At 36.1% G+C, this 288,358-nt stretch overlaps 20 protein-coding genes across 31 annotated transcripts in view; 9 read left to right on the top strand and 11 right to left on the bottom strand.

Annotated features, from left to right (window-relative positions):
- The window catches only part of cux2b (cut-like homeobox 2b), a gene marked incomplete at its 5' end in the record, with an annotated part of 163,697 nt that extends 118,032 nt beyond the window's left edge, over positions 1-45,665 (bottom strand). The window contains one exon of the mRNA XM_079382941.1: positions 45,603-45,665. Within this exon, the coding sequence (XP_079239067.1) occupies positions 45,603-45,665 (63 nt within the window). The remainder of the gene's footprint in view (positions 1-45,602) is intronic.
- A 5,553-nt stretch (positions 45,666-51,218) lies between these two features.
- On the top strand, positions 51,219-56,504 carry LOC306847731 (myosin regulatory light chain 2, ventricular/cardiac muscle isoform-like; the record flags this gene model as incomplete). Its single annotated transcript, XM_079381856.1, has 6 exons — positions 51,219-51,302; positions 54,239-54,314; positions 54,403-54,507; positions 55,586-55,664; positions 56,115-56,163; positions 56,400-56,504. Exons 1-6 carry the CDS (start codon positions 51,267-51,269, stop codon positions 56,502-56,504), a joined length of 450 nt encoding a protein of 149 aa, XP_079237982.1. The 5' UTR covers positions 51,219-51,266.
- Positions 56,505-59,393: 2,889 nt separating this feature from the next.
- Positions 59,394-70,656, top strand: pptc7a (protein phosphatase targeting COQ7 a). Its single transcript, XM_079382939.1, has 6 exons — positions 59,394-59,934; positions 63,037-63,216; positions 65,028-65,226; positions 67,780-67,903; positions 67,991-68,120; positions 68,965-70,656. The coding sequence occupies exons 1-6, from the start codon at positions 59,733-59,735 to the stop codon at positions 69,021-69,023; spliced, it is 894 nt and encodes a 297-aa protein (XP_079239065.1). The 5' UTR covers positions 59,394-59,732; the 3' UTR covers positions 69,024-70,656.
- On the bottom strand, positions 70,601-85,959 carry rad9b (RAD9 checkpoint clamp component B). Its single transcript, XM_079382940.1, has 13 exons — positions 85,821-85,959; positions 85,665-85,735; positions 85,219-85,356; positions 84,534-84,648; positions 84,216-84,315; positions 83,557-83,663; positions 82,885-82,991; positions 81,505-81,569; positions 81,299-81,400; positions 75,250-75,499; positions 74,076-74,205; positions 72,852-72,962; positions 70,601-72,500 (listed from the first exon to the last, which is right to left on the bottom strand). The coding sequence occupies exons 1-11, from the start codon at positions 85,852-85,854 to the stop codon at positions 74,089-74,091; spliced, it is 1,206 nt and encodes a 401-aa protein (XP_079239066.1). The 5' UTR covers positions 85,855-85,959; the 3' UTR covers positions 70,601-72,500; positions 72,852-72,962; positions 74,076-74,088.
- Positions 85,960-86,515: 556 nt separating this feature from the next.
- On the top strand, positions 86,516-89,091 carry srrd (SRR1 domain containing). The gene is made up of 7 exons (XM_079382936.1): positions 86,516-86,860; positions 87,021-87,061; positions 87,143-87,294; positions 87,367-87,465; positions 87,534-87,685; positions 88,316-88,361; positions 88,634-89,091. The coding sequence occupies exons 1-7, from the start codon at positions 86,721-86,723 to the stop codon at positions 88,826-88,828; spliced, it is 825 nt and encodes a 274-aa protein (XP_079239062.1). The 5' UTR covers positions 86,516-86,720; the 3' UTR covers positions 88,829-89,091.
- On the bottom strand, positions 88,864-111,472 carry LOC306848403 (clustered mitochondria protein homolog). The gene is made up of 26 exons (XM_079382935.1): positions 111,176-111,472; positions 107,975-108,084; positions 107,635-107,806; positions 106,643-106,774; positions 104,774-104,928; positions 104,545-104,699; positions 103,854-103,976; positions 103,619-103,751; positions 102,668-102,760; positions 100,987-101,675; positions 100,068-100,141; positions 99,863-99,967; positions 98,743-98,843; positions 98,125-98,277; positions 97,981-98,043; positions 97,658-97,893; positions 97,470-97,554; positions 97,103-97,256; positions 96,894-97,033; positions 95,959-96,039; positions 95,743-95,868; positions 95,547-95,656; positions 94,485-94,578; positions 94,286-94,411; positions 94,129-94,202; positions 88,864-89,922 (listed from the first exon to the last, which is right to left on the bottom strand). Exons 1-26 carry the CDS (start codon positions 111,219-111,221, stop codon positions 89,466-89,468), a joined length of 3,987 nt encoding a protein of 1,328 aa, XP_079239061.1. The 5' UTR covers positions 111,222-111,472; the 3' UTR covers positions 88,864-89,465.
- Positions 90,522-93,872, top strand: LOC306848405 (uncharacterized protein). 2 transcript variants are annotated; one of them, XM_079382937.1, is made up of 4 exons: positions 90,522-90,733; positions 91,517-91,601; positions 91,694-91,837; positions 92,675-93,872. In XM_079382937.1, the coding sequence occupies exon 4, from the start codon at positions 92,803-92,805 to the stop codon at positions 93,310-93,312; it is 510 nt and encodes a 169-aa protein (XP_079239063.1). In that variant the 5' UTR covers positions 90,522-90,733; positions 91,517-91,601; positions 91,694-91,837; positions 92,675-92,802; the 3' UTR covers positions 93,313-93,872. The 2 variants fall into 2 exon arrangements, with proteins under 2 accessions (XP_079239063.1, XP_079239064.1); XM_079382938.1 differs by lacking the exon at positions 90,522-90,733 and having other exon boundaries at positions 91,475-91,601; positions 92,675-93,576.
- An 8,571-nt stretch (positions 111,473-120,043) lies between the features above and the next one.
- On the bottom strand, positions 120,044-137,629 carry LOC306848401 (putative ATP-dependent RNA helicase DHX37). 5 transcript variants are annotated; one of them, XM_079382929.1, is made up of 28 exons: positions 137,577-137,629; positions 136,978-137,132; positions 134,859-135,025; positions 134,649-134,761; positions 134,215-134,569; positions 133,324-133,472; positions 133,151-133,243; positions 132,188-132,284; positions 131,083-131,196; positions 130,902-131,003; positions 129,944-130,058; positions 129,753-129,851; positions 129,492-129,553; positions 128,430-128,574; positions 128,274-128,350; positions 127,455-127,687; positions 127,255-127,366; positions 127,059-127,165; positions 125,647-125,835; positions 125,446-125,570; positions 124,083-124,199; positions 123,803-123,975; positions 123,603-123,717; positions 122,576-122,713; positions 122,335-122,429; positions 121,567-121,640; positions 121,390-121,487; positions 120,044-120,355 (listed from the first exon to the last, which is right to left on the bottom strand). In XM_079382929.1, the coding sequence occupies exons 2-28, from the start codon at positions 137,081-137,083 to the stop codon at positions 120,279-120,281; spliced, it is 3,447 nt and encodes a 1,148-aa protein (XP_079239055.1). In that variant the 5' UTR covers positions 137,084-137,132; positions 137,577-137,629; the 3' UTR covers positions 120,044-120,278. The 5 variants fall into 5 exon arrangements, with proteins under 5 accessions (XP_079239055.1, XP_079239059.1, XP_079239056.1 ...); XM_079382933.1 differs by having other exon boundaries at positions 130,902-130,985; positions 131,173-131,196; positions 137,577-137,613; XM_079382930.1 differs by having other exon boundaries at positions 137,536-137,585.
- Positions 137,630-137,981: 352 nt separating this feature from the next.
- gp1bb (glycoprotein Ib platelet subunit beta) lies at positions 137,982-141,274 on the bottom strand. The gene is made up of 3 exons (XM_079383360.1): positions 141,184-141,274; positions 139,538-139,891; positions 137,982-138,609 (listed from the first exon to the last, which is right to left on the bottom strand). Exons 2-3 carry the CDS (start codon positions 139,876-139,878, stop codon positions 138,327-138,329), a joined length of 624 nt encoding a protein of 207 aa, XP_079239486.1. The 5' UTR covers positions 139,879-139,891; positions 141,184-141,274; the 3' UTR covers positions 137,982-138,326.
- A 976-nt stretch (positions 141,275-142,250) lies between these two features.
- Positions 142,251-155,660, bottom strand: LOC306847998 (septin-5-like). Of its 3 annotated transcripts, none has more exons than XM_079382299.1 (11): positions 155,396-155,512; positions 148,744-148,834; positions 148,575-148,661; positions 147,791-147,914; positions 147,165-147,299; positions 146,058-146,175; positions 145,811-145,912; positions 145,458-145,554; positions 144,237-144,372; positions 144,018-144,120; positions 142,251-142,880 (listed from the first exon to the last, which is right to left on the bottom strand). In XM_079382299.1, exons 2-11 carry the CDS (start codon positions 148,751-148,753, stop codon positions 142,818-142,820), a joined length of 975 nt encoding a protein of 324 aa, XP_079238425.1. In that variant the 5' UTR covers positions 148,754-148,834; positions 155,396-155,512; the 3' UTR covers positions 142,251-142,817. The 3 variants fall into 3 exon arrangements, with proteins under 3 accessions (XP_079238425.1, XP_079238424.1, XP_079238423.1); XM_079382298.1 differs by lacking the exon at positions 155,396-155,512 and adding an exon at positions 155,538-155,660 and having other exon boundaries at positions 142,257-142,880; XM_079382297.1 differs by lacking the exon at positions 155,396-155,512 and adding an exon at positions 150,071-150,330 and having other exon boundaries at positions 142,257-142,880.
- A 987-nt stretch (positions 155,661-156,647) lies between these two features.
- LOC306848490 (septin-2-like) lies at positions 156,648-187,319 on the bottom strand. Of its 2 annotated transcripts, none has more exons than XM_079383072.1 (12): positions 187,152-187,319; positions 182,455-182,505; positions 182,086-182,185; positions 180,088-180,174; positions 178,922-179,045; positions 176,292-176,426; positions 175,115-175,232; positions 162,457-162,558; positions 162,221-162,366; positions 160,221-160,304; positions 160,066-160,123; positions 156,648-158,239 (listed from the first exon to the last, which is right to left on the bottom strand). In XM_079383072.1, the coding sequence occupies exons 2-12, from the start codon at positions 182,479-182,481 to the stop codon at positions 158,171-158,173; spliced, it is 1,050 nt and encodes a 349-aa protein (XP_079239198.1). In that variant the 5' UTR covers positions 182,482-182,505; positions 187,152-187,319; the 3' UTR covers positions 156,648-158,170. The 2 variants fall into 2 exon arrangements, with proteins under 2 accessions (XP_079239198.1, XP_079239197.1); XM_079383071.1 differs by having other exon boundaries at positions 156,657-158,239; positions 178,916-179,045.
- Positions 187,320-187,655: 336 nt separating this feature from the next.
- On the top strand, positions 187,656-190,456 carry cldn5a (claudin 5a). Its single transcript, XM_079383392.1, has one exon. It carries the CDS (start codon positions 188,623-188,625, stop codon positions 189,268-189,270), a length of 648 nt encoding a protein of 215 aa, XP_079239518.1. The 5' UTR covers positions 187,656-188,622; the 3' UTR covers positions 189,271-190,456.
- Positions 190,457-198,334: 7,878 nt separating this feature from the next.
- On the bottom strand, positions 198,335-206,887 carry cdc45 (CDC45 cell division cycle 45 homolog). Its single transcript, XM_079382339.1, has 18 exons — positions 206,718-206,887; positions 206,417-206,476; positions 205,399-205,491; positions 205,113-205,250; positions 204,832-204,987; positions 204,687-204,745; positions 204,539-204,587; positions 203,811-203,872; positions 203,546-203,596; positions 203,315-203,434; positions 202,834-202,965; positions 201,687-201,785; positions 201,444-201,605; positions 201,171-201,309; positions 200,381-200,464; positions 200,099-200,217; positions 199,945-200,021; positions 198,335-198,800 (listed from the first exon to the last, which is right to left on the bottom strand). The coding sequence occupies exons 1-18, from the start codon at positions 206,766-206,768 to the stop codon at positions 198,736-198,738; spliced, it is 1,716 nt and encodes a 571-aa protein (XP_079238465.1). The 5' UTR covers positions 206,769-206,887; the 3' UTR covers positions 198,335-198,735.
- A 299-nt stretch (positions 206,888-207,186) lies between these two features.
- On the top strand, positions 207,187-210,384 carry ufd1l (ubiquitin recognition factor in ER associated degradation 1). The gene is made up of 12 exons (XM_079382489.1): positions 207,187-207,312; positions 207,745-207,877; positions 207,992-208,024; positions 208,106-208,227; positions 208,326-208,456; positions 208,575-208,647; positions 208,726-208,794; positions 209,296-209,364; positions 209,467-209,514; positions 209,648-209,736; positions 209,817-209,898; positions 210,023-210,384. Exons 1-12 carry the CDS (start codon positions 207,310-207,312, stop codon positions 210,095-210,097), a joined length of 927 nt encoding a protein of 308 aa, XP_079238615.1. The 5' UTR covers positions 207,187-207,309; the 3' UTR covers positions 210,098-210,384.
- Positions 210,385-211,156: 772 nt separating this feature from the next.
- Positions 211,157-215,973, bottom strand: LOC306847831 (putative cytosolic iron-sulfur protein assembly protein ciao1). Its single transcript, XM_079382013.1, has 7 exons — positions 215,709-215,973; positions 214,879-215,027; positions 214,666-214,777; positions 213,711-213,799; positions 213,431-213,626; positions 213,253-213,328; positions 211,157-212,314 (listed from the first exon to the last, which is right to left on the bottom strand). Exons 1-7 carry the CDS (start codon positions 215,833-215,835, stop codon positions 212,080-212,082), a joined length of 984 nt encoding a protein of 327 aa, XP_079238139.1. The 5' UTR covers positions 215,836-215,973; the 3' UTR covers positions 211,157-212,079.
- Positions 215,974-218,530: 2,557 nt separating this feature from the next.
- Positions 218,531-224,918, top strand: tmem127 (transmembrane protein 127). Of its 2 annotated transcripts, XR_013782243.1 has the most exons (5): positions 218,535-218,825; positions 219,336-219,669; positions 220,104-220,268; positions 222,511-222,949; positions 223,893-224,918. XR_013782243.1 is itself a non-coding variant. In XM_079382981.1 (4 exons), exons 2-4 carry the CDS (start codon positions 219,432-219,434, stop codon positions 222,819-222,821), a joined length of 714 nt encoding a protein of 237 aa, XP_079239107.1. In that variant the 5' UTR covers positions 218,531-218,825; positions 219,336-219,431; the 3' UTR covers positions 222,822-224,902. The 2 variants fall into 2 exon arrangements, 1 of the variants encoding a protein (XP_079239107.1); XM_079382981.1 differs by having other exon boundaries at positions 218,531-218,825; positions 222,511-224,902.
- Positions 224,919-224,964: 46 nt separating this feature from the next.
- LOC306847965 (coiled-coil domain-containing protein 74A) lies at positions 224,965-229,663 on the top strand. Of its 2 annotated transcripts, XR_013782193.1 has the most exons (9): positions 224,976-225,163; positions 225,397-225,686; positions 226,387-226,431; positions 227,115-227,196; positions 227,293-227,455; positions 227,529-227,629; positions 228,547-228,603; positions 228,691-228,898; positions 229,005-229,663. XR_013782193.1 is itself a non-coding variant. In XM_079382233.1 (8 exons), the coding sequence occupies exons 1-8, from the start codon at positions 225,153-225,155 to the stop codon at positions 228,827-228,829; spliced, it is 888 nt and encodes a 295-aa protein (XP_079238359.1). In that variant the 5' UTR covers positions 224,965-225,152; the 3' UTR covers positions 228,830-229,661. The 2 variants fall into 2 exon arrangements, 1 of the variants encoding a protein (XP_079238359.1); XM_079382233.1 differs by having other exon boundaries at positions 224,965-225,163; positions 228,691-229,661.
- Positions 229,664-230,414: 751 nt separating this feature from the next.
- On the top strand, positions 230,415-235,559 carry LOC306848379 (ES1 protein, mitochondrial-like). The gene is made up of 7 exons (XM_079382891.1): positions 230,415-230,726; positions 230,873-230,925; positions 231,804-231,917; positions 232,163-232,294; positions 232,828-232,920; positions 233,392-233,557; positions 234,145-235,559. The coding sequence occupies exons 1-7, from the start codon at positions 230,607-230,609 to the stop codon at positions 234,277-234,279; spliced, it is 813 nt and encodes a 270-aa protein (XP_079239017.1). The 5' UTR covers positions 230,415-230,606; the 3' UTR covers positions 234,280-235,559.
- Positions 234,525-272,064, bottom strand: LOC306848835 (uncharacterized protein; the record flags this gene model as incomplete). Its single annotated transcript, XM_079383585.1, has 22 exons — positions 234,525-235,791; positions 236,199-236,402; positions 237,488-237,663; positions 237,809-241,261; positions 241,411-241,447; positions 241,861-242,031; positions 242,251-242,335; positions 242,433-242,671; positions 243,211-243,386; positions 243,503-243,614; positions 243,717-243,867; positions 244,148-244,264; positions 244,430-244,570; positions 244,654-244,796; positions 244,960-245,105; positions 245,261-245,402; positions 246,038-246,155; positions 246,535-246,686; positions 247,170-247,286; positions 251,868-252,014; positions 269,220-269,426; positions 271,866-272,064. The coding sequence occupies 21 exons, from the start codon at positions 272,062-272,064 to the stop codon at positions 236,212-236,214; spliced, it is 6,420 nt and encodes a 2,139-aa protein (XP_079239711.1). The 3' UTR covers positions 234,525-235,791; positions 236,199-236,211.
- A 12,904-nt stretch (positions 272,065-284,968) lies between these two features.
- Positions 284,969-288,358, bottom strand: part of tmem230b (transmembrane protein 230b) — a 6,020-nt gene continuing 2,630 nt past the window's right edge. Inside the window, exon 4 of one of the 2 annotated variants that reach the window (XM_079382822.1) lies at positions 284,969-285,728. In XM_079382822.1, coding sequence (XP_079238948.1) covers positions 285,588-285,728 — 141 coding nt within the window. In that variant the 3' untranslated portion in view covers positions 284,969-285,587. The remainder of the gene's footprint in view (positions 285,729-288,358) is intronic. The other variant, XM_079382823.1, reaches the window with a different exon arrangement.

Raw genomic sequence — 288,358 nt, 5'->3', positions numbered from 1 at the left:
ATAGAATTCTGTGTAGCTTTTATTGTCACGTGTCACTGTCGCGAGTGGTTAGGACAAAGATTACATGGAAAAGATACTTTTTATCACGTCGCGTCACGTCTGGTTGGGACACACGGTGTTACAGTTTGATGCCCCCTTAAAAAAATCTAAGTATAAAAATATTAATGCTGCTGACAGATCTAATAATGGAATCTGCAATTAGGGAAAGTGGAGAGAAGAGATCCAGTCTGGAGATGAGCAGGAACAGTTGATTTGCATGGCAGACATGGAGATTCAGATTTTTTGTTTGTTTATTTGTTTTTAATATTCAACAGGCAAAGTTCTTCTGTATCTAAATGCAAAATTGTTCATAATTGTTTGAATAAAACAGACTACTGGGGAAAAAATCTAATTATTTCTCTTTTGACCATCTATATACATACATATATATATACATATATATATATATATATATATATATATATATATATATATATATGAAAACTAATTGAGGAACCCTGATCTAGATTTTTCAAACTTTTTTCAAAATGTGCAAACAAGCCTCAGTCACATGAATTTATTTTCTGAATATCAGTTCATTTTAATTCTACTTACATTTGAATCACAATTCTGCAATATATATAATATCTAAATATATATATATATATATATATATATATATATTATAGCCCTTATTTTGCTAGTTATGAACTGATGTGGAATTGAACAGATCAGTTCAGTTAAGACTGGAGCTCAGTCCTGGAATCAGCCGAGGTAACAGGTGGATGTTTGCGGCTCTGGCTAAGGAAACTGGTTTTACAGAAGCTGGTGTGTGTGCAGGTGTGTGAGGCGTAATGAAGAGTGACTGTCAGACATGCTGAGGGTGAAAAGAAAGCTGTTTGTGCAGGTCAGATGAAAGTGTCGAGGAGGAGAGGCCTCGGTGAAGGGCCTGTCAGAGGCTCTCAGACCATCCGGCACGGGCAGCAAATGGGCCTGATCCGCATGCATTGTGCGCCAACGCATCGCCTGTCTGCGCCGAGAGGAACGGGAGAGAAACTGAGGAGACAGACAGACGGGGAAGGGGAAGGGGAGGGAATTAGATCCATACTTTGTAGCCTTCATTGCGTCTCCGACAGGCATGTTCCGGCTCAGAGGCGCTGGCTAATCCTCAACTCACCCCCTCGCTGGAAAACCATGTCTCACTGCAGTTTCAAACACACACACACCCCTCGACGGACCTCCCATAGTTCATTTAACATCAAACTTCCAGCACAACATTCCCGCGAGCCAAAAACACAAAAGCCCTTTTTTGATCAGTTAGGAGGGTTTTTTTTCTTTGTGCCACAGATCCATATGCTTTTAACCCTTACAGCTCATCGTGAGGATTTATAGATATAACAAAAATAATATTCTACAAAAATATGCAGCAGCACAACTGTTTTTAACATTGATAATAATCAGAAATGTTTCTTGAGCAGCAAATCAGCATATTAGAATGATTTCTGAAGGATCATGTGACTAAAGACTGGAGTAATGATACCGATAATTCAGCTTTGCATCACTGGAATAAATTTCATTTTAAACTATAATTTGAATAGAAACAGCTCTTTTAAATTGCAATAATATATCCCAATTTTACAGTTTTTACTGTTTTTTTTGGACAAAAATAAATGCAGCCTTGCTGAGCATAAGAGCATTCAGAAACACTATATTTCATTTATTTAAAATTCATATATTATAAAATTTATTTAAAATTACTTTTTCAAATGAATAAATATTAAGTAATTAGTCATTGTTTATTAGAATTAATAACTTCAATACACAATTTGTCTTCCAAGTACAATTATCATTATTATTATTAAATAATTGCTGAAATAAATACATAAATATATTATTATTATTATTATTATTTTACCATAACTTATTGTAAATTGTGTATTTTATTTTAATTTCTTTCCATTAAAAATATTTCTCATCATCATCATTTGTGCTGTTGCTGACTCAAACTGTGGTTAAATCACTGTAATGCACCCGTTCAAAATGTACCTCTTTAATTGAGCCCTTTACCATGCAGGACTATGGGTTAATTTTTTTTCGGATTCTGAAACAGTATGATTTGTACAATCTTTAGTTTTCTTATTTAGATATGAGAAGTTACCGACTGTCTGGAGGGAATAAGAGGAAGCCAAAAGATTGTGGTTAAGCATACGGTTACTTGACCTCCTCTGCCACTGAACGCAGCACAGACGTTCAACTCTTAACCCCTTATATGAGCGTCTTTACTGTATCCCGCTACAGTGAGAGAAGATGCAGAAGAAGCTGCCAAGGCCAGAGAAGAGCTGCTTTCAGGAGCATCTGGCAAAGCACAGACGCTTACGCAGAAGACCTCCAACTGGCAGCCACTCAACACAACACTTCAGCCTGAGAACGAGACACACACACACACACACACACACACACAGAGGCCCCAGCACACAATGGCTTTCATCATCTCAATGAAAGAAGCAGCTTGAAGCGTTTCAAAGGCAGACGCATTCACCTGCTCACGTTCAAGTAGCTCAGACCCAGAGCAAACAGAAATACGTGAAGGCTGAAACAGTTTTGACCCGCTATGACAGAAGGATCATTTCCGATCATCGCACCGGTAAGTTTTTCCTCCATCGCAGGGGACAATAAAACGCTCCTCTTGGTTCTTCGCAGACTAAACGCAAACTACAGGTGATAAAAAGCGAAAAGCGTTCGGGTAAAAGCACCAACGCAATGGCGTAGAGCGAGCCAGGCGAGATTTATCCCTTCACGGCCTTTTGACACTAAATTAAACTGTTGAGTCCATTCCCTGTGCCAGCTAGTTATCTTTCTGGGCTAATTTAACACTATAATTTACGTTCCATATAAAATACGTCCCGATATGGTGCTGTCGAGGCAGTACATCATTCTCGCCGAGCACTCTGGTTTCGGCAAAAAGGACGGAATTAGATCATATTCATGATGCAATTAAACACTTCAGTGGGAATCAATGTAAAACTGATGAGCCCTGAAAACAATGCATATGGCAGGGAACATTAGAACGCATTACCTTCCGCTGGAAACCCTCGGCAGATGCAATTTAAACCCCTCCAACACTCTCGGCTGCCGTCGCCGCAGCCTCATAACACGCAGCCATAATAAATGAATTTTTCACAAAATTATTCAACTACTAAATTGCCCATGGTAACTGAATATCAGATGAAAGTGATGTGAATTATTAAGAAGAGATACTGTTTGTTCTTACCCAGAGTATAATAACGGCACAAATGAGGGGAGAGAAAGAGAGACGGAGGGGAAGAGAGGCAGAGTTTTTGGTAATAAACACCGCCGGTCTTGTCGAGCTCTGAAGGAAGTTGGTCTGTGACTGTGGTCACCTGCTGTGATGATGGCATTGACCATTTGCCAGTGGGCTGAAGTGCAGGATTGTGGGTGGTCTGGAAGAACTAGACAGATTATCAAGCGCTTTCGAGCTTCTCTCGTAGGCCCGATGCTAAAACGCAATCGCGTTTCATTTATTTCATAATAATTTCAACTATGCATGTTTCATTTTTAATAAAAAATATCAGGACATATCTAAACAATATACTTCTCTCCATTGATGTAATCATATTGGATCATTTAGTCCGCTTAAACTCATCTGCCTCCAAATTTAAAAGCCACATCTAAACATCCAATCAACAACTGATGCAAAGAAGTCCCGCCCTACTTTATTATCCCTCAATAATCTGTTAAAGGTGGGGTATGCATTTCTTTAGAAAACCGAGTGGGGCCGAGTACCATAACAAACTTGTAGCCAATCAGCAGTAAGGGGCGTGTCCACTCAGTACACATGAAGGAAATTAGCCAGAAAGATAGAGATGGAGGATAAAAAACAAAAGAGGAAAATGTCTGCGGCACAAAAGAAGACTTGTCTACACCGGACAAAGCGACTGTTGAAATCATTTGAAATTTGTGTCAATATGTCATCATTAGAACGCGGCAGCAGTTTACTGTCGGGTATTTGTTGTGTCCCATCCAGTGTAGGCAGCATCACTGATTATAATGAGTTCTGGTGTAGACACGGTGTTATGATAAGGTAAGAAGTAGGACTCGTGTAAATATCCGATCAGCTTTCCAGCGCTGGAGAGAACTCAAGGAGTGGGAAAGCCTGCGATCGGACGCCGAGGTTTTGTTTCTTCTCAATTGCCTGGGTTGCGCACGTATGTGTGGGGCGGAGCTATCAAAATAGGGGTAAGACCCTTTTGGGGTAGGGGCGTGCTTGTTTTGGTGATATGAAATATCAATATTGGCTACCAGAAATCACTTATCCTACCTTTAGGCTCATTCACACCAAAAAATTATAGCTATAATTAGAACTGTACACTCAATTTAAGATTGTAAACCCAGATTTAGGATCTATGTATATGACGCATATATGAAAATTACATTCATTTGGATTACATTTTTAAAAAACGAATAAACTTTGATGCATATTTGTCAGTCATAGGTATTCTGCACTCATAAAAAATAACTGTGGCATAGTTTATTAACTATTGATTTAAAAAAAAAAATGTAATGCATTTATTCAAATTGCTTAGAATCAGCATAAATCTGTTCACTGTGAAAATGAATTCAGCTAAAAATATGAAGATGGTTAAATATGGCTAGCAATACTATTTAGTTAAAATGTATGAGATTGATAAATATATAAGCCTCATTTATTAGTATTGTTACAGAAATCTTACATGTTTCTTTTGAGTTTCATTTAATGACAAACATGCATCACATTAAGTAAACCTAAACTGAGTGTTATCATCATCCACACCAAAGTATGATTGTCTGTTTACTGTAAGTGTGCTCTGCAGTTTTTGTTATCCGTCACTTTAAATACTCAAACTCTTTAAAGTCAAGTGGATTCTATTAGGCTGTCGTTGTTATTGTTCATTAACTGGAAAAAACGAAAGTGATTCTGCTGATATTGTTCGTCTCTATAGCTAATGTTATAGCTGTAGTGTGGACTCCACTATTCTCATAGAATTACACTGATTATTAAAGGTTTATAGTTATCGTTGTTGGTGTGAATGAGCCTTTACACAGTACATCACAACACAGAAGACAATATCTCACCACCTCTATTTTAGACTTTAAACTTCATGACTTTAAATGCATGAAGATGATAAATTAGATTAAATCAACACTTGCCATTTTAGCCAGGATTACTCATTCTGGCCAAAATATTAGTAGTACTACTAGACAATGGTTTATATAAGTGCATACCATAGTACTAAGTACATAGTACCAAGGTACACCATGGTGCTACCTTGGTGCTACCTTATGTACATATACATAAACGCATGGCAGTACCTTTGTACTGTTCTGTCAATAAGAACAAGGATTTTGAAGGGATGATTTATTTCAATATATTATTCACCACAAGGTTTGGTACAATTAAGGGGTTATTTTCAAGCCCTAAATAACATTTCTTTCCATTACATATTAAAAACTAAATGTGACCAAATACTGCAAGAAAGTCTTGTCATTCCTGAGAGACACATGTGCACAGAGGTCTTTGTTTAATCCAAACCCAGACTCAACAGCACTGAAGTTAACCAGTGGGAAATGTGTATAAAAGCGGACAGAGCGTGCATTTTGGAGCAATTAAGCATAATTTCTGACTATGTGAGTTTCTCCCTCTTGAAATGGTAATTACACATAATAATGCTTTAATCGGTCCATCACAGACGAGGTGAAAGGGAGGGGGCACACTAAAGTGCTCCAGGGTCACACAGTGTCAGGACAAAAGCTAGAGGTCGCACAACACCACGACAACCAGCCCATCACACACACACACACACACACACAGACTCTCTCCCTCTCTGTTCTGTCAGAAGCCTCAAAATTACACTAGAAGAGAAAAGAGTGGTGAGAGAGAGCTAGACTTTAATGCAAACATTTCAGAGCAGCAATAAGTTCAACTTAAACATAGAAAACAAACTGTCGACTTTAAAGAACAGAACAAAAGCTATATATATATGCTAGAGAGTACTCATAAAATATTAAATAAAATGAAAACTGACCAAAAATATTAAGTATCTTCTACTCATCTACGCAATTTTGTCAAATGCTCTCTAGAATATTAATATTCGTCTGCTAATGGCACTGGATTTTGACTTAGCAATACCAAGCAACAAGTCATTGTTTTGCCAGGCTGTGACAAACTGAAGTCTTCTGGCGTTCTTTAAAAGAAATGGACATGTAGGCCTTATGTCAATATCTTCCTCACCAGCTTCCTGTTCCAACAGGAAATGTCAACGCAAAGGGTCAAGGTTTGGCTGGTGAGCATGGGACAGTTAGCCCCTGCTGGCAGATATCGTTACTACATCACCCGACTCCAAAAAGATTCTTTCTCCCTTCATGGTCATTCAAAAGTTGCAGTATATTGTGATAAAATAAAAATTGTTGCAGGCAACATAACAAAAAAAAAAACATAAAAACTCCCAAATAAATGCCTCCTATGAGCTGGTTATTTTAATAAATCTTTTTCTTTCTTTTTTTTTAAAGAGCTTTTACAGCTATTATTGAATTAAATGACTCAGTTACACACTGGGCATTTATAGAGCATGATATATATTCATATCAAAGATAATGCATTAAAAATAATAATCGTTTTAATGAACAAATAAAAAAATTAAAATAAATTATACAATTTACAATGTCAATATAGAAAAAGGTAGGGCAAATGACTTTAAATTCTAATTATATTTGAATTAAAAATAATTAAAATAAATAATTAAATGGAAAATACATTAATGAATAAAATGCAATAGAAAATGTACAATATATTTCGGTAAAATAATTTTTGTAATTGAATAAAAATTAAAAGTATTTTAAATTTTAAAAATGATATAATTTATGTTTTCTAATACAAAACTACAAAAACAAAATACTGCAGAAAACCATTCATGGTATTACAATGTGATACCTTCATTGCACCATGGCAGTACTTTTTTATCTAGTCAGGGAGTCAATTTTTTGAGGGATTACGATATTTTGCCCACTTAATTCCATTATAACTTCACTTAATCTAATATGAACGTGTGTGACAGAGAGCAAGCTTTCTAAATGACTCCCAGCAGCTCGAGCGAACATGAGAGTAATGCTAACACAAACACAAACAAATGATACCTTTGTACCCCGTGTCATTTGTACTCTACGCAGGAAGAGAAAGCGAGAGAGAGACACTCTTCCCGGACGGACTCTCTCTCTCCCTTTCTGTGACCACTTCACCGGCAAAATGAAGAGGATAGACAACAAATCACTCAAATCTGCTGCTGTTGTTCCACAGCCTATCAACGCTTCTCTCCCGCCTGGCCACGTCAATACTGAAGAGTGATGGCCGTTTGCTATATGATTGCCTTTTTTATTTTCTCTCCCTCGCTCACCTTTCTCTTCGCCCCTTTCTATTCTTCCTCCTACCGCCCGCTCCGCTCTAATCAGCACGGCGGGCCGAAACAAAAGAGGGATTGTCTCTTTAACTGAGAGCAGCACTGTATCACAGCTTTCTTCCCTATTTCCCCGCTTTATTAGCGGCGCAGCGGACCACTGTTTATACTAGTGGGTATTCCGTGTTTGCTGGAACAATTACAGTATGACAAATGGTCCATCAACGCCATCTATCAGAGGGCGCTTGACAGGAATCCTATACGCAGGGCGGCCATTCGTCCCCTGCCTGCCTTCTCCTGGGCACCATGCTTCAGTATCCATGACAACACGCAAGCCACTCGCCGCGTGCGACGCTCCGTGATGAGGGATGGCACCCGAGAGCGGCTCTGGAAATTAGCCTTTGACACCCCACCCCCCCAAACGCGCTCCCAGAAACATCCCAACCCCCAAGAGCCTGCATGCACACGAAAAATGGTGCCGTGACCCGGACGGCTTTGCCCCACCCCCAGCCTGGATAATCACCGGACCCAAACGCAAACACACGTCAAGATCTCGCCGGTGTGGCTTATCTGAGCAACTAGAGCATGCACAAGATGGCTGATCGCCACTCCTGATATCCCATTATCCTCAGCAAATGTAAATACAATCGCCCTCATCCCGCACTCTGCGCGCCGGATCGCGCTTCAGCCCCGGAAAACAAGATTGACATTTCATTGAGCGGCCTTTTGCGCTCTATATTAAACACAGGAAAGTATTTGCTTTGCAGCCAGGTTTGCAGTTGTTCATTATGCCTCACCTTTTGGCTTATTGATAGAGGGAACTCTGGGGTATTGGGAAGGAACTAAATTGCTTGGGACTTTCCTCGGCGAGGAATAGATAATGCGGCTTTTAATAAAGCGTTTTTTGACAAAACGGGCGCCGATGCAGGCGAATACAGGATTCGGAGCTGTGCGGACATCGTGCCAGACTGTGGGAAACCAAAAATAAAAGAGGGAGACGCAACAGAAGGATCGATATTTGGGAGGCAGACGGCTGGAGCAGACGAAGGGGGTCAGAGTTTGACCTCCTGGGTGACCTTTGTCTGGTCTGAAACAAATACTGTGGGAGACGGCTAAAAAATATAATTCGGGTCACTGACATCTCAATTATTGTCTCTCGTGACCGATCACACGTCGACTTCTGCACAAGCTGTGGCTCGTGATAAGATAAATGAAGCAAATTCAGGCCAATTGAAAAATTTGGTACTTGTCAAGTGAAATGTTTAGTCAAAATCGGCTAACAGTGGAAAATAAATATTATCTAGGTAAATTGTGTAAAAAAGTAGTAAAGTCATTTTAGTTTTAAATTATAATACAATTGAACTTTTTATGACACCTTCCCCTCTCTATAATTTTTTTTTTAAATCTTAGATTAGAGAAATTCTACACTACATTTTGCATAATAATTTATTTAGTTGCACACAAATAAGAAAGCAGTCTAATTCACAAACAAATGACTCTTATGAAGCAATTCTTTTAAGTGAATCAAGAACATATGGAGCAATCAGTTTGGTCCGAATCATAAACAAATGACTCTTTTCAACCAGTCTTTTTATACTTTTAACAGTATGTGCACACCATCCATCATGTTATGCATTGATTTCATTGCTGCAAGTAATGATAACTTCTTGTTGAATAAATACATATTTTTTATGCTAATGTCAGCATCTATTTTAAGAACAGTGCAAATAAGAGTGATACAAGCAACGAGCAAGAATTAATACAAGACTTTAAAAAATCTAAAATAAATACATTGTTTAAATATATCTCAGAGTAAAACAATTATCTATTTAAATTAAAAACAAATACATCTACAGCAATAGCAGAAAGAAATTCATACGTAATCGAAATAGATACTATAACTGAAATATGACCAAATTAATCAATAACAAATCAAAACGAAATCTGAATTGAATCAAGAGCTTGTGTATCAGAGACAAATCTGGAAATTTGATTCCAGCCCTATAAAGTCTTTTCAAAAGTGAAGAAACCCATATATAGGCATCACATCGGCCATGGCAGAATCAGCTACTGAAGCATGTATACTGCACACTGTGCACAGGCCATGTACGTAATGCTCTATTACTGAAGTCATAAAACAGTATGCTGACCTGCCGAGTTGAGTAACTCATTTTAGTAGCGTAGCCTGAGCTTAAATGCAAAATGTCAACAGCTATAACCCGCCTGTGCCAGCAGCGCCCACACTGATGTGGCACAGCCTCTTTCTTCCAGTTGGAAAGCCGGCAGTTTTGCAGAGACTTGGAGTCCTTAATTATCCCCCGACTTAGTCTAATTCAATCAACACAATTTCAATCTGCCGGCAAACAGGCAAAAACACTCCCATCCCCTCCAGTACAGAGTCTGAAATATACACGAAGAGGAAGACGAGCTGACGGAACAGATGAAAACTAGATGCCACATAATCTTGCTGCTTAAATCACGTCTTTATGAGTGATTATGAATGAACAGAAGCCTAGGAGTGAGCCAATCACATGCTGCTCTCTCGTATAAAAATGCATTCTGGCATTCCCATAAAAATATACCACCGGGAAAACCATGATAATACTACTGTTTGCATTTGCAAAGTAAAAACTGTGGAAAGTGCAGTGAAAACAGCTCATCACTTTCTTCAGCGCTCAGTACATTTTTGCCCTTTTTATAGTATGCATGTTTAAAAATATAAATAAATAAAATGACCTCACTGCTTTGCTTTTTATGTGTGCATGAATATTTAAGAAAAAAATACATATTTAAAAAAGATTTTTATATAAATTAATACATTAACGCAATGTATTTTTTTGCATCTTTAGTATAATTTATTTTAATTAATATTCATACAAAGTATATTTTAATATATTAAATCAATAACATTAATTTATATACAAATTAATGCATAATATTTATGGTATTTTATATATACACAATTTTATATATATATAATAAATATTTTTATAACATTCTAATTATAAATTCATTATAATATATTGCATTATATTATATATATATATATATATATATATATATATAGATCACATCACTAAAATGTTTGTTATAAATAATAATAGACATATTAGTACTATCATCATCACTTAAATGTTAGATAAATCTGACTATAACTATGGCACCTCACAGACATCACATGTTTTAAAATAAAACTATAAAATATAGCCTGGAGCAACCTTTACAATTCAGACTTAACAGTTTCTGATCATTGATCAAGATCAATGAAGAAAAAAATCATTGATTTGACCCAGCAACCCTCATGAAGGCGGTCTTGACCCGACCTTAAACATTCTCCGGGGATCCTGACGCATCCCAACATGCGTGGACCTTCATTTAAAGGTCATTAGTTTTAATTGCACGGCTAATTCCCTGTGAGGAGTGGAAGTGGCGCGTCTGGGAAGGCCGGACAGGGTGGAGGGGGAAGTTAAACCATCGTGAATTGAGCTCTTAAAAACCCAGAAAGCCATCAGTGCAGAGATCCACCCCCATTCAAACAGCATCCCACTCAACGCTCGCACCACGTTATTAGATTTAATAAGCTCAAATAGCAGCCCGGCCCCGCGCGTCATTATACAGCCGTTACTTTCTTGCCGACTGCCAAGACTGTTTTGCGCCGGCTTCAGACTGCCAGAGCCAACAATCGCAGATTAGTGAAGCCCTTCTCCCATTTCAACAGAGGTTAATAAAAAGCGACAGGGCTAAGTCTGCTCTGATTAACTATGCTGAGAGATATTAGCGCAGTTTGTTACATCAGATCATTATTGGATTAAACGGCGCGCACGCTCGCACTACAATGAAATTTTCATTTTCCATTTACAAGATGTACACACAAAGCCGGCTCTGGGAGTACACTTGTCAGAACAAAGAGGCTATTATTTGTTCCTCTTTTTCAAAGTGACAATCTCAAACTGATACTACAGTCTGACGATCCTTCCTGTGACATTCCCGGGTCAAGCGATTACTGTAATCGTTTTCACAAAAACAAAAAGCAAAGATCAGTAAAGCATTCCCACCAAGTGGCCTCAGCGATCGACTGCAACCATGCAAGGATCTGTAAAGGTTTAGAGCCAAAAATAAAAACCAGTGTCAGGATGTGTGTGTGCATATTTATATATGAAGTGAAGTGACATACTGCCAAGTATATATATATATATATATATATACAGAGCTGGGTAGATTACTTACAAATTACTGATTACATGATGAAAACTGTAGTTAGTAATGCAATTTAGGTTACTCATTTTAGGTAATATATTCTGACTACTTTAGATGACTTTTTTTTATCTAACTAGTTACAACTGAATGTACCATATTGACATAAAAAGCAAGCGAAACAGAAAACATCACATTTTTTGATATCAACATCATAAAATGCATTAAATATTACATTAAACCAGGATCCTTCAGGTCTCACAAATTCTTTGGTTTTCCAGCATTTTTGTGTATTTGAACCCTTTCCAACAATGATTGTATGATTTTGAGATCCATCTTTTCACACTGAGGACAACTGCCTCATATGAAACTGTTACAGAAGGTTCAAATGCTCACTGATGCTCCAGAAGGAAACAATGCATTAAGAGGGGGGTGAAAACTTTTGAACAGAATGAAAATGTGTACATTTTCTTATTTTGCCTAAATATCATATTTTTTTCATTTAGTACTACCTTTCAGAAGCTACAGAAGATAGTTACATGTTTCCCAGAAGAAAAAATAAGTTAAATTTACCCAGAGCTTCAAATTCAAAAAGTATATATATATATATACTGTGAAAATTAATCTGCATTGTTAATCCTTTTGATCTTTTATTTAAAAAAAAAAAATCACAAAAATCTAACCTTTAATTGGATAATAAGAATTTAAAATGGGGGAAATATCATTATGAAATAAATGTTTTTCTCAAAAACACGTTGGACACAATTATTGGTAGCCCTAGAAATTCTTATGAGTAAAATATTTCTGAAGTATATTCCCATTCGTATTCACAATTTTGAGCACTCCAGGGTGATTATGAACATGAAATTATGCAGCCATGGCTTCCTGTTTCACAGAAATATAAATAGGAGGGAAAACAAAGCCCAAATTCCCTTAATCATCCATCACAGTGAGAAGTGGCTTTAAGAAAAGAGCTAGAGCAGTGAAAATTCCCATTTCCACCATCAGGGCAATAATTAAGAATTTCCAATCAACAGAAAATGTTACGAAACTGCCCGGAAGAGGACGTGTGTCTATATCTTCCTAATGCACGTTGAGGAGGAGTGGTTAAAGAAGTGGCCAAAGACTCTCCAAGGACCACAGCTGAAGAATTGTATAAAATAGTTGAGTCTCGGGGTCAGAAAACCTTTAAAAAAAAGTGGCAAACAGCACCTACATCACCACATGTTGTTGGGGGGGGTTTCAAGAAAAATTCTCCTAGCTCATCCAAAAACAAACTCCAGCATATTCAGTTATCAGACACGACTGGAACTTCAAATGGGACTGGCTTCTATGGTCAGATGAAACTAAAAAATTAGCTTTTTAGCAGCAAACACTCAAGATGGGTTTGGTGAACATGGGGATAAAAAGAATGAAATGTTTACAATGAAATATACTGCTGTATTTTTGATGTTGTGGGCCTATATTTCTGCTGGAGGTCCTGCACATCTTGTTTAGACACATGGCATCACTGATTCTATCAAATACCAACAGATAAAAAGTCAATAAGTGACTGACTCTCTTATAAATTTTATTATGGGCAATGTTTGGATCTTCCAACCGGACAATAATCCAAACACAAATCTCAAAAACAACACAAAAATGGGTCACTGGGCACAAAACCAAGCTTCTGCTGGCCATTCCAGTCCTCTGACCTGAACCCTATAGAAAATGAGTGAGGTGAACTGAAGAGAAGAAGCACCGTCATGGAGCTGGAAATCTGAAGGGTCTGGAGAGATTCTGGTTGAAGGAATGGTCTCTGATCTCTTGTCAGGTGTTCTCTAACCTCATCATTATAGGAGAACATTTAGAGCTGTTAAACTGGCAAACTGAGGTTTAAAAAGTACTGAATAAAAGGGTACCGTTAATTGTGGCCAATGTGTATTTGAGAAAAACATTTATTTCATAATCATATTTCCCCCCATTTTAAATTCTTATTATCCAATGAAATGTTAGATTTTTGTGAATTTTTTTAATAAAAGTTCAAAAGGATTAACAATGCAGATTAATTTTCACAGCCTTCTTTGATCATATTTATCATATTCTGACCACTACTATACATACACATACATACATATATATGTGTATATATATGTGTATATATATGTGTGTATATATATATATGTGTGTGTATATATATATATATATATATATATATATATATATATATATATATATATATATATGTATTAGTGCCGTCAATCGATTAAAAATTTTTATCGCGTTAATCACAGTCATGGACTGAGTAAATCGTGAATTTAAAATACTAGGATTTACCTGTAAATGTGTTGAAATAATGAAAAGCATGACAAACTAGTTTAAGGAAACAGAACCCTTCACATCTCCGCCAGGTATGAAACATAATCCTTTTTTAAAAAAATTATTCTTTTGTTTTTATTCAGCCATTATCAGCCATACTGACAACAAAACATTTACCAAATCCACATCCTTCAATCCCAGTATACGTTTACACAACTATTCTGTTCTGCAGGTGCATTAGAGCTAACATTAGCATCATGCTACATAAGACAATTTATGAGATTAATAGTACACTTTTACTCAGAAGAACTCACTTTAAACCACCATCGAGTGTTGGTAATAACTTCCTTTTGAGATCACGTGTATACTTTGGGCGGCCGCGGTACATTATAAAAGTAGCCCAAAAAACCGCAACGCACAGCTCTGTAATTTTTCCCCGAGACTGTATTTTAAAAATAGCCCAATTGTGCGGGAAAACCGCGACCTTGGCAACACTGGTTCGCTGTACCCTTATCACATATGAGTATACATATCTTTCGCGCACTCTCTCTCTCTCCGCGTTCGCTTCACTTTTGTCTAGCCCGGCGCCTCATAATCACACACTCCCTGCGTCCCAATGTGCATACTATCCACCCTATCTGGTATTGAAAATTACTAATATCACATAGAATTTAGGATGGATAGTATGCACATTGGGACACACTGCAATGAAGGCAAGAAGTTCAAACCTTATCAAACGATTAATTTGCGTTAAAAATATATTAACGCGTTAAAACTTTTAGATTAATCGCATGCGTTAACGCTGACAGCCCTAATATATATATATATATATATATATATATATATATATATATATATATATATATTTATACACACACACACACACACACAGATACTACATTCTATTGATACTTCCTGAGACATTCCCAGATCAAACACTTACTGTAATTGTTTTCTCAAAAACAAAAAGCAAAGATTAGTAAAGCATTTGCACCAATTAGCCTCAGAGAACACCTTTCGATTGCAACCGTGCAAGGATCCGTAAGATTTAGAGCAAAAAAAAAAAAAAAACATTTTGATGAGTTTGTGTCTGTTGAGAATTTGGCCTTTAGTTCACAACTAAACTCAGATCATGCACCAACCTAAACCTGACCTAAACCCGTCCCAAAACCTTCCCCTGACCTTAATCAACCTACTATTGAAGCTAGTTTCTTTCTACACAGATTAAAGAGTTGCTTGGAAAAAATCAATGGAGGTCAGTGGAGAAGAGAAGTTATTTCAGCACTGTGTTTATAAGCTTATCATTAGACCTAATGAGAACAACAACATGAACAGATTAGAAAGTCTATATTTCAGAGGAAAGACAATTAAGCTATATCTGAGGACGTCGCCATGCGGGACACGCGTACAAAAGTTGAGCATTTACTTGAATGTGAAGCATGAATGTGATGTGGTACTAAGAGAGCAGAAGTGATTGCATCTAAAACAAGCAACACTATTATTTATTCTCATTTTATTAATTGATCAGATTAACAAGAAACCAGCATCCCACAGCCTACAGACCAGAAAATCACAAAGATTCTTTCCACGTGGACAAGTAAGAAACCACCTCGCAACCAATCTGAATGCCTTAGCAACCATTCACATTAACTTCTTAAATGTCACTGTGATTTAATGGATGTTTTAATATCGAGTGTTTATCTAAAATAAACAATCACATCTCAAGTGTATTATATTATATTGCTGTATTTGCCTTGTAAAGCTTTTAGGTAAAGCGCCTTAAAGCAACTTTTAAGGGTGCTATATAAGAAATGTATTATTATTATTATCAAATATATTAGTTAATCTAAAATGACTTTAAAAATATTGCATGAAATAAAATAAAAACCTGAAAAACTGAAACTGAAAGATAATTTAATAAAAAAATAGACAATTAAAAAAATAATGACAATGTATACACATTTAAAATAAAATGAAAAATTTAAAAATCAAAACTAATTTAAAATAATAAAAACTAAAATAATATTTAATTACAATAAACAAATAAACAAAAACTGAAATAATGAATAAAATCTCTCTCTCTCTCTCTCTCTCTCTATATATATATATATATACATACATATATATACATACATATATATATATATATACATATATATATATATATATATATATATATACATACATACATACATATTTTTTTATAAAATTATAATAATAAAAATGATCAAAACACAACAACAAAACTACTAAATAAATTAAAATGAAAATAGAAAACAAAAAATTTTAACTTATTTGAAATATTAATTAAAACTAAAAGAGAATCTCAATAACACAATAATACAATTTAAGGAAAGCAAGCCTGTTTTTCTGGACAGATGTTGAATTGATGTCTCTTTTAAATCAACAGCAGATCAAATTATCATCATCACTAACAGGAGTTTGAAAAAAAAACCCTAAACAGAAACCAATCAAGTCCTTACTCTCTAATGAGCACAGAAAACAGAAATGCCATCAATGGCAACACTTTTACCATCACACCATATCATAATTATAAAAGTCTGCACAAGACCATGTTCTTCCATAGACCATAAAAGCATAGTAACATAAGACATTTAACAGCTTTATATGTGAGAAACCGAATAAAATTTAAATTATAATGCTGAAAATCTTCCCTTTGAACAAAGTTCTGAAATTAATTTGCATATATTCAGATATCATCAACTTCACTGGTGGCTCAATTTTCCTCTCACAAAGCTATAAATACTCAACTAACCCTTTTAATGCTACCTGGTTACCCTGTGTATTCTCCACATATTAGTCAATTATCACATGTACCTGTTATGAGGCTTTCGCCATAATTACACCAGCTACAGATCAGCTGTCCGACTGAGTCGGAAATATTAACTTTTGCTTCAGCCGCCCAATTCTTTTCACCCTCTAAAGAGAGAGGTCCGTCCCTACGAGAGCTAAACCTGCTTCCAAATGTAGAAGAAAGAGTGGGCTTCAATTAGTGTGTCTCCTGGGGTCCCCCCGTCCCATTACCCACCATAAATCCTGATGCTTTACGATTAGGTGCATAAAATGAGTCATCCATCTGGACAGTAAATAAAAGCTTGTCAGTGGCCTGACGCCAAGCCTGAGCACGGCCTCCTGTGAAACTCACCTCTATATGTGGACAGTCAGACGTCACCGCCATCGAAACAAGACGCTTGGGTTATATGTACACTGGAAAAAAAATTATGTAGAAACAAATTTCATTTTGAAATTGCCCCCCCCCCCCCCCCCCCCCACTTCTCCGTAAAATGTATTTCAATAATCTGTTTTATTTACTTTGAAAATCATTTATCACAGTCTATTATGCAGAATGCTTTTTAAATTCCAATTTATTTCCTGAATTTGCATTGAGGTAACACAGCATATAGAATTGCATTTTGAATTTGAATAACAGGAAGTAAAAATTTCTACATTATTTTTAATACATTTATGGAGCAGAGTGGAAGAATGCTTCATTTCCCAGAATTCCATTACCTTGTTGAATTTCTCCCAATTGCAATCTATTTTCACCCTCCTTAGTTCCAAACCAAATTCCAATTCAACTTCCTGTACGTTGTGGTCAATTCAATCCAATTTCACACTCATGAACTGAAACAGGAATCTTCAGTACTGGATGTACATGATAAAACACAGGGTTTGAATGGAATGATAGGATCAATTTGGATAAATTAGGATACATTTATTTTATGCTAAAGTTTTACATTTCAGTCTTTCTACTTCAAAGTCTCATGTTTAATTGAATGTGTTAATTGGCATTTCACTAGCAATTTGTCAGTGAAAACATTTTTCAATGTAGATATGCTATGTCAGAAATCACTTGACGAATAGAACAGACAAACAAGAGAGTCTCGGATAACGACTTAAAGTTCAGACTGTTTCCTACACATGACTTTGAAAATCGTATGGACATTTTTATGGTGTTGGGGTTTTCTTTGTCACTTCTATAGTCACAATTTACACTTTTTTTAACAAACCAATGGTATGAAGTAACAGAGGACAACAGAAATTACATTTGGATGAACTATTTCTTCAATGGTGCGATTGCCCATAGTATTTTAGATATGAATTCTTCCCGTTCTCCTTGAAAGGCATGTTTTGCATAGAGTTGGTGCACAGGGACAGACTGAGTCCTCCAACTGAGATGTGATCATACCAATCAGCCACTGAACAAATGAAGGCAAATATTTCAAGAACTTACGCAGGCAGTTATGACTCAAAAGCGTTCGCTGTTGCACGGCAGACTTGTGCATTTAATATGGTTACAAAAAAACCTTTGAACTCTTTGTTTGCTTGCCTTTATCTTTTTAACATGATGCAACATCAAGGAGCGAGGAGTCAATCAGGAACCGAGCCACTTCAGGCCTGCAGTGTGAGACTGCCAGAGGCCAAGGGCCGCGGGAAACCTCACTGCAGGGGCCACGCAACTCCTGATAGACACTCACATGTCTCAACGACATAATAAACGCTGGAGATTCGTTTGCGCTGGTCTGAAATGACTCCCTGAATGACTGCAGTGCATATCAAACAGAACCAAACCAAACAGAGCAGTGTTTGAGTGTTTGTGCGGGACACTACAGGACCAAATCTTGTTTCAATTTAGTAAGAGAGACAGAGCGGAGACTGAAAATGATTAGGGATTAGAAGGAATTAGATTCAAACCTTAACTCACAGCATGAGCACCACAACACAATGTAAAAGCAAGTGCATTTACCATTTCTTTTTTAATTACTGCAATTTGTTTTTTTTACAACCAAGCAACATCATTTAAAGGATTGATGATTTCATCTAAAACAATAAATACATACATTTTTGCTATATTTAGTTTTGTGTGAGAAAAGCATGTTTAACGTCACCAACAGCTCATCAAGAATCTTATTGGAATAAACGCATGAGCTCATGTGGATGGGAATTTTTCAGTGAATAATGATAAGAATTTCTCACACAAAGCATATGATATTTTACATTCATCACTTGAAAAATAAATTTAAAAAATAAATAAACATTTAATTTAAAAAATGCATTTTTAATTGCATATTAATTTAATACATTTTTATTAGTGCTGTCAAACGATTAATCGCGATTAATCGCATTCAAAATAAAAGTTTTTGTTTACATAATATATGTGTGTGTACTGTGTATATTTATTATGTATATATAAATACACACACACACATACAGTATATATTTAGAAAATATTTACATGTATATATTTATATTCATATAATTTATATTATATATAAATGTAACATTTTTCTTAAATATATACATGCATGGGTGTGGATTTATATATACATAATAAATATACACAGTGCACACAGATATACAGTCATGGCCAAAAATATCGGCACCCTTGGTAAATATGATCAAAGGCGGCTGTGAAAATTCATCTGCATTGTTAATCCTTTTGATCTTTTATTTAAAAAATTCACAAAAATTTAACCTTTCATTGGATAGTAAGAATTTAAAATGGGGGGAAATAAACGTTTATTTCATAATGATTTCTCAAATACATGTTGGACACAAAAAAAAAAATCAAAGGATATATTTCAGCAAAAGATAATTGAGCTTCACAAATTAGTGAAGTGGCTTTAAGAAAAGAGCTAGAGCAGTGAAAATTCCCATTTCCACCATCAGGGCAATAATTAAGAATTTCCAATCAACATAAAATATTCAGTTATCAGACACGACTGGAACTTCAAATGGGACTGGCTTCTATGGTTCAGATTAAAATTAGCTTTTTAGCAGCAAACACTCAAGATGGGTTTGGTGAACATGGGGATAAAAAGTGCCCATGTGTACGATGAAATATATTGCTGTATTTTTTATGTTGTGGGGCTATATTTCTGTTGGAGGTCCTGGACATCTTGTTTAGACACATGGCATCACTAATTCTATCAAATACCAACAGATAAAAAAATCAATAAGTGACTGACTCTCTTATAAATCTTATAATGGGCCATGTTTGGATCTTACAACCGTACAATAATCCAAACACAAACCTCAAAAACAACACAAAAATGGGTCACTGAGCACAAAAACAAGCTTCTGCTGGCCATTCCAGTCCTCTGACCTGAACCCTGTAGAAAATGAGTGGGGTGAACTGAAGAGAAGAAGCACCGTCATGGAGCTGGAAATCTGAAGGATCTGGAGTGATTCTGGTTGAAGGAATGGTCTCTGATCTCTTGTCAGGTGTTCTCTAACCTCATCAGGCATTATAGGAGAACATTTAGAGCTGTTAAACTGACAAATTGAGGTTTCAAAAAGTACTGAATAAAAGGGTGCCGTTAATTGTGGCCAATGTATATTTGAGAAAAACATTATTTCATAATCATATTTCACCACATTTAAATTCTTATTATCCAATAAAATGTTAGATTTTTGTGAATTTTTTTAATAAAAGATCAAAAGGATTAACAATGCAGATTAATTTTCACAGCCTTCTTTGATCATATTTACCAAGGGTGCCGATATTTTTGGCCATGACTGTATAATATAAACAAAAACTTTTATTTTGAATGCGATTAATTGTGATTTATCATTTGACAGCACTAATTTTTATTAATGAAATAATGCATTTATTAATAAAATAATGCATTTACAAATAAAAAAATTGTTTTATACATTTATTTATAAATAAAAATCACATGTATTAATGAAAATAACAGTATATAAATGTAAAAATAAATACTTTTTTACATAACTACAGACTAATACAATAAAATAATCGATTACATAATAATAATAAATTATTTTGTAATGCATTTGCTTTATTTTATTTATTTAACAAAACAATAAAATTTAGTAAAGCTAACTATTATATCCATATTTTTGACACACCTGTTCACCTTCCTGAGCATCTTTTCTGTCTTCATTCTGATTGGCTGCTTAAAGTTCCCATCAAAGCATGTCAAAACCATGAAAGGATCAGTCTGAACTCCAACAAACTCCATCCTGGTGTCCCAGCACTGACTCAACACGACTCTTGTTCATCACACTGCTGTCACGTTACATCATGTCTGTCAATGAGAAAAACTCCACTTCCTATTAGCGGCAAGCATTTCGCAGTTGCTCCCAATTTCAAAACAATGTAAAAATCACAGTCGAGGGGACGTATTTATTATTGCTCTGTGCATGGGGAGGATAGTAGACTGATTTATTGCGCTGCGATGTTAAAAGTAGGACACTTTCACAAGAGGGGGAAGTTCTAAAGAAGAAGTGCGGAGAGCTTATTTGCTATAGGCAAGCAATCAGTGAGGAATTCAAAAGCTAGCCTGGCCTCCAGAGCTCTATAATAAGGGAATGAGACGGGGGGGGGGTTACCGGCTACACACCACACACACGTATAACACACACACACACACACACACATACACGCACAAACATTCTCCCATGTGAAACCATAAAAGTATCTTGAAAGCAAGGCCAGCTATTGTCTCTTTGTTCAGACACGGCTGTGAACATGTTTTAATGTGTGGTCCTAAATGCGGCGAGAGAAATCAAGCTTTCAGGAGACCCGAGCTGCTGTGCTGGTCAGCTGAGGTGAAATTAACACAAAGCCCAAAAGAACCGGGTACAGGAACAAGATGTTTGACATTTACACACATCACAATATACCCAAATGTAAAACGCAGCTACGTATATAAGAACATCTAACTCAACAACATGACTACTGTAACAACCTCTTTTGATTCAGCGATTCCACTGAAATCATGCACACTATTTCATCTCTTCTGAATATGTACACTAACTTTGTGTAGGAACACAAAAAAAACTGAAATAACTATTTGCTGAAAAGCTCTCAAATATTACGTACAACATAAAACACTCACAGGCAATCAGCAAAGGACAAAAAAGAAGGAAAACCTGCTATGATACCTTGCTGTAATAATAATAATAATGGTAAAAATAATAATAATTATTATTAGTAGTAGTAGTAGTAGTAGTAGTAGTAGAATTGCTATTATTATTATTGCATCGCATGATTTAAATTATAAAATTAAATCAATAAATTAATATATTACTACTGCAAAAATAAATGTAGAGTAAAATAAAGTTTTTATTAAAGTTTCATTCTATTACAACAACGACGATTATTATTATTATTACTATTAGTATAATATTAGTATTATTTTTATTATTATTAGTCAAACATATTATTAGTATAATTCCTAAAATATAAATAAGTATTACTATTCCATTAAAGTATTGTTAGAAACATTTTATACTACTACTACGACTACTACCACTAATAATAATAATAATAATAATAATAATAATAATAATTATTATTATTATTATATTTATATAATTATAAAAATTTACAAATCTATAAATTAATATTTTATTCTATTAATAATAAATGTGGTGTGTTTTATTAGTTTGTATTATTAATAGAATAATAATAATAATAGTTTTCAAAAATATTACAATTATAAAAATTAAACCAATAAATAAATTACTACAACAATATGCTGTAAAATAAATAATCATTTACTACTAATAATTATAACAATAATAATAATTCCAAAAATATGTATTTAAATCATAAAATTAAACAAACAATACATTACTGTTGCAATAACGTACTGTAAAATTTAAATAATAATAATAATAATTATTATTATTATTGTTGTTGTTGTTTTTATTATTTTGCAGAACACCACAAACTATAATACTAATATTTATGTCTTAAATTATATAGAGCTTTAATTTTGGCAGAAAACCACAGGGAGTATAAGCTAGTAAAGCTAGTAAAAAGTTATTGGCCAGGCAGGCCAGTATCATCCTTTCATATACTTTAGGCTGAAAAAAATGATAGATATTAGGGCTGTGTATTGGCAAGAATCTGGCGATACGATACATATCAAGATACAGGGGTTGTCATACGATATATTGCGATATTGTAAGCAAGGCGATATATTGGGATATTTCTTATTTTAGGAATAGGATATATATTTTTTAGGAAAGCTGTCATTAAGAACACACCACCATATGCAAACCTTAGCAAAAAATAAATAAATAAAAATAGTTTAAACAGAACACACTGCAGAACACACTGGGATCAGCATTTGCAATAATCAGTCCCTATAACATTCAACATTACTGAACCACTTTTTGTGCAGTACGAGTAAAGGAGGACAAATTCAAGTGCTTGCATGATTCTTTAGTTAAATGTATGTATATGTATGTATTTTATAAAAAGATAAAAATATATATTTATAGACTCTACTTTAAAGGTTCACAGTTTAAGTTTACAATACAAAAAATGACATCTGCTTAATATCAATGAAAAATAAAGTGCTTGCAGGATTCCTAAAGAAAACAAAACAATTCTAAAATAATCAAATAAATACAGATGTCAAACATTCTCAGAACTTTTCAACTTGGATTTCACAGGTTTTTCAGTTTGTATTTATGTTCCGTGTAGAATCGCCGAGACCGCGACGCGAGCACCGCCCCAACTGCACAAAACGCCCCCGAATTACGAGAGAAAGCTGTAGCTGCACGGCGACTCTACCGCCCGCCGCGTAAAGGCTCTTCAACACGGGACAGAACCGAGGTTGTGCTCGCGCCGCGGTCCTGGGGCGGACATTACCACAAAAGCCCAAATGGCGCCACACTTCAGCTTTGTACATCGAAACGAGAACTGGAACAATTCTTTCATCCTCCATTACTGGCAGCGAACTATATTAACGCTAACATTAGTGGAGTGCCCTGATGCTAGTATTTCCTGTCACTGTTTAAGTTCAGAGATGAAGACTAGCGGTCGGGATATGAATTCAAAACGAGACAACTGCCATGAATCTTGTATGATTTTTTTATATCGATATTCCGTTTTGGAGAATCGTTACAGTATCGCCAAACGAAATATCGCGATCCTCACGTGTATCGATATTTTCTTACACCCCTAATAGATATCCAACAATAGACCGCGCTTCACTCCATTTTTACATTTTCAAATCCTGTAATTATATTGTCTGCGTCCAGGTTGACATACATGGACAAGTCCATTGCTCCACAAATTCATCTGCAGTCACAAACCCAAAACTCCAGGAGAATCTCAGAAACAATGTTTACGACTCGCTCATTATTTAACACATTACAGTTTCCCTGTAGTGCAATAAACATTTAATGGCGGTATAGAGATGGATAGCAGAGCTGGCTTCAACAAAAAGTTAGAGGAAAGCTGTTGCACAGTCACGTCTGTCACTTCTCCGGCCGTCCTACATAGTGAAAGCACAGCCAAACTAAAGTGCTGCAGACAAACTCCAACAGTCCTGCTAATTTGCGAGTGCTGCAGTGAAGCCTGGAGATCTGCATACAGTTAAAAGACAAACAGTCCTGTAAATAAAGACGGCTGTCCGGCAACTGTCTTCCCCGCGACGCCATTATTGACCCCAGTCAGATGCTCTGCTGATTAAAAATTGATCCCTTTGGAAAAATCTAATCAACAGAACAGGATTCTTTCATATGAGGAGGGCACAGCTGCTGACACTAGGGTTGCAGACCTGTTATTAACCCCTGATCCGCCACACAAACACACATACATGCGCGCCCTCCCTCAAGACCCCGGCCCAGACGTCTTGAATTATTCAGGAGGCTCTACGGCCACCTCACCTCAATTTATGCAGGCCGCTGCTCTTAATGGACCATCCGGGGCCCCTGAAGAGCGGTCAGCGGAGGGACGGGGCCTTTTGAGCTATCTGGTGGGCTGCTGGCTGGGTGTGAGAACGAATTCATCAGCGAGGGTCAGCATGGGTTAATGATGCCACGTGTCTAGACGGCCGCCGCTCTTGGCTTTTGTCCGAAAGCCAGCTGCGGGTGAGATGGGAGGACTGGGAATAAGAGCGCTTCCCACGCCACACAGACTATTATGCTTTAACCACGAGACATGAGGTTCCCGTTCGTCATGTTTCATCTAAACAAACAGTGACGCCAGACTATAAACGCTGTACAACAGCGGAGTGATAGTGTACAATATTATCATGTCTTGAGGGCAGAAGGCTGCATCAAACATGAATAAATGCCTAAAATTTACATTTCCATCCAATGTGAGTAAGAATACAGATCAATCTGAATGCTAAACAGCTGATGCCAATCAAAAATGTTCAGCAGATTCAACTGATCTCTCAAAGAGATTGGATTTTAGTGCTTCGAAAAACCTTGAATAACATACATTTTACACATTCACTGTCAAAAAAGAAAAAAAGGAATGGGTGTGGGGGAAAAATGCATCAAGTAGCACTGAGATTTGAGTTCATTTTGGGAATTCTACAGAATTTTTATTGCTTTATTTGGCCATTATGAATTTATTTGTTCACTACATGCAAAATGTCCCTACAGATTTCTTCAGCAAATTTTCAAATACAAGTAATACAAAAAATATTCTTAAATATTCACTACCGTTCAAAAGTTTGTGATGATGTTTTTGAATTTTTTTGCATACCAAGGTTGCATTTATTTAATTAAAAAATCCAATAAAAACAGTTGTATTATTGTATTAGTTGTACAACATATTGTGAAAGTACTACAATTTAAAATTTCTATTTGAATATATTTTAAAATGTAATTTATTCCTTTGATCAAAGCTGAATTTCAGCATCGTTACTCCAGTCTTCAGTGCCACATGATTCTTCAGAAATAAATCTAAAATGCTGATTTGAAACATTTCTGATTATCAATGTTGTGCCACCTAATATTTTTCTGCAAGTTGTGATGCATTTTTTTTGGATTCTCGGAATAGAAATATTTTGTAATAGTATACATGTCTTTACTGTCACTTTTGATCAATTTAATAAAATAATGAATAAAAGTATTAAAAAAATTGTTTTGATCAACCCCAAACTTTTGAGCAGTAGTGTAAATAGTAATACTTAAATTACTTTTATATGCAGAAAAAAGCAATATTTGCCTCTACAGAAAAGAACATCTTGCAAAGAGGAGACAATTTGTGCAATAGTTTGAAATAGACACACAAACTTCAATAAAGGTGACAATCATCAAAACACCATTAAATCTGAAAAAAGGGCTTTTAACATCCCCACATGACATATAACTATAACAATAATAACAACAACAACAACAGCAAAAAGAAAGCCTTTAACACTAACTTTACTCATGCAGCAATTCATGCTGGAAGCTCAGACCCTTAAGTTATATATACATTTCTGCATAATTTCAATATATGATTCAATATAATAATGTGTTTAACGTAAGAAATTTACATAATTATATTATATTTTATAATTTATATATATATAATTTTTTTTGTCACTTTTTAAAGATTTAACCAAAAAATTATACTTCAGCTCATGTAAATACTGGTGATGTCATTTGAAATTGTTCACTAGTGACTAATTAGAGACTACAGCTTCTCGTAATTCCCATTTTGGAGAAATGTTTTGGTGTTGCATGCACCCGAAAAGCATGTTTCACATATGAAACACATGTTATCCTTGATTTTTATCAATATCCAGCTCAACCATCCACTGAAACAGTATCACATTCTACAGTGAAACCCGTATCAGTCTTTCTCCTGTTGAACCTCGTTCATCTACCACAACGGTTTCTGGGTCTCCACATACTACAGGTTCACGGTAAGCGTTCTGAATTCATAAAACCACTTCTAATCTGTTAAACCCCAAAGAGTCCAAAAGCCTCTCCCACACAACATCCTGTGATTAGAGCCCCGTCGTACGCCACTCAATACTCGACCTGCTATCATTACACACAATTACTGCACCATCAGCACCAGCTCAACCTGTTTAGTAATCATTCTTCCAGGAAAAGCAGGAGGAAGGGAGGGAGGGAGGGGGTGCTGGCGGTTGGCAACAATTTTGTTGTCATGAGACCATCTCCTTGGTAATCCCGTTGACCAAACCTCATGTGTGCAATTGCGGCTAGTAGTAAGATTGTGAAAGCATTGCGTAAGGCTTTCCTATCAGCTCAGCGGTGGGCTTCCAATTAACCGATAATATCACAGACTAACATGTTTCACCACGGATAAAATCAGGCCCCTCCCTAAACCGCTGCCCACTGAAATCATTATGAGAGCTAAATGTGTTATGAATAACATTTCAAAAGGCCACACATGATGCAAACGCACTGTATAAAATGTCAGTAAGTGCTTATGTAGTCAAACATCAGCCTTGAGAATAAATCTCTTAACCTTCAGAGGATGAAGCTATACTAACCTAAGCATCTATTCTAACTAGTTTAATAGCCAGACTCAAACTAACTCAAATAAGCACAACTATTCCGCCTTCCAAATTCCTTCAAATAATAGTAAAAAAAAGTCAAAGTAAAAATTTGAATAAAATTACTAAAAATGAAATGAATAATCAAATTAAAAAGCATATAAAATTACAATTTAAACAAAAATTTAAAATGGAAAATACAAAAATTTTAATTAAAAATATTAATATATACTATTATGTAATAGAATGGAATAATACTGGAACTGCATACTGAAAGAGATCAAAGCCAATCAGAACACATTTGAAGTTTAGTTATTTGAAATGGGTTACATGACTTTGGACCAATGAGAATTCAGTGTGGGTGGAGCTACATTATCATGATGCTTTTGACCACAGTAACAACAAAAACTTTCATAAACATGGATGTGATGTATTGAGATCGATCATAGAAACAGGTGTTTTATAAAATATATGAAGACATTCTGAGGTAGTAGTTTTAGCATACTGTATGCTAAAATGCTTTTTATCTTTACTCTGCTAACTGTTTCTCTACAATTTATACCAGCAATTATCAAAGGGCAGTTAAACATTTTTTGCATATGCATACTGAATCAGTGAATGCAAGACCTTTCAGTTGAATGGTAAAAACATACACACACACAAACTGAAAACCACAGCAACCTGTTCTGTGTGCAAGTTCAGAGAGACAAAGCACTTAATGTGCATCTGATGTCTGGTGTCATAACGGCAGAGGTCAACAGTGCCGGCAGTGATGGAGCTAAACTCAAGGGCAGTCGTCCCATCTGGAGTCGTCCTTTACAAACGCTACAATCTCCCTCCATCAAGGTGAGTGTGCAGAGAAGTCACACAGCAGCACAGAGGGCAATCCCAGCGGCCATGTAACAGCACACAGGAAAAAACAACAGAGAGGGACACAACATTACATAACAGATTTTTTTATTCACTTTGATTGCTTTCACCATGTCCTTCCAGCAGGTGCAGCTGAGCAAGCAAAAGTCTAATTTGAGCTGGTGTCGTTCATATGAAAGGACCACTGGGGAGGAACGGCTCTCATATTCACACACTCCAGCTGAGAACACACTAATCTCACAACAGCTACAACTACTTATTTTAGCCATTAACACAATTCAGCGCAGTAAATTACCCCTCATCAGCCCGTGCTGCTGTACCTACCTACACATACTAGAGCACAGAACGATGACAAACAGTGGTACTACATAATGTTCAAAGAAATATGCCGCATTACTTTGTTTATAAGCCTTTTCTTATTTTTTTTAGAACATATTTGACCAAAGTACATTTTTTTTTAATAAATAAATAAATAAAACTAATTTAAATTTGATGATATGCTGGCTTTGATGTAATATTCAAAATTATTTATAAAATAAAAATCATAGTAAACCATTCAGAAACAGTACATGTAAATAAAATTAAAAATATAAACCACAATAACAATAAGCAGCACACACGCCCAAACCCCAGAACAACTTATCACATTATTATTATTATTATTATTATTTTATTTATTAAATAAAAAAATAAAACAAACATGTCCCAGCACAAAAATTGTAGGTTAATATAAAAAATTATATAAAAAATTTAAGATAAATTTGAAATAAATTATAAATTAAAAAGTTGAAATTGTAAAATAAATATATATATATAATTTGACATTTTTATTATATTTAAATAATAGTGCTGTCAAACGATTAATCATAAATACAAACACATGCATATATGTATATATATATAATACGAAATATAATATATAAATGTATATACATGTAAATATTTTAAAAATATATACTGTATACATATATTATGTAAACTTTTATTTTGGATGTGATTAATCGTTTGACATCACTAATAAATAAAATATATAATAAAAATAATAAAAATGTCAATGCATAAATTCACAAAAACCTTCAAATTAAAATGATTTAAATAGAAAAGCAGTCAAATGAAAGTTAGAAATCAATTCACATACTAAAAATCATATTTAATAAAACGTATATTAATATTGGTATAACTTACTACTGTTGTTGTTATTACTCTTATTATTAATAACAACAAGACTATTATTATTAAATTAACAAACAAATAAATACCCACTTTTTTTTTAGATGCATGGGGAAAATAAAGTGGCTTGAAAGTGCTTCAGTGTAGACGGATAGCAATGGTAACACTGTTGTTGGTTTGGAAGATTTTTGTGGTGAAGACATTATCCGAGCCACAGATGATAGCGGTTCAAGACCAGCAGGCCACTGCAGAGACAATTTTCCAGCCCAGAATGATGGAAATGTGTGGAATGGGGTCAGATTGAAAAACAAGTCGCAAAAGGTGATTTTAAACTAAACTCTACGGAGGGCGGACATCACTCCATCCAGCAGTTATTGTACACCGGGTTTGCTGAATATAACAATCAACAGACAGTTTTTCAAAGAGATGTGAGCGCTTGTGCTGCTGGCAGTAAAACAGCTGTGAAGCAGCTCCCCAGAAGAGCATTGTGGGATTAATGCACAGGTCAGAAGTCTATCTCAACTAAAGATGCTTCATATGGCGCTTTGATCATTTCCGGCTCAGTGCTGCTGGAAACCATACAGAGAACTCCTGTATTTACAGACTGTGAGCTTTCAGTGCAAGTTAAACTGAAATGACATTGATTTATAGCACCACAGATTTCCCACATATAGAAGCTGCCGTCAAACCAAAATAATAGCTTATATTCAATGGAAAATAAGCTGTTGATACATAAACAGCGAAACGCCAGAGCCACTGGCACAAAAAGCGTTCCCTTTTGAGAGAAAGATCTAGAAAAATGTAAAAACAAACCATTAAAATGTTTGAGCTCAGTGTAAGATGATTGAGTTAGCATCAGGCTTTAGCTTTGCCAACACATTCATCCAGTCATGCTTTTGGAAGGCAAATTGTATTTTCACCAAATTGATTTTCTCCTCATTGATTTTCTTATTTTACAAAGGCATTTTGTGTGGTACAGTCCTCTGTTGCAGTAACATCGGTCATCTCTGCACAATAACCAAACCTGTGCAGCGTATACTTTATTTTGATAATGTTGAGCCTTATTCGTGAAAAAATATGGGCTGAAAAATTTCATGGGCTGAAAAAATGCCCATAAAACCATCTTTACAAAAACTGTTGCATGCAATCTACAATTTCCTCGCTCTCAAGTCAATCTAAATCAGAAGAACTTGCTTTGTTCTGTGGAAAACAGAAGATATTTAGGAGATTTTTGATCATGCAATGAAATCATGACAACTTTTAATTTTTGTGTAAACAAACACTTGTGTCTGATGAATGAGGCTCAGTGTGTGAGACAGTATGCAATGCTAAACGCTTCACACAGTAGTATGCTACACCATTGACACGCGGGCTCTGAATGTCACATGATTGATTCAGCGAGTGATGTGCAGTTACCTCAGAAATACTTTTGCATTTTTAATCCAATTTTGTGAAAAATGCCTTAACATTTTGCTGAGATTATGTTAAAATCACTACAAATATTTTTTCTGGTTCATTCATCACAGTGGATGTGAAAGGTCAAGGAAGGTGTATTGCATTATGGGATACAGTCTCAAACTTTGGATCATCGGATCATCAAACAAATTTAAATATTAATCAAAGATAACACAAGTAAACACAACATGCAGTTTTTAAATGAAGGGTTTTTTTATGAAGGGAAAACAAAATCCAAACCCACATGGTCCTGTGTAAAAAAGAGTTTGCCACTGAATTACAACAATTCTGCCAAGATGAGTGGGCTGTAATTCCTCCACAGCGCTGTAACAGACTCATTGCAAGTTATCGCAAACGCTTGATTGCAGTTGTTGCTGCTAAGGATGGCCCAACCAGTTATTAGGTTTAGGGGGCAAACACTTTTTCACACAGGGCCATGTGGGTTTGGATTTCGTTTTCCCTTCATAATAAAAAACTTCATTCAAAAACTGCATGTAGTATTTACTTGTGTTATATTTGATTAATATTTAAATTAGTTTGATGATCTGAAACATTAAAGTGTGACAAACATGCAAAAATATACAAAATCAGGCCAACACTTTTTCACACCACTGTATATATATAAATAATGGTCTAATCCGGATCAATGATCTATGCTAAGCTAAGCTAAAAGTGCTACCGCCAGACCCGAAGATCGGCTGAATGGTTTCAAGAACGGTAAAACTCTACTGTTTAACTCTAGGAGAGTTGTAAAATGAGCCCATTTTCAAAAAAAGTGGAGTGTTCCTTTAAGGTTTTTCATCTAATTGCTATTTTATTTTAGATGTTGCTAAGGCAACATTTCAATTTTTTCTACTTAGCTTTATTTATATATTTACTTTTTTAATTTTAGTAACTTTTGCAGTTTAATTCTGGTTAGTTGCTAAAGCAACATTTTAATTTTCATTAATTTTTTCTCCATCTAATATTTAAGTTTTATTTCAGATTTCAGTTTTCATTTGCCATTTTTATTAAAAAAAAAATTATATTTATATTTACCTTTATTTTATTTCAGTGTTAGTTTTATTAATTTTAGTACTTTTAATCAAACTTCTTTTATTTCAGTTAGTTGCCAAGGCAACATTTCTGATTTTTGTTTTTACACACATTTCTTGTTAGCTTTACTTTTATTTTAGTATTAGTTCTAATAATTTTAGTACTTCATCTCAAAGTTTTTCAATATAATATCTATATTTAATTTTATTTCAGTTTGATTTCAGTTACCAAAAACTATTTTAATAGGTTTCACATCTGTATAGAACGTTCACACTGAAAGCGTCAAAGTAACCCAAAGTCATACATTTTCAATGAGACACCACTGGCTATGTGAGTAAGTTTTATTTTTATGCAAGTATGCAGTGGGGCAATGCTGCGACAACCAATGGGAGCGCACGCAATAAAGATCATGTGATCAACCACCGAGGTTTAACTTGAAAAGCCAGTACAAAATCACTTTGCTTGGCTACTGCAGTCAGTTTTGTAGGAAAACCTACAGTACAAGTACAGAGATCTATCTCATCCATGCGTTTCAGGACGAGGGGCCGAACAGATCAAAGCAAGACCTTGTCGCAATGACCCTCATCTCACATTTACACCCTGTCGGCGCAGCCCGAGGGAAACGGCCGGCTCCTGCCCTCTCCAGCAAGGCCTGGATCGGCGTTTAGCAAAACCTGCTGCTCTTGATAGGGGCAGATCGGAGATGGAGAAGCAACGGAGAGAGAGTGAGAGGAAGAAGAGAAAGAGAGGGGGTCCCTGGAGGGCTGAACAATCAGACAATTTCAAGATCACGAAGCATTAAACCAATCCCGGCAGGGTACACTAATTAAACAGCCGGGCCCAGCACCGCCAACCAATCCCCACAGAGCAATTAAATCCATCCCCTCTAAAACACTGTGGAACCTGTCTGGGGAAAACCACGGAGAGAAAGCGAGAAGAAAAAACATAAAATTCATCTGGAGAGAGCGAGAGAGGGGGGAATGCGGTAAGCTACTAACAAGGGGAATTGAACGGGAACGATTCAATTCGACGCTTTGTTCTTCCCGTCTTTATTTTTTTTTTAATTACTACAGTCAAAAACGCCCTAAAAACTCTTTTCCTGAAGACCCCGAGACCACCGTTGTCTTCCAAAAAGCATGACCCTGCCATTAATTCCTATTAAAGAGTTCAGGAAGCTCTTCCAGACTCGCAAAAAATGAAGAACAACCGCCTGGAGCTCCTTAATAAACCAACGGAGATGATCACGGTGTCATCGAGCACAATCTATTCGCCGGCGCACTGATCAAAATCATCCCAGGATGAATAACGACTACATCATCCGTCAAAGAGCTCCTGGGCGACTCCGGATAACTTCCCAAATCCAAATTGCATTGGAAAAGCGTGCGTAATAACGTCACTATCGTCAAAGATCACATTTGTAATTCATATCAACTTCCTTTTTCTTGCAATACGCTTCACGAAACACGCTTGCAATGCTGAAGAATGACACAAAAAATGACATCTTTTGTAGGTTAAACATTCATACATGATTTGAAGCAATAGAACTAATTAAATAATCAAAATGAGATGCAAAAATGAAAGCAAGGATCTCTAGGAGAGTTTCGTCTGCAGTTTGTTTCCGTGTGGCCCTGTGTGCCTACATCTAAACTGCCCTTTGGCGTGTCGAGGCGTCCCACTGGTTCCAGTCAGAGCTGATTTTCTCTGTTTCTCTCTGAAGCCGTTATGTAAACACTAGAAATGACAATTCAAAAAAGGCAACAGACTACGAATAAACTGCATTTAGATTTGCTTAGCAGGGAAGCGCACGCATTACATGCAAATTTAATGCACGCCACTACATGCCACCAAACGTGCAAGAAATGTGATTTTGTTTATATAATACAAGCCTTACAACAACGACACTGTGCTTTGATGCATGATACAGACACTGAACATTTATGATTATGATTTACACTAGTTCAAAAGGCTTGGGATTTTAAAATGTTTATGAAAGAAGTCTCTTCTGTTCACCAAGCCTGCATTCATATGATCAAAAAATACAGTAAAATCAGTAATATTGTGAAATATCATTACTATTTAAAATAACTATTGTCTGTTTGAATGTGTTCAAATGTAATTTATTTCTGTAATAAAAGCTGAATTTTCAGCATCATTACTCCAGTCTTCAGAGTCACATGATCCTTCAGAGATCATTGGAAAATGCTGATTTGATAATTTATTATTGGTTTCAACGTTGAAATCAGTTTTGCTGCTTCATATTTTTGTGGAAACTGTAATTGTTTATGAATAGAAAGTTCAAAATACAGCATTTATTTGAAATAGAATTCTTTTGTAACGTTATAAATTTACTGTCACTTTTGATCAATTTAATTCATACTGTTTTCATGCAGTTTCTTTGTAATTATTTGTGAAATTTACAAGAGAGAAATGTTTCACGGTAAATCCTACGCAATTTTTATTTCTGTGCAATAGTTAGGATTTCCTTACCAAATAGTAATCATTTTATAGCGGTCATTTTTTGCATGATACAGTGATTTTTAGTTCTACTTCACTGGGTGGGAAAAAAAGAAAACCACAATACACATGCAGCCACTCGCACACAAACACACACACACAATCATGGGGTCTTCTTTATCCCTGAAGGGCAGAATGGACAATAGAGAGCTGAATTATGGTGACTGAAGAACTGGCTGATATAAAAGAGGCACAGAGAGAGCAGGAGAAGAAGAATGGAGGGGATTCAATAAGGCCTCTGTAAAATGAACAAGAAAGGCCGGTGCTCAATACATCTGCCATCAGACAGTCAAAACAAATAAAGAGGGCCGCCGTACAGGTACACAGCTCAATATGGCCTCACTTGCTCTGCTTTGGCTGCCAGCAGGGAGAAGACACAGCTATATACTCCAACAGATGAGCCATTAGCTCTCTCTCTCTCTTTCTCTCACAATCTGGTTTATGGGGCTGCTATCGGGTTTAGGCGGTCGTCGCGAGCCGGGCCTTTACCTTGCCGGTGCACTAGACTAATGTCTCCCCGAAGTTTTGTTAAAACCTCATTATTTACTGAAGTGCCGAGACCATCGCCATCCCCGAGAGTGTGAGCGCGCCGGGTATTAATATGAAAATGCAGAGATTCATTGCCATGAACTATCAGACTCCAGCGTGGATCGATGGGGAAAAAATTGAGGATCTGTGCTTTTGGGACGTCGTTAAGGATTTAGAGGAGGAACCGGCTTAAACAGGAAGTGTCTGTCATGGTTTAGCTGTGTGTGTGTGAGGGTCAGCAGTGTGATCTGTCAATGCAAATCTCCTTATGTGTGGTGCTTAAATGTGTGGTGACTAATTCATGCAGCTTCTAGTGATTCTGGCCAATTCACAAATGAATCGTTCTGCTGAACTGATTCGTCTTAATGATTCAGTTGAACTGATTTGCAAAACATGCTGAAGTTTAATATGTAGGGTTAGAGTTTTGAAAATATCTTTAACAACAACATTATTAATATTCTTTTTTTTTAGCGTTGGGACCAATAAAACAACTAAATATGACATAACCTATAAACTAAATGAAAAATTACCTCAAATAAACAAGAATAATCAGGAATTTTACTACAAAATGAAACATTAAAATGTTACTACAAAAATGTAAATGTCACAGGAATGAGTACTCAAAATAATCAATGAACTGGGTCCAAATGATTTTTGAACAGGATCAACTGTAATGTTCGGAATAATAAACAACAAAATATGATATCACCTATAACCTAGATCACAAAAAAAACAAAAACAGGAATAATTATCAATTTTACTACAAAAAAAGAAAGAAATTTAAAACATCACACAAATGTGAATGATTCTTTCCTTCAATTTGCAAAAGAATCAGTGCTTTGGTTGATTCTTTTTAATGATTCGGCTAAACCAGTTTGAAATTTGCAAGATGCTGAAGTTAATAGGGTTAATAGTTTTGAGAATACTGTTAACAGCCACAACACTGAGAATATTATGAACAATATTATGTTTTTAACCGTTTTTCATGCTTGGAACAATGAACAACAGAATATGCCATAACTTAAAATCTAAAACAAACAAACAACAAATAAACTGGAATAATCAGCAATTTTACCATAAAAATTAAATGTTTGTTTATTTTCTTCTTAACGCCATTCCTGCATCTATGGCTATATTCATGGCAAGAACCACTTAATCCATACACAAGTCTGTCTTACACACAAGTTGGAGGAGGGACCATTTACAATCTTCAATTCACCTGCATGTCTTTGGGCCGTGGGAGGAAACCAAAGTCAAAAATGAAATGTAAAGTCACACAGGAATTTGAGAGATTCTTTTGAGCCCTTTGATTCGAAGTGAATTGTTTTTTGAGCATGTTCACTGAAAAAAATGAACCAATTTGCTAAAGGGAATCAGACTGAATCAAAAGTGAGTGCTCACTCATGCAAAACCCAGAGCCATGATTTTAGGATGTTGTGGGTCATTGCCAAGTCATTGCTATGCATTTACTAAGGTCTTGTGAGTAGATGCTAGCTGGTTTCTTACTGCTCAAAGTGAAAGAGCAAACAGATGGGCCATTGCTAATAATTTCAGTGTAACACACACTGTGTTAGCGAGTCACTGGCTTTGTGTAGTTAAAGAAATAAGCCACCAACGTAGCAAAAAAGTGCACCGCTCTATCAAAGCACATGCACGGAGGGTTAATCCAGGAACAGTGGAGGTGAATGGGGGAAAATAAGTGTGGACAGGTATGAAAATCGAGCCCTAGGAGGGTCACAGCGATTAAGAGGCTGTTTTATGACAGACCGGCTCTCTCGCTCGGTGAATAGGCGCCCGGCGCCGAGCAAAAACCGGTTTATAATTCCTCTCCGCATGCTGAAGTATCCGCTTTGAAGTCTCGAGCGCTAATTCTACAGAGGAAGGTTAAACTGCTTAAATCTTGAGTCAGTTTCACTTCTCCTCTAATGTTGTCGGCTGAGCGGGAGGGGAATGTGACTCTGGGATCTTCACAACTCAATTTGCAGACACCGTAAAAGCCTTTTCTCGACGCTTTTCTCTCCTCTTTGTTTCCTCCGCCGAAGCTTCACAGAGAGAGATGGAATTTCCATTCTGCCAGCCTGATGGATAAGATTGTTCTAGGCAGCTCTTTTTTGTGAAGGGTGAGACATTAGGGTGCACACTTATGGAAATGTTTGTTTCTGAGCACAGACGGAAGCTCTTGGTGGCGAATATGAGTTTATAATTGCCTAATTCGACACAGATTAGCTTTTCACAACAGTCTAATGATGGTCAGTGCAAACACACACATACGAATCGATTTCATTACCCCCCGATTCATGTGCCTAATGGCCTCATACACGCACAAGCGCTGCACCTCATAATTAATATGCGTGGGGAGACCAAATTGTGAGCAAAACAAAAAAAGTTTCAACAATTTAAAAACAATGATTCTTGCCAGCAAGCATACAACGTCACAAGACAATATTTGGTCAAATTTCGATTGCGATGTCGGGTGACCAAAATTAAATGTCAATTCAACGTCTAATGTCAATGTTAATCTGATGTCCAATATTGACGTCAGCTGACATTGAAATTTAGTTGTTTTTAGGTTGTGTAATCAAAGTCAATGTCAAATTGGTTTTTATGCAAGTTCAATGTCCAATGTCAACCTGTGCCTGCTGGGTTGCATCGTTATGAAGCCGGTTCTCTAAACAACCGAAGAAACATTCACAAATCAGTGCTGAACTTACAATGTACGTAAAAGTCTAAAAGTCAAGTACTAGCAGAACAAAAAGTAACTTAAGAGTTTTATGCATCTTATTGTGGATAATATTGAATTTGTTTTTAATAATTTGAAATCTGCGTTACAATGTTTCTTGCATTGTTATAAAACACTAAAGAACAGGTTCTCATCTACAGAACCACACAATCACTCACAAATCAGTCCTGAACTTGTATGCAAAAGTCTACAAAACACTAGCAGATCTTCTAACAATGGCGAGAGTAACTTTAATAAGTTTGATGCATCTTAAATGTGGGATAAGTGTCGGGACTCCAAACTGCAAAACATTGCAAAAAAAATGTTTTAACAATTTAAACTCAGTGTTACAATGTTACTCACAAATAAGCTTGTTCTCATCTAAAGAACCAATCAAACATTCCTAAATCAATCCAGAATTTATAACATACTTAGCAGATCTACTAACAATGGTGAAGAGGGACTCTAAAGAGTTTGATGCATCTTCAATGTAGATTATTTTTGCGCTGCGACTCCAAACTGTGGACAAAATGTCACAAAAATGACTAAACAGTTGCATCATTATGAAGCACAATTGAGCTGGTTTTCATTTAAAGAATGAATCAAACATTCACAAATCAGTCCTGATGAACGTACAACATAATACCACTTCTGGAAACACTGGCATATCTTCAAACAACAATGAAGAGTAACTTTAAAGAAATTGATGCATCTGACTGTGGATTAATATGCAGTGTGACTCCAAATTGTGGGCAAAATTTATTTAAAATCTTACAATGTTTCTTGCATCGTTATGAAGCACAAATAAACCGGTTACCATCTAAAGAATCAATCAAACACATTCAGACATCAGTCCTGAAATTGTACGCAACACGAGCAGATCCTCCAACAAATGCGAACAGTACTTTAAAGAGTTTGATGCATCTTACTATGGATCTACATGGGAATAAACAGCAGTGTTTCTGAACAACAAGCAATTCTATTATTTAATCCATGTGTATATTATCTATTAAACCATCATATTTGATTGTCATGCATTAGCGCAGCATAAACTGTAGTTCTGTTGTGCTATTGCTTAGTAAACGTTGCTAAGGTTTCCTCTCGACAACAGCGTTTTATCCCTGCAAATCCGAGCGCCTTGCAGAATATCTCTAAACCGTTTCCAGATCCAGCGCATTTGACAGCAACAATAACAGCAATAAACACAGATCCCCCTCCACCGTGAATGAATTCAGAGTTGAAATGAGTCTTTTTCACGGCCAATTGGAGCTGGTTGAGGAAAAGCTCTTGAGCAAACTACAGCACAAAGAGGCCACACACGCACAGAGGAGTGATGGCACTGTTTGACGATATTACAGTCACGTTTTGAGGTGTAAAGATGACATGCAAACACCTGAGTCATGCAAAACATGGTCCCTGAGAAACTGCAAAAACAACCAAAAGACTGACAGTACACTACAGCCTAAGACTTAAAGATGAAGCGTGTTTTTTGCACCACAATGGACACTTTTCACATTTCCAGGGTTCTCAGAAAGGCCAAGTCGTCAAAGTTGAGTAAACTTCTATAACAGTGAACGGAAACTACAACAAATATAATGTTGGCTCCAACAGCAAACTATATAGCACTAACATACTATAATAGCATTTCTGTGATTTTCTAAAAGAGAAAGTGTTCAGTTGCATTAAAAACACTCATGCAGCAGCATAATTTAATGTAAAGGCAATATAATGCAAAATATAGTACACATTTTAAATGCACATTAAATTTAAAAGATGAAACTATAAAAGTTTGCTAGGTTTACAATGTCAAAACACGTCATAGCAGTCATGGTTTCTAAACAGGTTTCTTAAACTCATCTGCCATTGAACATGTCATGACGATCTATTTTGCATAAAAAACAAAGCGATAAGAGTTCTTTAGCCTACGGATGCTTCTTAGGTGGAAAAATTATCTACGCAAGTATATGAATGCAAACTCGGGTAGCTTGATTTCATGCTTTGCTGCATTAAGAATTAAGTCAAATATGCACTGCATGTGCAACATTACAACATAAGCATAAAGTCTTTTTTTGCCAAGACAACCTCTCTCATTTTTTGTTTAGTTTAATTACTAAAATAACTAAACCTAATAAACATTATAAAAATGATAAAACAACAAAAATCACTGAAACTTTAATTTAAATTAAAGTGAAAACATTTTCACATTTTTTGAAAACTAATTCAAAATATTAACAAAAACTATAATAGTATATCAATGACACTAAAATAGCACTGGTTTATAACTAGCTACCTGAAAAACAACATTTGTTTTAATGTCACATTTGAAATAAACTCAACTTCAATCAATGCACGTTAAAAAGACGGTTTACTCATAAACATTTAAAATTGTCATTTAATCACTCTGCTAAACTATCACTTAAAAAAGACAGGACTGCACACTTGAAATACAATGGGGAAGTATTTTGTGTGCATTTGAATAGTTGTAGTCTCTGCACATTAAACTGGGACAGGAAAAAGTTTTAAAACATCAAAAAAAATGACAGGAAAGATGAGCTAGAACTCAAATATACAAAAATAAACAGCCTCATAGTTTGATTTATGTGTTGTAATATAAAAATATAAATGCACCAACTGCATATTTCATCAGCTTTCATATTGGTCACCAATGCTCTGCACACTCTGGGACAAAAGAGAACAGTCTGTTTGCACAGGGATCTTGTTAGCCTGCTCCCTATTGGTCAGATCTGTCCTAAAAGAGACTAGCGGGGACCTTTCGGCCTGTCCTTTCCACGAGCGCCCACGGAAATGCCATCTGGCTGGTGTGAATTATTACCACGGCAACGGCCATGTGACCTGAGTCCAGTGGAAACCAAGGTCACCAAAACCTGTAGCCCATCTATTTCTGTGTCATCTCTTTTATGAGGTTAGAAGAACCCGGCGTCCGTTCTTACGAGGACGTGTCCTATCGCTTAGGAAACAGATTAAATGAGGAACATCATTTGGCGTCGTCTCATCTTCACTTCATAAGCCTCAAACAAGGTCATTATCATTTACACAAGATACTAGCAGCGTCAAATTATTTTCTAAAAAGTTAACTGAAATAAATTGAGAGCTGGCAAATAATTAATAAATATTTTAAAAGGTTTATTTAATTTTTTTTTGTATAAAATAGTTTGTTTTTTAATGTAGTATTTAATAATTGTAATAAAGTATTGTGTGTATACACATACATATATATACATATATATATATATATATATATATATATATATAGATTTTGTTTCTCTATATAAACACACACTTATAACAAAAATATTTAAAATAATAAAGTATTAAATTATATATATCATCATTATTATTATTATTACTAGAATTATTACTTTTATTACTATTTTTATATTATACATTTTAAATCAAAATATTAAAATATATTAAAAACAACTATAACAACCCTATTTCCAAAACCATTTCAGTAAAATAAGGTTCCATTTGTAAAAATTAGTTGCCTACATTAGTTAACAATGAAAAATACTTCTAAAGCATTTGATAATCTTAGTTAATGTTGATTCCAACAGAACAGAGGGTGTGGCTTGTTTTTTCTACTGCGAATTGATTGGATGTAGTAAACTAGGCGTTTCATTCAGAAATTAACTGACCGTTGGAGGGGCGTGGTTAAGGATGTCACGCTCAGGCCCAAGCCATCAAACTGATGTCATCAGAGAATGCCCATCATTTTAGAGGGGAGGAGCATTTTCAGATTTTGATTAAAGATTACCAAGACAAACTATTTCTTTCAGCGGTTTAACTTGCACAGATTAATTGTTAACATCAAGACTAGCAATGTGCGATAGTAAAGTAAATAAAGTCCATTTTGATTTCATGCCGACTTTAACACTGTAACAAATGTATTGCTCATTGGTAATGTTAATCCATTAAATATAGGTAACAAATGAAACCTTATTGTTCTCATATTACCACATGCATTATGTTCATTTTTTCATTTAAACATTTTAGTGAGAGAATACCACCACAAACCACAAAAAAAAAAAACCTTATCACTACGCCTCATATCAAGACAGGAGGACGTCAAATATTCCCTCTCATGAAGAATTCCCAATGAGACCGGAACACAAGGCTCGTTCATGAGGGAATATCACTGAAACACCTCTGAGGATTAATGGCAGTACAGGAACTGCTGTATGAAATGATGTAATTTGAGAGCAACCCAAGCGACAGTCATAAGCCACAGACCCCAGCGAAAACATCATCTGACACGGCCAGATGCTCCGCTACAGACCAACACAGACAAAGAGGGTCATAAATCAGCTGTCAGCTGCAGATCCCCCCCTCTCCTGAACTTATTCGTCCGCTGGTCAATACAAGCAGTGGCGCTGCGTTCAGGGGGGTCTGGGGTTAGAGGAATAAAAACCATCTTCCTGGAAGAAGCATTTGAACTCGAACCTTTAATACACCTGAAGTTTTAGACACATTAAAGGCGATGCAGCAGATGTGCTGAATATTTTCCATCTTTTCTTTTTCACCCGCCCCAATATATGGATCTCGCTGGAGTCCAAGTTCAAGAGTGGGTGAGGGGCCCTCGGGGGAAGCTGTGGACACGACGTCCCGCAGGGAGAATATCAAAGATCATCACAGCATGCAATAAACAGCATCGGACTAGATTCAGAAATGAGTTAACAGCGATGTCTCCTGATTATTTAAAAAGCTAACACGTCCAAAATGTGCATGCGCACCACATAACAGCAAACTTAACTCTAACGACTACATACTTAATGAAAGCTGCTCTGAATTTCATATTTATAGCTTTCTTCTGTTCATACTCTGTTGTAACATGAGTGAAAACAACTTTCAGATGGATGTTTTCTCAGCAAATAGCTTCATAAGGAACATCTATGCACATTTCATGCCTAACTTGTGGTCTTGCAATTAATCAACGAATGCATTTATAATCATTAGTGAAAAATGCATCCATGGAAGGGGGAGAAATGGCTAACGCACCTCTTAAATGACATGTACACAGAAAATTGAAGCCTCAAATACATAAAAAGTTAACATGTCCAAAATATGCATGCACATCAGATAACAACTCAAGACTACAGACTTAACGTGAGCTGACAGTGCTTCCTCTGAATTTCATAATTTGTCCTTTGTTGTAACATGAAGAATAACTTTTAGGTGGATGTTTTGTGAGAAAACAGCTTCATACGCATCTTTGCGCATCAATGTACATTTTGACTTGCAAACCATTAATAAATGCATTCAGAAGAGTTTTAAACTATCTGTGCAATCTGAAAAATAGAAGATACCTGTTTGAAATGGGAAAAATGGCTAATGCAACTCATAAATGACACATATTTTCATTCATGTTTAAAAGTTAGCTTGTTCATACTGTTTGCAACATGAGGCAAAATAACTTGCAGTTGGATGTTTTGTGAGCAAATAGCTTCACCTGACTTGAAACCTATTAAATCAACGCATTTTTAAGAGTTTTAAACACAAATCAATGCAATCTGCAAAATGCATCCATATGGAATGGGACAAATGACTAATACAACTCTTATATGGCACATATTTACACGTACAACGGCGTACATTAAGATTGTGTAAACATTTTTGCTTTCTCACATGCATTAGGTCTCAATAAATAGCTTCTACAAACTAAAATCACGTACTGGATGTGGAATTGGCCACAAAAGGTTCAATAACACAATATTCTTTAGCTTCCACCCACATGCGAGCGCGTTTTGAGATGAAAGATGCTGTGGAAGCATTCAGCGGCTGCATTCACGTCGCATTAAACATGACTTGAACTGTCACAGGCTGCAGGTGAGCACATCAATAACCTGAACCATGCAGGTGTGACCTAGACTAACTCCAGAAACAAAGAAAAACTCTGATGTGCAAATGTGTGTGATACATATATCGAGCCCAGCGGATTCATGGGAAATAACACCGCACTGCACGCTCACCGCTGGTGCGGCTTTTCATGATGACAGATGGATTTGGACTGTTTAACTCAAAGCTGATTAAACAATGTCAATGAAAAGAGCTGTCATTTAACAACTTGCTCAGTATTTAAAACAAAAAGATCAACTAATTCACAAAACCTCTTTGTCCTCTAAAGGCCACCGTAGACAATGTGAGGGACGTGACTCCTCCTCATGTTCAATATTCAGATTAGCAATCGATCGATGTGTTTGTCAATGACTAATTCTTACACTTTAACGTTTAATCTCCTCAATCTGGTTACTCTTATGAAGAGTGTTTTGATTTATCATCCTAGAAGAAATATTCAGAGCACAGTCCAGACAATAACCAACTGATATTTGTCCAGAAGAGCTCTCCATGAAAACATGTTTGCTCTCCCTGTCCATGAACAGGTTCAAGGTTTGGATAACCTCAGTATGGACATTGCCGTCTGTCTGTATTCAGAACAAACCAAAAACATGAGAGAGACCCTCCAACAACAGCCTACACAAGGAGCTCTTCTTTGGAAAGGCTTGAATAACAATCGGCCACACACACACACACACACACACACATAGACAGATCTGATTCCTCTCCGGCTTGGCTTGGCATGCTCTTGTCATTTCTTATGTTACAGAACATCAATCATATGGCTGAGTCTGTGCCCTTGCGCTGGCCGAGGCTGATTTACAAACATTAGCAGGGAATGCAATTACACAGTCCGAGAAGCGCGAACAGTCAGCCAGCGTTCTGGGTTTGACGCGTCGCAAGCGGTGTGGATGGAGCGTACACACTGCGGTTGAAACGAAACCGGAGTGTGTGTTTAAATACAACAGGCTGATCCTTGTGTCCAGCAAGACTGGATATGAAAATACTAACAATAGCAATGGGTCAATGACTTTTTTTTCATTTAAATATTCAAAAATATTTTCTGTATAAACAGTGTATATGTATGTGTGTATATATATATGTATATATATATATATATATATATATATATATATATATATATATATATATATATATATATATATATATATATGCTAAAGAATACTACAATACAGAAAATATGTAAAAATGTCAAATTTTTACACCACGTGTTTACAGTAATAAAATGTATTTTTAATATGTAGAAAATGGTATTTCAAAAAAAGTTTTTCAAAAACGTATGAAAACAACAAATGCAAAGACTGCATTTTTAAAAGCATGACCCATCTGTTTGAAACTAGATTTTTCAAAGATTTCTTTCTTTTAACCATATTGGACTTTCATTTTTGACATTGAACCTGACATCGGAAGTCAATTTACAGCCAACGCATTATAATACCCACACCATCACCAAGGATCAATTATGATCTTAAGTCGATGTCAAGCGATCGTATTTGAAAATAAAGCGCATTTTTTTCTATTGTTAATGAATTACAATGTGCACAGTTTACCAAGACTACATGCGAGACATAACGTTAACATATGAGCATGTACAAGTAAATATACATGCATTAACATGACATATTATAACATGAATACTTACTACTTAGTTAAGCGCTATTAAGTTGTCGTAATAGATGAAGACGTCAATAATAAATACATAAACTTTCCTAATCAGAAACTCTGACGGTGCCACGTTCATTACGCTCCGCGTCATAATTACTGAAGCACACTAATAAAGTCCAAACGCGAGAGATGGATAAACACATTCAACGTTAAAGGTCCAAAATACACGAGTCGTTGTTTTAGAAAGTCTGAGATGAAACACAAACCGGCACTTTACAGAACGAGCCGCGCACCCGCGCGCCACCGTTCCGTCTTTCTATTAGAATAAAACACATTAGGCTGATAAAAAGTTAAAGTCCACAACTCGGAAAGGCATTAAAAGTTTCCGTTTCCAGCAGAGCTCGCGAACCAAGCGTTAAAATAGCCTTAAATGTGCTGTTAACGCGCGGTAGTGTGCGCGAGGCTGCTGCCGCTGATCTTGCGCGCTCCTGATCAATGATTGAACCGAACAAAAGGCAGAAGAGGATCAATTACTAATAACTATCAATGCAACACCACCATCCCGTCCCTCTAAAGTCTCCGAAAGAGAAAATGCATGACATGCAAGGTGCATTATCGCCTATATGATCGCGTCGTGTAAAAGTGCGAAATAAGACCAACCTGAAGCCGCCGGAGATCAAATTTCTTCCAATATTGAAACATCGATCCCACATCGGCGGCCATCTTGAGCACAATATTCAAGAGCGGCTACAATAAATATATGGGCTGGATTCCCCCCGTTAAACAGCGTTGACGATTACACTCCACATGGAAAAAAAATGTTAGGGAAATAACAGTTGTGGAAAACTAGACGGGACGCGCAGCGCGCCAGAGCCGGTGGATGCGATATGAACAGAATATAAATGCATATAGATGCATTAGTGCTGCTCCCGGGATTGCACTTGATTTTGGGTTTGGTAAAGTTATCAATACTGACGTAACGGGTTGATCAATAACGTCTGGGAAGTGGAAGGAGAACAACGAGCAACCAATGCGCATCGCCAGATGTTTGATGCGTAAAACGGCGAAATCGTTACATATCATTAATGAGCCCCGCATAATGAGATTTGCAACTTTAGGTCAATACTGCGTAATGCGTGCCATAAATGCAGCGGAACAGAATAAACACAGAATGGGTGAAAGCTTTTGTGTTTGAAGTGAAAAGAGTGAATGTGTATTTTGATAATGTCCTTGGATAATGAAGTGCACTGAGATGAGCGTGCTAATGCCTATTAAAACTCTTATTGGGCTTTTATAAAAATAAAAAAAAAATTAGCAGAAGATGTGAACGGTAAACAAAACAAGTTAAACGTGCTAAAACATACAATGCACGAAAAGTACAAGTTTAGTCCACGCACTTGAGACTAATGAGATGCGAGCGCGCAGCAATGTGTGCAGTTACAATAAACACCAGGAATATTTCATAGTTATTTAGCTACAAAACGCGAACAAATACATAAGGTATATATGCTTTTTATATTGCAAAAGCTCTTTTGCTCAATGTCTGACGGTTGAATAAAAAAAAAACGGTGCATTCAAAGTAAAAGCCTAAATGTTATTGGGGGATTGTGCGATCAATGCATGATTTGAAATTCTCAATGGACGGTTGTGTTCAAACGTTAACATGTGCTCCCTCTTGTGGAACAGGACGTTTCTACTGGACCTTATAACCAGGACTATATTCTGACATTAGAAGCTTTAAATATAGCACACACTGAACAAAAGACATCTTTATAATGTCTTTATGTTACACCAATTATAATATTGGTGTAACATAAAGATGACCTTCCAGAGCCAAGATTCCCCTTAAAATAACACATCACACCACATTGTGGCCTTTCCCTGTAAGGAAGCTTCATTATCACATTATGACTAGCTGCAGTTCTTTTAAGAAAAGTGTAGAAAATGGAAATTTTAACAGAGCCAGCCATTTGGTAAACTACATTCAGGCGATTACAAAAAGTCTATGGATTTATTTTCATCTTTCCAAAAAGCCGTTTGACTTCCGTATCCGAAATGCTCCGGATTACTGATATCAGTATAATAATGTCTTGAAATGAAAGCGTTTAAGAGGTTAACTGCTCCGGTGGCTTGTGGACTGCGAGCAATTACTAAGTGAGCACATCTGTCATTCTCCTCTTCGCTATTAAAACCAAACGCAAGTCTATTTTTAAGTAGAAATGTATTTGCACTTTGTAAGCCACCTACGGGGAATATAAAAGGTGCTTATTAAAAGTTTCTGTTTTATTGCTTTTTATTTATTGCTTCAGGGGGAAAAAACATAGCATCGGTCTTATAAGAAAGGAATAATATATCTTGTTTTGATATGGCTCGCTGTTAAATTTGAAATTTAAATCAGTTCTGATATACAAGCCTGATGCAGCAACACTTACTACTTTTGTTCAAATCTAAATATGTGGATATTTTCAGGGTGCAAAAACCAGTGGGAGATTTTTACGAACCTCTGTGGACAGCAGTGCAAGCAATGAGATAGTTTCGAAGGGTTTTATAAAAAATATCATGTAATATTTGATACTAATAATGTGGAACGAAGATGAAAACTAAACACAAAAAGGGGTGATGCAGCCATAGGATCTCATCAGATGAGTGCGTGTGGACTGACGGCAGGAACGCAGTGGCCTAGATACACATGAATGTTTGACTACGCTTGGCAATATCATTCCAGGAATATTGACGAGAGCTGCTGAACTCTGATATATTGATTGACTCTGGAGTGCAAAAGGCCTTGAAACAGAAGCTTGTTGAGACTGCCACCAGGTGGCCGGAAAGGTTTAGCATGTGAGAGTTGACTACACATGACGAAACAGGTGAACATTATTCTGCCAACTGCCCACTAAATGCACGCTTGTCCAGGAACAGCACCAAAACCTTCACAGAAAACATTCTTCTATGTTGCGTTCACTAAAGCAATGCTATTCGACTTGTAATTGACCACATGATCATCTTTGGAAGGGTGAACTGTCTTTCCTGATGTCAACTCAGCTCATCCATCATGACAAATTGCCACTAAAGGTGTAGTAGTATAAACTAATTTTAGTGCATACCGCAGGGTTTGAGCATGAGAGGTCAAGCAGAGGTCGTGTTCCTCCCTCCTGATAACATCGACTGGACTAAACTATCCTTTCATGTTTTAAAGGCATTCGTGAAGACACTGTTTTAATATTAGTGGATTACACTGATTACATTACATTCTCTACACCAGAGTTATTATGACTTTTGTTACTTGAATTAAAATTTATAAAAGATTTAATTCAGTTAAAACTGAAATAAATTTGAATAAAAACTAGACAAATTAAAAAATGAATTAAAATGACAAAAACACTAGGTATTATATCTAGAGTGAAACTAAAACCATTAAAATTACTTGAAATACTTGATATAGATTAAATAAAATATAAAAATACCTTAAAATTATTTTATTTTAGCTAGTTGCCAAAGCAACATTTCTCACTTTCATTTAGTTGAACTATGTAAATAATTAAAACTGAAATAAAAATGAATAAAACTAGTCATATTAAAAAAAAAAAAAAAAAAAAAAGCAAATTAAAAGTATTAAAACGTTCAATTAAAAAGCATAAATGAAAATATAAATACTAATTCAAAATATTAAATATAAATAAAGTATATATAAAACAGATAAATTATACTAAATTGCTCAATATACTAAAATAACACTGCAGGTTCCTCTGTGAACTTGAGGAGAACTGCCTTCATACGCCCATCAAAAATGACCTAAAACGTTGAGACTTCAAAAATGATGAATAAAGGTGAAGCTAGTGACACTTACATGTCTAAATATCCTAAACCCGAGCTTCTAACCCATTCGTTTCCAACTAAATATCACATAATGAACCTACAAAGACTGAGAAACAGCATTAATGCCGCTGTCGATCACACATTCTAGGTTTAGGAAAGTTCTAGCTGAATTCTGTTCTGAGTTGAAGCTCTCTGGCTCCTGTATTAAACCCCTTTAATCAGGATTCTTATAATAACTTATGAAGTCAACAATTGGCTACCTGGTTAAGGCCATGAGGATGTATTTATAGACAGTCAGAGGTGGGGAATGGGGTTATATATATTAAAATCAGCATTTCCACCCTGTCTGAAATCACTCGTGCTCGTCTCCGGAATTCAAGGGCTACGATTATGGTGAGTTTGCTTTGTCATACATTTATTCATTCATTTACTCTGTCTTTGATTATCAGCAGACATTTAACTCAATATTCTCTTGATGCATCCAAACGAAGATCTAAAACTTTCTGTCTGTGTTTGAAACTGAAGTTTAAGTCTGCTTCATCAGAGCAGTTACATCTGTCTGACTCATCCAGCACCTCTGATGTTTTATTCATTTCACTTTCTACAAATAAATACATGAAAAGTAAACTGTTTCTGTTCTCAAAGACAGATACAAACATTTTCATTAGCCAAGAATCGAAAAAGGAGACAGGTCACTCATCTATTTATCGTTTTATTAATGTTCCAACTGTTTCTCCTAGAGAAAAACGAGAGCAAATGAAGACTTTTCGCTCAAAATGTTTTTCTTTTTCTTCTTTTTTTTTTTTTTTAAATATGAGTTTATTTAGTAACCTTTTATAAAAAAATAAATCGTTCATCTGTTATCACATTGTGCTAATAAATACATTGTATTTATAAATAAATGTTATATATATATATATATATATATATATATATATATATATATATATATATATATTATATTATATTATATTATATACATGCACACAGTAAAAAATAAACAAATCCAAAATAAATGAAAATAAAAAAGGTACTGGTAATTTTCTACCAGGACATTATCCATTAATTTTACAGACAGACAGATAAGGAAAAATCTAATTCAAATAAGATGAGATACTATGCACAATGTTAATTTTATAGTCCTATTATGTCAAGCATCTTTTATTTCTCTGAAGGAATTTTTGAGACATAGTTGAAGTTGATACTTAAATAGGAACTCTCTTGAGTTATGAACTTTAGCAATAACATTTTCCTCTGGGTTTATTTATGCTGTTTATAAAAAAATCCTTTGAAAATACTCAGCATATTTCATGTCTGAGCTCTAGCCTCGTCTACAGCACAACTTTTGAGATGTAATCCAGACAGAAGGCAGACAAACAGCTGTCGGGCTGCGATGTCATCGAGCAGAAACACATCTCGCAATGTTTTCCAAATTCTGTGGCAGGAATGTAAATAGTAGCGATTAATCCCCGTCTTGGTGGGATTACCTATCAACAGGCTCAGAGATGAGGCTGTCAACAGCCAGCGCCAGTGTGTAATCCCACATCTGATCCACTGACTGAGTTCTCGCTCTCCCGGCTAATTATACATCCACTCTCACACACTCAACACGTTACTGCTCCACTGCACCACGTATGCTGCTACACCTAAAACTCCTTAAGAGAAATGCACACTTTGAGACAATGTTAGGAGGAGTAATGTGAGATTTATGGGGCCTTTTTGCAGGCGACTTCAACAAAAGTTAGCATTTCAACAGACTATCACAACTGTGATATTAAAGTCAACTTGAAATGGCATTTGCAACCCATTTTAGAGTCATGCAAATGCTTGTAAATGCTGTTGAAAGGAGTTTCTTCTGCTCACCAGTGATGCATTTATTTGATTAAAACTACAGCAAAAACAGTAATATTGTGAAATATTATTTTTCTACTTGAATGTTTTTTTTAATTGAATTCATTCCTGTGATTTTCAGCATCATTACTCCAGTCTTCAGTGTCACATGATCCTTCAGAAATCATTCTAACATGCTGATTTGCTGCCAAGAAACATTTATTATCAATGTTGAAAACAGTTGTGCTGCTTCATATTTTTATGGAAACCACAATTTTATTTTTAGTATTCTTTGATGAATAGAAAGCACAGAAAAGCTGAAAAGCACAGCATTCATATGAAATCGCAATTGTTTGTAACTGTCACTTTAGATCAATTTAAAGCATCCTAGCTGGAAAAAAATATATATATAATGACAATGTATTTGTAATGTATTTTCTAGTAAAACAGGTAAAACAAGAGGTAAACTTCATATTATCAGCCAAAAAGGAAAGACGCTTCAGAGGGTTTTTGAAGCATGTTATTCTTCTTTTTGGAAAGTAATTTTGGAATAAAGTGCACCAACGAAACGGCATGCCAAAGCCTACTTCTATTTAGCAAGTCACATGTGATTATTCTGCGCAGGCACCCAAAAAGGCAAAGAAGCGGGCAGAAGGAGCCAATTCAAATGTCTTCTCCATGTTTGAACAAACACAGATCCAGGAGTTCAAAGAGGTACAAACCAAGCACTCGTTTGACTCTAATTGCTATGACAATTGTCTTTATCGTGACTCTTTCACTGTGATATCGAGCATCTACAGCGAGATTCCTGTATGTGACTTCAATATGACAGTGTTCATCATCGCTAGTGAATAATTCAGAATGTGTCAGTAACGATTAGCACAGCGGAGTGATTTACACCCCGAACACACACTCGCTCACACACACTCCAACCTGCTGTCAGGGCCCTGAAATTTGCGTGGAAAATGCAGCAGGACAGACGCTCTCTCTGGTCTCAAAGCGGCTGTGAAAAGATCACGACAAACAGGATAAGCATGACCAGGGCCTGAAATTAACACCCGACCACGCGCCAAATGCGGGTGAATTTTGCAATTGGCGGGTAAAACTGTCAATCCACCTGCCACATCGGCGGGTAGCCAATGGGAATTGAGTGATTCATTAGTTATTGTTTTTTTGCGTCTGTTTTTTTTTTTTTTTTAATCTGCCATTTCGTTGGATTTTAGCTCAAAATGTGGCGGCACATTACTGGGGTAAAGAGGCCAGCTGAAACGAACAACCAACAAAAAGATGAGGATGAGTCAAAGAAAAGTAAAAGACGATGTTTTAATACAAAGTGGACAATTGGCGACAACGGCAAGGTTCGTGAGTGGCTGATTTATGACCGCAGTACAGATGAAATGTACTGCAGTGACTGCCGTATGTATGGCTCAGAGAAAGCGAAGTCAAATCCTTTTGTAATCGGGACTAAAAACTTAATATTAGAAGCAATTAAGGACCACGAGTCATCAAAAAGCCACCTACACACAATAAGTTGCAAAATATCAAAGACTGCGCTTCCGGAGGAGACCGCTGCGGTCAAGGCACTGACGTCCATGAAAGCAGCGCAGTTTGAGAAGATGCGACTTCTGTTTCGGAACGATCACGCGATCTGGCAAGAAGATGAGGCCCTTCTCTGACTACGTTTGTGTGTCACAGATGTGTGTGCGTGTGTATGTTGGGAGTTGGGAACCAGTGAGAAAATGTCCGGTACCCGGTAACTTTACCAGTAATATTAATTTAGTTCTGCTTAACGGTTCCTGAAGGCTGTAATTAACAGTTGCCAGGAACTGTCTACTGACTAAATCAGCCATCAACACAGCCGTGTGTGATTTGTTTACATACGAGCTGCGGTAATTTAGGTCTAACTTATATCTGTTGAGTTAGCACGGTGTGTGTGTGTGTATACCTGTTTTTCTATCCCGGTGTGATTATGACATATGACTATGTCTGTGACACAGCAAATCAATGAATAAAAAGATTAAAAAATATATAGTCTAAGAGTTATTACTTATAATGATTTCGTTAATAACTTAACAGCACTTAAATGTGTATTCTTACAAGTTAAAAAATAATGTTTGTGTGATTTCTATTTTTCACCTTTATGAGGCAAAAAAAAAACTGGCTGGTAAAAAGTTACTGTGGCAGGTGGATTTTTAAATCCACCTGCCACAATGGCTGGTGGTCAAAAAAGTTAACTTCAGGCCCTGAGCATGACGCTGATCCGAGATGGCAGTGATGAGAACGTGAAGACAAATGCTAGCCGTCTTTCTCTCTCTCTCACAGATCACAAACAAACACAAAGACACCAAGTAAAGCGGAATTACAGGAACTATAAATACACAACTGAGGGAGTTTTGCAAAACAAGAAACACTAAAAAAAAAGCAGCATGACAGAGGGGTCTGACCTTTAGCTAAAGTGTTTATTTTCTCACCCTGATGTCATTACATGTTGTTATTTTTCTGTGGAACACAAAATGGAGAATTTTGTGAACTTTCACGCTTAAAAAATCATAGCAGTAGGTCATGTGACTTGAGAATTATATTCCAAGACTTCTGGAGTCAAACGATAGCTTTGTGAGAGTCGCAAACCGTTAGATAATCTGTCCCTGCCACCAAAAATGGCTTGTCACTGGTTTGAGTCAAAGCGGGGTTAAAACTAAAAGCTTAAAAAAGAAATAAATAAATATAGACATACATGCATATATGCATACATAAAATAAACTTCAACCGGATTAAAATTGTAATATTTTATTTTATTCATTTTTATTTCACATCACAGCACATCAAGTTACCAAATGAAAATGATAAATGTTGCCTTGGCAAATAGCTGTAATAAAATAAATAAATACAAGGTTTTTTAATATTTTATTTCAGCTAGTTGCTAAAGAAATATTGTTCATTTAGTTTAACTTGATGTACTAAAATAACAATATAATAATAAAAGAAAAAATAATAAAATGAATAAAAACTGTGTATTGTGTATATTAAAAGATGATAAAAATGATAAAAATTAAACACAAAATATATAAATAAAAAATCACAATGTAGTCATGACAACTAGCATAGAATCTCTACGATACTAAAATAACACTGACTCACAAATATGATGCACAGAAAACACAAATAGATTTGAAACAACATGATGGTGAGTAAATAAATTATAATAAATTAAATAAATTAATTTTTAGTTGAACTTACAGTAAAAGTAGTGAAAACAAGCAAATTGAGAGTCTTAAAAAATGCATACAAAACGGTTTTAATTCTACGCATTACATGAGGAACATTTAAACATGTTTTCAAACATTTGGCAACCACAACAAGTTCAATTATAAGTTCGTCAAAATGCACGTATGCTGCTTTCTAAAAGGATCCCTAAAATTAGATGCATCAACATCTAAAAGGCTCAAGCAACACAATATGTCAACTACTGATTCAACAGTGAAGTAGTGTGTTTGACTAATTTTTTTATAATTTTTTGCAATTCCATTCGGTGCCACTAGAGGTGCAGAACTGACACGCTTCACCTTTGACAAACACCTTAAACACCATCAGACTACATTCTGCATCCCTCTCACACACACTCTATATTCTCTCTCTTTCATCTGCCTCAGGCTTTTACAATCATGGACCAGAACAGAGACGGGTTTATCGGCAAGAATGACCTGAGGGATACGTTCGCAGCTTTAGGTGGACTGTAATAATTTCTGCTATACGTCACTGTCGTTCTGCATTGGTGGATGAAGCATCTCTCTGACAGCAGTTCTGACCTCTGCAGGCCGCCTGAACGTCAAACAAGAGGAGCTCGACGAGATGCTAAAGGAGGCTCCAGGACCCATTAACTTCACTGTCTTCCTCACCATGTTTGGGGAGAAGCTTAAAGGTAAAAGGTGGGGTGAAGTGGTACTAAGAATCCAAAAACCCTGTAGGAATTTGAATTTATCCAGCAGGATTATAAAAGCAAGTATATTCATGTTGCCTCGACAAGACACTAACTTAAGACCAACATTTCTGACTGTAACTTCTCGATAAATTCTTGATCAAGTTCTTTTTTTAACTATTCTAATATTTTTTTTATCTAATATATATATATTTATTTATTTTTTCCCCCCCACTTAAATCTACACTACTAATGAAAATTATGGGTCAGTAAAATTTTATTTGGAAAATAAACATTTCTATTCCGCAACAATGCATTAAATTGATCAAAAGCGACGGTAAACATTTATAATGTTACAAGTCATTTCTATTTCAAATAAATGCTGTTCTTTTGAGCTTTCTATTCATCTTAGAATCCTGAAAAATAAAATGTATCACCATTTTCACACAAAAATGCACAACTGTTTTCACCATTGATAATTCCTGAGCAGCAGATCAGTGCATTAGAATGATTTCTGAAGGATCACGTGACACTGAAGACTGGAGTAATGATGCTGAACATTCAGCTTTGATCACAGAAATAAATTACATTTTACAATATATTATAATTGAAAACAGTTGTTTTAAATTGTTATATTTCAAAATAATACAATTTTTATTGTATTTTTTTAAAAACAAATGCAGCTTAGGTGAGCAGAAGAGATTCTTTCAAAAAGATAACAGATTTTTAATGTATAATCGAGTTTTATTCTTAAAATCTTACTGTATATTGTTCTTCATTCAAACAAAACTAGGCACTTTGGAATAAAGTCTCATGAGTGGACAAGAAATCACACAGGGATTTTTAAAGTCCTACAGAAGCATTTGATCCTACTGGGAATCATAATAGGCCTATAAGGAACTATATGTTCTGGAAGCTCTTGTATGAGCCTGTAGAACGATTCCCATAGGATCAGCTCAGAATTATGATAGAATTTCCACTAGGAATTCTGCACAAAATATGCTTATTGCATTCCTGGAGGATTTTAAAGACAGTTAGCTCTCTTGTCAGTATTCTGTTATGCACTCTTTAAAAAAAACAGGTGCCGATGCAGAGGAGACCATTCTGAATGCCTTTAAAGTGTTCGACCCAGAGGGAAAGGGGACCTTGAGGAAGGATTTGTGAGTACCATAAAAACAACACAATCTGCCCTGCTTCTCCGCAAACCCATTTCTCCAGAGATTCTGCTTTATTTTTCATCTTATGACTTTACAAGCTTTTCAAACCCTGCATGCATGTGCACTCAAAAAAATAATAAAATAAACAATTTATGTAAATGATACAGGTAAAAATTTCTTTAATAGTTCTAATAAATAGAATGTGCTTTGAAAAAATAAGCAGGTTTATATATTTATATACGAGTGCAGAATTCATACCCATTTCATTTATGTATGACTGAAAATATGCATTATATTGGGTTTAATAGTTTATATTAAAACGGTGTGATTCAAATGGATGGAAACTCTATATGTACTTAAAATCTTAAATTCATGCCCAAATATTTCTGAAGTGTTTGCCAGAAGTAATTTGATTATATCAAAAGGTCAAAGTGAAGTTTTCTCTCCTCACAGTTTGGCACAGATGTTGACAACGCAAGCAGACCGATTTTCTCCAGAAGAGGTTTGACATCTGAGATTATTTGTTTTATGTCTAACACTTCAGCTCTCCGTGTCCTTGACAGCACTGTGCCGTATGTCACATTGACATTTATATTCTATGTGACTGGAAAGCAGGAGGTGACATTATATTGTGTTTATCTATAGATTATGAATAGGAGTAGTATTTTTTATACTGTGTAAACCACACAACCACTCACAAAAACACTATAATGCCATTTTTCATCCATATTTCCTCAGATGGAGCAGATGTTTAGCGCTTTTCCTCCAGACGCGGCTGGTAATCTGGACTATAAGAATCTGGTCTACATCATCACACATGGGGAGGAGAAGGACCAAGAGTGAAATATCTCACATTCAACAACTGTCACAACTGTTTGTTATTTTACTGATAAACAGTGCCCAGTAAAATTATTCACAAGCCTATATATTTGCATTCATTTGAATTTACAACAGCCACAAGCAGTATTTGCACAATTAAGTATGAATGTCATTGGATTAGATTAAAAAATATATATAAACGTTTGCTGCAGATTTTGAGCAGAATACAAACACTTCATCTAATGAATGACATTCACATTTGTAGGAATGATTTAAGTGAACAAATGACTCAAAACAAACATATCGAAACAGCCATCATGTAACATGAAAGAGCATAGAATTTAGAAGGGACTATTAAATGTCTGTGGTCTGCCGTTATGTCCCCACCAATGCCAAAATCAAACCTTGCTCAAATAATGATTACAGTACAGTAGCAATTTAGTAAGATAGTCTGATGTTTATTTAGTAACCATTTTGAAAGATAGTCCAGAATTTCTACATTTCTGAAAATTATTCAAATCGTTCACTCGTCTTTTCGAGCATTTCTTTAAGTGGCTCAAACGAGTCTTTTATTCAGGAAATAAATGACACTGGCAGCTCCGTAGGCCTATGGTTTGGCTTCAATACAAAATGGCTCATAAGAGTCAATTAGTTCGAGAAGCAGGCTGGTCATGCTATATTTATTGATTTTATTTTTTCAATGCAAGAAACAGCTTTTAAGAGTCATGCATTTGAGAACAGAATGACACTTGTCACTAAAAAGAACAGGCTCAAAAGAGTCATTTATTTAGGAATCTGGTTACACTGGTGCTATATGTTTTTGACTCACTATAAAGAACTGGCTCATACGAGTCATTTATTTGTGAATCATACAACACTGATCACTGTGTGTTGTTCTCACATGTTTAATGGAAACACAAGTCAATTGAAAGACTTTTATTGCCATTACTGGTATGCGCAGACATTCAATTCAGACTGCAAACTCACATTCAGTGGCACTGAAGCCAAGCTGTGCAGAAAACACGAGGAAAGAGACCTCTAACATTAGTCTTTACTGCCACCTACTGCCAGAGTAATTTACTTACAAGGCCTCTGATACTTAGGTTATAAACACAATCCTGAACCTCAAAAGCAGTCAAGGCACATTTTTACACAACATTCTGCTGAAGTGAGTCATTAGAGTCTATACAAACACAAATTGTTATAACCTCAATCATCCACTGCTTAAGCCACAACAGTTCATGGCCTTTCATAGATGGGCAAAATTACAGGTCAACAAGTTTTTATGCAGCAAGTAGAATGACCTAGATTTCTACAGTGCTTTGACTAGGCTTTTTTCTCTCTCTATCAAAAGACTGACATAGAAACAAGCTTGACATTACTGAGTCAAGAAACAACATATTAGACTGCCTTTACATCAGGGAGCGGAGAAACTAAAGCTGCATTTCCAGTTAAAATACCAGTGCATTGATAGTGTGAATGTTTTAGCAAAGTGAAAAAGAGAAGGCATAATATCTAATATATTCAGTCACAATAAAGTTATATTTAGATATCTTATATTCCATGCCACATCAGCAGCAGTTGAACAAACTACAGTATTTTTATTTTTTATTGCATACAAGACATTTAGGATTAACAGAAAAATCCAAAATATATTCATGTAACTTTTTTTTTAACTGATCAGTTCTTTTCTGTGAACGTGCAAGACTTCTGATTCATTGGTCACTAATAAATAAATAGAAGAACAACAAAGTGCAATAAACAGTAACACGATTTCCACTACAAACAGCTTTTATGATTATGATAATAAATTAAAATAATATGATAACGAAATTTGCTATATAAAGCAGCACTACGGGATGTTTTTGTACAGAAAAATAAGTGGAGGCGAATGACATATTCAGGTTAAAAATGCCCGCGCTGCTCTTATGTTAAAAAAAAGTTAATAACGTCGAGTGTGTCATGTAGCTGATGAATCTTGTTTGTCTAAAACGTACTGCGCGAGTACGACCATTAGATGGCGACAAAGCCTTACATGATTCATAGAGGGTTTCATAACACACCATAACAACTCCATTTGAAATAGATGCAGTAATGAACTACCACACTAAGAGTTCAAATTTCCAACAGATAACCAAATTATCACTCAGTACAGCTTTAATTCCTTCAAGAATTAAATGCAAGTAAATAACTTTAAAAATCAACATCAGAGTCAGTTCTGAACTAGTTTATGTATTTGAACAATCTGTGGTTCAGTCAAGTTCAACTAACACATGCGGAGATCTTCAAAAGCTGGCCTTTAACCAGACGATTGTAAGTCCATGTTCTTGGACTGTGTCCTGATGTGACTGAAACCACAAGCACAGAGTAAAGCTCCTGGCACATGCATTATACCTCCTTAATCACACATCTGTATAAAATATGATGAACAAACTTGAGCTATTTTAATTGGAACCTCTTTGAATTTTACAAAGTAAGGAGCTGCGATATCAAGACAAAATCAAAACAAACAGAAATGTCTTGACACGGGCCAAGCTCATTTTATATCTGCATCACTACAAAAATACAAACATAGTAAACCACTTATTAATATAAGGATATATACTATTTGTGAAATATGCTTTACCTTTGAAATTGTGTGTACTCTCACGTGTCAAGGTCCAAGGACAGGTGAATAAGTTACATATATTCGTTTTTTACTTAGCGGCTACATTCTGACATTTTTAGTCATTAAATGTGATACAAAATTGTACACGTATTTTATTATAAAGTGTAACCAGGTTCAATTTGTACGTCTTATTTTATAAATGAACTCTGCGGCCTGTGTATTTCAAAAAGTCTCTTTCATTGGTCTTCATTAAAGTGTTTTTTTTAACACTCCATTAAAGGTACAGAGGTTGCGTAACGGCGTCTGACGTCAAAACAGTCACAAGACTTCAGTTGCGTCGTGGCCTTCGGCAGCAGACAGTTCACTTCACGAACAGACACGCGAGCGGAGCGCGCAGCAATGGGGCTCAGCGCGAGAAGAACGAGTTTCATAAAAGCCGGATCGACTTGGATGTTCTGAATCGCGTCGGATCGATCGCTATGGAGAGCTGATCCGTAAAACAGCAAGAATTTGAACGTCGACGCTGTTTGAGATTGTGGATGCGCTTGTGACATCGCCAGACTTCATCTCGAGCCGCGGATCTGTTGTTAGTAGTCTAACTAACCCAAACTACCCCTGCAGCGGAGTCCGGGGCTCCGGGGGTGATGCTGTCCGTTCTCTCGTACGGTAGACTGGTGGCCCGAGCGGTCATCGGCGGACTCTCTCAAACCGACAGCCGCGATTACAGCCTGGTGTCCGCCAGCTTTGGCTTCGGGAAGGATTTTCGGAAAGGGATCTTGAAGAAAGGGATGTGTTATGGAGACGACGCGTGCTTCATAGCCCGACACAGGTCTGCTGATGTGCTAGGTATGTAATGATTAAAACGAATAAAGGCTCTTTATGTTACAATGGTTTTGTTGAATCGCTTCTGACGTCACAACTGTCGCACATCGGTGGCCTGTAGGTGCATCAACAAAAGCCTTTATAGCCACCATACTGTATATATATCAGTTATGAGCATAAACCTGTTTAATCTTACTTCAACATTCATTTCTCTTTAATGTATTTTATTATAATACAAAAAAAATGCATTTTCAACAAACATTACATGATAAACCTTCAGTTTTATAGCGGCTATATTTATTAACGTTATTATAAATAATGGTGCACAATAATAAAAAAAAAAACTGTTCTTTTAGAATTTTGTTACATTTTGTAACAGCGACGCCAGACGGGCCTTTACAAACGTTCTGAATCGAATTTTAAATCAACATATAATTTCCCATTGTGACGTCAGTCGCGTTAAGAACGACTTAAATTACCCAGTCCTTTCATTCTAAAGATCATCATCATTCGAGTGTTGTCAGTTTATTTTATTATTTAGGTCTGTTTATTGAAACAGACTAGCATATGCTTTCCTCTTATATGAATGTTTTTCCCCTTTGATATTTTTGTATTTTATTCATTAAAATGTATTTAAATATATTAAACTTGTGTTAATGCCTGTTGCCTTCGAAAATGTGTGTACATTTATTACTGCAATAAATGAATCCAGAATTGCTGCAGCTGTCAGCAAACAATAACAGAGTAGAAAACGAGTGGGAGTCTGTTTCTACGGTTTAGTACTCCACGTGACTGGAGGGTCTGAACTGTTTTAGCTACTGTTAAAAAAGCACTACACCGTACATCCTGTACTGCGATAAGGAGGGTTATTATGAGCACAAAGTGAGACGATATTTAAAAAGGATCATGTGTTAGGCTACACAAACTAAGTGTGACGCCTCAAAGTGGCTTGTACTTTAAATTAAAATGTAAACATGGGTAGCAGTGAAAGTAGTTCATTTGATATAGCTGCTGGAATTTGCAGTAATATAATTTATAATACTATTCCATAACCTAATAGACCCGTTACATCATAACATTGTTTGTAACCTGAGAATTTGAACTGTTAGGGTTATCAAGAATGCATATTAGTTTATATGTAACACAAAACCCACTATCTAGTTAGAAGGAAGTCCGTCGGAAAGATGTGGGTTCAAAACAAAGATGAACAACGAAGACCACAAACCAGGGTTTCAGTCTAATTTTTTGTCTTGAGTAATGGGCGTGCTTAACGATGCAGAGCTTCAAAGAAAGAAACTCTTTTAGTTCATGCTTCATTTGGGAATAATTTGTTAAATATATTTTTAGATAGCTCTTTTTAGTAGTCTTCAAAGTTGATTAGTCCTTGTACCTGTTTTGTCTGTCGTTTAACCCACTCATAAGAAGTACGCCTACAAATTCAAACGGAAACATGTTAGTAGTCTCTTAACGTCTGCCAAGGCCTACTTGGACAGCGAAATCCTCTTCTGCAGGGTTCTGTCATGGCCTCTAGTCTTTGAAATGGCAGTAAGCTTTTGTGCAACTTTAAGCCATAAAATCTAGTTGTGGAAATCCCAGAGGTGCTTTTAGAGTGGATGCAGGTCGATGTGAGGACTTGCCTTGTATGGTCACAAACGAGGGTTCCTGCTCATTGTCTGTCAGAAGAGAAGCTGGGAGGGCTTTGTAAGGAAAATTCCCTGTCTGGTGGACAGATTTGGATATGCACATGACATCTGTTGGGTGTAGGCCGTAAACGTCTGCTTTCTCAATATTCAAGACTGGCGCATCTTGCAGATCATTTCATTTACTTTGGTTTTTGATTACTGTGGGTTTTTCCAGTGGCTGAATGAATATATTATGCCTAAAAAAATACAGTCTTATGATGGCAAATGGGTACAAAATTGCAATTTAAATAAAAAATTGAAATGAAACTGAACTTTAAGAACATCGCAAGTCAAAATAGTGAACAGATACCTGATTGATTGCCATTGTTGATATATCAGTCTTCCACTAAACATAACCATGTATGTATAACAGCTTAATGATGCTGTTAAAAATTGGTGGGAATCCTTCAAAGTCGAATTCCATTTTGTGGGTAAACAGGTTTTCCCTTCAGAAAGCTGGGTACAGTCATTTTACCTCTTGCTTACCTCAAAATCTTACTAAATAATTCAGTCTGATCTAGATTTAGTTGGTCAAAATCATATAATCACAGTAGAAATGTTTTTTATTATGGTAGCACTATGTGTAACAACATTATTTAATTTAATTACTGAATGAAGTATCTTCTGCTCACCAAGCCTGCATTTATTTGATTGAAAATACAGTATAAAAAAGCAGTAATTAAGTTGGCTTGAAAAAGCCAACTTACTGATCTACTATTTAATCTTATTAGTGGTGCTTGCCAAAGGCCCTTCTCTCTCTCTCTCTCTCTCTCTCTCTGTAACTCCCACACACTCATTTGACTCATCTTTTAAGTAATGACTAATGTACCCCAGCGATCTGTTTTTCTGTGTCTGTTCTTCTGATAGACTAAATTCTGATCAAACTTTAATCTTTAAAACTATTTTACGTATTTCAAACTGAAAACCTTCAAACTTCAAGCTTTTAAAAACTTTTACAAACTTTCTGGCTAGGCTTTTTCAAGCCAACTTAAATTTTGTCTTCAAACTTTACTATCTAGTTATTATTACACTTAAAATAACTGTTTTCTGTTGTAATATTTAGTCAAATGTAATCCTGTGAAACAAAACTGAATTTACAGCATTATTATTCCATTCTTAAGTAAACATTTATTATTTATCATTAATTTTCATTTATATTAATGCTGAAAACCGTTGTGCTGCCTAATTTTTGTGGAAACCGTGAAAGCATTTATTTGAAATATAAATCTTTTGTAACATTCTAAATGTCTTTACTGTCACTTTTGATCAATTTAATGAATCCTTGCTGAACAAAAGTATTCATTTATTTCTACGAACAGTCTGTAAAATATTAGTGACATTCAAAACAGATGCAAAATAGCTGATATTTTTGCAGTGGAATCATTTAGAAAATGTTGCTCTCTAATGGTTTTGGTCCTAACTGTGTCTTTTCTATGACCTATAGGTGTGGCTGATGGAGTAGGTGGCTGGCGTGACTATGGGGTCGATCCCTCTCAGTTCTCTGGGACGCTCATGAGGACGTGTGAGAGGCTGGTCAAAGAAGGACGATTTGTGCCGAGCAACCCAGTGGGAATCCTCACCACCAGCTACTATGAGCTACTTCAGAACAAAGTACCGCTATTAGGTGAGCACATTCATCTTTAGATTATGGATTATGTAGTGAATTCATTTCAAGATACAAAATGGAACTGTGCAGTATGATATACAATGGAAGTATTGTGCTGTACAATGGAAATTTCAAATTAAATGCAGCACAGAAAAACCATTTGCATTTTAAATGTATCTTTTTAGATTTATTTCTCAAATATATTTTCTGTTTTCGGTCACGCTTTATATTAGGTTGCCTTAACTACTATGTACTTGCATCAAAAAATAAGTACAATGTACTTATTGTGGTTATATTGTATTTCAAATCACTTTTGCTGCTATTGAGGTGGGATATGAGTAAGGTTAGGGACTGGTTTGGTGGTATGGGTAGGTTTAAGGGTGGGTTAAGGTGTAAGGGATGGGTCAACAGTGTAATTATAAATGTAATTACAGATGTAATTACATATAGGTATTTTTAAATACATAAGTACAATGTAAAAACATACACGTACACACTAAGTGCATTGTATCAAATGATTAATTTAAATGTAAATACATAGTAGTTAAGGCCACCTAATATAGAGTGGGTCCCTGTTTTCTAAAGAAAACTGTAAAGAGATTAGATCATAATGTGTTTAAGGCTGTTGGGATTGCAGCATTATGCTCTGGCTTCAATTAAGGTGTGGTCGTACAATTTGGTGTTCCGTTCACTTCCATGCTTGCGTAAACAAGAGCATGCGTCATGTTTTCACTACAAAAAGTTCAGTTGTGTATCAATTGGAGTTCAACTAATTTTACAAACTTAAAATCCCTTTTTTTAATCATTACTTTTGCAACACTTCTAGTCCAATTATTCACAAACTGTGATGTAACTTTAGCATCAGACTATCGTTCCCGCTTAAGGTGTTTGCGTGCAATGGCAGCTTATTTTACTCTGCTTGCACAGACATGTGAGACCGTACAAACGGATATGCCATAAAACTGTGGAATGGATGTTATGTTCTGGGACAGTCAAGAGTAAAGTTTTATTTTTCCTGACTTGGGAGGGAAATGGTTTTTGGGAAGGGCCTTGGCTCATTTTTCTCAGGATAAGATCAAAGCTGTAACTTAAATATAATGGACAGAAATGAGTCATTGTACAGCGTGCCGCTCTCAAAAACACGCTGGATGAGTCACAAACGGAGTGTACTGGGTCACAAGATTGGATTTTGGCAAATCTGCACAGATTCAAAGCTAAATGGCAGTTTTTATGCTTTAGCCTGTTTAAAGGGATGTTCCAGGTTTGATATAACACTCTTTAAAAATAAAGGTTCTTTATTGGCATCAGTGGTTCCATGAAAAGCATTTAACATCTATAGAACCTTATATTCCTTTTTTTTTTTTTTCTACAATCCGTTACATTTTTCATAGTGTAAAAGTGTTCTTTAGATTATTAGAATGTTCTTCACACTAAGAAAATGGCTCTTTTAAGAACTGATCACTGAAAGGTTCTTTGGGGAAACCAAAATAGTTCTTATGGCATTGCTGTGAAAACCACCTTTTGGAGTTAAGTTATAATTTCTGTTCTAGTCATTCTAACTCAACGAGCATATTCTTTTTCCTGAAGTTCTAGTTAATATAATCACATTGGACTAAATCTTACTCATTTTGCTCATACAGGGTATAACATCTTCCCCAAAATGAGGAGAACTTTTGTAATATTTTTTCCCCCCATCTTTTTATACTTGTAACAGTTAAACATGACTGAATATGTTTTTTTGTTTTCTTTCAATTTGCACAGGTTTGGTATTTCTTTTTGGAACGGACTGATCATAGACCGCTGTGACTAAGTTTCTTTCTTGTCTTTAGGAAGCAGTACAGCGTGTATCGTGGTACTAGACAGGCAGAGTCACCAGCTACACACGGCAAACCTGGGCGACTCTGGCTTTCTGGTGGTTCGAGGTGGAGAGGTGGTCCACAGGTCTGATGAACAGCAGCACTACTTTAACACCCCTTTCCAGCTCTCTATCGCCCCTCCTGAGGCAGAGGGCTCCGTCCTCAGTGACAGGTGAGACCGTTCCCTCTGTTATTTGATTTTTTTTTTTTCCTCTCGCTTTCTGATGATGCAACAACATTGTGTCCCCAAGCTAGACACGAGCGAGGCGTAATCCGCTGGCTGTCAGTATGAGAGCATGATTAGGTCTTCACTCTGAGAGCCTGGTTATTAACTCCTGGTGAGAAATGAGTCACTCGGTGTGAACACAGCAGCATCTACTCTGAAGTTTAGGATATGTAATGATCTCTTTGCTCTTATTTCAAATTAGAACAGCTTACTGTCAAAAGACAAATTTGACAATTGTGCACTAAGTTAAAGGATTAGTTCACTTTCAAATTAAAATTTCCTTATAATTTACTCACCCCCATGTCATCCAAGATGTTTATGTATTTCTTCCTTCAGTCGAAAAGAAATGAAGGTTTTTGATTAAAACATTCCAGGAATCCTCTCCATATAGTGAAGTTCAATGGACTCCAAACTGTTGTAGGTCAAAATTACAGTTTCAGTGCAGCTTCAAACGGCTATAAACGATACCAGACGATGAATAAGGGTCTTATCTAGCTAAATGAATAGCTAAAAAAAATTGCTAATAGCTAAAAAAAAAAAAAAAAAAAAAAAGTATATGCTTTATAAACAAATGCTCGCCTCGTTGAGTTGTAACTCCCTTTTTTTGTAAACAGCGTTTGACTTAGTATTTACACGTTCAACTTGTAAACACTGACTCTGTGCTTCCGCCTACTTCAAGCGTGACCTTTCCAACATTATTACGTCATGACCGCGTATCGCAGAACAGGCGAGCATTTGTGTTTATAAAGCATATACTTTTTTTTTAAATGACCAATCGTTTCACTAGATAAAACCCTTATTCATCGTCTGGTATCGTTTATAGCTGTTTGAAGCTGCACTGAAACTGTCATTTTGACCTTCGACAGTTTGGAGTCCATTGAACTTCACTATATGGAGAGGACTCCTGGAATGTTTTAATCAAAAACCTTCATTTCTTTTCGACTGAAGAAAGAAATACATAAACATCTTGGATGACATGGAGGTGAGTAAATTATCAGGAAATTTTAATTTGAAGTGAACTAATCCTTTAACACACCCTAAAAATGGATAGAATTTTAAGATGCAACTTATTGGCTTAACTATTTATAGCCAATAACTACTCAATATTATTTAAATCACTGATTTACTCTCTAGCTTTTTGAGATGTCATGTTAGTATTCTTTTAATTAATTGATCATTAATAATATTTTATATTTGCAATTAAGGGGTTGAATCACGCTTTTGATTTGATTGCAATGTTGGCTGATTGCGGAAACCATCCAAAAAAAAAAAAAGTGCTACATTGGTAAATTTTTGTAAATTGGAGAAACAGTCCTGGGACAATGCAATTTGCATGATTGAAAAGATTATGTGGCTAAATTCACCCACTGGTTTAGCATTTAACACGTTTTCTGCAACTTAACATCAACTGATCCTGTCATTTATAACTTGTGATCCTGCATCCTTTAACCTGTAACATGAAATACACATGTGATTGGAATTTGATTTTAAATTCTCTCACATATGTAGTGCAGCATTTACTTTGAACCAAGATGCTCTAAGACTCTGAAAACGACTACGATAATGAGCTGCTCATGTGTAAATGAACACAATGATATGCTGTAAACATGTAGTGCATATACCTATTTAAATTGCAGGCTTTGTAATTTGATAAATCGCATTAAGCACTTCCGGTTCTATTTTGAATAATCTTGCAGCCCTAAATTGTGCATTCACTAAACGTTACCAAAAACCCTGTCTGATCAGTGTCTGGTAAACATGACCTTAAATCAGTGCATTACAGTGACTTCTTCACGGTTAAGCGGTGTTGTTGGACTCTTCTCGCTCTGAGCTACATCCGGTCAGTTTAAATATTGCCAATGGAGATGACCTTAGCATGGCCTCTGTAAATCCTGACATTAGTTGGTTTCTCTTTGACAGATGAGCTAGTGGAAGAAGTTCTCTGAGGCCAGATAGTCTTCAGTTTGTGGGTCTGAATCTTAAACCGTTCCAATTTATAACTGTTTCCACTACTTAATGTCGTAGAATTTTAATTCAAAATAAGTATGTTTAAACCGCATGACCTGGGACTGGCTGACCGGTCTGGCACAGACGGAGAGAAAGACAGCCAGTGTATTCGTAGAGTCAGTGTACATGGCGTCTGCCGCAGACTTTCAGGAACAGAACACGACACTTCACAGCTGATTCCGTGTGCTTTATACTGTAATGAGGATCAAGCTATAAGCTTCTTAGACTGAAACTGCTTTTATTCCTCCAAACTTGAGCTCCTAAATATGGTCCGCAAACAGCAGTGCTTTTACTGTATATTAGAGTTCCAAACACGTTTCAACAACGTATGGTGTAGCTTTAGATGGATCATTGTGTTCCTGAGAGTTGAATGTTTCATTTTTTTCCACTCATGTCAACCGTCAAATCCAGAATATCACATTTCATAACTATACCATTGAAAGTTTACTTGCATTTCTAGGTAACAACTTTCTATTCTCTCGTTTCCCACAGCCCTGAGGCTGCCGATAGCTCGTCCTTCGATGTCCAGTTGGGTGACATCATACTCACGGCTACAGATGGTCTTTTTGACAACATGCCAGACTACATGATTTTACAAGAACTCAAAAAGCTCAAGGTACCGAACATCTACAAACAACACTTCCCCCTGTCCACTTTTCTGTCCTCCAGCGGCACTAATACGAATTGTGTCCTCTGCTTTCAGAATACCAACTATGAAAGCATCCAGCAAACAGCCAAGAGTATTGCAGAACAGGCCCATGTTCTAGCATACGACCCCAATTACATGTCTCCATTTGCACAGTTTGCCTGCGATAATGGCTTGAATGTCAGAGGTAAGATTTACTCATTTTAAAATGAGAAAGCCTTTTCCATGACTTATTTCTCTTTACAGTTTCCTGTGAGATAATGGTCTTGCTAATCATTGGCATTAAGAGTGTATGCATTTGCTCTGACAACAAATTGACTACAAGTCTTTGCTAAAGGATGCAGTGCATTCACATTTACACATTTGACATGCATTTACATTGCATTGAAAGTATGCAATTTATCAGATCAATGCACTTGAAAATTTGACCCAAATTCTGTTTCAATTCAGGGTTATTATCGTTAACTAAAACCGCAATCATAAAAAAGTTACCTGAAATTAAATGACCATTAACTGAGATAACTGTTACACCTTACAATAAGGTTTCATTTTGCCAACATTAGTTAACCTAAATTAACAATAAAACTAAAGCTTTAATTAATCTTAGTAAATGTTGATTCCAACGTTTACTAATACATTATTACAATGAAAAGTTGTATCTATTAATGTTAGTTTATGGGCCTGTGCTATCTGGACTAAAACGGTTGTATTTTTACTTACTAATGTTAACAAAAATGAACAAATACTGTAACAAATGTATTGATCATTGTTAATGTTAGTTAGTGCATTAAATACAGTTAAAAAATGGAACCTTATTGTTGTTACCTAAAAAAAATCACTTATTTTACTGAGTTGCCAATGCAACATTTCTCATTTTCATTTACTTGAATTAAGTGCATTAAATTCATTATCAGACTGATGCATTTTTACACTCCTGACTGACGCGCATTCAGTGGCATGGGTTTGTAAATGTTGAGTAAATCTTTAATGCTGACATTTGCCTGACAAAATTCTCTATTTTCTTTCCAAAGGAGGAAAACCAGATGACATCACTGTTCTGCTGTCAATTGTAGCAGAGTACACAGACTAACGCTCACAAGGGCTGCAAAATCCTTCTCTTGTTGTCTTCCTCTCAGTCATTGGACTGGCGGCTGTTTCCTGCTGGCAGGATTGAGGGCTGTTTGAGTTTTCTGTTTCTGGCAGGGACTTGGAGCCCACATCTGTTCCTTGGGTTCTTCGGTCTTACTAGACCGTACTTCAAATGATGTCGTCTGCAGGCTCAAGTCAAAGACCACCTTGATATGGACTGCAAACATTGAGTTGTGTTTGACAAGGGCTACAACAGGTCTTGAACACTTCTCCCGTAAGAATAACCAGTGTTTCTGTCGTCCAGAGGTGAATGGGTTGGTAATGATGAGGTTGTGAAGCCAAAAATGGAGAAAGAATAAGCGAGAAAGGAATAACAATCTGATCAGGGACAGGTGTCCCAAAAAAGAAAGTTTCTGTATCAAGAAAATTAAGATTGAGGCATCATGCAGTGGGAGTGTTTTAACTTTGCAAAAGGCCAATGGGAGATGTGCTCAAGTTACATGAGTCTTGAGATGGCACGTTTTGCCTGTTTACTTTCCATTTAAATAGACACCCAATCTGTAACCTCTGTATAGCCATCAGCTGAATGCCAGCTGAGATGTGAAGTTGATAGGCACGAGTGACTACTACAAACTTTTCACTAGCTAATGGACAGTTTGTATTTTGGGAAGTATGTTGGGAATTCAGTCGAGGCATAACTTTACAGTACTAGATTGATTATAAAGCTTAACAACATCGAAATATAGTCAAAGTTAACGATCAACCATAGAAATGCCTTTCCTTTGAGATATTAATTAGTGGAGGCACTTTCACAGAACAAGTTCTCATTACATGAAATCAGAGTTGGATGGGTGTTTTAAGCAATTCAAAGTACAGGGCAAATTACAGTTTGCTTGGGAAGACAGAAACCTTTTCCTTTAATATTTATTCATTTAAAACAGTATTACTCCACCTTTTTGAGTTTTTAACGTAACTACAGCAGTAAAACAGACTGCAAGGGATTGTGGGATGTGTTGAGAGGAAAAGCAGTCCCACTTAAACCACTTTTAAGAGGTTCATATGCTTGTGGTGTGTGCGTGCATATATGAATGTGAGGAACGTTTATGACATGTAGATATTTGGAAAACCGGCTGTATATTTATGTATGCATTTGGAAAGTGTAGGCTATTACACATCAGATGTATATGAGAGTATATTTGATAATTGTGTGGATTCCGTGTTAAAATATTTTTCTTGCTTTTTTTGTAAAATGTAATTTTAAAATATCCCTCGAGGTGTTTACGCACAAAGCTAATGCTAGCATCTGTGAATGCTTTCAGTGGGTATGTCATGGATCACATGATCTAATAAAGTTATATTTTTATATATATATAACTTCTGTAGGTCACAGTTTTTCACAGTAAATTACTTTGTTTTAGAGTAAATATTAAATTGAGGAGTGTAAATTATGTTCTCTGATAATGTTGCAGATGCTGTCAATAGTTATTTAATGTGAAATTTGAGTATTTTATGGGTACGTGTGATTCATAGACTGAACGTACGCACAGAAGATGCACGTACGCATCTCTTTCAGATGTGAAATCTATGAACCGCAAATTATCTTGAACTTTCGCACAAATGAATGGTTTCAGCTCTCTGCCTTGTAAATGACTCCTAATTAATGTCATTAACATGTAAAAGATCACCAGTCGTCATCCAAATTCTTTAATTTAGAACATCTTACATTTTCAAAACCTGCATTACTCCGGCAAGAAAAGGTGCGTACGTCTGCTCAGACCCTGACGTGACGCAAAGCACTTTTCCACATCAAAGACAGTTTTTACAAATATGAACGTTGCCATGGATTTAAGCGTACGCACACTAAAATCAAATCTAAACGTTCGCACGCTTTATAAATGAGGCCCCTGCTGTGTGGCAAATGTATTTTTAAAAGAGCAAATGATGCATGTAATCTCAGTTAATATGATTTTCACAAGAGGCATGTATAATAATTAAACTAATAGTTTTAGATGAAGTATAGTATGTCACATTGCAGGAGAGCGATGTCTACCACCCACACAGACACCAATGCTTTCTTCAGCCACATAGTAATTCTAATCACACAAGCCATTTGCTCCCTGATGAATTAACTGGATTACACCATCGGATGAATCTTCAAGGACACCTGCAGAAAAGTAGCCACCTCTTTTCTCTTGATATAGTTCTATAGTGATTTCAAATTTGTTAAAGGTATAGATCACCCAAAAATGAAAATTTGCTTAAGACAGACTCACCCTCAGGCCATCCAAGACGTAGATGAGTTTGTTTCTTCATAGGAACAGATTTAGAGAAATATGGCATTTCATCATTTGCTCACCAATAGATCCTTTGTAGTGAATAGGTGCCGTCAGAATGAAAGTCCGAACAGCCGGTAAAAACATCACAATAATCTACAAGTAATCCACACCACTCCAGTCCATCAGTTAACGCCCGGTGAAGTGAAAAGCTGCATGTTTATAAGAATAACAATTCAAATAATACATATGTTTTCAACTTCAAACCAACCCTTTCTGCTAAAAAAATACCAGTACTTAGGGCTGGATATCAGTCGATATCGATAATTATCACAAATTTCAATCTTTATTTCTTATTTATTTAAACCCAGATTTTTGCTCCAAAGTGAAAGTTGTAGAAACCAGACCATTAATTTTCCTTGACAAAATAAATATCTTAATAGAAAAATGTATTTCTTAGTTTCTGCATGTAATATTGTTTCAAATCAAGAAACAGGTTTGTGTTGACTGATAATATTACTTTTTTGTCTCTTAGGAATGCGATAGCTGTAGTAGCTTGAGTTGGGATGCAGATGTACATTTTTCTTCATTACCAAAATCAGAAACATCTGTAAAAAATTGTAGCAACCTCATTTTTATATGGTGAAATTTAATTATTCTGAGTTTTTCTTTTAATCATTGGTCTTCCATAGTAGCATAATTTAAATCATGATAAACGCAGATAAAACCACACATATAGCACACCTCAATACCATGGTAAAAATATAACAATGGTTTTTAGGTATTTACTCTATCCATAGTATTACTTTCTTCATTGAAAAGTCATCTCGTCTGAATCAGCAGAGAAAGCTGCACAGTTCAAACACCATTTACAAGCTAAAACAGCTCTAAACAAATATATGGGTGAATTTTGATGTGAGAGGAAAACAAGTGATGGACTTTTTCACTGGAGGAAGCGTTATTATGGATTATGGATCATATTTTTGCCAGAAAAGGCAGTTTAAAGTTAAAAACATCTTGATGGATTTTTTTCCAATAAACATGAAGCTTTTCACTTCTCAACATGTTAATTGATGGACTGGAGGATTATCGTCATGTTTTTATCAGCTGTTTGGACTCTCATTCTGGAGTTCACTGCAGTGGATCCATTGGTGAGCAAGTGATGGAATGCTACATTTCTCCAAATCTGATGAAGAAGTCGTGGCCTAATGGTTAGAGAGTCGGACTCGTAATCGAAAGGTTGCGGGTTCGAGTCCCCGGCCGGCAGAGATTGTAGGTGGGGGGAGTGAATGTACAGCGCTCTCTCCACCCTCAATACCACGACTGAGGTGCCCTTGAGCAAGGCACCGAACCCCCAATTGCTCCCCGGGCCCACTGCTCCGGGTGTGTGTTCACGGTGTGTGTGTGTGTGTGTATGTGTGTGTGTGCATTTGTTCACTACTCACTGCTGTGTGTGTGCACTTGGATGGGTTAAACGCAGAGCACCAATTTCGAGTATGGGTCGATACCCATACTCGAAAATACACTTGACAATACGTCACGAAAAAAAAAGAAACAAAGTCATTTACATCTTGGATAGCCTGGGGATGACTAAATTTTGAATGAACTATTCCTTCAAAGCAGATGTTTAAATAAGTCATCTATGTATGTACCATTGTGCACCACCCCTGAAGAGAGAAAAGTGACAAAATGACACACTTCAGCTTTAAGGCTTCCATTTCTTTGCATTTTTACATGCATCATGCTGGTATACATTTTATAGTGTAACTGCAACAGTTTGTGGTTTTCTTACATTTTATGCCCAACTGAGGTGTAAATTGTTACAAAGGGCATGAGAGCCTGAAATACTGCGTACATTATCATCACCGGTAAGTGGCTGGAGATGAAATTTGTTTGCCAGCAGTCAACAAAACCAGCAGTAATGGTTGTGACCCTGACATTATGAGCAAGAACTAATCCAATAGCGATTGATTGAACCATCACATTAAGAGCTGAAATTACAAAATGCCTCTAAAAGGTGAGGTAAATGAAGTTATTCTGTTTTACACAGCTTTCCAGCTGAACTCTGACATGATCTGATTTGTCAAGCTTCTAACTGACATATTTTTCAATTTAACAGTCACGCGAAGCACAAGGCTTTCTTTGGATAATGTGGTGAGGTATGTGTACAATAGCAGTTATTGCTGCAGTCTTATATAACGATCGTTTCTCCAGCAGCATTTTAAAGCTGTGAGTCAAAGCTTCCTCTGACTCATTGGTGGACACAAAGAACACGGAGTCCTTCAATCCTCGAGAATGTGTTTGTTTTGAAGTTTTGATTTATCTTCTCCACAGTGACCGAACTTATCTGAACTGTGTGTTTAGGTAGACATTCCTCAGCTTTGCAACAGAAAGTGATTGTGCCCCACTTCCCCTAGTTTACTACTGTCCTATAGTTTTCATTTCATCTCTTCTAGAACAGTTTTAACTCGTGAAAAATTTTTTACATTACAAATGTTTGTGTAAGAACAGAAACAGAAACAAATGGCTAGTCTACACCCTTCTTACATTAGTAAAGTAATACAAGATTTGCTCTAATAAGACCTAGTGATGGCCTTGACAGCAATATTTAAGGAAAATGTCACATTTAAAACATTTTAACCTTAAAACAATCTAAACAGCAGAACTATGTTAACACACTGTGGGTTGTCTTTATAATCTACTGAGTTACTGTAGGCTACATCATGCAGTAAAGTCCATGCATTCTTGAAATAGGCGTTACCTGCATCAGGTTAGCTTACTTTGTTACCCGAGTCACTCCTCTGTTCCTCCATCCTCCTCTGTGTCACTAGCACAGGCCAGGCTGGGTAAATCCGCAGTTTTACGGTCAACTACATCAGTGTATACAGCCCCGAAGAGCAGCGAGCGGATCTGAAACGAGACCCTCGAGTTGTAAATACAAACATCTGAGGAATTTTTGACCAAATTGTAGTTGGATCATTCTACAAAATGGGTGTATTTTGTATCCCACAGATACATACATGTAAAAAAAAAAAAAGAAAATTATTACTTAATGAATAAATGACCCCAGAAAGACTTTTGGTTTGGACACGCTTGACTGAATTTATGTTTCTTGTGATATTTAAAAATCATTTGATCTAAATGCTTCTGCTTAAATACCTGAAACAAGTTTTGTAGACAGATGTTTTAAAGATATAACACAATGTCTTACTATTTAGCCTTATATAGCTGATGTATCATATTTGATAAATCTATTTCTTAAGGCCTCTAAATGATCAACATTATCAAAACTTGCTGAAAAACCTGTTGCACACTATCTAGTACATGCCTTCTGCTGTCTGACTGATCATTTGTACACTTTTAGCAAGTAAAGTTTTTCTGTAAAATGTCTACAGATTTTTATAATGTAAATGAGAATAAATTGAGAATAAATGTAAATTGTTAGTGATATTTCAAGATGGACACATACTAGACTGAAGCAACTTAGGTTTATTTGATTATCCAGACATCATTTAGAAAAATTATGTTCAAATGCTAAATGATCAAGATAAATGTTTGCTAAATGATCAGTGTTTGAAGAACATTTATTTCTTCATCTCTCAATCATCTTTGTATTGCATTGCATTAGGCCTATATGTTTTGAAACTGCAGAGCTTTGATTATAAAACTAAGCATTTTAAATATAATCTTACTAAGCCATTATTTGGAGATACAAAGTGACAACTGATATCAGTGATATGTATATAATTTTATGCAAGTAGTCTGCAATACTCAGACTATTATTTCATATGTCTTTACAGGGTTGAAGGATGGATGAGTTGGAGATTTTGGTCACTGTAATTTTGCACTTGTGTAACTTCACAGTTTTGAAGATTTTGCTATTATTTGACTTATGACTGATAAGAATTTTGGCCTGATATGCAGTTTAATGTTTGTCTGATAGAAGACTCAAACCTTAAAAGTGGCTGGTGTTACTGGTGTAGTTAAGGCCAATTCAGGTGCCAGTCTGGGTTTCGGCAGGATCTCTCCAGGTGTCTGAAGCTGAATCATCTTCCTCATATGAAGGTTTGGATTGAAAACTTCACTGCCCTGACTGGAAGCCACCTGTTCCCCATCAGCGACGCACACCTCTGTCTCCATAGGGCCCTCACATGTGGAGACTTCTGCTGTGGAGGTCTTGGGGATGTTAACAGGACAGTCATCCCTGAAAAACAGACTGCTATTTGTTGTTGAAGTTACAATTTAATCATTTAAACATGCCCAATGAATCCATTGTTTTGGGTTCTTTTTGATTTTTCTAAACAAGCAGCATTAGACTCTCTGCTGCCCTCACCAGCTCTGGAGAACGAGAAAGTTCAAATCACAGAAATTTAAAGCATTCTTTTTCATTAATTTAAAAAATACTAAATAATGACAGTGCCTTGAGATTATGTAAAGTATTCAGCAATCTATTTTTATCTCAAAAGAATTTTCCAAGGATAATATTTATGTTAGGTAAATTCATCTAAAGTTTGTTAATTTTGTTATCATACCCCAGCAATGAAAGGGTCGACCCACGTAAAATAAAACTTATTTACATACTAAAACACAGAAATGACTGAAGTCTTCATTATCTAAAACCTTTTTACTGAATGTGTGCCTGTAAGCAAAGAGTTTGCACCAAAGCCTGAGTGATGTGAGTGCTATGGGTAATGAAACACATGCAGTCATGTGTGAGGGACAGCAGAGGCAAAAGAAAGATAGGACGAATCACATGGTGACAGTGGGGGAGGGTGTGTGAAGAAAAGATGAATGCATGCCTCTGAATATGTGAATTGCGCCTCGGGGGGGTGGGGCATTACTATGTTCAGATTTGGCCCTGTACCAGAACTGCGGCCCACGGGACAAATGCTCCAATGCACGCGACAGCAAAACAACTAGAACAACTGTTTTGACTTAGCCAGGATCTGTTTATCTACTCCACTAAAAGGGAATTTGGGCACTCTTCAGTAAAATGATCTCATTTACTCCAAATGAACATTATGTAATAATTTACTCAACCTCATGTCGTTCCAAACTTGTATGAGTGTCTTTCTCGTTGCTGTCTGTATCCAGTCAAATATTTATGCTATTTGTTGTCTTTTAAAAAAAATGTAAAGCTAATTTTTGTTTCCTTTTTCTTATATCAATCCATTGTGTGGCTCCTCATTTTAAATTGCATTAGATTAAAACATTTACTACATAAATAAAAGTGTAAAACTTTATAATGTTCATGGACTGTCTCTAACTGACAATTTGACCTGCTCTTATTAATGCTTAAGCTATATACTTGTTTAATTGCAACTTTTTAAATTATATTTCATTATATTTATAATATAAAATTGTATGTGTGTGTGTGTGTGTGTGTGTGTGCGCATATATATATATATATATATATATATATATATATATATATATATATATATATATATATATATATATACAGTCAGGTCCATAAATATTGGGACATCGACACAATTCTAACATTTTTGGCTCTATACACCAACACAATGGATTTCAAATGAAACGAACAAGATGTGCTTTAACTGCAGACTGTCAGCTTTAATTTAAGGGTATTTACATCCAAATCAGGTGAACGGTGTAGGAATTACAACAGTTTGCATATGTGCCTCCCATTTGTTAAGGGACCAAAAGTAATGGGACAATTGGCTTCTCAGCTGTTCCATGGCCAGGTGTGTGTTATTCCTTCATTATCCCAATTACAATGAGCAGATAAAAGGTCCAGAGTTCATTTCAAGTGTGCTATTTGCATTTGGAATCTGTTGCTGTCAACTGTCAAGATGAGATCCAAAGAGCTGTCACTATCAGTGAAGCAAGCCATCATTAGGCTGAAAAAACAAAACAAACCCATCAGAGAGATAGCAAAAACATTAGGCGTGGCCAAAATAACTGTTTGGAACATTCTTAAAAAGAAGGAACGCACCGGTGAGCTCAGCAACACCAAAAGACCCGGAAGACCACGGAAAACAACTGTGGTGGATGACCGAAGAATTCTTTCCCTGGTGAAGAAAACACCCTTCACAACAGTTGGCCAGATCAAGAACACTCTCCAGGAGGTAGGTGTATGTGTGTCAAAGTCAACAATCAAGAGAAGACTTCACCAGAGTGAATACAGAGGGTTCACCACAAGATGTAAACCATTGGTGAGCCTCAAAAACAGGAAGGCATCTAAAAAAGACTTCACAGTTCTGGAACAACATCCTATGGACAGATGAGACCAAGATCAACTTGTACCAGAGTGATGGGAAGAGAAGAGTATGGAGAAGGAAAGGAACTGCTCATGATCCTAAGCATACCACCTCATCAGTGAAGCATGGTGGTGGTAGTGTCATGGCGTGGGCATGTATGGCTGCCAGTGGAACTGGTTCTCTTGTATTTATTGATGATGTGACTGCTGACAAAAGCAGCAGGATGAATTCTGAAGTGTTTCAGGCAATATTATCTGCTCATATTCAGCCAAATGCTTCAGAACTCACTGGACGGCGCTTCACAGTGCAGATGGACAATGACCCAAAGCATACTGCAAAAGCAACCGAAGAGTTTTTGAAGGGAAAGAAGTGGACTGTTATGCATTGGCCAAGTCAATCACCTGACCTGAATCCAATTGAGCATGCATTTCACTTGCTGAAGACAAAACTGAAGGGAAAATGCCCCAAGAACAAGCAGGAACTGAAGACGGTTGCAGTAGAGGCCTGGCAGAGCATCACCAGGGATGAAACCCAGCGTCTGGTGATGTCTATGCGTTTCAGACTTCAGGCTGTAATTGACTGCAAAGGATTTGCAACCAAGTATTAAAAAGTGAAAGTTTGATTTATGATTATTATTCTGTCCCATTACTTTTGGTCCCTTAACAAGTGGGAGGCACATATGCAAACTGTTGTAATTCCTACACCGTTCACCTGATTTGGATGTAAATACCCTCAAATTAAAGCTGACAGTCTGCAAAAGCACATCTTAAAGCACATCTTGTTCGTTTCATTTGAAATCCATTGTGGTGGTGTATAGAGCCAAAAATGTTAGAATTGTGTCGATGTCCCAATATTTATGGACCTGACTGTGTATATATATATATATATATATATATATGTGTGTGTGTGTGTGTATATATATATATATATATATATATATATATATATATATATATATATATATATATATATATATATATATATATATATATGTGTGTGTGTGTATATATATGTGTGTGTGTGTGTGTATATATATATGTGTGTGTGTGTAATAATAGTGTGTAAAGTAACTTGACATTATCAACAAAACATAATAATGGCAATATATACATGTCAAAGTCAGACATGCCCCTTTGCCAGCTGTGATGCCTGCTTACTGGTTTAAACTTGGCCCAGGTCTTTAAAAGAATTTTGGGTCAGCACACCTTAATACTGTAGCTTCAACAATTGATTGCCAATTCAAAGTCAATGTTTGAATAAACTGACAGCTCGGATGCCCAGATTATGCAGCGCTGTAATAGCTGCTAATGGTGGATATTCTGATGAATCGAAAATTTAAGTTTTTTCTATGTATAAACTGTTTATGTAATAAAATATGTTTTCATAGTTTGTGTTGTCCCTTATCAGTGCAAAATGATCACAAATTAAAAATGATTCATACCAATATTGTCCAAAACCCCACTTTTCTAGAGCGTTTCCAAACTTTTGGTGGGCAGTGTATATATAGTAGGGGTGTAACGATACGCGTATTCGTATTGAACTGTTTCAGTACGAGGCTTTCGGTTCAGTACGCATTACAAACCGAACGATTCGTTGGACTAAGGGTTTATTTTCCAAACGTAATAGGATTAAAGTGTGTGAAATATCAGTGCTCCTGCGCTCAACAACACAGCCCAAGCGACGTAACAGGCAAGGTGCTGTCTGCCCCGCGATAACTTCCCTTTGCTGGGGTGCGTCGAAAGACGATGATCTTGTATCGACGATAGCCAGAGATATTGTCAAAAATATAAATTATTGGCAATCTTAAAAGGATTTGGCATTTCCAATTAATGTAGGCCTGTTACATTCTTATTTTTATTAGGCCTATTATTAGTAAGAAGTTACTTTTATTATTAAATTAAAAGTACAATTAATTTGCCCTGCAATAATTAAAGCATAACTGATGCGCTGCGAGGATAAGATTAGGCTATATTTACTCCTCACTTGAAATGTTTTTAAAAAAGGCCTTTTAAAACCTTTTTTAAAAAAAAGGTCTATTAGGCTATAGGCTACGGCTACCTACAATGAATTATAGTCCTATAATTAAAATATTAACACTGCAGTCATCAATAAAAATCAATTAAATAAAAAGTTTTTATTTCAAGCACCGACTTTCAAAAACAACCTGTTTAACACGAAATACATTTCTTTTCTTTTTTTCAGTATGTACGGGCCACGAGAAATATAAAGGAAATAAATGAAAACAGCTATAGGCTATACCGTTATCAGCATGTGTTAAAGTAGATTCGTCTTTCGTTGTCTCTGAGAGAATAAATGGCATCAGATACCGAAAGCTTCATCATTATTCTGTCATTCCGTTTTTACTTTCACTCTCTTATAGTGAATTGACTGAGATTAAGATGTTCTCCGATATATATAAATATACATTATATATATATATACACGCACACATATACATATATAATGTATATTTATATATATCGGAGAACATCTTAATCTCAGTCAATTCACTATAAGAGAGTGAAAGTAAAAACGGAATGACAGAATAATGATGAAGCTTTATTTTTAGTTATTATTATATAGTTATTTTTTATACATTTGTTACATAACATTTGTATTTAATTGTTTTTAATTATAATTACAGATTTCTTAGATTATTTTTTTATATTATATTATTACTTATATTTATATTATAATAATTACAATAATATAATTTATATATAAATTTCATATGTATTTATAATTTCTATATATATTTAAATATAATATTTATCATATTTAAACTTTAAAAATGAATATATATTTTTAATTATATAATAAATTAATAGATATTATATTATATTTAAATGTATACAAAAATTATAAATACATGTGAAATTTATAAATGATATATTATATTATTGTAATTATTATAATAATTAAACATAATTTTCAGCCAAAGAATCAACATAAATGGCCTTGTTGTTGGATGACAGACTTTGTCTTTAAACTAAACTGCTTTGCTGACATCTATGCAAATAAATCCTTTGCCCTTTTAAAATCAAAGATAAAAAAATCAAGAGTTTTTATGTACTTTAGCTTGCGCTAGCATAAATTATTGCAGGTAGGCTGTTTAAACAGTCAGCAGTGACGTAAATTGCGCGCAACAGGTGACCCAGATGTTTGTTTCTGCTGGAGAATAACACACAGAAACACTGATATGCACAAACGACATGAGGAGACGGGGCAACTTCAGAGACATCACTGCCTGGACTGGATGAGCTACAGGGATAATTAGAGACAGGCTAGCATGTCTAGTTCTGCGTTACCCAATATAGGTGAGACATGAAAGACTAGAGCACTGAAGCTGTCACTGAACTCAACGCCCTCTTGGTGCCTATGGAAGTGCCTTTATGTCACAACGGTTTTGCATTTGCATTGCATTGCAGCTATAATTTGACATTACAGGAAAGAGATTATATGAAACAATGTTACAGGGTGGAATATTGCATCTATTTGGGCAAAATAAATAAGAATATTTCACCCAAAAACAGAAAATTAACATCACATTGCACCCATAAGACTTACTCTCTTCTGTGGAACATAAAAGCATTCACACAAAAAGCTATCATATAGTTTTATAAAAGATATTCACAGATGAAAGAAAGGCAAACAGGTTAGGAACAACATGAACATAACTAGATCATAACAAAATGCTAATTTATGGGTGAACTGTTCCAGTCAATTTTACACATACAGTGCACATTCATGTTAATCTGAGGGACAAAATGAAATACCCAGGTGCAGGTTGAAATGGGCTCCCGTGGTTTGGATCCGTTAAGGTGGACAACACAACATGGGCCTCCAGCGTCATGTCTTTTACCGTGAAGGATACGGGCCTGAAATCAAATGATAGCATGAGCTGGTTATGTATAGTACGGTTACTGTACGATTTTATGCTGAATGCATGTGGGTGTAGAATCAAAACATTTAAAAGACTTACTGTCCAGCCACACCAAACTGACTAGACACTGGTAGACCATAAGACTCAGCAAAGGACAGCAGCCCCTAAAAGCAATTAATTAATTATAAATTAATAATACTTTATAATAATTATAATTAATATAATAATAATAAAACATTAATAAATAAATAAATACTGTAAATAATAAATAAATTATTATTTTCATTATATATACATATATTTAATGCTTTATTATTTACAATGTTATTACAATCAACACTGATTCATGATTAAGTAAATGATAAATATATGGTATGTATATATAATAAATGATCAAATAAATTTGTAAATTATATAATTATTATATAATTAATAAGTTATACATATATTTTGAATTTATTATTAATTATTAAAATTACATAACATGTAAGCATTTTAAATATAGAGAGAGATGACTGATAGATAGATAAATTACACAAATTAAAGTTATGTTTAGAATATTAATTATTATCTATCAATCAATCAATCAATCTATATATGCTAGATAGACAGATATACACAATTTATAATTTATTATTAATTACTAAAATAATATTTTAAAGGTTTTTTTTCAGCATTAAAATTAAGAATTAAGACCTGTCAAAACAGATTCCAACAGCATTTTATAAACAAGGGACACACTGATCCGTACAGATGTATTTGACCCCGTTTAAGACTGCATGAGGAGAAGGTCAGTCATGTGTGTCCAGACCACAGCGTGCTGTCCAGTGCTGTAACTCATTGTGACAGGCTAACTGGTTCGATTCCAAGCATCTGTCCCACTGCATCAATGACTGACATAAATACACTGTGGCCTGCCAAGAAGCTACACCACTGACACACAGCCAAAGCCTGTACGTGAAAAGGGTCGGTACTGTCGGGGCATAATCCACTGCCACTAGATCAGGGTCAAAGGTTGAGCGCGAGGATACAAAACAAGATGGTGTTTATAATTTATCTTGGATGCGTTACAATTTCAAATTCACGGAAGCAAACACGATTGCTGTTTTGTGGGGTTTTTTGTATTTTTGCATGTTTTTGCATAATCCAACTGTTTAATTAATGCATTTTTTGAGAAATGCAATGTTTCCTATGAATGCAGAATGATTAACAAAATAAATAAAATACCACACCTGGGTGTGAGTTAAAAGAACATTGCAGTCTGTTCAGTTCACATGCATAACACACTTTCTCTGAACTCGTTTGGGTGAATATGATAGGCACAACAACTACTGGACATCCCAGGACAGAAATAAGTGGCAATAAAAATGAATATGGCAGATCTTCATGCACTCACCAAAACACACTCGCATGGGAACACAAACAAATTAAGCATATATCCTGTGTATTTAAAAAAAAAATGCCGTGCTGAACGCTCACCCTCAGTTCCTTGAGGCAGAAGGTCACAGCTGAATCCTCTCCAACCTGAAAATAGTCAAACTCATCTGGGTGCAGCATCAGCTCGGTGTTCATGCCTTTGATACAGTCTGATAACAAACAAACAAGATCTAATTAATGTAAGATCACAATGTTGAGCACCTGAGTATACAGGAGCTCTGGTATAGTCTAAATGCATGTAGGTTAAATGCAGTCCTGAACATTTTTTCAGTGAATTGCATGCCCAGTTAAACTTTCAAAAAATGTATTGAATTATTAGGCATTATTTAATGAGAAACACAATAGTATGCTACCACATGACCTCGTCATACTGTACATTTATTTTAGTGATTTTAAATTAAGGTGATTTTAAATTAGGTCATTTTAAAAATACAATATTGTAATTTTAATTGAATTATAATTTGAAAGTAAATATAAAACATTTATTGTAATATTACAGCAATATTAAAATGAGTTAAGAAAGAGTTATTAAACAAAGAGATATTCATTTAATCACAAAATTTATGACACTGGAGATGGAAGGTAGCTATTAAAATTATGTGTGCGCATCAAATATTTGTTTTCATACTCATGATATTCATGGTATATACTACAACAATAGTTAGAGTACTACATGCTAGTGAACTACTATAAAGACAGCAAAAGTTTCCTTACTATTTTCTTCCTCACAAAAGGTCTTCAAGGTTACTTTAAAAGAGGAAATGGAAAGAGTGACCTCTTCTTGTGAAACCGGGAAATGCACCACAATGTCACCTAAAAGTCTGAAACGGAAAAAAAAATTCTTAAAGTTGGACTAAAAATTTGACTATTCGACTAAAAATGAAAGGTCTCATTAAGATTAATTAATGCATTAACTAACAATGAAAAAAATATGTTACAATATTTATTTGTTACCATTAGTTGATAAAAATATAACTGTTCATTGTTTGTTCATATTAGATCAGGTCCTTTAAATAATATTAACAGATACAACATTTTAATAATGGTTTAAAATGTTGAAATTAAAATTTCCCATGATTAATGCATTCTTTAGAACTATTTTTCAACTAATAACTAATGTTAATAAATGGAACGAATGAGTTTAGAAACTAAAAGATTGTGTCTTAAAACCTAGCATACCTAGACAGCATAAGTATGTGCATCAAAAAGACTTGGATGCTCTAGAGTCTAGACTATGATGCCCAAAAATGATGTCTAATACAGCAGGTTTTGAGACACAGCCAATGACTATGATATGTAAACAAAAAATAAATAGATAAACAATTCCACAAAGAGTTTCAGAAAAAGTAATGCTGAATTATATGTGCACTTACTTGGACTGGGCCATTAGGACATTTGGACAGAGGTGAGCTGGGAACACAGCCTGCAAAGCTTCGCATTCCTGATACCCCAAATTATAGGTCTTTGTTATTCCTAAAACATGTAAGTGCCACCATCTTGATTAGAACAAATGTGATAAGTTGTGATGAATTATGCAATATGGAAATGATTTGTAGCATCTCATCGTCACCGAAGAGAGTCCAGTGATGTGTGCTGTCACCCTGTGATTACATCCGCCAACACCAATCTGTTCCTCCCTCTGTCAATGCACTACCAGATTCAGTACATACTTCACATGCAAATGAACTAACCGTGTCTGCAGTGAAACTGAAATATCACCCTGCTGTTTGGGATGTTGATGGATATCTCACATTTGTCCACACTGCGCTCTCTCCACGACGCACAGCGGAACAGGGGAAGCACGCACTGAAAATTATTAAAAAGCACAGGATAATTAGTAAATGCTGTATTATGAATGAATAATACTGATGGATATGAGTTAAGGCACTGGGTATTAATATTACTGGTTCAGTAATAATAATCTATTTTTGATGTCTCGTTTTCCAGTGCAAATGTCTAAATATTCATAAATCGGGATGCATTTACTTGAGAAGCAAAATGACATACGTTAAGATCCCTTTCTGAGAAATGGATCAAAATGAAGTTATTATAAACCAAAGAAAAATATCTGCTAACAGGTTCAGAAAAATCTAATTAATTTAAAGCAACTTATTTACACGCCATGTTGTCAGATTTTTGTTTTACGTAGAAACTCAATTCATTTTGTTAAATTTCTCACAAAACAAGACTTTATATGTACTTTAAATGTATCTTCATTTAAGGCTGTTTGGGTGTTTATATTGGAAAACAAGACAAAAACATTCATTTTATGGCAGTGCATGCAACATTTAATGCTTTAAAGACTTTCTGCTCTGATTTAAGACCTTTTTAATTTGTGGAAGACTGAATTAGGACTTGGTTCTGAATGCTTAGTACCTTCATGTTTATCTTGCATTTCACTGCTTCACAGTCTTTCTGAATGTCTGGATCAGGAACATATTGCTGGAAGAACAGAGGAGTGAAGCAGAAACAGGCATACGCCGATTGAGAGGAGTTTACTGTCCTTACAGCCAACTACAGATGAGAGAGACAGAGAAACAGAATTAGAAATGAGAGACTAATAAGATAACGTTAGTTCACGAATATCATTAACTAACGTTAGTGTTAACAAATGGAGCCTTATTGTTAAGTGCTAGACAAAAATTTAAGACTGAACACTAAAAGATTGTGCCTTAAAACCTAGTGAGCTGCCTACCTTACCTAGATGATGAGGCCCAAAAATGCTGTCATTTAATCAAAGGCAGCTCATTATATTTTAAGACACAACCAATGACTATTTATCATCGAAAATATAATCATATACATATCAGACCTAACGTTACCCCTTTCTCCAGTGGATCCAACCATATTTCATCACCAATTCTTGACAGAGCATAAACTGCTTTTCCAAAGACTACAGAGATATTAACAAAACAAAGAAAAATTAACTGAAGGCGATCAGATTTATTTAGAAAACATTGAATAAAATTGTGTCCTACCTTTAATTCCATTGCCTTCAATGACACACTTCATTTTATTTTCAATATTTGGCAAAAACTCTAAGAGGAAACGTTTGAGAAAAGTGAATTTAGAGTAAAAACCACGAAACAGCTTTATTTATTTATTTACCTCAGCGCTAAAGAGCGGGAACGAAGCGAGTGCGCGCCATCTAGTGTCCGTCTAACAGAATAAGCGCGCGCTCCTTTTCTCACTAGTGTTTGTCAAAGTTTATGTTTTTATTGGGTTTACAAGAATAGAATAGAATAGAAATCACGGTGTATGACATTTAACGTATTCCTGACACCGTTAAACAGGGTGATAAAATACTAATAATAAATACTAACCTTTCCACAAGTTAAAATAAATTACACCATAAATACTATATAGAATTGAAAGTAGTGGAAGTGTGCAGAAATATTCACCGATACATACAGATTATTTATTTATTTGCGTATTTATTTATTTATTGTTTTTGCAGGTTTGGTCCTCCATATAACAGATAGTACGCTAAGGTCCATTAATAAGCATTTGCAAAATTTAATTTCAGAAGAATATTCATGTCAAAAATAGTACATATACGCATCTGTCGATAAATAAAAAAAAAAAAATAAGTTATTTATTAATTTGTCTTAGTGAGTTGTGCAAAAATTAATTATAGGAACTGAATATATTGAGAGCAGCGGGCGACCGGAACGATTAAGGTGTAACACTCGCATGGTGTTTGTAGATGTAAATATGAAAATCTCAGCTGCTAAAAGTTTATCATAGAGACATTTACACCTAGAAAAATAGAAAATGTGTTCATATGGAAGTCGATCGATCCTCATTTAGTTTGACTATGTATTTCGAGCAGTCCGACTGTAAATTATCGTATTTACTGGAAAGAGGATTTTGCTATAATGGCTTGTAATGATGACTGGCAGGTAGCAGGATGCCGTAAAGGAGCTGCTAGAAGAGGAAAACAAGCTTCAAACCCCAAACTAGACTCACACCAGGTGTCTGACTGCAAACCGGACAAGCAGAAGATAATAAACGCCATGTGAGAGCTCATCTGACTGCTGCTATCACACGATACACGAGTGTCTGGGTCAAGCACACGATGAACATTAGAACATGCTATTCTTTTAAATACCCTGGAGTCTTGTGTTAATATAAAGTGCATGAATTAAGTTCATTAAGAATGTCCTTTACCTTAACAGGAATGAACTGAGAGGAGAAAACTTCTGGATGGAATGGAAAGGTAAAGTTGAATTACAGCTGTAATGATCTATGAATGTGAAAATACCATTTGTAATGAGCACATTCCCATCTCCACCCTCAGAGCATCTTCTTTCCAGTGCCTCTGGTTCCTCAGAGAGGAAAGGAGATGTTTCTCTTCAGCACTGTGTGTGTTACGGTTTGGGTCACTTTGCTTCTTGTGTATCTGCCCGGTACCAGCTTGCAATGTTGTTACTGCTTCTAGAGACACTGCAGGTATGAAGATTTCATTAAAGATTTATATGAAATGATTTGTCAATTCAATATATGAATATTCTTCCCCCTCAGATTCCAGTGGGCAGCTGTTCTGTGTATGACCCTGTGTTTTCTGAGTCAGAGCACGCCGCCCTCAAAGAGCTGGGCTTCACCGTGTTGACTGAAAATGAGGTGCACAGATCTACTGACTTAAAGACATTTGTTCTGCTGTCCGTTTTTAACCATCATTTTCTTAACAGGAGGGAAAGCGAGCAGTTTATCAACCCACCCTGTTTTACCTGATGCATTGTGGGAAGGCTCTGTATAACAACCTGCTGTGGAGAAACTGGACACCTCAGATGTTGCCAAAAATAATTATCATTGGCAACAGTTTTCATGGCATTCAGCAGAGGTGGGCTTCTGGCATTATATAACATAACTAATTAGTTAATAAAAAATAAAGAGATCTTTAAAAGTGACAAAACACAAATTGCTTAAACTTTTAAGATCGTGGTTAGTGCACCGACGACCCTCAGGAATACACTTTTCTAACTTCAATAGCATTTGAGCAGAATGGCTTACAGTCATAAAAAACAACCGTAAACTGTTCATCTAGGTTTCAACTATAATGCACACCTTTTACATTTTTGATATTTATTCAAATGTACTGTAAATCATATGTAAATGTTATAATTTAGTGTTTATTTTAATAAATATCAAATGTACAAGGTGTGCATTATAGTTGAAACCTAGATGTACAGTTTACAGTTGTTTTTATGACCAAGTCATTCTGCTCAAATGCTACTGAGTTTTAAATGTGTTTCAGCCCATTAGGTAATGAAAAATTGCATTTTTTACATGATTTACGGTAGATTTTATACCACACGTGTATACCAATATCGCATGTAACTTTAGAGATGGTCCCTAAATATGCGAATGTCCAAAGTCAAGCCAACTTTATGCCGCTGAAAAAGCAAAATCATGTGTACGATTAACCAACTTTGAGTCTTATTCATAAAGACGGTTTAATTTTTTCTCTTAGGATGCTTCAGAGAGAGTTTGAGAGAGACTACAGCTTCCTTTCAAATGTATCCTTGACTCAGTACATGCATGTTTATAAACAATTAACAAATGCAGAGAAAACAGCTGATATGACGTATAAAATCCTCACCAAAAAGTGGTATTATGCAGTTACATTGCCATGTAAAGAATTTTATTTTCTTGAATATGTTGTTCGAGAATATTAACGTCACTAAAGTTGACCACATGGGTGTCATATTGTAAATGAGAGAGCTTTAGATTGTCACATTTACATTTTTCCTCCACAAAGACTTACAGGCCTTGACTAAGTGTTGCTTAGGTGGTAAGTGTGTGTGACGAGACGTCTCTTCCCTGCTCATCACGATTCCTGGATGTGTTCAATGACACAGCGCTCATTCAGTTCCCTCTGGAAAATCTGAATAAACTCCCAGAATGCATGTGGACTGAGCCTTCAGAGCCACTGTATCAACACTGCCCAGATCTCGAGATCATCCAGAAAGAGAAAGGGAGCTGAAAACATTACTGCTTTAAAAATGCTACATTATTATTGGTTATATTTGGCTAGTTTATTTCCAGTTTCTTGTTGTACATGTTTTTTTATTCTGATAATGCTAATAAAAATATTCTTTTTAATAGAAGTCTTGTTTTCTTGGGACTTAAAGGTGAAGCGTTTCTTTTTTGTACAACTGGTGTCAACATACAGAGTTAGAGAAAGTATGGAAGCCCATTTCTGCCACAGGATTAAAAAAAGAAGAAAAAGAGCCAAAATTGTGAGCTAAAAAAAAAAAAAAAAAAAAGTTATATGCAAGTTATATTTTTTAATCTAAAACAAATCTATACACTTTATTGGACGCCAAGAAAACAAATTCTATACATTTTCCCCTGTGGTGAAAACAAGCTTCCATTAAAAAAAAAAAAAAAAGTGGTCAAAGTACAAAATGAAGAAAGTTGCATGACTGATTTTCACTCAAAGATATTAAACTTTATTTCAAACATTCTAATGACTTAAAAACTTTGTCTTCAAGATACTGTAATTGTTTGGCTTCATCTCTCCACACTTCTCTCTCGTGTTATTAGACAAGACACTGAATTGAGATGGTTGTACAGTCATGCGTCAAACACTGGATCAATCCCATCATACTGCATCTCACTCACTCGGTCTCAACCTGCTTCTCAGAATCACATGACTCTTCCTTCACAACACACTCTTTTCCATTCACCACTGCTGATTCTGACTGTGCTTCATTTACTGATGTCATATTGCTTGATTTTGATTGGCTCTCAGTGGAGACACCGTTAGTGATGTTTGACTCTTGTTCTTCCTCCTCACTTTTGTTTTTTGTGGCACAATCTCCATTATGCAGATGGGACTCGATCTGGCCGTTCATTTTAGAGTGGTCTGGTTTCTCAGAAGAGTCAGTTACCGATGACTGACTTCCTGTCTGTTCTCCATTCGCTGTGGGCTCCTCAGTGCCCTCTCCATTATTGGTCTGCAGCTCTGAAGCTTTGCTCTCATTGGTCGAATCAGAGTTCTCCAGTTTAGCCTTTTCTGCCTCTTCTGCTGCTTTCCTCTCTTTCAGCTTCTCTTTGAACTCCATCATTCTTGTGCTTAAGCAACAATAAAAAGTGATTTATTTAGCTTTTACCATAAATTAAAAATGCACCATATACAGAATCAGAACATGAAGATTCTGCAGAAACTGAATCCAAATTCACAAAATTTTACCCCTCCCCAGTGGGTGGCGTTTTTTGCCATTGTTGTTGATTTATTTTTTATTTTGCTTTATGACCTTCTTTAAAATGTAATCAAGTAATAATAATAGTAACTCCCACTAACAAGCAAAGATTTTTTTTTTTTTTTAAATGCACATGATTTTTATGAAAATACATTTTCCGTTCCAAATTGTGATTACTGTAATGCAGAAATGAATATTAAATATCATGGTACAGGGTATCCGCGGGGTTTTAAAAAGTATTAAAAAGTGATAAATCAAAATTGACAAATTTAAGGCCATTAAAAGTATTAAATGTGGTCTCAAAGGTATTATTTTTTCCAAATTAGGTATTATTTTTTTCAGACTATCAGGTGTCCTATTCTGATTGAAATTCTATCTGCGTTCGCGTTAGTTCGTTTAAATATGGGCTTTAGCATATCTGGGGACATGATCAAAGATCTTTCGTCTCAACTTATGTTTGATGCTGACGTCATATTCAGTGGTCGTTCGGCAACATCTCAGAACACAGAAGTTGGCTGGGCCATTCGTGTTGATGTTTGATGAGTGCCTCAATCAGGCGTCAAAGAAAAAACAGCTTGACATCCATGTTCGATACTGGGAGGATGACCGTGTCCAATCCAGATACTTTGGATCTTTGGTTTTTGGGACATGGAAGGGCAGAAGATTTGTTGCATCACATAAAGGTAAGTTCTTTTTTATATAGCCCTACTTACGCGGTATCCTGTGATCACTCATTTGAAGAGTTATTTATTCTCAAAGATTTTGTATATTATAGGATGATGTTGGCTAATTTACTGTTGTAATTTACTGTTAGATCACACACACAAGGACTATGAATCGGCATCAAACGAACAATAACTGGAATTTAAAACTCTTGTAGAAACAAATGATAAATAAACTGTTGGACAGATATACACTAGGATTTGTGCGCTCGACATTTCTTCGCTTTGTGCCGTGAACTTTTAAATGCGCACTTGCTGTGACTCCGTGTTGCTTTGAGCACATCATTCTGCACCCGCGATGCGCATACGCGCTTTGTGCGCTCTGTTTTGAAGCGTTTCATATTATCATGGTTTTGCGCACTGAAAGATTATTAAAAGCCTATATTTTTTATACTTAACCTGCTCAATACATTTAAAATAAGCATAATTTAATTGTGTGTTATTTCTGTGTAGTGTAGTGAAGGCTATATAAATATATACACTTCTGAATCCTTGACATTCATATATAAATATAAAATTGTGAAATGTATGATTGCCTGATTGAATTTTATAAGAGTACTAATAGTAATATTATTTGTTTTTATTAACATGTTTAGATTAATAAAATGACTGCAGATTTTTTCAAGAATTACTTTTTGCTGCTGATTTATACACTCACTAAGTTAAATAAAAATACATAATACATTTATGTAATTTTTAAAGGTGTTAACTGCAAAATTCTTTTTTTTTTCTGGCAATTGCAAGAACTTTCAACCCCTTCTTGACAAAGTTCCAAACTGATGAGCCATTGTGGCCCTTCTTGGCAAAAGATTTGACTGAGCTGCTGATGGTAATGATCATTAAATATTTTATAAAATTGATTGCATTTGGTGAATCTGTGTAAATTGTTGGATTACTAACTGCTTGTTTTGTAATTTTAAGAGTTTACTGAGGTGGTTCGTTCAACGAGAGCTCACCCAGGACCTCACACCCCTGCAGCTGATCAAAATAGATCTAACAGATGAAAAGAACTTGGTCTCCCCAAAGAGTGTAGACATAGGCCTGGGAGCAGAATCTGCTATCAAGGTCATTTTCTTACCCCCCCCCCCCCCCCCCCTCCCTAGAGATGCACATGTGTTTTGGGTTGCCTGCACAAAGAACCAGGATGTATGTTGTAAAATTAACTTCTGTCATTTAGTAGTACTACTACTGCTGTCTGCTACTACTATGTTTAGGCTGCTACTACAACTACTACTACTCAAATTAATAGTAATAAGAACATGAAAAAGAAATAGGGATAAATAAGTAAAACAAATTATTTTCCAAAGCATTTGCAGTGAACATTCACTAATGTTCCTCATTTGTTAGGAACTTCAGAGCAAACCAGGATTCAAGGTTGGTGAGCTTTCTGTGCTCACCTTCAGGCGAGAATGTTTACAGGGCCTGGTTAAGGTTGTTGTGAAGCTACAGGAGAAAAGCCCCCTTAAATTCAAAGTGGTCAGGCAGATTGCATGCTTGGACCCTTCAAGAATGCACAGAGATCCCGATTGGTGCATCAGACAGATGAAGGGAATAGTGCAAACATTCCTCCAGGGCAAACATTTGGCAGGTGGCATCCCAGCTGGTCAGAAGATATTGTATAGGGACAGTCAAAGTGCATAGGTTATTCAGATTGATTAAAGCCTTGTGTGAGAAGTGTGTGTTAGCAAGATGGTTTTCTGCATTCTCCTCTCAACAGTCAGGAAGTGTCAATGCTTTATCAAATTAATAAGTTCAGAAGAAGCCTTACACATTCCTAGCTCTACTTAGATGTTATAACATGATGTTATGATGTATGTATTGCCAAATGGTCTGATAGGCCAACTGGGACTACTAAATTTAAATGACCTATTAATTAACTTAATTTCTTTGTCTATGTTGTAGGTGATGTAATCATTCAGCAGTTTACATCATTGCTGTCTCTTGAGGGCAGAGGTGAACAATTCCGTTCTTTCCAGCCTTTCAAGCAACGTGTGGATGTGTTTCTACACTTGACCCTCAGCCCATCCTACATGGACCTGTTGAGATTCTGCCAGAGCGTTTTACTTCTTTCACATGGACAAGCCACTGTGGAGAGGGGCTTCTCCATTAACAAGGAGGTGGAAACCTGTAACCTTCTAGGTGAATCCTTGGAGGCACTGAGGTTAATCTGTGACAATGTCAGTAGCTGTGGTGGTGTCCTCAAGGTGCCTTTAACCAAGGACCTGCTGGCTTCTGTGGCCTCAGCAAGGTCCCAGTACAGGCTCTACCTGGAGCAAGAGCGTAAAAAGAGGGAGAGCGATGCTCAAATACAGAAAAGGAAGGCCGCAGAGGACGAACTACAGGAGCTCAAGCAGCAACGCAGAGTCCTGGACGAAGTCTGTGCCATCCTTGAAAATGATGCCAACAAATTGGCCGAAGAGGCAGAGGGGAAAGCTGGGTCAAAAATGGCCCAGCTAATCACCAAATCAAACACACTTAGAAGGAGACACAAGGAGAAGAAAAAGGAACTGGTCAAAATGGACAAAACTATTGAGGAATAGGCCATGGAATTAAGGCACTTGCCATAGGATTTTATGCCCACAAGTTCATATTAGGCCTATAGCACAAGTGCAAACAATAGTTCATGTAGTGGATGCCAGTTTGTGAATCAGCAACAGTTCATACAAGATGCCAGTTTGTGAATCAGCAACTTGCAGTGAATGCCAGCCAGTGTGCTGGAACTATCCATTCTCTCCATTGCACATTTTATGTAGTTTGTTTTATTTTTATTTACTAAGTGAAATAAATATGTGCAATATGTTGTCAACATCAGTCTCTAAATATATTCTTTTTTGTATGTTATATATGTCAAAATCCCCAAATAATAGAAAGGTTGCTGATTAACACTTGCAATTCAGTGTCGTGATGGTTTTAAAAAAAAATTCTGAAGGTAGTAAAAAAGGTATTAAAAAGTAGTAAATTTAACTTAAGGATTGCTGTATATACCCTGGGGTAGTATTTGTTGTCTTTAAATTAAGCTCATTTAAATATTAAAAACTGCATTTATGAGAATTAAAAAAACAAGTGATGAGAAATAAGTGTGATATAGCATTTGCCATTTAAAAAAAAAAAAAAAAAACGACAATACTTTATAAACACAGGTAAAATGTTATATTTTTAATTTTTTTATGTTTTATAGTAAGTAGGTGTATGTGTAATGTATAAAAAAAACTAAATTCAACTGAACTGAAGTTCTTAAATGTTCTAAAAACTGTGTGTGTGTGTGTGTGTGTGTGTGTGTGTGTGTGTGAGAGAGAGAGTGCGCATGTTGACATGTTTCTGATTCTCACAGTGGTAAAATCCTGAAAGTCTCTTACCTGTATGAAGTCTTCAGTATGCCATTGACCAGAGCGAGCTGCTCCAGCATGGTTTCCTGAGAGGGAGCCAAACCCTGAAAAACAGCTCATGTTCAACAAAAACCTGCAAGTCTTCACATGTCAGCTCTATCAGACAGCAGTTTCAAGCTGTGCTTACCTCAGGTGGTGTATCACAAAGCTCCGCACCTCCCTGACGAATTGACCGTTCTACACGCACGGCCTGCTGGGTAATGTTCGTCAGGAAGTCAGCGCTGCATTTGGTTTGAGGATGATCTTCTCCCCACTGTTGCACCACATAAACATTTTTAGAGCGTGATCATTTATTCAAAGCAAAAATTCAACACACTAAATCTGACCTTGCTCTGGAAGATGCTGTGAGCTTCCTTTTCATGATTTACACCGCCTCTGTAGTCTCCAACCACACACAGTCTCTGAGCCAGCAGATGGTGCCTGCCAAACAATCAAAAATGACCTCAAGCAACTTTAAACGCACAGGTAGGATAATTATTCGTTTAAATGAGTTTGATTACTATGGCTCTGATCCAAACCCTAATGAGCTGCCTTGGTGTCGCAATCATCTTTAAGGCAACCAAAACTCAATTACACAAACTCCCTTAATGAGCAGCAACTATTTTATTTTTGCTTTAAATTTTAAATTATGCATTTGCAGACTTTTTTTTTTTTTTTCATTGTACATAATTGGGTGGTTTTGTTAATTAGAGTAATAACGTTCCAGAATTTTAACTTGTGGCAAATACAAGATTAGAATCTAGGAGAAATAAAATTAGAACAAAAATCAAAAAGTTCTGGATGCATTACGGCTTTAGAATTAAATGCCATGAAAATAATGTCACAAACAAACTAACAAATATATGGGCTACAAAGAATATAAAAATACAGCACTAAAAAGACTAGTTCCAATTAGATGGCAATCTTTTCTAACAATACTCTCCCAAAACTTGTGGCAAATAAAGTTCTGTGCATTTGTTATTCCATGAAAAAAAAAAAAAAAAGCATTTGTAGTATTAATTGAGCAATTTATATAACCGTTTTCTTGTACGCGATTAAAATCCTAAAAATAAATGTCAAATATTTCATTAAAAGGCAATTTCTAATTAGAATGCACTATTTTCTATCAGTCTTTTCAGTATTATATATGAATTTTTAAAACTGACAATTATTTCCAATGTTTTTGCATTATGGGACCGTCTTACACGTTAAGGATATGTGATCCTGACATTTATTTGAACTAATATTGGTTTTCAAATGGAAGTTGAGTGCGCATCTATTATGCTTAAAAGTGGTCTATATAAGAAGCTCACTAGGGTTTGGAGCGGAGCCATAGTGCTTGCAGTATCGGAGCAGGTTCTTTAATGATTACTATACATCTCCCTCCATTTTAAAGCATCTGGTCTTACATCAGAGCTGTCGTCAGGTCCATGTCTCCTCTGAAGGAGCTGTTGAGTTTCAGTGCGCTCTGTAGATACTGTAATGACTGCTCTCCCTGAAGAACCAATCCCAGAGAAGCCTGATGGAGAAGAGAAAGAAACCTTATTCAAACTAATATTTCTATTTGGGATCAGTCATAGCTTGATGATGCATGACAAGGTTTACATCAATGACTGCAGTGTAAGGATGATCTGCTCCATGAACAGTCAACAGAAGAACTTTGGCACGATACAGGCAGCGCTGAGCCAGAGCGGTTTCGCCTCCAGCCAACAGATACACTGCCAACAACACCTGGAACAAAAGAAACAAGTGCATCAGATAATGATGATCTGTGCACTTTAAAAAAGTAGGTCTGTTTGGTTTCGTGGGAGCGTGACTCACGTATTGCTGAATGGTGTTGGGATGATCGAAACCCAGAACCCTTTCGCTGATGACCACAACCCTCAGCTGCACGCTACGAGCCTACAGGAGACGAGAGAGACATTGTTCGTGTTTTATCCGCTCATTCTTAGAACTTTAGCTATTATTCTATAAATGTTCAACAAACGTTCTTCCAGTAATGTTACTAGAATGTTTGTTCAAAATTATTTGGTCTTTAAAAACATTAGGACTAATTTGATGCATGCTTTTTGGAATGTTTTTCTAAAACATTTTAGTTGGACATTGATTCAATGCTTTAAACGTTACTACTAACTGCTCATTTCAGAATGTTTGAATGAGAACATTCAGAACTAACGGTCCCATACTCTTAATTTTCTTTAACATTCAGAAAAAAAAAAAAAAAAAAAAAAAAAAGTTTAAACATTTTGAAAATAGTTCTCTAGAGGAGCATTTTGCTCAAATGCATTATATATTAATTGCGTTTCGATTTAACCCGTTGCCCACATTATTTAATGCATGTTTGAATAAAAACCAATTCTTATTTTATTTTTTGTTTACATTAAATCAATACAAATTTTTTTATTTAATTGTTTATTAAATAAATTTGATTACTACTACAGTTTCAGTTTTTGGCTAAATTCTTTCGGCATTTCAGTATAAAAAACAAACAAAAAAAAACAGCATCAAATTGCATCTTAAAAAGGGGTTGAATAAAATAAGTTTAGAAATAAACTTTATATAAAATATATAGTTTATCCATAATTTCTATGATTATAAAAAAAATTAAAATAAAAACTTCATTGATTAACTCTAAAGCTTACTTGAATGCGAGCTGGCTGTGCCATAATTTGACCTAAATGGTCCTATTATACAACAAGCTTTCTTTTAAGCCAATGGGCAGCAAGATACACCCTAGACAGTGCACACAAACCCACCTCAGCAGGACGACCCTGTACATAGGCCACTTTTGCCAACTGACTAAGACAATGGCAAGCTTCAGGGTGAAGGTCATCACACACACGACCGAAGAGGTACGTCGCTTCTTTCAGCTGCTCGTACGCCTGCTCCAGTAACCCTACAGAGAGAAGAGGGTCAGGCGAGGCTGTTCACACGTGACTGTTACAGCACACTGGGCCGTGAATACCTTTCTGAAGACTGTTCTGAGCCGCCTTGAACAGCCGTGTGGCGTCGGTGGTTGTGGTGGTTATGTGCTTGACGACGGGCAGGATGTTGAGCACGTCATCAGGAGAGATTGGCGCTTTGTTACGGTTGTCAAGAATGTATTCTCTGAGACGGAGCTGTGGGACATTCATAAACAGACAGAGTTTCTCTATGACACTTTTGATCAATTTAATAAGTCTCTTAAAGAAAAGAATGGATTCCTTAAATTGAAGCTAGTTTTAGTCTATTTTAACCTGCTATCCTAGCATACACTAAGCAGATTTATCGCATGCAGAAAGAGTAATATTGTAGTCTTTCAACTTTAGCCATTGTTTGGTTCAACACAATACCTGAATGCCAGTCTTCAAGCACATCTCTCTCAACAAGGATATCTTCTGGAGTCTGTACTGCTCTACTAGATGGTCCACATTTGACCTGTAAAAAAAAAAAAAAAGATAACTTTATGAAGACAGAACTACAGGGCATACGAGACACATGTAAGCGTTTAAACCTTTGGGAGTGGATGATCTTCACTCACCCTAGTCCTTCTTTAAGTCTATATGTTTCTTGAGCATCTTGACAGATCAGACTCCACAGTTCATTCCCACTGAGTGCGGTCCATGCAGAGCTGTCTGCAGCCCCGCCCCCTCCACGGCCACGCCTCCTGGAGCGCTTCTTAGACTCCTCCCCATTTGATGCAGAACTGAAGTTGGGAACCAATAAGCAGCAGAGGAAATGACTCGCTGCTGCAGACAGGTTAGAGTTTTCCACTCCCTGAGCAACACAAAAGACAATTTTAGATTTTTGAATGAACAACTAAAAATAACATCTTAACAGATTGACTGTTGAAAAAAAAAATACCTGAATGTAGCCACTGAAGAACCGCTGTGCACATCGCACAACAATCTCTGCAAACGCCAACCTCTGAGAGAGACGGTAAGATATGATTAAGACGCTTCTCAAACGTCAAATCTCCCACAATATAATGGATTTAAAAGCATTTACCGTGATGTGTCTCAGTTGATGTTTGAGATCTGATTGGTTGATGGACAAGATCAGGTGACCTAGATAGCGGAGGTTTATGCCTTTCTGATGGAGGGCTTGTCGTAAAGAAGCACCATCCATGGGTATGTCAGTGCCGTGAATGCAGTCGTTCATCTGAAAGTAAACATTTAATCGATATACAGTTTAAAAAAAAAAAAAAAAAAAAAAAAAAAAAAAAAAAAAAAGAGAAATTACTATTTTAGATAAAGGTTTAATTAATATATTGTAAAATGTAATTTATTCTGTGATCAAAGTTGAATTTTCAGCATCAATACTTCTAGGGTCACATGATCCTTCAGAAATCAATTCTAATATGCTGATTTGGTACTCAAGAAGCATTTCTGATTATTGTCTGATTGTTAAAAAGTGCAGTGCTGCTTCATATTTTTTTGGAAACTGCGATGCATTTTATTTTACAGGAATCTTTGCTGAACAGAAAGTTCAAATGTATAGCATTTATATGAAAATTTTTGTAGCAAATGTCTATTCTATCACTTCTGATCAATTCAATGCGTCTTTGCAGAATAAAGGTTTTTTTTTTTGGACAAACGGAAGTGTATAAAAACAAAATACACTCACAAATTCTGGTATCCGGTCGTTTATGATAAACGATGCTGCTTCCTTCAATAATCCCTTCTGTAGCTCCACGGCATCACTGTCTGAGCTGGGAAACTCCACACCTACTCAGAGACAGAAAACAATATTTAAGGTATAAAACAAAACCACTAATTATGGAAATCCTTATGTTTAGCAGTAAAGAAGATAAACATGATTTCGGCTGAAGACTGATATGATTATATTAGTTCTGCTCCGAAATCTACATAGACAGCATCTTAAGGCTTAAGATGATGATGTTGGCTTTTAAGAAAGGTTTCAGCCTAAATCTAAGGCAGCATTTTATGTATCCTACACAGAAAAGTCATGTATGACACAGTGAAATAACTTCCATTCAAGATGTTGAACATTAATTATAAATATTTAATTCAATACTGAAAGTATTATAAAATAATTCAGTTCCATTATTTTCAACTCAATATTAAATGCATTTCTTCTCATAAGCATAGCAACATGTCAAATCTCCCATTTCTTCATATGACTGGTTTTATGGTCCGTGGTCACATAAGGGTAAATTTTTTTTAATTGAGATGTACACATCATCTGAAAGCTGAATAAATAAGCTTTCAGTTGATGCATGGTTTGTTAGGATAGGACAATATTTGACCGAGATTATTTGAACATTTGGAATCTGAGGGTGCACAAAAAAAAAAAAAAAAAAAAAAAATCCTAAATAGAGAAAAATCACCTTTAGAGTTGTCCGAATTAAGTTCTTAGCTATGCATATTACTGATCAACAATTACGTTTTGATATATTTACAGAAAGAAATTTACAAAATCTCTTCATGGAACATAATCTTTATTTCATATTCAAATGATTTGTGGCATAAAAGAAAAATTGATAATTTTGACCCATACAATGTACAGTATTGTTCTATTGCTACAAATATACCTGTGACTGCTTTTGTGCTCCAGGGTCACACATGAGCATTCAAAATGAGTCACTTATTAGTTTCCATTTCATAAGATACTGCCTAAATAGAGTATACAACAAGTAAACTCACTCAGGGTTTGGAACAGAGCTTCTATGCAGTTTGTTTTAATGCATATTATTGTGTTAATTGGAGTATGATCTTTTTCTGACCTGGGGAGTAGACATTAGGGATGAAACGCATCTCAAAGATGATGTCACTGATGGATCCGACTTCTTTGCAAGCTTTTCTGACTGCATCTATGTTCCGAGAATCAGCTGACAACACAAACACATACGATTATTCCTGTATAACACATGCATCTCAGACACACAGTCCCACATCAGACAGAAAGTGAACACTTGCTTTTGTTCTCACCAGATTTCATACACTCTTCCACCCCTCCGTTCTCCTCCATGTGAGCCTTCACTCGCTCCGAGAACTGAGCATGTCTGAAACATCAAGACAAATCATGTTCACGTACACAGATTAACAAACATAAAATCTCTGGTTTGTAGATTTAAATGTAAAGGGTCAAAGTTAAAGGATGTATCCCAGCTTAATATGCACACTTAAATATGAGTTTGTGTGAAAAAAAAAAAAAAAAAAGCTTTTCTGTGCATTTGATTCATGCATTAATAATTGTTGCTTGTTCATGATATGCATTACTGCAATTTACATAAAATAAATTATGCATGAGAAATATTTTAGCACAAAAATTGACCCACTGTCGATGTAGATTGATTTAGTTTTATTTTGTTTGAGCACATCCACAAAGCAAGCAACAATGGCTAAACCAAAGGTGTGAATTTGACGCAGTTTCAGCGACCAATGGAAGGACTTGGGAAACATAAAACTCAACTGTGTTGAATGTGTCTGCTGCAATTAAAATACAAATAATCTTGATTTTGATACATTTGATAAATATACAAATTATGTTAATTTTAGTTACATTTCCAGTAATTGTTATTTTTATTAGTTTTTGTCCATTTTATTTTATTATTTAGGTTTAGTCCATCTTTAGTTTGGTTTTAGTTTATTTTATTTCCAGTTAGTATTTTAGTGCTTCAACTTAAAATAGGAACATTAGATACACTTCTGATTTTCGAATAGTTTAAGTTTTATTTCATTTAACAAAAAAATAGTTTTAGTTAATAATAACACTGCGAGAACAACAGCTATCTTGTTGTAGCATTCTTACAAACCAACACTGGCTCAGCGGATGGCGTGGATTTGGGGGAATGGCTATCTGTGTGATAAACCAGTGAAATCACTTGGGAAACCAGTCAAAACTCACTTGTGTTGAATGAACGCCTTCACTAGCTCCGGCCGTAACCGACACAAAACGTGAGGGTATCGTCTGGGAAAACTCCCTTCTTCAGTTTCCGCTCCTTCTCCATCTTCTACATGGAAGTTGACATCAGCTGGCATAGTACGATACACATCCAGCAGGTAATACCGACCATCGGCCCCCAGAATCCCCTGGGCATCTACAGAGGTGAAGAGGGGCAGCTGATGCCCATTCGGCCCCAGAACCGCATGTCTTTGCAGAGAAAGAGCCTTTGCGGACTGAGCTAGCAGCTCTAGGAGTTTCCGTCTCGATGGATTTTCCAGCGGCCCTGCACTATAGCCGTATAAAAGGCCATTGGGAACCTCAGCCTGCTCAGGGCCCTGAATACCCGGGGCCAGGCCCTGCGCAGACAGCCGGACGCCGCGGTAGTCAGCCAGTGCGGTGGGGATGGTGTGTAGGTTTTGGAGGTCTCCGTCCAGGTCGCTGTAAACCTGAACACATCGCAGCTCGTGGCGCTGAGCAGCTCTGTGACTCCGCTCTCCTCCCAGCCAATGGTCTCTCTGTGCTGGCATACTCAGGAACACACCACCGCATAAGAACGCCGGGTCCTCGTGAGAACCGCTGACTGAGTCGACAAAACCATCCATCACCTTCTCTGCAGCCTGAGCAACAGCCCACACAAAAGCACTGTTCACCTGCAAGAACAAGCAATGAAAAGTAAGCAGTGTGAACTATGAAAACCACGTTTTTTTAATGCAATGCAAGAAAAGGAACCATATCTCCTTCATGACAAATACCAAGACCAACCTTTCTGCTTTCATCCCATACTTCCCTATACTCAAGAACAATTACAAAGTGCATCATTATATAAAGCATGTCTTTCCATCTTGCTAATATTAATGTAACTTGTTTATTTTATTTCCTTTTTTTTTTTTTAATAGTAATAGAAAATTCATTACATAATAGTACATTTTATATTATCTTATTTTCATTACTACTGTTTTTGGGAGGGGGGGAATCTCATGCTATTTACCTGCACAAACAGACAAAGAAACATAAGACATGGCGTAAAAGCTACTTGGACACTATGGTATATGCAGTGCAATACAATAAAGTGCAATTAAATAAAATGCAATGCAATAAATTAAATTATTAACTACAATTAAATAAATTAAAAATATTTAGTAATGGAAATTTTATGAATTGTTGAATCCGCTTTGAATCATTAAATTGAACCATGTGAACAAACTAATTCACTAAACGAAACTGGACTTTTGAGTTTTGATCATGCTTAATACAGCATAAGAGACAAACAGCGATGTAGATGCTTGCTTCAAAAAAAAAAAAAAAAACTTGTGTGAACATTACACTGAGAACAATGGAGCTGCTGTCACACTACTGATGAATATAGTGGAGTTAAACAGTACTGTTGAAATGTTTAGATCTGTCTGTGTGGACTGTTTAGTTTGGGTTTACTTAATTATACTGCAAGGACAAAATAATCACCACAAGTTAGACAACTGGGAAAAAAAAAAATCCCTATGGTGACACTCAAAGATAAAAATTAATAAATTCAGTACGTTTTGTTTGAGAAGGATACAAGTTCGGTTTAGTCTGTAGCAATAATAATAAGCTTTATAATAAACAGCAGAAGTCTGCGGATATCTAGGCAAACGTGCGCTCAGACCTGCAGTAACGCTCGGTCCCTCTGAAGTCTCTCCTCCAGACTCCTCTGAGGAAGATCTCTGGCTGCTTGAAGTTCCTTGTTCCAGTCAGCAGCCTAAAATACAAAGCAGAACATTTGAATGACATACACACACACGTGCAGAGCACAAGTCCTGATCCCAGCTGAACACCTCTGGTGTGACTTTATATGCAGACCTTGAGCCAAAAACATATCACCAAACACCAATGACTTGTATAGACACTATAAAGGACAAAAGTATTGTGACACCCCCTTCTTTAGAACAGAAAAAGGCACTAACAAAACTGTGGCAACAAAGATGGAAACATAATTCATACATTTACAAATTGTATTTCCATCTCTGTTGCAACAGTTTTGGACGCGTCTAAAATGACAGCACCCTTATGTACAAGTCATTGGTGTTTGGTAACTTCACTCACAAGATCTCCCGGTTCTTTACTTGTGAGCTCAGTTCACTGAAGACTCGCTCTAAACAGATCATTTGAATCAGTGAGTTTTCGACTCGAGAACAGCTGCAATCGGATCACTCCAATTCGTGAATGAAACGTTTGTTGCGATTTGCGAACCGATTTAACAGGTTCATTGAAAAGAATCAGTTTGTTCATGAATCAGACACCGCTTCTGCGTCTCGGAGCACGTGATGGATTATAAGGAGTAACTATGTTTTATGAAATGTAGTGAAGTAAAAGTTACTCAAAATAAAACTACTCCAGTAAAGTACAGATATTTGAAAAATTTACTTCAGTACAGTAACGAAGAAGTTTTACTTCATTACTGTCCACCACTTTTCATGTCATTACATCCCTAAACATTATTTTATATTTTCATTACTACAGTTTTTTTAGTGTTGACATTGTAATAAATAATGAAGCATAGAAATGCGTCAGTTATATCAATTAAGAGACTTGTATTTGAGCACTGACAAGCATTTACCTGTGCATTGAGGTCCTGGTCCAGACCCAGTCGGCTGCTGAAGCTGGGTTTGTGTGAGTGAAGTGAGGAGACGCCCAGCCAGCTGAGTGTGCGGTACGGAGTGGACAGTCTCTCCTCAGCCGGCAGAGACGGCCTGAATGAACAGAGATGCTCAATCAACTATACTCACAAACATGCGAGGGGGGGGTGAGTGTAAGAGTGTGTGTGTGTGTGTGTGTGTGTGTGTGTGTGTCACCTGTGCCGCAGTGTGCTCAGGTTGTGTTTGAACTGTGGGCTGATGTGGGACAGCAGGTCGGTCAGACAGTGGCACACTGGAGTCGACTGAGCAGGACGAGGGTCAAACACTTCGAGGGTCGACCTGAAACACAAAATACAGCTTGGTTTGAGAATTTATTCATTAATTTTTTAAACGCCATGCCAGCACGTTTTAAGAAAGAAAAATAATAATAATTCTGTGAATTTAATGCCACAATATGTCTGTTACTCCAAAAATTGCATTATTGGGTGAATCATTAAAACAGCCAACAACCAAAAATTATCTGAAAGTAAAATCTGTATACATTTTATAACGTGTTAAAATTAAGACTTTTCTTTATGCAAAATTTAGTATATTTTATGTAATGTTTACTATATTTAAGAAATAGTATGTGAAAGTACGCAAATTGCAATAAATCAACATTTTAGATAGTAGTAAGCTACGTTAGTCACATGACCTTAATTCATCTTAAAAAAAATAAAGGATTATTTTGCTTTTTTATTCCAATCGAGTACATTGTAAGTTTTGATAGTGCAATTAAATACTGAGTCAAGGAACAGATATTCAAAACTATTTCCAGTTCATTTGTCACACTGGAAAGGCAGAAAAACTAAGAACGGTATGAGTGCTTCTAAAGTGGTTCTAAATTTAGCAATACAGAGACTCTTACCTGTTCATGTAAAATCCACGTGGGCAGGAAGTGATGTCACACTGCTTGCCCTCCAGAGTGTGGACACTGATGTACATGAAGTCACCTTGCAGTTTCCGGGAACCAGGGGGAGGGTTCCAACAGCTGAGTGACAGGTCCAGCAGGTAACTGGGAGCCTTTAGGAGAAGCAGTTTGAGAGTGAAAAACAAAGCCAAATGCCTGAAGGTTTATTTGTGTGCATTTGACATACTTCACTGTGTGTGTTGGTGGGCAGCAGGATCGTCAAAGGAGGAAGTTCTGAAACTCCAGGCAGAATGTAGGCAGGAGGGGGCGGGACTTCAGCAGACTGCTCTGTCTTACTATTGGCTCGTTTGTTCTTTGACGAGTGCAGAGTCGGTGGGGCTTCTAATACAAAACACAATCAGAAAGTCTCATTGCCATCGGCTTTAAAAAAAATTCATTTTAAATTATTTAGAGGCAAGACTGAATAAAAGCACTTGTGTTTTATGATAACATTTGTGCACAAAGACAGAAGGTTTTCGAGATACTGGATCAGTGTGGTTACTGTGAACTAAATTAAATAGTTTTCAGTCATTTAAATAAAGCTGAAATAAAATAAATATTAGATGGAAAAACGTAAGACTTAAAAACCCTAAATGAAAACTAAGCAACATGAAGCACTAAAATTACTCAAACTTGAATTAAAGCTATATAGAAATATAACAAATGATAAAAGCACATAAAATTATTAAAAAACTAAAATTAAAAAGAACTTCAAGATATTGGATCAGTATTCTTACGGTCAACAAAGTTAAACTACTAAACTTTAAAATAAAAATAACTATTATATTAGCCCTTGTGCACCCTTATGGACATTTGTCCATTTTATTTTTGTTTTTTTAAATAATTTTGCCTGTGTTAATGCTAACTGCATAAATTTTGGCTCAGGTGTGTATTTTTAGTGGAATTTTAATATTCCACCCTAATTTAGTCTAATAAATCTATTTTACACTAGGCACAAAAAAAAAAAAAAAAAAAACGTTTGGACAAAAATGTCCCCATTAAAACCGCTATTTTTAAAATCGCAGTGCTGTTTAACTGTAAAATGCTACAATGTTTGTTAATAGGCTTTCGTTCTGTTGGCAAGGCTTCAAAATTTAATTTCCTACTATTTTTTTCAGGTTTGGTCTAATAAAGGGTCTATAAAGCAAATACTCGCTTTATTCCGGTTTTCTGCTTCTGCATATTATAGAGCCAATTGGATAAATAATGCATGGGTGTGTTGGTATGGATGTCAAAAAAATGTGTGTTCTTGGAGATAGAGAGATAGAGAGATAGAGAGATAGAGAGATAGAGAGATAGAGAGATAGAGAGATAGAGAGATAGAGAGATAGAGAGATAGAGAGATAGAGAGATAGAGAGATAGAGAGACTCTACTGATTTTCTAGCAGGTTTAGAATTCAACATGTTTCATATATTTTTTTTTATATGTATTCATAAAATATTGTTCATAAATCATTTTCATAAACTTAAACCTTTATAACTTTTTACTTCAACCATAATCTGCCATGGGTCTTCTTTAAAATGAGACCAAACTCAAGTCTGTGCTCCCAAGCTTCCAATTTTTAGGACATGGACATTTTTGTCCACTATGGACCTAAGTGTAACTTTTCATTTGATGCACAAGGGTTAGAAGAAAAACTTAAATTGAAAAACCTTAAATATAAATTAGAAATGTTGCCTTGGCTTCTAAATGAAATGTATATGTTTAGTACAAAATGAAAAGAAAAATAAGTTAAAAGTTAAATGACAAAAGCAAGTGACAATTTGATTAAATTAAAATGAAAACTGAAAATATTACAAATAAAATGGTATATAAAGAAATACAAATATATAATATTTGCAAAGCATGCTGGGAACCAGAATCCACTGGCCAGGTTCCAAATGGACCAAGACAATTTCATAAGATTCCTACAACAATAATTAAAAAAAAAAAAATACTACTACTAATGATAATAAATGTAGAAATTTGAGCTACAATATTAAGTTGATATAATGATCAACAATTATATGAACAGAACTCAACAGCAACTTAAATGCATTGGAGTGCATTTCTTACCGGCCGTTTGGGTGAGTGTGTTCAGTACAGCCGGAGATCGGCCCTCCATCAAGGTGTCTTGGGGTCTGACAGCTTTCAGCATCTCCTGCACTCGTGCCAGATGAGCCTGTGCCGATCGAGGTGAGTACGGCTCTATAACACACACAAGAACACTTCATGATGCCAAGAAAATTGGCTTTTCCTCAGCTCTATTGATCTGCTGAATTGAGGAGTCTCCATCTTTTAAACCTATGATTTATCCAGTGAGCAATAACATCTATCCTATCAATTATTTTCCCACACTGCTCATGATGAGTGCCATGTGACTCACTTGGCTCAGAGAAAGGATTCATTAGTTTGTCATAAAACGATTTGCAATAAAATCAAGAAGTTGCAAAACCAGTATAGCAAAAACCCCACCGATCCCTTTGGAAATTAAAGCTAAAACTGGTTGCTGCATTTTGGAACATGATGGCTGGTTTCTAGCTGGTTCAAGTCGGTTGACAAACCTAACCGGGCTAGGTTGTAGACCACGACTCGCAGCAAACCAGTAACCAGCCGGGAGAACATCTTGGACCAGCAATAAACCACATGGTTCCCACACTTTCTAGTGCATTTCCATGACCTTTCCAGAGTTTTATGATCACTGGATGAGCTAGAATTATATAATTTATGAACAAGCCAATATCTAGCCAATAAATTGTTTAGAAATTATAAAATATTATATGAACTGAATAATTGAATTCCCTGGTATTTCCCAGTTTTTTTCTGTGACTCTGGAAACCTTGAACCCCAGCTGTTCTTACCACTTTAAAGTGGTCAAGCTGGATTTTGGAACATGGTTGGATGGTCCCTGATGGTTTTCCAGCTCAAGCAGCTTGGTCCACCAGTTAAAAATGAACAGCCACATTTCAGCACAAAGTAATCAGGATTTCCCACCAAATATCCTCATATCCATGCAAAATACAGTCAAGTCTTTTACAAATGCACAAATGGAAGGTCTTTCTGTTTACCTTCCACTAGACGGAGAGTGACTCCAGCTTTGAAGCCCTTGACGTTCTGGAGCTCCGTCATGGGGTCAAGGGTCACACCTGAAAGGGCCAGAGCGACAGACGAGCGCGGAGCCATCTCCTCTCGGCCCAGAAGGGTCACAATGGCATCCTGGACCAGCCAGAATCCATGAACCTGCAGAGAACATCATCAGCATAGAAGACACAATCCTAGCATTAATGCATGACATGTGCTTTGCATCTTTTGATGTTCTGCTGGCAGACATATTTGAAAATATTTGCATTGCTGACTACTAAATGTGGTTACACTTGATTCGCGGATGTTAATTGGAGTAGAGCTCACCTGCAGCTCGAAGGATTCGACTCCCGCACCCTGAATCTTCACTGGAAATGATCCATCATCGTCTTTTTTGCTTCCAGTAGCTTTTTTCCCATTGGTTGAACATGAGACATCTGTGGAGTGAAGGGGGTCAAATAAGAGCTCAAAAATGTGCTTCAAGCCAAAACAGGAGTTACATAAGAGAGTTAGGAAATCTGTCCAAATGTCACAAAAGAAATGAAGGAAAAAGGGGTTTTCCATCCCAGAATCCATCAACATTACAATGTTTTAGGGATATGTATAAAAAATAAAATTAAACAAATGAACTTTTGTCACAGTGCAATAAACATTTTTTATTTTCTTACTGTAAACATTTTAACACCCTTAAAAAAAAAAAAAAAAAAAAAAAAATACAATAAAAGGCCCAGGATTTGTTGGTTTTTCTCTTCTTATTATTTTAAGTATTTTGAAGTTTTTGGGAATTGGCAATTTGGGGAAAAATGCCAATAAGGTAAGAAATTAAAGCAAACAACTTATTTTTTATTATTATAGTTTGTTTTATTATTATTATTATTATAACGTACAATAAAACTTGTCACAGTGAAATAAACAATGTTTAAAGACTTATTTATTTTTCCCCTATAAAAGATTTTAACATTCTTATAACAAGATTGTGTTAATTGGGTGTTATTCTCTTTTTTTTCCTTCCATCCTCTGTTTTTATATTTTCTTCTTAATTCAAGTAGTTTTAAGTAATTAAGTTGTTGAATAAACAATTTGGGGGGGCATGCCAATAAGGTAGGAAAAATCAACAAGTTATTTGCACTCAAAAAATAAATTAAATAAAACAAAAAAGAATAAATGTTCAAAAGGTTTTGAATTAGATATATATATATATATATATATTAGTCTACAAAACTAATTTTAAGCATTAAAGGCTTTAGATTTTATAGGTTAATGAGAAACAAATTCATTCACATGCGTCCAAACATTTGACTGGTAGTGTGTATCAGAGCACCAGTTTTACCATCTGATAAGGGTCAGATGGATGTGATTGCAATCACGTAAAACCTCATCCATTAGAGCCACAGATCTGAGTCTCTCTTGTGGGATTGTAGGCAAGTCTATGATCTCTAATAACAGCAAGACTCTGCTTGATACGCCATGAGCTTGTCCAGACATCTTCCAAACTTCCCCCTGGCTAATGAGAGCGGAGAACAGGCGCTGGATGACTGGCTACTACTAGTATTAATACACCACACTCCCTCACATTCGTCTTCGGAGACTCGTCTGGACGTTAGCAAGAAAAACACCCAAACATCAAACCCAACCAAACCAAAAAAAAAAAACAGCTCTCAGGATGAGATGCATCGTCGCTCTTCAGCGCAAAGACTATTGTTCATGGGTCACGTACTAAATATAAAATGTAACATTTTGTAAAGCCACATTTCATCTGTGGTTAAGTAGCGATGCATTTAATGATAGTAAAATGTGTTGAATGGAACTGGGTGTGCTGAAATGAAAAATATTTAACAAACAAAAGACAGTGTGGTTGGGGCATGTGTAGAATTTTATGAATGATGGGCATTTCGATTCAGCGGAAACCTGTGGAACTGCTGAAGTCTGTCACTTGATTTTAAGATAACTAGCTTTTAGTAACGAGTCACTTGCAGTAGCAGATGCTTAAACAATTAACCTAGAGTAACCGGCGGTGGAATATCAAGATCAAGTGCATGAAAGATTTCCACAGAACTGGAAATATGGTCATAAATATAGTTCTGTACCACACCCTGTGTTTATTAAACTTTTAGCTAGTTTGATTGATCTTCCAGCTACACTTTTTTTAAAAATAAAGTGTATAACATTTTCAAAACGTCAGTAAATATAAGAAATTGTGCTTATGATTCTCCTAAAAAAAAAAAGAAAAAAAAAAAGGGGCAATTCCCTCATTATCCAAATGTGAAAATTAAATAAATACAAATTCATTCATTTAATTTCAATGTTTATTTGATATTTAAAACAGTATTTGTACTGTCAGAATAAATCCTAAATTAACTACTGCAATGTGGAAAAATACAACGTCAAAAAAAATAATAAATTTTACATCATTTTAAAATACAGTAACTATAAACGTAAAAAAAAACGCACTTTAATGGTCTTAAAATAATCTTGCATAATGCATTTGTACTAAAAGAGACAATAATAATAAATAAAATTTATATTAATAAAATTTAGGCAAGTTGTGCATGCAATTATCCTGAAAAAAAAAAAAAACAGCAAAATAAACAAAACGGATGGTACTCTTCAGCTCCATTAATTATTTTTTTCCATTACTTTTTTTAAACTAAAAAATTAGCACAGAAAATGTGAACAGCAGATTCCAATCAACTCTCAAAAAAGATCCATCCATGCAGAACTACAGCCTTTCGGTTTCCACAAAGTGGTGATCTGAATAGTTTAGGGCAGGGGCGCCTAACCCTGTTCCTGGAGATCGACTGTCCTGCAAAGTTTAGCTCCAACTCTAATCAAACACACCTGAAGCAACTAATTAAATAATCGCGTGAAAATTAAAGGCAGTTGTGTTTGATTAGAGTTGGAGCTAAACTTTGCAGGACAGTCGACCGCCAGGAGCAGGGTTGGGCACCCCTGGTTTAGAGGGTACATTAGTGCACGAGTGTTTTTTTTATCAGCAGAAAAGCTGTTTAAGTAGCATTTACGACGAGCACACATCACCCCTGAACAGCGAGCGCCTCGAGAGGGACGCGATCAGGACAAGCTGAAATGATGGTCACGTGCGTTTGCCCCGAGAGTAACGCGCTCCTAAACAGAGACAGGAATGTCTGCGAGTCTGGCCTGATGCCATGAGGAATCTCACAGATCTGCCTCCTCACTTTAACACGTGCTCGGAAGCGCAGGAAAGAACCACAGAAGGGAATCAGGAGACAGACGAATACACCAGGAGGTCAAAGGTGAAGTTTGCTAACTTATTTGTTTTGCAGGGAGAGAGTGAAAGCTTCACTCTAAAGGGCAGCACCATCAATATAATCCCAGCTTCATGCGCTTGTGCTTTAATGCACAATTCATGCACGAGCTCAGCTTCTCGCCGTGTGCATCAAACTTTTCACACAAACACCAAAAGAAAGCTTGATCCAAAGCAACGAGAAAACATCAGGAAGAAGTTGAGAGGGAGGAGACTGGAATGAATCGGCGCAATTCAACTCTTACCCATAGCTCTCTTCTCTCCGTTTCCTTTCTTCGCCGTGTCCCTCATTTCTGCTCTGGTTTTCTCTCTCTGTGGCCGCTGCTTTGCTCTTTTATTCGGGACACAGTGTGCTCGGAGAGCTGTCAGGTGTGACTGATCCAACACGTCTTATTAGTTTGTCATTGGCCGGCCACTCCCTCCAGCGCTGACAGAGCTTCCTCTCTCTCTCTCTAACACACACTCTACAGCAGGCATGTTTGGCTGGGCGTGACACTTCACTCCATTTTGCGAGAGATCAGTGAGTGTTACCTTCCCCCTCTGACTTCCCTCAGGGCAGGGAGGGATCCTGCGCGAACACACACACACACACACACGTTGGTTTTTGTGGTTTATGGGGACTCTCCATAGGCGTAATGGTTTTTATACTGAACAAACTGTGTGTGCTATTGCCCTACACCAACCCTACACCTAAACTTAGTCCTCACAGGAGACTTTGTGCATTTTTAGATTTTCAAAAAAACACCATTTAGTATGTTTTTTTTTTTTAAGCCTTTTGAATTACAGGGACATAGGCAGTGTCCTCATAAACCACCTTCATATTGTAATACCTCTGTCATACCCATGTCATTATACAAATTTGTGTCCTCATAAACCACATAAACATGCGCACACACACACACACAGGGTGAATCTCACCAACCATATCAAATGCATACAGCACAAAATGAACATATAAATGCATTAAATAACTTTATATGCAAAATACAAACAACTATGAGCACGAGTTTTTGTGATGTAAAGCTATTTTCATTTCAATTAAGTGCATTTAACCTGTCATGCAATGCATACATATCAGGGTTATTATCATTAACTCAGGGACGGATTATGACGCACCGGTGCCCTGGGCACGGACTGATTAGAGGCCCCCTCAGTTTAAATTGTGCTCATTTGTTCTTAAATTCAAATAGTAATGGATTCTATTTACACTAAGTGCAAATAGCTATAGGTTATATTTACACTGTTAAAATAGTAGGATTTTCTGCTATGTATACTACTTGTCGCAAAATAGTATTATTATAATTAGCAATTATCTGCACTTCAGTATTGTATTACATTATAAACCAGTTTGCAATAATAACATATTGAGTGTAAATTTTTAATAATTTTAATTCAAATTATTAAATGGATGCCATCTTACTGATACAATAAAGCCCTCCCAACACCTATCTTAACCCTACCCGATACTTTATTTTTAACTTTTTGGTTATTTCTTAAATTTTTATTGACAATAAATGCTTTTACGATGTGATAAGAGATTTGAAAAGGGAGAAAAAAAAGTTTTTATAATCTTGACAGACCCTATCACACGTTGGTGGGTGGAGTTAGTGTAAATAGTCTCTGCCAAAAGGTGGGCAATTTGCACTAAGTGTAAATAGACTTCATTTACATTATCATTGGCAGAATTAAAGCACTCTCAAAAACTCCCATTAATCACTGAAGTTGCTTACATTGTCAAATTAATATCTTGCTTACATCATATGCACTTCTGCACTTTGTTGTTTCTGATGAGAGAAATCGGCAGAGAGCAGAATTCATTCAGGGAGCGCGAGCTGAATGATCTAATCACACCGGTGTGATCGTTTATTAAATATAAAAAATATTAGTCGGCTATTTTTTTGTCTTTTGGAAGCTTGCCTCAAAAATCTGAGGGGAAATTGCGGTCCAGGAGTAGCGGTATTTCGGCTGGGCCCCCTCTGGTCCAGTGCCCTGGGCACGTTCCCGGTAGGCCCGTGCGTTGATCCGTCCCTGCATTAACTAAAATATAAAAAATATTTTTGTCACCTGAAAAAAAGCCTAAATAAAATATAATACCACAAGTGTTGCAACTAGCTGAAATAAGTTTGTTGAAACACTAAAATTATTAATTGGAAATAAAAACAAAAACATAAACCTAAAATGCAAGTTAAAAATAAAATAAATATTACAATTTAGAAATGTTGCCTTAGTAACTAATTGAAAGAAGTTTAGGTTAAAGCACTAAAATTATTAACTGGAAATAAATAAAAACTGGCGCCAATAGCCTCATGCAGACATAAAATACAACTGTTCTCACGGCGACCCGAATTCGAATCCCATCTCCATCGATGTCCTTTGCTGATCCCGCACCCTCTCTCCACCCAATGCTTTCCTGTCTGCTCTCTACTACTCTCCTATCTAATAAAGGCATAAAAAGCCCAAAAACTTTAAAAAAAAAAATGTTTTGATTGAAACACAAAAACTTAAAATTAACCTGAAAAGTAACCTTAAAAAAAAAAAAGAAAACTTATAAAATAAAAATTAAAAAAATAATATATATATACTACTACAATAACACTGATATACATGTACACACATATACAACATCTACTGCCCCCCCCACGTAAATGTCTAAATAAATAACTCGGGTTATAAAAATAATGTCACAATGAAAAAAAAATCTTAATGCTTCCAGAAATAGGCATTTGTTTACAGCAAAAAATATTTTATAAATTAATTTAAAAATTACAGGGAAAATCATCATCACTGCAATGCAGAAAAATAAAACATAACATGTATTAAACATACTTTAAAAAAAATTAGATTACAGAAATTAAAACATTTGAGCATTTCTGCTTATTAATTGACATGTTCATGCAAAAATATCTTAATGGTCCTGAAAATGGGTTTCATTGAAAAAGAAACAAAGAAACAAAGAAAGTAAAAGCAGTAGTAATTTGGAGGGGTGTGTGGAAGAAAACCAGGACATTTGATTCTCTGTATGACTCAAAATTGCCAGGTAGTCAAAGAAATTACCTACTTAAAGAGAAGTGCATGTACTTGTGTGTGTGGGAGTAACTGATTTCCCAATCCTTAACACACCTATCCAGCTCTTTTGCTTGATTTCAAGCTCTTTTAGTACTCAGTCCTGCAGTAACGCTCACTGCTGGACTTTTCTGTGCTGAAATGTGACAGAATCAGAATAAGCCCAGCAGTGATTCAGCGCTGGCTGGTTTGAGCCGGAAACCTCAGGCTGTTCATGCACACCTCAGTTATATAACGCATCCCAGCAGCTGCTGCCATTTCACTCACATTTGTTGTGAAATAAGTCACAGCTGGACAGATCAGACAAACAAAAGCTGCACTTGAGTGGACAGTATCACTGGCCTCACATAAAAAATGCTCCTGAACTTGACTCAGAAACAATCCACTTTCACCATGCAGCACTCGAGGGAGGAGCCCACGTTACAAACTCACTTAACAAGTTGAGAAATATATGAGAGATCTTGTCTTACTCCCTAAATGACCTCTTATGGCCTCTTAGGTAACGTATAGTCACATTCAAACCACACATACAGATTATGAAACGCTTTCCTCAGGCAAAATATTTAAGGCAGATAAGTCACATTTGCCGATATCATTTATGCATTTCACAGACACTTTTCTGAAAAATATTAATTAATTTTTTTCTTTCATTTTGGCGATGAACAGTCTATTTTTAGTATAATTAAGTTTTTTTGCATAACAGTATACTATAATTTCATTTAAATTTAACACAATTGTGGACAAAGGTTTGCTACATTTTGATCTTGGTGGACTAACATAAGCAAACTGTCCAACGCCATCAGATAAAGATGCCAGGACAACAGCCAGACACCTCTTAGAGGGCAAGAAGAAGACCTCTGGTACAAAGCCCGGGAAAGACAGGACTTCCTATTGGTCAAAATGCAGTTTCTGCCCTTCGCACCAACAGACTGTTCCTCAGGTTTTGGCCTGTGACTGCAGCAACAGTGGGTGAAACAAAGAGAGAGATCACAGAGTTCCATCCAAATCCATTCATAACTATGTTCTCAAACCTTAAACTGAAGCAAACTACAACACAAACATCTCATACTTATTCAGTGAAATAAGTATTCTCAGTGATAGCGATGTGTAGTGCAACATCTCAGTTGTGAATGGACAAATGAATGCATGCAGGACAGTTCAAACTTTTTCATCGTGTTTGGATTAATGTGTTTGTAACATTGCTAAATGTATTCTGGTTGTGGTTTGGTTAGTGAAAAATGCGCTGGTAAACCTTTAGTGACACTTTTCTAAATGTGTGTTTGGACTATGCAAATACACTGACACCAATAACAGATTGCAATCTCTTCCTCATCGGAAAAGATAAAGGTATACCTTTCTAGAAGACACTCCTTGTTCTGAGTCTCCGGCATGTCCAGAGAGACACTAACAGAAACACCTCCGTTCTGAGTCTGATTACTGCAATGGAAAAGATGTTAACAGATACACTGTTCTGAGTCAGAGTCCCGAAAGGAAAGGACACTAACAGATCTTGCTCTGAGTCTCCTGCCTGCAAGGGTGAGACAATAGCAGATCAACATCCTTTCCGAATCCAGGAAAGGACTGCAGCAGATCACCAACGTTCTGAACCTCTGGCCCATGAGGGAAGAGGCAATAAAAGATAAGTCCTGAGTCTCCAGCTTTGAGGCAGCAACACATTCGACCACGTCCTGAGCCTCCAGCCTGCAAGGAAAGAGGCAATCTACATTCAAACTTTAGTCTTCATCCAGCGAGAAAAAACAGATGCAGCACGTCCGGAGTCTCCATCCTAGAGAGACAAGGCAAATCAACCAAATTCTGAGTCTCTTGCCTAGAGAGGCAGAAGACACAGACATCTGCAACAAAGTAAAGCTCCGGCGAGCAAACCTTCACTCCAAGGTACCTTTGCTTGCGTGTTTGCTTGCAACCAGTGGAAGAAGTCACCGCCACCGGACTGATCACTCAACCACAGAGAACATAATTATCACCTGTCTAAACCTCTTCTAGAGACCTTGGCATTGCAGTGTATTATCAGTGTATGATTTTTCTTTTTTCTTTGTTTTTTTACTTTTATTTTTATTTTTTATATACAAGATTAATAATGCACATAAAAAATATTAACAAAAAACAAAAAGAGGGAGAGATATTAAACATATACATATCAGATTTATGCTACACAGCATATACAGCTATAGTCCTATACATACATACATCTCAGTGCATAGAATAAAAGAAACAAAAGCATATACATTGCCCTCCAAAAGTATTGGAAGAGTAAAGACAAAATTGCTCTGTTGACTGTGGAGTCAAGACATTTACAAATATGATTAAAAGATGAATATGAGACAAAACTACAGAATGTAACAATTTATTATTGGGTGATTCAACACATAGATGTTTTACCAGCTAAGAAGTTCAGCACTTTTAGAGTTCATCCCTCTATCTGATGTGAGCATAAGTATTGGAGCAGTTGCCTCACAGGTCTTTCTAAGTGATCAGCTGTGTCCTGTTGCATTAATTCTTCAGATATTAAAAGCAGGGAATGTGTCGTATCAGTTATATCAGGGATGGGCAACTTCGGTCCTGGAGGGCCACTGTCCTGCAGAGTTTAGCTCCAACCCTAATCAAACACACCTGAACCAGCTAATCAAGGTCTTCAAGATCACTAGAAAGCTACAACCAGGTGTGTTTGATTAGGGTTAGAGCTAAACTCTGCAGGACAGTGGCCCTCCAGGACCGAAGTTGCCCATCCCTGAGTTATATCCATTACTTCTGCATTCTGAATCTTGCATTCGATGATGACACACACAAACCAGGATGAAGATGAGGGAGCTGACTTTGAGAGAAAAGCAAGCGATCTGGATGCTAAAAGAAAAGAGGAAGTCAGTTAGAGCTCCTGCAAAAACAAAGAGCATGGAGAAATCAAGAGTTTGGAAACCACCAGCAACCAACAACGACCCGATCGGCTGAGAAAACAACAGTAGTTGATGACAGACAAATCATAAAAGCTGTGAAAATGAACCCTAAAAGACGTGTCTGTAAAATCACCAACAACTTCCAGAAAGCTGGGGTGATGCTCTGACAATCTACTGTCCTCAGGAGACTTTGACACAGAATTACAGATGCTACACAGCAAGATGCAGACCTCTGACCAGCTCCAAAAATAGAAAGACAAGATTAGAGTTTGCAAAAAAGCACAAAGGTGAGCCAGAAGAGTTTTGGAACTGTGTTTATGGTCCGAAGAGACAAAGATGAACCTTTATCTAAGTGATGGGAAAGCAAAAATGTGGAGAAAAAAGGGACCTGCAAATGATCCCAAGCATACAGCCTCATCTGTAAAGCATGGGAGAAAGAAAAAACAAAACAAAACAAAAAACATAAAGCCGAACAGATGAGGTTACCATTTCTATAACATTCACAGTTTACTTAGCTGAGGATGTCTTTATTTTCTTTATATATCACCACTTTTCCCAGTCCATTCTGAAAGCACTTTTTTTCATCTTTAGCGCAAGTTCTTCCATCACCAGGATTTCTTCAATGATCTCAACCCACTGTTTTACAATTCAAACAAAGTGCTGTCTTTAAGCCAATTCCTAGTTATAGTCTTTTTACATGCCACAAGAAGAATCTTACATAAATATTGGTCGCTTTTAGGTACTATGCCTTTAACATTTCCCATAAGCAAAAATAAAGAAGTTCATTACACCGAGACCTCAAAGTGCTCTGGAGGTTCCTGGAGGAACTCAAATTTAAAAAAAGAGTTATTGTTAGATTTATTAACATTGAAGTGGTTCCTGGAAGATCTTGCTTGTAAAAGCCAGCATCTGGAAGAACCCAGAGATTCATGTGACAAAATGAGATATGACTGATTATTTATACTTTATCGCATGGAACATAATGACTTTTGTGGCACTTGCCATGTGAAAACAAAAAACTTGGGTATAAGACTAAATGGTTTTAAAATTGGTCACACTTGTTCTGTTCACAGTCAGAATTGGCCGTCATGACAAAAAAATAAATAAATAAGTAAAAATAACAAAGGGACTTATTAAATCTACAAATCAGTCACAGTATATCCAATAAAAATTATTTCTGAAAACACTGTTCTCAGCAATAGGGAATACATATACTGTCATACAGGCATCCAATGGCTACACCATGTTATTACAAATTATTTTATTTATTTCCACCAGATTGCACTTGTATCTCCCTCCATTTGTTGGATTTTAAATGTTGTATAGCTTAAATTCTACAATAACTAAAAATAGTTTTATTGAAATAAATGTTGCGGTCACACTTTATATTAGGTGGCCTTAACTACTATGTACTTACATCAAAAAATAAGTACAATGTACTTATTGTGGTCATATTGTATTGCAAAACACTTTTGCTGCTATTAAGGTGGGATACGGGTAAGGTTAGGGACAGGTTTGGTAGTATGGGTAGGTTTAAGGGTGGGTTAAGGTGTAAGGGATGGGTCAACAGTGTAATTATAAATTTAACTACAGAAACTAATTACATATGTAATTACATATAGGTATTTTTAAAATATAAGTACAATGTAAAAACATGTATGTACACAATAAGTGCATTGTATCAAATGATTAATTTAAATGTAAGTACATAGTAGTTAAGGCCACCTAATATAAAGTGGGACCAATGTTGCCTTTTAAAACGGTGCCTAGAGGCTCTACAGAGGGTTCCGCTGGTGTGGCAAAGTGAAGAACCCCAAAAGGTGCCAGCAGGAACCTTTAGTTTTTACAGTGTAGGTGTTATAAAGAAGCAAATAAGGCACTTCCAGGAAAACTCCCTCCATATTTGTGAGCTAGTGGTAGTTTGGTGTATTATCCACTTATCTTACCAGTCCGTTTCTGGTATTTCAGTCTTTAATACTTTATCGCATTTCAATTTGATATATAGTGTGGAGGAGGGGCTGCAACACATTAACAGCTCAAATTATTCTGGGTAGTACATGATTATAGGCATCCATCATCATTTTAGTAAGGGAATGGATGTCATTTCCTCTAATTTTCCTTTTTTTATTGCAGTAATTCCCTTAATTGGAAACATCTAAAGTCCAAAATCATCCTTTAAGTCCTGGAAACTTTTAATTCCACCCTTTGTAAGTACACAGCACAATGCTGTTATTCCCCTCTCCTTCCATTGTTGAAATATTGGATCTTCCCTTCCTGGCTTGAATTCCTCATCATGCGTAATCCAACTAAATATTCCAATCTCTTTCTCCAATTTGAAGTGTTTGACAATAGAATGCCAGATCTTTAATGAAAATGTTACAACTGGGCCCAGTTTGTCTTTACTATGTCCATGAATTTTGCTCTCCCCTATAAAGGACTGAACTTGAAGATCCTGGATATTTGTTTCTATGTCTTTCCGTTTGGTTATGTAGCTAGAAGTACACCAGTAAAAAATAGGACGTATTTGTGCGGCATAGAAATAATCATAATAAGAGCCATACCACCTTTTTCTTTAGGTGGAGTGTTGAATAGCGCACTCAGGGTCTTTTACCACCCCATATGTACCTGGATATTAATTTATCCCATTCACAAAATTGCTTGGGTGGGATTTCCACTGGGATTGATTGAAACACAGCAAATATTAATTTTTACTCCTCTTATCCTAATCACTGAAGGTCATGGGGTATGTGGACCACCTCTCAATATCGCTCTTTATATTATTAGTAATTCGATCGTGATTGGCCCTGTACAGTTTTGTTAAGTTGTGTATGATTTTTTTGATTGCAGCTGATAACAAATAATCTTTCATATATTTGTTAGATGTATAATAAGGTTCTTCACCTTCACCTGTTAGTGGCAGTTGATCTTTCCAGATAACGTAGCTCTGACCTACGTTAGATTATCACTTTATTCCTTTTTCATTTATGGTATTCATTTAGTAGTTATCTGGTTAGATTAACTACTTGTCTATCGTTTGTTAATAGAATGTATTTTATTACACTTGTGTCTGCTGATAATGTTAGCAAACACTTGCTTGTGTGTTAAAGGCCAGAACAGACAGTATGGAGACACAAGGTTGTTTAAAAACAAAGGAATTTATTTGCTCTGGTGTTCTGATCTGAAGATGTTTACAAAAGTCAGATGCGGCCATCGTTTTACACTGGAAGTTTTCATTTGTCCACAGACTTTCAGAGGAATTCATCCGTGTGATGGCAGAGAATGAGGCACAAGCGGGAAGATCCTGTTCATTAAAAGTCTTACGCACGCGTGTTCTGCAGCGTCTCTGATTAAACGGGCACTGTGCGTCCGTGTGTCAGATCGGTGGCCAGACTTTACTGACCTCTGCATGAAGAGACTCTGGGATCCACTGACAAAACGCTGACAGCAGATCTAAAAAGGAGACATAAAGCCATTTTTGTCTCTTTCAACACTTCGGATTTTATCAAATGTATTTCTGTCAGAGCTTAAAATATAAATCCTGATATTTATCAGCATTTGGATTCAATATATATCCAATGCCATTCAGAAGCTTAGGGGCAGTAAGATTTTTAAATGTTTTTGAAAGAAGTCTCTTTGTGCTCACAAAGGCTGCATTTATTTGATGAAAAATACAGCAAAAACAATAATAATATTGTAAAATTGTATTACTTAAAAAATAACAAAAAATGATTTTCTATGAAAAATAAAAGGTAATTGCGACTAATTTGTACATTTTGTCTTGCAATTCTGAGTTTATATCTAACAATTCAGACTTTGTTTCTCACATTTCTGAAAACAAAAGTGAGAATTGTGAGAGATTTTTATTTTTTTATTCTATGGCAGAAACAAACAAAACTAACAGAATTCTGTGATGTAATTCAGAATAAAAAAATGTCAAAGAAAAAAACTTGCCGTTGCGAGTTCATAATTCGCAATTGTGACTTTTTTCTCAGAATTGCAAGGAAAAAACTCAGGACTGCAAAATATAAACTCACAATTACCTTTTTTTTTATTATTATTATTAATTTTTTTTAAACAGGCTCCCATAATGTCATATTTGAATATATTTTGAAGTGTAATTTATTTCTATGATCAAAGCTGGATTTTCAGCATCATTGCTCCAGTCTTCAGTATCACATAATCTTTCAGAAATCATTCTAATTGTTGACTTTCTGATCAAGAAACATTTCTTATTAACTGAAATATAAACCTGACATTATAAATGCCTTTACTGTCACTTTTGATCAATTTAATGCATCCTTGCTGAATAGAAGTATAAATTTCATTCAAAACTAAATCTTACTGACCCTAAAAGTTTGAATGCTGGAGTATCGTGACAGGTTTGCATTGCATGGTCTGTGATACAGTAGAATCAATCGCCACATGGTTTTCCACTAGATGACCACAAGGAAGTATGAACCTGAATCATATGCATAGCAACTTACATTTTTCATCTTTCTTCCATGCAGCTTCTAAAGACGTTCTGTTGTCCACTTTCTCTGCCGCCAGCGCCGTCAGAAGAACTTCAGTCCGTGGCTGCAGCCTGAGATCAACGGCAGGAGATTATTCAACAGTAAGTATTTACACTCCGTACACAAGTTAAAGAGCGTATTAGATCTTACCTGGCCCACATCTTCAGCATGGTGGAGGGTGACGACAGTAAACATTTGCTGAACTGTTGAATCTTGGGACAAACCTGCAGAAATTCATACATCACTTTCTGCAGCAACACCATGGATTACGAATATGGTATCATGAATCATGAATATAGCATATTTCAATTTATGTATTTACACTGCTGTTTAAAGTTTTGGGTAAGTAAGATTTTTTTTTGACTGATAGATATTAATACTCTTATTTAGCAAAGATACATTAACTTGATCAAAAGTGCCAGTAAAGACATTTATAATGCAATTTCAAATAAATCCTGTTCCTTTAAACTTTCTAATTATCAAGGAATCCTGAAAAATTCAATCTATCACAGTTTCCAAAAAATATGAAGCAGCACAACTGTTCAAAGCATCACTAATAATCAGAAATGTTTCTTGAGCAGAACAAACATTTTTCAAATAGAAAACATTTATTTTAAAACTAAAAACTATTTCTCAGTATTGGTGATTTTACTGTATTTTTGATCAAATAAACGCAGCTTTGGTGAGCAGAAGAGTTTTAGTAAATGGTAATGTATTTATTTTGCAAGTAGCTGTGTAATAATAGGGATAAATATACATTCAGTCATCATTATCTTGATTATGGTCATTACATTGTTTTGTTCTTTTTCATAATGATGAAATTTGCCATGGTTTTACACTGGTAGAACGAATAACTGACATTTCCATCTTGTTTTGGTTTGACACCCACATTTACACACACACACTCATAAATGTCACCTGGCCCTCCAGGAAAAACTTTGCAAACAGTTTGTAACGCTCAAGGCCCTCTGGGTAATCCATCTCAATGGCAGGAAGCTTCCAACTGACTCTGTCTGCGGAGAGAGGCACACCCACGTTCAGACTAACACCCACATCATGTGACTGTAATTATACACACACACACACACACTGCGGCACTAAAAACAAGAGCTGGCTTTGAACTCTGTCTGAGGACAGGAGGACAGACAGGTGCTCTTACAGAAGGTGCTCTGCTGATGACACTTCACTCGGCCGCTCAGTGGGCAGTACCAGGGGGCGGGGCTTTCCTCCGGAGCGCTGAAGTGACAGTATTGTGGGAGGAGCTTCGGAATCCATTCGGCCTGAACGGCACAAACACCTGCATGAAACAAAATGGAAAAACATTTTTTTTACACTTGTGAAATATAACAAATGTATCATTTAAATAGAGCTGTCATTTATTTTACAAGTTTTATTTTTTCAAAATAATTGAAGTGTTTATTTGTAATTATTTTAGTAAAGATTATGTCAAATAATATATATGTGACCCTGGAGCACAAAAGCAGTCACACATAGAAATATTTTTACAATTTAATATAACTTCTCTATTTTATAATATTGTGAAATGTAATTTATTTCTGTGATCAAAGCTGTATTTTCAGCATCATTACTCCAGTCTTCAGTGTCACATGATCCTTCAGAAATCATTCTAATATACTGATTTACTGCTCAAACATTTCTGATTATTATCAATGTTAAAAACAGTTGTGCTGCTTCATATTTTTGTGAAAAACATGATACATTTGATTAATAAGTCTTAAATGTCTTTAACTGTTTTATGTCACTTCTATTATAAGTGTAACACAAAGACACCTTAAGTCATTTATTTACAAAGAACATGTATTCATATGATAAAATGCATGATTAATTTGTTAACAAATATTGCACTGGGTACAATGTAAATTATTTTGGTCTATTTTTTGGTCCACTATGTGAGTCCATGTCCACTTCTGAATAAAAGCCTAAATATGATAATAATGAAACTATTAAATAAATAAACTTAATTGTTATTATTAACTTACCTAATTATTAACCAATTATTACGCACATTATTCTTACAATAAATATAAGAGTTCAAAGTTTATACCGACCATGAGATTTTGCACAATTTTGATCTCTTTTTGAGACACACAAACTTGTTCATAAAAAGTGCATTTAAAGGGCAATGTGTAGAAATGCACTGATTTCACGTGTAAACACACACACACCTCTCATGTACATCTTGGTGGTCTCCATGATTTCCTGATAAACGACAAACTCTGGAAGTGTCTTATGAAGGGCAGATGATGGGTGAATGAACACTGGATCATCCAGCAGAGGAGTCTGTAACACACACACACACACACATATAAATCTCTATGACTTCTGCAAAATTCAACTGCAAAATCAGAAGCAATCTTCCAGGCACCTTGTAGCCGTTCCTCCATTTGGGGTCGAGCAGCTCCTCGGCCTGCACTCGTCTGGCGATGTGATCTCCTAAACCCGCCAGTACGATCTGCCGTAAACACAGCACCTGAGACTCTGTCGGAGGAGCCATCTTATTATCCATGTACATGCCAGCGTCAGAGCACATGGCATTCACTGAGACAGACAGAGAGAGAGAGACGGACGGTTCAATCATGCACAGGCAGGCACAGACACAAAATAGTCACCGAACAGAAAAAACACATGTATCTTCATGTATGTACCTGCATTGGTCAGCTGTCCTCGTAGTCTTCGGATTTCCAGCATGGCTTTGTACCGAAGCCCGTTTTCCTCACAGAACTGCTGAGGGCAGCCCGCAAACTCACAAGCACCAACAGCCCCTAAACACCCATCAACATCCCAACATTTACACAAACCACACAAGCTAATGACAGAAACATGCATAGAAGATTTGCCATTTTTAAAAGATCAGCAATGACCAATTCATTTCAATATGATAAGAGTCAGATGCAGGACTTTTATTTTGCCTCTGTCTCTGTTCAACAGCTCTGTCTAATAATAGAAATGTAATACTTTTATTACAATTACATTTTATTTAGTGCTGTCAAACGATTAATCACATCTAAAATAAAAGTTTTTGTTTACATAATATATACTGTGTATATTTATTATATTTATAAAATACATAATATAATTTATTTTCAAAATATAATTTTGAAAATATTTACACGTACTAAATACATGTATATATTTATATTCATATAATTTAACCTAACCCTAACCCTTGCGTGCACTGTTGATATTGTTAGCTAAAACTATTATTAATTTGAACTATTAATCATTTTAATTTGATACATTTAATTAACTGAAAATAAAATAACATATAAATATTAGATGAAAAAAAAGACAAAAAAAAAAAAAAGAGGAAACAATTTTTTTTTAAACTTTTGAAATGTTTTCTTGGTAAAACCATTAAAAAACGTGTTACTTAAAATAAACAAATTAAATAATAATAATAATAATGATGTATATTTATTATAAACTTAATAATTTCAGCTATTATATTGTATCAGCTAGCTGCCAAAGAATAATTTCTCATTTTCATTTAGTTTAACTTGATGTACTAAATTAACTAAAACTGAAATAAAATTATTTAAAAAACTACACAGACATAAAAAAAACAAAAAAAAACACAGCAAAATTAATAAAACTTTAAAGGAAAATGGAAAATACAAAATAAAAACTAATTCAAAATATTTAAAAAAAATTTGTATCTCAGGGATACTAAAACAGCACTGCAGCTGAGTGAAATTAATCATTTTAAAATTAAGTACTAAAATTACTAAAATTGAAATAAAAATTAATTACAAATATAGAAATATTAAAATAATAATAATAAAAGGACAAAGTACATAACATTACTAAGACTTCAACTAAAAATTTAAACTGAAAGCATAAAATAATTAAATAAATAAGCCAATTCAAAATATGAATGAATACTATAATAGTATATAAATAATACTAAAATATCAGGAAAGGTTTCAGACGATATAAATCTTGAGGAGTTTTGACATTAGACCTGAATGTCTGAATATTTGACATCAACATTCGAAATCAAACTCATACCCAGCAGAACCATCAGATCTCCCAGCTGAAGCGACTGTCCCTGACCGGCCCATAACCTCCTCATCTGAACACATCTGGCTTTCTTCCCTGCCATCTTAGTGGTCTCCTCCTCGCTGCCCGCAGGCCTGAGAAACCCAGAGACAGAGTGAGCGCTAATGTTTCCTCTGAACTGAATGAATGTGCACGTGTTGTGTGAATGACCTGTCGTAATCCTCAAAGATCTCTCTGACGGTCATGGCGGCCACGATAGTGATGATATACGGCATACAGCCCTGCTGACGGCCTAGCGCCAGCATCTTAGCATACCGCGGTGCTACGGGAAACGCGGCCATTGCGCGGCCCAGAGGAGTTATGGGACACGACAGACGCGCCCTCTCCATCTCACCCAAACTACAGCAGAGAGAGAGAAACAGGTTAAGAAAGAACGAACCAATGAAAGAAACTAAAGACTAAAGCTACAAGACAAGACACAAATGATGATCTGGTGGCATTTAACAACTTTGTGAAATACTTTGCAGCAATCACATGTTTAATGGGTACAAAGCACTAAATTTAAATGATATTACAGATGACTGTCAACGTTTTGTGGAAAATCAGTTTTTATTATCAATTTATGGGACCTATAGTTCACATTCATGTGGTTATGAACTATTTTGAATACATTACAATAAATACAGTCTCTACATATTTTTTAATTATACAATATATCATATAAATATTATGAACATATGTGCACATTTAATGACAATTTTTCAGGAACATATTTTATACATTGTATTTACAGCTACACTGACATGCAACAAATTAAATCTGGGTTATTATAGTAGCTAAAACTACAAATAAAACTAAACCGTTAAAAAAACATTTTTGATACTTAAAATAAATATTAACAGAAAAAAAACAAATTCTCATTTTAATTTAGTTTAACTAAAAAAAACGAAAACTGACATAAAACATTTATAAAAACTAAAAAGATGAATTTAAAAGAAACAAAAAATTTAAATGGCAAAAACGCACAACTAAATCACTCAACTTAAAATTTAAATGAGAACTGAAAATTTAAAAATAAAAATGAATTCAAAGTATTAATAAAAACTATAACATTCTAAAATAACACTGGGCTAAATAACTGAAAAATTATTATTTTTCAACATTTTATGGGACCTGTAGTTCATATTCATGTGTTTAACTATTTTGTTACATGAACGCATAACAATAAATATATAAATATTTTATACATAAAAAAGATTAAACATAACAGTGATAAAGAAATAGTTTATATCACTTGTTTTGTAATCTTTTGCAAATATGTGCATATTTAATAAGACAATGCACAATGTCATCATTTTACATTGCATACCAGTACACAGGAAGGCTGTGACATTTCTGAGTTTATATTATATATAAAACATTTTAAAAAGCATGTTTAAAACTATCAAATTTGATTACATTTTAAATGTGTATTTTCATACACCAGTGTATATTTTTAATAAAAGCAACCATGTCATTCTAATTGCTTGTTAATTTCCTTTCACTTCACTTGCAGCACATAAAATGGATCAGTTAAAGGAATGAGTGACGGATGAATAAAAGCGAGGAGAAATGGGCCGTACCGTCCGTGTCGAGGCGGTTCCTCCAGCGCTCCCAGAGAGATTAAAAGCTGTTCGGCAGAGATCAGCGTCTCAGATGAGGGAGGAGTCGGGAACGGGAAATTCACAACCTAAACACACACTATATAAATAAATAAGACCAAACCCAAACCTGTCATGCTTGTGTGTAATAGTTCTTTAGCACATGATGAAAGGAAACCTTTTCAATGTTGAGATCTTTCATCTGAAGGACGAGGTCATCGACGGGACGCCGTGTGATTTCAGCCTCCGAAAACAAACTGAAATCTCCGAACACAGCAGACGAGTAGAGCCTATGCACACATGCACAAATATTAAGTTACTTTAATACCACATGCTTCCAGATCTTCCTCCAAAACACAACAATGGTCAGATTCTGACCTATAGCAGTGACCCGGCTCCGTTCTGCCTGCCCTTCCTGCCCTCTGATTGGCTGAAGCCTGTGAGATCCAGGTGACCTTAAAGGAGGAGACGCCCGTCACTCGGTCATAAAACCTCTTCTTCACACGACCGCAGTCCACCACATACTTGATGCCGGGGATCGTCAGAGACGTCTCGGCCACGTTAGTCGCCACGACGCACAGACGCGCTCCAGCGGGAGGAGGACGGAAAACCTGAACACACAACACATCTAAACGAGCTGAACACTACAATAACTGTCACAAATGTTTTCATTTTTACATGTCTGAGGGTTGAGGTCAATCTAAAATAGAAATAGTGCATCTGGCAGCATTTTACTATTATTATTTTTTCATTATCATCCATCTTGATTATGTTTATTTATTTATCTTTATAAATGTTGAATTTGGTTCTGTTCAGCATTCAACCACTGTTGTTTATTTGTGCTTTATAAATAAATGAATTAATTCACTCATTTCAGAGTAAGCCCACAAAAAATTCTGAATTTGGAACAATTTTTCAAATTGTCAGAAAATAGAAAGTAGTTCAAAAGCTCTTGTTGATTATTTATAAAGAGACATGATCAGACTAAATCCTTGGATAAAATGTAAAAAAAAAAAAAAAAAACTAAAATTTAATTATATATAACAAATTACTTATATTATTAATTACAGAAAATAATATTCATTTATACTATACTATTAAATAGTTTCTATTGTATTGTAATCAAGTAAATGATGTGTGGAATACACTTATTGGACAATTGCTCTGTTACTCCAGGTACTAAAGTAAGGCACGTACCTTTGCCTGCTGCTCAGGAGCCAACAGCGAGTAGAGAGGAAGCACATACAGCGGGATGGACGGGTCGGCCTTCTCCTCTGAACACAGCACACACACATTAACACACATCCAGTCAAGCACAAATGAAGCACACCTGCATATGTAAGAGTCTCTCACCGTGATCGGCCTCCGGATGATCTCCCAGCTCCAGCTCCAGGTCTGAACCCTCATTATCATCCTCATCAATGCCGGCCTGACGATCCTCATCACCCTCGTCCACAGGTAGAGCCGAGTAACTGTCCAGATTAATCTTCGGGAGCGACTGAGACAGAGATCGTAACCGTGTTGAGTTTACAGCACACTTCTTTCACAAAATATACTGGACACTGCATACTAACAATGTTCTCAAAACACTAGCACAAGTCAAAAGAGTGTTTTATTCCTTAAATATTTTAGTTGGATATTTTTTTTTAAATGTCAGTACTTGTTTCAGAACATTCAAAAATAACGTTCCCACAATGTTTGCAAAATGTTAAAACGGAATGTTCCTTTAAAGGTGGGGTATGTCATTTTTCAAAAACACTGAGTTGGGGCCAAGAACCAAAACAAACTTGTAGCCAATCAGCAGTAAGGGGCGTGTCTACTCATGATGCAGAGGAGAGAGCGTTCTTCTCGATAGGTAAGTAATACCGTGTCTACACCGGACGCGCCGCAACAGCTGAAGTCTGCCTTCACTGGACACGATAAAGCGACCATTGAAAATCATTTGAAATGTGTGTCAGCATGTCATAAATAGAATGCAGCAGCAGTTTTTTGTTGTGGATTTGTCGCGCCGCACAGCATCCAGTGTAGGCAGCATCACTGATTATAATGACTTCTATAGTATTTTTTATTCTATAGTATCTATAGTATTTTTTTTGCAACTTTCACGTCCGGTGTAGACACGGTGTAACATTGGTTTTGCTTTGTTTCACATATGTGTGGGCCGGAGCTATCAAAATAGGGGCAAGACCCTTTTGAGGTAGGGGCGTGTTTGTTTTGGTGATTTCAAATATCAACATTGGCTACCAGAAATCACTTACCCCACCTTTAACATTTGCATTAAAAAAAAAACACTGCAAACATTTTAAAAACTAGATGTTTTCAACATTCAGAAGTAATGTATTCATAACCTAATAGAAACGCAAGTAAAACCTTCTTAGAATAAATGTTTGTTAGCTGGGATGACAGTTATCATACCACATTCTTCTTTTTCTGTGCTCTTCTTGACTTCTTCAGATCTTCTTCTGTTTCCATTGAATCTGAAAGGGCACACACTTCAGTTTTTAATATTTGGACGGGTGCTTAACCTTTTAAGGGATTGTAACTAACATTTAGATACAAAAAATACAATGTATTGTGTATGTAGATTTTAATAGCTACTTATGTATGGTTAGTGATTCCTCAACAGTGATTTTTTCAGTTACGCATAACAGTGCTGTGTGAGATGTGTCTGTGTACCTGTGTGCTCTCGGTTGGGTCTGTAAGGGAAAGCCTTCCTCAGTCTGCGACACACAGAATGAACCTCCGCTTGACCCGTCAGAAACACCAGAATGCCACCTATAACAACACAAGGGTTTAGATCCTTGCATTCATGCATGCATGCATCTGTGTGTATCATTTATCTTTGCTTCTGTGTGTGTTTAACCGACCTGGCGGCAGCATGCGGTGAATCTTGCAGATCTTACGGAAAGCTTCTCCAGTGTAGTCGTCCATTGGTGTGCGTTTATTAAAATGAACCGTGACCGCAAACTGACGGGCCTCCACCTATACACACACATATACAGTGTTAAAACGGTCATACTTGACAACACTATTTTTCTTGATCATAACAGAAGTTATTTGCATATAGAAGTGTCTTATAGAACACAGAACAATCCCCTAACATTAGTATTTGGTTCCTGATAGTGTTTGTTTGGAATTACATAATAATGTTCCAAGAATACTGTTTAAAGTTTTTTATCATAATCTGCAGAATACACACATGACGCCTTCATTTGTTTACTACCGTTTTTCATTATACATTTGTATTAAATCATAAAAATTCAAACGGACAGAATTTCAGAAAAAATAAAAAATTTCATAGTTGTAAAGATTATACGGTTGTAATAAATTATTGCAATAAATTATTTATTAATAAGTTTCATGAACTGAATTAATTAGACATGCTTTTAGAATCCAGGAAACTTCAAATGAAAAACTATAAAAAATAGATTTTAGGATTTCATAGGTCCTTAAAAATGTAATTTTTATTCTACTTTAAGTAAATTGTGGTTAAATTGGTTCCTTATTTTCAATAATTAGACATGTTTTTTGATTACTAAAATTACATTTAACAATTAAAATGGAATCTATAAATATTAAAATGGAAAAAACAGGATCCAGAAAAATTGAAAAAATAATAATAATTTGAATTTGAAAAAATAAATAAATAAAAACGGGGAAAAACTGAATTCATAGGGCTCCAAAAATGTAAATATTAAATTTTTTAACCTGAAAATCTGAAAAGTAAACTGCAATTTGGGACTCTACTTCATGCCAACTTCATGTGTGATAATGACGTGAACATGTCACAGAGTGAAATAAGAACAATGTAGACAAATCAGACACCTTGATAACCGGTGGAGGAGTTCGGAAGAGTCTCTTGTTCTCAGTGAAGTCCTCCACACGCAGCGTCGCCGACATGATGATCAGCTTCATGGGTAAGCCTTTCTGTGAATCAGAGATCGCATTATAAACATGTCAGCCACACAGCTTTAACCTGACCACCATGCATGTTTATGTGGGTTACCTTGTTGCGGAGTGGAACGATGCGTGACAAGAGGCCGATGAGGATATCAGTGTAGACGCTGCGCTCATGAGCTTCATCTATGATGATCACGCTGTACTTCTGCAGCAGGAAATCCTGCAAAAACATGCATCATGACAGGGATATTAAGAGAGCAGCAATATACTAATGGCTCACTTGCTATATGGTACATACAGTGGTGGCCAAAATGATTAGAACACTAGTATTTACTACTAACCAGCTAAAAAATGGTTTTACGTCAGTTATTTCTATCTTTTGCTGTAGTGTGTCAGTAGGAAATATCAGTTTTCATTTTTTGCCATGAATTGTAATAATCCAGTGAGATTTTTGTGCTCCACACTGATCTGATCATCATCCAGTCTGTCAGAAACAGAATAATAAACATAAATAGATTTTCTTTATCAGTTAACTTCTATTAACTAGGTTTGGTGAGCATCCTTTGCGTTTAAAGCAGCTTTTGCCCTCGGTGCACTCGCGCGTAGTTTTTCAGGAGCTTTGCAGCTTTCTTGAAGAATCTGGCCACAGTTCTTCTGGATTTAGTCTGTCTCAGTTTGTTTGTTCATGTCATTCCAGACAGACTGGATGATGATCAGATCAGATATCTGTGTGGAGCACAAAAATCTCACTGGGTTATTACAATGCATGGCAAAATAAATGTTTGGAAATGTAAACTGATATTTCCTACTGACACACTACAGCAAAAGATAGAAATAACTGACCTGAAACCATTTTTAGCTGCTGAAATCATTTTGGCAACCACTGTATATATATGGATATGCTTTATTACTTGATAAACATAGGGTTAGCTGAAACCTACACAAACAGGGTTGGCACAAGCTTATTTTTATGTGCAGTGCATGATCTCTGACCCCTGGTGAAATATAAACACTGAATACATCATGTTTACAATATATTTGTTTACATAATCTTTGAGGAACATCCAGGGATGTCCTTTTTTTATTTGAAAGATGCACAAAAGCTTTCTTTGAGAGTTAGTGTGTAGACTTTGGTCATTTAAGTATAATATAGTAGGTAAAAATAATGCATAGCATGTAATACAGGGTGCATGTTTGTGCATGCGTGTTACCCTCTGAATTTCTTTCAGCAGGACACCGTCTGTCATAAACTTGATCTTTGTGTTTTCTGTCACATTCCCCTCGTACCTGATCTGATAAGACACCACCCTGAACACACACACACACACACACACACACACACACACACACACTTATTTCAGTTTACTTCAGTTTGGCATTAAAGCTGCTTAGACTTCATGCAGGATGTTTGTAAAAGGTCTAAAATAACTGCCTTCATGCACACAAACACATCAGGACAGAAGGATAAACAGAGTAGGCTGAAGTCAACATCAAATACATTTTAAGACTAAAAATACCTGTATAGCTATTTGGATGAATCAAAGCAGTGCAGAAAAATAAATATCACGGTTTCCAAAAAAATATGAAGCAGCACAACTGTTTTCAACACTGATAATCAGAAATGTTTCTTGAGCAGCAAATCAGCATATTAAAATGATTTCTGAAGGATCATGTGACACTGAAGACTGGCGTAATGATGCAAGAATAAATTACATTTTAACATATATTCCAAAAGAAAACAGTCTTTTAAAATTGTAATAATATTTCACAATATTACTGTTTTTACTGTAATTTTGATCGAATAAATAACTCATGCTCAGATGAAAAATGCATTTGATTGGACAAGCTTATGCATAAACATGCACTTGTAAACATGTTGAATTATATATGTGACAAATCTTAATATCTGCAATGTACCTTTAGATTAATGAAGAATGAAGAATCGCGATAATGATTATTAATAGAAATAACAATAATCTGTCTACATTTAGGTTGATAATATATTTAATACTATAATCTGTTGTTATACAAGCAATAGGCTACTCAAGGCTGTTTGGCACAGTGATTTTGATATGTTTGATATGGTCATGTCGAGCCTAACAACACCTTTTAACCGAGCTAACATCACTGTACGGTCACATTTGGCTTATTTGTTTACTGCACAGATGTCATACCCGCTGGGTAAATTCATCTCTGTGGCAACACGGTGAGACATGCTGATCGCCGCCACTCTCCTGGGCTCCGTCACACCAATAATGCCATCCGAGCTGAGAAACAGAGAAGCAAACCATGAGAGACAGACAGCACAGATCACACACAGACAACGGCTCGTCGGTTGTGATGTTACCTGGCGTATCCCGCCTCGTACAGGAACTGAGGCATCTGTGTGGTTTTCCCACTGCCTGTCTCTCCACACAACACCACACACTCTTTTTCCTTCACCGCCTCCATGATGACCTGCTCCTCTGCCAGGATCGGCAACCTCAGACGAGCCTCCTGCAATTACCATGAAGAATTACACCCGGAATCCAAAACCAACGGCCAAATGCAAGTAAAACTGCAAAATCAAACGATAACTTTATTAGGAACGGCAAAATCTGAGTTTACAAGTGAACGGTGCTTCAGAAACAAATCGGATCTATGTGAATCAAACCAAAATGATTCATAACCAAGTGAGAACATGGTAATAGGTCATTATAATAGGTAACATTGTGTGCATCATATCTCTTCATAATTAATTATGATCAAAAATTAAAACGCATTTTAATATTTGCAGATTCCATTCTCATTATGTGTTTTAATACATTATACTTTTTTTTTAAGTATTACAATGCATTCAAACTGTAGTTACAATTATTCATGAGATCATGTGACGCATTATAAGGTGCATTACAAGGCATAATTAATGCATTAAGACTAGTTCAAGTGAAGTGATCATATTTGTTCTTTCATCATCATCATAATCTACATTTATGTGCTGTTTCCCTGTGGTCAAAACTGAACATTTCAAAACCTGGATTATAATGCAATATAATATATGTGAAACATACTAAACTAAAAAATACATAATTAAATAAGGGAAAAACTCTAGTTTGCAGTCCCTAAATGTCTAAAGTGACCACTTTTCATCAGAATAAGCAGCAATGTGGTCTATATAATATAATATAATGTATTAAGTGTATAAAAACACTAAAACTTCTCCCACTCACACACTTTAAAACCAGTCTGGTTCCTGTACCTGAATCTTCGCCAGTCGATCCACGGGAATAAACACAGCAGGTTTACAGTCTTCCTTCTTATGCGTTTCCTCTTTTACGTCTTTATCTTTCTTCTCTTCCTTAAAATCTGTTTCTTTCTGTTTGGCCTCCTCTCTCAGCACCTGCGGCTCTTCTGTGGGGTTCTTCTCAAGTGTTTTTTCCTCCTCTTCCTCAGATGAGCCTGAGCCTGAGCCATCATCCTCCTCTGATGACTCTGATCCCTCTTTCTTCTCCTCCTCCTCCTCCTCCTCCTCTCTTCTTCTCTTTCTGTTTGCTCCACTCACACTGCTGATCCTGACAGTGGTTGAATCCCCATCCTGATCTTCTTTCACAGACCTGCAAGCACACACAGTGATGTATTTTCAGTTTTTCAATATCGACTAGTCAGAGTCCTTAGTACGGTTAGATCTCTTACTCTTTGGTCTGGTAGAGTCTGTGTCCAGTGCCGAGTTTAGAGGTTGTGTAGAGCAGTTTGAGCTCCGGCTCGGGCAGCTGAACCTCAGCTAGTTTAGATAATATATCGGCTCTCTGCGGAGAATGAGAAACATCAAAATTACTTCTATATAACAAACAGAATCAACTAAACCCTCCAGATGCATCAATCTCACAGACTCTCTCTTCTTACATGGGTTTTTTTCTCTTTCAGCTCCAGAACTTTCTCCAGGTTCTTCCTCTGCTTCTTTGTCAGGGCTTTTTTCTTGGCTACAGGAAGGTCTACTTTTTGTTTCTTGGTTTTGGTGGCAGACAGAACAAGAGCGTTGCAGTCGTCTACACCTTTAAGCATGGCTCCATCTGCACAAAATCACAGTACACAATAATAAGCTCCAAAACACACACGTTTATTACACATATTAAACTGCTGAAAACAACACGCATGTGTGAAAGTGCAGCTCTAAAGCTGCTATGTGATACTTCTATAGTACTGTACCATCATAAAAACCATCATCTAGATGATTCAATGGGCATTTTAATAATTATAATACGATTTAAAATTTAATCGGAATTAGCCTTTGTTTACAATAACTAAAATTACACTCCAGGGCAAAAAAATGGGCCAAGCCCAAAATGGCTAAACACTAAGCTTTTAATGATCTTAAGCACAAATTACCAAGAATTAATCAAATACACTCTTGTCTCAGAAAATGGTCAAATGTGCACCATCAAATATTTAGCTTGGCCCAGGAGTATATATGCAATACCAGTCAAAAGTTTTTGAGCAGCAAGATTTTTTATGTTTTAATGAAAGAATTCTCTTCTGCTCACCAAGCCTGCATTTATCTGATCCTGAAGTACAGCAAAAACTGTAACAAAAAATATTTCAATATTACTGCTTTTGCCGTTTACTGGATCAAATAAATGCAGGCTTGGTGAGCAGAAGAGAATCCTTTCATTAAAAATGTATATATGTATATATATTTACACTATAAATGTAGTGTATTTCTATTATAGTTTTTTTTTAAAAGATCATATTTGTTCTTGCATCTATGTATCATCTATTATCACCATCTGCATTTATGTGCTGTTTTCTGTTTCCCTGCGGTCAAAACTGAACCTTCACTGAGAAAAACATTTCAAAAGTTTTATTATAATATCATATAATTATTGAAAACACTAAAACTTAATGAAAATAGTAATAATAGTAGCAGAGATAATAATAATGTTTTGTGGCCATTTGAAATTATTTTTCTAAATGATTTGAATGAATTGAAACTGATATATATAATTGAATAACAAAAACATTCACCTGTAAATATGCACAAAAATTGTTTAAATCATTGCCAACAGTGGATTAACAGTTTATAAAAGGAGTGTGTTACGTCTAAGGACGTATTTTGCTTTGTTTTTCTCTCTCTCTCTCTCCCTTTTCTTCCCATAAGCAGGAGGTAATGGCTGCCAGCTGATTCCACTGACTGGTGATGTGATGGCAGGAGGAGGGGAAACTATGAGGATTGAAGCGGCACCATTGCACTGCGCAGGGTGTGTGTGTGTGTGTGTGTGTGTGTAGGCTGCGTCGTGAGGCTTCTACTCTCAACCCAACAAGCTTTATTAGTGGTTATGTGTAATATATTGTTGATTGGTTTCTTTGTAGTGTTATTGTGTTAACACTCTTGTGGTGACTGAGGCCTACGACAAGAAATTTGGTTTGGAAGTTATTATCTGTTTGTATTTTCTTTTGTTATTTATGAAGTTTAATTTATGGGGAATATGTTAGTAGAGAGGTGGGTGCCACTTTCTTTGTATCTTGATTTTCTCCTATTTATGCTAGTTAGGGTATTGTTATTGTATTTGTTTCCTTTTCTTTGTTTTAGCTTAGTTAGTCTCAGAGGTTTTATGTTTGTTATTTTGGCCTTGCCCCCTCTTGAAGCTTCAAAATCCATAACTTTAAAATAAAAACTTGTTTCTTGATATTGAGTTGATTGTTTGCATTTGTTGGGAATTGAACCTTGCTGCCTCCACACATCACTTTTTAATTCTGTTACTTGTTCCCCTAACTCTAGACTAACTGGGAACGTAACAGAGTGTTATTTTAAGTACAAAATAATTTGAATTGTCCTAAATTAGGGTAATTTACAGTGAATACTACATTTGCCTTAATTGTTGCATTTAAGTAATTTTGCAATTTGCATGCAATGCATTTTTTCCCATGCCTGTTATTATATGTTAAATGAATGGTTTCTGCCTCTTATTGCATCCCTATAACAACAACCTATCTTGCAGAGCTTGTGATCGCGCATGCATCTCACCTTGTATCTCCACCTGCACATCAGTCTGTCTGTCTGCAGCAGCTGTCTGCGCACATGTGCTCTGCTGTCTGCCTTTCCAGTTGTGTTTCTTTCTTAATCTGCCCATGGCAGAAGTTTACAGCTCCAAACACAACCCTCAGAGATGTGAAGGCAATCTGTCAAGAACATGACAAGAAACTTCATGCAGGGGTCACGAAAACAAAGTCAAAAATACTAATAGTTCTTAAATAGGCTTCATTTTATTCAAGCAAATATTTGAGGCGAGTCTTAATTTTTACATCGATACTGTGGGTTTTCTTAACAGCTACTGCTGACAAACATCTTTTACCAATCGTTTGGGCTAATTCGAGTAAGTTCTGTGTTATATGAGATATAGAGATCATCTCTTCATATCTGCTGCTGGATCTCAGTGTTTATGCTGCTCGAGATCAGCTAACAAATTAACATTCATTAAAAACTTCAACATCACTGACGCTGATAGACTTCTACGTATCAAACATCGATTATATTAATAAGGGTCGCTTCTCACTTTATCCGCACAAAATAAATAACTCTAACCGATTCATGTCTCACACAGTAACGTATTTGAAAAGACTCACGTGTTGACCCTGTGGTGATGTTATGCAACCTTAAAATGAGTCCGATGCACTTCAGCAGCGATGAAAGGTTCCGGGATTCGTGTTTCCCCCCGGACAAAACATGCATAAAACGGCTTCTACAAACCCACTGCAAAAGTTTTATTTAAAGTATAATACCTTAAATGCAATTAAAATAAAGTACCATTAAATATGAAGTGTCTGTATGTTTTTTTTTTAGCAAGTTCGCGAACTTCCGGTGTCCGGTCAGAAACATATTATTCATATTAATAGCCTTATTATATTTTTCTTAGGCTATATTTTATATGTTATATAAAGCCTATATTATTTGAAACAAACTTTTGTACTGTTAAGTATAGCAACAACAACAATAAAAGTGACGACAGTAATAATAATAGAATATCGCCCTCTGTTTTAAAACAAAACTATTTTATTGAAGCAATAAAAAGAAAAGAATATGAATAACAAGAACACATACACATGCACCTGTAAATATGCACCAAAATTGGCTAAAGTTTACAAAAGTTGGTTGTTTTACAAATAAAGCAAAAAGAATGGGATTTATTCCTTATTTTCCACATTTTTTACAGTAAATATTACATTTGGTTGTCTAAACTGCATGAAGCATTTTTATTGCATGCCTGGAAAATGAGATAAATTCAAATTCATTTTAAATCAAACTGAACTGTGCAAAATGATTACAATGAAACTGAACACAGTTGTTTGTTTTGCTGTGGTTCGTGGCCGTCTCTCCTAGATGCTCCTGTCTTTCAGCGAGATGTATTCATTCCTCCGCGTCGCGTCGTCCTCCGCAGCCAAACTCTCCGCCTCTCGGCTGAGCCGCTCAAACCGCCGGAGGAAGAGGATGACAGAGGCCAGCAGGAGCACCTGCACTGTGATGAAGATGAAGAGGCTGATCTGAGAGGCCAGAGCCAGATTACACAGCCAGTAACGACAGGAATCCAGCAGCTCCTGCTCGGACAGATACACGAGCAGGCGCCCCCGCAGGTGAGCAGGAGAACTGCAGCTGACGTTCCTGAGAATTCAAATAGATCAATCTATTATCCTTTTTTCAATTGTAATACCGGATCAGATGTAGTTGATAACACTTTACAGGTAATAATTCTTCTTAGGAAGTTTCATGTACATAAAGCAAAAATAATATCTATTATTACTCCCTCTATTAAAGTTAATATGTGACCCTGGACCACAAAACCAGCCATAAGTGAGATTTGCATCTCACTTCTCATGAAAGTGCATCATCTGAAAGCTGAATAAATAAGCTTTCCATTGATGTATGGTTTGTTAGGACAATATTTGGCTGAGATACAGTTATTTGAAAATCTGGAATCTGAGGGTGCAAAAAAATAGAAATATTGAGAAAATCACCTTTAAAGTTGTCCAAATGAAGTTCTTAGCAATGCATATTACAAGTTTTGAAATATTTACAGTAGGAAATGTACAAAATGTCTTCATGGAACATGATCTTTACTTAATATCCTAATGATTTTTGGCATAAAAGAAAAATAAAATAATTGTGACCCATGTATTGTTGGCTATTGCTACAAATATACCCCAGCGACTTAACACTGGTTTTGTGCTCCAGGGTCACATATATATTATGACTCATTGATTTCAATTACTAGAAACAAGAAATGTATGTCTCTAACATCAAAAAATGTTATTTGTAAAATTGAATATACCATCCATGATGTATATTAGTTATATGCATCCCCCACTTTTGTTTGTGTTCTGTTTGACATCAACTCATTCTGAGAAATATGTATTGTATTTAAAAGGTAAAGATACAAATAGGTAATAACATAAACTCGTTGATTTTTTCCCCCAATAATCTGAAAGAAGACCATCCAAAATTTCAAAATTGACCAGAGCATGAAAAAACTATGCACTGATAATATAAACAATGGAAAATCCCATCTTTAGTCTCTCATCCGCACACTCACTGTATGGAAGCGGGGTTGCTCTGTTTCAGCAGCCATCCTCTCAGATAAAGGATGCCGCAGTCACATGACCACGGGTTTCCGTGGAGAGCGGCCCGGCGCAGGGCGGGCAGCGAGTCCAGCAGGCCGGGGGGCAGAGCCGTCAGGTGGTTGTCGTTCAGGTGGAGTGTGGTGGTGTGTGGAGGGAAGGACGAGGGCAGGCTGGCCGTGGTGAGGCCACGTTTACTGCAGTCCACCACACCTTCCGCGCAGGAGCACACCTCCGGACACCGGAGCTGAGCCACAATCATCTCACTGCCCAGCACTGACAGCACCACCTTCAACACGAGCGCAACACACCGCATGCCAGCACACACACTGTAGACAGACCACAAATCACCATCATGTTCCTGCTCTCACTGTGAGCCATTCATCAGAGCAATGCATGCACATGTTTTCAGTGCCAGATATCGGCTGCTTCCATGTATGGAGTACTAAACTGAATAAACAGAGATGTTTACGCTTATCTGGAATTTCAAGAGGAAGCAAAGGAAGCAAGAAAGACAAAGATAAAAAAAAGTATGGGATGATACAGACTTGTCATGGTCTCAGTATAGAGGAAAAACTCATTACATACGAATCGAATGCACATTTTTAGGTTGAAATTGAATTGCAAAATTACAACAAAAATTAATATATAATATAATGCTGACAAACAAATACTAAAATGTTATTGGATATTGCAAAACCACGGCAATATCAAGTTTTTGGCATTTACAATCATTTTTTTAATACTTAAAGCAATGAATATACAATGGTATCGGTAACACTTTACTAAAAGGTGTCATTTGTTAACATTAGTTAATGTATTAACTAACATGAACAAACAATGAGCAATGCATTCATTACACTATTTATTAATCTTTGTTAATGTTAGTTAATGAAAATAGTCGTTTATTGTTAGTTCATAGTGCATGCGATTTTAATAATGCATTAGTAAATGCTGAAATTAACATTAAGATTAATAAATGCTGTAGAAGCATTGTTCATTCATGTTTACTAATGTTGTTAACTAATGAACCTTATTGTAAAGTGTCACCACAGTATTTCATCTTATTTTATTATTGTATTTTTTATTTTACCATATATTCACATAAACTGTACACATCACCACACTATTATTAGTCTGTAAATGCATCTGTAAACGTTTATTCTCTCTCTCTGCCTAACAGATTTTTTTGTACAATTTTATTTTTAATGCTTTAATTTTATTGTTATGTTTCTTGTTATATTTGGATGTGTTCCAGAAGCTTTCCCAATAAAAATTCCTTGTGTTTGTGATAAAGATCTTTTTATTTTATATATAGCTCTATTTATTTTATTTTTTATTTTAATCATTAAAAAGTGATATATTCCTCAAATTGCGACAACTGGCAAAAATAAAATATAAAATAAAAACCTTGTGTTATTTTGATCATTTTAACCAGCAGCATGTACTCTACTGTGTGTGTGTTTACCAGCCCTTTAGTTCACTGAGGGTCCCAATGGGTGGAGAGCAGAACACATTAGCAATATTTAATTACCAGCTAAATACATCAATGCACAAGTCATTTTTAAGTTACAGAACTAATGCATATATTGTGTAATTTGTTTAGATGTGAAGTTCTTACCAGCGTCACCAGCGTGTCTGTGTGTCAGTATCAGTCTGAAGGAGCGTTAAGACCACAGCATCAAACACAGCTGGGTCACGCTGATAAAACTACCTTAAACACACACGCCGCCCCCTCAGAGCAATGTGTGACAGGAAGTGGGCCGCACTTTCACACTCTGATACTGGCACATCAGAACCGCTCAGTTAAATTCCCTGCATTGGCCAGAGAATGAAGAGCACAGGAGTCATCCAGTATCTGAAACAGACAGCATAACACATCGTGCATTTAAACAATAGAAGAATTACAAAGCCCTGCATCTTCAAAGAAAAAAATTCTGCTGATTTTCCAGAAAAAGGCCTAATGTTAGTTCAAAGAGAACTACAGTACATTAGATTCTTCAAATTCAAATTTTGTCAATAAATAAATAAAGTATATATGTAGCAACCATATGTGACCCTGGACCACAAAACCAGTCATAAGGGTAATTTTTTTGAAATTGAGATTTATACGTCTGAAAAATTAATAAATAATCATTGATGTATGGTTTGTTAGGACAATATTTGGCTGAGATACAAATATTTGAGAATCTGGAATCTGAGGGTGCAAACTTATGAGAAAATCACCTTTAAAGTTGTTCAAATTAAGTTCTTAGCAATGCATATTACTAATCAAAAATGAAGTTTTGATATATTTACAGTAGGAAATTTACAAAATATCTTCATGGAACAAGATCTTTACTTAATATCCTAATGTTTTTCGGCATAAAAGAAAAATCAATAATTTTGACCCACACAATGTATTTTTGGCCATTGCTACAAATATACCCCAGAGACTTAAGACTGCTTTTGTGCTCCAGCGTCACATATGACAATATATTTCATCCATGGAAATGTAATATCTGTACATACATAACACATTACAAAACCAAAAGCCACTATTTTTGGAATAAGCACCTCTGAATAAGAAACAAGTGGAGCCTATCGAATTTCTTTCTGAAAATATGGTGGAGCAAAATATCTTAGAAATTATATATGTTGCTGATCAATCACATGAATATGAAACTATAGTGAACAAACAACAGTGACAACTGATAACTTATTCACATTTATTAGCAAGCTTTACATAAACAATTGACATAATAATATAAATTATTAAATTATTAAAGGCCATAAACACTCATAATAATGGAATAGATTTCATTCTGATTATTATTGTTATAAAACGAGCAAAAACCAGCCGTCTGAACTGAGGATGTTTCTTGGTAACAGTTATTGGAGCCGTACTGTATGTTCACATTCACTATAAAAACCAAAACCAAATCAAATTCATAGCAAAAGGACGTCACTGTCTCTCCAAACACACACACACACGTTAATGAACCCCTGCACTGTTTCAGAAAACATCTCACACACACATTCGTCTTACTAAGCAAATCAAAAGTCAATATAAATGAGATGCCTTCAGAGGTTAATTTAAGTTGGACTGGTTTATGTATGTTCATGATGATGCAGGCAGACAGAAGCACTGAGCAGATGAACAGCTGATCTGAGATATGATATTTATACAGTATCATTTAAATGCATTCACATCTGAGGGCTGCTGTGAGGGCCGTAGTGTGTGTGTGTGTGTGTATGTGTGTGTGTGTGTCAGCATCACTGGTCTTTCTCGTGCATCTGTTGTTGCATCTTTTCCAGCATCTCCTGCATTCTCTTCAGCTGCACATACAAAACAACACAGTTTATTATTATTCATATTTTATTTAGCAAGGATGTATTAAATTGATCAAAAGTGAATATTTACCATGTTGCAAAATATTTCTATTTAAAATAAATGCTGTTTTTCTATACTTTATCTTCATAGAAGAATCTTGAAAAAATGTACCATGACTTTCACAAAAATAGTTTTTAGCATTGATAATAATCATAAATGTTTCTTGAGTGACAAATCAGCATATTAGAATGATTTCTGAAGGATCATGTGACACTGAAGACTGGAGTAATGATGCTGAAAATACAGCTTTGAATCAAAGGAATAAATTACAACTTAAAATATATTCACTTAGAAAGCAGCTATTTTAAATTGTAAAAATATTTCACAATATTGGTGATTTTACTGCATTTTGTACCCCAAATGTTTGAACGGTAGTGTAATTTTAATATTTCACTTCTCTAGCTCTTCTTTACTACATTTTTTTAATCTAAATTTTATATTGCACAGTGGCTACTTTACAATAAAATTGCTCATGCTTTTCCTTATTTGAAGAATATGAAGTGAAAATGAAAAAAAAAATGGCCAAATTGGAAGATAAACATGAAAAAACACACAAAAAAGTATAGATTTATAATACTGGCCATAATAAGCATGATAATTACTAGCAATTAAATCATCCAAAGTATCAATGAATCCATATGAAAATGTATCTACGGAGACCATAAATATGAATTAAACTAGCATATGTCCTTAAGGATATTATTTATTACAGTAACTAAAACAAAATAAACAAGAAAAAAAAACATTTTCATTACTTGAAATAAAATAAATGTTAATTAAAATAAAATAAAGTATATTCAAACGGTAACCTCATTATATTTCAGGTAGTTGCCAAGGCAACATTTTATCATTTTCATTTAACTAAAACTAAAACTAAAATAATTGGTTGTATGATATTCCTTAAAAATATTATTATTATTATTATTACTAAAACTAAATTGAAAATGGCAAATATACAAACAAAAACTAATTCAAAATATTAATTAGAACTATAATAAGTAAGAATCTCAGTGTTAGTAAAATAGCACTAGAGTCCTATTAACTATATAGAAATCTATAGCACAAATCTTAGTGTTCTGTACCTCTTCATCCTTCATCTTAATGAGTCTCTCCGTCTCCACGTCTGGTGTGGGCAGAGGCAGGATGGGTAGTGGACTGTCCGTACGGTTATCCTGTGCCAGTTTACTGAAACACACACACACACATGCATTATATGAAGCACATCTGGGCTGGAAAGTCAAACAGCCTCAGGTCAGCATGTCATTTACACCGCCTGAAAGCTGACTGTACATGTCACACACCTGGTCATCTCCTGGATGCAGAGGGCTCTGTAGTTTTCGTAGTGCACGTCGCACGTCACGTCTTTCAGGTCGTGCATGTGAGAGCGAATCAGCATGTTCCTCAGTTTCACAAAGTCACAGTGAGATTGATTCTCCACTGAACAACACACACAAAGAAATACAACAGAGTTCACGGTCACAAACAACATTAACATAAATTACATTCACATTTATTCATTTGGAAGACAATTTTATTTTTATGATCACGTCATGTGTTTCCTGGGACACTGCAGTTCATGCTGTAACATCACTACATACTACATATGAGCAGTATGTACTGCACTTACTAATGATGATAAAGTGCATACTTTAATGGCCAGGAACTCTTGCAATAGACTAGTATTAGGACAAACGATGTATGTTGTGGGCAATATTGGCCTAAAAACTAAAGAGCATGCAAACTTTAGTATATGGATTTGTGATATGGCCAAAAATATTATCACAATATTTTTTATCATAGCATACGATGTTGATAATTATCACTATATATATATTTTATTATTTTTATTTTTACCATTAATGGGGAAGGAAAGCTTTCCGTGATTTTTAGACCTTGAGAATCTTTTTTTTTTTTTCACAATTAAACTACCTTTTAATTTAGGGCTACAAGAAATACATTTGATTTTTCCCTGAATTCTGTGTTTCCATTGAATTTTTTTCTGGATTCTCTGTTTTATGATATTTTACAAATTTATCATCAATAATGTGTGCATAAAACTTTAACAACCTAGTACATATTTTCTAATGTAATCAAAAGAAAATATAACAATTATTTTGCAACAAAACATTTTTATGTATTAAAATTTTTTATCAAATATATGATATTCCTTAAAAATATTACTATTATTATTAATAAACAATAGTAATATAGTTCTGCCATAATTTAATTACGTTATAATGAACTTTTATTTTGGCAGTTTGTCAAAGATCTTTGAGTTTCTTGGTGTATTTGCTGGGAGTTTTTTTTTTATGAAACTGTGAAAAGCTTCTGAAGTGAAACAGAGTAAAAACGTCCAGAGCTTATCATCGTTATTGACATAAATTTTTATCACAGTCTCGATATGATACTGTTTATCGCCCAGCCCTATCATCACGGCACCTCTGACATAGAATAAGTGTTGTACAATCCATTTGCCAAGCGTTAATGCCCACTTTGGTGTACTTGTTAAGAATGTTTCTGACCTTCCACGATACCCCAGGGGTAAAGACGACCTCTGACCCTTTGACCTCTGGCCTCCACCACTGTATTACTGCCAATGACAGCAAACGGAGTGCACTCCTACAGCACACACACACACGACACATAAATCATTCAGTATTCAATATATACACACTGCCCCCGCATCATATTTATGTGCAGCAACACTTTAATCTGCCTCATGAAAAACATCTGCACATGACAGCAGTTTATCAGCTTCACTCCTCCAGCTGTTGGCAGCAGTAAAAGTCCATAATGAGGGTAAAATCAATCCAAATGGAGTGAAATGATTTAGTGGAGATTTCAGACTAAATGTTTTATGGGATGTTTGCCAGACCTTCAGCTCTTTGTCCATCTGTTTGAACTCCTCTTCTTCATCAGAGTCACACTCGGGAAACTGATACACTTTAATCCCGAAGTGCTCGATCTCGTCTCGCACCTGCAGGACAACAGATGCACACTATGAACACAATAATCATGCTGAACAACCTGCAAATGTACAGGAAACAGCCGGCTTGAATCAGACACGGCTTCCATCAGGAGCACGCTTTAAAAACTGTTGCGATGCGATAGTGTGCACTCACCCTGTCCTTGAGCTTTTTGACCTCATTAGGAGTGAGACAGTCCGCTTTAGAGATCAGAGGAATGATGTTCACTTTCTCATGCAGAGCCTTCATGAACTCCACGTCCACCGGCCGCAAACTGCACAGCAGAAATAACTGATGCTAACTCCATCTCTAATTATATTAACTCCTATTATGCATTAAATACAATTTGCATTAATTGCTTTCTGTGATGCAAGAACTGCAAATCAAATATGTTTACTTTTTACACATTCATATTTAAGAATATGAATTATGAAGTCCTGAACACACGTCTGCGAGTCAGTGTCAAGTTTGTTAAAGGAATAGTTCACCAAAAATGAAAATTTGCTGAAAATGTGTTAACCCTCAGGCCATCCGAGATGTAGATGAGTTTGTTTCTTCATCAGATCACTTGCTCACCAATGGATCCTCTGCAGTGAATGGGTGCCGTCAGAATGAGAGTCCAAACAGCTGATAAAAACATCCACACCACTCCAGTCCATCAATTAATGTCTTGAGAAGTGAAAAGATGCTTGTAAGAAACAAAGACATTTTTAACCTCGAGTTGTTGCTTCGAGCCAAAACATGAGTCCATAATCCATAGTAAAGCAGTGAGAAATTCCATCTCCTGTTGTCCTTCACATCAAAATCCACCCATACATTTGTTTAGAACTGTTTTGGCTTGTGAACGGTGCTTGATCTTTGAATATTTCTCACCTGATTCAGACGAGACTATTCACTGGAGAAACCAATATTATGGATTATGAACATGGAAGCATCAGTTTGAAGTTAAAAACATGGACTTGTTTGGATGTTACAAACACACAGATTTTCACTTCACAAGAAATGAACTGATGGACTGGAGTGGTGTGGATTATTGTGATGTTTTTATCTGTTTTATCTGTTTATCTGTTTATCTGATGTTTTAGCTGTTTGGACTCATTCTGACGGCACCCATTGACTGAAGAGCATCCATTGCTGAGCAAGTGATGGAATGCTACATTTCTCCAAATCTGTTCTGATGAAGTCAGAGGCTGATTATGCAAATGTGAAGATGATGCATATGACCTGACCCATATAAGCCAGACCCGTGACACCCGCTCGTACCCGTGTCCAAACGGCAGGATGAAGTACAGGCAGCAGTGCACTCTGTTGTCTAGTATGTTCTTTCTGTTCAGTCCACTCTCGTCTCTGAAGTACTGCTCAAACTGCTGGTCGATGTAGTCTGTGATGGGCTTCCAACTGCAAACACACACAAAAACGCACACGCTTCAAAGAGACAGAATTGTACACAATAACATACCAAGGCTTTTCTGTCAGATGAACTAATTTGACCTAAAATAGTAAATATTTCAATAACTTAACAACAAATGTGCACGGTTCAGTTCTCTAATATCAGTTAATGGTCACATAAAATACAGGCAAACAAATAAAATAAGTATTTTATTTTAATTGTTTTTATGTATTTTAATTAGTTAGTTAAATTTGTATTTATTAATTAAATGTATTTATTTATTTACATTTTTAAATGAATTTATTTAATTATTAGCTTTGCATCAATCCCCAGTCTGGGAAACTACTCAGACTCTTATGGCTGCTATGTTGTGAATACAGACATGACTAAAGGTCTTTTTGCATTCATAAAATGCTGTATTGAGCAATCAGCATCTACGACCGTAACCATCAGATTTGTAATTGTGCTCATGGGATGCTGGGAACAGCTGAATTCTCACCATTCATTGTTATTGACTGCGTCTCCAAACCCTGGCGTGTCCACAATGGTGAGTTTGAGCTTGACTCCTTTCTCCTCGATGTCGACCGTGTGTTTGGTGATCTCCACCGTCTGATTAATACGCTCTGTTACAGAAAACACACAATATAACACTCAAACTAACAAACCTGTTGAAGAGGTGTACACTTATGTATATGCTACACTACTGTTAAAAAGCTTGGGGTTGGTAAGATTTTTGTTTTATGTGTTTTTTTTCTTCTTGTTTGTTTGTGGTTGTTTTTTTAGTCTCTTCTACTCACCAAGCCTGCAGAGTAATGTATACAGTATAACGGTAATATTGTGAAATATTAAGACAACTTAAAATAACTGTTTTCTATGTGAATATATAGTAAAATGTAATTTATTCCTGTGATCAAAACTGAATTTTCAGCATCATTACTCCAGTCTTCAGTGTGACATGATACAGAAATCATTCTAAAATGCTGATTTGCTGCTCAACAAACATTTATGATTATTATTAATGTTGAAAACAGTTGTGCGGCTTCATATTTTTGCAGACACACTGATACATTGATTTTCTTTTGTAACATTATAAATGTCTTTGCTGTCACTTTTGATCAATTTAATGAATTTGTGCTGAATAAAAGTACTAATTTCTTAAAAAAAAAAAAAAATCCAAACCCAAAAGACCCCAAATTTTAAACAGCAGTGTATATTGTGTAATCTTATGTAACAATAACAGAACTGTTATTTTAGGTGTACTGTTCCTTTAAGACTACTCTTACCTTCAGCATTTAGTAATTTTCTGTCTTTATAGAGATCTGTGAGGAAGAGGCTGTTTACTAGAGTAGATTTTCCCGATCCAGATTCACCTAAAAACACACAAAATGCTCTTGTTAATGACAAAGACGAGCATGAAGTCAGTGACAAATATAGCGATGATTTCAGACAAACCTGCAACCATCAGAGTGAAGTCAAAGCCCTTCTTCACCGACTTCCTGTGGACCTGATTAGGAAGCGTAGCGAAGCCAACATACTGCTTGTCCTGAAAGAAACAAGCCAAAACATTAATGTTCTGTATAATCTTTTTGCATTTTATGGAAGAAAGAAGGTTATAGAGGTTTTGAAGGATTGGGTGAACTGTCTCTTTAAGACCAAACGTCTGTGAATCGTCAGACTGGCATAAAAATAGCAGAGAATGAAAAGCCCAGTACTGTTGAGTCTCCTGCAGATCCACCAACTGTGCCGGAAACCGCTCAGCAGTCATAACCGCTCAAACTGACACTGAGAACACAGAAATTACTGACGGGAAGCAAAATCACCATTAAACCCGACAGCAGAACCAGCTCAGTGTCCAGGCCAAACCGACTGACCACACACACACAGAAGCCATATTTACATAAGCTGAAAAGGCCTTTATAACACACTCAAACTCACTCTGCTAGAGCATCTCACACGCCGTCATGTGTGTTTCCGCTGTCCATCATCCTAGAACAGAGACACCCTGGCGTATCTCACCCCACGTGCACAGTGTGTGTGAGAGAAGAGGGATAAAGATGCATGTGTGCAAAGCATCAACTAGATTTGTACATTTTCTGGAGAAAATGCGGTAATGCTTCACCTGTAGCTTTCATGTAGAATGCGCATTGTAATGCATTATATCTTTCCATTAAAAATAAAACCTAAAAAACTAAAATATTGGGTGTTTATCATGTTTTAACACATCACTATTATGGAAGCTTGTCTCTTCGATGGAATAAAAAAAAAAAGTAATTGCCTTTTATCTCACAAATCTGACTTTATTGTTTATATTTCACAATTCAGACTTTGTTTCTCACAACTGAGTTTATATCCTGCAATATTGAGTTCATATCTCAATATTTTTAAAAAAAGTCCAAATAAGTGATATATAAACTTGTGAGAAAAAAAGTCCAAAAGGTGAGATAAAAAGGTTCAATATGCCTTTTTGTTAGGGTGTTGCTCTGCAGTTGTTAAAGTGTGCTGAATGATTTAAGCATGTTACTATGAGGCTGCTAGGGTGGTTGCTAGGGTGTTGCTAAGTGGCTGCTTGTTTAGGCAGTTTAAATCCTTTAAACAGTCCTTTAAGTAATTTTAAGTTTGAGCAAAACCCATAACACACACAAAATTTACACAATATAATGTGGCATAATACTATTTACAATTACACCTACTAATAACTAAATTGAAGCAGCTTTTCTAACTTATATATATATATAGATAGATAGACAGATAGATATATTACAAGACATAAGCAGCGAACCTTCTGTCTGGTGGTTCTGGTTCGGGGACACAGAAGTTTCTCCACAAGTTTCTCCTGCAGCATCATGGTGTCCATCCTGAACCAGACGTCTCAGAAATGTGTGGCGTCCCTCTTTAAACCTGCGTGACCCTCACTTTATCACTCTCTTCCTCTATATACCCTCTCTGATTTCCCTTTCCCTGTTTTCTGTCTTTTCTTGCCCACGGCACATCCCAGCGCACCGTGTTCAGACAAGCAGGCAGAGGAATCCCCACATGACTGAAGGAAAGGCTGACAAAAGAAGGTAGTGAGTGAGAGAGAGCGAGCAGGAGAAACGAAAAGACGTAAAGGAAAAAAAGCATGGAAGGAATTTTAGACAGGAAGGGGGGCAGTTGAAAACGGGAATAAAAACACTCATTCATTTAGTCGTTCATTCCTCCCCCACTTTTTTTTCCCCACAGCCGGCTCTGAGGTGCAGGGATTTCTGTGTGTGTGTGTGTGTGTGTGTGTGTTTAAGGGAGCAAGACACATTTAGTAAGACAGCAGCCACACCCTTCCCAACAGACCTTGCCAGACTGGCAGCTTTTCTACAGACTACAGCACAGCAGCCTGATCTTTACTAGAGCGTTGTTTTCAGATATATGATGATGTACAGGGTCAGTAAGAGTTTTTTAATGAAATTAATCATTTTATTTAGCAAGAACGGATTAAATTTATCAAAAGTGACAGTGAAACATTTATAATGTTACAAAGATTTCTATTTCAAATAGCTGCCGTTGTTTTTAACTTTCTATCAATCCTTAAAAAATGTATTACAGTTTTGACAAAATATGAAGCAGCACAACTGTTTTCAACATAGATAATAATCACAAATGTTTGTTGAGCAGCAAATCAGCATATTAGAATGATTTCTGAAGGATCATGTGACACTGAAGAATGGAGTAATGATCCTGAAAATACAGCTTTCCATCACAGGAATAAATTGCATTTTTAAATATATTCAGATATGAACACTTATTTTAAATAGTAATAATATTTCGTATTATTAGTGATTTTACTGGATTTTTATTTCAAATAAATGCAGATTTTATAAGCAAAACAGACTCTCTCTCTCTATATATATATCTTTTCACTAGGGGGCGCTAGTGTTATGAAACAGAAACACTCAAGGATTTTCTCTTCATGCACAGGAGAAGTTAAATCATTTACATACACACACAACTTAATAATGTAATTGTTTCATCCTGACAACTGATATCACAGCTAACTGTTTTTATGACACAATTCAGTCACTCTCTCTTATATAACATGAAAATGGAATCAACTGACATTACATTTAGATAATAGGCCTGCGATGAACCACAAGAGTTATGAATGTAAGCTTAAATGCATTAAAAGCCTCATTACTGAATGTGTCATAAAATTCCTGCCTAATGTGTAATATTCCATGCATGTGCTCATATCGAAGCCTGTCAGACCAGATTTTGCGAATATATGTGACTGCACATCTTCAAACTAGATTTTCACATTTCCTGAATGAAACACTTGCCTGTGCAGCTCAGTTAGGGTTTGAGTTAAAGGTCTGGGGTTCGTTCAGATCACTAACCCTAATATGAGCAACAGTACTAGTGACGTCTGAACAAACAGCCCTAATAAACATCTTCATATTAAGCATGATTCGCCCCATTATGGTGTTGGTGGGGGTCTAGTCGTGCATATAGATGATGAGTGTGTTGGTGGGGGGTCCAGAGGGGGTCTGTTGAATAGAGTAGAACAGATGTCCTTCAGTGATACAATAGCCTTGGTCGCCCCTCCTAACACAGAACAACACCCTCTCACCATCCAGCTGCCATCCCTGAGTGCCACCTGGAGCGACCCTCATCAGACACAGGCTCATATCTCTATTGTTTTTAATCAGTTTGAGTTGTTTGAGGAACTCTAATAGAGTATCAAAGAAACACATCTTCAAACCCATCAAAAGACATGGACCAAACAGCTTTCATTTCACATAGTTTGATCACAAACTCAAAACACCTTAGCAACTGTACAACAATGCCCTGGCAACCACCAAAAACACCTTAGTAACCCACAGCAATTTATTCTCTTTCTCTCTTATTTACTCTTCTTCCAGAAAGTCTTGGTTAGATGGTGCAGATATCCCGCTCATCTCAGACAGTGATTTCCTGCCTGCTATTCAGTGAGGTGGGACCAGTGATGTCATCCATTAATGTCAATGTGTGAGTAACCGTGGGTGTGGAACACCCTGATGATGTCATGATGATAAGACGGGTGGAGAGAGGTTGGAGGATGAGCAGTGAATGAATGCACTCACTAAACATCCTCAGGCCTCTACGGCAGCTGTGCTGGGTCAAGCACAAACAGAGCTGATAGTGCAGATAGACAGAACGGTGTTCCCAGAGGGTGACTGCTTTCCTCTCTTTCAGACCATGTCAGCTTTACTGGGTCTGCGGGCATGTGTTTGAATGGTTCACTGCACCTGCACTGCAGCTTGTCTCCTTACAGTACACTTATCACAGGGACGGTTCTTCTGGAGTCGCATGAGGTTAAGTGTTTAGCTCAGAGGCACTTTTGGGGTTTAACCCAACAACATTTCACAGTACTTCATAATTCAGGGATAATATTATGGAACACTGCATTGCATATATGCTACTAGTCTCTTCTGCTCATCAAGGTTGCATTTATTTAGTAAAGTAAAAACAGTAAAATAGTGAAATATTATTATAATTTAAAATAAGTGTTTTTATTTGAATATAATTTAAGTTGTAATTTATTCCTGTGATGAAAAGCTGAATTTTCAGCATCATTACTCCATTCTTTAGTGTCACATGGTATTTCAGAAATCATTCTAATATACTGATTTGCTGTTCAAGAAACATTCCTTATGTTGAAAGCCGTTGTGCTGCTTCATATTTTTGTAGAAACCATGATGCATGATGAATAGAAAGTTCAAAAGAACAGCATTTATTTGAAATATAAATCTTTTGTAATATAAACCTTTTACTGACACTTTTGATCAATTTAATGTGCGCTTGCTGTATAAAAGAAGTAATTTCTTTCAAAAAGAAAAAATGTGTGTCGGCGCCGATAGCCTTTATTGGGTGACATATAACGTTGCGAGCGCCCCGAGTTTGAATCCAGACTCAAGTACCTCTCCTGATCCCACCGCCCTCTCTCTATCCCACTTCGCTTATCTTAATAATGCAAAAAATAAAATAAAATAAATAATCTTTAAAAAGAAAAAAAAATCTTACTGAGCCAATCTTTTGAATGGTGGAGTATATTAGTTAAACAGAAACTCACATTCACACGAACAGTTCAACCAAATATATTCTGTCATCATTCACTCATCCATGTCATTAATTACTTTCTTCTGTGGAACGCAAAAGGAGTGGCAAAGGAGTGGCAAAAAAGGATAAAAAGCACAATTATTTTCCATTTTTTAAAGTTTGGTCACTACCTGCATTCATACTAGTTCATAGACACAGAATAAGAATGCTATTAGAGTAGGTATGGTTTTTTTGTTAATGCTCACATCGAAAGTCAATCCAATTAAAAGTGAACCAAAACTCGTTGGGCAACATTACACTCGCTGTTGTAATTGACTGGAGCACTTACAGAACACTGTCCTCTCTCATACTGTAGATAGATACTGAGATGGACGTTTCTTGCTGTGGCATTTGAGCAACTGCACAGGCCATTTGACTTCACACACACACACACACACACACTTACACACAATCTTATTTCAATGCAGTGACCTTTTCAGAGATAAATAAGACGTGTCTGAAATGGCAGCCAGCCTTCCACACCATTAAGTTATTAAGCCTCAATACAGAGAGAGAGAGAAAGAGACCAGAAGACGACAAGAGGAGAAGGAAGGAAGAGGAGAATGACAGTGAGAGAGAGAAAGATCTTGAAGCACTGACAGAATGTGTGTGAACTGTTGCATTTCTGCTTTTGCGTAGGATGAGCTTTCTAGTAACTACATATGTGTGTATATGTGTCTGCGTGTTCATGGGTCAAGTGCTGGAGGCTGTGAAATTACTAACCTTCAGAACAGCTTCAGTCTGTATAGCAAAACAGAGTGTTTACAGCATTAAACTATCGCTGTATCATTTAAAAGATGCATTTATACGGGACAAAATGATTTTTTAAAGTTATAATTAAAACAGCATTGAAACTGTTTGTGAAATTTACTAGTAATTTATATTTTCATACATGCATTAAATCTATATGCAAATATAAATATAACTTTTAGCAGATATTGTTTAAAAGTTTAGGGTATGTAAGTTTCAACAAGCCTGTATTTTTTTATATCAAAAATACCGTAAAAACTTGTGAAATATTTTTATAATCTAAAATAACAGCTTTCTATTTGAATATATTTTAAAATATAATTTATTCCTATGATAAAAAGCTGAATTTTAAGCATTGTTACTACAGTCTTCAGTGTCACATTTATGACTATTATCAATTGCTTCATATTTTTTTGTGGAAACTAATTATTTGAACAGAACTTATTTAGAAATAGACATCTTTTGAACATTATAAATGTCTTTACTGTTACTTTTGATCAATTTAATGCATCCTTGCATGATAATAATAATAATAATAATAATACTTTTAAATATACGCAGTGATTCAAAAATATTGATGTCCAATTGTGGATATGTGTCCAATAACATGATAATACCACATAAATTGGATTGTAACATGAACTAAAGTCTATTAATACATCAACACAAATAAAAAATGATAGTCCAAACAATTTTATGGGTGATACTAGAAGGTGCGAGACAACATTTAGGTGCAAATCAGCAACAGATCTGATTGCTTGAGCAGTTAGCACTCTGTTCCGCTTTAACTGTGATCACCAAATACTATAAACATGTAGAGCTCAGGGTTCACACTTCTTCAGGCATCTCTGCTATATGCCCCTCTCACACACTCAGGCTCCTGTAACCATGACAACAGCACTATCATCCTCTATCAGAGCTCAGAACGACAGAAGACAGCCAGCAGACATCAGATTTCCTCAAGGCCAGAATGTAAGACTGATGCTTTATAATAATAATAATAATAATGCTGACGGCTGAGATGATGAGAAATAAAGTGCGTGATCTGCACGATCTGCCGAAACCTCTTAAACGTGAGCACGAGCACACAAAAATGATTTGTACACACAAAATGTAGTTATATAACTTGAAATCGAGGGTCGTGAGATTTTTTGTCGAGCGGTTTATCTCTGTGGAAATAAACCGAATTCATAGAAACTCTAAAACTGAAGTAAAATTGCGAAATGTGGTAAAGTTTGTCGTTTCTCACCTCACTGTCCTCTGAATGCGACCATCATCATGAGCAGCATCATCAGCAGGTGCGGGATGCGGGAGACGCACAGGCAGGAAGAGAGAAATCATCAGCATTTCATCAGTCAATCAGGGTAAAAACAGAGTAAAACAGCGTCTGCGTCTGTGTCATTACCGGATTTCATCATCCTGCTCTTATATCGGATGTTGGTGGTCATGTTTCAGGCCGTCTCTGCTCTGCTCGGGTTCCGTCTGTCTCAACACTCAGAAGCCCAGGCGTCGAGGGGCGGGGCCTCGCAGACGAAACCACGCCCACCAACACATCAGTCATTGACACAGCTGACAGGGCTCTACAACAGTGCTGTTTAATCTAACTTTGGTGAATAAAAATGTAATAATTGTGAAAAGGTAAAAAATCAGCTTGGTTAAAATATTCAGAAATTAAAATCATTACACATAAATATACATAAGGTTAAATATATATATATATATTAAAAAAATTCATTATAATAAATTACATTAAATCTGTAGTTTTTTGCACTTTTTGCACTTGTGTATTAGTACTTGTACAAATTATATTCAAGGCTTTTATTAAAGAATTGGCTTTAATAATTCAGCATTTTAAATGTAGCTAATTTATAAAGTATGCATCTAATACAAATAAGCTATTATTTGGTGTCAATTAATTTTACATTCTTTAATAAAAACACATTTTAAAATTACAGTGAAAGTTATCTAAAAATAAAATGTTAACATTTCAAAAATGCATTTTAAATTAATGTCATTTTAAAATTATTCAAAAATCAAAAGTTTACATTAAGTTAAAAACATAAGCTATATTTGGGGTCAATTAATTTTACATTCCTTAATAAAAACATGTTTTAAATTTACTTTGAAAATTATGTAAAAATTTAATGTTTACATTTAGTAAAAAAAAGTTTTAATAATAATAATAAAAAAGATTAAATTCACCAAATTTTTAAATGATCTAAAAAAGAAAATTATATTAAGTAAAAAAAAAAAAGGGGGGAAAAAATCTATATTTGGCGTCAATCAATTTTACAGTCTTTTTTGGTCTAATTTTTTTTTTTATTTAATTATAAATAAATTAGAATAGGCATATAATTTGCAGCGTCTATGAAACTAGTCAAAAATGGTGAATGAAAAAAAAGCATTGTTGAGCAAAATATTATTTATGGTGTACAAACAGAAATGGATGATATTTACAAAACCATTTCTGAGACTTTATGCTTGCAGGAAACTAAAGCGTTCAGACAAATGACTCAGAAAGTTATTTATTTCTCAACATGAGCAAATACAAAAAGGAACATGTAAAACAGGGAAGTAAGCATTACTGTACCGCACAACGACAACTTAAAAAAAAAAGGCCTAAACAGGATATAACGAGTCAAAATAACTGGGCTGAACCACAAATACAACAAAACAAAATTATTGTGTTTACAGCAGACATTACGTTAATAATTAGCAAATAACTCGCTACAATGCTGTAAACTGACTCTGTGCGTTTCAGTCCGTTTCTTAGACCTTGTACCGTTTAGATGAACTTTTAAAACATACAGTTATAAATGTCCCAGCTGCTAAACAAGAAATATAAAGATCACTGCGGTAGATGTTAATGTTTAAGTAGTAAATAAAGTGAACATCAAGCCATAAAAATGATAGAAACCCCAAACCATAAGAATATGAGTATAAAAGAGAAATGTGTGCACCATGTCTCTAAATGGAGTTTTAAGGCATTTCTGTGAATCAAAATACAAACCAACAGCTGAACCAGTGCGTCCACAATAACATAACATTACCGCCATTGTACTAGATTCACACTCTCTAAATAAGGTGAACAATATTTGCTGCGCCACTTTATTAACTGATTTCCCTTTCAAAAAGATGACCAGGTATCATTGACAAAACGCAAACAGTATGTCAAGAGATTGTCCAATTGTAGACAGTATTTTCATGATCCAATCTGGCAAAATATAGATTAATGTGCTTTCTATTGTGTTTTTCTGTATAGTCCACTAGAGGGAAGTGCTGCCCAGCGCAGCTCAAATCAGCCCCACACAGATTCAAATGCATTTAAAGGAAACATGATTTGAGAGGATCTGTTTATATGCTAGTGATACTTTTTGTGCGTGCAAACCGCTTTTTCAAACACCAGTCCAACAAACTCTGCTATTAATTCATGTCTGTGTGAATGCATGATGATTATAAACGGGTACATTTTCTAAAATTGTAAACTTGACCAGGTGCATCTACCAGTGCATCGTCCTCTTATTTTATCCCATGCATCCGCAGTCAAAGTAATATATATGCTCTATAAAGTATTGACGAGGTGATCAGGTAAACATATGCCAGTCTGATGCATGACTGGTACAAGCCAAGCAGCCTAAAAAGAGTGTTTGGCACAGAAAAACAGTCTCCAGCTGACCACAAACCCTGATCAAACTACAGATGAACATATGCTGAACATTGTCAATGAAACCATGATTGACTACAGGCGATAAAAATTATTAATAGCATCAAACCTGATTGATTAAAAGACATGATAACGGACCGTTTGTTTCAGTGTTGAGGTTATTCGTATGGGCGGAGCTGCGATAGTGATGTGGTTATATGAATTAGACTACATGTTCCATTAATCTGATCCTCGATAATCTGGGACTCGACAAGCAAATAGTGTTTAGAAATGGGCAGGATAATGGAACCTCCAGTCAGATGGCACTTCCTGTTCTCACAACACACAAATAGACACACACACACACACACGCGCGCGCACTTAGTTGTCTCCCGGTTTGATCTTCATCTGAGCTTGCATCTGAGCAATCATCTGCTGCATGCGTCTCAGCTGCAAGAGAGGAAAAAAACAGATAGAGAAACTGTTTCAGCATGTTTCCACAATATATACCAGTAAAATGTTTGGAATAATTAAGTTTTTTTTTTTAATGTTTTTGATCAATGTGTCACAAGGCTGCATTTCTCTGATCAAAAATACAGTAAACCAGTAATGTTGTGAAACATTACAATCTAAAATAACTGTTTTCTATTTAAATATGTGACCCTGGACCACAAAACTAGTCATAAGGGTCAATTTCTCTGAGATTTAAACATCATCTGAGAGCTGAATAAATAAGTTTGCCATTGATGTATGGTTTGTTAGGATCAGACAATATTTGGCCGAGATACAACTATTTGAAAATCTGGAATCTGAGGGTGCAAAAAAATCTAAATATTGAGAAAATCTCCTTTAAAGTTGTTCAAATGAAGTTCTTAGCAACGCATATTACTAATCAAAAATGAAGTTTCGATATAGTTACAGTAGTAAATTTACAAAATGTCTTCATGGAACATAATCTTTACTTAATATCCTAATGATTTTTGACATAAAAGAAAAATCTATAATTTTGACCCATACAATGTATTTTTGGCTATTACTATAAATATACACCAGAGACTTAAGACTGCTTTTGTGCTCCAGGGCCATGATTTCTGAAGGATCACGTGACACTGAAGACTGGAGTAATTCAGTTTTGATCACACAAATAAATTACATTTGAAAATATATTAGAAAACAGATATTTGAAATTGTAATAATATTTCACAACATTACTGTTCTGACTGTATTTTATTTGACTGTATTTATTTATTTATATATGTGGTTCAATCTGGGAAGTCGTGGCCTAATGGTTAGAGATTAGGACTTGTAATCCAAAGGTTGCGGGTTCGAGTCTCGGGCCGGCAGGGATTGTAGGTGGGGGGAGTGAATGTCCAGCGCTCTCTCCACCCTCAATACCACGACTGAGGTGCCCTTGAGCAAGGCACCGAACCCCCAACTGCTCCCCGGGCGCCGCAGCATAAATGGCTGCCCACTGCTCTGGGTGTGTGTTCACGGTGTGTGTGTGTTATGGGTCACCATACTTGGCCGTATGTCACTTCACTTCAATGCATCCATATTTATCCAGCTAAATGTGTGTTTGTGTATTTTCACACTTTAAAGCACAAACTCTAACATTGTGACTTTGGAACACCTCGTGAAGATCCAAGACGGACACGTACACAAACACAGAGAAACATAAACACAATTACCCAGCAGTCTCTAATTAAGGTCTAATCACAACAATCATGATAATTAGAGAACAATGTATACAACTGCTCCTCTGAATACATCACTGAAGATGATGCTTAAAACTCATGCTTGTTTTTGTATATTTGTTGTATTTAACTTATATTGTTTTTATAGAGAGCTAATGATATTTTCTATCCTCTAAACATACCCTTAAACCTAAAACCCTCCCTTTTTGCACTTTTAAGTATTAAGACGTTGGTTAGTATGTTTATTCATTGTTTCCCTCTTGCTCCTCATACTGTAGCTGATTTCAGGTTTTACTATCTTTGTGGGGACATTTGGTAGATTAAACCTGTAAAAACAAACACACTCTTTACATTGCAAGTGTTTCTGTATGTTCTGTGCTGCAGGAAGCAGGTGTCATTTCCTATGAAGACATGGATGTTTACAAACTGCTATGATTGCATCCACACCCGACTGAGATATACATTCCCATAGCCCAGAATACCACACTCTAATTGAACACAACATATTTACACAGACAGATAGTAAGAAACTTAGTCGATAGCCAAAATCCCAAATTCACTTGCATATACATTGTGACCCACCTCAGCTTCCTTCTCCATGAGGATCTGGTCTTTGTCCAACACATCTTCATCAGCCTCCCTGCGGGAACACAGATGGACACCAAACGTTCACTCACAGATCCGTTCATGTACAGGATGATGATCTGCGACTGGGTTTATTTGGTGATTTTATATACCTGCCAGCTCGCTTTAGTCTCTCTGAACGGAAGTTCTCATAGTGGAGATCTTGAGTGACTTCCTGCAGGTCCTGCATGTGAGTTCTACACACACACACACACACACACACACACACATGTTGGGTTTCCATGTTTTATGGGGACATCCCATAGGCGTAATGGTTTTTATACTGTACAATCTGTATGTGCTATTGCCCTACACCAACCCTACACCTAAACTTAGCCCTCACAGGAAACATGCTGCATTTTTAGATTTTCAAAAAACTTTATGCTGTATGATTTATAAGCTTGTTTCCTCATGGGGACCAAAAAATGTCCCCACAAGATTAAGATTTACTGGTATTACTATCCTTGTGGGGACATTTGGTCCCCAGGACGTGATGAATACCAGGTGCACACACACACACACACACACACACACACACACACACAGAGAGAGAGAGAAACACATATCATCAACAGAGGGCACTAGAGAACAAATCAGGCCAACAATCACAGAAAAATTGCCTTAAGATAGTTAGATATGACCATTCAGATCATATTTCACACCAAAATCAAAGGAAAGAAATTATATTTATGCATAAAGACAAAAGCATATTTTACCACCAATAGAGTTTTTTCAATGAGACATTATTATCATTACAATTAAGCACATTTCCCTCAATTTAGCATTAATGTAGCACAAGAAACCCTTACATTCATTCATATTATTTCAAATATTTACAGTAAATGTACATAAAATAAGTTATATTTTTGAAAAAATAAATTAAAGCCTATTTTGCCATCAATAGTTTTTTCATTGAGACATTACATTCATATAATTAAGCACATTTTCCTCAATTTCCTATTAATGTAGGTGACAAGACCCTGCACTAATTCATATCATTTAAAATATACATTGTTTAACTTTTTATATTATATATATGTATATTATATTTTATTATATGTGTATTATATATTTTATATATATATATAAAATTGTATATAAAATAATAAATTGTATTTTTGAATAAAGAAATTAAAACCTTTTACCGCCAATAATGTTTTCTTATAGAGACTAATTCATATTATTTAAAATAAATATTATATTATTTAAGACATTATTATTTGAAGTATTTATACACCATGGTGGTATCTTGCATTTTATTATTTTTAATTTTTATGCTGATTTAAATGTATTACACTTTTTAATTAATTTCAGTACTGAGACACATAACTTACAAGAATCACCATTGAGAAAAAACTAATCATCAATGTATCCGTATATTAATGGTCATAAAATAAGCTTAATATTCATCATGCTAAATATTTATATACTTTTAATTTCGGAATGAAATATTTTTGTACAATTCACTCTTTTACCGGTTTGTTATCTCAAGTGTTTGTGCAAACCCACAATTTTACTCTTTACTCATTTGTGACCCTGGATCACAAAACCAGTCATAAGGGTACATTTTTCAAAATTGAGATTTATACATCATCTGGAAGCTAAATAAATAAGCTTTCCATTGATGTATGGTTTGTTAGGATAGGACGAGTTAGGATTTGGCTGAGATACAACTATTTCGCCTTTAAAGTTGTCCAAATGAAGTTCTTAGCAATGCATATTACCAATCAAAAATGAAGTTTCGATATATTTACGGTAGGAAATTTACAAAATATCTTCATGGAACATAATCTTTACTTAATATCCTAATGATTTTTGGCATATTTTGACCCATACAATGTATTTTTGGCTATTGCGCCAAATACACCCCAGCGACTTAAGACTGGTTTTGTGCTCCAGGATCACATTTGGCATGTGAAGAGTTTAACAGGTTATTAATATCTAGAAGTCTTGAAGGTAAAGCAGTGAAAACATTGTGTTGAACTCTTGAGGGTCAGAGGGTGGATAAGGTCATGTAAACAGTTTTACTTTTTCTGTCTTTGCTCACACTTTTCTCATACTCAGGAGGTTAAGACACCTCAAAATGTATGTGTATGTGTGTGTGTGTACTCACACCAGCATAGTGCGCAGTTTGAGGAAGTCGTTGTGCTCGGGGTTTTCCACCTCCACCACCCCCCACGGGTACAGGCGTCCGCGGATCTTCTTCCCCTTCACCTCTATCAGCTGGTTGGAGCCGATCACTGCGAACGGGATGCTGGCCTACACACAAACACACTCCTTCAACTTCAATCAAAGCCTTTGGGAGGTCAGGCAGTGCTGATAATGAACTCAAACACTTTGACCTCTGACCTTTAGGACACGCGTCTGTTCCTTGAATTCTTCATCCTCGTCCGAATCAGCATCGGGAAGCTGGTAGATCCGGATCCCATGCTCACTGATCTCATCCAAAACCTGACAAAAGAAATCTTTTTTTAAAAATTGTAAATTTTAACGTTCAGATTTGTGTCGTCCCAGTGTGTCTGAATCAGTAGAATTATGAATGCAATAAAAACTTAATTATACTTAAATTAAATTATTTACCTTTTTTTTTGTTGCTGAAAACGAAGCTTTGATCAAATAAATAAATTACATTTTAAAATATATTCAAATGGAAATGAGTTATTTTAAATAGTAAAAATATTTCACAATATTACTGTACTTTTGCTGTATTTTGGATCAAATAAAAGCAGGCTTGGTGAGCAGAAGAGAATTCTTTAAAAAAAACATTAAAAATCTTACTGTTCAAAAACTTTTGACTGGTATATACTCTATATGAAGAGTTCAGATGCAAATCTCAAATTTTCTTCTAAAATGAGCATTTTTCTCAGGCTCCTATGTTTATGTTCAGTTATTTCACTTTAATGGCAATGCATCTAAATTATTCAACAATTAAAGTTGAAATTAACAACTTAAAATAATAATTAATTTATAAAATTATTCATTTAAAATGATATAATTTACACATGTACATATAAATACACACACGTGGCTTTTGGCCATTTGATAGACACAAAATTAATTAAAACGTCTTCACTAAGCTTGGTAGATTTCTGTGCTGTTCCATGTTTGTAGTAACTTATGAAATTGCTCTGATTGCTAAAAACAAGGTAATTCTACAATGATTCATGATGCCTGTACCATTCCATTTTAGTTTAGAAATTGCACTGAATGTTCTTCCAAAACACTGGAAACTAGTCTTGAGTTCTTGTCTTGAACTTCCAAAGTTCTCTCAGCACGTTGTCATTTGGACCGTTCTCAGAGAGCTCTGAGGAAACTCTTTGATGCTAAAAACAGGAATCGTATGAATCACACAATGTAAACTAACCACTGGATCCACATGTAGCGAGTCTGGTGCCAGTCAGAGTCAAAAGAAGTCAGATAACAGATCGGGCCTGAAACAGATCTAGGGCAGAGAGCTGAAAACCTCACCCCACTTACCCCGTGACCTGAACACATCCATCAAAATTTCCACCGAACACCAAACTCAACCTGTGTAAGCTATGATGCAAAGGGGTCTGCATGGGAGATTTCCCAGTTCAGTGTGTCAAAGCGAATATGAGATTGAAAAAATAACCTTGCTTAAGCCAAAACTACATAAAAAAGGCCACATTTCCGAAGCACCTGTGGCGGATCAGACTTGAGGATTTATTTTTCTAACTTCAAAGCTGTTTTTCTAAGAAGCACATTCACAATGCCATTCCGTAGTGACGCCACCAGCAGCTTCTTCCTGACATTCTCAGCGCTTTCATGTAATCTCAGCGGGGACGCGTTTCAATGGGAGAGCAGCTCCTGCTCCGCTGCTCTTTACAGAAACCCCCTCCTGTTATGACTAGTCCTGTTTTTATAGCGAGGAACCGCAGCGAGACCGGGATCACACGGGACCGTGTGGGTTATTGTTTGTGTGGGTGTCATTGTTGCGTGTTCTGAGTCCAAATAAACACGTTCATGACCGTAAATGGGCTTAATCTGATCAAACTATATCGAACTAATGAAGAAGGGAAAAAGCATTTAAGATTTATAAAGGCCCATCTTTCCCATTCGTGCCAGATCTGGGGAGTGGGGTGTGGAGATACAGAAATTTTGGATGACTTGACCTCCAAATGGGCAAATAAACACATTGCTTCACAATGAACAAAGACAAATGGCACAATAGAGACTTTTATGCACGGGAAAGGGAGTTAAGATATGGTTGTACATGAAAACTGAAACAAGAAAAGCAGATTAGGGAATGTGCAAAATGACATTTTCATAAGCGGCTGGTCAGTGGATTTGCAACACAACAGCTGAAAGGCATGTGAACATCAGTGTTGATGTTAACCAAAACTATAGAAAAACACGTCTTGTGCTTTTGCATGCTAACTTTAACGGTCAAAAATGTATATATCTATAAATTCATCCCCTTTTTCAAGATAAGGGACAAGTCTTGGAAAAAAGGGAGGAATTCATAGATACAACCTCTTTTTTGAGTGTTTTTTGACCGTGAATGTTAACACGCAAAAGCACAACATCAAGAACCTTTCACACAGTTGCACGCAGGGTACAGAAACAAGGATTTTCCACGGTTTATCGCCAGCACTGAGAATCTTGATGTGACTTATCGGCGCAGGCCTCAACACAATCATTAGCTCTGCCTGTCTTTCTCTGAGGCTGAATGTGTTTGCATTGGCAGCGTGTTCACATGGCTGGCAGAGGCACCTGGAGTCTGGCCTGGAACAATGGCACGGGAGTTTCTCTATGGCTCCGAAATGAATAAGGAAGCGAGTTTCACATATTACGCTTGTAATTTGTTTGTCATAGGATGCATTATGAGTCGTGACCATGTGTTTGCGGAGCAAGACTATTTACGGGTACGAGTGGGCGAGGCTCGTGTGGGCTGGACGTTGGAGTCTTTTCAGCCAAGTGCTCAATCAAGCTACATTCACAGTCAACCAAATCTACCTGCATGCATGTAAAAAAATGCATGTTTCTACATTTATTTTGGAAAAATTAATACTTTTGTTTAGCGAGGATGCATTAAACCGATCAAAAGTAAAAGTAAAGACATTTATAATTAGTAGGGATGCACGATATTATCGGACTGATATCGAAATCGGCCGATAATGACTTTAAATGTAAATATCGGCATCGGCCTGACATGCAAAATTATGCGATATGTCTTACCGATAAGGGGTAGGGGTTAACTCGCATGTGCTCAGGGTGTGCTAGCGATTAGATCACGTCAGCAATGTGGCTCATTCTTGAAGCAAAGTTTTGTCTGAATGATGAATAGATTGACTGTTTTGGATCGCTGCATTTAATGTGTGAAGGCATGTACAGAATGACGCTTTCGGTGTGGGATAGAGTAAACAGTTATAGCACAAGCAGGGGCAGCAGTGACAGCCTCCCCCAGGTCCTAATGCCCGTTCTGTAAGTAGTTTTAATAGTAGGGGCGCAGTTGGCCTACTTCTAATTAAATTAAAAGTAAAATAGCCTACACAAATAACATTTAGACTGTGTTTCTGATTAAATAAAGCAGTAATTGATGTAATAAAATAAGTATGTTTTGATTTAATGGTCAGAAGCTATAGCTTACATGAAAAAAAAAAAAAAAAAAAAAAAAAAAAAAAAAAAAATCACAAACACTTGTAAATTAAATAATTTTATATATACTGATTTATTCATTAATGTGTAACGTTTTATTTTTTAAACAAATAATGAGCTCTAAAAGATTTTCAGAATTTTTACAACTCTTGTTTTAGACCATCTACAAATGTTAAATCTTAAAATAAAATATTAGGGTTAACACTGCATCTTTCTGGGGGGAAAAATGCAGCGATTGATATAGTTGATTTATATTTATTTTCAAAGCTTCAATGTACTGTTAAAAAACCTTTATTATTTTTTATTTAATTCTAATAAATAAGTTCTTGTTAAAAACTAACCAAAATTAATAATATTTTGCTTATAATTTCTGCACAGGAGAGACTTGGTGTTGTTTCCAAACAAAAGGAAATATATCGGTATCGGCACCGATATCGGCCAAAATGAGTTGAAAAATATCGGCATATCGAATATCGGCAGAATTCCAATATCGTGCATCCCTAATAATTAGGGCTGCACGATATATTGAATGCGATAGTCATGCGCATCTCGTCAGTAAAGACGGTTCTGTGATTAGTGGTAAATCTCCATCACCTGCTTTCAGATGGAGCGGCATTTAATACACAGAGCCGTAGATCGCTGACAAGCTACGTAATATCATGTTCAAAATCGAATGGGATTCATCTGCGATTATGAGCGCGAACATTTTGTTAAACATCCAGTTTTGGACACTTTTAAAAGTGACTCTAAATCCAACATCAATTTGTAGACCAACCCAGAAAAATAATTTGCTATGGTTTCTTTTCAATTAGGTTTTCAAATAGAAATTTTAAGTAGGTTTTAGGACAGCGCTGTTCAATGCAAATGTAAGTAGAAAACAAGTTGATATATAATGACTAAACCAGTTAGTAAAGCACATAAACTCACATCTTTATGGTAATTTTGGTCTTTATGCAACCACCTGGAAGCAAGTTTTTTTTTTTTTAGCACCAAATAGTTCAAAATTCCCATCTGACAGAAAAAACACAGCATGGATTTATAAACACACGACTCACTTGATAATATCAAGCGACACAGTAATTTGGGCAGAGCAAAACTGAAATGTAAATGCAAACAGGCGGGACAAAAAATTTAAACGTGTTAAAATATTACATCTGTAAATATCAGCACCTAAACACAGTTCTGTTACTCTGGGAATCCTTTAGAGAGTCTGAAAATGCTTTAAATATAAAAGGAAAGTAGTGCACTAGGCCAGAAACAAAATGAACCCGATTATGGTTTACAAGTAAAAACTCTAAATGACTAAATGACAGCCTGTGCTTTGGTTGCATACTGTAACATTTGCACAACTAAAGAAAGAGGCTTGTAAACATTTGGTCACTTGCACAAAAATAGGAGCCACAAACAGGACAGGCACTATATTTAAGTACATAACACATCTAAATAAGTTAAATAGAGTTTTCCTGTCTATAGACCAATTATTATGAGCTTATCCTTCAGGGAGCAAAACAGTAGTTTCACACAGTCAAGTTTCAGCATGAATAAGCACCTTTAGCCCAACCACTCCCTACAGAATTTACATGCTTTAAACCTATCACTGAGTATTTCAACACAATAACACTTTTTTTTTAAGTCTAGATGTTGTTTGAGGCTTGTGGAACCAACAAAATTGCACAACAGCGCAGTATGAGCAATTATTAAATACGGTAAAAGTCACTACTCAGCAGTAAAGTGTGTCGAACCGAAAAGCTGTGAAGTTCTTAACTGTGATCCCTTGTGTCTGGATGAAACCGCTGGCTACCTGCGGCTCGTGAAGCCCTTTCATTCGCACAAAAACACACAGGGGTGTTAGATAATTCTGAAAGAAACTCAACAGGACTGACCAATTACTTGGACCTGTGGGTGTGTGTGTGTGTGTGTGTGTGTGTGTGTCGCTACCAGGGCTAATGTTAATCCGGCGTCTCTGAAACAGCGGGACGTGAGGAGACGCTCACTCCAGCAAATTCCTGTCAATGTGTGTTTGTGTGTGTGGAGGCCTTCAGAAATGCTACAATTAAAGTATGAACGATTAGATAAGAATTGGCAGAATTTAAATGTAGCTGATTTTTTGGGCTTAAAAACATCTTTGTATTTAATTATCAGTGTTACATGTTGGTATGCCCAAGAAAAGATATGCTTTTTAAAGAAACAGTTCACCCAAAAAATAACCATGCATGCCATGAACTGTCATTATCTAATAACCTTCATGTCTTTCCAACCCTGTTTGACAATTTAGAAGAAATTTAGAAGAACAGTTCAATTTCTGACGGTTTTGTGAAGGTCAGTTTAAGACTTTTTAAGAACTTTTAAAACCAGGTACAGAAAATTTGAAGACCGAATTGAACCGTTCTCTACGTGTAAATATAAATGAGTTGTATCAGCAACAGTTGGAAAAAAAACTACTTCCAAAGATTGCACTTTCCATTTATTTTCCAAAAAAAAGCTTAATATATGAAATACCTTTTACTTTACTTTCTTATCACACTGAAAAGGCTCAAAAAAGGTGAAAAAAACAACTTAAAGATTTACATAAAGATATATTCACATTTTAAGCATAAACTTAATTTTGTTTAAGACTATGTTCATTTTGCATTTTAATTAAACTTATCTTGATTTAAAGCTGTTTAGATATCTGTATTGGAAAACAAGGCAAAAATACCATGGTAGATATTCTTCTTTTTTTTTTTTTGCAGTGCATGCAACGTTTAATAAAATGACTATGAATTTAAGCTCTTTTTAAGGCCTTAATTTGCAAAAGACCCTAAGAAACCCTGAAGAATTATACTGGTTACTGAGGCTTTCAAGATTTAGAAGGACACAAATGCACCGTAACATTATTTTATATGACTTATGCACTACATTTCAGGGTTTTTTGAAGTTGTATGATAGCTTTGTGTGAGGAACAGATAGAAATTTATATTGTTATTCATTATTCAATTCTAGACTATTTTCATCATCCTTTCGTGTCATTTTGAAGCTTGAAAGACTAGCATTAAAAAGTGAAACTAGTGCAATATGCATTGTGTGTCCTAAAAAAGAAATGTCATGAGGGTAAGTAAAAGATTTTTGGGTAAATTTTTCATAAAAACCTTAAAAAACCAGGTTTATTCAATGTAAACAGGATTTGATTAGTACAAGAAGGATGTGTAGGTGGTACAAGTATTATAGCCCTTATCTACTTTGTTCTTAAAAACACTTAACAACTGAAGTGTTAAATAAAGGTTAAGCCATGGTCACTGAAAGCGTATGTGACCGGTACTGGATATTTATTGTTTTATATGCAATTCCAGGATGCAATCATTCTGCCTGAGAACACAAATAAATAACCACACCCTCATTTAAGAGAAGAATGTGGAGACGGACGTACCCAAACCATGAGACATTCACCGTTTTAATTTCTCCAGCTGAGTATGACATGATAAGGACATCAGAAGAATGTCAAATGAAGACTTGAAAACAAAGTCACCTCACAGCTCCGTCAAACCACAAATAAGAGTTTCACACACTGTACAGTAAACAACACGTTTAACACCAAAGCCCTGTGTTTAGACAATGACAATATGACCACAAAATCATCACTGAAATTCAATCAGCATTGAAAACCATCCATATATGTGACCCAGGACTACAAAACCAGTCATAAGGGTCAATTTGTCAAAATTGAGATTTATACATAATCTGAAAGCTGAATAGATAATCTTTCCATTGATGTATGGATATGACAGAATATTTGGCCGAGATGCAACTATTTGAAAATCTGGAATCTGATGGTGCAAAAAAAAAAACAACATATTGAGAAAATCGCCTTTAAAGTTGTCCAAATGAAGTTCTTAGCAATACATATTACTAATCAAAAATTAAGTTGAGATATATTTACGGTAAGAAATTTACAAAATATCTTCATGGAACATGAACTTGTCTTAATATCCTAATGATTTTTGGCATAAAAGAAAAATCTATCATTTTGACCCATTCAATGTATTGTTGGATACTGCTACAAATATAACCATGTGACTTATGACGGGTTTTGTGGTCCAGGGTCATATATATATATACATATATAAATTAAATTTAAGTTGCTATTTATATTTTTTTAAAAGCAAAAAAATATGCAGAAAAAAACAAAGTTAAAATTACGCAGAAAATGTGAAGCACAGTTTTTAAATATAAAATATTTAAATAATAAAATGACAAAATATTCAGTCATAATTAATTTATACAGGTAATTACATAAATATAAATTACATTATATATGACTGAGATTTCTTGCTTCCACAGAATGATCATAAATGTCTGGGCTGATGTTATTAAAGTAAAAGCGATGCCAACCAAATAAGACGACATTCTCAAATTGTTCTTTTTCATTCGAACTGCAACGCTGACAATATATTTCATAATAAAAAACATTTGTTAAACAATAAAACAGATGCATATTCAGAAGTGCTCTCAGACTTTTGGACCCCACTGTGTTTTTAAAAACAACCAGGTTGGTAACGGTTGGCAAGGGCACGCTCTTGCACACATACAGCGCTCGTACGTCTCTCCCACTGAGCCAACCGAGAGGACAAAGAGAGGAAAGCTTTGACAGTTTGGAGACTGAAATATGAGCGTGATGGGGATCACAGCATGGCAAACATCAACAATAACATTCAAATTCACATAAACACAACAATGCAAGCCACCAAGCGCACCTACAATCTGGCCTGTGGGAATTCAACTCTACTAGAGAATACGTGCCCAGATGTGCGTCAGTTCAGCTTTCCTTCTCACACGGACGGGATCTGCTGCTCTTCGGTATATATTACGGTTACAGCAGGAAGAGAGTTACCTAAACGTCCCTAGAGTACTTTATAAGTTTCAGGGTTTTATGACCTCACTCTGGTCTCAGATAAGAGTCCTGCACACCGCTGACCCGGCTTGACACATTACAGGAAGGCCATATTGTTCTACACAAGCTGCTTCCCCCTTTCATGATGGTGCGAGAAAGATCGCAGAGAGTGGAGGCAGCGCTGTGAGAGAATGAAAGTGAAGCGATCACGGTGAGAAAGTGAGAAAATCAAACATAAATATCAGTCAGGCCGCGAGGACACAATGGGTCATTTGTCAAGCTTACGGCAGGATTTTGGGAACCTTCACCGACATCATGAATGGGAGCGGGAAATACTAAACTGCTGACTTGCACTTCTACGATGCATCCGAGAGTTTACCTCAGTCTTCTTGGGAAAAGATAAGGTGGAGAAAAACTTGAAGGGTGTGTTCATCCTTTTCTGATAATGCAAAAAAAAAAAGGATTCAAGCATTTGTGGAGGTACCAATGAAAAGAACAAGCATTAAACTTCCTCCAATGGATACACCCTCCTGAAAGTTACTAATAAAACTAAATAAATAAATAAATGTGTATAGGTTTAAGGCTATTTTTGATCAACAGGTAAGTATATTCAACCGAAACTTTTAAAGACAAGAAATTTCCTGACAATTAAAAGTGTTATATAGTGCACTGAATCATACTCAGACTTAATGCTGGCAGCAGTGGAACCACTTGGGAGAGAACTGCCAGGCGACTTATTTCTTAGCATAAAAGAGGACAATGGTGCAAGAGGAATACCAAATTATTGTTTTAAGTGTGAAAATAAAGCAGAAGTAGCACAGACTTTCAAAAACAATGGACTTGTGACAAGGCTCCTGAAAAAAATCAGGTCTTCACTTTAAGTTTTCATTTAATGATGAGTGAATTTTTGCTAGAAAAAGAGCAGGAGAAATAACATGCAAGTGTCTCAGAGCCGTCAAAAGCTATGAAAAGAGTGACACTTTATCTCACAGCCTGCAGAAGTGACATGCATGGCTGTTGTCACCGCTAGAATTACCTACTGTAGCCAAAGCAAAATAAACTCATTTAACCTCTTCCAAGGCCCATATGTACAAAATAGAGACTTCTTGGAATCCATAGTTCCTGAGGGAGTTGTGCTTTATCAATACTGTCATGAATTCACACACTACTGTGTGATGGAATACAAAAACCTGAAACAGAAGATGCTACCCTCCTCTCATTTCCTGCATTATTGGGCCTTTTTTCAGTACGACAATGAAGATATTCATTCTCCCAAGGTGAAAATCCTCCAGTGGACATATATTTCACTCAATCTTAATAAACATCATAAACATTCTCTAAATCATCTCCTTTGTGAAGAACAAAAAGTGTTTGAAAAATGACAGTGAGTAAAGACATTCATTTTTGCTGAACAACAAAACAGGCATTAATAAACACAGCAATGTGGGAATGTGGATCAAAATGTGTTTTGAAATTACCTGCAGGAAGAGAAAAATGGCATCTAAGGAGCAGGCGAATAACAGGAACTACTAAAAATACAAGCATTCAGTGTCCAAAGCCATGTCTAAAAATGGACCAGCACAGGCCACGAAGTCCTCTGATTTTCTGAGCCATCAAGGAAGTGCACGGGATCATGACTGAAAATATTTGTTGTGTTTTTCTGTGTGAACTATTTCTATTTGATATCATTACATCAAACTGAAAATCCCACATTTGTAGAGCAAAGAACACACACACTTGGGTCATCTGTTTGGGTCATTTAGCTTGAAACGGCTGACGGTGGATTAGGTTTATAACTGATCTTTCCTTGCGACCTAGATGGACATTCATGCAATGATTGCAGGATGTGGGCTAGATTCCATCAGTCTTATCTAAAACAGACCATTTTCAGTAACGAGGCAATGTTTACATGCAAGAACACACATAAAGATGCTGACAGAGGTCAATTGGGACGACTAATCAGAACACCCTAAACTCAAGACATAAATGAGAAGAGTTCAGTAACTACTGGGCTGTTTTTGATGTTCATACTAGTGAAAGTTACTGATCAGCAGGTGTCTTGGGGGTTTAACATTAGTTAAGGTTAGTGAATGCAGGGGATGGAGGAGTCTCGTTATGACTCTTTTGTCATGTGCAACATGCCGAGCTACAGGAAAAGGCAGAAGACTTCAACACAATGAGTATATAGTACATGTTTCTTCTATACACAGACACCCAAACCTAAGATTAAAATAACTAATAACAAGGTAACTACTATAGTTAACCAAGTTACATGTTGCTGACTTAAATTACAGCCATGATACACTTTTATTAATTACAAGTTTTTAACACAAAATAGCTCATTACATAACTATCAAATGGTATAATTTATTTTTTAAATCAGACAAGTATTTTTAACTGGTATAAACAACAAGGATCCCAATTAAGGTGAATTTGCACTAAATAAATAATTATTTATAAATAATAATAATTTATTAAATTATTTTTTCTATATATATATATATATATATATATATATATATATATATATATATATATATTGTGGCGGGAGGAGCCAACGACAGACACAGTGGGCGTGGCGTCAAGCCTCGGAGAGGTTTTTATTAAACAATATATCAAAATAAAGTGTCCAAAGGGGGAAAAGTGTCCAAAATAAACGGGGATCTGGTGTCCTCGTCGTGCTGCGGGGCTGTGCAGGAGGGCAGTGTTCAGGAGGGAAGGGTCCAGGGAAGGGGCGGAGTCCGGTGGCCGCACGCGCTCCCCTCTCGGGGCCGGGAGCGAGTGGCGGCGGCGTCTCTGGCGCGGCTTCGTCCATCTTCGGGATCCCGGCACTTCTGGGGGACTCGGCGGCTCGGCATCCTAGCCCGTCAGCCGCCTAACGGGTGCGGCAGTCCTCCTCGACGCTCCCTTCCTGGACCCACGAGGACACCAGCGTGCATGCACGGGAAGAGACCGGTCTCTCGAGGAGAGGCGCGCTCGGCGTTTAAACGGCGGCGGTGATGAGGCTCTATTCACGTCAGGTGCGCCTCATCACACGCCGCCAGCCCTGGCTGTTTCAGCGCCCCTCCTCTCTCACACACCCACTCCCGTCGGGAGCCTGGTGAAGGGCGGCGAATACGGGACGGGGTGGTGATGATAGACAGGGGGGAGGCAGCCGACTCGTCACAATATATATATATATATATATATATAATAATTTATGATGCATTCCCATTCAGAAGTTTGGGTTCAGTAAGACTTTCTGTGTTTTTTAAATAAATTAATACTTTTATTCAGCAAGGGCAGATTAAATTGATCAAAACTGACAGTAAAGACATTTCTGATGTTACAATTTCTAAAAACAAACAGAATTGAAAATCTAATTTCAATTAATCCTGAAAAATAAAATGTATGTTCTTTTTATTTTTTACAAAAATATGAAGCTGCTCAACTGTTTTCAGCATTGAAAATAATCAAAAATATTTCCTGAGCAGTAAATCAGTATATTAGAATGATTTCTGAAGGATCATGTGACACTGAAGACTGGAGTAATGATGCTGAAAACTCAGTTTTGATCACAGGAATAAATTACATTTTACAATATATTCACATAGAAAGCAGTTTTTTAAAATTGTAATAATATTTCAGAATATTACTGACTTTACTGGATTTTTTAACCAAATAATAGCAACCTTGGTTCCAGAAGAGATTTCTTTCAAAAGCATTACTGACCCCAAACTTTTGAATGTTAGTGGGTATAAAATTTATGCACCTAACCAATGCTTCAAAGCTTCACATTCGTGTTCTGTTTTTTTACGAATGGAGGGATGAGTAATAAAGTAATAATGAAACTGAAAGTTTTAAGTTAAATAGAGGTGGAGTATGATTCTAAAACTGGCAAAATAAACCTCCACCATTTGCGATAATTAACATAATTGTGTTCAAAACAGCAGCAGAAATGCTGAACAAACTCCGGTGCTCATGCTGATCTTAACACTTCCTGTGGGACTACAGATAATGCCCCAAAGAAGTGGAGCCAGATACACGCCACATAATCACTGTCCCACTTAACCTGCGGAGCACATCAGCAGGAAGACGCAGAGCGTGCAGGTCGACACACACCTGACCCCGCTTCAGACACAATCCAGCGGGTGTGTGATTCTCTGTGTGTGTTAAAGGGAAACATCTGCAGACTTCACAAGGAGAACACTATTGTCCATGAAGAACTGCTCACTAAAGCACATACAGTACATGGCCAGCGTGTCTTTTTCTATACTTGTGTCCATGCCAGACTGCCAGGAATGTCACAATGCATGAATGCATGTACACACCCCACCCTACAGTAACGCATCGTCTGAAAACCAAACACTCAATGCACCAGTCAAAAGTGTGTTATTCATTATTCTAAAGAGCACAAGCTGGAATCAACACCAAAGATGATCAAATATAACATCTGTTGTTAGTTTTGTGGCTTGCTGTCAACTAGTCATAGGTCAAATGATCAGTTGTGCTTGTTCTAGACAGAAAGAGTCCGATCCTCACCCTTCTCTTGAGACGGTCTCTCTCTCTCAGCGTGAGCGTGTCAGCTTTGGCGATCACAGGAACGATGTTGACTTTGTTGTGGATCGCCTTCATAAACTCAACATCCAGAGGCTTCAGGCTGGGAAAAACCAAGCACACAGAAGCACAAATCACATACGTTTAGTTACAAAATTTGAAACATATTAAGACTGTTATTCAGAAAAGATGCATTAAATTGAATAAAAATTTAAGTAAAGACATTTATAAGGTTACAAAAGATTTCTATATCAAATAAATGCTGTTCTTTTAATAAAAATAAAGATGTGAATTTGCTCTAACTACATCTAAAAACCATGAAACTATTTATGTACATGACCATTCAAAAGTTTGGGTCAGTAACCTTTTTTTTTTTTAAAGAAATTAATATTTTCATTCATCAAAGATGCATCAAGTTGTTCAAAAGTGACAGTAAAGACATTTATAATGATGCTGTTATTTTGAACTTTTTATTCATCAAAGAATTCTGAAAAAAATATATAATAAAAATAAAAAAACACAATGAAAATACAGATATCGGTAAGTACCAAAAATAAAAGTATTGGTATCAGACTCATTCTGGAAAAGTGGTATCGTTATCAAAAATTTCTATTTAAAATAAATCCTGTTCTTTTGAAATTTGTAATTTTTAGATTTCATCTAAAAATGCTGAAAAATAAAATCGATCACTGTTCCACAAAAATATGAAGCAGCTCAACAGTTTTCAACATTGATAATAATAAGAAGAATAAGAATGTTTCTTGAATGTTTTCTGAAGGATCATGTGACACTGAAGCCTGGAGAAATTATGCTGAAAATTCGGCTTTGCATCACAGGAATAAATTACATTTTAAAATATATTTAAATAGAAAACAGTTATTTTAAATTGTAAAAATATTTCACAATATTGGTGATTTTACTGCATTTTTGATCAAATAAATGCAGCCTTGGTGAGCAGACGAGACATCTTTGATGGAAATTCTGATGGACACTTAAACTTTAAAGTGCAAAGTTTTGGTGTAAGTTCCACCTGTGGTTTTTGTTGGTGATTCATGTTGCTTTAATGCATCACTTCTGCTGCAAACAGGCCTTAATTGAAGGCTAAAACCACTTTCTGCATGAATAACTTGTTTTATTGACTGATGATGTGCAGGTGTTTTACCCGTGTCCAAACGGAGAGATGAAGTAAAAGCAGCAGTGTACTCTGTTGTCAACGATGTGTCTGCGGTTCAGGCCGCTCTCGTCGTGCAGGTATCGCTCAAACTGATTATCAATATACTGGATGATCGTCTTAAAGCTGTCGAACAGAATAAGGCAGAGATCAAACAACGAGCTGAATGGAACTACTCAAGACATAAAAGCTTGTGATTGTATTAAACTAATGCATTAAACAAGTATCTCAGCCGAACAAAACCATAATCTAATCACGAGATATCAGGATGCACTTTAGAAACGAACAAACAACCACTTTGTCCAAATAAAGCTTATCAAAACCTACATCATATTTACAGGTTCCTGTCCAGTATAGATGGACCTCATGCACCAGTGTTAACTTATCACTGAGATCTTATTATAGATTGTAATATTTCAAATTAGTTTTTATATTTTTATTTTCTTTTTTTATTTTAAATTTAAGTAAATGTTAGTCATTTAGTTATGTTTTTGTTATTTTTTTTTTTTTTTTACATATTTATACAGTTTGAGCATTTTTATTTCAGTTTTTTTAGTACATCAGGTCAAATAACAAAAAAAGCTTTATGTATAATTAAAAAAAAATTATTATTTCCAAGTTAAAATGTTTTTTTATGGTTTTAATTTTATTTTTAAGTACATCAAGTTAAATAAATAAAAATAAGAACCATTGGCTATTTAAAAAAAATGTTTTACATTTTTATAAGATTTTATATTTTGTTTGCTACCATTTTTTTTTTTTTTTTTATGGTTTTAATTTTTTAGTTTTTTTAGTACATCAAGTTAAATAAAAATGAGAAATGTTGCTTTGGCAACTAGTTGAAAAAATGATTTAAGTTTATCTGTTTTATTTTGTTTAGATTAAGGTTGATCTTATTTCAAGTAAAAAAAACAAAAAAACAATACATCAATATTTATTTTATTTTTTATTTTTATATATTTTTTACAGTTGTAGTTTTTTAATACATCAAGTTAAAAATAAAAATGAGAAATCCTGACATGGCAACAAACTGAAATACTTTTAAAAAATATATTAAGTTTTTATAAATAGTTTTGTTTCAGTTAACTTTTTTTTTTCCAAGTAAAAATTGTTTTTATGCTTTTATGTTAAGTTTTAGTTAACTACAATGACCCTAATATGTACCAACTCTCAGTTCTCTAAAGTCTCGCCACCAGCTTCCCTTTTGCTCTAAAGTCTCCAGATTCTCTAAACATCACACACTAAACTAAAGTAAACTAAACTTAACCCCTAACCAGAACTAAACCACTTCTGTGTCTTCTGATAGACGTCGTGCACAAATCGACCTTGACACCGCAGCCTTATCGAGAGGCTGAAGGAGAAGAAGTGATATGACGGTAGGTAGGTAACGTGGATGGCACATTTACATTATCAGCTTGAGAAGTCTGTGGGTAAGAGACGGGGAGGATATTGTTCTTTCAAACAGGACGTTCCCAGCATTCCTTAGCAAGGCTCAATGACCAATAGAGCAACAAGAGACAACAGCTGCCTCCAGTCTACAGTCAAGTGCCATAATGTAAATAATCTCTGCTATGCAGATACACAAACACAAATCACGGGGTTTTAAATTAATAATCAGTCCGGTCTTCCATTAAAGAGGTCATAGTTATATGCAAGATATAATTTTATGGTAGTTATCTGTCATAATAAACAGCTAGTATCTAAGGGAAATTTTGATGCAGAACAACAGCAGCACCAATGCAAGTGCATTTAAGAGTAAACACACATCATGTTAAAAAAAACTAGGGATGTGTCAAGATGGCGCCAAGTCAGTATCTACTTATTTTAAGCAACAGTTCTTTAATAAGCATGCTGTGAGTGTGATTTAGCTGTTGGATGATAGAAAACATAATATCTCTAAATGCATCAACTTTAAAGCAACATCCAGACATATCAAGATGGATATCTTTGCATAATGCATCCAAATTATTTTGAGTTTTTATATTGAGTATATTTTCATTTCTAAGATGCCAGTCAAGTTAAAATAGTCAAAATTTTAAAATTGCATGACAAGATGCCTAAATCTGTGGTCCATCTAGCATTTTTTTTAAATGCACAAAGATGTCAGAACAAAGAAATGCTGTTCTGCATTACACTGTGAGTGAAGAAAATGGCCCACTCATATGTACACAAGCATTTGGATACTTAAGACTTAAAATGTCTTAATTTCAATGCATTAGACAAAATATCACAGAGCAAGTGACATTTCAAAACAACAAAACAAATACTAATGTGTCCAATCCTGTAGAAGAGAGTAATGAAAAAGTAATAATGCAACACATAAACATTTTAAATGCCTCTACATTTTTAGCAAATGTAAGCACAGCATGTTTTGAACTGCAACAGCAGGTGTACTGTGCTTTGCAAATATCCTGTCATTATCTACCACCAATAATTTACAGGGAAAATGATAATACATGGGACAACTGACACAATCATAAAGAACATCAAATTTGGAAATAAATATATGGCTCAGAAGACAGAAATTAAAATAAATGAAAAATAATATGTGAATTATGATTCATTCTTCTAATTGAAGATGTCTCTAAAGGGAGGTTTGGTCTGATTTAGCTCACACTGACCAGTCCTGGCTGTTGATGGCGTCTCCGTATCCAGGCGTGTCCACCACAGTGAGGCGGAGCTTTACTCCCCTCTCCTCGATTTCCACCGTGGACGCTTCAATCTGGACCGTGCGCTCGATCTTCTCTACAAGTACAACAACATCCCATCAGAACAAAAACACGCAAGTTTAAAGAAAAAAAGAGAAACACTTGAGGCGGAGCATAAAGACAAATCAAATTAAAAATACTAATGATTTATTGATGCACCGTGAAAAAGATTAATGAGCATTTTCTGAGAACCTTTGGGAGGAGGCCCTGAGCTACAGATGGGATTACTTTCTTGAAAACAACCTTTTACTCTAGAGAGCTTTCATAGACAAAGTGCTCAACAGAGGGATTTGAAGGGATTCTACATGCATTGAGCATCTAAATCAGAAATGTCTTGCATTCCACCGGGAGCAGCATCACGCTGAAGACAATATTACTTTATGCAAAAAAACATTTGGACACTTAAGGCACGCTTAAAAAATTAATTTCTTTATTACATTAGGTGAAATATGCAATATATTATATTATATATTAGTATAATATAAGTGTCATTTAGAACATAACAGACCTCTACTTGTGAAATGTTTTATTGAAAGGTGTTTGTGATTGTCTGTTTTTATTTACAGGGCTTCCATATGGTTTTATTAAGATAAATGTAAGACTTTTTAAGACCACGTAAAGGAAATTTAAAGGGAAAACGAGTTTTCATACCCTATTGACAGATATTTGTTCTTATTTTAGGCATAAACGTGACGAAGTTCAGACTTTCTGCCCTGATTTAAGACCTTTTTACAACTTTAATTTGTGGAAAGGTGAATTACAACTTTTAAGACCTTTTGTAAGACCTGCAGAAACCATGCAATTAAAGCATTCTTTGATATTTCGTTATCTCATGTCATGGCATTCAGACAGTTTCACGTGTTCACATATTTTTCGGCTCAAAATGAGGTTCATCTAAAGAGGCTTTTCTCATGACTGCTTGGGATCATTTCAGTCTTGGACACAATCTCCTGTAGAGTTAATAGAGTAGACCTCAGGAGAGCCGTGTGTGTGTGTGTGTGTGTGTGTGTGTGTGTGTGTGTGTGTGTGTGTGTTTGTGTGTGTGTGTTTGTGTGTGTGTGTGTGCGTGTTTGTTTTACCTGCCGCTCCAGGTATATAGCGCTCTGGGTAGAGGTCAGTCAGGAAGAGGCTGTTGATCAGGGTTGATTTACCAAGGCCAGACTCTCCTAAGATGATAAATAACACAGGGTTAAAAGCACACTGTCTGTCTGTCTAAATCTGTGTGTTTATTTATACAATGCCCTCCATAAGTATAGGAACAGTAAAGACAAAATTGCTCTGTTGACTGTGGAGTCAAGACATTTGCAAATATGATTAAATGATGAATATGAGACAAAACTACAGAATGTCACATTTTATTATTAGCCGTTTCAACACATACGTTTTACCAAAAAAATAAGTACAGCACTTTTAGAGTTCATCCCACTCATTAATGTGAGCATAAGTATTGGGACAGTTGAACATAAGGCAGATATAAAAGATTAAAAGCTATTATTTAGTTGCAGATCCCTTGCACACAATCACAGCAGTGAGTCTGTGACCCATAGACATCACCAGACTCTTGGTCTCATCCTTTGAAATACTTTTCCCAGCCTTTAATGCAGCCAATTCCAATTGTTGCTTGTTTTGGGGAGTTTCTGCCTTTACTCTCCTCTCCAGCTGCTGAAATTCATGTTCAATCGGATTTAAATCTGGAGATTGACTTGGGCAATCTAAGACTTTCCATTTCTTTGCTCTTATAAATTCCTTGACTGAACTGGCAGGGTGTTTTGGGTCATTGTCCTGATGCTATATGAAGCACTTCCCAATTAATCTGGTGGCATTTTCTTGAATATTGGTAGGAAAGATGGTTTTGTATCCTTCCAAATTCATTCTGCTACTGTCATCATACATTAAGTCATCAGTAAAGTTGAGTGGGCCTGTTCCAGAGACAGCCATGCATGCCCATGCCATGACACCACCTCCACCATGCTTTACAGATGAGGCTGTATGCTTGGGATCATTGCAGTTCCCTTTTTTTCTCCACATTTTTGCTTTCCCATCACTTAAGGTCCATCTTTGTCTCATCGGTCCATACTTTGTGCTTTTTTGCAAACTCTATGTTATAGAAATGGTAACCTCATCTGTTCGGCTTTATGTTTTTTGTTTTGTTTTGTTTTTTCTTTCTCCCATGCTTTACAGATGAGGCTGTATGCTTGGGATCATTGCAGTTCCCTTTTTTTCTCCACATTTTTGCTTTCCCATCACTTAGATAAAGGTTCATCTTTGTCTCATCGGTCCATAAACACAGTTCCAAAACTCTTCTGGCTCCCCTTTGTGCTTTTTTGCAAACTCTAATCTTGTCTTTCTATTTTTGGAGCTGGTCAGAGGTTTTCATCTTGCTGTGTAGCATCTGTAATTCTGTGTCAAAGTCTCCTGAGGACAGTAGATTGTCAGAGCATCACCCAGCTTTCTGGAAGTTGTTGGTGATTTTACAGACACGTCTTTTAGGGTTAATTTTCACAGCTTTTATGATTTGTCTGTCATCAACTACTGTTGTTTTCTCAGCCGATCAGGTAGTTGTTGGTTGCTGGTGGTTTCCAAACTCTTGATTTCTCCATGCCCTTTGTTTTTGCTATAGCTCTAACTGACTTCCTCTTTTCTTTTAGCATCCAAATTGCTTGCATTTCTCTCAAAGTCAGCTCCCTCATCTTCATCCTGGTTTGTGTGTGTCGTCATCGAAAGCAAGAATCAGAATACAGAAGTAATGGATATAACTGATACGACACATTCCCTGATTTTAATATCTGAAGTATTAATGCAACAGGACACAGCTGATCACTTAGAAAGACCTGTGAGGCAACTGCTCCAATACTTATGCTCACATCAGATAGAGGGATGAAACTATAAAAGTGCTGAACAACTTAGCTGGTAAAACATCTATGTGTTGAATCACCCAATAATAAAATGTGAAAATCTGTAGTTTTGTCTCATATTCATCTTTTAATCATATTTGTAAATGTCTTGACTCCACAGCCAACAGAGCAATTTTCTCTTTACTCTTCCAATACTTTTGGAGGGCACTGTATATTCCTCACCTACAACCATCAGTGTAAACTCAAAGCCTTTCTTCACAGACTTCCTGTGAACCTGATTGGGCAAATTGGCAAATCCCACATATCCTGCAGCATCAGGGAACTAGAAGCACACATCAGAACGGTTACATTTTGACAAATAAAGTTTAATATGGATATGTTTAATACTTAAAGGTGAAGTGTGTAACTTTTGCGGCACCAAATAGAATAACAAAATAATACTAATAATAACAGATTTCCCAAACACTCCCTTCATCTTCTATTGGTTGAGCAAATGGACAGTCCCACCCCAAACTCACGCCATTGGTTAAGTCAGAAGTAATATACAAAACAATTACACACTTCGCCTTTAAACAAGTGTAGGAATCCTACCTTTCCTTTTTCTCCAGACTGCGACATTTTGCTTCTGTCTGATGTATATGTCTGAAAAATATTGATAAAACAAAATGAACAAAATATATACATGCATTACAAGGAAGTAATTTTTATTTGTACTTTTGGAAGTCCTTCTGATTTATATTAAATATCTAAAGAACAGGGTGGTTATGATAATGCTAAAAAAAAAAAAAAACTGTAAAAAAATATTAACAAAAAATATGTATTCAACACTTACAACAACATTTACTCCAAAACATTCTGTCACATGATCCTTCAGAAATCATTCTAATATGCTGATTTGCTGCTCAAAAACATTTCTGATTATTATCCATTTTGGAAACAGTTTTGCTCCTTCATATTTTTTGGAAACTTTTTGGTCAAAATATCACAAAAATAGCATTTATTTGAAAAAAACGTTTTGTAATATTAATAATGTCTTTAATGTCACTTTTGCTCAATTTAATGCATCCTCGCTGAATTAAAGTATTCACTTCTTTTAAAAATTCTTAATGACCCCAAACTTTTGAACAGCAGTGTACTACCCTCTTAAAAATAAAGGTGCTTCAAAAGGTTCTTCACAGCGAGGCCATAGAAGAACCATTTTTGTTCCACAAAGAACCATTCAGTCAAAGGTTCTTTAAAGAACCATTTTTTTTTTTTACCTTTTTATAACCTGAAGAATAATTCTTCAGATGTTAAAGGTTCTTTATGGAACCATTTAGAGCCAACAAAAAGGTTCTTCTATGGCATCGTGAAGCACCTTAATTGTTAAGAGTGTAAGTTGTTTAAAAATGTAATAACAGAATATTTAATTTACACAATCTTCACTCAAAGCACGACAAATAAATACAAATTCTAAAATCAAAAACTAAAAATACTGGTCACTGCATCTTAAATTCAGCAGATGGCCAATAAAATAAAATGTAATTCACATTTCAGTCAAATGAAACATTCACATTCAATGAAAGCGCTACTGATTGAAGCTCTCCTTAACTCTGATCTTCGGACACACTGTATCAGATCTGCATTGGGTCGGGCTGATGGTGTTGATGGGGAACAAACTGTTCTGGAGACGCTGGAGTGTGTGAGTGTGTTAGGCATAAGGAGGAGAGCAAGGGGTGACGACAGGGAGGGAACAATGCTGTTTATCGTTTATCTTCCTGGAAACGCTTTCCTACATTTTCACCACTCCCCATAAATGAGAGCTCACACACACACACACACACAACCACCCAGAAACACTCTGGTGTACTTCATGGGGTTTGGGTGAAAGTGTTCAGAGACAGTGGGCTGGAAGTCATCACTGTGAAAGCCTAACAGCTGTAATACTGACAGATTTTTATGATCATGAGTGTTTCTACTCCCAAGCTAGGAAAAATGTGCTTTGCATAACAGGAATCAATTACATTTTACAATATATTCAAATATAAAACAGTTATTTTAAATGGCAATAATATTTCACAATATTGCTGTTTTGACTGCATTTTTAATCATACATATGCATCCTTGGTAAGCAGAAGAGACTTCTTTAAAAAACATTTTTAAAATGCCTTCACTTTAATTCAGCAATTATGTTCTATTCTAAAAAATCATCATGCTTTGAAATGTTGTAAATATTTAATTTTACACAATGTTAAATCAGATTTAGGTTTCGTTTCTATTTGGCTCTAACCTCATTTACACAAAATAAGTACAAAACAAGGAAGAAGGTTGGACTGAGCTCTTCATTTTTATGATCATAAGTGTTTCTGCTCCAAGACAGGAAAAATCAAGAGTCAAAGTGTTTTTCAGGAAAGCACGGAAACTCATTTAGGATGAATGTCAGATTGTGGGTGTAGCGGTGCTGCTTTTATAATACAGGACACTGCAATCCCTATTTTACCACACACACACACACACACACTGGGAGGACTTGTTATTGCTGGCTGGGAATTATGGCAAGGATAAACTCATTGCAGATTAATCAAGTGGCCTCATTATCAGCACAGCGGTTACACCGAGGGTGATTTTATGCATTAACACGTACAAAAAACTTCAAAACCAAGACAAGATTTAACAAACCCACCAGCTTTCAACTCTACCTCAACCTTTTGCAGGTTATGACCTGACTTAAGAGATTTGCCGTTTTTACAATAAAGGGAAAAATGGTTTTGAGGTTCTTAACAGAATTCCTTACGGATCTTAGCAGATTGTAAGCTCGTGAGACATGTGACTGGAACGCCACATATACAGTCTGTCAGATCAAAAAGCTGGGTTTGCTGATGGCCGGCACTGCTATTTCACAACCAAACCACCGTTTAAAGCAGCACTTGAGTTGAGTGAAACGTGCGCCTCATGACCTCTGGCACAATTCGCTTCACCTTTGAAGAGTGGCTCCGGCTCTGGCGTATTGATGAATGATTTTCAAGACAAAGGACGGAATCACTTTCAAACACAGGCGGAAATGACACGTCTATACAGGGCAGAAGTGCGGGATGAGATGTGAGAACGAAGAGAAAAAGACAGAGAGAAAGAACTTTGATGACATACAGAGCCAAGATGGCAGAGACAGTCTTCAGTTTCAAGCTATCCGAGTTAAAGAGTTTACATTAAACTAGCAATACTGCAGATTAACTGACCAACAAGATTATTGGCAGATAACTGGGCTTGATTTTCTGATTAACAGAAGTGTGTCAATCCACAGATATCCTTTTCAATGCATAATGCATGTTCAATGCTTTCAAATTGTAAATTAGTGTGCAAAATACACAAAAGTGAGAATAAAGTAATTTACCGTATAATGCTACAAAAGATTTGTTTCAAATAAATGCTATTTTTTAAACTTTCTATTCATTAATAAAGAAAAAATGGATCATGTTTCCACAAAAATGTGAAGCAGCACAACTGTTTTCAACATTGATAATTAATAAGAAATGTTTCAAAATCAGCATAATAGAATGATTTTTGAAGAATCATGTGACACTGAAGGCTGGAGTAAAAAATTCAGATCTGAAAATTCAGATTTGCATAACAGGAATAAATTGCATCTTAACAAATATATATACAAAGAAAAGTTATTTTGAATTCTAATATTATTTCATAATATTACTGATTTTACTGTATTCCTGAGTAACTAAATGCAGCCTTGGATATCTTTCAAAGACATTGAAAAATCTGACCAGCACCAAACTTCTTGAAATATTATGTTAGAGTTGAACATTTTACACGTTTAACCAGATTTAAGTTTGAACTTAAAACAGTTTCTCATTTACACAAAATAAGCACAAAAAATTAAATAAACACTGTTTTTGAATCATTCCTCTGCTCTGAATAACACATACTTATTTGCACAAAAGAAGCACATTTGCGCAATAAAACAGAAAATAAACTCATCTGAAACGTTAACAGTAATTTAGAAACTCATCTTGTTTACTTGTCACATGTCTTGCCAAAAGACAAAATCCTGCTCATTATACAGTGGGGATTTCCTTTCGGACCACTTATATTCAGGTTCAGGGTTATTTTAACATAACATGAGCCAAAAGATATAATTCTGATGAATTCAAGATGCCTGAAGTTCTCTTATTCAGTTTGACAAAAAAAAAAAAATTATCTAGATATTGTTTTATAAATACCCAGCGTTCTGGTAAGGTTATGAACAAACGTTTTTCCAGTAACATTAACAGAACGTCCGCTCAAAGCTGTCCAGGCCTATATAGCACAGAAATATCATTTATACATTGTTTATGCACGTTTTTTCTTAAACTATTCTTTTTTTTTGGAACGTTCAGAAATAATATCATCATAATGGGAACATTAGCAAAACGTAAAACATATTTCCTAGTAGAAATTGTTTTGGACTAGTGTTTTAATTTTTATTTTCTGTGTGTGTGTGTGTGGGGGGGGGGGGTATCAACACTTGAGTACTACATTTATAATAAATATTCCTTTGTTATGCTATATTTGACTAATTTTATCACCCCATTCCATTATTTGACTATTATTATAAAGCACTTCATAGCATTTTGAACATAAATGTTCAAAATTGTGAATGTAATTATTATATAATAGCAATATTTGTATGCAAGCAATAATCACATAATATATATAATCAACATGAATATTATATTATTAGCACATACTAACTTTAGCGAGCACAGAGAGAGGTCCAGAGTGCTTTCTTTAAGCACTTTAAAAAGGTATGAATTTTCTCATAAATAACAAAAAGCTGAATCATGCACCGAGCTGTTGGCTCATGTTAAAGTGAGGAGGTTGGTTCCAGGAAGAGATGTGATATTAAACTTTGAAAAGCTCTGGCCATCACCTCTTTCTGAGCAACACGTCTCCAAATTCACATGAGGCCAAATTCCAATGTAGTTTATAAATGAAACAACAGATAAGGTCCATTTCTATAGCACCTCGCTTTCAGTGAAAACACTCCTCCTCTTCCACACCCTGCTTGACCAAATGTTCTTCATTCAGAGCACATAGCACATCTAAAACTAAACACGTGTGTGTTATCTTACAGTTTAAACTGAGAAACCAAGTATCGAGTGATACAACTGTATTATTTGACCAAACTTCTTCTCAGTGGAACTTTGACATGCAACAGTTACTGCAGCCACTCAGGAATTGATACAAAGTGATTCATCACTTCCGGATACGAACGCGAAGAAACTTTGTCTAACTTTTCAGCCACCAGAAGCCCTTACCTGTTATAAACGCGTGATAAAACTCAAAAACCTGGAGTTTGTTTTTTCCACGTCCCTTGTTTTCTTTCTTCCCAGCAGGCCAATCCAGGGAATCCGGAAACCGCTGCAATTCCGCCCTTATCCCATAATGCCCACGAGATCCCGGGGCAACGGAAGCCATTACGGCTCAAATACCAATGCGAGGGACCTGCGAAAGAAGGGAGAATTCGAGCCAAGATGGCGGAGAGAGGTCACAGTTTCTAAGAGCTGTCGGATTCCAATGCTTTCAGCGAACATGTCTAAACACGCTTCAAGACTTGTGACAATTTTTTTTTTAATTTAAGTGAGATTTTTAACTTTTGTTTACATTTCTTATTATATTTAGTTTTATATTAAATTTTTTGTATTTGTTTAGGTGCTGACTTCACGTATACATAAGCGGCATTCTATTTTTATAGTATTTTGTATAGTTGTTTTTATAAGAAATGAAAGTCAAACTGTTTTATTTATTTTTTTATTGTATATGCTGAACATTTAATATTCAAACCATAAGGAAATATTACAAACATGACATTTACAACGTATGAAAGAAAAAGAAAGGAAAGAAAAAAAGTAACAAGAAGGGTATACATTATTAATCACAATATAAAAAGGAGTTTAGTTCTTTGAGCATATACATAGTTCTGGTTGCTTTCCGACTGAGAGTCTTTGAAAAGTTTCAAAATAAATCCTTACGTCAAGTAAAATAGTTTTATTCATTGACTCAAAATATTTATCTTTGGACATGTACAGTATTTATGTGAAGCATTCGTATAGTTTTTTTTTTTTTTTTTTATCTTTTATTGTTTTAGTTTGTATAGGGTAAATAATTATATATAGTATACTTATAGTTAAATCTGTCAGTAGGTTAGTTGTGTATAGGTTTATAGTGTTTTTTACTTCATTGTTGTACGTCTGTATTTATGTAGCACTGTGGTCCTGCGAGGCACGACATTTCGTTCCACTGTATGTCCCCACATGTAGAGGAGTGACAATAAAGCTCAACTTGACTTGATATACCCCTCAAACTCAAACGCACAGCTTCTCTGCATCTCATTGGCGAGCAACAGATGCTCCGTCCTGCGATTGGATAAAAGTTTTACTTCAGTCTTAAACACACACACACACACACACACCCCTCCTCTGGGTGTACCGCTATTATTCCACTCCACTTATTCCCAGTCCAGGAAAAGTCCGTTAGTCAAAGCGCAGAAGAGACGCAGCGAAGAGATGCTGTCCACCTGATCAAAGCGCTTCAGTTTTTTTGGATCGATTTGAGAGAGAGGGAGTGAAAAGATAGAAACATTTGGAGACGCAAGAAAAAAAGAAAAGAAAAAAGTTCAGAGTCGAAAACTTTGATTAGAAGAAAGGAAAACCCTAGACTCTGGAGAGGAACGCAGTCTTTCCAAATATCATTCAACAGGTGCGCAGATCTATCTGAGGAATAAAAGAGATGGCCTCCGCGGCTCTGGAGATCCTGGGTCTGACCCTGTGCGTCTTTGGCACGCTCTTGGAGATGACCGCCTGCGGGATTCCCACCTGGAAGGTGACCGCCTTTATCGAGGCCAACATCGTGGTGGCGCAGACCATCTGGGACGGCCTGTGGATGTCGTGCGCCGTGCAGAGCACAGGCCAGATGCAGTGCAAGATGCACGACTCCATGCTCGCGCTCAGCCACGACCTCCAAGCCGCGCGTGCGCTCACGGTCGTCTCGTCCGTCATGTGCGTCGTGGGGCTGATGGTGGTGATCGCCGGCGCGCAGTGCACCAACTGCATCAAGCCGGAGAGCGTCAAGGCGCGCGTGGTGAACGTCGGAGGCATCATCTACATCGTCAGCGCCATCTTCATGCTCGTGCCTCTGTGCTGGATGGCCAACAACATCATCTCCGACTTCTACAACCCGCAGGTTCCGGCGTCCCAGAAGCGGGAGATCGGCGCGGCGCTCTACATCGGCTGGGCGGCCACCGCGATGCTGCTGCTCGGGGGAAGCATGCTCTGCTGCTCGTGTCCCTCCTCTGAGAGCTCAGGCTACGCGGCCAAATACGCGCCCACCAAAAGAGCAACATCCAACGGGGACTATGACAAGAGGAATTACGTTTAGACGCTGTTCGGACTCATTTACACCTGTTTTGTGCGTTCTTGCACCTGCAGATGTTCCGGTTCTTCCTTTTTTAAGCATCTTGGACTACCGATTGGAACCATTTTTTATATATATTTTTTTTTATTTAACGCGAAACTTTTGAGGATAGCCTATGTATTTCTGAAAGGTGGACGTTTTATAAAACATTTCAACAATAGTAACAAACATTATGCAGTGCTTAACAGATCATCACAATGCGTTGAAATAGTCCTGAATCATTCATTTTTACAATGTTCATATTTGAATGTGCATTAACTACTGATCTGTTAAACATTATATCATTTTATATATGCCTTTTTAAAAGCATTTTGGACAGATTGGCTGAAATGTATTTAATAAATCCTTTAATAATAACTTTAAGTAAAAAAAATGTTGCTGATACACTGTAAAAATGATTTTTCTAAATAAATAAAACGTTTAAAAAGAAAATACTATTTCAGTCTTTGACTTTTAAATCAATGTTAATTGTTTTTTTTTCTTGCTAATTAATTGTAATATTTACTGTCAGTTCCTGAGTCGATACACGTTATTCTGATCATTATAAATTGATATATTTAATATTCATATAACTTGATGTGCTAATGTGCATAAACTATGGTCTGTTAAGCATATTTAATGTTTGTTTTCATAATGAAAGTTAGTATAAGGTGTTTTGCTTTTGCTAAAAATGCTGTTTCAAGGATATTCACGAATGAAAGAGAAGCTGTAATCTGACAACAGATCTGTTTTAGGTATCTGGAGAAGTGTGTAAGCGTTTGTCAAAGACTAAAAGCATTAAGTTAGTAGCTATAGCTTTTGTGATGTTTACTGATGTTTTAGTGTGCTTCGGCACATTTGCAGAGACTCTTATGAAACGCTTGGATTGCCAGGAGAAACATCTGGAAAACTGAAGCGATTCCTGACTGATCGGTTAATCGTAACTCACACATCCACACCGATGCTCATCAGAGGCGAACAAGGCCACGTGACAAACACAGTCCAGCTGGATCTCTGTCCGCTATGGAAATGGTCTGTTTTGGGGAATATCCATCTTCATGGATGGGCATCTTCTTGTTTCTTGAACGTTCAGTTTATTCAGCTTGTCTGAAATGTTTATTTTTTAATTGTCTTTGAACGAATGTTGTTTGGAATAAACATTTACAGATTTGACACAAATATGAATGTTTGTGTTTTTGTTATAGTTGTGATGTACACTGTCACCACAAGCTCAATATCATTGTGAAAACCCTTCGTATGTTCTATAACTTTCATATAAACTATGGTTTCTGGACTGGTAGTTCGGTTCTTAACTAGTTTTGATGCTAAAAAAAAGTCATGAAGGCTTGTATTTAGCATTGAAGTTACTATGAAGGTTCTTACCAATTTATTCAAATGAGCTCCAAGTATTTGATGCTGGGTGGTTATTAAATGTAAAGTGAGTACAGTCAGAAGTGCAACTGTCTGGGTTTCCCAAACCTTGTTTCTTAAGGCTTAGCCGGTCATATGGCCACTCAACACAGCAAAAACACGTCAGTCACACTGAACAACTGCATGACCTGATTTTACTGGTTAGCTCCAGTTAACTGAACTGGACACACTGCAAAACAACTGTTCATTTTTACTTAAAAAACACAAGATACAACTCTGGATTCAAGTTTTTCTTTCTTTCTTGGCACAGTCAGGCCATTTGATCTTTGTTTGCACTGGCAGTGCACTAAAAATATATATTTTATTTTGTTAGATTCATATTTTATATCCATTAGAAAAATGTATATAAAAATACATGTTTCTTTACACAAAATCAAATAGAAAAAAACAGTTTATCAGATTTTTAGTTTGCAATAATATCTTAATTCCAAAAAAAAACAAAAAAATCCATACGCTTTCTTTGCACAAAATAAATACAAAATATTATAAATTAAATCAGGTGTTTACTTTGCAATAATTGCTAAATTCTGAAAAAAATCAGAAAACGATCAGAAAATTAATATAAAAAAGTCAGATTTTTAGTTTGCAATAATTGCTAGATTGCTACACTAAACAATTATAAAGTAACTTCATACACTTTTGCTGAAAAACAACATCATGCAGTGCAAAATATAACTGATTGGTTTGATGCTTTCAAGATCATCACAAATTTTCCTGCACATTTACACAAAACTTCATCTAATTCAGCCAAATATATAACTTTACATTAGTGGTGGTGATATATTAAAAACAGCACGCAAAACCAGAAGTTTACATAAAAAAATTAATAAATGCAATCTAACTGTTAATATAAACTAAAAATGTATTTATATGCACATCAAAAAACTAGTTAATTTAGATGATTTTTCCAAGCATTTTACAGAGCAAACTCTTGTGGTCCTGTGTTTCTGTAGTTTATGGGTTTGTTAACAGCACTGCTTCCTCAGACCCTCCTCTCTCAGTCTCCAACACAATAGAGCCTGTATGAATATCCACACCAGCTCTTTCAGACCCCATTGTGGGATTGTTAGTTCCAGTCACCCTTTGGAAGCTAAGGAGGTTACGAGGCTGAGTAACGAGTGTGTGTGTGTGTGTGTGTTTTGGGTGGGTACTCGGGGGAGGTGCTAGACTTTTTTAAAAAAGACCTTCCATCCATAATGAAGAGAGGCGCATGGAGGCAGCGATGACGTCATTAAAGAATCTTCGTCATGGCAACCTCAAAAGAACCTGCAGTTGCCTGGTGACAGGACCCCATAATGTGGCCATATGGATGAGGACAATGGAAGACCCGTCAGCAGACATTCCAAGAGAGAGAGAGACAGAAACGAGGAACAAGAATGTGAAGAAAGAACAACCTCTCACCCTATAAACATACTGACTTAAACAAATCTCACATATAGAACTCATTTTATTATACACCAATACACAATGATTATAGATCACCACAGTGTTATTTTAGCACTACTGAGATGCTATTGCATATGTTTACTTTTCATTTAAGTTAAAGTTTTAGGATTTCTCTCGTGTGTTTTTGACATTTTTAGTAGTTTTTTTGTTTTGTCTATGTAGTTTTTATTCAGTTGTATTTCATTTTTTATTTTTTAACTAAAAAATGAGAAAAGTTTAAAAACGTGAGTAAACACACACACAAAATATATACACAGTAGATATTTTATTTTAGTCAACATTTATTTTATTTCCAAAAATGCAAAAGCTTTTTGTGGTTTTCATTTTCAGTTTAGTTTTAGTAAAAATGTCAAGTAGACTAAAAATTTGGGCCTAAATTAACTGATCAATTCAAGTCAAATATATATTTTCTAATATGACTTAAACCTAACTGCATTTTTTTTTTATTAAACATTTTTATTGTAAAAAAAAAAAAAAGACATGGAAAATAATATTAAAAGATTCAGAATTTTTTTTTTTTTTTATGTATCTTAACGCCCCACCCCTTAAATTTCTTTTAAAATTTAGTTTTGAACAACATCACAACAGTACAGCCAGCGAGTTAAATAAAACGGTGAGAAGATAAAGAAAAGAGAAAGAACAAAATACATAATGAAAAAGAAATGCATAAATAGTAGCCTTTATACCTTTCCTATTAGTACAGTGTCAAACAACAGATGCATAGTTTTCTTTTTCTAAAAAAAAGTTACAAAAAAAGAGCTGGTGTTTGGTTGGACAAATTGATATTTATGTGAAATTAACCTTATAATTATAGCTTTTAAAGCTTAATTTTGTCATTTTATTTCTATCCCCTATAATGCCACTAAACACAAATAACTGTTTAATATTCCATTGGTTGGATAATAGACAGTTCCGCCCCCAAATCTACACCATTGGTTGAGCCAACGTTGCCCTGTCAGAAGAAGAATTTAACTTTTCATTTTGAAGAATGTTGGTAAACTGATGATACCTATTGACTTCCATAGTATTTTTCCCAATATTATGAAAGTCAATGGCTACCGGCAACTGTTTCACTACCAACATTTTTAAAAATATCTTCTTTTGTGTTCAACAGAAGAAAGAATCTCATAAAAAATGACAGAATTGTAATTTTTGGGTGAACTATCCCTTTAAGAGATTTGGAACCTGAAGGTTTAAACACACACTCATGCTCATGCCTTTCTTTCTGTCCCACGACAGGTTCTCATGACGCCTGCGCTGACCTCTGCTCGCCAAAGGCCAGGGGTCATTTATAGCTTCCCATAACTGACCGGTTGTGATGTCATCAGCCTCACCATCGCCACGGTGATGGTCCATCGTGAACAACCTCTCACCCTGACTCACACGCTCTCACCCAGTTCACACTCCCGTTGTCAATCACATGATCAGCTGACAAACTGCCATCTATACCTCTTGAGATGAGAGGAGAAATCATGCAAGAGTTGCCTCAAGATAAATCTTCACCTGCTGACTACCAGTCAAAAGTTTACCAAGGCTGCGTTTTTATGATCAAAAATCCAGTAAAAACAGTAATATTGTGAAAAATTATTGCACTACAAAAAATAAATAAATAAAAAGAAATACAATTTATTCCTTTGATTCAAAGCTGTATTTTCAGCATCATTACTCCAGTCTTCAGTGTCACATGATCTTCAGAAATCATTCTAACATGAAGATCTGCTGCTCAAGAAACAAAAATCATTATTATTATAAATGCTGAGGAACCTTTGATGAATAGAAAGTCCAAAAAAAACTGCATTTATTTGAAATAGAAATCTTTTGTAACATTATAAAAGTCTTTACTGTCATTTTTGATCATTTTAATGCATCCTTGCTGAATAAAAGTATTAATTTCTTTTGAATGGTAGTGTATGGGACAACCTTTAAACTTTTAGTAAAAATAACCTCGAGCATCTTTTAACACCAAATACATAAGAATATGCTTAGGAATGTTTGTGTGTGTCACACTGTTATAATCCAACAGAATCATCAGACTTCCTGTTAAAGGGTCAGCTGGACAGGAAGCAGGAAGGAAGTTAATGAGGAGGGGCATGATGATGTGTGTGTTTGAGTGCCTAATTATGCGTTAAACAGGGGAGTGTCATCATAATCAAGGAAAAATGAGTAATTAGGTCCAGTGCAAGAATGAGGACGTTTTATTTCCACAGAAGTGGCTCAGTTTCAGTTTATGTAAGTATTATTGTTGTCTCAGGTCCTGTTCACATCTGATATTATTAACCCGCGTCTCAGGTGACCAATGCTGATTAGTTTGCACGTATTATGTCATTGTATGTTTATAAAATATTAGTTATTACAATTTCCTAAGAGAAATATTAAAACACAGATGAGTCAATAGTCGTCAGTGGTGTTATTGTTAACTAAAACTATTAGTTGTTTTCGGTAATTGAAAAAAGCTGAAAGACAAAATTACAAATATTAGTTTAAAATGTAATTTAAAATTAGGAACACATCTAATTAAGAATGCTGAAGCCTGTTTCCGAGCACAGAATAAAAAACAAATAAAGGTAATTGCGCCTTTTCCTAAAATTTTTTCCACGCAATTCTGAAAAAAAGAGTCAGAATTTCAGAATTGCAAGATATAAGCTTTTAATTCTGAGGAAGAAGTCAGAATTCTGAGATGTAAACTCAAACTTCTGACTCTCTCACAATTCTGAAGTTCAATTCAATTTTTTTTTCTTAGAATTGTGAGATTCAAACTTTATTAAATTCGTAAACCTGAGGGAAAAAGTCAGAATTATGAGATAAAAATTGTAATTATTGAATTTTTTTATTCCATGGTGGAAACAAAAAACTGAATTGCAAGATGTAAATTTGCGAGGAATAGTCTGAATTGTGTGTGTGTGTGTGTGTGTGTGTGGGGGGGGGGGGGGTATCAGAACTGAGAGATAGAAATTCACAATGACTTCTTTCTTTTATCCTGTGGCAAACACAAGCTTACAGAAATAAGTTGATGTAATAAAACTGAAATAAAAATTAAAGGTCTATAAAGAAATATGGAAAAAACAAAAGCACAATTACTAAAACTTAATTTAAAAATAAAACATAAAAAGCTACTATGAAATAAAAAAAAAAAATTATAATAGCATATAAATAATAATAAAATAAGCTAAAAATGAATGTGAAGAGCAGCTCTGATCATTTTTTTCTGGAAGAATTTGAGTTCCTATTGAGATTTCCGGATTTTGATCGCAGCCTTTGGGATCTTGCAAAACCTGAGTAGAGTTTGAGACACTGCTGAGATCACTTCTGAATCTCAAGGATATAGATGGAATAGTATTGAGTTATTTTCTCAGGAGAAATATCAGGCAACAAAAGATATAAACCTCATATGATTTTTCACTCCGATGGTAACACTTAGTGGCAGCGGTGACTGAACCCTGCAGGTTCCGGAATGTCTGGGAATGATTCTGGAATGTTCTTAATGAAATATGGAATGTGTGCAGGTAGAAAGTAAATGAACTGGACGAGGGTTTGACCTCCTGCTGTGATACCAGCTTATGGACAGTCTTGGTTATATGAGACAGCTTTATTCTGCTTTAGATGTCTGATTTTCTTCTTTAACAGTGATTTGAGATTTCCAGCTTTTCATTATAATGAAAGGAACAACATTTCCTTAATTTAAGAGAGCATGGACACACACACACACACACACCCAGAGGAAATGGTCTTCTCAGTAGGACAGCGTTTTAATTGGATGCTGTGGGATTCTGTTTGATTGTCTTTTCTCGTATTCTTCAGAGCATGTTCACTCACACACACACCTGCAAGAAAAGTCACCAGAGATCTCTTTAATATCTCAACTGTTTCTCCAAGACAGCTGTAAAATTAAAATGAGAGCAAATGGAAGGCTTCGCTAATTCCTCCTGCTTCTTACACTCAAAAATAAAAAAGGTTCCCAATAGGGGTTATCGTGCCATAGTAGAGCCATTTTAGGTCCCCAAAGAACCGTTCAATGAACAGTTCTTAAAAGAACAATTTTCTAAAGAACCGTTTTCCCCTATAAAGAACTTTTTATGCAAAAGTTTCGAGGATGTTAAAGGTTCTTTATTAAACCATAAAGAATCTCTGTTTTTAAGAGTGGAGATGTTCCTCCAGAAAAAACTGCTGTAATCTCATGCGTCTCTCCAAAGAGATCTCAATAACATCTCAAACTGTGCATAGATTTGCCAAGATCCCAAAGTCTGCATTCCTGAGTCAGAGATCTCAATGTGAACTCAAACCTGTCTCAAATAAATCAAACTGCTCTCGACATTCATTTTATAGGTCTATTACTGTACGATGACTATTCACACTTCTGGTCTGTAAGATTTTTAATTTTATTTTTTATAAATAAGTCTCTTTTGCTTACCAAGGCTGCATTTATTTGATCAAAAAAAGAACATACAGTAATATTGTGAAATATTATTACAATTTCAATTAAATTATATGAATATATTGTAAAGTGTAATTTATTTCTGTGATGCAAAGCTGAATTTTTAGCATCATTACTCAAGTGTCACATGATCCTTCAGAAATCATTTTAATATGCTGATTTGCTGCTCAAGAAACATTTCTGATTATCAGTGTTGAAACAGTTGTTCTGCTAGCATATTTTTGTGGAAACTGTGATGCATTTTTTTATGAATATAAAAGTTCACATGAATATTTATCAGTATTTATTTGAAATAAATATTTTGTTATATTATAAATGCATTTAATGTCTCTTTTGATCAGTTTAATCCTTACTGAATGAAAGTATTAACTTCCTTAGGGGAAAAAAACTTTCAAACAGTCATGCATGAAAGAGTATATGAAGTCTGGAAGGATGAAGCCCACCCAAAAGAGATGGAGAATCTCTCTCACACACACACACACACACACGGCTATCCAGAGCAGCTAATCCTCACGGGATCAAACCGTTCAAGAACAGACTGAGAAAAGAAAACAACAGAATGGCTACATGCCACAAAACCAAAGAAAGACACTTTTGTTGCTAATAACAGAAGTGTTCAGCATAAATAAATTCTTGTAGTTGTCATCTTATACAAAAAAAGAGATGTATTTCTAGTTCTGTGCATTACATTCCAACAGAGCATTTAGTGGAAAAAACAGCAACTCCGAGGCCAGCATCACTATTATTACAGCACATGAGTTAGTAGCTATTACATTTAGCAGATTGCAGAGTACAGTAAGAATCGAGTAAATGTAATACTATAGGACATGATGTGAGAACATGAGCGAGAAAAAAAGAAAACGGGACAAAGAAGATAAACAGTTGAGTCATGCTTTGATAATAACCCATGATACATAAACACATCCACCCATTCATTAGGGGAGAGGGTTTGCCACAGCTCACTGATGGAGGGCAGTGCTGTCCTTAGCGCCAGGAACCACAGCTTAAAGCCACAGTACAGCCAAAAATCAAGTAGTCGACATTTACTGTGGATTTCTTTCCGGAAACGTGGCCTGTTCGTCACACTAACCAAACATATCGTATAACTTTTGTCATCAAAACAAAGTCATTACAGGAATAATAGTTCACCAAAAAATGAAAATCTACTCACCTTCAGGCCATCCAACTTGCTCAGCAATGCATCCTCTGCAGTGAATGGGTGCCGTCAGAATGAGAGTCCAAACAGCTGATAAAAACATCACAATAATCCACTCCAGTCCATAAAATAACGTCTTGTGAAGCAAAAAGCTGCTTAATAAACAAATCCATAAAGGCTTTTTAACTTCAAATCATTGCTTTGACTAAAATAGGAGTTGTCCATATTAATTACCATAATATTAAGTACGTGTTAAGCTTAAGAAATAATGCTTTCCTTAATCTAATATTTTTTTCAGCATACATCACCAGGCAGAAACGTGTTTCTTCAATAAATTATATATATATATATATATAAAAAAAAAATTAAAATCATTTTTTTTTTAGTCCCGTTCCATTTGAAAACATGTAATAAAATGTTGAAAACTTTGTTGACCTTAAAAAAAAAAAAAAATCTTAATGTGGTAAAAAAAATAAAAAAAAATAAGTACAAATAATAATAATAATAATAATAATATATATAAAAAAAATCAATCATACAAAGAAAAAAAAAAAGAGAAACCATTATTGTCAAATCAAATACTTCACATTCAAAAGATTATAAAATCATTTATTTGAATTCATACAGAACACACACAAATACATACTAAATGACAACACAAAACAGTTAAATCAGGCTTGTAGTCAAACAGAATGTCTGGCAGCACACGGCCAAAACACCAGCTGATCTCTGAGCTGATCCTTAAGTCTTCAGGAAGGGCTGCAGATGGTATAAACGTCAAGGTGAAGGTCAGTGAAGGTATTTGGCACCAAACTGACTGAGAACACGGTAAATCACATATTTACTCAAGGACTGTGAAATTCCCCTTGTGGAGCAACAGTGTGTGTGTGGATGTGAGTCTCTTTGCAGAATCAAAACACACACATATACATGTCCAGAGTTTCTGTGGGCGGTTTGACATTCCCTCCCAGCATGCAGTGGGCCTTTATGACAACAGGGTGATGAGGGCATCCAGAAACTTCCCCCTGTCCTCCATCTTTAGCTCTATGACTGCAGAGAGAGAGAGAAAGAGAGAGAGATTCTCTCATAATCTGTTGGGTCATGTTGATAAATGCACACGTGTGCGTGTGTGTGTGTGTGTGTTTTGGGGCCTGGCAAGGCATCTGGCACCAAACTGATAGAAATTATGGGAAAATCGACTGAGATGCTGACAGAACGAGTGAATATAACAGCATCTCATGTGCATGTCAAATAAGTAAGTGTTATGATATTGCACAATTAATGCAAACTGTTCACATTTTTTAATTTAACATTAGGAGCATTTACTCAAGATTTGGCTTTGAAATTAAGTTTGGCATTAGTGTTTTATAGTGACATGTATTCCATGTAAAAAAAAAAAAAAGACATTCAGGAACACACAAACTTGTTTTGAACCGCTGCCCCATAAATAAAATACCTTTGCTGCTAAAAGCTTCATTATATTTTTCAGCAACAAGGGGATCACGTCACTGTTTTTGAAGTAATTAAACTTACTAGAGGCTCACTACTCACAATCTCCTTCTCCAATTCACTTAAAATGTAATCTTACCACACTTCAGAATTCTAAAATAACTCATGAAAATTACCATTATTTTAGCCATTCAGTAAAATTATGCACTGCAAACATCCATAACAGTTTTAACTTATCCATGCAAGCAAGTGCTCACGGTATAAACGGGATAATCACATCTGCTGTGCATTAAAGTCACGCAACAATGTGACTTTTATGAATAGTTTTATATACAGCTATTCAAAACCTGAAACCAAACCCCCCCCCAACCCAAAAAAAAAAACATATACATTATATATATATATATATATATATATATATATATATATATATATATATATATATATATATATATATATATATATATATATATATACTAACTAATAAAAATGTCAAAACACAAAAACTATACTATAATTAAAATGAAAATATAGAAAACAGAACTATTTAAAAATATTAATAAATCACAGTATTTGTTTTCCACTCTTTTTCTTAATTTCTACTCGTTGCTAATTAAAATCTGAACTCTTGACACACAGCAGCGGTCAGAAGAGCAGACAGAAGGCACAGAAGCTCTGATCTGCTCTGCCCTCTAGTGGTTGATGTGCAGATCACCGCCCATGATGCTGTGCTGCAGAGACTTACCTGAAGTGTCGAAATGATCGTGTAGAGTTCTGGAGCTGGTGCTCTCAGCTGCCTTTTCAAAAGCCCGGCCAAAGAAACTTAAAAATAAAGATTATTGGAGTTAGAATTAGCTGAAAAAGAGTGCATGTAACATCTCTATATAAAACAAACCCACTTTTTCTTGTCGGACGTTTCTGATTCTGGTGGAATTCCCAGGACGATCACGGTTCCCTTCTCCACATCCAGAGGAGCCGCCATTATCAATGGAAGGATCTTACAGCGTTTGTTCCTCGTCTAACAAAAACATACACAAGAGAACTGCCATGTGTTTAACATGCTTAGCTTTAAGATTTTTTTTATTTTGGCTTAGCAGCTCAGTGTGATTGCTGACAAACTCCACAGATACATCACATCAAGTTAATACTTTGATTCAGTACTTTTGCCCTCATGTACTTACAGAGCAGACGAAGGCTTTGAGCAGGTATTTGCAGAGGAGAGTCAGAGCCAGAGGTTTAGAAAACAGCTTCACATCTGGTGTTCCCTACAAACAGAAAAAACAACACAATAAAAGAATTACTGACAACAAAATTAAAATGGTCATTTATTCATCCTCATATGATTACAAACATCTTATTTTCTTTTGTGGAAAACATGAGCATTGGGCAGAGTTTACAAGTAATATTAATAATATTCACTGTAATAAATTAATAATCGTTAAATATTATTGTTTTTCAAAATTACAGAATTAACTCAAATATATTAGTATAGAAATCACGATTATACAATAAAAGAGTATTTAATAATGTTATTTCTTATTTTTATTAAATTATAAATATTAAAACAAGTCAATAAATATGACTATAGTAATAATAGTATTAAAAAAAAAAAAAAGAAAGAAGAATAAGGACCTTATTTTACAGAGCAACTGTAAAATGACAATACAAACATTTGTGGCTAATTTCCTTGCTTTCAAATGTTTACCATAGAGCTTTAGTTTTGACACCAGATATATATCTTAATTATAAATGTATTAAGATGGTTGGCATTGCAAACGTGTGGAGATGGACCAGCATTCACAGAGAACCAAACTGCTGTGAGACACTGGAGCGAATCCTTTTAAAAATACAGTGTTGTACTTACTATAGACTACAATTGTGGGGCTTTTCCATGTTATTTTTTTAGAGTTTGATGGAAAATTGCTCCACTCCAGAAATGTAAATCAAAAAGATACTTGATTTGATGCTTACCTCCAGTAAATGACAATAGAGGAAAGGCCCCTGTGAGAGTATGAGGTTAGTGCAGATGCAGCTCGCCAGTGTCTGCTGAATAGCCTTCAGTTTCTTCTTGGCCAGGTCAATGCCTAAATGCAACCGCTCCAGATTACTCCTACAGAGACACAGATGAGAAACGAGAGAGTTGCTGAGTAAAAACTGACATTAAGAAACCACACTTCACAAAATCAATGAAAATTATTTTTTATGGTTCTAGTTTTAGGTAAGTATAATAACCCCGCTTCATACCTGGACAGACAGTCCAGAGCTTTGATGAAGTTGTCCGTTGGCGTTTCATCCTTCTCCACGTTCTCCAGCAGGGCGGCCGCAGCGTGAACTACATCACTGGCCAGGAACCGGTTCTTAAAGCCAAAGTGTACGGCGAACGTCTGCACACGGATGTCTTTCATACTAAAAAAAAAAAGTGAACAACTGAACACATGACAGATACTGACTACTGCAAGAGCAATCTTTCATTTGACTCGCTCTCACCTGAATTTATTGGCAGATTCCTCGATGACTTCACGCAGGTTCTCTTTAATTGCCATATCCATAGAGTTAAACTTCTGTCGCACCTGCTTGAGTGGGAGACTGGGGGAAAAACCATTATTAAAAATATATTTTCAACCCCAAAACCTGATAGGATGAACCAAATGATAAAACAGCCATAATAAAATTGAGCATTAAAGAAATAGTTCAACCAAAATTAAAACATCTTGGACACCCTCAGGCCGTCCAAGATGTAGATGAGTTTATTTGTTCATGGGAACAGATTTGGAGAAATGCAGCATTGCATCACTTGCTCAGCAATGGATCCTCTGCAGTGAATGGGTGCCGTCAGAATGAGAGTCCAAACCTAATAATAATTTCTCCAAACAAAACATAATAATCCACACCACTCCAGCCCATCAGTGAACATCTTGTGGGTAATTGTAATAAACAAATCCATCATCAAGGTGTTTTAACATTAAACCTCTTCTTCTGGCTAAAATACAAGTCCGTAATCCATAACATCACTTCCACAAGTGACAAAGTCCATCCCCTGCTGTCCTTTCACATCAAAATCCACCCATATATTTGTTTAGAATTTGATTTGGACTGCTTCCACTTGTACATGATGCTTGATCTGTGCATATTTCTCTCCAGACTCAGATGAGATATCTTTTTCAGTGGAGAAAGCAATATTATGGCTCGGAGGAGGTTTATTATAGCTGGACCAATGGATTTGTTTCTAACACACACACACACAGACACAGACACAGACACAGACACACACAGACACACACACACACACACTTTTTCACTTCACAAGATGTAAATTGATGGACTGGAGTGGTGTAGATTATTGTGATGTTTTTATCAGCTGTTTGGACTCTCATTCTGACGGCACCCATTCACTGCAGAGCATCCATTGCTGAGTAAATGATGTAGTGCTACATTTCACCAAAACTTTTCAGATGAAGAAACAACTCCTCTACATTTTGGATGGCTTGAGGGTGAGAATTTTCAGAAATTAAAATTTTTAAGATGAACTGTTCCTTTAGTACAAATCATTGAAAAACTGTTCACACCATTAACACATGAACCCAAGTATTTTTGTACGAATTAAGAGCAGGAAGAATAAGATCAGTCCACTCACCCCATGTCTGCTAGGAACTCCTGGAGTTTCTTCTGTCCGTTGATGGACCAGAGTTTAAAGCTGCAGGAGGTGTAACAGGAGTTACAGATGCTCTCGTACAGAGACCAGTGCTGATATAACACCAACCTCAGACTGACACGTGGGGGTCAAGGGTCAAACACACTCATTACACACACACAGCTCATCATCATGCATGTTCAGAATAACATGCTACTTATTTTTTTAAATATAGCAAGCATGCATAATGTATATTGTGCACATTATCTTTATGCACGAAGCACCCTCATTTGCTAGAGCACAAAACACACTTATGCAAAAGTTGAGACATTTTTACACAAAATTAGATGCAAAAGAACCATATTCATTTCCAAGATGTGCGATATTCGCTGAAATTCACTATAATGAACTCATGAAAATAATGTAGCATGCTGTTTTTAAACAGTAGCACACCACAAATTCATCATCATATGAAGCAGGATACTCGTATTCAAAAGTGATCCTCATGCAGTCGATGGACAGCGAGTTCTCCTCATCCTCATTTCTATGGCTGTGTCGGGACACGTGGCGCTGTAGGGTGGCGATGTCTGTCACATATTTCATGCTGTACAAGAAACAAGGCTACTTGAAACATTTGCTTCAGAAGTCATGAGTAAATCGGAGATGTTTCAAAGAGGTTGATGTTGGCAAATCGAGATAAGAGTGAGATTCTTACTGTGGTATTTTATCATGAACCCACTGATCTGTCACTCCAATGACACTCCACCTGCCAATCAAAGAGCGAGTTTTCAATCCAGAGAACAAATATACACTGTACAGTGACTTATCAAAGTTGTAAACAGATTATTGGAGTACATTTCAATCCTTCTAATTTAGCATTTAATTCAATTCGCTAATTGTCATTTTTTTTTGTCTGTGAAATTCACTAGCAATTTATGAGTGAAAACATTATTAAAGGTAAGATGAAATAAGAAGCTCACCACAGCATATCTTTGGTGTCTTTAGACATGACCCAGGCCAGCTCAAACATCACCAATGCTGCCTGAAAATACAATAAAGTGGTTGCAAATTTTGCAAAACAAATACAGCTTATTCCAGTAGTAAACAGTAGCACTAAATGATACAATGAATATTCATGGAAATTAATAATTAAATATTTAATAAACCAAATATTGTTTTGGCAATACAAAATTGTACAAATATATTAGAGAACGTCAGTTTTAAAACAGAGTATCTGCATAGTTTATACAATAAAATTTAAGACTTTTTAAAGACATGCACAAAATGAATACCGCATGTCCATACAATCTGAAAATAAATTATATAGATTAGATTATATATCAGATTGTATTACTTGAATTAGAATTTTTAAACTGAATTTAAGACTAAATTCACATTTTGAATTTTCAAAACACTGATGCAATAATCCATAAATATTTAAGTCTCGCATAGCATTGTTTGTTTCAAAACATTTTAATAAAAACACATGTAAATAATGCTGTTAATCGCAATGTATTGTTATATTAATTAATGCATCTTCCAGAGCAACATACATTAGTACAAAAATTATATTTTATATAGTCAAAATCCTAAAGACATTGATATATTGATTATTTATAGGTCCTAGTTACCAATCAAAGTCTTCAAATTAATCTATCAAATACAATAATGCATGAATGTCAGACCATATGATATCATAGTAACTTACTGATGTTCCATGAAACTCATACTGCTCGTAGTCAAACAGAATCTCTCTCCTGCAAACACAAACACACTTCAGAATGTAGTTAACACACAAAAATGTGTCAACACTGGCAATTGTAATATGGAGTGATGTTATGCTCATAATTACTGACCTCCGAGCTTCCCATTCCCGTCTGGCCCTTTGTCGTTCTATTCTCCTTTCCAATGCATCCTGAAGCAGTTAACAAATACATTAGAGGATCTGAATATAAATAATCCAGCTACTTATAACATGCATGACATTATTATGAAACGAGCCTCATCATATCGCCTTCGTTTCCCAGAAGGCTCTGCGCTGCCATCACTTTCATTTCCAGAATCATCACCATCTTCTTCATTCTCCTCATCATCACGGAAGATGTCATCGTAGGTTGGAACACCAAGGTCGTCATCTTGCTTTATCAGAAGCTTAATCTATTGCAGTTCAAATAAAGAAATAATTTATTAATAACAATATATTTGACAATAAGAATACACACACACACACACACATATACATATATATGCATTAGAGGAAACAAAAAGCTGAACATTTGCACCTGTGTGTCATTATAGACATTAACCACATCAACAGGTCGGTGTGTATCACAGATGAAGAAAATGGAGTCTTCCTCAGGCTGAAGGGTCTCCAGCAGGTCCACATTTGCTCCACAGTTTATCAAAACAAAATACTGGTACTAGAAGAAACATACAACAATTGCTTCTAGATTAGACTCAAAAGCTGATGATTACTAATCAAATAACAGTCTATACAGTTGATATATATAAGCTGGGTTTTAAAAATGCCAATGTAGACAGCATTTATGGCAGAGCGTTAAGTGGTACCTGCTCTTTATGCTCCATAAAGGCGGTCCCCAAATCCTGCCATCCTGCCACAGGAACCAGCGTATACTGGACTTGATCACAGTGAAATAGAGCCTGCATGGAATAGACATAAACAAACACCAGGACTAAAAATGATGAATACTTTTGAGCAAATACTGAGTGATATATATATATATATATATATATATATACATATATAAAATAAGATTAAACTAAATACACTTGTTTAAAGGAAATACAATTATACAATTATTAAAATAAACTAATTCAAATAATAAGAAATAACCAAAAAAACAAAAAAACATTTGATAAAAAAAAAAATCTAATAAATAAAAATGTACAGTGGCCTGCAAATTAAGAAAATATCTCCATCAATTTGACAACACATGCGCTGCAAATGCTCACAACCCAACCAAAAAAAGAAATGCGCTGCAAATAAAATTTATTTGTTTGTGTTGTGAGCATTTACAGCACCTGCTGTCAAATTGATGAAGATATTTTCTTGATTTTCTGGTGCTTTTTCTATTTGCATGTGTTTTCTGAAGTTGCAGCGCGTTGAGCTCTCTCGGCCACACCGTAAAAGTGTTATCAAAATGAATAAATAATTGATTACAATAAATACATTTATAAAAAAATAAACATTTTATTAAAATAATTAAATACGTCTAACAGTATAGTACAATAATAAGTAGCAAAAAAACAAGCAATGAGGTAACGATAGACTTCATTAATTATTATGAGTATTAATTAGGTCTTTATAAATGAGCTGCCTTTTAAATTTCAGGATGGGGTCTCACACATATAGGCCTAGATGATCATATTTGGGAGTCCATGAGATCTAAAAGACTAACCATGTGTGATCTCTAGCATGCACTACATAAACATCTGAATATCTACCACATAATCATATTATGCATCACACCACATCATAATGTTTCTTTTAGATGTTTGTCTACATGTGTATGTTGTAACATTCACTCTCAAAGTTAATAGCATATGAATTTATGGCATGACTAACCTGCAGAACTTTACAGGCACACAAAGCATCAACATCAGGAGACACGAACAGGGCCACTCTCTAAACATAGAAAAACAAGAAAACATGCAGGTTTAAGAAAATCTAAGTACTTTACGAGACTGGAAGTAAAGAGTGTGTATTATAAACTTCAACCAACAATACAGTACAAAAAGATACAACATTAACATAGTACAAATTGATTTGTTCTTTATAACACATTAGCATATACGTGTAGCATTAATAATACTTAAAAATACTGTATTTCTGTCTTGAACACAAGCAAAAAACAACTATTACGCACCTGATTAACGACAACATCATAAAATTCCTTTCGAATATCGGTCACAAACATGTTCAAATATAAGCTTATAAAGTTTAAATATATAAAAAACTATCGTGTTTTAAGACAAAGTCCTTGTTGTTTTTAAACTCAGGGTTTCCGTGCTTCGTCTCTGGCGCCAAATTTGCTTCTTGTACATTCTGTTCGGTAACCAATAGAAAAACGGCTTAGAGCGGCATTAGCCAATAGCGTGCGACGGCACGCGGCTCTTCTGTCCAATCAGATACAGATACACAGCCTGGCAAAATAAATATGGTACAAAATACGGTAATAGAAAAACAAAAATCTAGATTTTTTAAAAAACACATTTTATTAATTTATTGAAGAGATATTGTAATTACTATATTTCATATGGATTTAACAAATTGTATATATAAGGCGTGTACCGAATCTTGAAAGAGAGATGTGATTGGCTACAGTTTATTGTTTTGTTGCGTCACGTCCTACTGCCCATCACACACGCACTTCCCTCTGAAAGAAGAGCTGCTGTGTTTGTTATTGAGTTGTCATCAGTATTCCCTCATCACTGCTGTCAGGCAGATAAAGCGATAATATGGTGTGTAATCGACTTTAATCTTCCTTAAAATTCGCCTTTTAGCATGACGACTTTTTATTGTTATTACTATTAGAAGTTGCTTAGCTAATGCTAAGCTAAAAGCAATAGAAAGCTGCTAGCAGAAATCATGAGATGGGATGTTTGTGTAAAATTGAAATTATATTTAAATTTATTCATGAACAGGAGTTTTTTGATACATGTTTTCAGCATAAGAAGAGAATATCATTAGAAATGCAGCAGTTATTACAACATTGATCTTAAACTCTTAGTCTTCTTATAAAGGTATCAGTAAATGTGTGTATGTGTGTGTATATATATATATATATATATATATATATATATATATATATATATATATACACACACACACACACACACTGTTGTTAAGTTAAAGTTTGTGTTTTGCCTGTTTCTGTCCTCTTCCTCCATCAGTTCTCCTTCAACATGTTTGAGCCCCATGTGGGCCGGGTTTTCCAGAACCGTTTCTCCACTCAGTACCGGTGTTACTCTGTGTCCATGCTGGCAGGACCCAACGACCGCTCAGATGTGGAGAAAGGAGGAAAGAGTATGTCATGGTCTATAATACTGTAAAGCAAAGCAACTTCAAACCAAGAATTTATTTAGTAGATTCTGAGTTGCATTTCACTGAACTAATGCAGATATTATGTTGTGTTTTCAGTAATTATGCCCCCGTCTGCTTTGGACCAGCTGAGTAAGTTACATGCATTTAATTAAATATGAAAACTATATTTCCTATCTTGTCTGGTGACTTCATATGTGGTTTGTTTTCCAGGCAGACTTAACATCACATACCCCATGCTGTTCAAACTCACCAACAAGAATTCAGACAGAATGACACACTGTGGTGTTCTGGAGTTTGTGGCAGATGAAGGCATCTGTTACCTCCCTCACTGGGTATAACATATACAGCAGATCGACTCGTACTGGATCTTGCAAGCACTTCTGTTCTGTGACACATTACTGGTGTTGATCATGCTTCATTTTGTCCTTAGATGATGCAGAATTTGTTGTTGGAGGAGGGTGGTTTGGTCCAGGTGGAGAGCGTGAATCTCATGGTTGCCACATACTCCAAATTCCAGCCACAAAGTCCAGACTTCCTAGATATCACAAATCCTAAAGCTGTGTAAATATCTAAATAACATGCACCTTTTACACAAAATATTTTGAACAATATAATAGCTAATATCTAGATCTGAATGTGCTGATTTATAAATTTTTTTTATATTAATATATTTTTTCAGATTAGAGAATGCTTTGAGGAATTTTGCCTGTTTGACCACAGGAGACGTGATCGCTATCAATTATAATGAAAAGGTGATTATTTCTGCTAATCAGTAATGATTCAAGTGGTAAAAACCCTGATGCACTAAACCAGAAATGTCTGTCTTCCAGATTTACGAGTTGCGTGTCATGGAGACTAAACCAGACAAAGCTGTGTCCATCATTGAGTGTGATATGAATGTAGGGATGCTTATTTAATATACAAGCACACAATAAATGTCATATACCTGATACTGATCAAACGTTGTGGGGCAGGAGGACTTGAAAGAAATAAATTAATACTTTTTATTCAGCATGGATGCATATAAAATACTAATCAGAGATGTCTCTTGAGCAGCAAATCAGTATATTAGAATGATTTCTGAAGGATCATGTGACGCTGAAGACTGCAGTAATGATGCTGAAAATACAGCTTTGCTTCACAGGAATAAATTACATTTTAAAATATATTCAAACAGAAAACAGTTATTTCAGATTGTACTAATATTTCACAATATTAGATTTGATTGTATTTTTTGATCAAATAAATGCAGTCTTGGTGAGCAGAAGGCTTTGAAAAACATAAATCTTACTGACCCAAGCATTTAAATGGAGCTATACATTTGATGTGTTTTATCAAATCTGTATTATATTACCTGAATACCTCAATGTATCTCTAATTACACAATTTTTGCCTTTGAGGTGGACTTTGATGCTCCTCTTGGTTACAAAGAACCAGAGAGACACATGCAGCATCCTGAAGAACCAACAGTATGTTCCGACAAACAAAAGCCCCTTACATCACACGACAGCTCAGTATTATAATTCACACACAAGTTGTTCTTAATGCTCATGTTCTCCATTCTGCTGTAGGAAGAGGAGACGGATCCCAGTAACTATGAGATGGACATCGGCTTCAGAGTAAGTCAAGCAACGATTATCATTACTGCAGTGCACCTTCATGTTATTTGAAATCAAATGTTACCTTGATAAATTAAGACTTGTACACTTCCATTAATACCTCAGTGTCTTTCCTTCCTGTTTTTCTCCACAGGCCTTTACCGGTTCTGGAAATCGTCTAGATGGGAAGAAAAAAGGCATCGAACCCAGTCCAGCACCACTCGATCCCAGTGACATGAAACGGTACTGACCGACCACCTCTCATTCTCACAGTCTAAGTTGAACTTTCATTTTAATTGCTATTTTTAACATATTTTATACAGAGGAATTCCTAACTATGATTTCAAAATGGGGAGGATCACCTTCATCCGTAACTCCAGACAACAGCCCCGCAAAATTGAAACAGTAAGTGAAATTACAGGGCAGATAATATTTAGGGTTTAAACAAATCCACATTTGTATATTCACAATTTTACTAAATAAAGAGACATTAAGTCTTCTTATATGAATCATATTTTCTTGTCTCCAGGATGATACAGCCAGTAACTTCATTGCGTTCTCTGGGGAAGGACAGTACCTGCGCAAAAAAGGCAGAAAACCCTGATTACACATGTACAGATGACCTGATCACAGAAAATCAACTGCTGTTTGGTTATTTGTGCTCTTTTTGAACCACCGTATACTCAACATGGACAGTTATTTGATGACACACAGCTGATGTTTCCATAAGGACCTCACTGATGTTTCTTTGCACATGACAAATGATGTTTTACAAATGGTTTGGCGTTCTGAATCCCCTTTTTCATATATTAGGAAACACAAACCAAACACTTGATCTTTATATGCATAAAACTTTGAATTATTTAAATAAAGTTCACCCTGCAATTCATCAGACTTATTTACTTTAGGATGAGTTTTTATGATATACCTTCTGCTTCATACTTCAAACCATATATTATTGTAATAGTTTTATGAAACATGACATTATTAGTTCACATGGCTTAATAGAATAGTTCACCCAAAAACAAAATTTGCTAAACATTTACTTGCCCTCAGATCATCCAAGATGTAGATGAGTTTGTTTCTTCATCAAAACGGATTTGAAGAAATGTAGCATTACATCATTTGCTCACCAAATGATCCTCTGCAGTGAATGGGTGCCGTCAGAATGAGTCCAAACAGCTGATAAAAACATCACAATAATCCACACCACTTCAGTCCATCAATTAATGTCTTGTGAGTGTTTGTAAGAAACAAATCCATGAAGACGTTTAACATTAAACCACTGCTTCTGGATAAAATACAAGTCCATAATCCACAGCAACACTTCCACACGTTGTGAAGAAAGTAACATTTTTGCTAGTAAGACTTCTATTTTAGCCGGAAGGATGGATTTTTTCCTACACACAGCTTTTCACTTCACAAGACATTAACTGGTGGACTGGAGTGTTGTGGATGATTGTGATGTTTTTATCAGCTGTTTGGACTCCCATTCTGACGGCACCCATTCACTGCAGAGCATCCATTAATGAGCAAGTGATGTAATGCTACATTTCTCCAATCAATTTCGGTTGAACCATTCTTTTATGATGATCACTGACATTCTTTCAGTGACAGCAGAAAATAGTTTCAACACAATTTAACTGAAAGTATTACCACAAGACATTGTTAAACAACAGCTTGTTGTGATAAATTTGTCAAAATAAAACCTTGCCAGTCAAATATTCAATATTTCATCAGTAACTTCTAACCAAAGTTCAGAAAAGTAGAAGTTACACTGCGAAATGGGCAATTAAAACAACTTTACAGCTCAAACATAGATTTTTATACAGAAAAGCAGTTGGCAAAAAATGGCATATGTACTTTTGAGCATTCTCAAATTCTCCATAAACGTCTATTTTGATTGCATCATGGTATGTTTTAACTTGTATACACCTTAGTCAGGTTAGATGCCATATTTCATTTAACAGTTGAAAATGAGGCTGTGAAAGACAGACTTAAACTCGTTACAATGGCACACACTGCATGACGGTCCTCAAGTTTTTGTTTACTGAAAATCAACAACAATTCAATCCACTGAATGCACTGTACTTCTGTCTTGCTTTCTTTCCTGTCAAAAATTAAATACTTACCCTGACTAAGGTCTATTAAAAGTGTAACATCACTTTAACAAAACTATTATAGATGAATTCACTAAACAGACTTTGAATATTTTTAATATCAATCTAAACGGATGATTCTGGGACATGATAAAAGGAAAAATTAGGATGTTTCATCTTCTGCATCAAGAAGCTTTATTTAATTAAAGCACTAAAGGTATTTTAAGCCACAGATAAAGCTAAGCTATATATCCATACTGTCAAAGAAATACTGATAAGTTACAACTGACCCATCAAAAACATTAACAGAGAGTGATGCGAGTTAAAGAGTGTATTGTCTTTCAATCCACTTCAGCAGTGCTGCCAATACAGTTTCCTCACTCACAGGCAGAATAAAAACAGCTATTGTTTGCCATTGACTCATGATGTCACTTGATCAGTTGAAATTCATTCAGTGCTTTTGTCTGATCGAGTGTCATTCACCAGCTCAGGAATCAGAGTTGTACTTCCAGATGGCAAACTCTCCGTTGTCACTGCAGGTGGCCAGCAGTCCCGCCTCCTTCGGGTTCCAGGACACGCAGTTGATGTCCTGACCGTGGGCTTTGGGCACATGGGCTGACATGAAGAAGACAGGCTGCTCTGGGTCAGCAGTGGGGTCTTCTCTGAACACACGGACTCCGTCATCGCCACATGCTGTGGCCAGGGCACCGGTCAGACGACACCTTAACATGTCAAAATTAAGAAAAATTACATGCATCGCTTCTGAACTTTGATCCAATGACAGGGTTTCTGCAGGTACATAAATATAAAGATATAAATACAACTACAACAATAATTTACAACACAAACCATTGTTAAACTATGGTTATTGTAGCAAAACCATGGTTAATTTGTGATTAAGAGGACACATGGGATGAACACAGAGGTGCAGTTTTCGCTGCTGTACTTGTCTAGATCAACTTTGAATAATAATAAATAAAAAAAAGAGACATTAGGGCCAGATTTGTGTTTGTATGTGTGAAATTTAGCTAGGAGGAAACATAAATTAAGTTATATTTTCCTATATTCTCTTTTGAGTAATCAAACAATCCAAAGAAAAACATCTTTAAAAAGAAAGAAAAAAAGTCTTGGATGAACTTAATCTTCCTCAGAAGAGTGACAAAAACAGCACCTCACTTCAGTGTCTGACTTATATTATAATTACGTCATCAGCTTTTTGTGAAATTTAGATCAACCCATTAATCTGCTTGACCTCTTCATATTTAAGGAGAGAACTATAATTTCCAAAGTTGGACATTGCTTGTTATGATTTTCAAGGCTGAAGTAAATGTTCATCTTGAAATATTACTAACAATAAAAAATATTCTAACATTTGCTTTAGAAAAATCAGTAAAGATTTCATAGCAAAAAGACACGTGAAGCACAAGCTGAAGGTGGATGATACAATTATACTAAAATGCCTTTTGCTAAAAATATACAAACCATCAATCAGACGAAATAAGGCAAGGAGTACAGTAGATGTAGAGATACAGTAGTGTTCAACAGGTTTTCAGTAGATTTGATCATGTTGATAACAGAGGCCTTAGAAATTCACATATCAAATATCAATCAGTAGGTTTTATAGGGTTAAGATTTAAAGTTAACACAGTGCACATCTTACCATGCAACATCATACACCGTTCTCCCATGGAATCCAGACAAGGTACAAACACACTTCCAGGACTCATCTGACGAACCTGCGACAAAATCACCATCACAGCCGAGCCAACTAAAGACTTACTATTCAGAATAGCAATACAGAGCTAAACCGTAACGTTTTCAAATCCTCACGCTCTCACCATCTCCAGGCGTCGACTCCTTCCAGATCTTCACGGTACGATCATCGCTACATGATGCCAATCTCTGTCCGTCAGGGTCAAAGGCCAGACTCCAAACAGTGGATTCGTGACCCTCCAACGTGGCTCTACATTCCCAGTCATCATCCTCCTCTTTATAAATACACACTTTGTTGTCATAACTGGCTGATGCGAGAAGCTGCAAAAGAAAAGTACAAGAAAACATTAATAATACATGAATAATTTGAGCGCCGGATAACATGCATTTAATACTGTATCATACCTCCTGTGTCGGGTGCCAAACGACATGCTTCACATCCTGCGTGTGTGAATTCACAACACTTACACACTCATATTCATCCTCTTCATCCACTAGAAGGAAAATAAAGAGTTTAACACAAATAATAGTAATCTTAATAATTACTTTAAGGAAAAAAACACTACAGGAAAACTGCTGTTTCTTCACACACTGATCAATTTTGAGATTTTTGGGCTATTTTACTTGTATAACTTTCAGTCTAGTGGAAAGAAAACATCTAAAATACACATTTAAGTGTTTATTTTATTACATTTGAACTATTTGTGTCTGTAGATTTCAATTACAATACAAGGCTGTTTTCATGAAATATTTAAATGATTTATTCACATGCACTGAGCCAGAAATCTCCACTTTAGTAGCACTTCCACGGACAGAACTTGACAGTTTTATTCCAATTTATATTCTGAAAGTTTGTTTCTATATCATTTGCCTGATTTACATAACATTTTATTCCTAAAACATGGTGAAAAATATTTAAAAAAAGAAATCCAGGCTGCTGACAGTATTTTCTGATTTATGGAGTGATTAAATTAGATATTCAGTTTTCCTTTTGTAAAACCTCGGACTATAATAGATCCGTATAGATATAATAGATACATCAAAATGAAACAAGAATTTGGCTTTAGCTAATGATCAGATTTCTGGAAATGTATGCAAATACTGTATGCATATTTAATCAGATAATGTCTCATATTTAAACAACCTTTCCAATACAGAACATTTTGATGAATTATGGGGAATTATGATGACACATATAACTTAAAATTGCTACCTTAAACTCAAAGTCAAACCTTAAAGTGAAAAAGAAATAAAAATTGTATTTATTGCACATTATTTTGAACGATTCATTAATGCATGTCATTCTAAAGAAAAGTGTATTTTTGCTATAGAGAGACTATTCCTTTATCATGTACTGTACCTTCCCAGATCCAAACACTTTTGTCTCTGCTGCAGGTGGCCAGTAAGTTTCCAGACGGAGCCCAGGCCACACACTTGACCTCGTTCTCATGACCTTCTAGCACTGTCAGGGACTGTAAACACACATGACGGACATGTCAGTCTGACAAGACGCTAACAATGTCACTTCCTTCAATTTTTAAGGGTCTGAAATTATGCTTATGCAAAAACAAACCTCAAAATCATCATTGGTTTTCTTCCAGATGCATGTTGTGGCATCAAAGCTGGCGGATGCCAGATATTTCCCGCAGGGAGACCAGGCCACCTTTCTGACCGTACGCTGGTGCCCATCGGCCAGGACACACTTACATTCCCAACTGTCCCCTGAGAATAAAGATCAGAGACATAAGACACAAACAATAAAAATAAAATAAGATGAATATATACTGGCACTCAAAAGTTTGGAATAATTATGATTTATTAATGTTTCTGAAACACCAAGGCTGTATTTATTCAGTCAAAAAGATACAGTAATATTGTAAATTATTATTATAATTTAAAGTAACTGTTTTCTATATGAATATATTTTAAAATGTAATTTATTCCTCAGCAGCCATTACTCGTCTTCAGATGTCAGGTGCTAAAATTAAGCTTTTCTGTCATGTGAATAAATAATTTTTAAACTATATTTATATTGCAAACAGCTATTTTAGACTGTAATAATATTTCAGAATATTTTGCCGTAATTTTTGGTGTGATCTCATTCAAAAACATTAAAAATATATTAATTATTCTCAAATTTGACCACCTCTGAGTACATGTATAAATAAATACCAAATATATATGTAAAATACGTATATAGAAAATAATAATCAGTTAAATAAATAAATAGTATAAGCAGTGTGTTGCATATTTGCTTTTTGTGCATCACATACTGTGCGCGTGCATCTCTTTATGTTACTAATGAATGACTCGCTGACTTCAACTTGACATACTTGAGCTTTTATATATAAGTGCATGGTTTAGACGGGTGATCTGTGTTTTAAAACATGTTGTATTTTTTACCTTCTTTCCCCCATATTCTTATGGCGCGGTCTCCGCCGCACGACGCGAGCAGCGTTCCAGCCGGGTTCCACGCGACGTACCAGCAGCGCGCGTCCGGGTGCGCGTTCACCCTCTGCAGCAGCTCCATACTCTATGCTATTTGCGATTATATGACTTGCAAGTCTTCCCCGATCAGCAATACTATCCTTTCTCAAATGCCACACTGCTTCAAGACTTCTGTTTATCAGCAGCTTCCCACTTCCTGCTTCAGGGTTTTCCTGTTGATGCAGGACAGTAGCGCCGCCTGCAGGACTGTAGCGAAAGTGTTCATGATACTTTCTATGCAACTTCATTATTTTGCTTAAAAAATATTTTATCAGCAAATGCAAGTTTATGAAAGTTACCCCCCACTTTTCTTACTTTCAAGAAGATATTAAAATCTACCTCCAGTAACAAAAAGGCAACTTTAAAACTCTGAATGTATGGTATAATTTTTGTATAATTTTTATTTAATAATTAATTTGTTTTGTTGGAAAGGTTATGTTATTTTTTTGTTATGTGATCTGCTTATTTATTTATTTATTTTTTCATTTATTTATTTACTTTCTCTCTCTTAAAATGTAATTGCTATGTATTGTTTGGCCATCCTTGAACCCCTGGCTTTTTTTCCCCCTTGGTGCATTTTTTTTTTCCACATTTGTACTTCCTAAGCAAGTGTTTAATAAAATATATTAAAAAAATGCATGGAAAAATTTGCGGTAAATTAGATTTTATGTAATTATTTTAATGGTTGATGTTAAAATCTTAATTTAATTTTGCTTTGTAATTATATTTTATTAATGTTATTAATTATTTTAATTTTGTTTTGTTTAATTTCAATACATTTTGTTTTATTTGAACTCAAAGCGTACATCTTCAGTTTCAGTTTTAGTTTATTACATTTATAAGAGTGGAAGAGTTCAAATAAGAGTGGAATGATCTCTTCATGAACATACACTGGGGCAAATAAGTATTTGATACACTGCCGGTTTTTCAAGTTTTCCCACTTACAAATAACGGAGAGATCTGTCATTTTCATCGTAGGTACACCTCAACTGTGAGAGACAGAATCTAAAAGAAAAAAATCCAGAAAATTACATTGTATGATTTTTAAATAATTAATTTCCATTTTATTGCATGAAATAATTATTTGATCACCTACCAACCAGCAAGAATTCTGGCTCTCACAGACCTGTTAGTTTGTCTTTAAGAAGCCCTCCTCCACTCATTAACTGTATTAATTGCACCTGTTTGAACTCGTTACCTGTATAAAAGACACCTGTTCACACACTCAATCAATCAGACTCCAACCTCTCCACTATGGGCAAGACCAAAGAGCTGTCTAAGGACACTAGGGACAAAATTGTAGACCTGCACAAGGCTGGGCTGGGCTACAGGACAATAGGCAAACAGCTTGGTGAGAAGGCAACAACTGTTGGTGCAATTATTAGAAAATGGAAGAAACTCAAGATGACTGTCAATCTCCCTCGGACTGGGGCTCCATGCAAGATCTCGCCTCGTGGAGTATCAATGATCCTGAAAAAGGTGAGGGATCAGCCTAGAATTACACGGGAGGACCTGGTCAATGACCTGAAGAGAGCTGGGACCACAGTCTCAACGGTTACCATTACTGTAGTAACACACTACACCGTCATGGATTAAAATCCTGCAGCGCGCGCAAGGTCCCCCTGCTCAAGCCAGCACATGTCCAGGCCCGTCTGAAGTTTGCCAAAGACCATCTGGATGATCCAGAGGAGGCATGGGAGAAGGTTATGTGGTCAGATGAGACCAAAATAGAACTTTTTGGTGTAAACTCCACTCGCCGTGTTTGGAGGAAGAAGGATGAGTACAATCCCAAGAACACCATCCCAACCGTGAAGCATGGGGCTGGAAACATCATGCTTTGGGGGTGCTTTTCAGGACAACTGCACCGTATTGAGGGGAGGGAGGATGGGGCCATGTATCGTGAGATTTTGAAGGAAGGACCTCCTTCCTTCAGTAAGAGCGTTGAAGATGGGTCGTGGCTGGGTCTTCTAGCATGACAAGGACCCCAAACACACAGCAAGGGCAACTAAGGAGTGGCTCCGTAAGAAGCATTTCAAGGTTCTGGAGTGTATCAAATACTTATTTCATGCAATAAAATAGAAATTCATTATTCAAAAATCATACAATGTGATTTTCTGGATTTTTAAAATGTATATTCTGTCTCTCACAGTTGAGGTGTACCTACGATGAAAATGACAGATCTCTCTGTTATTTGTAAGTGGGAAAACTTGGAAAAATCGGCAGTGTATCAAATACTTATTTGCCCCACTGTATATGCATTATGAGGGGGGAAAATCTTACTTTTTTATTTTATTGCAATTCTTAGAACAATAAACATACAAGGGCAATAATATAACCAAAACAATAATAATAATAAAAGTAGGGAAAGCAATAAGAAAATCACATGTCCATAAACAAGTAAAAAGGTTATTCAAAGAATTAATTTAGGGCTTTAAAATCATCTACAGTTTTTTTTTTTTTTTTTTTCCGCTTGTTTCTTTTAATGTGTACTTTTTCTATTTTAAAATGAGTAAAATTGTTTTTTCACTGCCCATTTACACTTGTGGATAAAGAATGTTCCATATATAATGAGTAAATTCACAAAATACTAAATTTTGAAGTCAACAGTATATTCATAAAACAATAAAACATATTTTGGAAAATCTGACATTGCATCACATTCAGAATAATTTCGATCACTTCCTCACGAGGACTGACGTCTGCTGAAGGACGCCTCTGATTGGTTCAAACGGCTACACACCGGAAACGGAAGTCTGAGGCAGGAGAGGTTCTCCGTCTGATGCAGGAAGCAGACGGACTATTGTTTATGTTTTTACTGGAAATCAACAATAAAACACGCGAAAATGTCTTCGATATAGCGGCGATCAGCTGAAACTGAACACATTACATCTTTGTTTCATTAAGTTGTTTTATATTTGGTTGCGATTTGAGAAGGTTTTAAAGGGTTTTGTGTGTTTTGTGAAGGTGGAAGGCCAGTTCATGTCATAAATGATCAAATCTGATTAAAAACTGAGCTTCAGTTACAGCAAACAGGTAAATATACTGTTTAAATAAAATCTATACTTGTTTTGTTATATAACAGGAAGATAAAAAACATTATGTATTATTCTGTTATTAAGTGGGTGTTTATTCTGACCAGTAATCAATAATTTATAATCAGTTAACATAATAATGATTAAAAGTTGGAAACATGTATGTTAATCAGCTGTATTATCATTACTGTCTGCCTAACAAGTTGACTATAATTCATTTATTAACAACAAAATAAGTAGTTGCTAAAAATAAGTCAATTTTGGATAAAACATCTGCTAAATGCATACATGTAAATTATTATTCATTTTTAATATTATTTTCTTTCTTTTATTAATTACATAAGGGTTTTACTGCTTTAATTAATGATCTATAATTTACATTATCAATAATTTTCTGTTCCAGTCAGTTTGTAGTAATTAGCATGAATTAAAACACACTTAGTCTCATGTTTTGCTCCAGATTACTGTAACATGATTTTGATTTTATTTATTTATTTTTTTTCATGTGTAGTGCCCGGCGGAAGTAAATCCCCAGATCTGTCCACTTTCGCTCCAGTATATTTGAGATTTAGTGTTTTAATCAAGGGTTTTCAGAGCTTTTAAGAGCATGTACGCACCCCCGGGAGCTGCTGCGCCGACAAACCGGAGGAGGAGAGGTGGAACGGCTCTACCCAAACAACCAGAGCGGAGTTTAGCATCCGCGCTGCCCGGGGCGCTTTCCATCACGGCACTCTGTACGGCCCTGGCAGAGCCAGCCTGGCTCCGCGTCCATGGAGGAACCTGCCCCAAACAGGAGCTCGGTGTCGCAGACGTCCTGGGATATATAGATGACAAACTCATTGAGGGTCAGTATCCCAAACTGAGATAGTTTGGGGTCTGTAAGGTTTTTGAAAGAAGTCTCTTCTGCTCACCAAAGCTGCATTTATTTGATCAAAAAAAATACAACAATATTAGTAATACTGGTAAATTTAAAACACCCGTCCTCTTTTTGAATGTATTATAAAATGTAATTTATTCCTGTGATTCAAAGCTGAGCTTTCACATCATTACTGTGATCCTTCAGATATCATTCAAATGTACCGATTTGCTCAAGAAACATACTATGTTGCTGCTCAAGAAACGTATTATTAATATCAATGTCGAAAACAGCTGTGCTGCTTCATATTTTTGTGAAAACCGCAAACTTTTTGAATGGTAGTGTACATATATTACAATTTGAAGTTGAAATTGAGTTCTTGCACTTTTAATGATAAACTGTTTTGTTAATTCTCTCTCACAGATTACTGTATCAACTCTCAGTCCATCCTGCTCTTGCGGGTCATTGCTGCTTTCTGTTTCTTGGGCATTCTGTGCAGCCTCACGGCATTTCTGTTGGATGTCTTTGGACCCAAACACCCAGCCCTCAAGATCACACGCAGATATGCTTTTGCTCACATCCTCACAGGTACGCATTCATAAAGGATTTACTTCCTAATATAAATATACAGAGTACACCCCTCACATTTTTGTAAATATTTCATTATATCTTTTCATGTGACAACACTGAAGAAAGGACACTTTGCTACAATGTAAAGTAGCAAGTGTATAGCTTGTATAACAGTGTAAATTTGCTGTCCCCTCAAAATAACTCAACACACAGCCATTAATGTCTAAACCACTGGCCACAAAAGTGAGTAGACCCCTAAGTGAAAATGTCCAAATTGGGCCCAATAAGCCATTTTCTCTCCCCGGTGTCATGTGACTCATTAGTGTTACAAGGTCTCAGGTGTGAATGGGGAGCAGGTGTGTTAAATTTGGTGTTATCGCTCTCACTCTCTCATACTGGTCACTGGAAGTTCAATTTGGCAGCTCATGGCAAAGAACTCTCTCTGAGGATCTGAAAAAAAGAATTGTTGCTCTACATAAAGATAGTGTAGGCTATAAGAAGATTGCCAAGACCCTGAAACTGAGCTGCAGTATGGTGGCCAAGACTATACAGTGGTTTAACAGGACAGGTTCCACTCAGAACAGGCCTCGCCATGGTCGACCAAAGAAGTTGAGTGCACGTGCTCAGCGTCATACCCAGAGGTTGTGTTTGGGAATTGTATGAGTGCTGCCAGCATTGCTGCAGAGGTTGAAGGGGTGGGGGGTCAGCCTGTCAGTGCTCAGACCATACACCATACACTGCATCGAATTGGTCTGCATGGCTGTCGTCCCAGAAGGAAGCCTCTTCTAAAGATAAGTTTGCTGAAGACAAGCAGACTAAGGACATGGATTACTGGAACCATGTCCTGTGGTCTGATGAGACCAAGATAAACTTATTTGGTTCAGATGGTGTCTGGCGACAACCAGGTGAGGAGTAGAGACAAGTGTGTCTTGCCTACAGTCAAGCATGGTGGTGGGAGTGTCTGGGGCTGCATGAGTGCTGCCGGCACTGGGGAGCCACAGTTCATTGAGGGAACCATGAATGCCAACATGTACTGTGACATACTGAAGCAGAGACTGGGCCGCAGGGCAGTATTCCAACATGATAACGACCCCATACACACCTCCAAGACGACCACTGCCTTGCTAAAGAAGCTGAGGGTAAAGGTGATGGACTGGCCAAGCATATCTCCAGACCTAAACCCTATTGAGCATCTGTGGGGCATCATCAAAGGGAAGGTGGAGGAGCACAAGGTCTCTAACATCTACCATGATGTCGTCAGTGGCAACCTGTGAAGCTCTGGTGAACTCCATGCCCAAGAGGGTTAAGGCAGTGCTGGAAAATTACGGTGGCTACACAAAATATTGACACTTTGGGCCCAATTTGGACATTTTCACTTAGGGGTGTACTCATTTTTGTGACCAGTGGTTTAGATGTGTGTTGAGTTATTTTGAGGGGACAGCAAATTTACACTGTTATACAAGCTGTACACTCAATAGTTTACATTGTAGCAAAGTGTCCTTTCTTCAGTGTTGTCACATGAAAAGATATAATGAAATATTTACAAAAATGTGAGGGGTGTACTCACTTCTGTGAGATACTGTAGTTATTTTTTGTAGCATTAAATGTAGTTCATCCAAAAATGAAAATGCTGTCATCATTTACTCACCCTCATGTCGTTCCAAAAAACTATTAGACTATAATTAATAAAACATGAGAGGTTTCTTTTCCTCTATTGAAAGTCCTGGTCATCAAAAGCTAAAAAATTCTAAAAGGTCATAAAGGAATAATGAAATTTGCAGTGTTCCTGATCAAAATTGACCAGCCTACAAAACATTGCTTATAAATCTCTCATTATGCTATATTATTACCAAAGCTTGGATTCAGTCTTTTTTCCAACTAGTTTCAATTATTAATAAGATTTGTATTTTATTTTGGAACTTACTGATCGTAAGCCTCATTGATCTGCGCTTAAGCACCTGTTTTTAAGTGAACAAACAAAAAAAGCTTTTTTCACTCAAAAACTGAGGTGCATAAGCTCAGATCAATGAGGCCTACGATCAGTCAGTTCCAAGAAGAAATACCTAACGTTTGCTAACTGAAAGAAAACGAGCTGACAAAAAGATCGAATTCAAGATTTGATGATAACATAGTGTAATGAGAGAGAGGCTATACAAGCAATTTTTGATGGGAACACTAAATTAGGTAAAGGATTTTCAGCACAACATTAGTTTTCTGAGGTGAACTGTCCCATTAATGTCTTCACGACTCTGTATTGCAGTGCTCCAGTGTGCTACAGTGATCGGGTTTTGCTACTGGGCTTCGGAACTGATTCTGTCCCTGCAGCAGCAGCACAAGAAGTACCACGGCTCGCTCATCTACGTCACTTTTGCCATCAGCTTCTACCTGGTGGCTGGGGCAGGCGGAGCCTCCATTTTAGCCACGGCGGCCAACCTGCTTCGTCATTACCCCACCGAGGAGGAGGAACAGGCCCTGGAGCTCCTCTCAGAGATGGAGGAGAGCAGTGAAACATACCCAGTTGACTACGACATTGCCAACCAATTCCAGCCTCCGCCGGCCTACACACCCTGATCGCCAACCGCCATCGCCCCACATGTTCTCTGCCCAATGCCACACCTTTGGTCTTCAGATAAAGCAACGAAGTTCGGATTTTAGGTGCTCCATCAAGAATGAATATTTTTTATTTAGTATTCCAGATAGTGCAGAATGCCCATATCCATGCACACACCCTCTGGCCCTCTTCGGTCATTTTTGAGCCAAATTTTTTTTATTTTGAAATGTAAAAAATCTTGAACACACAAAAAAATCATGGACATGATTTGGATATGTTAAAGGGTAAAAAAAAATAGTCACACTTGACTTCTTCGCGGTCAAAAATTACCGACATAGGAAATGAATGGGAAATACGAAAAAATGTGAAAAGTCAATGAATCTTTTGGTGGTACAAACTACAAATCAGCCACTGGTCAGAAAAAAAGTGTGCAGCAATCAAGGGGTGACTGTCTAGAATATCAGGAGTGCAAAATAGACACCCACACATGCGCACACACACAGAGAAATTAGCTGGTAAGACAATTTTAGGGTTGGTCACTGCAGAGCTGGGTCCCTGCGCGGCTCGTGCCTCACCTCATCTAATCTTTTAGAATGTCTAGATATACATCTAAATGCAAAACCTAAAAAAATTAAGAAATTATGTCTAATAAACAACAGGAATCCAAAAGCCTCTGTATATATCTATATAGGGTGCTAATACAAGAAGGTTACGCAACATTACACAAGTTTTTATTTTTTAATGCCTTCAGATGGCCCAATTCTCACTTCAAAAAAATTGATTTTAATGTGAAATATTGCATTTATTAAAAAATAGTAAAAATAAATTTTAAAATAAAAAAAAATACATATGAATTCTAATGGAGAAAATAGCTCATTAAAATTGTATAAATATTGCATAGTATCATAAAATTCCCTCAAAATCATAAATAATAATAGAAAAATATTATTGAACAAAAATATATTGATGATTTTAATCATAATTATATTATGATTTTCCTGAAAAAAATAAAAAAAATAATTAAATTTCAAGGCTTCGGTCACTTTTGACCGCGAAGGAGGCAAGTGTGACTCCTAAACGAAGAGGGCCAGAGGGTTTTAAATGAGCGTTTTACTTTGGCAGACAGAGCTTGCATGCATGGAAGAAATCAAAGAGAATAATTATGGCATTGCTTGTAGAATTCCATTTGAATTCATCTTGCAGCAGTTTGCATGTATCTGGCAATAAAAACCCACACGCTTTATTCTTTGGCACGCTTTATTCTTGATTAAAGACTTAAAGGGTGCAAAGCATCTCAGCATCATGCTTGTTGAAGATACATTTACCGGCAGCCTCTTTGGCGTACTAAACTGTGGGGAATTTTCTTTTTTTCTGTTTCATCAAAGGTTTATCATGTTTTCCATTTGAAATGTTGAGCTGCACTTTCAGATTTTGTTACTGTTTTTCAATTGGTCACTTTCCTTTTTTTTTTTATCATGCAATCAAAGTATCCTTTTATTTATTTTAATTAATCAATAGTCTACAGATGCTGCCATATCTGCACACTTCCGGATACATCCCATTGCATTAAAAAATAAATAAAAATTTAATCAGTTATTGTAATGTTACTTTAATGCACATATAGCCACAAATACCCAAGATGGATGGATAAATTATTTATTATTTATTATCCGGATGAAACAGACTCTCAAAGAAAGCAGATATTTTATGTACCTGCAATTTGGAGGCTTTCAGGTTTGCCAACATCACATTGTGAGTATGTTGTATATTAATTGGATTTGTTTTTTTTAGTGAAATTGTGTTTGCTGTGTTTTGATAGTAATAGTGTGAGCTATGAACAAGTCTTAACACATTCGATCATGATTGTATCCACGGTTCACTTGTCTAGCTTTTGCTCTGATCTGATTATTTTTGATAAAATCACTGCATGACATTTGATACTGCACTTGTGTTGCATAAATGGACTGTAATTGTTCAGATTTCACACATGCTGTTCACTTTTGCATACAGTTCTGATTGTTTTTCTAGTAATCTGGTGGTTTTGTGTTCTAGTTTATTTTACATTTCCTTTGTGTTTCATTTGAAATACGTTTACTGACAGAAAATAAAGAAGAAGCAAAAAAAAAAGAGTCGATGAGTTATTCCTCAATGCGCGTGCACGTCGAAATCGATGCACGCGGTAGTCATGGCAACGTTTGAGTCACTCACCGTGCGCGTCTCACCTCTGGATAAATGACCTTAATTTGAAGAAATACTCGTTTAAATGTTCTCAATTTGCCCAATTGTTCATATAAATGGGCTTCATGTAAGCCGGAAAGAGCTGGATGACGACAGCTGCTGGATAATCGATTATGGAAATGAGGTATGTTGTATGCAAATGAAGCCAGACCCATATTAAACAGCTACATTTTTAAAAAAAGCGGACTTATATAGCATATTTTTGCATTATAATGAACACATGTAGTTTTCAGCTTTAATATGTGCCGCGGAGATGCTTATAGATTTAGCTTGGTCTCATGCAAGGTCTATATTGCATATATAAACAAAAAACATGAGCCTAAATTCCATGTATTAATAATCTAATATTCATCCCAGTAGCACCATGTCCAGCAGTAATCTGCCACCCCTGCGAAACCTGCCCAGCTGGACTAGGGTTCGAGATCTGGACCGGGTGAGATACCCCAGACTTCTGTCCAGTGACTGTATGGTCAGATCTCCACCTGTGGACATCAAGAGCCCAAAAGCAGCTGCTCAGCCCAGGACAGATGCCCCCAGCACACACACCGCATCTCTGGAGAAAGATATCCTGTTCCTCCAACAACAGCATAAAGACACGCTGGAGAAACTGCATGCAGAAATGGAAGATCTGAAGCGTGTTAATAAAGGTGTGCTGCATTGCAGTCCTTCTTGGGAAATGGTGCAGTTTGAACATTTTTCAAGACATTTTTTCTCATCATTTCATTTCAGAAGGACCCCCCCCCCCACACACATTTGACAACTTAGGGTCTTTAAAACACTAGGATAGGGTGAAAACTGCCCTACCTCTGGAGGAATGCAACAGAGGGATACGTTACCCCAGTATTCTAGTAGTTAAAATGTTCTTACCCCAAAACAGTTGAAATACTAAGGCCAAACATAATACTGATGAAGACTAAAAAACTGACTTCTGTTTGAGGCATGTGGTCAGAAGGTTGCTGATGATGTCACTTCCTTGAACGTGATGTAAGAAAGAGCAAACCATTGTTTTTAAAGGGGGAAATGTGTTGAATTGAGGAACAAAATATTTTAAATATAATATTGACATGATATTTTAATTCCAATATTAAATGCCAAATCTACGTGTGATGTATTTTAACTCGGTTATCTAAACTGTTAAAATATATCACACGTAGAAATGAAGGAAGATGCAAATTGGCTGACATTCAAAAGTATTTTAAGGTACATTTGTTTGCATTACTTCCATAAACTAGTTTAACTGATCAAATATTGTCTTGTGGACACAAATAAAGCACTAAAATATGGTTTTCTGTTTTGATGCATGCTTGCATACTATTTTTTACACTTAAAAATGTACTTCTTTTACAGAATTACATTATCAGCTGATTATGGAACATGAAAATTCTCCAAAAGGTAAGTTATGTTTTATCAAGCCTAATTTTTCGTAATTAATATACTCATGCAATGATACACTTTAGAGAGACCCTTATAGACGATTAACCTGTGCAGAGGAAAGAGCTTTTCTTCTTATTGTTTCTTGTTTTGTTGTTCACTGCAGACTGATATCCAGTGTTATTTTAGAACTATTGAGATACTTTTTTAGTTGTTACTAATATTTTGAGTTTTTATTTTTAAATTTTGTTTGAATTTTGTTGTGTTTTTGTCATTTTTAGTAGCTCTTAATATGCAAGATATCATTTTTATCTATTTTAGTATTATTGAGATACTTTCCCTACTTTTAGAATGTTTTGATTTGGATATTTTGATTTCAAAGTTTTTGTAATTTTGTTGTTTTTTTGCCATTTTTATTAGTTTTTAAATATGTACACAATTTTTGTTCATTTCAGTATTATTGATATACTTTAATAGGTTTTTAGTAATACTGTAAATTAGTTTCATATTTTGTTTTAATTTTAAGTTATGTATAGCAATTTTGTTGTGTGTTTCTGTCATTTGTATTAGTATTTATTTATATTTATCATTTTTATTTATTTTTATTGCAGTTTTTTAAATATTTTATTTCAAGTAACACATTTTCTTTATGGTTTTAACTGAAGTTATAGTTGACTCTAATAACCCTGGTGTGATGCACACAGAGTCCATATGGTCCAGCAGTAACTCCTCAAAATCCAGCAGTGTCGGTTCAGCCGAGAAGAATTCCCAGTGTGGATTCATCAGGTGCCAAATCTCTATAACCCTTGAGTTAGTATCTCTGATTAACTGACAGCACTTAACCAAGTAAATCACACGTCCTCCTGCTGTGACCCACTCCAGCTCAGAGGAGGCGTCCGAGGCAGGAGGAGGAGGCGCAGTCACGTCTCTGCTGCCTCTCAGGATCACCTGCAGTCCGTCCCAGCAGCCCCGCACCCCGACGCTGAAGGAGTGCGAGCTCATCATCCGGCAGCTGTATCACGCCAACACCGCACGGTATCAGGAGGTCAGCAGCGCTTCATCGTGTCTGTTGTGATTCATACATTCATACTTGACACTCATCATGTTCCATCACTCAGCTGCTGCGGATCAAGACGGTTCTTAGAGAAATCACCTCCAAAAACAGATCGGCCGCTGAAGTTTTCTCTCTCGCAAGAGCCTCGCTCTGTGACAACAGCAGGTGCTCCATTATTCTGCCTCAATCTCACGGAAACAGTCAAGAATTATCCTGGTCACGCCAAAAAAAATAAAATAAATATATATATTTTGCATCTCATTAAATCTATTTAAAAAAAATAAATCTCATAATTTTTATTTTAAATAAATATAAAATTAATTTAATTTATATATGTGTATTTGTGACATTTTTAATATTATTGTATAATATATTTTGTAATTAAAAGCAATTTAAGTATTTATTGGAATTGGGAGTCTATATAATGGGGACTATGATTTTAATAATAACTGTTGTTTAAAAAGTATTATTAATGTAATATATTTTTTATAGTACTTTATTTAAAGTATTTATGGTAATTGTAAGTATACAAAATGTAGACCATGATTTTAATAATTTTATAAACAGGATTGTTGCTAAAATAATGTAATATGAAAAAATACATCATTTAGTTTATTGTTTTTCTTTTGGGTGAAATGTAATTTATATATATTTGACAATTATATTATTATAAGTTTTAGCATTTACAAAATAAATAATATTTTGCATGAAATCTCAGTCAAAATATTATATATATTTATTATTATATATAAATTTGTATTCATCATTTAAATTGTAAAGCACAAATGAATGGTATCCATGCATTACATACTATAATAATAATAATTACTATTATTATAACAACATCACTGGAGCAGAATGCAAAAAAAAATCTTAATGCTCACAAAACAGACTTTATTTTCTTCATACAAAACAGTTTACTTTTTTTCTTTCTTTTGATTTTTGGGTGAAATGTGGTCTGGAAACCTTATTTCACAATTATTTAATTATATCATAAAATAAATTCTGTTTGAGTATTCAGAGACCATCTCTAAAATCATTGTCACTTTATTTTCACATTTAAACATATGATTCTTTTTTAGGGGTGAAGTTTTCGAGCATTTTCCACAACTACCTCTCAAACCACTGCCAAAGAAACAGTAGGCTTGCTTTTCTATTATCATCATCATCACAGAATACCACAGACGATCCATAATTCTGAAACAGTTTTTGGTCATTTCCCCCAGGATCCCGAGTCACGCCGGTAAAGGAGAAACTGTGCTTCTCCCAGCCATCAAACGCGATCTCAGCAGCACCATGTCAGAGCGGCAGAGGAGAGCGCAGGACGTGCACAGACTGCGTCTCAGGAGAGCGGTGAACTCTTAACCCTCCTCGGCAGTGAAGGTTACGCTGTCCCACTTCTGTCACTGTGCCATCACGTCTGCTGATTAGAAGGTCTTACGCTTCAGTCTTTTTTTACTCGATGAAAAGGCTTAAACATCTCAGTCAGTCTCTCTATAAGCTGAAGGAAGGTCAAAAATATGTATTTTTTCTTCACCAGAGAGAGACGTGAGGAATGAGTGAACGGCTGTTGATCACGATTGAATCCCTAATGAACTAAATAAGAATCTTTCCAGAGAAGCAGCCAAATGTCAAAGAAGAGCTAAGCTGCACGTCCTCCTTAAACTCTGACAGACACAACATATACAGGATAACTTTCAATCAAATTTCTTACAATGACTTGATTTGATGACACAGACGTGAATTTCCCTGAAGGTTTCAAAAGGTGTTCGTTTGACTTGAGTTTGACAAAGCAGTTTAATTCTCTTTAAATAAATGCACCAGCACCACCATTTATGTTTTTGAACAGTTTTTTGTGTTCTTGAGGAATCTGAAGGTGTTTTGCACCAAAGGTCTTTATTTCTTCACCAAAGCTCAGTATGTGTCACCTGTAGTGCACTAGTGTAATCTGGCCGTTGAGAAGGTTTTATAGTGTCCTGTAGGATCTTTAACTGACGACTACAACCCATTGGATCAGTGCCCGGGCCTCCAGCAGACACCACATAGTATTACTGTGTTTAAGAGCCTTATTAAGTAATGGGTTTTAGAGGGCACGATCTCATTCAATGCAATTCAATCAGATGCTTTAGATGCCTCAAACAGCAAACGTTCAACACGTTTCTCTAAATCAGTTTACCCAATAAAACATTTTAGTAACACATTGCTTGTAAAGTTGTAATTGTTTGCTAAATACGTCAATATGTGATCATGTCATTTTTTTCTTTTATAGCGATGTTGCATATAGAACTTTATAGGCAATACAACAAAGGGTTGTTATAGTTAATATATAAAAAAACCTTGTTTCTTGAAATAAAATAAACGTTAACTGAAATAAAATTAAAATAAAATTTTTATTATAACTTATAGCAAAAAAGCTACATTTCTTATTTTAATGTAGTTGATGTACTAAAATAACCACAACTGAAAAAAAAGATTAAAAACTATATGGAAAAAACCCCAAAACTGCAAAAAACAACAACAAAAAAAATGATCAAAATATTACTATAAATACTAGTTACAATTTTTGTTATATATAATTGTATAAAAAATAAGAAATGCATATGTACATTTGTGAAATTGTAAAATGTACATGCAAAAAAACTTAAATATAATATTTTACATAGGCCTATGTATATTACAAATAAATGTCTATTTTATTTTATTTGTTATTTATCATAATTATTCAAGAGTTTAGGCAACTACACAATTTATCAAAATTAAATCAAACAATTAAACACCTGTGGAGCTGCGAGCTGGCGACGTGCCAGACAGACACACAGACAGACAGATAGACTGTTTAAGGAGGTAAATGCAGGTAAACGGCCGAAGCCCCAGCAAAGTATCAACGGCCGGGTTTTGACCAAATGACTTAAGGTAATAAGATAATTGAGGAAGGTATTATTAGATAAGCAATGAAGAAAGGAAAAGGGCTGTTCAGACAAAGTATCTTATCTTCTCAGAAACCTAGCTTACAGAGTGACGTCTCACATAAAACATTAGTATAAAACCCAGGGCTTCCTCTGCTGCAGGATCGGACACGCTCAGTTCAGTCTGCACACTCTCTAGCGGTTGATCTCTGTGTTGTAAACTCAGCTGTGTGATCATGTTGGCATCACGAGCACACCTCGCCAAGCAGGCCGCAGCCATGGTGATGCGCCAACCCGCCTGCCTGATGCATCATGGGGGAGACTGGGGCAACTGGGGCAACACCAACATCGCTGTGGTAAGAACATCAGATGCTACACACACACACAAACTGGCAGGTTAAAAATGATGCAAGTATGGAAGCATTCAGTCTTGAATTTCTTATTCGCTATAAGATATAGTCTCTGTTTGATTCTGAATTTGTAACCGGATCTGCTTTCGAAGGTTTTCTCAGGCTGCGGTTGGTGGGATGGAACTGACATCCATGAGGCTGCGTAGTAAGTATACATCAGGGTGCCCTTCAAAATATCATTCCCTATATCATTTATCAGTAAAAACATAGAAGGATCCTTAAAACAAGCTGCATTTATGGGAACACTTTACAATAAGGTCTCATTTGTTAACAAACTAATAATGACCGATAAATGATAAATGTCATGTCAATGTTCATGTTAGTCCAGTGCATTAACTACTGAAAAAATGTAGTAGTAATGTTGAGAATGTGCAATAAAAGTATCGTTCATACTTCGTTCATATTAACTAATGTTTACAAATAAAGCCTTATTGTAAAGTTACTTTAGAAGCCAATTGTGTCTGAGATTGTTGAGATGCAATTAGATTTTTGTCAGTTTTATCAGTGAATTTTGTTGCATTTCTGACTAAATCAAGAAAATTCAATTTGCAAATGAGGTAAAATTAGATCTGATATTTTTCCTTATGCATTGTAAAAGTAATAATTATAATAACTGTAAAAAATACTTTAAAAAATGATTATTTGCAGTGCAGCAGAAGGGCTCTTGCAGTAGCATCATTCAAAACATTAGCCTGTTAATAGCGGAGTGCTCTTATATTTGTATAACGTATGGATCTGTTTGGGTTATGTAAAGAATAATGTACTGTCACTTGGTCGCTATCACACAATAATCTCTCAAGGCAAGGGTTTATTTAGAGATAATGACTGGATGACTGCACATGATCCTTATTACAAGACAACATGCCAAATAAATATATATTGATTTGAACTGAAATGTTAATATCGAGGTTACCTGGTTTAGTTCAATAACTGAGCTTAAAAATATTTTGACAGCTAATTGATCAATCAGAATCAAGTATCCTATAAAATTAAATGAATAAATAATGCTGTGTCTCTTTGAAGCACCATGTACCACTTGAGCCGTAATGGAGCCCGTTTTCAGATCTTTGCCCCAAACCAGCAGCAAATGCACGTCATGGACCACATGAAGATGCAGCCATCATCAAGTGAAAACAGGTAGACATCATTAAAATGAAATATAACATTACATTTACTAACTACACAACCTTTCATATAACCTTTCTACGTATTTCACTCAACTTGTGGAAATAACAAAAAAGTACCATGGAAACATCATGACATCGATATTTGGATGTGCAGCATGGAATTTTTTGAAGTAGCATCACTTTGTAGTGATAGCTCACATTATAGTATATTTTAAAGTACTATGACCATCTGATACCAAACTGTTTCCTCGTCAGGAACATGATGATGGAGTCTGCGCGATTCAGCCACGGCCAGGGCATGATAAAGATGAACGATCTGTCCAAACTGGACGTCAGCAGCTTTGACGCCGTCATCTTCCCTGGAGGCCACGGAATAGTCAAGAACCTGTGAGAGAGACAGCCTTTTAGCTGATGAATGCCAATGCAAATATAAATGTTACTGAAAAGAAATCAATGCAAATACATTCCAAACGAAGTGCATTATCCTGACAGGCCAGATGCACATATAAACCATCAAGAGTCATTGTGGAGTCCGTCTGCACATGCTTAAACATTGATGACACTCAGATTATGTGCAGATTGGCCTTTTCACTATTAGTCACCCCAGATCTACCTCTATTCCTGGAGCGAAAATCCTCTTATTATGTTTCACTATTAGCAAACAATTGGTTAAGGCTAAGTGGAAATAAAGGCAATGGATGAGACTAATCCACGTCTGATCCCAATCCGGTTTCACATAGCCCAATTAGGCTTCAGCACCTTTACGAACTCTAGATCTGAATTGAGAAGGTTTCAAGAAGTGGGTTGATTTTAGCAGAATTTGTTCATTTTTTTATGTCATGTTAAAAAGAAATATTAGCAGGGTAAAAAAAAAAATAGTCAACACTACATTTCTGCTGACTTTCACATTTCATGAGCAGGTCCACCTTCAGCAAAGACGGCAAAGACTGCAAGCTGAATAATGATGTGGAGAGAATTATGAAGGAATTCCACCGCGCTCGCAAGCCCATTGGGTATATGACTCTAAAATATTAAAACTGTGAATATAAAATCTGAATTTCATCCTTGTTTATACTACATAAAGATGAGTGAATGACAGCTTAAGATTCTGCACCGTTTTTAGGTCATTAATCAAATTAGTAACACTGATCACTAATAACACCGATTTTCTTGCTTTATCTACATTTTTTTTATTCAAATTATTCTGATATATTCTAGTAACTGTATCTTAGTTTTTTACCTTTAAATATCACTTTCAAAGTCATTCTGATGGTACACTGACCTTTACTGAGGCGAATAGCTACATTTTCCCCCAAAACGTCTGTTTTTGGACTAAGTTTGGTGAGCGGGGCTTCATAGTCACAAATATATACAGACGACATATAGTTGCTTTAAATCAGGAAAATGTAAATTAGAAGCATTTTCACTGTAAATATGATTCAGTTAAATCAACTGACCTCAATCCTGCTCTCTCTTTGGCTCAGTCTGTCCAGCATGGCTCCTCTCCTGGCGTGCCGAGTGCTGCCCAATCTGGAAGTCACGATGGGTTACGAGCGCGACGAGAGCAGCCGCTGGGGCCGCTGGCCCAACACCAACATGGTACAGGCGGTCAAGAGCATGGGGGCCCGTCACAACACCCGTGAACCTTACATATCCTTTCACTTTCATTTTTAACATCTGCCAAATGTATTATACAAGTGTAAAACACCATAAAGTGTGCCTTTAAATTATGCAAGTCACTGCATCTCTAAGCATATATGACCCTGGACCACAAAACCAGTCATAAGGGTCAATTGTTTGAAATTGAGATTTATACATAATCTGAAAGCTGAATAAATAAGCTTTCCATTGATGTATGGTTTGTTAGAATAGAATATTTTTCCAAGATAGAACTATGAAAATCTGGAAGCTGAGGGTGCAAAAATAATCAAAATCGCCTTTAAAGTTGTCGAAATGAAGTTCTTAGCAATGCATATTACTAATCAAAAATTAAGTTTTGATATATTTACGGTAGGAAATTTACAAAATATCTTCATGGAACATGATCTTTACTTAATATCCTAATGATTTTTGGCATAAAAGAAAAATCGATAATTTTGACCCATACAATGTATTGTTGGCTATTGCTACAAATATACCTGTGACTTATGACTGCTTTTGTGCTGCAGGGTCACATGTGTCAACTAAACATAATGCCAATATGAAAACATGATTTTTCCCTTAACTGCCCATCTCACGAGGCTTATGTTGACGAGAAAAACAAGGTGATCAGCACTCCAACCTTCATGTGGGAGACTGACTATCACTACCATTACATCTTCGATGGCATCGGGAACATGGTCAAGCACGTCATGCGTATGACTGCCAAGTGATTCCCGTGAGATGCAAGCAAGACACCAGAAGGCTTTCACACTTAACTTTAGGTTGACCTGAATCTGCTATTATGTGGACATACAGAGAGTAAATAAAGAAAAGCATAACAGTGCAACTCCTGTGTTGTACTATGTATCATATAGCATAGACTTCCTCCCACTGTAGATGTAACCAAACCATATACTTGTTATTTTTGAAGTAGATGATAACGGAGTAAATAACTGAAAGGCTCACATGACATAGTAACATTTTAGTGGAACATTTTATTTTACAAATCATACAAAAATGAGCGACAACATTTATAAAAACAAATATAAGAACAGATATAAAACTTTTTTTTCACACAAAACTCTAACTCGGTTCTCACAAATGTAAAAAAACTAATTTTTAAAAAATGTATTACAAAAATGTACAGCAGCATCTTAAATATAAGATAGATTCATGTTTTCTCAAAACATTCATGAACAGTTGTACAAAATTAAAAAAGAAAAGTAAAAATATTTACAACACTAAGCACAGACTTGACAGAGAGCCAGAGATGGATGTCGAGATCCATGAGCATCTGTTTTTGTTTCAGCCATTTTAACGTCATTCAGCTGAGTTCTCTGTATTATAGTGAAACAGACATAGAAGAATTATAAAAGAGAACTGGCTGCAAATATCTTTCTCTTTGGGAATGTTATTACAGTAGTAAAGAGGCCAAATGGTGAGGAGAGTTTGATCGAGTATTAAGAAGGCTAAGCTTCTTAACTCAATATTGGCAATGAATTTTTGCTTTAAATTATAACAGAATTTGGGACTTGACCAAATTGAAAATGACAGAGTTTAAGATGAATTCAGTTTCAAGATATTTTGAAATATACACAAGAATGGAGCCCAAATATACACACAGTAAACAAATACACAACAGCAACATTATATTCATATACATGCACTCACGTATATGTAAAATACAACAACTTTATACATTTCAGTTGCTTGAAATATATTTTCTTGGCTGCAGTATCTGATTGTCAAAGCAGACTTTATGCTATACTGTTGTTTTGGTTCGGCTGATTGGAGAATGTAAAAACCCTTTGGAAGTACAGTTATATTTCCAGCATGTATATTATCCACAATGGATATCAATTTTATTTACAAAATCTGTATCATAACGGTATGCTACTTCTAATTAGTCTTTTCTTATTTTCTGTAAAACTGTACTTCTGTACCTTAACCTTTTAGTCTAGACAGATAGAAGTGTAATCTGGGATTGATGACAACAGATAAATACAAAGTCAACAAAAGACAGAGATACAAAAGCTACATTCCATATACTGTACATTTTTCAAGTTTAGAAAAACCAGTAGGAACTGAATGCACCTTTACAGCATCATGGCAGTGCTCTTTATTCAGCTTCAGGATGAATATACATCAAAACTGGTCAAGGATATTCAAGTCTGCATCCTTTGCTTTCTCAGGATTTGTTAGGTTTGTACTTAAAACCAATTTGTCTTCTTTCTCGGGATGCTCTGGAAATATAAACACAGGGATTGTGGTTAGTTACCTACAAGAGTTAAACCAAATAAAACTTTGGGCTTGCACTGAATTTAACACGGGAACAAGTAAAGCCCTAAACACACTGCATGATTTCCGGCTGTCCCAGACGAAAGATTGGCATCGTGAAACAATCGTGGGCAATTAGAAGTCGCCGCGATTGCATGCAGCGTGTTTCGGGCTTTAGGCATTTTATAATGTCTGTTAACACAACAATTCCTGTTCTTGAGGCCATATGTGAATATATCACTTGCAGAATCTTATATAGTGACATGAACATTTTGCCTACAAAGTGAAGTACTATGCAGATAGCCTGAGTTAAAACAAGTTATAGATCAATATGGATATTTTAGGTCAAAGGAATTAAAAGGAGGGAACGGACCAAGGTAAGGTTCTCAAAGAAGTGCGGAGCTGGAGTCAGAGTCTGGGTCAGGGGGGATGCAGGAATCTTGGGAGCAGGATTGCTGGGCTCTGCGGTACTCCTGGAACTCCTGTCTCAAGGCATTGAAGCGGGCCTCACTGAGGGAACGACTGTACCGTTGCTGAGGATCCTGGGATACTAAGGGAGGGCTGATAGAGTACAGGTCTGGGAGGAGAGGAAAGGAGCAGGAGGAGGAGGAGGAGGAGGATGGGTGAAGTTAAATTGGTACAGTTCAAGGGAAACTTAGGCCCAATCCCAATTATATTTTATACCCCTTCACCTACCCCTTGTCCCTTGTAACAGAGTGTCAAGGGGTAGGGGTGAAAATATTCCCCTAAGAATTGGGGAATATTAACACTACTTTACCGTTACACGTGATCATATGTCGTCTTGCTCCTACAATACACACACCTATACTGGTGTGCATTAGAGCTTTACCATTCTATATTAATGCACTGCTTACTGACACACACACACATCGGAGATCGCACAGCTCACACATCCAGGACCAAAGAAACTTGTCAATGCTGCCCCACGATTTTAATGAACAGTTTAAATACTGAATCGCCACATTATATTCTCCAGCAACAAGAGGATAAAATCACTGTTTTTGAAGTGAACTCACTCATTGTAAAGAGAGACGCGCATACATGCAACTTTCATCTCTCTCTTGAATTAGCAATATTTGAGAAAAAAGTTTAGCGATAGCCCCTCTCAATGCCTATGGTGGTTACAGCCCTGATCAGACGTGAAAATATGTTGTGGCACTATCATGCAGTCTGTAATGATATGACGTTAGCTAACTTTAAAGTTTTTTTGCAAACATTTCTTTGAATAACATGACCGTAAACATGAACTTGCGATTGAATGTAACAAAACAAATGAATACTTTTCATTAAAATCTTTATTAATGTCAAAAATGCTTACATTTATGGTTTTTGTTTTGTTTGCTCGGGCATGCCGTTGTAGCCGGTTTATGCTGATAATTCTCATACCCCTTCGTTTGAAGTGTGGTCCCTAAAAATCTTCATCTGAAGGGCTAGCTGGCCCTTCCCCTTACCCGTAACCCTCCAACCAAAAGTGAATCGAGACACCCCTAGCCCTTTATGTGAACGCGCCAAACGGAGGGGTAGGGGAAAGTGGAAGGGCTAAGGGGTAAAAATGGGATTGGGCCTTAATTTACAATTACATTTGGTGTGGGGAGTGATCAAACATGCTCAAAGAGTAAAGTTAAAGTTTAAAGTTCTTACGTTTACTCTGGAAGTCCTGGAGGCCAGCAGTGGAGCGGGGGCGATCTTGCCTGAACTCCCTGCCTCGCCCAAAGCCTGCATGGGTCCGCTCCATCTTCATGGCCTCCAGGATGTCAGGATCCACAGAGCATTCCACAGCATCCCATTCGTAACTCTCATCTACTGAGGTATTTCTTCTAGACACACACATATGCAACAATACACAGTGAGACATACAAAATGACAGTGATAGAAATGTTTACAAAACAAAATAAGAAATTGGTAACTGTTTTAGCTGTCTTTGCTGAGGTCTTGTCTCAAGCATTTCTGTATCAGCTTCACCTTTTGGACCTCTGTTCTCTCACGTCTTTGTCTGGCCTGTGCATCTCACTCTCCTCGGTGGTCTCTGGCGAGCTGAGTAAGGTTGGGGTGATTGAGAGAGACTGGCGTAGATGCCCGTGTCCATACGGTCCCACACTACCCCTTCCACTGCTCTGGCTGGCGTAACTGGCTCTGCCCCCATCACCTCTTATATCCCGGCCTTCTTTCTCTGTGAAGCCCCTAGCTGCACCCATCCCTTTGTCTAACTGTCTCGGAAAGTCTTGCTCTCGTTGGGGGAAGGATGTATGATATGGTGAGGGCCAGCTGTAACCTCTGGGTAGGAAAGGCCTTGGTGGACCCCTTCTGGGTTCTGTAGGATGCAGGTAGTCCACCCTGGCCACTGGTCTGGTAGGGCCAAAATGTCGAGAGGCGTCTTGTGGGACATACTTGTGCTGGACTGACCTGAGTGTTTCCTGATAAGACAGAGGCCACCTAGAAGAATCTGGAAAGACTGCTCCCTGTCGACGTGGATCTGATCCCCTCCTGGAAGGAAGGGACGATTCCATGTGTTGTGGTGGATCTGGGACCGAGGGACCAGGTGGGTGATAGGGAGGTTGCATGTCAGTTCTTTCAATATGCTGCCATCTCTCTAGACTGTAGCTGTTAGGAGGCTGAAAGGGCACTGTCCCTCGCCATGATGGGCCAGACATGGGATAGTAACATGCAGGAGTACGACCCAAACTGTATGATTTGAGCCTTATATCTGGATGGGGAAATTCATCTCTGTAACAGCTCTCAGATATATAAGCTGTTGGATTTTCAAAATGTTCCCATCTAGAACCTAAACTAATGGATTTTTTTAGGAAAGGACGTGGTTGCCCGACTCCAGAGAGGGTCCTACAGGGACCAATGCTGACTGATTTTTTCATGAAAGGTACTGGAGCCTGATAGATCCTTGAGGATATCATGTTTGTCCGGTCACCCTGAGTCTGAGGTTTTTGATATTGTTCAGATGTAGAGTCTGGACATTTGGAAACTATTGCTGCCATGCTTTTAGCTGTGCTAATTAATGTCTGTGCTGGACCACGCTGAGTAAATTCTTGTTTTTGAGACCCTGAACTCTGAGAAAGCAAAGGCTGAGAACTCTTTTCCTTTTCTTTAGACGGTGAGAAGCCTTTACTGCTTGTGTCTGAGGTACCTGATTTATCACAAGTATCTCTTGCCTCTAATTGTGAACATGGTTCAGAAACTGGAATACTTCCAGGTTTATCATGTTCTACAGGAATGTTCAGGGTGCTATGGTCACGAACAGCCACATTCTGCTGACAAATATTGGTCTCAGAGTGGTCCTGATCATGTTTTTCCCAGATTTTGGGTACAACATCAGGCTCATCTCTTAACAGTGTCCCCGTTTCTGCCTCGACACCGGGTTTAACAGATTCCGAAGACTCAGTCACTTCTACTGGATCATCTACACTCATTTCAATGAAACCCGGAAGACTCAGGTATTCCAGGATAGTGCTGGTCTGCAGTGGCGACATCCTGGCTGGTTGGGGAGCAAGCCTAACTTTCACTGATTCTGACATTCTCGAGAAATTTGACTGATCACTTTCTGCCTCATTTTCTAACAGGGTCAGCGGTGAGATCCGACTAGGGCTTTCACTGAAAACACATTTGTCACTCTTTCTGGATCGAGCCCGGATACCCTCTTTCTCTTGGTCACTGTAAGGCAATATGGAGCTGGAATCATCACTCACTATGACTTTTCCCTTTGCTCCTGCTTTCTGATGATCATAGGGCAATGTAGAGCAGCCTGATGGATTACGACTCAGTCTGTCTTTTTGAACAACCCTTACTTGCTCCATGTCTGTAACACTTTGAATCCTGGAATTAAGGTAATGTAGGTTAGAACCAGTATCTCTATCTTCTCCTGCCACCACTTTGTGCAGCTCAGATGGTTTAGGACTCAAGCAGGCAGAGGTTGTTGAACTAAATGCCAGAGCCTCTTTTTCAATTTTTCTTTCTTGCAACCATCCTTCCTCAACTAAAGTACTGTTGGGCAGCTCCTCCTCCTCTTCCAGGTGACTCTCTGGGTGTCTAGCTTGTGCCCCACTGAGGTTGGTTCTACTGTGAGAGGGTATGTCCCTGGTAGGAGAGAAAAGTGAGAGAGAGGTATATTGTGTGGCTGGTGAATGAGAAACATCTGCTTCAACTGAATCTTCAACACTGGCAATGCCTTGCTGATGTGTATGAGGGTAGAGTGAGCGAGGTGTGTTCCCTTCAGACAGGCTCTGCACCGGCACCTGGCTGGTGGGGGATGTCACAGGGCTTATGTCCCACTGGATGTATGTAGAAGATAAGGAGGGAAGTCTCTCCATGGGACTGCTGGTGTTGCCGAAATAACAGCCTCTTCTATAGTCTGATACACGTGGGGCCAGGCTGCTGGGTCGGGATTTTTGCCGTAAATGGATGTCTTGGGGTTTCCAAATAGGATCTTCAGACTCAACAGCTGTCCATTTTCTTAAGGGACTTGCAGACTTGGCCCGCCTCTGTTCTTGCTCATGTGCCTGTGCCCTTCGGCTGGCCGTGTAGTGATCTAACTCCCTCTCCATTTGCTCACGCTCTTTCACCAGCTTTAAACATTTGCTTAAGTTGTCCCTTTCTCTTTCACCATCCAGCTGAGTTATCATAGTGCTGGGCTCTGTCAGCTGGCTGTCTCCATTGATGGGCTGATAACGTGCTTGGTGGAGCAACCTCTCTCTCTCTAAAGCTCGGGCTTTCCTGGTTAAGCTCGGAAAGATGTCCTCCCTATGACTGGCATTCCGGTATTTTTTTAGTGAGTCACTTGTTCTTTTTTCACTGCAGTCAGAATAAAAGCTGGCCCTCTCCAACAATGCCTCAGAGCAACCCTGCTCATCATCAGAGTAGAAACAGCCATGACGGGAGAAGTTTCTGGCCATTGCCTTCACCCTGCCAGGTGAGTGAGGGGGTCTTTCTTGATCTGGAGAGTCTACTGTCAATACAGAGGGCATCTTTCTCTGTCTATCCCTCTCTGAACTTACAGGATTTGATTGGTTGGACTCTTTAAAAGATCCATTGTTACTCCCGCCACCACTTCCTCTACCAGGGGATTGTGGGAACTCTTTTTTGAGGTTCTTTTTGATGTGGGTTGGTGTGGCGTTTTCTAGGTCATGTTGGATAATGAAGCGCCCATCAGGACTTCTCGATATGGATTCAATAGCAGATGTGGGTGATGAAGATCCCCCAAAGTGGCTTTCAAACTGGGTGTAGTGTGGAGGTGGAGAGGATGAGGACAGAAGCTGCCTTCTCTGATCCTGGTACTCACGGCGGCTGCCTTTATCAAAAGAGGAACGGTCTGAACGATCGGAAGAGGATGAGTTAGGGAAGAAGTTTAAGGGTGGGCATAGCTTTAACTTCAGCACACTGTCGGGACTGTCAGAAGGCGAGTGAGCTCTGTGGAGAAAGAACACAGAGAACATTTAGGGAAGGAAGACAGGAAGGCTTCACCCCTTCAGGTTGCCATTTCAAAACCCCATTGTAGTACAGTGACAAAGATGGAGAAGCGTAGGAATGATACATGCACAGCAAAGATGGACACTTACTGTGGAGATGAACTCTTCTGGAAGGCAGAGGGGATATCTGAAACGTGGGGAGGGTGCAAAGTTCATATCATGCCACATATAATGAGTCATAAGATGAAGTGACAAAAATAAAAGCAGCCTCAACAGATATGCCATGCATAACAACACCACTGACAGCTGAGAACAAATACATGATTTCAAATGTCATGTATCAGTCTTTGAGGCATTAAATGTCTGTACGCTTATAGCGATTGGACTGGAATGGACTTTAAGAATGGACTTGAGGAGGAGTCAGTGCATTGCTCACTATATAAAAACATTTGATTATCCAAGACTTAGTACAACACCCATGTATCTGAATGCTGCAGCCCCAAATAAGTTTAAGAGCATGCAAAATGTGTTTATAGTGGTGTAATTTTAGTTGAAAAAAATCATATTCAATGACCCTGTAAACTTCATCACTGCTTTTACCATCTCTCTTTTTCCTTCGCCGTTGTCTCCTCCTACTGTTCATAACACAAGATGTCACCAGAGAGAGGATGATGGCAACAAACAGGAAACACACACCCCCAATCACACCAGCCAGCAGGGGCTCAGGAACAAAGGCCAGGAGACTGGGTGCTGCTGGATACATCTCCATACCTTAAGGTTACACATTACATGTTATCAATTAATAATACAATAAATCAAAAAGAATGGATCACATACCAAAATGACACTTCTGACTTCTTTCAATTTCTCATTAAACCATACTAAAATTCCAAAATATTAATTAGCAGTTTTTCCAAGTCACACAGGGCTGAGAAAAGCCTGAGATGTGTCAATATTAAGTCAAAATACACATTTCTGAGTCAGCCTCACCTTCAGTAGAGATGACAACGGAGTCACTGGGCACACTGACCAGTCTGTCCCTGCAAGACAGAAGACGCAGCTCATAGTTTGAGTCCTGTGGAAATAAATGAAGAGTAAATGACCTGTCAAGTCAAAAGGAATAGGAACATTCAACATCAAGCTGCCATATTCTCAATATTTCACACATTTACCTTCACAAGTCCCTGTACAATCAATTCAGTCACATTGACAGCAATCTCTCTGTCTATAGTGACCCACTCCCCCTTTCCCTGTTTTGCTTGAAGTACAAATGAAGTTAATGGTGGAGACTCTTCTAGAGGTGGCACCCATTGCAGCAACACACCTAGTGATGTACGATTGGCTAACAGCAAGGTGGGAGGGGACAACACTGCAATGGTGGTTACCATAGTAGGACCTTCTGTTGGAGGTGCTGCAATGTAAAAAACATATAAGGATTTACCTCAGCATGCTAGATCATACATCTTGGCCCAAGGCTTTGGAATAACATTAAAGTCCACCAGGGAATGTTTTGAATCAAGTAAGAGAATACAGATCAGAAAAGGAATTACAGACAGTCTAAACCAGGGATCCTCAAATCTGGACCATTCCTGCAGAGTTTAGCTCTAACCCTAATCAAACACAGATTGGACCTTCAGGGAAAGATTTGAGGAACCCTGGTCTAAACCTTACCATGCATAACAGGGTTCCTCAAATCCTGTGAGCCACTACCCTGTAGAGTTTAGCTCCATTTGAAGACACTGAGCAAGCTGATCAATATCTCCAGAGTTACTACAAAATTAAAAGTAGCTGAGTTTGATGTGGGGTTGTGCTAAAGAGGACAGTGGCCCTCTAGGGGCGGATTTGAGGAACTCTGATATGCCTAAGATACATGTCTGTATGTGTAGAGCTAATGTAAGTCTTCATAAAGTGCATAGTTTGTAAATGATGTATGTATAAAAGAGTGCTGACCCAGTGTCCTAATGGTAACAATCTCACTGAAGGGGCCAGAGCCCAATTTGTTTTGGGCAAGAACGCTGAACTGGTAACTAGTGGCAGCTTGCAGACCCGTCACCAGCAGGGAGGTTTTGGATGTTGGCACAGGGATTGACGCCCATTCATGCTTGCCTCTCACAGTAGGCTTTACCCTGATACGGAGAGAGATCAAATATTAAGCTGAGTCGCTACCATCGATACTGCATTTACATTACACTTTTGGTAATGTACTGGGTCACTGGCACTTATGACGCCCTTAGTGACTCACCAAACAGTAAATTTCTGTTTGTATCCTCCATCAAATCCTGGCTTCCAGGACACATTGGCGTGCGTAATCCCTGGATCCACAGACACGGAGGTAACAGCATGGGGACTTGTGCCTACAGACGACAGAGCAGATAATATATTCAATTTCTGTCTGATTTGTTTTTCTATAGGTAAATGAGGGTTATTTCTATTTAATGGGCATCTGTTTTTCTCACCTAGCACTAAAATTGTTGTTGAAGCACTGACAGTAGCCACGCGGTTGGAGGCAAGACACTCCCATGCCCCCTGATGATCTTTACTAAGTGGACGCAGGACCAGAGAGCCATTGGATAGGATTGTAAATGGAGAGTGAGGGGGAGGACCAACCTAGAGAAGATAATAAAGAATCAAAAAGACACTGAAGCAGAATCCGAGGCTTTTAGTCCATGCATGTTAGAAGAAAGGGAAGTGGTGTGTGGCCAAGTATGGTGACCCATACTCGGAATTTGTGCTCTACATTTAACCCATTGAAGTGTACACACAGTAGTGAACATACACCCGGAGCAGTGTACATACACTATGTGCTTTTATTACCAGATATACACACATTTCATACATTGCTGGGCTGAAACAAACTGAAAGCTGCTGGACATTTTTTAAACCTTACCTTATTCCATGTGATGTTAGGGGTTGGGTCGCCCTGAGACTGACAGGGTATCACCAGCTCCCTGCCTACTTCTTGAAGGTACTCGGCACGAGGTGAGACACGGAAAGAAGGGGGGTCCTGTGCACATCACAAGATTGCAAACAAGAGAAATGGTGTCAGCAATCAGTGTCAGGTCAGTCATTAATAAATGCATTTCAAAATGTGGTGACATTTATGAGTAAATTGGAACTATATAAACATATGTCAAAGTATTTACTATTCTAAACAACATATGGTGTTCACCTTCAGGATGACTTTGGTAGGTTCTGATTTGCCCATGGTCCCGTAACTGTTATAGGCTGTACAGGTGTACATGCCCACTGCATCATCATTAGCTGCGGTTATGAACACTGAGCCCTCAGAGTTGACCATCCATCCTGGATACTGACCAATCAAGAATATAAGAATTATGTCATATAGGTCATAATGAAATAAGATGTTTGATGATATAAACATTCATATTGTACCTGCTCCAGGTCCAAGGATGCTCCATCTTTGGTCCAATTAACATACACCATAGGGGGCTCAGCTTGAACTGGGCATATGATCTTTCCCCCCATTCCCATGGGCAGATAAGTCTCACGGGGCATCCGTACCACTCGTGCTGGATCTTTAAGAGAATCAGACTTTTAATTCTATCATTTGCATTATTAACCAAATTACAATCAAGTTTGAACTTTTGAACTTCTCTAGTTTTTTTTTTACCTAGTTTACATGAAACAACAGAACCGACAAATTGCAAATCTAGGATCAACAATTTGCAAAGCACTCACGTTTAACTTTGAGGTAGGCATACGCAGAGGGCGGAGTCATTAGACCATTGGTGGGTGTGCAGGTATAATTCCCAGAGTCCTCAGGGATAAGACCCGAAATAAGGAGGGTCCCGTCCACTAGTATCTTCACCCGTGATTTCAGAATTCTGTAAACACAAACACACATCCAACTGAGGGGCAAACGGATATTGCAAAAATGCCTGACTGTTAATTCACTGGACACTGCGGATGACCAATCAGAGTCTTCCGGTGAGCCCTGTGATACTGTTATATATTTACAGTTAGTATTCTGGTCACTTACTCGATGTGATAGACATTTTGTCCTTGTTTCCACCACTCATACGTGAGGTTAGAAGGATACGCTTCTGCTTGGCATTGCAGAATTGCATCCTGGGACATGTTCATGGTGGTGTCCTCAGGGGGAATGATGATAATTGGAGGACCTGGTTGAAAGCATAAGAGCAAGCAGATGAGATTGAATGCATGCAATCAGCTTTGAAGGGCATTCAGATTCGAGGTTGTTTATTTATGGGTGAGATTTACGCTTAAGTGCCAAAATGCATTGTGCTAAAGCACTACCACCAAAAGAGGGCAGTGTTTGCTCATTGAATCACACTGCTGTTTGCCCGAATAGTTACTCTAAATTCTTATGCTGTGTAAAAGACAGATGTGAGATATTTCTTGTTTGCGGTTTTCAACAATATACAGTATTCTCTTGCTCAATGTTCAGTAGATGACGGATGAAGAAACAAAATGGCAATGCTAGAATCTGCTTTGCACTTGTTGGATTACCAATAGAAAACACTATTCTTTCATCATTACACAATGGAGGAATATGGAATCATTAATGCATTTTATTTTCTTAAAATTGTCTTTCTCAGCACACATCATACACACATTTACAACATGAGAAGTCAAGATTAAGGTTATACACTTTGCACACAAATCCAACTCCACCAAAGATGCCAGTGTTCTCATACCCAATGCTGCTTAAAAACCTTAAAACCCTGCAAGCCTATTCTGTTTGGTGCTGCTGAGTTTCTATGCCCACGTGGACAAGATGTGGTGTGTAACTGACCTTTGACCTGCAGCTGGGTGGTGTGGGTAAGGTTCCCTTCGGAGTTGGACACGTGACACTTGTATATTCCTGCCGTTTCCCTGGTAACCTTGCTTAAAGATAAGGTTTCATTGAGTACCTGTTTGGGGAAAATTAATGTTTAGGTGGTAAACGAGACTAGGAATGAGGAAAATGTGAACAGCCCAAAGTGAACTCTACACTCAAGGCAGCGTGAAACAAGATTTACAAGTAGCTACTTTATGCTTCTGTATTTCTGAGTAAAACAGGATAATCAACGAGGGGGGAAAAAAAGTAGGTTTGATTGTATGAATAATTGCACAGTGAACAGCTGGTTATACATCAAAACAGAGATAGGTAGTCAGAAGGGGAGGGATTCATGAATCATTCACAATAAGACTAAAAACATGTATAAAGAAAGCAAACAAGGTTGATTTTGAATTCATGTTGACTTTCAATGATCTTTATTAACGACCAATCAACTAACAATCTCTGTTTACCTGAATTGTTTCCTGTTTTTTAGCATCACTTCCATCTTTGTTCCAGATGATGGTGGGTTTGGGGTTTCCATGAGCATCACAGCGGAGGCTGAGAGATTCACCCAACATGACCTCCAGAAAGGGAGGAGGAGTCTTTATGAACACCGGAGGAGCTGAAAGAGACATAAAAACCATCAAAGTCATGTTCATAAAAAATTAATTAATTAAAACAATTAAAAATAAATAAAATAATAAATAAAATAAATATTATAAAACTAAATATTTAAAATAAAAAATAAATAATACATAAAACAAATACGTAATATTAAAAAACTAAATAAAATTAAAACAATACAGAAATAATAAACACACAAACAAACAAACATGTTATCTAGCAGACAATTCTAATATCAGATTAATTCTAATATCAGATTGATCAATTAGAATTGATATAAGAATTGATTCTAATATCAGATCTGAAATCATTGCGTTACACTGAGCACAGCATGTCTTCTTTAACTTCTTTAACTCCCAAAGCCATAATTTGCAAGTGAGGAAAAATCTCTAAACATACAACGAAAAACATGTTATTTCCCCATAACCCTGTCAACACAAAGACAAGTTTTCCAGCACACTCATAAACAATGACAGCTTACAAAAGTGCTGTAAACTGAGACTGTGCATATAATGAGGGTAAAGCAGGCCGTGCTGGAGAGATTTGGACTTGAGCGTGAGTTTCTGTCCTCTGTCTTCATTCTGATCGCTCACACATGCTACGGAAACACAATCAGATGCTAAAAGCCAGTCTGAGCCCTTCACAGGATTCACAAGCCAGTGGTAAATGAGTGTGTGTGTGTCAGGAGGAGAGAGTGTGTGATTTTCAGAAGGCATGACAGTCGTTCAGAAGATGTGAGACAGAAAGGTCAGTGTGAAAAGAAAGCATAGATTTGGGTGAAACAGTAAAAATGCTACGATTAGTCTTGGGTGAATGGATGGAGAGAGGCTGATTTTTAAAGCCTATTGCATGAGTTCTGTTGATATCAGAAGAAAACATCATCTGCATCAAACACTGACGTAAGTGTCATGAAAAATGAGACAGGATTATGCAATTCTCGCTTATTCACTGCAACAAAGCTTTCACATGAGCTCCAGATGCTGCTTTAATCAGAAGTTTAATCCTTTTTGTAGGAATAACACGATGCTTTATTATGCCGGTAGCATGAAAATGAAACATAAGAGCACCGTCATAAAATATACATTCTCTTACACAAATGCATGTTCCTATTTCTATGGAACCTAATTGTCAGATTAATTAAAGATTCATGATTAAGTAACACAACTGACATACAACATGGTTTTGGGAGCATTTCTCATTATGCTAGCATTGACATGATAGCAGTGGTATTACAGTATTACTGAAATACTAATATAGGTTTTGTTAATATTTTTAATTAGATGTTATTTTTTATAGAATGACTAGAAGACCTTCTGGGGGTGGTCGGCAACGCCTGTTCACCCAACAGCAGGAACTTGCCATTGTGGAAATGGTTAGGGCAAACAATGCAATTCGTTTCTGCTTTCATTTTCATTTGAGTTAGTTTAAGTCTATTGTTTTTTTAATCAATTTTAATGCACTTTTAGTTATTTTAGTACATCAAGTTAAACTAAAGGAAAATAAGAAATACTGTCTTGGAAACTAGCTGAAAAACATTTTTTATATTTTATATAGTTTATATTTTTATATGTTATTTTATAGCAGGATCTAGAAAAAATCTGATCGTGATTAAACCAGAAAAACGCTAAATAAATGAACAAAAACTATTTTTAAAGCTTGGGCTCCTAAACATTAGATCACTCGCACCCAAAACAGTTATTGTAAATGAAATGATCACAGATAATAATTTTGATGTACTCTGCCTGACTGAAACCTGGCTTAAACCAAATGAATATTTTGGTCTAAATGAGTCTACTCCACCAAGCTACTGTTATAAACATGAGCCCGTCAGACTGGTCGTGGCGGCAGTGTTGCAACAATATATAGTGATATTCTCAATGTTACTCAGAAAACAGGATACAGGAGGTTTAACTCATTCAAAATACTTCTGCTTAATGTCACACTGTTAGATATGCAAAATAAATCTCTCTTATCTCTTGCTCTGGCTACGGTGTATAGACCGCCAGGGCCATATACAGATTTCCTAAAAGAATTTGCAGATTTCCTCTCAGATCTATTGGTTAATGTTGATAAAGTGCTAATTGTCGGAGATTTTAACATTCACGTTGATAATACAAATGATGCGTTAGGACTTGCGTTTACTGACCTAAACTCAAGCAAAACGTCACCGGGCCCACTCATCGTTTTAATCATACGCTAGATTTAATTATATCGCACGGACTTGATCTTACCGATATAGATATCGTACCTCAAAGTGATGATGTTACTGATCATTCCCTTGTATCGTGCATGCTGTGTATTACTGATATTAATTATATGGCTCTGCGTTATCGTCCGAGCAGAACTATTGTTCCAGCCACCAAAGACAGATTCACAAATAACCTGCCTGATTTATCTCAACTCCTCTGTGTACCCATAAATACACCTGAACTAGACGAAATGACTAGCAACATGGGCACTATCTTCTCTAATACATTAGAAGCTCTTGCCCCTCTCAAATTGAAAAAGGTTAGAGAAAAACGTACTGCGCCATGGTACCACAGTTATACCCATTCTCTCAAGAAAGAAACTCGTAATCTTGAGCGCAAATGGAGAAAAACCAACTTGGAAGTTTTTCGAATTGCGTGGAAAAGCAGTATGTCCAGCTATAGGCAGGCTCTAAAAGCTGCTAGGGTAGAGCATATCCGCAAACTCATAGATAATAACCAAAACAATCCAAGGTTCTTATTTAGCACAGTGGCTAGATTAACAAATAAACAGACGCCACCCGATCTAAATATTCCCTAACAGTTTAATAGTAATGACTATGAATTTCTTTACTGATAAAATAGATAACATCAGAAATACAATATCAAATGTAGATTCTACTGCGTCTAGTATTTCAGCTTCATTCATCGCACCCAAAGAAAAACTGCAGTGCTTTACAACTATAGGACAGGAAGAGCTAAATAAACTTATCAGTGCATCTAAACCAACAATGTGTTTATTAGATCCTGTACCCACTAAACTACTGAAAGAGTTGTTACCTGTAGCAGAAGAACCGCTTCTCAATATTATTAACTCATCGTTATCTTTAGGGCACGTCCCAAAACCATTCAAGCTGGCGGTTATTAAGCCTCTTATTAAGAAATCACAACTAGATTCTAATGAACTGGCAAATTACAGACCCATTTCAAATCTCCCGTTTATGTCTAAAGTTTAGAAAAAGTTGTGTCTGCTCAATTGTGCTCCTTCTTGCAAAGAAATGATCTCTATGAAGAATTTCTGTCAGGTTTCAGGCCTCACCATAGTACAGAAACTGCACTTGTTAAAATTACAAATGACTTCAGACCAAGGCTGCATCTCATTGCTAGTATTACTTGATCTTAGTGCTGCGTTCCACACTATAGACCATGACACACTCATAGATCGATTACAAAACTATACTGGTATTCAAGGGCAGGCTTTAAGATGGTTTAGATCCTACCTGTCCGATCGCTACCACTTTGTTCATTTAAATGGGGAGTCATCTCAATTATCACCAGTAAAGTATGGAGTACCACAAGGATCTGTCCTAGGTCCTCTGCTATTTTCAATATATACGTTACCCCTTGCTAATATTACTAGAAAATACGGGATTAGTTTTCATTGTTATGCTGATGATACTCAACTATATATCTCAACAAGACCAGATGAAATTTCTAAACTATCTAATTTCCTCCTATTAAATTCAGATAAGACAGAGATATTACTTATTGGACCAAAAAACAGTACATAAAATCTCTTAGATTACAATTTGCAACTAGACGGATGTACTGTTATGTCCTCTAAAGTCAAAAATCTGGGTGTTATATTAGACAGCAACTTTGAAAATCCTTTGAAAATCATATTTCCCATGTTACAAAAACAGCATTCTTCCATCTCAGAAACATTGCCAAGCTTCGAAACATGCTACCTGTTTCTGATGCAGAAAAGCTAGTTCATGCATTCATGACCTCTAGACTGGACTATTGTAATGCACTGCTAGCTGGTTGTCCTGCATCTTCAATAAACAAGCTACAGATAGTCCAAAATGCAGCGGCTAGAGTTCTTACCAGGTCAAGAAAATATGATCATATTACTCCAATTTTACAGTCTCTGCACTGGCTACCTATTCAGTTCCGTATCATTTACAAAATATTATTACTTGCCTATAAGGCCTAAATGGTTTAGTTCCTGCGTACCTAACTTGTCTTCTACCACGCTACAATCCAACCCGCTCTCTAAGGTCGTAAAACTCTGGACTTTTGGTAGTACCTAGGATAGCAAAGTCTACTAAAGGAGGTAGAGCTTTTTCACATTTGGCTCCCAAACTCTGGAATAGCCTTCCTGATAACGTTCGGTGTTCAGACACACTCTCTGTTTAAATCTAGATTAAAGATACATCTCTTTAGTCAAGCATTCACATAATGCATTTTATAATCTTGTACTGCAGTTATATCTGATCAAATGTACATTATTATTATTCTTTAGCTTGGGCTGAACAAATCATTTTTGCTTAGATGGAACAGCAGCTATGCTAATTATGTCTCTATTTGTTTCTCTGTTGATTAACATCCCGTGGTAACTAGGAATTACAGAAGCTTCAGTCTGGATCCAACCCTTAAATGATCTGAGATGACGAACACCTGAGAAAAGATAATGCCAACCCCTCAGAGGACGCCAACGCTCAGACAGCATACAGAATTAACAAATTTAGCCATAAATTAAATATATTAAGGTTCTGCAGTATATAAATATATTGTGGAACCTTAATTTCCTGTAGAGCTGCTTAATTTCCTGTAGAGCTCCTGTAGAGAGATTTGTATCGTAAAAAGCGCTATACAAATAAACTTGAACTTGAAACTTATTTCAAGTTACATTTTTAAGAATAATAAAATATTTGTATATGACAATGGAATTAATGTTACAGTAAATTTTACAAAACAAAAAAAAAAGGTTTATTTAGTAAATAATGATTTGGAATTCCCAATTTTGCATAAAACAGGGACACAAAGTAAAAAAAAAAATCTAATTGGCAATTAGTGTAAAACATGTTATGAAAAACTTGACTGAAAACTGTAAAACGTTATAAAACTAATAGCTTTGACATGCAAAGCCATTATACACGCACCTTAACACCTGGCTAGAAGAAACAACCTGAAAGCATTTCTTATCCCACCTGAGATGGACAGGAAGTTCCAGGTGCCATTCTGAAACTCATCTGTGGTTCTATCCAGCAGGAGAATCCGACATTCAAACCAGCCCTCATCCTCCAGAGTCAACTTATCCACCAGAAGAGACGCGCCACGGCTCAAGGACACACGACCTGCCCCGAAAATCAGAGAGACAAGCAATTATTCATAAGTGTTTTGAGAAAATGCGATAAAGAATGAGAAAATCACACAAAACTGCAGCTCAAAGATTAGAGCAAACGCTAGCAACTCATGGGTTTAGATGCCCAGGGAATGCATGAACTTAATAAAATGTGTACCTTAAAGGGATAGTTCACCCAAAAATTCTTTCATCATTTACTCACCCTCGAGTAGTTCCAAACCTGTATGAATTTCTTTGTTCTGCTGAACACAAAGGAAGATATTTTGAAGAGAGTTTGTAACCAGGCTGTTTTGGGGCACCATAGACTTCCATACTAGGAAAAAAAACAACAGCTATGGAAGTCAATGGTGCCCCAGAATTGCTTTGTTTCCCACATTCTTCAGAACATCTTCCTTTGTGTTCAGTAGAACAAAGACATTCAAACAGCTTTGGAACTATTTGAGGGTGAGTAAATGATCTCAGAATTTAAATTTTTGGGTGAACTATTCCTTTAAATGCAATGCACATTTTTTTGGCATAAAAATGTAAAACTACATCCCAATACAAAGCAAGAAGCAGATGAGATCCTGCACCCATTTTAAAATAGCCACAGTTTTGCGCATATTCCAAAAACCACATGCCTACCTGAAACCACCAATGCAAATCCAAATGAGATTATTATAGTCCTGGCACTTCACAAGTCAATAAGGAATTTAATATATAAACACTGAATTTAATACAGATAAGTCTCTGGAATTGAAAGTTATTCAGGCCCCGGTTGTATGCTTGATCACTATTTTGCATAAAGTAACGGTTATATTCATGCAATATAATTAATACATGCTCAAATCATATAGAGACAAAGAAAATATTTTTTCCAGCTCAGAGTAAAAAGAAGCACCTGTTTTTGTTTACCGCACAGGCACGTGGAAAGACCAACTCAGCTCCACAGAAATCTGAACAACTCTGCATGATGTAACACGGTCAGCTGTTTTCCTCATATCCACACTCAAAACAAAAACAACCCCACAAACCCGCACTGGCCTAAGCGTTATTGAAATATGATATGAATGGAGCACACAGACACAAATCAGTTTCAAAGAAACAGTTTAATCTACTACTCTTTGAAATATGATATGCGTGTACTGGAGTCTGGTTTTTCAACCTCGACCTCTCCCTCTCATTTCATTCTATTTTTTTTTTTTTTTTCAGAATTCCAGGGTTGTAAATGATGACAGATGATAAAGCAGTGGATGCCGGCTCTGAGTGTGTTTCCGCTTTACTGGAAGCGGTTGTTGAAGTTTGAAAGTGAGCCAAGAACCTTGCATAGAGTACGAAAATCAGACTGTGACAATTTAATGCCAAATGGCTACAGCTGAGGAATTACAATACAAACACACCTGGAGTCTGACATAGCGCTGAACCCTCCGGTGATGTGTGCAGGTGTGTCAGCGTTAGATTTACACCTCCAGACTTCAGTCAAGCATCACAAACCCTAAATTTATGCACTGAACTTCAGTGTGTAAACCGTCTCGCACCATTTGTGCTCATAACATGAATGATTTCACAAAATCCTTTAGACGGAGTAAAAATCTGGTTAATATCTGTTGCTCGGTCAACTGCAATCCACATCCAATTCTGATCAAGTGTGGGACTCAACAGTAATTTAAAGTTAACTCCAGACTGATGAACTGAAGGCCTGTCCTAACATGTCCTATCCTTTATCTTTTATTAAATGTGCTGCATTATTCTTTGCTTGGCAGGTCTATTCATCAAATCAAGAGCGCTTATAAGAGAGAAAAAAGACAAGAGATCTTATTTTGATATCTCAATTATTTCCAGACAATACTGGGATTCAACAGCCAAAGTCTGCAATCAAAAATCAGAGATTTCATTATGAATTCAAACAATTTTAACCAAATGATCTGAGCTGCTATCCACATTCACTTTTATAGCTGTTACTGCAGGACAACTATGTACTTAAAATAGACACAAGCTAAATGAAAATACACAAAGAAGTTTCTACTGTTCACCGAGACTGCATTTATTTAATTAAAATTCAATAAAATTGTGAAATATATTACAATTTTAAAGAACTGTTTGCTGTTTAAATATATTTTTAATTGTAATTTATATTTGTGATAAAAAGCTGAATTTTTAGCATCAATTAATATGCTGATTTTAATATTCTGGTTGGCTGCTAAAGAAAAAAAATATTATCAATGTTGAAAACGTTTATATTTCTATGCAAACTTTTTTTATTAGTCTATTATTCTCACTAATGCTGCATTAGTTTTATTAAAAATCCAATAAAAACAGTGATATTGTGAAATATTATTACGATTTAAAATAACTACTTTCTATTCTAATATATTTTAAAATATAATTTATGTGATGCAATGCTGAATTTTTAGCATCATTACCCCAGTCTTCAGTGTCACATGATCCTTCAGAAATCATTCTAAAATGCTGATTTGCTGCTCATGAAACATTTCTGATTATTATCAATGTTGAAAACAGTTGTGCTGCTTCATACTTTGGTTTGTTCCTGCTTTTCAGGATTTCTGATGAATAGACCGTTCAAAGGAGCTGAATTGATTTGAAACAGAAATCGTTTGTAACATTATAAATGTCTTTACTGTCACTTTTGATCTTAATGCATCATTGCTGAATAAAAGTGTACATTTCTTTTGAACAGTAGTGTAACTGAGACTCCATTAAATCCAAAAATAGCAACCTCTGAGCAACAACAAAAGCAATCCTGACCGCTAAACACAGGGTCATTTCCTCAGCAGGTGACGGCTCCATTGAACAGGAACCGAATAACAATCAATCAAGCTAAATTCACAGCCTGTGGGGTTATTTTTCAAACCCACCACGCAATATAAACAACTAACTATGACTAACAATTAAGCCTGGTCTAATCTCAGAGCTGCTGCTGTGGGAAGAGATTTTGCATGGATAATAATTGTCTGATCTCATCCTTTACACAGAGAGGCAGCCGGTGTGTGTTTACTGTCATTAAAAGGTTCCTCTGATCCGAGGTCAGAGGGGGAGGGTGCTTATTAAAGCAGGAGAGACGCTAAAACAGGGCAGGTGTGATGGATCTTCCACAAATATATGCTGTTGTCTCTCTCCTTTCTATTCTGGCAATGTCCGGTTTCTTTGGCTGATGCTTTAGGGCAGAGAAAAGCACCAAATGGACTTACATACAGTCAATTAAACACTGAACACATTTGTATGCATGCAGGAAAGCACACACACTGATTGTGTGGTTATCAACACTCGTGGTTATTGGACACGGAACTGTTTCCCGCCACAGAATGTTTGTCCATCAATGAGAACAGAATGGAACTTCCCCCCTCTTTTAATTCTCTCAGGTTACCATAGCGATGGAACCTTGGGGTGGGAGTTTGGATTTGAATTCAGTTGGCGTAGAAAAAACCAATAGGGGCAAAAACACAGGGAGGGAGGAGCGGGTCACGGGGAAACGTTTGTACTGGTGATTTTGAAAAATTACACGTGGGGTTGGAGGGGAAAAAAGAAAAACGTGTTTTGATTTAAGTGGATGAAAGGGTCGAGAAACGGGTGAGAGTGAATTACAGAGAGGGAGAGAGAAAAAAAAACGTGTTTTTATTTGAAATGAGACAACGACCGTGAGTGACAGATGCAGGTCTATTTGGGTTTAAATGTTGCTTTGTACCCACAGGCCTTTAAAAACACAAGACATGTGACTGAAATAATAAGCACACAACATCTAATGCAACTAGACTCACTGTCATGATGTCATCTCTTGCTTATTTTGACAAATATTAGACAGCTCTACAGGAATGGGCTCTTAATGATCCCACAGGGCGAGTTATTGATGAACAAAAATTGAATTACTGTCGCGAGTGCATAACATGAATTCCAAAGAAGGTCCTTCTGGATCAATGACAAACCCTCAACAGCCAATGAGCACTCGGTGACCCTTGACCCCATCCAGTCTCATGATTTTTCTCCAGACATGTCCATCATTACGCACGGGTCAATACTGACATGAGTCTGTGGATTCCAGACATGCAGGGTTCAGGACAATAAAAAAAATTTAGATAAGAGTTTAATTTATACAATAAAAAAAAAAAAAAAAAAAAAAAAGCAGTGGCAAAAAATATATTGTGTGGCTATAATATTAATAAAATAGCTAAAAACCCTGCTTTGCACAAAAATAAAATAAAAAATATAAAGGCATTGGCCAAACATTACATTGTGTAGTTATAATTTTAGCTAAAAACTATGAAGTAAAATTTTTATAAAATATATAAAGCTAAATTCTGCTTTACACAATAAAACAAAACATAAAATAAAAAAATAATTAATTTTAAATAAAAAAATATTTATTGTATTTTCCTTTTCCTGGATGATTTCAAATGTTTTATTGCTCAACATCCAACCAGGCTCTTTGCTGACAGATTTCTGACATCCTGTCCTGCCATGCATTTTTCTTTTCAGCCATTCCTCTATTAATTAGTCTTTTTTGCTTTCCTTTCCTGAAATATATTCTATTTTATAAAACCAGTAGCTCCAGTGGTATAATCAGGCTGGATGAGCCAATTATGCACAAACTGTGTCTTTTATCATACTGCTGTAAAGATCAATATCATGCATGGCCTTGATTGGCGTCCTGCTGTATTCAAAAGTTTTCCCACCGCTCTCTAATCACACATTACTGAGGTTTGTAACGTCTGGCTGATGTTCGTTGGAGGGTAATATGCAGCTCATATGAGCAGGTTCTGTGCCTGTGGGTGGTACGTGAGCCTGCCAAAAGACCCTCTCCACGTGGTTCTGGGATTCTGACACTGGCTTTTCAAAAACCCCTGGCCCTGAACTCCCTCGGCATACAGCACTGAAACTCTCCTCCTCACTTCACTCCAGGGTACTGTGGGCCATGTTTCGTCTCCTTAGAAAACTGCTGGACGAGTCATTTTTCAATGACGAGAGAGAATGTGCTGGTATGAACATAAAGCGCTTCCAAGGGTAAAACATTGGCCACCCCACTGACCTAAACCAGCCAAGATTTTAAATTAAAATAATAATGCAACATCTACACGTACTATCAGAAATGAACCAAATACTTTACTTGAAAAATTCAAAGAGCAACAAGCATGTGTTTGATCAGAATTCTCTCTCAAACCCTTTCAAAAAAAGAAAAAATTAAATGGTAAACCGTTCAGTTTGTACCTGCTTGTTGCCTTGTTTGCTCAGAAGTGCTCATTAGAGGCAGTCGTCTGAGTGTTAAATGTCATGTGACTAATGAGCTGCGGGAAAATAATAATGATGACACTGGTAGGCTGTTTTAAACTACAAGAACAAACACAGTTGCTAGTACCGAACAATAACAATAAAAACATGAATATAAATACATACAAATACAAATAAATATATATAATTATAATGTAAATGTTATTTTAGTATCACTAAGATGCAATTATAGTTTTTATTCATATTTTGAATTAGGTTTTATTTTTAGATTTTCTGTTTCTCATTTTAATTTAAGTTAAAGTTTTAGCAATTCTGTTGTGTTTTCCGTTTAAGTTTTTCTTTCAGTTTTAGTTATTAGTTAAACTAAACGAAACTAAGAAATGTTTTCTTACTTTTATATTTCAGTTAAATTTGATTTTATTTCAAGTAACAAAAAAATATATTTTAGTTAACTATAATAACCCTGATGTAAAAAGTTAGCATTTAATTATTATTTTTATTTTAATATTATTAATATAAATGACCAATATTTAAAAATACTTAAATAATGAATTAAAATAATGTTAAATTAACAACTCAACATTTATAATAAAACATAGATGACAAATTTGAACATTTTAAATATTACCAAAATATTTAAATGATAAAATAAATGAGCATTAACACATTTAAATGAACATTCTAATATTTAAAATAAAATAAAAAAATTGTATAAATATTAACATTTTAAATATCAAATCATATTTAAATGAACAAATTAAAAATAAAATAAAATAAAAAATTAAAACATTGGCAAAATGTTACATTATGTAGTTATAACATAATATTAGCTATAAAATAAATATAAAATAAAATAATCAAATAAAATATAACTGGCAAATCATCTCCTAAAATGTGCCTACTTTTGAATGTCTGTAAATGTAAGATGGATGGAAGATGCTTTTTGCGTTCAGATTGTGCATCTTCCACTAGCCTAACTGTGTCACCCTCAGATTTTCACTGTCCCATCTGGCCACCCCATTAAAAATTTCCCCAGGGCGTCACCGCTAGCGAAGCACTCCCTGCGGGTGGCCTCTTCTGCTGTCCGGCTGTGGAAAGCAAACACGGAGGGTTCAGTTTAGTTTAGCCTACTCTCTCTTTCCCATGTTGTTTTGTTCGCGCTGATATTTTCCATCCCTCGCTGCTAAACCGGAGGGATAACCTCTCTATTGTCCGCAGTCAACGGAAAGCCCTGTGACTGCCGCAGCTGCACCTCTCGCCGTCCCGTTCATGAATACAGCCTGAATGTGTCACAAAATAACACACGGCACCTATGGAGAACAACGGATTGTATTGAGAAAGGCCTTGAACTTGTTTTTCTTTGTGTGAGTTCAAGGATGACAGGGCCCTGCTGCATTATGGGATGTGTTTTGATTTGAATACAATCACACGTCTGGGTTGGGGGGGGTTGGGGTGAACGGATCTCCTGCCCTATCAGCTTTTAACCCCCTTTCGCTGAAACACCCCCCCCTTCAGCCACTATAATCGCTTGATGCCTCTATGAATAGCTCTTTGTCATGGGATAGATTACAGTTAATGCTATCCTTGTTGCTCTCCGTCTGGCAGGCTTTAGTCCTCATCCCACAGATCCGACTGAGGTACAGACTCACAGGATAATGCTTGAGCCCTGAAGGCACGGATCAATAGAGCAAATGTTTTACTGCCACCAATTTCAACCAGCTATTGCTAAACGAGCAGCATGGATTATTGGGAAACCCTTTAAATGGCGCTAGATGTCCGTCAGTAACATATATTGCTGATCCAGAGCTTTGGAATGTCTTAATGTGCATGTGGAAGTTAATGATTGGCTAGAGAAAAATCCATGTAAAAGTTCAAGCAAAAGTGTTTCAAGTGCAAACATCTCAGCTGATCATTGATGAGTTTTAACGCTGTTTTTCAGTACGCCATTATTCTCATTGAGGCTGCATTTATTTGATTAAAAATACAGTAAAATCATAAAAATATTGTGAAAAATATTTAAATTATTTTGAAATATTACAATGTAATATAACCGTTTTCAACGGTAATTTATTTTAAAATGTAATTTATTCTTGTGATGCAAAGCTGAATTTTCAGCATCATTACTCCAGTCTTCAGTGTCGCATAATCCTTCAGAAATCATTCTAATATACTGATTAGCTGCTTAAAAAAACATTTCTGATTATCAATGTTGAAAACAGTTGTGCTGGAAACCAAAGTCATTTTTGATCAACTGAATGCATCCTCTCTGAATAAATGTATTAATTTATTTCAAACACCAGCCCCCAAAATTAGTGACCCCAAACCTTTGAATAGTAATGTACATAATATATAATATCGCATATAGAGTGGTAGCCAAAATTATTAGAACACTACTATTTTCACCAGCTAAAAAATGGTTTTAAGTCACTTATTTCTAAGAACTGTGGCAACGTCTCCAAGACGTTTCAAGAGACCATTCTCTGCAAAGTTACAGCGCTGTTAAAAGTTTTGGGCACTTGTGTAAAATTGCTGTAAAATGAGGATGCTGTCAAAAGTAGTGATAAATACATTTTCTTTATCAATTAACTTCTATTAACTAAATTAAACCAACATTTGGTGTGAGCATCCTTTGCTTTTAAAAGCAGCTTTCACCCTCGGTGCACTTGCACATAGCTTTTGAGGGAACTTTGCAGGAGGTTTCTTGAAGCATCTTGGAGACGTTGCCACAGTTCTTCTGGATTTAGTCTGTCTCAGTTTGTTCTGTTTCTTCATGTCATTCCAGACAGACTGGATGATGATCAGATCAGATCTCTGTGTGGAGCACAAAAATCTCACTGGATTATTACAATTCATGAAAATGAATGTTTGGAAATGTAAACTGATATGTCCTACTGACACACTACAGCAGAAGATAGAAATAACTGACTTAAAACCTTACAAAAAAAAAAAAAAAGGGAGGAAAGAAATGGGAAAACAATAATAAATACATGTTCAGTAACTAAAGGTGCCATAGTAAGTAAGAGCTGCAAAACAGTCAACCATTAGAAATGCCCAAAGGTAATGTACAACTCAACCTTCATAGGAAACATTAGACATTGGTTTGGCTGCTTGTTTGTCTAAATATCCGAGAGAACTTTTCAATGGCATTAGACCTCAGAAATCGGAGTCTTTCCATTTGCATGACAGAGATCATGTCCATAGTCCAAAGTCGAAAAGAGGGAGGTGAAGATGACTTCCAGTTCTTTAATGTAAGTCTCTTGGCCATGATCGTACCCAGAGTGAGGGCCTGTTATAGGCCTTAGAGTACCAATCAAATATGCTAGTCCAAAATCCCAACAGTGAAGGACAAAACCAAAAAGCATGAGCAGTTGTATCCTCCGTGACCTTGCACTTATCACAGAATGGTGAAACAGAAGAGGAGATTTTGTGCAGTTTGGTCTTGGTATAATGCAAACGGTATCAACTGATGCCTACTGTTGACTGAACAGGACCATACTGCATTCAAACACCTATCCCACGTTTCGTCTGAGAGCTCAGCTCCCAGTTACTTAAAACCATTTTTAGCTGGTGAAAATACTAGTGATTTAATCATTTTGGCCACCACTGTATATTAAGGTTAAAAAAAGATTATTTAAATGATTTAATTCAAAAGAATCAAAAGATATTACAAGCAGACTTTGGCCTAATGGTCAGGAGTGAATAAAATTCATAGCTTCATGACTTCAGCCAATAAAATCTTCTAATATCAGCAAATTTTATTTTGTACTTTTAATGCATGATGTCCTCCTCCAGTCCCATTAGTTTCAGGAGTTAAAAGGTATAAAATCTCCCAGTGGAGAAGAAGCCAAGTATGGCGATCCCAATACCACGGACCTGCGGCGTAAAATTGGTCTGATCTGGTTCTTTGATGCCCTAGATTAAACCCATGTCTTTGTTTGAGGCAGTCCTTCTTCTAAAACTCTGGGAACATGATAGCCCTAGTTTCTTTGCTCTTTTTTTTGCAGGAAGACTACACCTGTTCCATCTGAGCAGAAAGACAGGTTTCAGGGTAAACTCAAAGTCTTCGGTCTACGCTTTGTTTCATGTCACTGATTAAACACTTAAAGTTACCCAGACTTCAGTTGAGGAATGTAAGAAATGCGAAACCAAAACCAGTGCAAACCAAAGGTCAAGCAAAGGTAACGGGACTTTGCCTTTGAATAGATGTGGCGATGAAAGAGTTGATTGGTGAATAGCTGGTGTGTTGGGGGAGGAGATGTGCTGAAGGAGGAAACTGACCACTGCGTGTCATATATAGTAGATACAGGGAACGAAACTGCTTTTGATTTTAGGATTTCTAAGAGATTTAGGGTCAGGGATGATTTACCCAAATTATGTAAATTACATTATGCCAACTTCTTTTTTTTTTTGCACCATCACTAAACGAAAAAAAAGGAAACTAAAATTGTTTTTTACTACATTTTTTGTATTATAATTAAGAATCACTGAAATGATCAATCAATTTAATATTTATACACACACACACGCAGATTAAGAACAATATATAATATTTATTGTTCAGCATTTTAACTATATATTTATATAGTCAAAATTCTAAAGAATAAAACAATATTTGAATTAAAAATTGTACATTGTATATTTTAAAAACATACATTATATGTATGTTTTATTTTATTATTAATGATATATTAATTTTATTCTTCAGCATTTTTCAGCATATAGTCAAAATACTGAACACACACAAAATAATAAAATCAATGCTGATAAAAAATGTCATTTATTTCTTTATTAATTGATGTACACTGAAGGGCACAATGTACTGTATTAATATGAAGAAATTTTCCATATTTATGTTTTAGAGGAATTTTACAGATGCATTTAGAATTTTGTACTCCATTGCACTGAATTTTAGGCGCTGTTTACACTAGTGCATTTTCGTTTTAAAACGCATAACTTTTGCTACGGTTACGCCTATCGTTTACACCAGAGGGCTTCAACCCTGTTCCTGGGGACCCGCTATCCTGAAGAGTTTAACTACAACCCTAATCAAACACACCTGAAGCGGCCAATCAAGCTCCACAAGACTGCTTGAAAATTGCAGGAAGGTGTGCTGAAGCCGGTTGGAAATAAACTTTCCAGGAGAGTGGGTCCCCAGAAGCAGGGTTGATCCGCGATCTAAATAATAGGGATCTACCTATATAAATCTATGGATATACCTGCATGAGTGGTCATGTGACTTGCGTTTTCGTATGTGTAGTGTAAATGGAGATCGTTTCTGAAACGCAGCGGAAACGCCAGTGTAAACAGGGATCGTTTTCATTCTAAAACGCTGTTTTAAAACAAAAACGCACTTGTGTAAACGAGGCCTTAAGGTTAACGGAAATGTCCATAAATTAAAGGATAATGTCCTAGAAGAAAATTACCAGTACGTTTTTTTGTTTTGTTTTGTTTAATATTTAATTTAATTAAATTTTATTCTATTTTTGGGTGTGTATCTGGCTGTATGCTAATAAAAAAGGTCCTGTATCATAAACATGCCTGGTCTTAACGCACATAAACATTGACATGATACTGACTAAATTTTTTTTATTTTTTTTTGGTGAACTATCCCTTTAAGACATGCTCTTGCGTTTTGTTCACTTTCCCAGACTTTGCATTCAAAAACGTTCAATCAGGTCTGCTTCTGATCCTTTTTTCTACATTTAGTCCTCTTTGAGAAGAGTGAAAGTTTCTAAAGAGACAAATAATCCCACAATAGCAGCACGCTGCCCAGCATCTTGTGATTTTATCATACGGCTTTCCCTCAGGGGGGTTGTTCCCTAATTTCCTCATGAGGCAGGAAGTGAAGGCACATTTGATCAGCTCTTCTTAGACTAACAGCTCCTGACAGCACAGGCCGATCATTCAAGATCCACACACCACACATGCAGATCCAACATGAAATGGCATTCACTACATATTAAACGTGCATAATCTGACATATATAATATTCAGCTGGAAATGAGCAAACCATAAGAGAACAGAAACTTGACGATAGACTCCTGCACCAGTAAGAAACCAAGTAGCAATAACCCAGACCAACCTGGCAACCACAAAGCATCATGAACACCATTCAAGTCTGTGTAATAATTATAGATGGGAACAACCATTCTACTTAAAAACCCATTAAGCTGATCTGCATGAGTTATTCTGGTATTTTTATGGGCAGGTTTGTGTTACACAACTTCCCTGTCATGGAAACATTGACTGATTCTTCTAACGTGCCTGGACTAAAGCATTTACATTTGCATTTAGTCATTTAACAGACACTTTTATCCAAAGTGACTTACAAATGAGGACAACAGAAGCAATCAAAACCAACAAAAGAGCAATGATATGCAAGTGCTATGAGAAGTCTCAGTTAGCCTAATGCAGTTAGGTTTCTTATATAATAAATAAAAGAAAGATAATGTTAGAGGCCTTTTTTTAAGAAAACAAGCAGTTAGAAAATGAATTGAGAGTGCACGTGTTAGAGAGCTTTTTTTTAAGCAGATGGGGAAAATGCTAAAATAAAACAAGGATGGTCTTCCTTCACTTCATGAGGTTTTTGTGGGCAACGAGCCACAGCTGTCAGCATGTTGCCATCCCAGCCTGAGCCAAACCGAGACCTGATCAAAGTGAGCTAACGACTCAAGAATGCAATTAGCTCTCATGCTAATCTGAAACTCAGCAAATATCTTATCCATTGATTGGAAACTTTAACATGGCTCTTCTCGGCTTGGATTTGGAGTCAGCGGCAATGGCTGCAACGTACACAGACAGTGATTACGCTTACATGGACATCAGTAATCTAATTATTTACCTTATTCGGAATAAGATAATATTATGATTAAGGTGTTTACATTAGTTGCTTTTAGAATAATCCTTTCCTGTTCCCGTTTTATATGTTATAGTACATAGATCGATTAATGGCATGCGTCATTACGTCATCACATAACGCAATCCGACGTCCCCTCCAGAATTTCACTTATAAACATAGTTCGTCTTCGTGATGATGCCATATACAGTTTTGGGTGTTTCATTTTTAATATGATGAAAGCTTCAAGTGCAGTTAATTATTTGTACGTGCATACAGATGACAGCGGCGTTGAAGCTCTTTTATTTGCTGTGAAACGGTTGAACAATGCCGTGTGTGTGTGTCCTGTCGCAAAATGCGGCAAAAAGTCCTACACGAAGGTAATAGTTTGATTAAGGTGTTTACATGGCTGTACTGCACTTCAATAATGCGATTAAAATAGGAATACTCCACGTCTTAATTCGATTTGCGTTTACTTCGATTATGACTTTAGCCGGATTAAGGTAATCAAAAATCTCTGTTTACATGGTAGACTCTTAATCAGAGTATTGTCTCAATACAAGGGCGTAACCATGGTATAGATATTGGGGGGGTCCAAATGTGAGCCCTTCCCCAGATATTTTTTTTTAAGTGCATTTCCCACAATTCACAATTTTCATATATTGATAAAGATTTGCTCATCTAGAACATAGTTTTGAGGAATACATTGACTGAGCAGTTTTTTCAAACGATGCCGCAAGCCGGCGTTTACGGGCTCAACCAAGTGTACAATCGAGGGGGGGTGGTCACACAGTTTTGTTTCCCTTGTTTTTCCTAAATTGAAAGTAAATCGGAAATAACAACAGATCCACTAGGCTACAACCAGGGTTCATAAAAGCAGGGCATATCATATGTCACATACTACAATATAATAGGCCTATTATTGGGGGGGACAGACACGTCCCCCCCAAAATATATGGTGGTTACGCCCATGTCTTAATAGTATTGATGTCCATGTAAACGTAGTCAGTGACAAAAGTAAAAATTAAAAACTTAAGTGGTCTAAATTAACAAATTTTTAATTTTTTGCAAAAATGTAATGATGCTGAGTTTCCATCACATACAGACCCCCCCCCCCCCCCCCCCACCACAAAATAACATTTTATGTGTGTGTATCAGTTTTAATGCACTTTTAAGTGGTCAAATACCAAAGGTTTTGGTTTTAATGACAAAAGAAGCATTCAAATTTATCATTTAACGTACAATCTGCAAAGGAGTGGAAAAGGTGGATTAGGCATAAAATAACAGGAATAATGTCTTTGTGGCAGTTTTGTGATAATTTTACAAGACTTCACTTTCTGAAAGACTATGACTTTCTTCACAAAATGCATCATATTTCACGAGAAAGTGTGACAGGCAAAACAGGCACTATCTTTGGAATCAGCACCCCAAAATTAGTAAGAAACAAGGGTTTCATTCAGCAAATATGATGCAGGTTGGTGTTATTAATATTTAAGATGTACGAGACTAAGTGTTCAATCTAAATAGACTTGCAGAGTCTATTTTCAGAGTGTATGAAGCTTTGAATTACAGTTATATGTGCACTTAAGGGACTTTGTTGTAAGAAAAAAAATGTGACATGATATATATATATATAAAAACTGAAACATGGCAATATGATGCAAGTTATTTTTTTTGTTTAATTCAATGTGTTATTTACAATTTCTCTGTTATTGTTTGTGAAACTATTAATTTGAGTAAAAATAGCATTTTTTCAGGGTAGTTCTGATACAAGCGTGATAGTTTTGATCCAGTTCGTAGAAGAACTATATGTGAGCAGGTTAGGTTTTATCTCGTCATTCATGGTGTGAGGTTTAGCGGTGCGGTCTGGGAAAGTTACATCCTTCAGTCTTTAATTTGAGAGGGGAAATACATCAGATTCAAAGCAGTAAGATGCTTCATCAGTTGCCAGAAATAAGAGCAAAATTAAACACAGATGCAGCTTGGAGAGAGAGGAAAGAAGCGGCGGTTTCTTCCTTTCGTTGATGTTGCTACTCATTATTGACTATGTTTTGTCAATGTTTGTTTTCTCAGAAAGTAATCTGCTTTTTCCACAACTTCTTCCTTTGCCCCGTGATTCACTATCTAAACACCACAGGACAAATCTTAATTGATTTTGCATTAGTTTCCTCCGGGGTGCTGATAGACACCACAGCGTCAGGTCAAGACACAGAGGGGCTCATCTGAGAAACACATGCTCCTCCTGACAGTCACAGCTCATCCCATTGGGAAAACATGGAAATTTCCATTTGTTCTCCTATCAAAACCTATTCAAGTGAAACAAACCCAGACCACATCAGAACTGATGTCAATGAGACCTGGTGACTCCTCATACAAAAAGACTGTGGTGGTACTACCACTACGTAGATGCTACCAGACAACTCGATATTTATCAGAGTACCTGGAGTACAATAAATAATCACTACAACAATAAAACATAAAACACTAAGGCCCGGTTTCACAGAGAGGGCTTAGACTAAGCCAGGATTAGGCCATAGGTCAATTAGGACATTTAAGTAATTTTTATAAACGTGCTTAGGAAAAAACATTACTGGTGTGCATCTCGAGACACAACAAAGACACTGATATATTTTAAGATCAATCAGTGCAAGCTTCTTTCAGTTAAAACAGCTCAGACTTACATTTTAGTCTAGGACTAGGCTTAAACCTTGTCTGTGAAACTGGGGGAATGAATATTAAGAAAATAATAATAAAAAAGTAAAAAAAACATTAGTAAAAAATATGAATTATAATATTTATTATAATATTTTGAAACCAATAAATGATATATAAAAATGAAATGTAAATGAAACATTAAACACACACACACACACTCGTTATATACATTCATTAAATATTATTTATTTTTTAGAAAGAAATTCTATATTAAAATTAAAGAACCAATAACAGAATGATATATTATATTATATTATATACAATATATATGAATAATAATAATAATTAAAATATGTTTTAAATAAAAAAGTATAATATACATTAAAGAAATTCTATATTAAAATTAAAGAACCAACAATAGAATGATTTTTATATTATTATATTAAATATAATAATAATAATAACAATAAATACACTTTTTAAGTGAAAACCAAATTGGAAAGAACCAATAATAGAATAATATTAATACATTTCTATTAAGTCAATTTAAAAATACTTTTAACATAACATTATTCCAATGTCCACAATTATACATGGATTTATTATACATGGATTTATTATACATGGATTTGAAGTTCCAGTGATGGAACAGTGACCCATATAAATATATCATCCCCACACCTTCTGTCCATTATTAAAGCAGTTCAGCTGAAAAACAATTTTCTCTCTTAGTGGGTCAAACCCACTGGATGCCGGCAGAGACACACGGCCCGTTTGGGGTTGCAGTTTAACCCCAGTGTTCTTAATCCAGGGTCCCGCTCAATACCCACCACCCCCACGGGTCGTAACGTCTGCGCACCCCTCCTCCCCATCCGTCCCCTTTCTCTCTGCATTCATTACTGCCTGCGCCCCTTCTCTCTTCTCCCTCCAGCATCTCTAGCAATCACAGACACACACTCTACATAATTACAGGGCACTTGTTTGGGTGGGTCATTTATATGGGGATATTCGTTTAACAACACAACGCCCCTCCCCCTTCAATAAATTCCAGAGCACGACCCCTCCTTCAGCTGCACCGGGGCAAACGGCTGTATTTACCCCGCCAAGCACCTCTCCGGGGACAAGTAAAGCACCCAAACAGCCTTCAAAGTTGTTCAGAGAGGAAACTCTTGGTGAATTGCCCAGGAAATCAGCCTTTTGCAGGCCGTGCGTCGGCACCTTTTGAAGAAACAACAACAGGAACTATCGTGGGCTATTGAATGGATGAAGTCTGTGGCCCCCAGAGTCTGAACAAGCGATTGTAAAACACAGGACTGCGTTTAAAGCACCCTACAGTCTCTCTTAACAATAGCAATAAACCTTTAGACAGCTTTCAGCAACCCAAGCGTTAAAAATCCAGCTGCATCTGAGAAGCTTCCTGCAAAATTAAGCTTTTTCAGCAGGTGCCTCTTACATAAAATTATACAATTCAACCAAATAAAAAATTATTTTTCAGACTCGTGTCATTCTAAATCAGATCATTTTATGCACTGCAAAAAAAAAAAAAAAAAAAAAAAAAAGTTGAGCCAACTTAAAAGTTTAAGGCAACCAGCTTCAGCAGATTTTTGAGTTTTCTCAACTTATTTTTTAGGAAATTTCTCAAATTTTTGTTGTATAAACAAAACAAGAAGTTGAGAAAACTCAAAAATCTGCTAAAGCTGGTTGCCTTAAGTTTACATTTTTTTTATTTTTTTTTTACTGTGTTTTTTTTTCTTTTGGTAATTTTTAAATGACCATTTTTAAAAAAAAATACTATTTTATTTTAAAAGAAACCTTTATATTATTCTTATTTTGTTAAGTATTTTTATTTTGTAATATAATAAAAAAACAATCATAAAATACTACTAACATTATATATATATATATATATATATATATATATATATATATATATATATATATATATATATATATATATATACACACAATTTTTTGGCCATTATTATTATTATGATTATTAAATAATTCATAATAGTTAATATTTTGTAACAATAATAATAATACTAATAATAATACATGGTCATATTCATATATATTCACGATTGTTTGGTCTTTATTATTATTATATAATTCATAATAGTTAATATTATATAACATTATTATTATTACATAGTCATATTAACGTACAATCACAAAAATTTGGACAAAAAAACAACAACAACAACTACTTTTGGCTTGTGAAGTCCTAAAAAAATAAATAAAAAAGCACAGCAAACCTGAAGATTTTTTAAATGCATTACAATTCACAAGATAAATTGCAAATATTGTGCAGTGCTTTTTGACATTAATATAATGAAATTATAAACATTACTATGAGCTCCAAAGACAAAGCACATAAAATTCAAACCCATAAAAGTCTAACAGCCACATCACTTCCTCTGTCTCCTCTGGCAGAGTCTCTCCTGCAGGACTAATGGAAAACTGATTTATATCTGCAGTGACGCTCACCTCTGTAGTTGGGATGCACTCGTGGGGTGTAGCCGCCGAATTTGATGAGGATGGGGACGTTGTATCCCAGCCGAACCCACTCCACCACATGTAAGGGAAACAGATTTGGAGTGGTGGCCCCTTCTGATGGAGGTGTTAGACTGCAGCCCAGCTCAGCAAAACCCCCGACTCTTCCCCGGACCACCGACTCAGCGCTCAGAGAAAGACCTGAGGAACACAGGCACATGTCAGCTGGACTATTATTTCCCTGCTGGAAAGACCATTTTAGACCAGCATGTGTGTCCATGCTACTGCAGATTAAGATTGTTAGGGAAGGTCTATATGCTTATTTATGTTGGTTATTCGTAGTTCTGTGCTGGTCCTGACAGATTTATTCTGATTTCAGATGTATTTTTGCAGGTTAGCCCTGATCTAGACTGATTTATGCTGGTTAGTGGTGGTTTTGTGCTAGTGGTGGTTTTTGTTTAGAACTAGTTCAGCTGGATATAAGTGAGTCAGAGTGGTCTAAGTTAGCTGTTTTTTCAAACTGGTCCAGACTGATTTATGTTGGTTTAGAGCTAGTTCAGATGGATGTATGCGGGTTAGTGCTGGTCTAGACATGTTTTATGCTGGTTAGCAATGGTTTTGAGCCCACCCAGGATGATTTATGCTGGTTATCTGTGGTTTTGAGCTAATCCAGACAGATTTATTCTAGTTTAGATTTAGTTCAGATGGTATTTCTGCTGGTTAATGCTGGTTTAGGCCGATTAATTCTGGTTAGTGGTAGTATTGAACTGGTCCAGATTGATTTATTCTGGTTTACAGTTGGTTTAGATGGATTTCTGATAGTAAGTGCTGGTCCAGACTGATTTATTCTGGTCTAGATTTAGTCTAGATTTAGTCCAGATGGTTTTTCTGCTGCTTAGTGCTGGTCTAGACTGATTTATTCTGGTTTAGAGCTGGTTCAGATAAATTTTTGCCGGTTAGTGCTGGACTAGACTAATTTATGCTGATTAGCTGTCGTTTCAAACTGCTCCTGACTGATTATTCTGGTTTAGAGTTGGTCCAGATGGATTTCTGCTGGTTAGTGCTGGCCTACACTGATTTACACTGGTTAGTGTTGGTTTTGTGCTCCTCCAGACTGATTTATGCTGATTTAAAGCTAGTTCAGATGGATGTGTGCAGGTTAGTGCTGGTCTACACAGTTTTATGCTGGTTTTGAGCTGGTCCAGATTGATTTAATGTGGTTTAGAGTTGGTCTAAATGGATTTCTGATGGTTAGTGCTGGCCTAGCTGCTTTATGCTGATGCGCAGTGGTGATATAGGTTAGTTTAAGATGGATTTCTGCTGGTTAGTGCTGGTCCAGACTTATTTATGCTGGTTTTGAGCTTGTTCAGACTGATTTATTTTGGTTTAGAGTTTAATCAGATGGATTTTTGCTGGCTAGCTCTGTCTAGTGATTTATGCTGGTTATTTATGGTTTTGATCTGGTCCAGATGGATTTTTGTTGGTTAGTGTAGGTCAGTGGTCATTTTGAGCTGGTCAAGATAGTGAAAAAACATAGGCGTGTTGAACTCGTCAGCACAGCTGGTGAAGATGGTTATGAAGGCCATTATTTTGGTCTTTTTAGCAGGGAGAGAAGCTACTACAGTCATATGACAAGGCACTTATTTTGAAAAAGTAATGCAATTTAGAAACACAAATTAAGGTAAATTAATGTAGCTCTTAAAATAGTCAGCAGAAGAACAAAACATCACGAGGAACAAATAACAACCACACTGCACTTGTCATCTGACATGTGTTTTCTGTTTGCACTCACAGTGCACAGATCAAATCCACAGGGTGTAAAACACCAATATTTGTCATTGGAGGAAAGTACTTCCTGTACACTGTGTACTTAATGATAAAACCAGCAGCTCTGATGTCCTGGAGAAAGTATGAAGGGCATGAAAGGATGCAGACAGGAAGAGCCAGCAGAGAATGAGAGATGGAAAATGAGAGCGTGACTGAGAAAAACAAGACACAAAAGAAAAGCAGGAGGGTGATGTCACAACAACACACACTAAATGGGGGCGAATGCAAATCCAGATTAAGGGGGGCAGGGTGCCGAGGAGATGACATGCATGTAAATTAACATACAGCATGTTAATATGACGGACGCCTCAGTCTGTGACACTTTCTCCCAGCAGTCCTCAAAAGGACAGACAAAAGAAGCCTCATTAGGGGAAATCTCACAAAAAACAAGTTGATATTACATCACAAAATAAAATAAAATAAAAAACTATTTATATAAAAATATATAAAGAAAATAGTATTTTATATAAATATAAAATAATTATATAAATAGAAAATATAATTATATTATTATACTATTCATTATATGTTATAAAATAATAATAATAATAATAATTTAAATAGAATGCCAAAATCATTTTTTTTTACAGCAATAAATGATCATGTACTGTACATTAAACTTAAGTACAACAAATACTACCACAATGTTACTTAGGACTTTACAAGTACGTCACATATATAATAGTTCATCCAAATTGCAGTAAAATGTTTTTTTGCAGTATTGTGATTTAGAATTTAGAAATGATAAAATAAAATAAAAACATACTTCACTTCTTCAGGGACATTTACTTTTAGTGAGATTCCTCCACTTACACACTAAGCTGAGAGATGTCTGTAGACTCTGTAGAGGTTGCAAACCCATTGGGACAGTGTTGCACCCCTCGTACCAAAGCAGCCCCATGCATCTCGTCTCGTCTGCGATTAGGGGTAATCTCTCAAAAACGACGCTCGCTGACAGAACCACAACTTCCCCACCCTCCCTCTGCCCCGAGACCCCCTGAGGCGCACACATGGCCAGCCACCCCTAAGACTCCCACACCCCGTGCCTTGAGAGAAGGGAAATCTAAATCCCAGACCGATATAAATCCAGATTTGCAGATTTCATTTTTTACAGGGAGGATTTGATCCCCTTTCCCCCCCAAATGTTTGGGTCTTTGCTCCTAAATACCAGCTCCAACATCACAAACGCGCTCTGGCTTGTCCCGGGATAGGTTGTGTGCCATAAGGAACATAGAGGGCCGTCTGTTCGTTAATGAAAAGGAATTAGCCTCCCTGCACTAAACGTGTTCTGTGAGTAAACAGGCTGAACTAAACCCCTGGTGTGCTCTGATATTATGATCATGTCTACAAACACCAGCAGAGGAATCATGGAGAGAGAAAAAACAGACACAAAAGGACGGATAACAGATGGTGTGAATGAAGAATGGAGAAGACTTGGAAAAAAAAGAGGCAAAAAAAGCATTTCTTTACAGTGGAGCAGAATATGCAGTGTCCAAACTTTACACTCGCCGGATAAAACCGGCTTTAACAAGTAGACGATCTGTTAGCCAGTCACTTTTTAGGAAAAGCAACATGATTCATGGTTTTAATAACTGTTTAATAATGATATCCTGACCTTCAACCAAGTTATTCTTTTGTTTTCATACAAGAAGGGGCAACACCTATGTGCCAAAAAGTCGTTGGCTCTCAGTGTTTTTTTTCTTTCAAAACATGTTTTGTAATGAAATATTGCAAAATATAGCTTGTTTATGGCTGCAAATAAACATTACAGTTTACCTCAGGGTTTTTATTGTTGACTAAAACTTAAAATTAAAAACCTTAATTGATATTATGTTGAAAAAAAAAAAATTAACATATGAAAATTAAATGAACTTAAATTAAGTATTAAAATGAAATTAAAGGTAAATATAAATATTTGTTAACAATTACTAATAAAACAACAAAAGCACATAAAAAAAGCAAAAAATAAAATGAAAACTGGAATTTATTCAACATTTTAATAAATACTATAATAGTATATAAATAATAATAATAATAATATAACACTGGTTCACTTGCCAATAAAAGGTTAAAATGTTTCAGAGGCAAAGTATTTGGACATTTGTGCTATACCTAAAAAAGTTGCAATGTTTTTGGATTACATAAAATATTAAAGCAAGTGTAATTGATCATAAATAAATATAGCACAAACCCACATTAAATGCAAAACATTTGACAAAAAGACCATCAAAACTCCAAAGTTAGTGAAGAGATGCAGCATTTGAGACATGCTCTAATGCAATGACATTCACACATTTAAGTGAGTAAAGGGTCCAAAATACATTGTGGTGTCACTGTGATGTTAGCAGGAGAAGGCAGAAGTACTTACGCAGTAAAGAGAGGGCGGCCGCGACGGTGACATTCAGAAGCCAGAGTTTCTTCTGTAACATGGTAAACACTCACATACCATCACACATCCCCCACCTGAAACACAATCGCATACACACAAGTCAGTTCTGAGGACTCTCTGCCTGAGATAAGACAACACGAGGAATATTTCTTGATTCTCATTATCATTTAATACTTTAAAGAAAATCTCACTTTAAAGAACATGCCCAGGTCATATTTCACCACAATCACGCAAAATAATGATTTGTTCACAAATCAGATAAAAGCAGCCTGCATCATATACCGTTTCAAATTTGTGGTGTTGATTACAGTAAATGCTCTCACAAAATATAATGCATTTCGTAGCACTTTTGCTTTCGACAGACATTTGTAAGGTGAAGTCTTGTATTATCCCTTAATCACAGAAAAACCGAATAAAGGCATGCTTCATGTCTTCCTCCGAGTCAGGCTACAACTACTTGTTAAATTCTCAGCTGATTTTTACATGTATGAATGATTCTGGAGACATTATTTTAAGCCTAATTCTATGATTAATCGCATTCAAAAAAGTTTGTTTACATAATATATCTGTGTGTACTGTGTATACTTATTGTGTATATATAAATACACACACATGCATGTATATATTTAAGAAAAATATATTGTTTATATATTAAATATATTTATATATAATATAAATAAAAAGAATATAAATATATAAATACATGTAAATATTTTCTAAATATATATTGAATGTGTGTATTTATATATACATAAATATACATAGTACACAACCATATATTATGTAAACAAAAACTTTTATTTTGTATGCGATTAGTCACGATTAATCATTTGACAGCACTAATTCTGATTTCCACATTTTCCTCTCCTCTGCAGAAACATTTGACTGCTTTTCTTGTTTTGGTAAGTGCAATGAAACTGATTTATATATAATGTTCATCCTTATTTTGTTGGACAGTTTTTATTAATATTTTGAACTCAGTATCATCAAATTAAGTAATAACCTGCTTTTTTGCAAATTGGCACTTTTTTATCTTCAATATGTATGGCTGTGTAATCTCTACCAGTGTTATTTTAGTATTACTACGATATTTAAAATAATTAGTTTTCGTTTTCAGATATTCTGTTCTGAATTAATTTTTTTTATTAATGTAAAAAGTTTTATATATTTTGTTGTGTTTTTGTCATTTTTATTAGTGTATAAATATAGTTTATTCATTTTTATTTCAGTTTTAGTTTGTTATTTTAAACAAATAAAAATGAGAAATGATCCAAATAGTTTAAATTTTGTGCATTTTTAAATATAATTTAAATTATATTATATATTATATCTAAATTACATAATTATATCAAATATTTTTTTCAATTAGTGTTTATTTTAGTTAAAGAAAATGTATTTTTTTATTGTTTCGTTTTAGTTTTAGTTAACTATAATAACCCTGATCTCAACTTTGATTGACCTGCTCCTTCTCTAGTTAAAATATGAGTGCTGTTTGCCCATACAAAAAAATAATACTTAGTGGTAATAAATAATACTTTAAAAAAAAAAAAAAAAAAACATGTTTTTTTTTTTTATGCATGAGCAATAGTAATAGAAAATCATGCTTTTTCTAATTTTTCAGTAAAAATTATTTTAACTACTAAAATACAGCAATTCAGAATGTTTCATCTGAAAACAACAGACAACCATCATGAAATCTAATTGTTATATTAAACATCACCCGACAGTGACCTAGAAAGCGAACACACCCCGCGGTTTAAAATAATCAACTCTCTGGCCGTTCAATATTTCTCTCCAGTATTGTGGAGGAGTTCCCCTGCAAAGTGCCTGGAAATGAAAGCAGAGGTTGTTTAATACAGCGCTGGCAAACATCCACTTGTATGATTGAGCACCTGAGAGCAGCAAAATCCCCCAACCCGTCTCCCACGTTGACCATTCAAAGCCACTAATACCAGCTTATTACTTTAAGTTAATTAAAGCCCAAGTTGGAGGGGGAGGCTATTTTAAGAAGCCATGCGCAAAGACGAAAAGCATGCCAATACATTTCATTTTGTTTTGTCTACACACATTGAATGCAACAAAAAGATTGAGGTACATACTGGTAAAGGCAGTTACATTCATTCTGGCTCGTCAAACAAGTCAAATTTCATGAGGGGAATATAAATCTCTCATCTCCATTCTTTCCAGCCCAAATCACAAGACAAATTTCCACAACGCAGTGGAAAGATATTGGCTGAACAGTCTCAGAACAACCACAGGTATGAAATAAACCACACACTTCTACTGTTTCCACATCAATATCCTCCGTTTGGAATTTTCAGAGTGTGAAAATGTCTAGAAATATTGTCCTTTTCAAAAGGGGAAGTGTATATTTTGTTACTAATAAAATATTCTTTCCAAACCGATTTAGACAAGTAGCACAAATGGTGCAGAATGAGTTATAACACTTTGGCTTATATAAATCACTAACCACAACTATGAGCAACAGCAGATATGATGCTTTACTTATCAAACAGCACTTATCAACAAATTGTTGCTTGAAATACTGCATAAGTGAAGTCATACTGTAAATAAACTGTTGGAAAGTGAAAAGTTTAGTTTATACAGGATACAGCTTTGCTGAAGTCGTATGAACACGCACTATTAAAAACAAAGGATTTTTATTGCCATTGACTTTAACATCCTTTAACAACCTTTACATTCAACAAAAGGTTCTTTATAGTGAAAAAAAGTTTCTTTAGATTATTAAAATTAAAATAGTTATTTTAAGAACTACATTCTTCAAAATAAAGGTGCTTTATCGATGGTTCCATAAAGAACTTTTAACATTTATAGAATTTTCCCAGGTTCTTTATAGTGGAATTACATTTTTAAAATGTTCTTCACATTAAGAATAAATGGTTCTATCAATAACTTTTCACTGAAAGTTCTTTGGTGAACCATAAATGACATTCGCTGCAAAAACTCCTCTTTGTAACCTTCATTTTTGAGAGATGGAAAGTCACACTTCTATGGCTACAGTCATGTCAACCAAGGTTATAATGCCTCTGTTCTGAAGTCAGTGCTTTATTTGCCTGTATAAAAGGCTCAAACAGGTTTTGGGCCACATGAACTGATCTTGAAACCGGCCTTGAGAGGTGCCAGATGAGGGAAGAGCATTGTGTGCCTCTGCGTGGAGTCTTTTACCAGTCAAGCTGTTGAACAAGGCCTCCTTGTGAAAGTGTCTTTCAGAGACAGGAGTGCAAGCAGTGAAAGATAGACAGAGAGCAAAGCCTGCACTTTCTGCCCTACAAGACTCCAGGTGTGTCCTAATCCGGCCAAAAGTATTAAACTTTGCAACAAAAGTCAAGAATTTGTGCTCTGTGGTGAGACTGAAACCATATTTTAACGACTAAGGGGGAAGAAATGTCTTAATTTAAGAATAAAAGCCCATATTAGTTGACCTCTAATGTGAATATTTGTGGAAACAGAACTGTTTTCAACATTGATAATAATCAGAAATGTTTCCTGAGCAGCAAATCAGGATATTAGAATGATTTCTGAAGGATCGTGTGACACCGATGCTGAAAATTCAGCTTTGATCACAGAAATAAATTACATTTTACAATATAATCACACAGAACACCGTTATTTTAACTTGTAATAATATTTCAAAACATTGCTGTTTTTACTGTATTTTTAATCAAATAAATGCAATGCTTCAAAAACATTACAAAAATGTTTCCAACCGCAAACTTTTTGAATTTTCATCAGGCATCTTTTGTAAAATTATAAATGTCTTTACTATCACTTTTGATCAATTGACTGCATCCTCAACATCCATCCTTTTGAACAGCAGTGAATATTTGGAGATAATCACATAACTGCAAATGATAAAGCAAGTTGATACACTCTGATCTAAATAACACACACAAACCCCATGACCTTCTCTCAAAATCAACCTTTACGACATCTTCAAGAGAGGAATCCCCCAAAACAGATGCTTAGGATGGTGAAGAACGGCTCCAGATTGTCCCAGGGCATGATGGGACATGCTCTGCAAACCGTCTGATCTTTGATCTTGGCCTTGAGTATCAGGGGCACTTAATAAAATGTCTTCAGCTCACCATCCAAAGCCAAAACAACCACATGGCCACTTGCTGTTTCATGTGAAACCATCCAAACCGGTAAAGACCTGTACCATCTGTTATTGACCTAAGTGTGTCCACTTGGACGGCTTTAGCAGATAACAGACAATCTTAATCTAGTTGGCACACCTCTGGAGTTTCAGGCTGATCTGCTTTGATAGTTCACAGCCTCAGTTGACTAACTGAATTAAGTAATATGCCAGTGACACAGCTACTAAAGACCATCTTCATCAATATATCTCCATGCAATAAAAATATATCACTGATGTTTCATTTCACATGCTGGTGATTGCTCTCTCTAATCAGATCAACTCTGCCACGTCTTCAATTCAATTACCAATAACATTGGAGATGGAAGTACTCCAGCTAAAGCTGTTTGCTGGGCCACTTGCCATTTTGATCACATTAAGAGCAATGTGTTGGAGTTGTTCTCACCATAAGGTACTCACAAGACCAAAGGTGTTTGTGTCAGGTGTATATTTCTGCAGGTGATGCCTTGAATACGCTTTAGAGTATTAAAAGGTGAACCGGGCATCAGAAAACAGAAGTTTGAATCTACTTTACCTGGGATCAAATGTCAAATGAGGAGGTTTACTCATCCGGTGAGGATAACACCTGTTCAGTACACAAATGCATTAAGAAACACACATGCAACTCCTGCTAAAGCTTTAAACGGAGCAAAAACAAATATGTGATTATATTAGCCACTGTCATAAAGGCCCTCTTGACTGCAAAAATGTTCAAAGATTGTTAAAAGTTTATCACCGTTTGTTCAAACTACTACCCATTGCAGCCAGTGATCTTTATTTTCTTTGTCTTGTTTTATGATGCCAATGACATTTATGGCCAATTAATTGAAATAAAATAAATATTAGTACATGAAAATTTTGAAATGTTTTTCCTGCCAACTAACTTCAATAAGTTCAAAAATAAGTTTGAAGCACTAAAATGAAAAAAAAAAAAAAAAAAAAATTATATATATATATAAATAAAAGCACATAACACAATTGCTAAAAATGTAAATCAAATTAAAATTACCTTAAAATACCATAATAAAGCTAGTTCTAAATATATAAAATATATTAATTTAAAAACTATAACATAAAATCCATTGCACAAATAGTAATACTAAAATAACACTGAATAAACTTTTCACAATTTATTTTGACAAAACATGAACAAAAATGCAATTAATTTCCAACTAGCGAAAGCAGTTCACTCATAACTGCATATTGAAAACTTTTACTGAGATAAAGTAATGAAATATAGAGTAATTCTGGAAGTGTAATTGCTCATTAAAATCAGTGAGGTCCATGTGAGAGCAGCTCATGTGAGCTCTGGGAGCAGGTAGATGAAAGGTAAATCACTGTACACCTGCTCTCTGCCGGAGTGAATAGCGTGGACAGCGAGCCGCAGACACCGCCTGATTATCAGCTGTATTATGCTGCAGCTAATCCTGGATGATCCAGGCTGCCATAGGGCTCCAGCACGGGCCAAGCAGAATGACCCGGGTCAGAGGAAGAACAGTAAGCCAGCAATCTTCCTGTGGCATTATGATGCCATTTCCAGGGGTGGACGAATGTTAACGGTGAAAATATCATGCCAATAAACTAAGAAACAAAATCTGTGTGTATGTGACAGATTTCTGTGTTTTTCAATAGATGAAGCCAGACAGCAAAATAGCCAATATTGCATGTAACTAATATAATTTAATAATAATAATACATTTTATTTGTAATGCACCTTTCTTAAACTCAAAGCTCTAATGACAGTAAAGGAGACATACATGAAAAACTGACAATAAAGCAACACTTACTGCATTAGTGGTGGACAATATAACAGCCAAAATACATCCCATATAGACTTACATTGAAAGAGGGACTTCTTTTGACTCAAGTCAGCAAGTAACCACATAACAACCAGGCAAAACAACCTAGCAACACACAAAAACACTTTAGCAACCCCCAAACAAAGCTCAGGCAACACTTCAATGAGTAACAGTGCTATTTTACTATTATTTATTACAAATACTATTGTAGCATTTATTAAAATTTGGAATATTTTCAGTTTTTAGTAATTTCGTTATGTGGTTGTGTCATTTTTAGTAGTTTTTGTATTTAATAATAATTTAATAATTAATTTTTTATTTCAGTTTTAGCAATTTTAGTTCTTCAACTTAGTTTATTTCAACATTGCAACATTTCTAATTTATTAAATTTTATCTAATATTTATATTTTCTTTAATTTCATCTTTATGTAAATGAATACAAACTATTTTCTATATATAGTTTTAGATTTAGTTAACAATAACCATTTATGTAAACCACATGCATTTTTAATTTATTAAAATTTCTTTTAGGTTTTATCTTTTTTTCAGCTTTATTTCAATACATTTTTAGTCTTCTATAACAACGTTTATCTAAACCAAACATATTGTCTTCAGAACACATTTACCCACAAATCACTCTAAAAATAAATTAAAAACTAGATTTTGCAATGCCGCTGATAATTTCAGAATGGTGTAAATTGGAGTTTCCCTTGAATCCTGTTACTTCCCTCAGGCCATAATATCAAGCTCCATTGAGATTCTTGCTTTCATAAAGCTTTGCACAGTTAAATATCATTCTGTACCTGGATGAACACCAACGTCTATTCTAGCTAATCAGTTAATAAGGGCTCATTAGATCATTTTCCCATTTGTACCACCTTTCTCGCATTAGCAGCCCTCAGGGAAGGTTTATCCTGATCTGTACCTGCCGCTGAGATACTCATATACCACTGATTATCATGCTAATCATGGCAAACCAGAAACAAGACCGAACAGTAATGATGATGTTGACATGTGCAGACCAGCCAGTGGCAGTGAAGCACAACATCTGGGATCGCAGGAAGTCTTAAGTAGCATCTTGGCAAGAACCTGGCATGAAATAAGTCAGGAAATATAACTTGATGTCATGATATGTCTATTAAACACCCGTGGAGCCCTGCTGCCAAATACAGCTCAAGTGGCTTTGATTTCTCTCCAGTGCAGATCATGTAGATGCTAAAATGCAATGAAACTACTACCACCACCCAGGTAGATCTGTGAGGTAAAACCTTCAAACCTGGTCTTGTGACTTTGCCATGCACGAACAAGACATAATTTGTATTACCCTGAGCCCACACACAATAGCTCCATTTAAAGATTGCAGAAGCAGTAACAAACATAATCTCCTTCAAATGCATTATTTTGCTTTTAGCTCCAAAAGCCTGCTCTGATAATGTCTGAACTAAAAGAAAACTAGTTAATGAAGGTCAATTATAGTGAAGACATGACATAAAGCATGCATCATGCAAGTTTCTAAATCAATGCTGTTGATGAAAATATGAAAGAAATATGGAAGATTGCTTCTGCCACTGAATACAAAATAAATAGGTAATTGCGACTTTTTATCTCACAATTCTGACTTGTTTTTCTTTTTCATTCAGACTTTTTTCTCAGAATTGTTAAGATGTAAATTTGAAATTGCAAGTTATAAAATCCAGTTCTCAAGAAAAAGTCTGTTTGCTTTTTTTTTTTCATTTTCTTACAATTCTGAGTTGATATCTTGCAATTCTGAGAAAATCTAAGTCTGAAGGAGTCAGTTGCAAGAAAAAAGCAGTCAGAATTGTGAGATATAAACTTATAAACCTTAAAAGACTGAACCACTATGAGTTAAGAGTTGTTTATTAAAGGTACATGTTTTTGTTAAAGCCATAAGCCCGCACTTTGAGTTTTTGTTTTTTAATAATTGTGCTTAACAGCAAGAATCCCGGTGAAAAACCATGAGAACAATTGTGCCAACAGAACACTTTAATGCCCACCCACATCCATGAAACACACCGAATGAGGTAATCAATAATGTAATCTTCCTAAGATTATTATAATGATTGAATCCATCATTAAGGCATTAAGTTCAGTTTTTCCATTGAAAAAGCCATCTTGTCTGAATCAGGAGAGAAATATGCACAGAGCAACATTATTATGGACTCGCTGGAAGCAATGGCTTGAGGTTAAAATGTCTACTAAATACTGGATTTGTTTCTCACAAGCACACAGCTTTTCACTTCACAACTTGTTAACTGGTGGACTGGAGAGCCGTGAATTACTTGTGGATTATTGTGATGTTTTTATCAGCTCTCATTCTGACGGCACCCATTCATTGCAGAGGATCCATTGGTGAGCAAGTGATGTAATGCTACATTTCTCCAAATCTGATAAACATTCATATCTACATCTTGGAGGGCCTCTAGTGAGGAAAGGTTCAGCAAATGTTTATTTTTGGGTAAACTGTTCCTTTGAAAAATCCCCATGGAAAAATACTTCTGGAACAAAGCCACTGAAACACTTGCTTTAGCAAACACCTCTAGTCATTATCTCAGAAGAAGCAGGGGCGTGCAGCAGACAAAGACAACAATAAAATGCTTAAAGGTATCAAGATAACCATGATGACATTTGTTATCCTTGCGACCTTTGATCTTACAGCAGCTGTGTGTATGTGTATCATCACAACACTGTAATACGGGTCGATAATATCTGCTTCAACGGCGTTCAAGAGCACGAGAACATGAGCAGAAGGGGAGTCAGTAAAGCTCATTGACGTTTGACCCTCACCGCTCACTCTAGTCCAGGTTAAGCCATTCATTTGGACATTGTTAGGCATGACACAGTGACCTAAGTATACCACAAACTAATCCAAGCACGACTGGTTAAACTGCTTTAGTTAGCGTCCACAAGTATATGTTTGGCAAACAGTAACTGTAAAGATAATTATAATCGCACACCTCAGCACCCTTTCACTCTCTGAAATACAGCTTTCTTATCTTTTGACATATATATGGATATACAGTATATCAGGTGCTGCTGTAAACCACAGCAAAACATGATAAAATTGCACATCAAGCCATTAAAGATAAAATATATCCAATGCATGACTAGAAGGCCACACAGCTGAAACACATGCAGGTGTTAAATAATATACAGTCATGAGGTAATGATGTATAATAAATCCTAACTGACATAACAAAATGTCATTGAACATCACAATATGATACAAATAATGAACGAGTAGGGTTAAAATTAAAAAGCACGAAAAAAAATAACTTTAATTTTTTAACTTTAATTCAGAGATTTGTGTTTTTCAGATGTTGATGGAGTTAAATAAATAAATAAATAATTAAATAATATTAAATTAATTATATGTAAATATATGTGTGTGTATATATATATATATATATATATATATATATATATATATAAAATAATTAAATATTTTTTATTACATTTAGCATGTAGTGTAAATGTTTTTAAATGTTTACAACCATGTTAAACCAAGAGTTTAATATGTCAAATAAATAAATACATTTTACATATAAATATGTAAATTAATATAGATAATTTTTAGGTAGTAATTATATAATATATGTATATTTATATTAAATATAAATATAGAATATAGTGTAAATGTTTTTTTAGATGTTGACAACTATGTGAAACCAATGTGCGTTTATAAGTAAATAAATAAGTCACTTTTTTATATTCGAATTACATATTACTAATAATTTCTCTTAATTTTACTTCTATAAATATTTACACAATATTCTAGGATATGTAAGGAAAGCCACTTGAATACCAAAAGTGCCCCTTTAAAAATAATAGTATTACCAATAATAGCCTATCATAAAATAAAAAAGTATTCATCTAATGCAGCTGATTTATTATTATTATTTAAATAATAAGTTTAAAGCGAACTCTCCTGCAGTTTAATGAAGTACTCTGAATGAGGTGTCTGTATTGGACAGGACTGATATCCAGCATGTCCAGCTCTGGTCATTGTTCTCATGAGAAACACCGGACCTCACGTGCACCCCAGAAAACACACTTTTAAACAGAAATAAAGGAGAATGGAGATCTTAAGATGTTGTATGCAAGACACAGACATTATAATTCAAACAGAAGTCTCAAACATATATGAATGGCAGCTCTGATTTATGAATTATGCATGCTGACAATAACATCTGCTGGCGCAAACGATTGCAATATGTCTACTTATATATGCATGTATATGTTTGTGTCTTTTACCTTTTTGAGGCACTTGGCTGATGATTAAAAGAAGGTGTCACTCCATCGATGCTTTAAGCTTTTTCCTCCGCTTGAAAGTTGCAAGAGATATTCCCCCCAAAACACTGAAAATATTCTTAAAAGTCCTTCAGAAATCGGTTTAATAACAGAAGCAGAGTGTTGTTGTGAATCCAGCAGGTCTTTGATGGTCAGGAAAGCAGGTTTGGTTCCAGCGCGGAAAGCCTAACTTCCATGGGTTTGTTCTCACGTTAAACCTGTCGTCTGCGTTAAACTGTGAGCTTCAGATTCTCCTCCGGGCTGAAGGGAATATCGTCATGTGTGTGAAGTTTCCTGCGGTCTCAGTCTCTCAGTTTCAGGGAAGTTTGTGCGGTTACTCACATGATTGTTTCGCGGTACAAACACTGACAGAAACACGCTGAAACATTGAAGCACACACACACACTCTCTCTCTCTCTCTCTCTCTCTCTCTCTCTCTGGGTCTCTCTCTCTCTCTCTCCTTTCCATTCATTGTAAGAGGAAAAAAGTTTAGCTTTTTACAAATGAATTATTATTAAAAACAATTATAGTGTTTTGCAACAATGTGATGAAATATTTTTCATTATAATACATATTTTGTGTATGTATAATATGTACATATTAATCGCAATTAATCGCATCCAAAATAAACGTTTTTGTGCATAATATACGTGTATATTTATTATGTATATATAAACACACACACATAAAGCATATATTTTGAAAATATTTACATGTATATATATGCAAATATATAGACAGACAGACATATAGACAGACAGACAGATGAATATTTGATTAATTTTATACTCAGTACATAAAAAACTGTGCAGATAGGTTATATTTCATATACTGTATGTGTGTGATTATATATTCTATTCTTTAAAAAAAACTTGCGTCTTTTTGACTTGCACTCTATTCATTTACTAACTGCTTGTTTTCTTAAAAAAATAAACTAACACTAGCTTCTCTATTCTTTTTGTATTCTGTTTTCTTTTTATTTATTATATGTGTACTGCGTTAGGGTGAGACTTGTTACAGCACTTGTATATCATTGCTCTTTTGTTCTTCCATTGTCCTCATTTGTAAGTCGATTTGGATAAAACCATCTGCTAAATGACTATATATATATATAATATATATATATATAGCCACACGGGGGCGCAAGGTGACCTTCAAAAACAACTATAGTAAATGTAGTTTTATTATCAGGGTTCACCTTCTTTCTTAAAAACTGAACGAACTGAGAGGCTTTCTAAGTGCAATCATAATAAGCATCAGTCTTCATTTTAAAACAAGTTTTTTATTAAAGCATTCTCTGTAATGGCAATAAAATCACGTAAATTAAAATAAGTTAAATCCAGTGGCATGACATTAAACACAAAAGATGAAAACTTTGTAATGGTGCTTTATTCACATCATACACAAATGTTTTTAAATTTAAAAATGAAACTTATTTTTCAGGAATGGATTGAAACAGTAATGTTAATGTTTTTCCTCAAAAAAATATGTAAAATCCCATCATTAACGACAGATTTGAACCCTAGTGCAATATATCTCAAGAGCTGTAAAATATAAAACAGCATGTGGCATGTTTTGAGTAGGTTTTCTTGCCTCAGGCTTTGCTTGTTGCAACAACCTGTAACTCAATACAGCATACTAATATAACAACTGAACTGAGACCTGTTTGCATTACAAATAATGGCATTAAATCCAAGATAAAGTGATCCTCATTACATGAGACCATCATACTAGTTCATGAATTCCAATCACCTTCTGAGTCTATGAAAATGTTAAAAATGAGGCTGTCAAGTCATTTTGACGTGGCAGACATCAGCGGCGCTGCAGGAAAACCAGGTTCAAAGCGCTGTCAGATCAGCCGGCTGACAGCCCATCCCCGCCGCTCAGTCATCAAAGTCAGGGATGTCATCGTAGGAGTAACCGCGATAACCCTTGGAGGCGTAATAGGCGATGCGCAGGTGGTAAAACCCAGGAAGAAAGACCAGGATTCCAATAACCAGGACTGGGATGGTGCGATCGCGGTGCTGTGAGTGACAGAAAGACAGAAATGTCGACTTTAAGAGCTCGCCGGGTTAGATGTGTGCACAGGTCAGATACAGCCGGCCCCAGAGGGTTAATAACTGTCAAAAATATGTGTTTTCTGAGGACCTCAAAGTCTGTCATACACTGATCAGGGTATTTTGTATTCTCATTTTCTACACTTTTTTTTTCCAAGTGACCTTAAAATGTTGCCTATTTCAGATCATTTCTTAATGCATCAATTTATATTAATTTTAATAGATTTTTATAGTGCACAATTATGACTAAAAATCACATAAATTCCAATCTGACTATGCAAACTGATCAAAAACATAAGTAAATAAATTCAATTGTGTTCAAGTGGCCCTTTAAATATGACCTTTTTTTTTTGCATACATTTTCAAAATTTTACTAGATTCTTTATAGTGCACAAATATGACAGATATCAAGTAAAAAAAACAAATTCCAACCTGGCTGTTCAAAATTTTTAAAAATGTAACTGATTTTATATATATATATATATATATATATATATATATATATATATATATATATATATATATATATATATATATATATATTTCTGTACATTTTGAAAATCCAACAATTATAAGGGCAAAGAAATGGAAAGTCTTAGATTGCTCAAGTCAATCTCCAGATTTAAATCCGATTGAACATGAATTTCAGCAGCTGAAGAGGAGAGTAAAGGCAGAAACTCCCCAAAACAAGCAACAATTGGAATTGTCTGCATTAAAGGCTGGGAAAAGTATTTCAAAGGATGAGACCAAGAGTCTGGTGATGTCTATGGGTCACAGACTCACTGCTGTGATTGTGCGCAAGGGATCTGCAACTAAATAATAGCTTTTAATCTTTTATATCTGCCTTATGTTCAGCTGTCCCAATACTTATGCTCACATCAATGAGTGGGATGAACTCTAAAAGTGCTGTTCTTTTTATTTGGTAAAACATGTGTGTTGAAACGGCTAATAATAAAATGACATTCTGTAGTTTTGTCTCATATTCATCTTTTAATCATGTTTGTAAATGTCTTGACCCCACAGCTAACAGAGCAATTTTGTCTTTACTGTTCCAATACTTATGAAGGGCACTGTATATATATATACAGACACATACACACACTGTTTAAATCTGTGTTATTTCCAAATATGAAATCGGCCAAGACCAGAATTTTAAAAAGTCATGTTTAATTGCCAAAATAAGTGTTTTCTGAGGACCTCAAAATCTGTCATCTACTAGTCTCAGCTTCAGATGTCACGCCCACGGACCGTTGGCTAAACGTCTGATGTCTATGGAAACTTTTCTGGAAACAATTCAGGAATGCCGAAGTCGTCATCTGACTGGTTGAATTAAACCGGATTTCCGGGAGACGCGTGTGTCACGTTTATTTTCGGTCCGCCGGGAAACAAAGATGCCGTGGCGCCAAACCCCCTCACGAAAGAAGAAATCCGTCGTGTTTACAACTGTGACGACGAACGCTTATCAGGGTCAATAAATGCTGGATTTTAAGAAGTATGTGAAATATTTAAAGTTCGCGGCACAAAATCTTTAAAATACATCAGAGTTTCACACACCGGTTTGTTATTGTGGCGACATTTCCACGCCCGAAACGTGACACTATGAATGAAACAAACTATGATTGGTTGTTTGACATGTCAGTCAAACGGCCTCATGGGCGGGCCTTAGCCAATGAAAGCTACGATACATTCCAGACCTTCAGCCGTCAGTCTGAGGTCTGGCTACACGAGAATAGTCATCTACTGATAAATCTATAGTGCAAAGGGTATTTTGTGTTATAATTTTTCTCCTAAAATATATGTATTTTTTGTTTAAGTGGCCCATTTCAGAGTAATTTGTATTTGAATGAATCTATTACAAACGTATTTATTTTAATTGATTCTTTATAACACACAATTCTGACATATCAGGGTTATTTGCAAATATGAAAATGGCCCAGTTTAAAAAGTTTTTTTTATAATCTCATTGTCTGCTCATATATATATATATATATATATATATATATATATATATATATATATATATATATATATTTATTTCAGAGTATTGGTATTTTAATGCATCGATTTCTTAATTTTTTATAGTGCACTAATGCGATGATGATCAAATTAAAAATCACAAATTCCAACCTGAATATTCAAACGTATTGCAAAATTTAGATATGTACCAAGGTTATTTCCAGATATGAAAGCGGCCCAGATTGGAGGTTAAAATGATCATACTCATTTTTATTTGTCACATTGTCATCCATATTACAATGAATCTTTTGAGGCACATTATACTGCAGTGTGAATGTAGTAGGAAAATAATAAATACTGGTAGACTGAATGAAAGTGCTTGCTTGGATTAGGTTTCCATTAGCTGGACTAAGTGAAGAAATAGGGCAGGCCGCAGACAGAGGGGTTTCTTACGAGCACCGTTACTAAATCTGAACATCTTGCTGGAGGATTAACCTCCACATCAGGTGTACAGTACAGTAATCTCACCACATTCAGCCACGCACTAAATCACTTCCAGAACTTCAATGCAGGACTGAATATGATGGTAATGCATTTAGCTGTAAAAGCTGTAAGACTAGAGGAACTGTGCTTCTCACATT

This window comes from Barbus barbus (assembly GCF_936440315.1).
Source record: "Barbus barbus genome assembly, chromosome: 28".
NCBI classification, from domain to species: domain Eukaryota; kingdom Metazoa; phylum Chordata; class Actinopteri; order Cypriniformes; family Cyprinidae; genus Barbus; species Barbus barbus.
The sequence above is the reverse complement of the archived record's forward strand: the minus strand, read 5'-3'. Positions and strand labels throughout refer to the sequence as shown.

Bases quoted from the DNA above. Each gene is read 5' to 3' on its own strand.
- pptc7a (XM_079382939.1), top strand. From the start codon at position 59,733: ATGCTGTCCGTTCTCTCGTACGGTAGACTGGTGGCCCGAGCGGTCATC. The intron at 67,904-67,990 runs GTACCGAACATC...CTCTGCTTTCAG, and splicing joins AAGAACTCAAAAAGCTCAAG to AATACCAACTATGAAAGCAT. The intron at 68,121-68,964 runs GTAAGATTTACT...TTCTTTCCAAAG, and splicing joins TAATGGCTTGAATGTCAGAG to GAGGAAAACCAGATGACATC.
- rad9b (XM_079382940.1), bottom strand. From the start codon at position 85,854: ATGAAGTGTGTCATTGAAGGCAATGGAATTAAAG. The intron at 83,664-84,215 runs GTAAGTGCACAT...TTTCCGTTTCAG, and splicing joins GTCCTAATGGCCCAGTCCAA to ACTTTTAGGTGACATTGTGG. The intron at 82,992-83,556 runs GTAAGGAAACTT...GTTTGTTATCAG, and splicing joins CTTTTGTGAGGAAGAAAATA to ACTGTATCAAAGGCATGAAC.
- srrd (XM_079382936.1), top strand. From the start codon at position 86,721: ATGGCTTGTAATGATGACTGGCAGGTAGCAGGATGCCGTAAAGGAGCT. The intron at 87,062-87,142 runs GTAAAGTTGAAT...CTCCACCCTCAG, and splicing joins CTTCTGGATGGAATGGAAAG to AGCATCTTCTTTCCAGTGCC. The intron at 88,362-88,633 runs GTATCCTTGACT...AGTGTTGCTTAG, and splicing joins ACTACAGCTTCCTTTCAAAT to GTGGTAAGTGTGTGTGACGA.
- LOC306848405 (XM_079382937.1), top strand. From the start codon at position 92,803: ATGGACCTGTTGAGATTCTGCCAGAGCGTTTTACTTCTTTCACATGGA.
- LOC306848403 (XM_079382935.1), bottom strand. From the start codon at position 111,221: ATGAGGGACACGGCGAAGAAAGGAAACGGAGAGAAGAGAGCTATGG. The intron at 107,807-107,974 runs GTGAGCTCTACT...TGTTCTCTGCAG, and splicing joins TCGAATCCTTCGAGCTGCAG to GTTCATGGATTCTGGCTGGT. The intron at 100,142-100,986 runs GTGAGTTTTGAC...TTGATGTTTCAG, and splicing joins AAGGCGTTCATTCAACACAA to ACATGCTCAGTTCTCGGAGC.
- LOC306848401 (XM_079382929.1), bottom strand. From the start codon at position 137,083: ATGGGCAGATTAAGAAAGAAACACAACTGGAAAGGCAGACAGCAGAGC. The intron at 129,852-129,943 runs GTCGGTTAAACA...GTGTTGTTATAG, and splicing joins TCACCGCATGCTGCCGCCAG to GTGGCATTCTGGTGTTTCTG. The intron at 122,714-123,602 runs GTGTGTGTGTGT...TGTTTCATGCAG, and splicing joins CACCAAGATGTACATGAGAG to GTGTTTGTGCCGTTCAGGCC.
- gp1bb (XM_079383360.1), bottom strand. From the start codon at position 139,878: ATGCGGTGTGTTGCGCTCGTGTTGAAGGTGGTGCTGTCAGTGCTGGGC. The intron at 138,610-139,537 runs GTGAGTGTGCGG...TTGAATTCTCAG, and splicing joins AGCAACCCCGCTTCCATACA to GAACGTCAGCTGCAGTTCTC.
- LOC306847998 (XM_079382297.1), bottom strand. From the start codon at position 150,145: ATGGACACCATGATGCTGCAGGAGAAACTTGTGGAGAAACTTCTGTGT. The intron at 144,373-145,457 runs GTCAGAAACATT...TGTGTTGTTCAG, and splicing joins CCCCTGGGGTATCGTGGAAG to TGGAGAATCAATCTCACTGT. The intron at 144,121-144,236 runs GTGTGTGACATG...TGTGTGTTTCAG, and splicing joins TGCATCCAGGAGATGACCAG to TAAACTGGCACAGGATAACC.
- LOC306848490 (XM_079383071.1), bottom strand. From the start codon at position 182,481: ATGTCGCAGTCTGGAGAAAAAGGAAAG. The intron at 175,233-176,291 runs GTAAAACACCTG...GGTTTTTCCCAG, and splicing joins ATCTCTCCGTTTGGACACGG to CCTGAAGCCTCTGGATGTTG. The intron at 162,559-175,114 runs GTGAGGATCGGA...TTCTTTTGTCAG, and splicing joins GAGACCGTCTCAAGAGAAGG to GTTTTGGATGAGATCAGTGA.
- cldn5a (XM_079383392.1), top strand. From the start codon at position 188,623: ATGGCCTCCGCGGCTCTGGAGATCCTGGGTCTGACCCTGTGCGTCTTT.
- cdc45 (XM_079382339.1), bottom strand. From the start codon at position 206,768: ATGTTTGTGACCGATATTCGAAAGGAATTTTATGATGTTGTCGTTAAT. The intron at 205,492-206,416 runs GTTAGTCATGCC...TATTCCATGCAG, and splicing joins GTGCCTGTAAAGTTCTGCAG to GCTCTATTTCACTGTGATCA. The intron at 204,746-204,831 runs GCTCGTTTCATA...TAACTGCTTCAG, and splicing joins AACGAAGGCGATATGATGAG to GATGCATTGGAAAGGAGAAT.
- ufd1l (XM_079382489.1), top strand. The intron at 208,648-208,725 runs GTGATTATTTCT...TCTGTCTTCCAG, and splicing joins CTATCAATTATAATGAAAAG to ATTTACGAGTTGCGTGTCAT. The intron at 209,737-209,816 runs GTACTGACCGAC...TATTTTATACAG, and splicing joins GATCCCAGTGACATGAAACG to AGGAATTCCTAACTATGATT.
- LOC306847831 (XM_079382013.1), bottom strand. From the start codon at position 215,835: ATGGAGCTGCTGCAGAGGGTGAACGCGCACCCGGACGCGCGCTGCTGG. The intron at 215,028-215,708 runs GTAAAAAATACA...CTTTATTCTCAG, and splicing joins AAGAATATGGGGGAAAGAAG to GGGACAGTTGGGAATGTAAG. The intron at 213,329-213,430 runs GTGAGAGCGTGA...ATTTTGTCGCAG, and splicing joins GGAGTCGACGCCTGGAGATG to GTTCGTCAGATGAGTCCTGG.
- tmem127 (XM_079382981.1), top strand. From the start codon at position 219,432: ATGTACGCACCCCCGGGAGCTGCTGCGCCGACAAACCGGAGGAGGAGA. The intron at 219,670-220,103 runs GTCAGTATCCCA...TCTCTCTCACAG, and splicing joins AGATGACAAACTCATTGAGG to ATTACTGTATCAACTCTCAG. The intron at 220,269-222,510 runs GTACGCATTCAT...TCTGTATTGCAG, and splicing joins TTTTGCTCACATCCTCACAG to TGCTCCAGTGTGCTACAGTG.
- LOC306847965 (XM_079382233.1), top strand. The intron at 227,456-227,528 runs GTCAGCAGCGCT...TCCATCACTCAG, and splicing joins ACACCGCACGGTATCAGGAG to CTGCTGCGGATCAAGACGGT. The intron at 227,630-228,546 runs GTGCTCCATTAT...ATTCTTTTTTAG, and splicing joins TCGCTCTGTGACAACAGCAG to GGGTGAAGTTTTCGAGCATT.
- LOC306848379 (XM_079382891.1), top strand. From the start codon at position 230,607: ATGTTGGCATCACGAGCACACCTCGCCAAGCAGGCCGCAGCCATGGTG. The intron at 232,921-233,391 runs GTATATGACTCT...TCTTTGGCTCAG, and splicing joins CGCGCTCGCAAGCCCATTGG to TCTGTCCAGCATGGCTCCTC. The intron at 233,558-234,144 runs ATATCCTTTCAC...TGCCCATCTCAC, and splicing joins ACAACACCCGTGAACCTTAC to GAGGCTTATGTTGACGAGAA.